At 43.3% G+C, this 288358-nt stretch overlaps 3 protein-coding genes across 9 annotated transcripts; 2 read left to right on the top strand and 1 right to left on the bottom strand.

The window, feature by feature from the left end:
* Window positions 1–59211: 59211 nt before the first annotated feature.
* SS18 (SS18 subunit of BAF chromatin remodeling complex) lies at window positions 59212–115422 on the bottom strand. 7 transcript variants are annotated; one of them, XM_054017969.1, is made up of 11 exons: window positions 115233–115422; window positions 112620–112696; window positions 110631–110715; window positions 90908–91061; window positions 83362–83583; window positions 71644–71814; window positions 70533–70637; window positions 68097–68189; window positions 67222–67344; window positions 64693–64826; window positions 59212–60919 (listed from the first exon to the last, which is right to left on the bottom strand). In XM_054017969.1, exons 1-11 carry the CDS (start codon window positions 115299–115301, stop codon window positions 60893–60895), a joined length of 1260 nt encoding a protein of 419 aa, XP_053873944.1. In that variant the 5' UTR covers window positions 115302–115422; the 3' UTR covers window positions 59212–60892. The 7 variants fall into 7 exon arrangements, with proteins under 7 accessions (XP_053873944.1, XP_053873943.1, XP_053873946.1 ...); XM_054017968.1 differs by lacking the exon at window positions 115233–115422 and adding an exon at window positions 113967–114537; XM_054017971.1 differs by lacking the exon at window positions 68097–68189 and having other exon boundaries at window positions 115233–115420.
* Window positions 115423–132191: 16769 nt separating this feature from the next.
* Window positions 132192–148487, top strand: PSMA8 (proteasome 20S subunit alpha 8). Its single transcript, XM_054018410.1, has 7 exons — window positions 132192–132691; window positions 138126–138252; window positions 140520–140644; window positions 144141–144263; window positions 145405–145524; window positions 145625–145687; window positions 147963–148487. The coding sequence occupies exons 1-7, from the start codon at window positions 132590–132592 to the stop codon at window positions 148050–148052; spliced, it is 750 nt and encodes a 249-aa protein (XP_053874385.1). The 5' UTR covers window positions 132192–132589; the 3' UTR covers window positions 148053–148487.
* A 4989-nt stretch (window positions 148488–153476) lies between these two features.
* Window positions 153477–269657, top strand: TAF4B (TATA-box binding protein associated factor 4b). Its single transcript, XM_054017576.1, has 15 exons — window positions 153477–153867; window positions 181180–181328; window positions 184641–184748; window positions 188737–188904; window positions 189005–189127; window positions 190836–190925; window positions 198614–199120; window positions 202821–202956; window positions 203603–203708; window positions 207525–207694; window positions 210710–210840; window positions 220117–220242; window positions 221458–221514; window positions 241840–241959; window positions 269230–269657. Exons 1-15 carry the CDS (start codon window positions 153477–153479, stop codon window positions 269527–269529), a joined length of 2682 nt encoding a protein of 893 aa, XP_053873551.1. The 3' UTR covers window positions 269530–269657.
* The last annotated feature ends 18701 nt before the right edge of the window (window positions 269658–288358 follow it).

Here is a 288358-nt window from a genome sequence, read left to right as displayed (position 1 = left end):
CCAAATATGTGACCTTATTTGTATAGGTGCTGAGTATCCTACAGCTCCCAAATGAAATCAGTAGGCGCTGGTAGGTGCTCAGTACATTTGAAGATAAGTCCAAAATATTGGTTTAGGAGCCTAACGTTAGGTTCCCATTTTGAAAATCTTATCCCAAGTAAACGTCTGGAAACTGGCTGTGATCTAAATGTAAGATCTAAAGAGTGCAAAACCCTGACCAGATTTCTAAGGCGTGAGTACCCATGTCAAAACTAGCAAGAGAGAACAGAACAGCAGTAGAGCAAATGGAATGAACTGGTTCTAAGAGATAAGGCTGATGGAATCCAGTGCGGTACTAATATACCCTATACTACGCAGTCATAGAAATGAGATGCTGTAAGGAATGTTTGTGATCACATGTGTCAAAAGCACAATAGATACTGAGTCACACAGGAAAGCTGCCATGTATTAAGAAGAAATTGTATGACTATAAATATCCCTATAAAACCAGATCAGGGCAGAATGCAATAAGAGATACCTGCATATTTGTGTGTATGCTTCCTTCACAAGATATAAAACTAACACACCATCTGTTTGTTTGGCTAATAGTGATTAGAATCTGTGAATTAGTTTAAAAGGTGACTTTCAAAAATATTTAGCAGGAGGAAATGTCTTTGGGAGATAGTGTCTATCTTCCAGAGTTACTACATTTGCTGTTAGGCTGTTGCATGGCCTCCACAAAGTGGCAAATGTTTCCCAGAATTCTTAGGGAAACCTGACATACTGAACTAATCTTTAATTTATTGATGTACTACTTCACTGAGAGATGTAGTATATCAATAAATGGTTTTAGTTAAGAAGCTCAGGTCTAAGAAGAAGTGGTAGGAGCTTGCAAAAGTACATCAAGACTTGCAGAAAATAAAATCAAGAGCTGGTGGGAGAAAATTGTTGTCTGAGAAGGACACAAGACCAAACAAATAGCACAAACTTTTAAGATCCACAATAATGGTTTTCTATAAGGCAGCACTGTTGGGAATTTAAAATGTTACACTTTTTCATTCTTTTACATCCTTATCAATTGTCCTGCTGCTGTGAAAATATTATCATGGATTAATTAACAAGCCAACTGTTGTCACACCAAAAAATAGGAAATAACTGCAGCACCAAGGACAATGTGTTGTGGTTAATGGTAGCTATTTAATGGAGACCATTGGTGCATTACTCGATTGTTAACATCTCGCCACAATTGGCAGCACTTAGCAGCACGCTTGTTTGACTTGGTAACTGGCTCGGCAGAAAGGACAAAGGTTAAGAGCAAATCTGAGCTCACATATTTGATCACATAGGACAATACTTGTGATTACACTGTTGTCCCTTCATTTAAAAAAAAAAGTAGTGAGGGGCAAAAATACATGAAAATTCAGAGATGCATCCACAGAAACAATAGGAAAAGGCAAATGCTAGGGTGACAAGGACTGTCCAAATACTTACACCTTTGCATTAATCTGAATTGTCATGAAACTCGGGAGACAGTCAAGAGGCATTGAGGAGCCCAGTGCCACAGTAGCAGTTGTGGGTCTCAGGACACCAGCTAATTACTATGCAAATCAACAAAGGACACATAGTCATGCATAGTGTGGCCAAGGACATATCTTTCCTGTGCACAAACGGGGGGCGGGGGAGGGGGGCGCTGTCATGAGTTGATAGCACTGGCCTGTGTGTCTGGGGAAGTCAGTTTAACTTCCCTCAGAATAGCACACACAGAGGGGTCAACAGAATGACTTAGCCCTGGGATGGTCCATAGTTGCCAACGGGCCAAAAATTTTGCCAAAGAAACATCTCAAAATATGGGACACATGCAGTACTGATGGTTAACAAAAACTGAGGGAAGAGGCAGCTATGGATGAAGGAGATTGAATAAGTCCCTTATGCAGATTGGGTGGGTGAATGTCAAGGGGTTGTGGCTGATGCAGTGTTGAAGCATCCTCCCTGTGGACTTTGTGAATTCACCCTCTCTCTGAGAAGTCACCTCCTATGATTCAAAGAGTGGAATTTGCTGGGAAATGAACTGATGAAACCAGAAAACTTGGCAGAATTTCCTTGCTATAGACAATAATAATACCACAACATCAATGGGATTAACCCCCTCAGGCACAGTACAAAGCTGCCCATGAAAGTAGGGGAGTTTGGTGGTGGCTGGACGGCCACTGGAAGGCAAGTGAAGGGTTTGTACTGTCAGTCCAGTAGAAGTCCTTGCTCTGAGTACTGGGTGATGAGGTCTGTAATTATATAGTTTGCACATTAGGCCTGTAGCCCGCCTTGGGGCCTGAGGTAAACCTATGTGCAGAATAGCACCCAGGGCAATGGAAATTGTGCAACATCATAAAGCTGTCATGAGCTGATAGCGCTGGCCTGTGTCTCTGGGGAAGTCATTTTAACTCCCCTCAGAATAGTGCACAGAGGGGTCAACAGAATGGCTTAGCACTGGGATGGTCCATAGTTGCCAACAGGCCAAACATTTTATCAAAGACACTTCTCAAAATAAGGCAGAAGTCTGGAGGCCATCAGGCTCCCATCCACAGTAGGGTCTTATATTCACCCTGGGAAGTTTTAGGCTATTATCTGAGAAAGGTGAGAGAAAAATAAACAGAGAAGAATGACCTAAAATTCCTTCACAATGAGCACAGACTGTCCAGACTCCTGGCTTATTTGAAAAAAATAATGCCCCCTCATCTCCTGTGATGACCCTCATGCTTTCTATGGCTCCTGCTATGCCCTTTATGATTTTTTTTAATTTCCCTTCTCTGCCCTTGCACTCTTCCCCATCACACATAGCTTCTTCCCCCAGAACTAACTCTCTCCCCGCCCCTTAAAATTCCTTCTCTATTAGCAGCCAACTTCAGGTTGCCTCCAAAACAACAATTCCAAACCCATCAGCCAACTGGGAAAGAATGTATGTTTTTCCCCACATGCCCTTTAAAAATGGCTTGGTCAATGTGTCCTTGCAATATAGCTGGGGTGTGGAAGGCTCATCCGTGGTAACTGCTACTGGTGCAAATTCTGGCACAAACTGTTTACACGCCAATGATTTCTTGAGCTCAGATATGGTCATTTAAAAATTCCTTGGTAGGTGCATTTACATGCTATGCACATCTTGACAGATGCAGCTCACTTGCTCCCAGTTGCATTCTCCTTTGAAAATACTCAGTGGATGCAAACTCCGCTTATGCATAACTATTATTGCCCATACTACAACCTGAATTAGTGTGGCAAATTCTTTGAAAATGTAGCCCTAAATGGGCATGGACAGTGGACTTCCCTTTTAACCCTACAGGTGGTCCGTCCATAACAAGACTGAGGCAGTTGGTAAGACAGGAAGCTCGTTGTTAATACAACACAAAGCAGTGTGTGGAAGCTTGCTACTTTGTGTTGTACTTTTCCTGTGGATAAAAAAGTACTTTGATCTCCCAAGCTATCATACACCTTTCACAAGTACTAAATTCATTTTAATTGTATTTGAACACACTTTATCACTTTAAATCATTCCAACAATTAACATGTAGTACTAATTTGTACTAAGTATAGGTGCCTCACTATAGAGCCCCAACCTGGTACTTACTCAGGTAAAAGTGCCCCTAAAACCAATGAGAGATTTGCCTAAGTAATGAGTATCAGAGTAGGGCATAGGTTAATAAAATCATTGCTGAAGAAAGACGACAATAACCAAGTAGATACAGCACTCCTGTTAGCTCCCTGTCAAAAGATTAAATATTTTATTTTGGAGGTCTTTTAATAAAGCCCCCTATTTTACAATTTTCTCTGTAAAACAATCACAGGTTTAATTTGGCTTTTAAAAGAACAACAAAAAGGAAACTTTCAGCATCAGATTTGTTTCTGAAAGGTATATTAAACAGAACAAATCTGAATCTCTCTAGTTCAGCCTTGATTGGAGCTCTGATTCCGAATCAGCAAGTATTTCAGAGAACTCATATTCTGCTATTTCCTCCAAATGTTATGTTTTTAATCTCAGATTCCTCCACTAGCCTCTTCTACCCCTTACTCCTTGCCTCTTACTTGCGGTCAGTGTTTCTGTCTGATTCCATTCACAGACAACACTTGCGAAGTTTCAAGTCTGTGTTGAGATTCCTCAGTACAGCCTCAAAGCCAGAAGTCTTAATATAACCTGGAATCCGAGCAAAGGCGGCTGTGAGTGACTGGAAGAGAAAGAAGCACTGACTGTGAGCACTGAGGACTCATTATGTATTTTATAGTTGGTGTGCTAACCACAGCTGTAGTGAAAGGTGACCTGCAAAGAGGAGGAAAACGGGTTTGTATCTTTATTTGCTTCTTTATGGTGTGCAAAGTAGGCCTGAAAATCTTCTATGTTATTTAAATTTGCAGAGGGGAGGAGAGGTCTTCTTATTTTTTACATTAGAAATGAAGCCATGTTTTTCCAGGAAGACTTTATGAAGAGCTAATAGGTCACAGGTTTCAAAGAAGTGAAATTGAGCAATTAAGAGTGAGAGGGATTTTTAGTCAGACTATTTCAAGTTTTTTAGTTTTCTGTTTTTATTAAAAGCTATTTACCATAACTCAAAATGCCTGATGAAAAGTTGGGAGAAAAGATCTCTTTGTTAAAGCTTTCTTCAATTAAGTGCTGAGAACTATGCCACTGTTCTACATAGGTCTTCTAGGGAAACTCCAGCACAAATTAGGAAGACAAGATTTTATACTACTGACATTTTTAAGAACGAGCAGAATAATATGGGAGGAATAAGAAAAAACAAGATTTTTCATTCATTCTTTATATTCTATACATCCTAAAGAAGGCCACAACCCTGCTCTTTCCATTTTGCAGGTCACCTTTAAGGATGCCAAAACATTTCCATTTAAAATGCCTGGTTTTCAATCACTCATTACTTTTTGAAGGTAGCAGGTAGAAATTTTCCAGGCTTTGCCTGCTGAGAAGTGAAAGTCTGAGCAAAACCCATTCCGATTTTTTGTGACAAGGCTAGTGGAAAACAATATATTTTCCCTATTATAAAAAAATAATAATAATGTGACCTTTATTTTTGGAACAGCTCTACCACTGAAATGACTGGTAAAGAAAGCCAAAATCCAGAGTCCTGCTTGAGAAGTGCCTATGAGTGTTCTGCGGAGAAATGGTGGAAATTTGAATTATACTGCAATATACTACATGTGCAGTAAATGTTTAACAACGATAGTGATCTGCCAGCATTCAGTAAGGTAGGATGCACTGTGCTTCCTGTCCAGTGAATGTCCACATCCCCTGAAGGCACAAAATGAGTGGGTCAGGGCTCAGAGTGATGTGCTTTAACCCAGAAACAGACAGGCTGTCTTGAGGAAGGTAGCTCAGTGTTGTGGACATTCACTATTTTTCCTCTCTGCTCAGGCTGTCTACAAAGGTTCCAGTTCTGATTGGGGCTTTTGTTTTTTTATTATATGGAAACTAGTCCAGTTTGAGTTGACCCAAGGAGGGGAGAAGATGGCTCAGAGATTTGGTAAAAGCCCATAGAACATTTTGTGTAGCGGGTCCTGGTTACATCCAGTCCACATAGACAGTCAGTGAATGATATCAACTATTTTATAGATGTTTAGCAGCTTTACAAAATGAGTGAGTGATGGTCTCAGTGGTCCAAGTTCCTACTGGAGACAACTGAGTGTCCATATATTAAAACGCCACCCCATTTTGTAGTCACAGCAAGAGAGGCCAAAGACTGAATGGGATTAAACAGCTAAAAGTGGTTTCTTCATGTAAAAGTTGAGGTACGTCTCCAGAGTATTGAACATAAGAATGGCCATATTGGGTCAGACCAATGGTCCATCTATCCCAGTATCCTGTCTTCTGACAGTATCCAGTGCCAGATGCTTCAGTAGGAATGAACAGAACAGGGCAATTAGTAAGTGATCCACCCTCTGTCGGCCCCTCCCAGCTTCTGGCAGTCAGAGGCTTTAGGGACACCCAGAGCATGGGGTTGCGTCTCTGACCATCTTGTCTAATAGCCATTGATGGACCTACTCTCTAGGAACTTATTTAATTCTTTTTTGAACCCAGTTATACTTTTGGCCTTCACAACATCCCCTGGCAACACATTCCACAGGTTGACTGTGCGTTGTGACTGGAAGTATTTCCTTTAGTTTGTTTTAAACCTGCTGCCTATTAATTTTATTGGGTGACCCCTCGATCTTGTGTTATTTGAAGGGGCAAATAACACTTCTTTATTCATTTTCTCCACACCATTCATCATTGTATAGAGTTCCGTCGTATTCCCCCTTAGTCATCTCTTTTCTAAGCTGAACATTCCTGGTCTTCTTAAACTCTCCTTATATGGAACTGTTCCATACCCTTAATAATTTTTTTAGCCTTGCTCTGTACTTTTTCGAATTCTAATATATCTTTTTTGAAATGGGGCGACCAGAACTGCATGCAGTACTCAAGGTGTGACTGTACCATGGATTTATATGGTGGAATTACATTAATTCTTATGGGGAAATTGGATTCGCTTAACATCGTTTCACTTAAAGTAGCATTTTTCAGGACCATAACTACAACATTAAGTGAGGAGTTACTGTATATTTTTTAAAATAATGTAAAAATGTGAGGGCTCTGGGGTGGGGCTGGTGATGAGGGATTTGGGGTGTGGGAGGGGCTCAGGGCTGGGGCAGAGGGTTGAGGTGCAGGGGATGAGGGCTCTGGGGTGGGGCTGGGGATGACGGGTTTGGGGTGTAGGAGGGGGCTCAGGGCTAGGGCAGTGGGTTGGGGTACAGGGGTTGAGTGCTCTGGGGTGGGGCTGGGGATGAAGGGTTTGGGGTGTGGGAGAGGCTTAGGGCTGGCGCAGAGGGTTGAGGTGCGGGGGGTGAGGGCTCTGGGGTGGGACAGGGCTGGGGATGAGGAGTGCTCCGGGGCAAAGGTCAGAGAGGAGGATTCCCCCCAGCCCTCTCCCCACAGGCAGCAGCGAGCTCCAGGGCAGGGCTCCCCCACTTCCCCTCTCCACCACACTCACCTCACACCACTGTCACTGCATGTGCTCCTAGGGCCCCTCTCAGGTACAAGAAGCTCCCTTGTCTCCCCTGCGGTGGGTGCTGGGAGGGGGGCTGCCATCACATGTGCACCTCCTCCCCTGCTGCTGCCCCTCACTGTAGCCTCAAAGGGGGTGGAGGGTGGGGCTGCCCCTTGTCCAGCATGGGGCAGGAGCGGTGACTGCGGGTGGGGTGGCCCCCTGTGCTGGTGGAGGGTCCCATTGGAAAATGAAAGGGTCTGAGGGAGAAGGGCAGGCTCAGGGTCAGCTTGCCATGGCAGAAGTGGATGGGGGGCACTAGGACCATGCGGTGGCAGCTGAGGCAGGGAGGCAGCATGGCGCTGCAGGGGAGAGACAGGGACACTCTGCTCTGGGGACCCGGGAAGGCAAGCGGGGGCAGCAAGTGGATGTTGGGGGAGGCGCATGGGGGCAGCAGGTGGGGCCGGGGGAGAGACCCGGCCCCAAACATTGATGGAGCTGGGCTCCTGGGCCCTGAATATTGCTGGAGCCCGGGCACCATATAACTCACCGCCTATGAGTCCAAGTACACTATATGCATTGGATCATCCTTGTCCACCCCTTTTGACCCCCATGCAAAGAATTCTAATAGTTTAGTAAGGCACGATTTTCCTTTACAAAAGCCATGTCAACTCTTCCCCAACAAATGGTGTTTATCTATGTGTCTGATAATTCTGTTCTTTAGTGCAGTTTCAATTTGCCCATTCCTGAAGTTAGGCTTACCACCCTGTAATTGCCAGGATCGCTTCTGGAGCCTTTTTAAAAAATCGGTGTTACATTAGCTATCCTCATTATTGTGGGGAGACTTACACTGCTTGTGCTGTACTGTTCTGGGGCTGTCAATATTACATGCTTTTCAAATTCTAAAAACGTTACATTATAAATATACATATATATTTTTGCAGTAGGTGCTGGGTTTTTTACAATTATTTCTCTCATATGTGGAACATGCTTCCTGCTTGTTCAGAATTCTCAGCCTGGTTCAGTAATTAAAGAAAATTAAAGGTTTTTTGGGGGGGAGAGGGAGTTGTTTTGTTTTCAGGAGGAGGGATTTCTGTTGTGTTTGCTTTTAATCACTGATGCTTTATGTTGCTATATGGTACAGTATCTTGCTCTACAACATTGCCAATATGCTTTGTTGGCTCAATTCTTTGTCCCCATTTTTAAGACAGAACTAGATAAAGGCAACCAAACAACCATCGGATGGCAACTTATTCAGAAAAAAAGCAAATCTGGTCAGTCTTGAGTCAGAAGTTTAAAGCTCTCTGGCCCACAGCCTCAAAAGTATTTAGATACCTAATTCCCATGGAAGTTAGGTGCCTGAACACCTTTGAGGATCCGGAGTTTTGAGCACAAGGGGCCTGTAGTGAGTCGGTGTGGCTCCCCTCCTGTCCGGAAGAGGGAGCCCACATGCAGGCACCAGAGTGGGTGGGACCACCACCGCCTGTCCCCGCCCCCCGGAAGTCAAGGGGCGGGACAGGAAGTATAAAGGCCGGCCGCCAGAGCTCAGTCGGCGGCCAGCCACCGGAGGGAGCAGACGTGTGGCCGGGAGCTCCCGGCCAGGAGACCGTCGAAGACCGAGGCCTGGACCCTAGCTGGCCTGAGCTACCCCGGGCCCGCTACGAGGAGGAGCTGCCGGAGCCCGTTCACGCCCGCTACTGGGAGAATCCCTGGGAACCGCACCCCACTAACCCTGAGGGTGAGACTGGACCCGAACCCCTTCGCCCCTGCTGCTATCCAGAGGAGCCGCCTGAGGACCATTGGCCGGACTTCCCGGCAGAGCTACCAGACTTGCCGCCGAGCCCGGGCAGAGAGGAGCCCATGCAGGTGGACTGGCCCGATCCCGGCGCAACGAACGAGGTAGGCTTTGAGGGGGATCACGGAAGTAGCCCGGGGGTAGCCGACCCCGGTCCGGCTGCAACTGAGTGTGAGCCTATGTCAGTGTGTTGCGGTCTGGATACCCCACTGACCAGCAGCGGCAGCAACCGCTGTTAGGGCCCCGGGCTGGAACGCAGTGGAGTGGGTGGGCCTGCGTTCCCCCCTGCCACCCTCCGCACGGGTGGCAGGCTTCCCCCTCACCCAACGCTCAGCTACAGAAGCCTGGGCTTTGAACTATTTGCTCGCTCAGCCCCTGCAACAAGGGCCTGAGCCTAACTGTGTTTGCCCCGCCCTGATCCAGGGCCTGGGCTTTGAACTATTTGCTCGCTCAGCCCCTGCAACAAGGGCCTGAGCCTAACTGTGTTTGCCCCGCCCTGATCCAGGGCCTGGGCTTTGAACTATTCACTCGCTCAGCTCCCTGCAAACAAGGGCCTGAGCCTAACTGTGTTTGCCCCGCCCTGATCCAGGGCCTGGGCTTTGAACTATTCACTCGCTCAGCTCCCTGCAAACAAGGGCCTGAGCCTAACTGTGTTTGCCCCGCCCTGATCCAGGGCCTGGGCTTTGAACTATTCACTCGCTCAGCTCCCTGCAAACAAGGGCCTGAGCCTAACGGTGTTTGCCCCGCCCTGATCCAGGGCCTGGGCTTGAACTATTCACTCGCTCAGCTCCCTGCAACCAAGGGCCTGAGCTAACTGTGTTTGCCCCGCCCTGATACAGGGCCTGGGCTCTGATCTGTCTGCTCGCTCAGCCCCTGCAGTCAAGGGTCTGAGCTTTAACTGTGGTTGCTCCGACTCTGCACTAAAGAGCCGGAGTTTCGGGACTAACTGACTGCTTGTTCCCACAGTAGTGAGTCGGTGTGGCTCCCCTCCTGTCCGGAAGGGTCGAGCCCCGGCTAGGACCTACTACATTTGGCGCCCAACGTGGGGCCCGAGCCCCTGCCCCTGTGAGAAGGGGCTAGAGGGGGAGTGGCCGTTGCCCCCCCCCCGTTCTAAGGATGGATATGGAGCGGCTGTTTCAGCTGCTCACGGAGAGCCAGGAGCGACAGCAGACGGCCCAGCTGCAGCAGCAACAGCAACAGCAGGCCACTCAGCTCGCGCAGCAACAGCAGCGAGATGCCGCCCAACTCCAGCTGCAGCAGGAGCAGCACACCGCCCAGCTCGAGCAACAGCAACAGCTGGTGCGGCAGTTGGGAGTCCAGCTGCAGCAGTTGCTGGTCACGCTCCCTCGCCCCGCACCGGGGCCGGCAGGGGAGGCTGCGGAGATGCCGCGGTTAGCTGCCCCCCTTCGCTTGACTAAGATGAGCCCAGACGACGACCCGGAGGCATTCCTGGTCACATTCGAGTGGGTAGCCCTCGTCGCCGGGTGGCCCAGGGACCAGTGGGCTACCCTCTTAGCCCCCCACCTGACGGGGGCGGCCCAGGTGGCCTATCGGGGATTGGCGGCTGAGGAAGCACGGGACTACGACCTGGTGAAGGCCGCGATATTGGACGCCCTCGACGTCAGTCCCGAGACTTTCCGACAAAGGTTTCGGGGCCAGACTTACCCCACCGGGGCCCGACCGCGGGTAGTGGCCCAAACCTTAAAAGAGGCTTGCCGACGGTGGCTACAGCCCAGCACCCGGACGGCGGAGGAGGTAACCGAGCAGGTGGTGTTGGAACAGTTCGTGCACACCCTACCCTCCCGAGGGCGCGCCTGGGTGCTTCGCCACCGGCCGACGACACTGGCCCAGGCCGTGTCGCTAATGGAGGACTTCCTAGCCGCCGAAGATGCGGTAGGACCCACCTTCCGACGCCCTGGGCCCGAACCAGCCCGCGGCGAAAAGAAAGGGGAACCCCCGAGCGGACCACGACACCCCGCACCGAGGCCCGACCCCCGCCGCGAGATCCGGACCCGGCACGCGGACCCGACTCCTCGGACCGGACCAGTGGCCCCGGGCCAGGGGCCCCCAAAGGCTCGGCAAAGCCCCCCCCGGAGCCCAAGCCGAGAAGGCCCCCGGAGCAGATGACCTGAACTCGGACCCTGCTTCAGTTGTGGGAGGATGGGGCACCTCTGGCGAGACTGTCCGGAGATGGATTGCAGCTATGGGCAAGTGTGGGTGGGCCACACTCGAGCCAGGCCAGCCATGAACCCCAAGCTGACCGTCCCGGCGGCCGTCGGAGGACGGACTACGCGGGCCTTGATCGACTCAGGTTGTGGCCAGACGTTGGTCCGTAAGGACCTGGTACCGCCAGGTGATACCCACCTCGGATGTATTCATCTACAATGCATCCATGGGGATGTCCGACCATACCCCAGCGCCCGGGTCCCCCTAACCATCGCGGGGATCACCCGACACCTGGTGGTTGGGGTAGCTCCCCATCTTGCATACCCTGTGATCCTCGGTCGGGACTGGCCGGCCTTTGAGGAAGTCCTACGGTCCACGCCGGCCCTGGAGGCTGATCGGCTGGGGTCCTCCTCCGAGACCCCCGAGCAGGGTCCGGCGACCGAGATAGACGACACAGACGCAGCGGGACCGCCGCCGGAGCCGGCCCCTCAGCCCCGCTTCGATACCGATTTCTGTCGGGACCAGCGAGAGGATCCCACCCTTAGCCGCTTCTACGAGCAGCTCGCGGCAGTAGACGGGAGGGTTGTGGACCCCCAGCGGGCCACCCTGTGGCCCCATTTTGAGCTGCGCCGGGACCGGCTCTACCGCCTGGACCGTGACCCCCGCACCCAGGAACCACAAACCCAACTGTTAGTGCCCCTGTGTCACCGGCGGGCGGTAATGAAGTTGGCCCACGATGTGCCAGCCGCCGGGCACCTGGGGCGAGAGAAGACCCTCGCTCGAATCCTGGCGCGCTTCTTTTGGCCAGGAATCTCTCAGGAGGTGAAAGAATATTGCGCCTCCTGCCCAGAGTGTCAGAGGGTCGCCCCGCCCGGGATCCCCAAGGCACCCCTGGTCCCCATGCCAGTGATGGAGACGCCCTTTGAACGGGTCGCCATGGACCTCGTGGGCCCCCTCCCGAAAAGTGCCGCGGGGTTTCAATACATCCTGGTTTTGGTGGACTATGCCTCTCGGTTCCCCGAAGCCATCCCCCTGCGAAGTATTACCGCCCGGACTATCGCGGGGGAATTGCTGAAAATCTTCGCCCGAGTAGGACTGCCTAGAGAGATCCTGACCGACCAGGGAACGAACTTCACGTCCCAATTGTTGCGACAGGTCTGTGCCCTCTTAGGCATCAAACAACTCCGGACGTCCGTGTACCACCCGCAGACGGACGGGTTGGTGGAGCGGTTTAACCGCACTTTGAAAAGCATGTTGCGGAAATTCCCCGCAGAGGACCTCCGCCACTGGGACCAATTCCTTCCACCCTTGCTGCTAGCCATCCGAGAAGTCCCGCAGACCTCAACGAAATTTTCCCCTTTCGAGCTGCTGTATGGACGCAGACCACGGGGCCTCTTAGACCTGATGAGAGAGACCTGGGAACAGTCAGCGTCCCCAGCCCAGGGCCTCCTGAAATATGTCATCCAGTTACAGGAGCACCTTGCCCAGGCCGGAGCCCTGGCCCGCGAAAACTTGAAGACGGCGCAGGAGCGGCAGAAACGAACCTACGATCAGGGAGCCCAAGTCCGGGAGTTCCAACCAGGAGACCGTGTCCTACTCCTCCTCCCGTCTAGTGAGTCAAAATTGTTAGCCCGGTGGCAGGGACCTTACGACGTCGTGCGTAAGGTCGGTCCCGTCACCTACGAGGTGCGGCAACTGGACAAGCGGAAGGGAACCCAGCGGTATCACGTAAACCTGCTGAAACGGTGGCAGGACCGGGAGGGCCTCTTAATTGACCCATGCCCGCCCGAGCCGGAATTGGGACCCCACGTACCCTCGACGGATGACCCCCCGGCACCCCAATTAGGACAATCGCTCACGGAAGAGCAACGTAAACAGACTAACTGCCTGCTACAGACCTTCAAACGAACCTTCACGGCCGTACCGGGCTACACGTCCCTGGTCAAACACTCCATCCAGACCGAGCCGGGGAAAGTGGTTCGAGAGACGACCCGGCCCCTGCCCTATCGGATGCGGGATGCGGTCGAGGAGGAAGTAAGAGCCATGCTGGCTCTGGGCGTCATTGAGCCGTCCCAGAGCGAGTGGCGTAGTCCGGTGGTCCTGGTGCCCAAGCCGGACGGTACCCGCCGCTTCTGCATCGACTTTCGGAGGGTAAACGCCATCTCGCACTTCGATGCCTACCCGATGCCCCGTGTGGACGAGTTACTGGGACGCCTGGGGGAGGCCCAGTATATCACCACCTTGGATCTCAGCAAAGGCTACTGGCAGATCCCCCTCGAGGAGACCTCAAAAGAGAAAACCGCCTTTGCCACTCCAACGGGGCTATACCAATTCACGCGGATGCCATTCGGTCTCCATGGAGCCCCAGCCACCTTCCAGCGGCTGATGGACCAACTTCTGCAGCCCCATCAGGACTATGCGGCAGCGTACCTAGACGACGTGGTCATCTATAGCCGCGGCTGGGAGGACCATCTGCCCCGGGTTGCGGCGGTCCTAAGGTCCCTACGACAGGCGGGCCTGACCGCCAACCCCAAAAAGTGCCATATTGCCTGGCAAGAGACCAACTACCTCGGCTATACCGTCGGGGGCGGGCGGGTCAAGCCCCTCGTCGGGAAAGTCCAGGCCCTCCTGGACTGTCCCACCCCGTCGACCAAACGGCACGTTCGGCAGTTCCTGGGCCTCGTTGGGTATTACAGACGGTTCATCCCCCAGTTTGCGACCATCGCAGCACCCTTAACTGGGCTTCTGACGAAGGACAGCCCCCGGCAGGTACGATGGTCCCCCGAATGTGAGGCGGCCTTCCGGACACTGCAGAAGTGCCTCTGCCAGGAGCCGGTTCTCTACAGCCCGGACTTTAAACGCCCATTCATCCTACAGACCGAGGCCTCCGGCGTAGGGTTAGGGGCAGTCTTGTCCCAAGAAGTGGAGGGAAAGGACCACCCCGTATTATATCTCAGCCGGAAGCTGTTCCCCCGTGAGAGGAATTACGCAGTGGTGGAAAAAGAGGCCCTCGCGGTGAAGTGGGCCTGCGATGCCCTGCGCTTCTACCTCCTCGGGGCCCCGTTCACCCTCGTCACAGACCACGCCCCCCTCCGGTGGCTAATGCGGATGAAAGATAATAATGCCCGCATTATGCGGTGGTACCTCGCCTTACAACCCTACGCATTTACGGTCCAGCATCGAGCTGGTAAGGACCATACGAATGCGGACTTCCTATCCCGCATGGGGGAGATGGAAGGACCTGGCCCCGACATGCGGGAGCCAGTCTTAAGGGGGGGGGTGTGTAGTGAGTCGGTGTGGCTCCCCTCCTGTCCAGAAGAGGGAGCCCACGTGCAGGCACCAGAGTGGGTGGGACCACCACCGCCTGTCCCCGCCCCCCGGAAGTCAAGGGGCGGGACAGGAAGTATAAAGGCCGGCCGCCAGAGCTCAGTCGGCGGCCAGCCACCGGAGGGAGCAGACGTGCGGCCGGGAGCTCCCGGCCAGGAGACCGTCGAAGACCGAGGCCTGGACCCTAGCTGGCCTGAGCTACCCCAGGCCCGCTACGAGGAGGAGCTGCCGGAGCCCGTTCACGCCCGCTACTGGGAGAATCCCTGGGAACCGCACCCCACTAACCCTGAGGGTGAGACTGGACCCGAACCCCTTCGCCCCTGCTGCTATCCAGAGGAGCCGCCTGAGGACCATTGGCCGGACTTCCCGGCAGAGCTACCAGACTTGCCGCCGAGCCCGGGCAGAGAGGAGCCCATGCAGGTGGACTGGCCCGATCCCGGCGCAACGAACGAGGTAGGCTTTGAGGGGGATCACGGAAGTAGCCCGGGGGTAGCCGACCCCGGTCCGGCTGCAACTGAGTGTGAGCCTATGTCAGTGTGTTGCGGTCTGGATACCCCACTGACCAGCAGCGGCAGCAACCGCTGTTAGGGCCCCGGGCTGGAACGCAGTGGAGTGGGTGGGCCTGCGTTCCCCCCTGCCACCCTCCGCACGGGTGGCAGGCTTCCCCCTCACCCAACGCTCGGCTACAGAAGCCTGGGCTTTGAACTATTTGCTCGCTCAGCCCCTGCAACAAGGGCCTGAGCCTAACTGTGTTTGCCCGCCCTGATCCAGGGCCTGGGCTTTGAACTATTCACTCGCTCAGCTCCCTGCAAACAAGGGCCTGAGCCTAACTGTGTTTGCCCCGCCCTGATCCAGGGCCTGGGCTTTGAACTATTCACTCGCTCAGCTCCCTGCAAACAAGGGCCTGAGCCTAACGGTGTTTGCCCCGCCCTGATCCAGGGCCTGGGCTTGAACTATTCACTCGCTCAGCTCCCTGCAACCAAGGGCCTGAGCTAACTGTGTTTGCCCCGCCCTGATCCAGGGCCTGGACTCTGAACTGTCTGCTCGCTCAGCCCCTGCAACCAAGGGCCTGAGCTAACTGTGTTTGCCCCGCCCTGATCCAGGGCCTGGGCTCTGATCTATTTGCTCGCTCAGCCCCTGCAGTCAAGGGTCTGAGCTTTAACTGTGGTTGCTCCGACTCTGCACTAAAGAGCCGGAGTTTTGGGACTAACTGACTGCTTGTTCCCACAGTAGTGAGTCGGTGTGGCTCCCCTCCTGTCCGGAAGGGTCGAGCCCCGGCTAGGACCTACTACAGGGCCAAATCCTAGTCCCACAAGCAAAGTAAATCTTCGTCCCTTTCACCTCCTATCTGGAAGTAGAAAAGAGGGAACCAGCACAACTATGCTCCATAGCTATGTCCTATGGGCAGAAGTAGGAGTAGAGTAGAAGCAGGGCAGAAGTATGTAGCCTTTTGCACCTCCTTCATGCAGTGTTTTGTGAGATAGTGGTTCTATGCTTTGTGCCATATCTTCATCCCAGCTTGAAAAAACCCCTTAACAGTCATGTGCTGACAGTCAGGATGCAGCTTGGTTCCATGGCACACAGAAAAGTGTGGAGTCACTTTGCTCAAGGTCTCTGTTGCCTGTCCCCCTTCATAATTAAAAAAAAAAGTGTTTCCACTATATGTTGGTCCATATTATAGGTGAGGAGCTGCTTATTATTAAGAGTATCCAACATGTCCCATTTCAGTTGCTTATAACTTTGTCAAACTTTAACCGTTTGGACTAAAATTTTCCATGATAGGTGTCTGCCTTTGGCTGATTATTATTATATCATTATTATTATTATTTTAATTTTAACCAAAACAGTTCCACTGTTTCCAGGAATGACAGGGAAAAATACATTTTGCCCAGGTTAAAAGATATTGGCAACTTTTTCTTGGAAATGTTCCAGCATCTCTATGCTTTCCAGCATGGGCTTGAAATTTGGCAGGAAGGTGACCTTTGTGTCAGAGATGCGCCTTTTGCCTTCCCCATAAAAATCCCCCAAATATGGCAAAGTTATAAGCCTTTGCAAAATTGCAGTTCACACGTGCTCTGTAGTGACTTGTTAGACCATAACTGCTAAAATCTCCAAAGATTCCACCCTCACTGAGCATGCTCAAGCCTCTCACATCTCCTACTGCTGACCAGACTGAGCACGTGCCAAACTCACAGAGCAACTGAGTATGACCCAGCTCAGAGCTACAGGGAGCTCAGTAGGACTGCCCTGTAATTTGTGAGACTGGGAATTGGAATGTAGAGCAGAGAGTCTGTCTTTCCTATGCTCTCAATGACCCCACCATCCTACTGGCACCCAGGCAGCTGTGCCATAATGCATATGCACAAGGGGCCCAAATTAAAGTTGCATGGACTACCTTAATTTTTTTTTTATTTCTAGGGTGACCTAGACAGGCAGCAACAATCCCTTTTTTAAGCCCTGTCCTGGCTGTCCTGACTTTTTTGGCAAAAGTGAGCATTTGTCAAAAAGTGGGGTACAGAGAAATGGGGGGGGGGGAAGTGGTGACACCAGCCCCACTTGGGCGAGTGGCTTGGGCCGGCCCTGCACAGGTGTGTGTGAGGCAGGGGGTGGGAGGTTCAGGCAAGCAGCTGAGGCCAGACCAGCATGGGGGGGAGGTGCAGGCTAGCCCCACATGGTTTCCCATTTTCCCATTGAGAAATATGGTCACCCTATTCATTTCTCAACTTTTGAGTGCTTGACTTTGCAACCTTAATAATCTTCTTTTAATATAGTTTTTTGTGTGTAACATTATTTATGCTGTATTACATTAACATCTAGAGACACCTATTCAGATCAGGACTCCACTGTATTAAACACTGTTCCAACGGCTACCCCCTGATAGGAAGAGACAATCGCTGAAAAGCCCTGAAGAGCTTACAATTTAAATATACAAGACAGGCAAAGGGTGGGAGGGGAAACAGAGATAAAGAAATCACCCACATACAAGGTTACAAGCAGAACCAGGAATAGAATCCCTATTTCACACATTTCAAGCCAGCACCTGGTTAGCTAAGACCATTTAGCTTTTTACAGTGCTCTATAGGGAATAGGAGAATTACCATTTGGTTCTGTGTCCCCTTCCTCTGGTTCATCATAGTAAAGCTGATGCCTAGAGAGTAAGTTTTCTCCTGGTTTCTTTCGTGCATCTGGGCATACTTCAAAGATGGATTTAATATTGATATTTTTGTAACTGAGACACATAAAAGCAAATCTGATGATGATGGATAGGGCATGCCCTAAGCCTAGTGTATTCAAAAGGAAACAAATCAGAAGGAAACCTTGTCTAAGCTCTTCTTTCAGTGTGTTCATTTCTGCATCTGTAAAGTAGGTTAACGAACAAACTGAACCTATGACCTAGCAGTTCATCAGAGGAGGTGAGGTGGATGAGATGGAAGTAGAGCAAAACCTGAAAGTAAACTTGAAATTATATTAGCGATGATAATACTTTGCATTCCTATCACGCTTTTCTTTCTTATTATCCTCCTCATTTTTCAGATGAGGAAACCGAAGTGCCCAGAACTTTTGGTACTTGCTCAAATGTACATAGGCAGTCAGTGGCAAAAAAGAGGACCACAACCCAGAAATCATTGTAACTCACTATTCAGTTATGCATCCTTCTCCTTCCCCATCTGCGACTGATGCACAGAGGATAGCAACCTGCTACTGCTCCCTGCTAACGGCCTTTCACTCCGATGGTAGAAGTTTGCACTGCAGCACTGACCATCCCAAAATTCAAGCCTGCCATCAGCTTGTGGTGGGGGTTGTTATCTAATCATCAGAGTCACATTTTAAGTGGGAGCCCGTAAAACAAAAGCGTTTCCCACAAACCAAGAGTGATCAGGGAAAACATCCTGAGCCATGCAGTGGAGCTCCAGTACTAGCTGGAGGACACCTCATTAAAGAGCTGACAGTAGGTGATGCAGACAGGGTTTTCTCTTGAGGGGTCTGGGGGAAGGATCTTCTTATGTTCCTTTTGAAGGAGGAACAAAATTCTAAACAATGTTAAGAACATTTAGGTGTCCCCATTAGAAAATGAGGAATGAAGTATTTAAGTGTCCCACTTCAGTGCTTTGTATATGAGGAGGAAGAGAGTTGGGATTGTTTTTTGGAAGACAGTTATTCAATAATTCTTACGCTAACAGTTTGCTGTTCCAGAAGAAATCTTTGGAGACAGGAGACGATGCAGAAAGACCAGCAGCGAATGTACTAGCAGCAACAGGATCCTTACGTCTAGCTGACAGTTTTTGGAAAAGCAAAAGACCATCAGGGGTTAGAATGTCATCAGCTATTTCTGTTTGTTTATGTATTTATTTATTTATTTTCATTTTTGCATTTTGAACAAGGAGAGATAATAACGGTGTCTCATTATATACTACACGGTGCATTTTTATCACTGTCATGTCCTCAACTCAGGCTAACTGTTAACAAGAGCAGTGTGCATAAATTCCCTTCTCTGTTCCACACTCAAACTCCGCTCTTCCACAAGAGACACTGTTGCTGGGAGGTGCATATTATTTGGGGAAGGGGGGGGGAGAGAGAGTGGCAGTTTTTCTAGGGGAGAGTCAAGATGAGTTTTCCCGCCCATTTGGCTGGCACTGACTGACCTCCCATTGACCTTGTTGCAGACCCACCACTGAGATGTACAAAGTCACCCTTCAAAATAAGACCACTTGAACACTGCTTGGGGAAGATCTCTGGAGGGGAAAAAAATCACTGCTTGTCAGGTTTTAACATTTTACAAACTTGCTAGAACAAAAAGAGAGGAGAAACCAAGTTGAGGGAGCGTGTCAGACTGGTTTTTGTTTCCAGTGTCAACACGTATCATTTGTTTGTTAGCTTTTTACTGTAAACTTTAAAAAAAACAGTATTGTTCCAAAATTGAGATGGAAATTCCAGAGAAACCGAGGAGTCATTTAGTCATTGCACTCACTTAGTCATTTAGTCATTTGCACTCAGCAAAACGGAGCATTCTTTTATACTTAAATTTTTGCAACGGAGTTCACAAAATCACTTGTCCTTACACAAAGTCTGGACAGAGATGCTGACTGATGATTTTTTTTCTCATACTGCCCAAGACAAATTTGTTCACTCATTGAAGCCAGTTGAAGCTCCATCACACTGAATTTAGTCCTCTGTATCTTAAAGCATCAATTACTCCCTTTCATAATGGTAGACCAGTATTCCCTGAATGACTGTCTCTTTTTAAACACCTGTTCTAGACAGCTTTATATGAAAATGTATTGTTTTATAATACCTTTTAAATAGTTCCCCTCCCCCTCATTTCACACACACCCTGGTTCACCTTTGTGATAGCCAGGGACAAAGTGAGACAAATGTACTGAGCATATAGATGCCCAGGAAATAGTTTCTATAGCAACAGCAACTCCATTAAAGCATTCTGAACTTTCTTCCTACTCATGATATTTTAAGGTTGCAAATATTACAATTATTGATACCAGACAAACTCGATGCCCTTTATACAGATCTCTGCCCTACTCATACACTGAGGCAAATTCTGCTTATTTACAGCACTGTCAATCAAAAGTCCATTGATTGTAGTTGACAGCAGCGTAACTGAGAGCAGAATTTGATCCCTTGCTTCTGAACTATAAGACATCAAGCTACAGTTAGACTATTGTTAGAACAACACTTCGTTGCAGTGCCAAGGATGGCTGCTGTTTCTGGTTGCAGCAAGGTTGCAATGTGTGTGTAGTGTGCAAAGATTACAGCCAAATTTAGTGGAACAGATATGACTGCTTTGTAAGCAGTTATCCTACCCTGTCTGCCATTTCTCTTGTTCACTGAGAGCCTACATTCTTCTCAAGCATCTCAGGCCATTTCTATGGGGGTATCTACTTCTACCACCTGCAAATGTTCACTTGCAATGTTAAAGAGCAAGAGGAAGGAAAATTATTAAAGGTGATAACTAGGAATAGTGGCAATTAATCTCTAAAAAGGAAAATTTAAGCTGAAAAGTTCCCCAAAATTGAGAACTAATAGGTCATGAAAGACTCCCAAGGAAAAATGTTAGAAATCTCATCACTTGGGACATTTAAAATCAGACTTGATAAAAATACCAGTAAATATACAAGAGGGAACAACTCTGTCTGGGTGGGAGCATGGGGTGGGGGGGAGTAGATTAGAACAACCCAAGCGATATATTCCATCTTGAGGCCCTGTGATTTACTACAAGGCTGATGTTATTTGAAAATGCCCCATACTCCAGCCTGAATCTTCTAAGGAAAGAGAAAGAATGGGCATTTGATTAACTTAATATCTTACATTTGAGTACCAGGGGGTTTTATTTAAATACTTTATTGTTCCATCTGTTTAGTAGCTGTACTGTATACGACAGACTAATAAACACAAAATAATACAAAAATGGGTATTTTATGTGGCATCCTCCTCCTTCAAAATCTTGCAGATGTTTGGGTCCCAGTGATATTTCTTACAGGATGGAGTTTGCAACTGTTATAATTAAGCAATACAGTACCATTAAGTCACTCGAGAGGAAATTAGGAACTAAACTAGCGCTATGTGCCGAAGAAGCCAAGCTTGTGAGCTGAGATCTTTATTCAGTACATGAAAGTCTGCTCCTTTCAAGTTTATTTTAAGATAGAAGTTGTTATTCCTATTACACACCATCAGAAGATGTAAAAAGTGAATTAAATCTGTATTCAATGTTTATTTTCCGTGTAAGTTGGGATCTTAAATTGTGGGAAAAGATGTTTTTTGTCAACGGTGCTCTCTGTTTTGGTATTAGTTTTTAATGGGCAGGAGAAATGTGCAGATTTGGAGTTTTTCCAGGGATTTGGCTGTATTCCACTGAATCAGCACTGAGTTAAAAAAAAAGATCTTAGTCCTTCTTGTTGCAATAAGAACTGGATAAAGGTAATGTCACTTCTCTGAGTTGTCCTTGAAAAACTCCATCTAGAGAGAGACAGTTAGACCAAAACAATCACAGTATGCTATGTGGAAATGATATATGATAGCATATGAACTCCCAGTACCCTGTATAGAACACTGATACTAATACTCCTTATAAAAGTCAGTTTCAACAGCAAATATTCCAACAGGGTCAGAAGTGTTGTATCTAATGGAACAAATGACTGTCTTACAGATAACACTGAATGATTAGATCTTGGATAATCCACTATCACAAGTGTCTCACATCAGAGAGACTGCTAGACCATATGGAGATTTTAAAAGCCAAGAAAAGCTGTTCTGATTGCTGTTTCTTCACCTTTGATTTCATCTGCTTTAAGATACAGGGGGTAGCCCACCTTCACACAGACCTGTCTATTCACTCCCCTCTGCTTCATATCAACAGTACAGCATCCCTGCTATATGACCATTTTCCACCTTATCCACTGCCTGCATCTCCTTCAAGGTTTTTGTTTTGGTTTGTTTTTGGCTGACAATGGGACATTTGTCAAATGAAACTTTGACTTTGAAGATGTTTCTGTCCCTCAAAAGTCACACACTATTTTGGCAGACTCCAAGAAGTCTTGGCAAACACTGACTTGTCAAAAACTATTGAATTTCCTCTCTTCTTTTCAGATGAACTGCCTTTACTCAGCTCTGTACTGAAACGTCAACAAGATATTGATGTTGTATGTTTTCAATTTAGCCGTTAGACTAATCTTTCTGCACTTGAATTGCTGCTTCAATGAATTGCTCTTCTCCCCAATCCTGACATGTGTCTCCCCTGATCTCACAATCTGCTGCATTTTGGCAGCCCTAGTAGATGAAGTTTTCTATTCTTCCAGGTTCTCTCCTACCCATTTTGCTCGTTTTCTCTCCAGTTGTCTAGCTTTAATCAGTTTTGATCTGGTAGGACTTACAGGAAGGGGATGTTATCAGGTGTCCTATAACTACAAAGCCAATAAATTATTCCATCTTAATTTAAGTGATTCCAAAGTTTTTTTAGTTAACCATCTGCTGCATTTGTCATAGGCCACTCATTAACACACCAAAACAAGACAATAGTTTACAGGATGCACCTCATTGGCTTACTGTTCCTGAGATCAGACTTCAAACTTGGTCTATTTTATTATTATTATTATTATGTATTAATTGTAATACAGTAGCACCTAGAGGCCCTAATTCAGATTGTTCCATTGTGTCCAGTCCTGAAGACCTTGTCTTGTCAATTTACAATCTAAATTGACAAGACTGATAAAGGGTTGTAGAAAGGGAGTATTGTTTTCCCCACTTTACAGAGGAAAAACTGAGGCACCAACAGATTAAGTGATTTGCCCAAGATCACACAATGAATCTGTAATAAAGCTAGGAATGGAACCCATGTTTCCTAAGTCTCAATTCCATCCCTTAATCACAAGGCCACCCTTCCTCTCATCTTAAAGGGTATATTCATTTTAACTTCAAAAGAAAATAAAAACTTGTTGGTCATATTCTGCCATGCACGAGAGGATACAAACTACTGTTGTGTTTTTTTGTTGGTTTTTTTTTTTTTTTTGGTAAAGGTAGATTAATCACATCAGTTATTGGAATGCCAAACGCTGCTCAGAGATTCTCAAAAGGCACAGATCTGCGTTGTCTTTACAAATTCTCTGCAAGAAAAAAAAAAGGAGACTGTTTGTCAGCTGGCTCCGTGATTATGTTCAATATGAGTACACAAGGATGGTTTATTTTCATGAGGCAATTTCTGTGTTGCTATGACTTCCCTAATCTTCAGTCCATAAATCATTTGAGTCAACAACACACCAACAAGCTAAAATCCAGAGGAAATTTCTCCAAGGCTACTTTTTTCATCTTTCTATTTCCATTCAGAACTCAAGAGGCTCTGCCTACATGGGGTGTCACCATCAGAGAAAGCTTCTGAACATTTCCCAGATATAGCCTTAAATCATATCATTAAGTGAAGATTTTAAGTGAATCAGGAATAGTGTTCTGTGGTCAGATTAATCTTTTCATTCTGTTCCCTCTTGACCCTTACATGAGGATCCTTCTGTTGACTAGAGGATCTCAGTTCCTCTTCCCACTTCAAAAGCCTTCCTCCTAGCAACAGAAAAACTATTGACATGTGGAGGCTTTTAAGGCAGCCCAAGGCTGTGCTGTCTTGAATGTCAAAAGGGGTAGGGATCACAACTACAAATCAACCGTCATTTTAGTTAATAATATATTTCCTAGTGGTCTCAATCTAGTCTGTGTTGTACAGTTGCCCATATATCCTCCAGGGCTTTAGGTAAAATGGCTGCCCAGTGCCAATAACTCTGGATTGTGAAAACATGCACCAGCTTCATATCACAACTTAAAGTACAGTTATCTCGGGGCAAAGGGGGAGGTCAGAGGGAACAGGTTATAAGAATCAAAAAGTGTTGGGGGAAAGAGCATGCAGAGATTTAACACTGTGATCTGTGAGGTGGGCCTAATTCTCCATAGCCTTTCACCTTCTGTGCCATTGACAGTTGTGCAAAGTGAGTTCAAATCACCTGTAAAATAGTACCATATCAGAAGAATATGGTTTTATACTCACTTTGTCCAAGTGTGAATGACTATACAAGGTATAAGGGATTGAAAAATCAGACCCAATATAAACACCTAGCTAGGTGATGGACTAAGTTGCAGAAAGTGTGGTTCGAGGCTGCCAGTTACATTTTAGAATTCCTCCATGCTCATTGGTGTGGGTTGTATATTGCCATTTTATCATTTACATCCCCAGAAAAGAGATCTCTTTTATCTGTACATAATGTGTAAATTGGCAGGAAGGGACTGTGTCTGATGATTAGTGTGTGGGATTGAGAGTAGGACTCTTAGAATTTGTGGCTGGCTCTGACACAGATTCACTGCAGGATCTTGGCTCTCTGCAATTTACTTTACCTGTCTGTAAAATGGTGTTACAACTACTCATTGGGAAGCCTAATAAATAACATTTTTCTAGATAAAGTGGATCATGTTTTACTTTTGTTCCCAGTAGTTTCAGTAGAAAATACTCCGTTATCGGTTGCTTCCTGACCTACACTGGATCCCCAGTTACTCACATTACAGGACCAGACCTGTCCATTTTCCTAGCAGCCTGTTAAAGCTTTGGTGTAGCAGGCAACAGCCTCAGAGGTGATGTTTGAAAGCTTTCGTTTTCTTCTCCTCTGCTTGCGTCCATGGCTCAAAAGTCCCTTCATTCTCTGGCATAAATTCTTGTTTCTCTTCAACATGGCTTCAGGCTTCCCATTCAGAGGTGTAGAGACTTTCCAGTTTGTCAGTTTTAGTGAGAATTTGCTCACATATCCTTCACATATCCTTGAAAGCTTACTCACTTCATTCTAGTTACGGAGAGGAATTCCCCATGCATGACAGTTCCAAGGACAGTAACAGGGTGGAGACCAACGTTGCAGAAGCTCTAATTTTTAAAAATCCACAAAACACCAATCTCTGGTTTTGATTTACTTTTTGGCTTAGATCCACTTTACTTCCTTTATTACATTGCTATCCTTCTTTAACATATGAGATGATCTTGCAGGTAAAGTATTCTTTAAACTATCATCTGACGTTCATGCATCTCCTGTTGTCTACACCCAATGACAGAATTTGGTCCCACATTTATTATCTTCCTCCGTTGCTCACCTATTAAACTGTTGAGCTGTTGTGAAATGAAGGTCCAGCGTTTTCAAGGTGCTTTAAGGAAGGTGAGTAAGCATTACCAGTCCCATTTTACACATGGGGAACCGAGAGGTTAAGCTACTTATGTGAGGCCACACAACAAGCCTGCAGCACGGCTGGAGCTGGAACCCACATCTGACACCCCATCCTGTGCTACAACCATTAAGATCGCTATCAAGTCTACATATTACACAAGTGTGCGTAGGAAAAGTAAAGATCCAGGCCCAGATTCTCAAAGGAATTTAGGCTCAGGAAGTTAGAAGCCAAAATACCTCTGAGGATCTGGGCCTCAGCCGTTTAATGTTAACCTTGCAGGTCACAACAATGTCCTTGGAATCAGATGATCCTTCAGTACTGTAACAAGTTCTCTCTCTCTTCTTTCACAAATATAAGACTGCATTGATTGAGTTGCTCATTATGATTTTGGGAAGATATTTCATTGAAACTTTCTTTTACTAGAGTCATCATTCTGTTTCTCTGAAAATGTCCCAATAGAATCACCTCTTTTGCATGTGGTAAGTCTTCTGTTGCAGGAGACTTCGCAGCTAAGCTCAAACAGAGCTCTGTGCAGCCTCTCCTAGGGAGGGTATAAGAGAAAATGTAAACAGAATTATAATATTTAGACAGACTTCCTGCATCAGTAAAACTAAGGAAGAAATTAAGATTTAGATAAAAAGGTCTAACATTAACTATATCGTTCTTGAGCACTCTATGTACTTTGTACATCTTATATACCCTTTCCTTGACCTCTCTCACCTACTTCCTGATTCCCCAAGCTTCTGCCTCCCCCACCAAAAAAGACAATTTAAAAGCAAATTACCTCCTGCCAGAGAAATGACAACTGATACATTCACAACACCCCCAACAAATAATATCACAACATTGTGTTAAAAGACATGCATAATAATCAGCTTCAAAAAAGTCTTAATAAAAGAAAAGTATTTTTCTACTTTAAAACAAAGTGTCCAACCTTTAGGCTAGACATGTAAAATATTTACAGTTAATTGTTTTTGTAAGTAATATAGACTTTGATCTGCACCACCACCAGTTTGACACTGATATAATTCAATTCAGGTGAAAAATGAAAAAACCTCACACACAAAATTCATATGTTGTATAGATTTTTTAAAATAATTTTCTATTAAATTTTTATCAAAAAATTGTTTATTTTCTTTCAAAATGAATTTTCAAAAATGAACATTTTAAGATTTTAAATTTTTTTAAAACCACCATGTGATTAAGAACAATTCATTCATTTTTGAAAGTGTCTTATTTCAAAACTAGAAAATGATAAGCAATGAAATGATGAAAAAAACTTTAAAAATCAAGAAACTGTTTAATTATAATTTCTAAAATGAACAATATGCTAAATGAAAATTTGATAAAAATGATAATTTTGCCCAACACTGTTAAAACCAAATGTGACATTCCCCTCTCGTGTTATCTGGACCGGTGATCTGGTAGGTCACTCCAATCCTTGACTCTGGGAGCCAACCTTACCCTGCTCTGCTGTGAGAACCCCCACTCCTGGGCTGTTCACGCACAGCCTCTGGCATGTAAGCTGCTCCCAGCTACTTGCAACTGAATGATGCTAGCCAATATCTCTGGTCCCAGACACAACCCTAGGAACCTCCGTCTTGCAGTGCCCAGTTATGCCCGCTGGACACTGCAAGCTTATATGAGTTCGTCAATTTAACAAAGAAATTGATATGTACCAGGCTTGTTATCCCAAGGAGAGTCTCTGACATGCTTCAACCAAACACACTGCTTCAGGTAGAATAAACAAACAGATTTATTAACCATAAAGATAGATTTTAAGTGATTATAAGTCAAAATATAACAAGTCAGATTTGGTCAAATGAAATAAAAGCAAAACGCATTCTAAGCTGATCTTAACACTTTCAACGTCTTTACAAACTTAGATGCTTCTCACCTTCAGCCAGGCTCTCCCTTTGATCAGCGCTTCAGTCGCTTGGTGTGGTGTCTCTAGATTTAGGTGGAAGAGAGAGGAAGAGCATGGCAAACATCTCTCCCTTTTATCATGTCCTTTCTTCCCTCTTGGCTTTGCCCCCCCCATTCAGAGTCAGGTGAGCATTACCTCATCGCAGTCCCAAACTGACCAAAGGAAGGGGGGTGACTCCCTCGAGAGTGCAACAGATTCTTCTGTTGCTGTCTAGGCCAGCGTCCTTTATTCCTATGATTCTGGGCTGGGTTTGTCCCATACACACCCTGATGAGATGTGAACTACCTCTCAACTCTTGGAGAGTTTTTGCCTGAGCTTATTTGCTTAAGCCATGAGGATGCATTTTCAGCCTCATAACTATATACATGAAAGTATAATCTATAACATTATTATAACAATACTGTAACAACAATGCTTAGTGCATCTTGAGCCTTCTGAAGACACCCGACATGACAAACTTTGCATTGGATACCACACAATCATTTTACAAGTATGAACATGGGGGTGCTGGGTGTTCCCCCGAGGTACAGAGCGTCACACCAACATTTTAAAATGAAAATATTGACAAATGAAAAAGACATGTTATAGCAAAAAAATATTCAAAAATGTTCAGCCCGCTCTACTAAGTACTGATTTACACTGGTGTAAGTAGAATCAGACCCACAGTCACTGAAAGTTTGATTCCTTTACAGCAGTAGTTATCCTTATTCAAGCCAATGTGGCTTATCAGTATTTGTTGTTTACACAACCCTATCAGGTGTACACAGTGATTTACAGTTGGTCAAATGTGCCCAAGAACAACTATGAGCAACTATTGAAATCAGTAGCATTATTACTTAGGGTAGTAAAGTTAGAAATAGTAGTAGTAAAGTAAAGCATGTGTGTGTTTGCCTGAGGGCCCACTTCAGGAAGGCATATTCTCAACAAAACTGGAGAACATGCTTAACTTTAGACACATGTTATCATGAAATTTAAGCACATGCCTAAAGGTAAGCACATACTTAAGTGTGTGTTGAATTGGGGCCCAAAAAGCAGTAAATGGCACAATACACGATACAAATAGTATGGCTTAAAAAGCAATTGTTGGAAAGGCTAACAGAGAGTGGTGAGCAATCACTGGCTTATAAAGTGTCTTTAACTGTATCAAAGCCTTGTATAATCTAAACACAAGCACTGGAAACAATAGGCCTGATCAAAAGTTTATGAAAGTCAGTTGGAGGACTCCCACTAAATTTAAACGAGCTCTAAATCAGCAACTAAAAAAAAGCAAACACTGAAAACAATCTTGAAAGTACTAAGAGAATTACAGATCTCAAGATTGAATGGAAAGGCTGGGAGCTAGAATCAAGAAAGCTCTGGTCTTGGATGTCATGCAGGATTCAGGTGGCATAATATGAAGTAGTTATCAAACATGCCCTTTGGTTGTACAACAGAATGACACACACATGCTTCACAAAGAATGACAGTGTTCTGCTCGGTATGCTCCAAAATTCCTTGCATGCCTATGTAGTCCTAATAAAAGCAGTCGCCAGTCTGCTTTTTTAAAAAGCTATCCATGAATCAAGAATACTTACTGTTATTAGGATTGCCAACTTTCTAATGGCACAAAACCGAACACCCCTGCCCTGCCCCTTCCCCAAGGCCCCATCCTTGCCCTGCCCCTTCTCTGAGGCCCCGCCCCTGCTCACTCCATTTCCCCTCCACCTGTGACTTTCTCTCCCCCAACCTCACTAACTTTCACTGGTCTGGGGCAGGGGTTGGAGTGCAGGAGGGGGTGAGGGCTCCAGCTGGGGGTGTGGGTTCTGGGGTGGGGCCCTGGGGTGGGGCCAGGGATGAAAGGTTTGAGGTGCGGGGGAGTGTTTGGGCTGGGGAAGGAGGTTGGGGTGCAGGGGAGGGGTGTTGGTCTCCGGGCTGGGGGTGCTGGCTTCGGATAGGGCCAGAAATGAGGGGTTCAGGGTGTGGAAGAGCACTCTGTGCTGGGGCAGTGGGTTGGGGTGTGAGGGGTGTGGGCTCCAGCTAGCAGTGTGGGCTCATGCGTGGGGCCAGGGATGAGGGGTTTAGCATGCAGGAGGAGGTTCAGGGCTGGGGCAGGGGGTTGGGGTGTAGGGGGCACAGGGTGAGGGCTCTGGGAGAGAGTTTGGATGTGGGAGGGACTCAGGGCTGGGGCAGGGGGTTGGGGGTCCCAATAGCACTTATCACAGGCGCCACCCCTGCAACTCCCATTGGTCACAGTTCCTGGCCAATGGGAACTGCAGAGCCAGCACTCGGGGCGGAGGCAACGCACGGAGCCTTTCTGGCTGCCCATGTGCCAAGTGGCCGCAAGAACCTGGCGGCCACTTTCAGGAGCTGCATGGAGCTAGGGCAGGCAGGGAGCCTGCCTTAGCCCCAGGCCCCCCGCTGCGCCATCGACCGGACTTTTAACGGCCCCGTTGGCAGTGCCAACTGGAGCCACCAAGATCCCTTTTTGACCAGGCGTTCCGGTTGAAAACTGGATGCCTGGCAGCCCTAAATGTTATTGATTGTTTTCAGGGTACTGTAAGTATACATAGCATTTCCCAAAACCTGTAACCACGACAAAGGTCCAGATTTCTAAAGGTATTTAGCCGTTCCTGTGCTCAGTGTTGCAATGCCTGACTGATTTAGGAGCCAAAATCTCATTTTTAAGAATGGATTTAGGCACTTAGGAGCCTAAATCCATCAATTGTCAATGGAATTTTGGCTCCTAAATGCCAAAATCCCTTTTGAAAATGAAATTTAGGTTCCCAAATCAGTTAGGTGTTGCAACGCTGAACACAACAATACCTAAATACCTTTCAAAATCTGGGCCAACATTCCTGACCCACAAAGCTTGGCCACACAAGTTCAGTACACAAGATGAAAATACACAGCAGTTCAAATGGCAGAGGCAGCGGGGAACCTGGGCCAGATTCTGGGTTGCACTTTTCAGGCGGCACACTACAAAGAGCACAGCCCAGGGAAGAAGGGACCAAAGCTGGCTTTCTGCTGCCTTTGTGCAGCCCCCGCTAAGTTAGAGCAGCAGCTCCGTGCTGCTCCTTTGCAGGAGGAATTCCCCTGCTGGGTGCTTTGTTCACTTTACAGCCCTGGTCACTGCTGGAGTGGTATCAAGGGGGCATGGCTGGGGCCAGAACCTTGCCCACTGTTGGTGATTAGTTCACCGCAGGAAATAAATGGCGTTTAAAGGATTGTACTGTTCAACTGTTTTGTTGCTTAAGCAGTCTCTAACAGATGACTTTGCTGCAGACTGCAGGACAGACAGTGACTCCGCTGAAGACAATGGAACAACGCCAGTGGGAAACTGGTCCAGGCCCTTGCTGTCTAAATGGCCAAACATTGTTCCAGAACACTCGGAAGGCTGAGGCTTCACCTGCACTGAGTTTAAGCTCTAACCCACCTTCCTGTTTCCGATCTTGGCCAGAGACCATAACTTGCTGCTCTAACCAGTTAGGCTGGCTGCAGCAGCCATTTGTTGCCTCATCCCAGTACTCTCCCTTCCCTTCCCTAGATGGGGAGGAACAGGTGCCATAGCTGCCTAGGCTGCCTCTACACTACTCAAGGACTCCTCTATGTCAATGGGAATCCTCTGCCACCCATTTAAGCCAGCAAACCAGCCAGATCCCAGGAGTGAAAATTGAGCACCCCACCTTCTTAGAGTAACATTTTCAAAGACATGCCATTTTCAAAAGTGATTGAGGGACCCATTGACTTTCAGTGACACTCAGCCTCTTCAATGTGACTTAGGACTTAGGCTTGAAAATTAGAATCATAGAACCATAGGGTTAGAAGGGACCGCAAGGGTCATCTAGTCTAACCCTCTGCCAAGCTGCAGCATTTGTTGTGTCCAAAATTCCATCCTAGCTATCTGCAGTCTCACTGTAAAACTGTGGTTAGCCATTTAAGACACTACTACATAAGGCACTTTACCCTTCAGATTGGGGGGGGCATTGCCAGATTTCTGCTGAACTGCACTATTTCAGCTTTGTTTCACTATGAGGCCCATTGGTCCTCACAAAAAGAAAATTCAGATGGTGCGAGAGAAACTAAAGAGCAGATGGCAGGCAATAGTCTGTAGAGGAAAATACAATAATTCATTCTATTCTAGAAGGAAAAATACTGGTATCGGATTTGGCAAATAGAATTGCTGTAAACTAGGACAATTAACTTCTGTGTGTGGACCAATTTTGGGGAAAGTGGAATAAAGACTTTTTTTAAAGATCATTAGTGGAATCCTACCATTCCCTAGCTGGCTGCTGCACCTGGAGAAACTTCCTGATATTAAAGATAATCACTTAGTCTCCTGGAGAATGAGAGCACTGAGAGTGAGGCTTGTATAACCTTAGCAAACTGAAATCAATCTCTCAAGTAATGGTTTTCCTAACTCTCCACTTTTGGTCCTCTCCAACTCAGAGCGTCTCTTTAAACCAATGTAAGAGGATATCATATATAAGTCCCGAAGGACAGGCATTTCATAAGTGTATTTGTAATTAAAAATTTGTCCAGATTTTATAAAAGCCCATTGCATACCCTACCCCCCTTACACCACCCAAATGACTATAGGAATGATTACATCACACACTGGTTTTACAACTGATGTAACTACATTCATTTCACTGGGAGTTGTGTGTGCTCAGTGCTTCTGAAAACCAAGCCAACTTTCTTTAGATGCCTACATATGGAATTAGGTGTGCAATTTTAGACAACCCAGTTTCAAGATTTAGGACCATTCTGTTTCCAGTCTGAATGAACACGTTCTAAAATAATGGAAATAGACTAAGTGTTGAATGATGTCCTTTGCACATAGCTAGGGGCCTGGATCTAAGCGCCTACTAATGTACATTTTTTGATGTAACCAAGTGTTGTAGGATTCAGTGGTCAAAAAAGTCCATTTTAATTTACTGTTGTTTGACTTCCCTTCATGAAGTCCCATGATGGCTCAACCCTGCCATAAATCCAACATGAACTATTCCCCCCCCACACTCAAAAACTTCATTCAGATCAGCTTAGGGCTGCGGTTGTATATTGTTGAGTGCAAATTATCTCCCAAGAATTTTAGAGTTTAAAGAAATAAAAAAACCCTTAGTTAGTGTTAGTATCACGGAGTCACAAGGATGACTGCTATGCCCCCATCTTTTAACACTCTCTTGGAGGAATCCCTTTGATGTGCCAGTCCCTGCAAAATGTCTCACGCTTCCTTTGCGCTAAGCCACGTAGCCTCACCACCTACTGAGACTGAACTTCTGGGGCTTCAGCACTCCTGCTGCACGAGACTTGTACACTCGTCAGGGACTAATGCACCACGGCCAGTATTTGCTGTGACATCCCAAATAGCACTTTCAAAACAGCGTATGATTTATTTGTCAAGTGGAACAAAGCACTGGAAATCCTTGGGCTCGCAAGGAGCAATGCAGGTTAAAGCACAGCCCATTCTGGTCAGCCCAGTGAAATTCATCAGCCAAGCTGCAGTGAACACCATTGTCAGGCCCTGTGTCTCTCCCTCTGACTTCCTTCCTTAGTCCGTTCCCAAGTGGGAGCCCCCAGCTTCTTCCTGAAGCCAGCTCTTATCGCCCCACCTCATACTTCTCAGTCCTTTGTTGCTGAGCTGGGATCTCTGTTCTGCTTCCCTGCTGAGAGGCAGGGAAACCCTCCTCCCTCTGGGTCATTGGTTGCTAGGGGTCAGTGTCATGGTGACTCGGTTTTCTATTCCCTTCTCAGATTTTCCACTGCTATGGATCGGCCTCAGCCAGTTCTTTTTAATGACCAATTCAGTCTGCTTAGATAGCCAGTTGACACACACACTTCTGTGTATCTCAGCCTGCCCTGAGAGCAAACTTAATCCTTTTTCCCCCAGTGGGTAGCAATGAGAAGTATGGGGGAAATCGAGGGGCACATCGGATTCACAAAAATAATTACAAAATATTCCCACTTTGTCACATAGAAACGCCCAAAATGCAGAATCAGATTGCACTTCTCAAACACAGCACCCAAACAACATTAATTCTGCCTACGGCTGCCAAGCATCCAGTTTTCTACTGAAATGCCCGGTTGAAAAGGGACCCTGGCGGCTCCGGTCAGCACCACTGACTGGGCCATTAAGAGTCCGGTCAGCAGCGCAGCAGGGCTAAGGCAGGCTCCCTGCCTGCCCTGGCTCTGCACAGCTCCTGGAAACAGCCGGCATATCTGACCCCTGCTGGAGCCCACACCGCCTCCCACACCCTAACCCTCTGCCCCAGCCCAGTGAAAGTGACTGAGGGTGGAGGAGAGCGAGCAACCGAGGGGGCGGGGGGTGGAGTGAGCAGGAGCAGGGCCGCGGGGCAGGGGCAAGCATGTTCGGTTTTGTGCAATTAGAAAGTTGGCAACGCTAATTAAACTTTTGTGCACTCAAAAAATAAATAAATACTATGGTATATTCTGTCACAGCTCAGGGAAAATGCTTACGGTGGCAGAGGGAAGACCACACTCCCCGCTGCTAGCAAATGCATGTGTGAATCCAGAATTGCCTGATTTTGAGAGACTACCACCACTGTGGAAAGGAAATGGGAGTAGATGTTAGTTGGTACCCTCAGTGGCAATCTCTCCTCCTACTGCAGTCTCTCCAACCTTTCCCAAACCAGCAGGCCAGGGCCTGGGAGAGAGAGAAACTCCTGTTCCCTCAGAGAGGCCCTCCCACATCCTCCTAGTCTATTTTTTTTCTGGAGGAGCCTGGTGATGTCTAGAAGCAAGGATGTGAGGGCAATGCCCCAGGCCTTCAAAGAGCAGCATACTGCTTAACCCTGATACCAGCAGGAGGGGTCGGGGTGCTGGAACAATTTATATAGTGGGGGTGCTGAAAGACATTGAACACAACTGTAAACCCTGTGTATGATGGAAACTACTTCAAGCCAGCGGGTGCTGTCGCACCCCCAGGACCGCTAGTTCCAGTCCCCTGGGAGGGGCAGTGTTAAAGAGTCTATTGTGGGTGAGGAGTCTAGCAGTGAGGGCAAAACAGCATGCAGCTTCCAGCTCTCGTGAGGGCCTTTCACCTAAATCATGCCGGCAATGCCCCATAACCAGGCAGCCACAGTGCAGGTCCTCCCCACCATTTTATTAGCAAGTGACTCTAGGGTCTGCTCTGCCCTTAAATTGTGGATTTTACCAAGGGACTTCCTCTTAGCTCAGAGCATTGGGGCTGGTGGAACTCTCTATGCTCTACTCAGCCCCTCTCATCAACAGAACAGCAGCTCCAGCCCCCACCTTCAATCTGGAAAGGAAACAGCAGCTGGAAATGCAAAACTCATTCTCAAACTTAAATATTATTTTCATACAAAACAATAGGGGGAAATTGGCAGGATCCACACTCTAACTGCTACTCTTTGCTCTTCCAAGCATGAAGATGGTGTTTTTATAGGCTTTTGCATGGCACTCATCACAGTAGTAGCTGAGTGCATTCTGCTTTTCGGTACTGTTTCGGCTTTGCTTTCCATCCCTAATCTCAACTCTGGCACTATGAGCTCCCTCTCCTGCATCTGATCAGACTAAAAATAAACCATAAAACCCCCAGACAACTCAAATTGGAAATAAAATAAATTATTTTATCTCTTTGGGCCAGCTGTTCCCCTCCACCTGTGCATGCAAACGACAGGAGAAGCATGATTCACAGAACCACGGTGAAAAACTTTGTGGGAAAATTGCCATGGAACTTTATACTGGTCTGTACAGCGTTAGCTCCCCCATGGTGGCCTGCGGAGGGGGTTGTTATGCACAACCAGTCATGGTAGGGAAGACAATGGCATCATTGCATAAGATCCAGCCATGCCATCAGGGAAGGTTATGATGGCAGATCATTCGGAGAGGTATTTGCTCCATGACTGGGGTCCAGGATGCATGAGTTTGAGGATTGTGGATTCCATACATGATCAGCTTCCCCCCAATCTCATTCGGCCAGGTCATATAACCCTCCTAATTCGGGGGCAGTTAAGTGGAATAACCACAAAAGGACAGACACTGGTCTGTTGGAGTAATTTCCCCCTTCTGCAGTTATTTGTGTCAAAGGGAATGATCAGGAGCATTATAAATAATATTGATTTGACAATAAAGAAATTAGCAGGAAATCTGCTCAGGTCCTGGAGGCTATTCCCCTGAACTCAGAAAATAACTGCTTGCTCCCAAGCAGTAGCTTGCAATGGGTAAACAGAGTTAAATGAAGTCTGTGGTACTGGATTCTGATTGCAAGAGCACAAGAGTTGTGAATTGTTATCTAAGTTGCATATTGCGGGGGGGGGGAGTCTGGCTTCATTTCATGCACGCAGCTTCACTAGTGGGCAGTATAACCCTTAAATATGTCATTGTTAAACATCTGCTGCTGCTTGTGGGAAGTCTTGAAAAAATATTCTACCTAGAAGCAATTTTGCTCCCATATCATATTAGCTGTATTTCCCTTCTGTGCTGTTCACAGGGATGTTGACATATAAATGGCTGTTTGTTCTGTTGAACTCATCTTCTCTTGCTACTTTTCCCCCCATCTGAGCTCACTAGGTGAATAACTTGCACTGATCAGTGTATTTGACTAATTTACTCATTTTTACTTTTCACAAATTATCTATGAATGGACTTCAGTTTTTTAACTTTATTCATTATCAGCATTCTTTGCCAAACTGTTTATGATGATAGTTCAGCCTCCATATTGCTTCCAATCTGTTTGTTATTATTTAATTTTGCTTTTGTTCTTGTAATTTGTGGCAATGGCACCTGGAGTTCTGAATAGGCAGCCCTTTGTATCATTGCATAAGTCTAAAGAAATTATTATTTATTTGCACGGCAGTAGTGCCTAGGAGTCCTAGATGGACCAGGACCCCATTGTGCGAGGTGCTGTGCCAGCATAGAGCAAGAAGACAGTCCCTTCACCAAGGAGTTTACCATCTAAGCATAAGACAAGAGACAGCAGATGGATACAGAGAGACCAGGAAGCACAAGGAAACAATGAGGCAATATTGGTCACGTGCTGCCTAAGGCACATTGCACATACACTAAGAAGAAGAAACACACCAGCAGCCTAACCGCTGTCAAGTTCTTTTGTAGATATCATGACAAAGGAGAGTTTTAAGAAGGGAAGTGGAAGAGAACAGTTAGCTTATATAAATATATAAATAAATAAAATAAATATTGCTATGAGTATTTGCTGTTCAAATTCATTACTCATCTCATGTGATTGGTCACCTAAATACGTGGTATTGGTTTGTGCATCCAAGACCTTTTCGAATGGCCATAGGAACACTTCTCACATCAATACACAAAGGGGGGAAAAAAAGACAAATATTTGTGATACTCTTTTTTTAACAATTTTTAGAACAATATTTGCAGAAAGTGAAAAAGGATACAAATACAATCAAAACAAATGTGCGGGGATTTTTGCTCACAGGAAGTTTTTACAAACAATTTTGCAGTATTTGCTCACCAATCATTCTCATAGCAAGTTTGATGTCACAGAAGGCTATGGCTGTACCTCCTGTTTAAAAAGCAAAGTGTCTGTTTTCCTACAAAATATCCTCAGCAACAAAGACAGTATAAGGAAAGGTTCAGAACACATAGATCAATGTTTTCCATAATTTTCTAATAAGCAGCAATTCAATATATAAAATCAAACTTCAGTAGAATGAGACCAGAGCATATAATATGTGGTGGTTGGGATTATATAATGGAGAAGCTCTCATTGATTTTTTTATGAAGTATTGGATCCTGGAGATTTTAAAATTAGGCACTGAGGTTAACCCAGTTTGGGTGGAAAAGGCTTATAGAATCCTGGGAAAGAACACAGCCCAGGGAAAAATCTCTGGAGATACAGTTATTTTTAACCTTTCAGACCTGCACGACAAAGAGTGAATTCTGAAAACTGAGAGTAGAAAAGACAGATTTAGTTTAGGAATGTTAGTATCCTTTCCCCTCAGAACTGCCCTGGCACAGAACTTGTAAGGCAAACTTTACTTCAGATTAAGCAGGAATTTTTGGACTATGAAATCGAAGATGCCATTTTATTCCCAGCAAAACAGTGTAAGAGACCAAAGTAAAATGTATGTCCTGGACCATGGCTCAGCTGACAAATAGCTGGACCAGATCAAGAATACAAAGATAGAAGGTAAAAACAATGATCTAAGATCAAGAAATTTGAGATGAAAAAGTCTTCAGTTGAGATTGTAATTGAATTTGCCTTCAACCAATTGCATGTTTCAGCTCTTTTTAATATATGTAAAAGGACCAATGGCTAGAGAGATTTCATGATACCTGTTGGAGAGCATTTCAGATACATTGGTGGAGCAATACTAAACAGACTTCCCAATATTAATGGGGAGATAAGATCAGGCACCAGTGTAAGCCCCCTATCATATTGCCACATATATTTTCAGTTGCTGTGTGAAATGCCAGGAGAGTTGAGTACAAATTGTTTTGAATGTCTATATATGGTACCTGACTCTTATGGGGTGTGATCCTCACTATCGCTTTGGCCCCTTCATGCCAGGTTAAAGGGCTGGAGTCGTTAAAAAGGCTCCAAAAGACCTTGATCTGGCCCAGGGTGGGGGTTTTCCCAGCACAGCACTGTAGAAGACAGACATAAGGTTGCCTTCTGAGGGCCTCCTCAAGCACCCTGGCATAGGTAGAACTGAGGCAAGGGAGGTGTGTCTCCCCTTAAGCTGTGAATGTTGTGCTGCACCATCACAGAATCTCATCCACAGATTTTAAGTCTGCCTTCCCTTTGGTAGGTGCAGTAACTTTGCAGTACAGGGCTTTGTATTACTTCCACTGGCATGACCAATTGCAACTAGGGGTGTGTCTACACTACCCGCCAGATCGGTGGGTAGCGATCAATCCAGCGGGGATCGATTTATCACATCTAGTCTAGGCACGATAAATCAACCCCCAAGCCCTCTCCCGTGGACTTCTGTACTCCAGCACCGCTAGAGATGCAAGCAGAGTCGACGGGGGAGCGGCAGCAGTCGACTCACCACAGTGAAAACACCACGGTAAGTCGATCTAAGTATGTCGACTTCAGCTATGTTATTCACAGCGCTGAAGTTGCGTAACTTAGATCGATCTCCCCCTCCCCCCCAGTGTAGACCAGGGCTAGGAAAAGTATACCTGGGTAATGAGTTCTTTCCTTGTGTGTTCCTCTTTGGGTCTCTCTTGCACCGTGCCCCCTTAGGAAGTGGGCAGATTGTAACATTAGTACACAGCATATGAGTGGCTGTGCTGCATAGAAAAAGAGCCTGTATCACAAAGCTTTCCATAATAATCTCTGTGGTAAAACAGGGGGTGTATTTGTGAGAAGAATCTCTGCTATTATTTATTCGTATTATGATAATTCCTAGAGGCTCCGCCCCTTTGGGCTGGACACTGTGTGAACACATATTAAGAAATAGTCCTCACTCCAAAGAGCTTATAACCTACAGAGACGAGGCAGAGGGGGTGTGAGGGGAAACAATCACAGCAGGTCTGGGACAGAGGTACCAAACAAACAAGTCTCCTGTGTCCCAGTCCAGTGTCCTGTCCACTGGACTATGCTGCCTTTCAGATAATATACCCAGTGTGTCAGCTTTAAAAATCAATAAAGAATTAACATTAACCCATGAAACCCTCATCTGTAACCGCTGAAGAAGCATATAGGGCCTAAGTAAGCCACCATGCATTATCTATATAACTCATTCTCTCTTCGTCTATCCCCACCTCTTCCATTTGTCCTCCTTGTTGTGTTTTGTTTATACTTAGATTGTAATCTCTTGAAGGCAGGAACCATGGCTTCTCTGTGTTCTGTGCAGTACCTAGCACAAATTGGGGTGCTTCGAAAGCAATGCATAATGTTGCAACGTTAGGGCTGTCAAGGGATTTAAAAAATGAATCGCGATTAATCGCACTGTTAAACAATAATAGAATACCATTTAGTTAAATATTTTTGGATGTTTTCTACATTTTCAAATATACTGATTTCAGTTATAACACAGAATACAAAGTGTACAGTGCTCACTTTATATTTATTTTTTATTACAAATATTTACACTGTAAAAAACAAAAGAAATAATATATTTCAATTCACCTAATATAAGTACAGTACTATAGTGCAATCTCTTTATCATGAAAGTTGAACTTTCAAATGTAGAATTATATACAAAAAAATAACTGTATTCAAAAATAAAACAGTGTAAAACTTTAGAACCTACAAGCCCACTCGGTCCTACTTCAGCCAGTCGATCAGACAAACAGGTCTGGTTACATTTGCAGGAGATAATGCTGCCCATTTCTTGTTTACAATGTCATCTGAAAGCGAGAACAGGCATTCGCATGGAACTCTTGTAACCGGCGTTGCAAGCATAGGCGCCAACTTTTCCCAGCACCGGTGGGTGCTCGCTCCCCCGCCCCCACCCCGACTCCACCATTTCCCTGTCCCGCCCCCATTCCAACCCCTTCCCCAAAGTCCCCACCCCAACTCTGCCCCCTCCCTGCCCCTATTGGACCCCTTCCCCAAATCCCCATCCCGGCTCCGCCTCCTCCCCAGAACGCCGCATTCCCCTTCTTCCCCCCTCTCTCCCAGCTGTATGAAACAGCTGTTTTGCGGCACAAGCGCTGGGAGCTAAGGGGAAAAAGCGGGCATGTGGCACGCTCAGGGGAGGAGGTGGAGGCAGAGTGGAGGCAGAGGTGAGCTGGGAGAGGGGGAGGGTGGGGAGCTGCCAGTGGGTGCAGAGCACCCACCAATTTTTCCCCATGGGTGCTCTAGCCCCAGAGCACCCATGGAGTCGGTGCCTATGGTTGCAAGATATTTACGTGCCAGACTGGCTAAAGATTCTTATGTCCCTTCATGCTTCAACTACCATTCCAGAGGGCATGTGTCCATGCTGATGATGGGTTCTGCTCGTTAATGATCCAAAGCAGAGCGGACCGACGCATGTTCATTTTCATTATCTGAGTCAGATGCCACCAGCAGAAGGTTGGTTTTGTTTTTTGGTGGTTCGGGTTCTGTAGTTGCTACATTGGAATATTGCTGTTTTAAGAATTGGGTTTGTTTAGTTTGGAAAAGAGAAGACTGAGAGGGGACATGATAGCAGTTTTCAGGTATTTAAAAGGGTGTCATAAAGAGGAGGGAGAAAACTTGTTCACCTTAGCCTCTAAGGATAGAACCAGAAGCAATGGGTTTAAACTGCAGCAAGGGAGGTCTAGGTTGGACATTAGGAAAAAGTTCCTAACTGTCAGGGTGGTTAAACACTGGAATAAATTGCCTAGGGAGGTTGTGGAATCTCCATCTCTTGAGATATTTAAGAGTAGGTTAGATAAATGTCTATCAGGGATGGTCTAGACAGTATTTGGTCCTGCCATGCAGGCAGGGGACTGGACTCGATGACCTCTCGAGGTCCCTTCCAGTCCTAGAATCTATGAATCTAAGACTTCTGAAAGCATGCTCCACGCTTCGTCCCTCTCAGATTTTGGAAGGCACTTCAGATTCTTAAATCTTGGGTCGAGTGCTGAAGCTATTTTTAGAAATCTCACATTGGTACCTTCTTTGCGTTTTGCCAATCTGCAGTGACAGTGTTCGTAAATCAAACATGTGCTGGGTCATCATCTGAGACTGCTATAACATGAAATATATGGCAGAGTGCAGGTAAAACAGAGCAGGGGACATACAATTCTCCTCCAAGGAGTTCAGTCACAAATGTAATTAATGCACTATTTTTTTTAACAAACATCATCAGCTTGGAAGCATGTCCTCCGTAATGGTGGCTGAAGCATGAGGGACATACGAATGTTTAGCATATCTGGCATGTAAATACCTTGCAATGCCAGCTACACAAGTGCCATGAAAATACCTGTTCTCACTTTCAGATGACATTGTAAATAAGAAGCAGGCAGCATTATCTCCCGTAAATATAAATAAATTAATTTGTCTTAGCGATTGGCTGAAGTAAGACAGAGTGGACTTGTAGGCTCCAAAGTTTTACATTGTTTTATTTTTGAATGCAGTTATATAACAACAAAAAATCTACATTTGAAAGTTACACTTTCACAATAGAGATTGCACTACAGTACTTGAAAAAATTGAAAAAATACTATTTCTTTGGTTTATCATTTTTACAGTGCAAATATTTGTAATAAAAACTAATATAAAGTGAGTACTGTACACTTTGTATTCCGTGTTGTAATAGAAATCAATATACTTGAAAATTTTGAAAAACATCCAAAAATATTTAATAAATTTCAGTTGGTATTAAGCGTGCAATTAATCGTAATTAATTTTTTTAATCGCAGCCCTACTCAACATATATAATATTCCCAAAAGAGTCCTTCAGGCAACATAATTTGGCTTTGCAGAGGTTGATCTCAAACAATATTTGGGCCTGCTATTACATTTTCTTCTCTCAAAGAACAACTTAGTCCTTATCTGATGGCATCACTTGACAACCATTATCTAATTAATCCTCACAAAACCTCTACAAAGTTGCTAAAGGCCTGATCTACAGCCCATGGAAGTCAATGGGTGCAGGCCCCAGGTATGAAACATTGACCCCATTTTATAGATGGGAAACTGATGCAAAGAGGTTAAGGGACTTGTCCAAGAGCACACATGAAGCCAGTGTCAGAGCTGGGATTAACATTCTGATTCCCCCACCCTGTGCCCTGGCAAATAGACCATGGCTCTCTCCATATTAAATTGAACAAGAATCATCCTGGTTTGATGTCTTAGAAATTAAAATACAGATATCATGAAAATTATAATACCTCTTGTATAGCACTTTTCCTCCATTGATCTCAAAGTGCAACATTCATGAAACAGAGAAAATTGCAATCCTTTTAATACACAATCCTACTGATACCCAGCCTCATTCCATTAAAGATATTTAGAAGAATATCATGATACACAGCACATGACCACAAAAATGAGCTTGGGAAGATTTCATTTGGAGGCATGAAAAGGAGTCAAGTTTCATTGATCTACAACCTCACATTCAATTCTTGCAAAAAGAACAAGGCATTTATAATCTATTAAAAATCCAGGCCAGTTTTAGTCTTTTTGTTGGGTAAGTCAGAAAAACTTTGCTGTATTTATTTAGAGAATCTAACCCCTTGGAGCCAGAGTATACACTAATGCATTTTACATTAGTGGGCTGCATCAGAAAATCTTGATTTTTAGTGCCGGGGGGGGTAATTAATATCAGATCATGTTTGCACAATGGTTGTGTTTATGTGGAAGCAACAACATTTGTATACTATGATTCTTTCCTAGAATGTCACCTCATAGTATGCTGTTTTCCAAGTCTGCGTGCTTATTTTTCAGCCAACGTCAATATATGCTCAGAAAATATTTCTGTTCTCACATGTAACTGGAAAAGTGGTTGCTTGAGTGTGAATAATGTGCGTTGCCATACTGCATAGGCATGGGGAAAACCCAACCTTCTGTGTGATCTGATTCAGACACTGAGGAAAGTACTATCAACAAGGCATTGCTCTGAACTGAAACATGCCTCCGTTTATGTCTCCTAAAGTTTATAACAATCTGAACTAGGAACCTCAGCTCAACTTCCTAACACCAAACATTAGGTTCAGAGCTGCTCAGTCAGTTTTTCAGAGCACCAGCTGTGCTTGGAATACAGAAGTGCTGGCTTCCTTTCCCCTGCTTTTAGTGCCTCCATCCCTCAGAAATACACCCATCATGGCCTTCTTACCCAGCCCACTCCCAGTGATGCCATCCTCCTCAGACCCCATCCCTAAACGAAACATCTGCTTCCGTTCCCCGGAGCCCACAGCCTTGTCTCCCTTGTCTCTCTCCACATACTGCCTGTGTTCCCAGGAACACACCCTCACCCCCAAATCTCTCTCTCCTTCCCAGTTACACTTTTCAGGAATAACCCCATCCCCTCAAGTCCCTCCTTCATCTGCCACTATTCCCCAGCACTGCCCCCCAAATCAATTAAAGCCTTTTACTGAGCCCCCATAATCTCCCTAAACTTAATTGCTGCCACCCCCCTACTTCTTTTTATGGGGCTGCTGCTGCCCCTTTTCCTAGTGATCTCTGTCCCAGGAGCCCCAGCTCCTTCTCGACTAGCTGCTGTGCTGTTTGATTGCTCCCATCCCCCCCACCCCCCGCCATGAAGACTAAATGGCTCCAAGCCCTGTTTGCTCTCTCACTACCTGCTCACCCCTTCTGAAAGAAGCAGGAGCTCAGAGGCTGCTTTGCTCTTTATTGGGGAACACGTGTTGAGTTTGTAATCACTGCACAAATATAAATTTTCTTGTTAACACAGATACCGTCTGGGGCCACAGCGTTGGATAGCTTCGATTTAGTGATACACATTGGAATGATATTGGGTTAAACAAACAAACAAACTAGATGGGTGTTCCTAAGTGTCCAATGAGTGTTAAGTTTTCCTTATAAAAAAGAAACTGAGAAGATAACAATAGTATTCAGTATTTATGAAGGGCCAGTTTAGTAAGTCTTGGGGCATCCGAAGCTACCTAGAGCATCCCTGAGGTGATGGGTGGGGGAGCGTCCACATGTGGACAGCTCCAAAAAATGAAAAAGGAGCAATGAACCTAAAATTGTGCATGGGGCTGGTAATCCCACCTCATAAAACAAACTTACTACAGAAATGTATACCCGGAGTCATATCGTTATGCAGCAGGCTTGAACAAGAGACCAGCTTCAGGAAGAATATGGTAGGCAACCCACTAAGAAAGCCCAGGGCCTGAGAAGTCCCTAGCTCAAAGCCAGATCAACAATAAAAATCGAATTTTGGAATTTGAGAACAATGTACGAAGCTACTAAAACTGCTCAAGTAATTACCATTTTGATGTCCTTGGAATCAGTGAATGTAGACGGGCAGGTTCAAATGAACTACACTTTAGAGAAACAAATAAGACCATCATCTACTCCAGGAATGTGGATGGCAGACATGAAGATGGTATAGCGTGGGAATTTGTCAAGCAAAGAATTATTAGAGTTCGCTTTCAGATTAGAGTCTTCAAACGAACAGTCATACCATACTATGCATGAACCATTGAAAAGACAGATAAGGAAAAAAAGATTATTTTTATGATTTATTAAAGAATGTGTTAACCAAGGTCTCAAAACACAATATCGTGACTATGAGTGATTTTAATGCAAAGGCTGGAAGTAAGAACGATGGGCTGGATAAAGTTATGGGCAAATGCATCAGGGGGTTGGAAATGAACCAAAATGGTGAACAATTAGTAGAATTTTGCAGTGTGAACAATCTAGTAATAGGTGGAACAATATTTTCTCATAAAGTGACATGGAACTCCCCAGATGGTAGAAGAAAGAACCAGATAGATCATTTCTGCGTTACAAGAATATTTTTCAGCTTGCTGGCAGATGTATGTTTGTACAGGAGAGCAGATGTGGCCAGTGACCAAAACCTTTGTATAGCCAAATTGAAGATTAAGTTAAAGAGGATGAAGAAAGCTAAAAAAATACCATGCATCAATACTGCACAATTAAAACACAGAAACACAAAAAGTGCTTTTCAGCTTAAACTGAAGAACAGGTTTGGTGTTCTAATGGAGTTAACTGAAGAAATCCAAGACATTAATATTCTGTGGGGAAAATACCAGAAAGTGCTATCTAGAAAGGGCAAAGGCAATTCTTATAACAAAGAAATCTAAAATGGAAGAATGGATTAGCGGTGCTACTTGGGAAGCAGTGGAATAGAGAAGATGTGTAAAGCAAAAACTCATGAATGCTAAGACATGTAGCAAGTAGAAAGAAGAATACGAGCTCAAGACAGAGAGGTAAAAAGAAGGGCTAGAGATAAAAGGACATATGTTGATAGAAAATGTCAAGAGGCTAAAGATGCCAGCCAAAGAGGTGACCTTATAACTTTGTATAAGACAATAAAACAGCTAACAGGAAACTCTGGCAGTATTGAAGGCCCTATTAAAGATGCAAATAGAAAGACTCTTAGTACAGAAGAAGAACAAAGGAAAAGATGGGTAGAACATTTTCAGGCTGTTTTAAATAGACCAAGCCCAACTAAACTACTAGAAATACATGATGTTTGAGATTGATGTAGTAGATATTACAATGGAAGAAGTTAGAAAAGCCATCAGTAAACTCAAAAAAGTGAAAGCAGCTGGAGAGGATAACATTACTGGAGAGATGCTTCAAGCAAGTGATGAAAGAGCCCTCCAGACTTTCCCTGTGTTTTTGGACAGTATATGGAATGAAAAAAAGAACCTAAACCAGTGGAAGAGAGGCCTTATAGTAAAATTGCCAAAGAAAGGTGACTTTGCCAACTGCAATAATTGGAGAGGAATCGGTGTCTGGGAAAATCATGTGCAACATCATCCTGGAACATATCAAGAAATTAATTATAGAGTGGCTTTTGAAGGGTTAAAAATAGAACATTTCAGCTAAATAGTGGCAGGAGCTTGGTACTGTCATGAGCAAGGAATTCACCTACATCCCCCAGCTTTATCCCCCCTCCTTCCCCCAGTTTCAATGGAAGAGGGTGGTAGGCAGGATGTTCTCTGTGAGGGAGTCTCCACACTGGAATTTACTCTGCCCCATGCCCACACCTGTACTCTTAGCTGGAATTTCAGGGATATTTGGTGGAGCGAGAGGACTGAAGGCAAGAAGTAGTCTGGCAAAGGGCCTGCCTGCCCTTTCGCGCCCTTTCAGGACAGGTGTGGCTCTGCAGCACCCTGCCTCCGTTTCCCCTTCTTTCAGGGCCCCTTAACAACTCCACACAGTCCAAAGGTATAGAACAAAATCCCTTTGTGAGGGTTCTCCTTTATGAAGTCTAAATAAAGTTGAAATAAAATCTCTTCCATCCAGATTAAAAATAATCCTTTAATGCCTCCCTGGCAGGTAGCCTCCCCTTGAGGTTACACAGCCCTCCTTTCTTGGAGCCTGTGTTTCTGGGCTTTCAGCAGCACCTTCAGCAGTTTCCTCAACTTCTTCCTTCAGGAACCCTTTCAGCAGCTCTCATGTAATATTTTTCCATACCTCCCTGGGCTAAGAGAGGTTCACAACTAGCAGTCTTTCCCCTCATGCTGTCTCCCCCTCTTTATATGGCCTAGGTGCCTTCCCTTAAGCTCAGTTGGGCAGCAGGTAATTAGTCACAGGTGCACTGGTCCCAGCTCCCTCATAAAGGAGCTAGTCACCCTATAACAGTCAGATATGAGATTGTTGTTATGCTGGGCAAGCATTATTGTGGATCACGTGGTTAGCCCAGTTCATATGATACATATTGTGAATTTTATGTTTTATTGACTATCTTAAAATGAATAAAGGGGCCTTGATCCAGAGATCTGTGGCTAAATTATAAACTAAAATAAATAAATGAACTGTAAGTGAGAAACTAATTATGCCAACTTCTAACCACTGGGAACCAAGCAACCTTGACTACATCACATAGGATAGTTAATTTCACATGAGCAGGTTTCTCTGAAGAAAGTGAACAATGGGAACCATTTTGTTTTGTCACAAGATACAACAAGGAGAACATCGGCGATGCCTATACAGAAGTTCACTCTTTAAACCATGCCAGAAGGAAAATGATATCAAAATGAACTGTAGACTGATGCAAAAGATACCACTCTGAAAACAGCACAAGTGGGACAAAACACACACAAAAAGTAGAATTAAAACAAGCTCTACGTTAAGACAGTAAGAAGAAAATTACATAAACTAGAATATGTTCTCCTTGAAAGGGATGCAAAATGAATGGTAAGGTACTATATGTAGGGTGGCCGTGTTTCCCTATGATGAATACGGGACACCTGTTAAAATTACTTGTATTCAAGTGAGTTCAACGTCAATCAATCAGAACTATACACTACAAACATTCAAATTAGCATCAAGTTGACTGAGCCCAAGTTAAAAAGAAATACTGCGTAGTTGGATTCTTTTTATTTACCATCTTATCTTTAAGGCTTTAGTGTTCACAGTGACACACACACACTCCTGTATACCTTTCTCACACAGAGGGCATGATCAGCCAACCAACCTGACCCTCCCTGACCGGCGCTCTCCGCCCTCCATGCCTGGCTGAGCCCCCAGGACGGACCTGCCTCTCCTGATACCTGGTGCCACATCTTCCTATAGCAACACAGGGGAGCGGGGGCGGGACAAGTAGGGTCACATTCCCCCCCACCAATTTCTGCCAGGGTTCACACCAGAATGTAGCCAGCAGTAGCCTTTCAGCACAGTGCAGGAGGGAAGGGATGGGAGCTGCTTCCAGTCGTAGGGGAGGAGGGTGGGCGGGAAGGGATGAGGTCCATGTCTTTACAGAGCTCATCCCTTCTTCTCTCCTACATCCCCCCTTCCCCCCCTCCCCTGGTGACTGGAAGCAGCTTGTTACTTCCTGTCCACACAATGTGGAAAGGCAGCTAACATCTCCAGGCTGCTGCTGGCCACCAACATAGCCCAGCTGCCTCCTGTCCCATTCCCCCACCACCACCTCCCCCTGCAACTACAGCATGGCAGGAAGGGGTTAAGCCCTATGGGTGCCTTGTACACCAGGGCCCAGGGAACCTGACTGCAGGGGCTTCAGCGAACCCAGCCAGAAAGGTGGTTCAATGGGTGAGGGTGCCTAGGGGACAGAGCAGCCCCACGCTCCCTGGGGGCAGGACTTAGGGCAGGGGACTGGGCGCTGAAGAGAGTGCTAAGCCCCCACCCTGGGCAGGGCCGGCTCTACCATTTTTGCCACCCCAAGCAAAAAAAAAAAAGCCGCTCGGACTGCCACCCGAACTGCCGAAGCAAAGAAAAAAAAAAAGTTGCTCTGACTGTGCCGCCCCAAGAATAGACAGAATGCTGCCCTTTAGCATGTGCTGCCCCAGGCACGTGCTTCCTCCACTGGTACCTGGAGCTGGCCCTGGCCCTGGGGGCTGCTGTGGAGCCTGCAGGTTCAGGGCATGAACAGGCTGGAAATAGCTCTCTCCCCCTGCCACTCCAGAGCTTAGCTGAGGGGCAGAGAGGCTGCCCGGTGCCCACGCTGTGCGGGACTTTAGCTCATGCAGGTCTCGGCTCCTCCTGGCCAGCACCCTGGAACAGAGAGTCTTGGGCTTTCCCGGGGCACCGGCTCAGCTAGAGGCAGTGGGGGAAGGAAGGAGCCTGCTGGCCAGGCTGTTGGCGAGCTGAGCTCTCCGACCAGGGGCTGGTTCTTCAAACAGCGGGGATATGGAGGAGCAGCGGAGCTGGGGAGACGAAGGAGCAATCCAGGGAGAGGACAGTGAGAGGGGAGCACGTAAAAGGCTGATGGGTGGGCAACAGAGGCGACACGCAACTGGCTGCTGCCTGGAGCCTGCCTGCACTCACCGGCCACCGCAGCTCACGCACCAGCAGAGGGAGCGCCAGCCCCATGCACTGCATCTTCGCCCCACCACCAGCCTTGCACACCCACCCCCATGGTTGGCCACTAGACCCCCCTCCCCACTCACCACTGTGAGGAGCACCGCTGGCGAGCAGGGATCTGGCCAGTAGCAGGACCTGCCAGTACTGATGGGAGGGAGATAGAAAATATGGGGAAATTTGCCCATTTTAAAGAAAAAGCCAGGACACCTGCAGGAGGGCTTAAGTATGGGACTGTCCCTTTAAAAACAAGATGTCTGGTCACCTAACTATATGACATTGTGCAGAATTGGGGCTCTTGAGGCCATATGGAGCAACAATGGAATTTTTCAAGACTGTCAGACTCACCAGAACAGTCACTCTCCATGACAAAGTAATGATGGCGTTCACATCTGCCACTGTACATGTGCTCCAGTGAATGTAAGGCAACGATTGACTTGTCAGTGCACAGATGTGATTGCTAAGACTGATTAAAGATTTCCAGTTACCTGTTGGGAATCCATTTGCAGGCCTGAAAACAGCCATCTACCAGCAGTCAAAACCACCCAGGATGTAGCAAAGGCTTCCAGCTTTGCCACATATTTTGCTCTGCCTTTACATTACTCGGTCCTGGGAGTACACGGATGTCTGAGGAGAGGACAAAAGTGCAAATTACTGCCAAGTTGGTTAGTAATTTGCTACACTTGGATGAACTATTCCTCTAGTACAGAGAAGTTAAGAAAACCTTGTGAGAAGTATTTATAGCTGATATCCCTCATCATGAACATTAATTATTTTTTTATATGCTATCTCATGGCAAAAGACAAATATTTCATCCGAGCTGAGGAAATGGCCCTGGGAGCAAACAGATAAGGGCAGTTATCTAGGCTCTCCAATAAAAACTAGCTAGCTCTCAAAGGATCTACATCAATGAGGCGGGGAACAACAAAAAACCCAGACACACAGATCAGAGTTGGACACCTTGGAGATTGACATCTGATCCACATATCAATTTGACAAGAAGGAATCTCAAAAAGTAGGGCCGCAACCAGTGTTTAGAAAGATACTGTAAGAAGCGGTGGCCCTTGGTTGTACTGTACTTCATGAAAAGGAGCAAAACAACAATCTGAAGACTGTGTGCTGAGAATCAGCAATCAAAAGAGCAACCTTTACAATTGCACATCTAATTTTTTCTCTGGACTTAAAATTAGCTGAAAACAACAAGGAGCTGGTGAATCCTAATGTACCCCAATTTCATAAAAATAAAAAGGACAGTTACCTGTTCCGTAACTGGCCTTCTTCGAGATGTGTTACTCAGGTGTATTCCACAGGAGGTATGCGTGCTCGCCACGTGCACCGGTGCCGGAAGTTTTTCCCTTAGCAGTATCTGTACGGGGGGAGCACCACTGCAACCCCTCGAGTGGCGCCTCTATATCGCTCTATAAGGGGAGCTGCACATTCCCCCCACCCTCCGTTCCTTCTTGCCAGACCACTCCGACAGAAGGGAAGGAGGGCGGGATGTGGAATACACCTGAGTAACACATCTCGAAGAACGCCAGTTACGGAACAGGTAACTGCCCTTTCTTCTTCGAGTGATTGCTCCTGTGTATTCCACAGTAGGTGACTCCAAGCTATATCTGAGGGTTTCCGGGACGTAGTACCGCCCTACCAAACCTGGCGTCATCCCATGCTTGGGAGATGATTGCATAATACGAAGAAAAGGGGTGGACAGAGGACCACGTGGCAGCTCTACATATGTCCTGGATAGGGACGTGAGCTACATAGGCAGCCAACGAGGCCTGAGCTCTCATAGAATGCACCCTAATGATAGGTGGTGGGGGAACCCCTGCCAGGTCTTAACACGTGCGTATGCATGAGGTGATCCAGTGGGAAAAGCGCTGGGTAGAAATTGGTTGCCCCCTCATACGTTCGGCCAACGCAATGAACAGCTGTGAGGATTTCCGGAATGGCTTGGTTCGGTCCAGATAAAAAGCCAGTGCCCTATGCACATCTAGCGTGTGGAGGCGGCGTTCTTGGTTGGAGGAATGGGGCTTAGGACAGAGTACCGGTAGGAAAATGTACTGATCCATATAGAAGGCGGAGACCACTTTCCGGAGAAATGCGGGGTGTGGGCGAAGCTGGACCTTATCCTTGTGGAAGCCTGTATAAGGGGGTTCCGAGGTCAAGGCCCTAAGCTCCAAGACACGTCGGGCTGAAGTGATAGCAACAAGGAATGCTACCTTCCATGACAGGTGAGACCAGGAACATGTGGCCAAGGGTTCAAAGGGAGGACCCATGAGGTGGAATAACACTAGGTTTAGATCCCATTGCGGAATGGGGGGGCTAGCATATGGGTATGAACAGTCCAGGCCCTTTAGAAAGCGGGAGGTCATACTGTGGGAAAAGACCGATTGGCCCTGTACCGGTGGGTGAAAGGCCAATATGGCCGCCAAATGCACCCTGACGGAGACGGGAGCTAGCCCTTGGGTCCTAAGGGACAGGAGGTAATCGAGAATGAGTTGGAGCGATGCAGACGATGGGGAGGTTCACCGCTCCCCCACCTACCTAGAGAATCTGGACTATTTAGCCAGGTACGTCTGCCATCTGGACGGTTTTCTGCTTTCCAACAGAACTTGTTTGGCGTTCTCCGAACACCTCCCCTCCTCCTCATCTAACCACAGAGCATCCACGCTGTCAGGTGAAGCACGGCCAGGTTGGGATGGAGGAGGCATCCCACTTCCTGGGAGAGGAGATCCAGGCAAAGCAGCAGCCTCTGTGGGGGAGCCGCTGAGAGTTGCAGGAGGGTCCTGTACTAGTGTTGACGGGCCCAATCTGGGGCTATGATGACCCGCGTCCTGTCTGCTTTTACTTTTTGCAGGACCTTGCCAATCGGGGGAAGGGTGGGAAGGCATAGAAAAAGTTGGCCCGCCCACTGCAGTCCGAGATCGCCCCCCTCCCCACCCCTTCCCTGGAGCAGAACTGGGGGCAGCGTCGGTTCTGTTCGGTTGCAAAGAGGTTGACCCGGGAAACTCCCCACTCTCGGAAGAGCTGTAGGGCGACCTCCCAATGGAGTGACCACTCGTGCTGGTGGGAAAAAACCCCACTGAGGTGATCAGCTCGCACATTGTGGACGCCGGGTAGCTGGAAGGCTCGCAGGGAGATATTGTGGGCTATACAGAACTCCCATTGGCTCAGGACTTCCAGGCATAGGGCCGAGGAGCATGTTCCCCCTTGCCTGTTGATGTAATACAGCGCAGCAGTATTGTCCGTGAGGACTCCGACCACCTTCCCGCGAAGGTGCATGCTGAAAGCTGACGTTTATGTGCAGGGACAATTCTGAGGCTGACCATCTGCCCTGGGTTTGAATGCTCCCATATGGGCTCCCCAGCGCAGGTCCGAGGCATCTGACACCAGGTCTAATGAGGGGGAGATTTCTCGGAAGGGGACCCCTTGCAGCATGTTGCGAGGGAGGAACCACCATTGTAGGGCAGCAACTACCTGTGGCGGTATCGTGATAACCTTGTCCAGCCCATCCCGGGCCTGGGAATACTGGGAAGCCGTGCTCCGGGTCCCCGAGGCTCGCAGGGGGTGAGGTGAACTGCAACACGTAGCCCTTGGAGATGGTGTTGAGGACCCACTGGTCCAACCTTACATGAGACCACTCCACTCGGAAGGCAGACAAACTGTTGCAGAACACAAACTTTATTAACTGGGGGCAGTTTCATAGAATCATAGAATATCAGAGTTGGAAGGGACCTCAAGAGGTCATCTAGTCCAACCCCCTGCTCAAAGCAGGACCAATTCAGTTTCCCTGGCAACAGGCCCGTTGGCCCCTCACAAAGAGTCAAAACCGCCTCTTTCCCTGCCCTTCGCCCTTCGAGGGGTCTGGCCGCGGGGCCGAGCGGGACTGCCGTTGGGACCGACGCCTCTGTTCCCTCAGTCTCTTAGGCGGGGGCTTGTATCTGCTCCTAGCAGGAGGAGCCGAAATTTGTGGCCTGGACTTGTCCTTCGCCAGAGGGACGTACAGGCCCAAGGTTTGCAGAGTGGTGCAGGAATCCTTCATCCCATGCAGGCGGACATCTGTTTGGTCTGTGAACAATGCTTTCCCGTCGAAGGGAAGGTCCTGCATCAGGGACTGGAACTCCGCAGACAGTCCGGACAGGAGAAGCCACGATGCCCTGCGCATGGATATGGCGGAGGCCATCAAGCGGGCTGCCGTGTCGGCCACATCCGACACCGCCTGAAGGGCTGCTTTTGCCGCTGCCACTTCTTCCTCTACCAGAGCCCTGAACTCCTTTTTGTCCTGCTCCGGGAGGAGAGGTTCAAATTTTGGTAGGGATCCACATAAGTTGAAGTCATACCAACTCAGTAGGGCTTGATGGTTGGCCACCCTGAGCTGGAAAGTCGCTGAGGAATAAATTTTCCTGCCAAACGTCTCCTGGCATCCTTATCTTTAGCCAGCATGAAATATTTCCTCTCCGCTTTCTTGGAGATGGGGGCCAAGGAAGCCAGGATTTGCCACAGGGTAGTTGAGATGTTGGCTACTCCCTGGTGGAGAGGCAGGGCCACACGGCCCGGTGCCAAGGACAAGAGTACGTCAAAGAGAGAGTCAGACGGCTCCTCCATCTCCTCAGCCTGGAGCTGGAGATTGGATGCCACCCGCTTAAGGAGTTCTTGGTGTGTCTTGAAGTCCCCCTGTGGGATGGGCAGCGGTGCCACTATGGCATCCTCCGGTGCCAACGAGGGGACTGGTAGGGAGCCTAGGGTGTCAGGCGGTACCGGTGGGTCGATTCCCAGATCAGAGTCCGGGCATGGTGCTGTCGGCTCGAGACCCATTGACTTTTCCCTCTGCCGAGGAGGGGAGGCCGAAGGAGCCCAGGATGCTCCGGCCACCAAGCAAGATCTCGCCTGGGCGGGCATCTGCGGCCACGGTGCCCATTGACACCACTGCCCTTGCCACGGTGCCCCATGCCACTGACCGACTTGGGGGCCAGGCGGCACAATTTGTTCCAGCTGAGCCGTACGACTTGGTGACGGGCGGCTGGGTGCCGATGCTGAGGTCACCGTCGACCGTACGGTACCATAGGAGCGGCAGGAGCGGCGGTGCCTGCGACGGTGCCTTCCGCAAAACCCGGACCTCGACGTTGAGGATCGATACCCGTCTGAGGTGCTGCTTCTGTACTCGCCCCGGCGGCCGGAGCTATGATGTGTCGGTGCTGGTAAACCGTGAGGGGAGTCCCAAGTGCGATGCCTTGCAGAGCGGGAACTTGAGGTGGAGCATCGACATCGATGGTGTTGGGATCGGCTACACTAGCTGCAACGCTTGTCACAGTGCATGTGTCCCTGGTCGCGAGGTGTGGAGGAGCCCTGAGACCCCGGTGCGGGCAGCGAGCCAGTCAGCCTGAGTGGAGTAGAGGGCTGGCGCGAGCTGTGGGAGGACCACGTCGAGCAAGGCAGTGAGCAGTCCTCAGAGCAGGAACTGTGCTGCATCGGGGAGGTCTGTTGTGCTCCCAGTGGCGGCTTCCCTCGAGACCGGGGGCCCGTCCCCACCGGCGCCCCGGGTACCGGGAGGGTCAAGATGTCACGCGAGGCCTGTGCAGCCTCCGGCGTCGACAGCATCCTCACCGCAGGGGAGGCACGCGCGGATGGGACCGGGCTGCTCCGCTCAATGCGAGTCGGAGGCCTGAGTCCCGAGGGGTGCTGCCCAGCTCGGGCCCGGCCTCACCCCTTTCCTTCTCTCAGCACCGCTGAGTCTTCCCCTGCTTCTTGGAGGGGGAGCGGTGCCGGCTAGTGGATGGGACTCCACACCAAAGACACAGTGCCAGGTGCCAAATCCGTTCGGCGTGCCGGTGCTGGGGCCAGCGCTGAGCGCGAAGCTTAATGTCCCTCTCCTTCTTAGTCCGCAGCTTGAAAGATCTACAGATCCTGCAGCGCTCACTTATGTGAGTTTCGCCCAAGCAGCGGAGACACTGAGCGTGCGAGTCACTTCTTGGCATAGATCTGCGACAGGAGTCGCACGACTTGAAGCCTGGGGCACGAGGCATGCCCCGAGCCCAGTCAATTAACTTGAGAAGCTATTCAACTATTGGAATAACTGTACTACTAAGTCTAACTAGAGAAAGCTGCAGCAAAGCTGGAGCACGAAGTTCCAACTACCTTCACTGGCGGCAAGAGGGTGGGGGGAGTGCGCAGCTCCCCTTATAGCGCGATATAGAGGCGCCACTCCAAGGGTCGCAGCGGTGCTTTCCCCACACGGGTACTGCTAAGGGAAAAACTTCCGGCACCGGTGCACATGGTGAGCACGCACACCTACTGTGGAATACACATGAGCAATCACTCGAAGAAGAATGGGTACTTCCACTACTTAACCCACCCCAACAAATTATCTTTTTCTATAAAATATTTCCAATGGGTCTATTCAGAGATGCCAGCGTTCTATTCCTGGCAACACCCTCCTGAAGTAGGAAATTAGAAGTTATGCAGTGTAAAATTAACTTTTAGCTGAAGTAAAAATGATAAAAAAAGAAACTATTTTTTAAAAGGCTCCATAGTGTGATTCACCTACACTGATTTCTTTAAACAAAAAACGCCAAGTCAAGCAAATACAATGCACTGTTCTGAAGATTTCACAAACTGTAATAGCTTTGGTTAAACTAACAAAAAAGAGCGAGCTAATATGTTTCTATAATATTTATGAAGCTGCTGACATTCTTCACTTCTGATGAACAAGCGGTAAAGCAGTATCAGCAGCTTAGAAAAAAGTTATGGGTTGTTTTGTTTTTTATTTGCTGGGCACTGAAAAAAGAAAAGACATACTTGAAAATGATTAAATCCCAGGCATGTGTAAATCGCACATTCTGTTAAAATAGTCTAATATTTTTCTTGTAAAAGGATATTTTTTCTCTTTTTTCAGGGAAGTTTATCTGCGGTCAAAAGAAAGCGGCACCAAACATGGATTAGCGCTTTTCCTCTCTTCCTGATTAAATTAAAAGTAGATGTTTTGTTTGCATTTAAATGGTCCCAATAAGGAGCTGGAAACTCTTCCCGGCTACACACCCCTCCCTTGTCATCCCCTTATAGGCTCAATTCCTGCAAGGTGCTGAGCACTTTGGCACTTTAAGCACATGAGTAGACCTGTTAAAGTTAATGGAACTACTCGCAGGCTTGCTGGTCGGGGGCCAGCACGCTGGGCACCTTAAAGACTGGAGTCCTATGTGGACCATAGAGGAGAGGGGGAAGGAAGTAGCTCTGCAGTTCGTGCCTCTCTCTGTGAGAGACCTGGGAGCCTCTCTACGTGATCACTGCATTGTGAATTCTGAAGAGCGAAAGCTGAGACAGTGGCTGCTCTAGGTGGCATGTTACCCCTCCAGAGAGCCCAATCCAACACTGACTAAAATCAATAGGGGTATTTTCACTGACTACAGAGAGCACTGGATCAAGCCCTAAACTAGCAAGTGTGCCCCCTCAGTGGCTTTGGCAAATAGCAACGTGAATCCTCAGTAATCTACTGTCCACCACCCAAAAAACAAAACAAAACCTCCCACCCCCAAAGAGCTGCAGTTTCCAGGGCCCCCAGTGATCAGAGACTGAAATTAAGCAAAGTAAAGACAATCTGTACGTTAATAGCATGTTTCACCAAAACATGGAAAGGTAATCATATACTTGGAAAGGTAATCATATACTTAAGAAATACTTAAATTTATCATACAAAACTAATTAATGAGTTTTTGTAAAGTTTGAATCAAATATAAAAACTTACATGTTTATACACATACCCACATCTACATTACAGATTTCGCTCTTGTAGATTTACATCAAATCCGTACTTTATCATAAAAGCCACAAAATGACGTAAGGATTTCATGTTCAGAAATGGATAAGAATTGCCATACTGGTTCAGACATGGCCAGTACCAGACATGTCAGAAGATGATGATGAAAAAATAAAAAGTAACCCAGACCCACAATGGACAATGAGGGAAGTTTCTTCTTAACTTTAGTGGGTTAGTTGTTGGTTTATTACAACAGAGCATGAGGCTGTATATCCTTCTAAATAAACCTTTTCATCTGATCTAATGTAACGGGATGTTCTCATCCATATAAAAATCTAATTTTTTTTTAAAACCTACTAAGCCTCTGGCCTCCGTGATATCTTGTGGATTGTGCAGTTATGCATTTCCTATTATCAGTTTTAAATGAGTTGCCTTTCAGTTCCATTGACTATTCCCCTTGTTCTTGCATCATCAGAAAAAAAGTAGTAGAAATGCTCAATTTACGTTCTCTTTTCTATTTATAATTTTATATACCTCTATCATATGCATCTCCACTCTGAACTAAACAGTCCCACTCTTTTCACTATCTCCTTATATTGAAGTTTTTCCCATACCTCTAATCACTTGTTGCTCACCTCTGGACCCCCTCCTATTTCTGCTATCCCTTTTTTGAGATGGGGTGATCAGAACTGACACAACATTCCAGGTAAAGACAGAAAATTTAATATAATAGCAATCCCCTTCTTGACATTTTGTTTGCTTTTTGACCCTGACTGCATATTGAAAAGATTTTCATTGAACTGTGCACAAAGGGTATATCTACACAGCAACTAGACACCGACAGCTGCCCAAACCAGCTGACTTGGGGTCACAGTTCACTGCTGTGTAGACTTCTGGGTGTGGGCTGGAGCCCAGGCTCTAGGACCCTGCAAGGTGGGAGAGTCCCAGAGCTCAGGCTCCAGCCTGAGCCCAAAAGTCTACACTGAAACTGCCAAGCAGCCCAAGCCCCATGACCTCGAGTCAGCTGGCACAGGCCAGCCACGGGTTTTTCTTTGCTGTTTAGACATACCCAAAGGGGTCTAGGTCTTTCTCCTGAGCAGTTAACATTATGTATGAGTAGTATGTTATTCCTTCCAATGTGCATTACCTTGCTTTTGTCAACTCTGAATTTCATCTGCCATCATTGCTGCCTATTTGTTAGCTTTGTTATGCCCCATGAAGTTTCCCAAAGTATCTAATCTTGATTAACCTAAGTGTTGTCTATTTCAAATCTGGCCACCTTCTTGGTCATCCCCTTTTCCAGACTATTTGAGAGATACAATAAACAGTCCTCATAGATAATCTTGGTGCACTCCAATGTTAAACTTTACCATGTTAAACATTTACGGTACTAGCTTTCAAACTATGATGGTACTTTTTATCTTATGACTAGTTTCCTTAGGGCCATCTTTGTTGAGGTTATTTTTTTGAAAATCCAAATAAATATCAACTAGTTATTTACCCACTATATTGCTGAAACATTCAAAGAATTCTAGTAGACTAGGGAGGCACAATTTTCCTTTACAGAAAACACGCTTGCTTAGCATATCATATTCATCCAAGTGTTGTATAATTCTATTTTTAAATTACTACTTCAACCAATTTGCCTGATACTATAGTAAGGTTCATTGGTCTGTATTTCACAAGATCAGGCCTCCAAGTCTTCTGGCACAGTAGCTGATGTTAATGAGAGAGCATATAAAAAGCAGCTCACAGCCACCTTATTCTCAAATTCCTTCTGAGCTATTGAATAAATTCCATGTGGTCCTGGTGACTTGTTACTCTTTAATTCATCTAGTTTATTCACCCTGAAGATCACCTGAAAGTAATAGGTAATTCCTCAACATTCTCTGTGGCGAAAACTGTAGAGAAGCTAAAGGATATTTTTTTGCATCAGTGTCCTTAACCCTCTTTACAGGAGCACCATCTATTTAAAAGTCACATCTACATGATTTTTAATGAACTTTTATTACAAGTAATATCTGAGATTACTTTAACTGAGAGCCTTTAGAGCAAAAGTATATATTTCTCTATTTTTTTTCAGTTTGTTTACTTTGTTTATTTGACAGAACTTTGTATATAGTCAGTTTCGCCATTTTTCTCCCGAACAATTAATCAATTTTCTGTTTTTGAGAGTCTCTCACACAGCAGCAAGGGAGAGAAAACCTTTTTTTTTTTAAAAAAAAAAAAAGAGGAAAATGGTTGTTAAAATCAATCACAGAAACTGCTTTTAACTCATTAATCGTCCTCTTTACTCTCAGGACATATTCTTTCACAGGCTTCCCCCATCTGATAAACTAATTATGTTTATGTTTCACGTGGATGTTCAAATTCCTTATCAGCCCTCATATTTTCAACAATCTATTCTAAATCCAAGCTTAAGATCTTTTCTGTTGGCTTTACATGGGTTGGATTTCCATTTACTGAAGGATACCTGGCTCAAATAACCTCTTGTATCTTGCCATTTTGTCTCCTCCTCTCCTTCCCCACCCCCCGATACCTGGCATACCTGCTTCCTTTTTTGTTTAGGGGGATGTGAATAATGTATAGGTATAATTTAAATGGGAATACTAACTTTTACGGGGAACTACCTCCTCTCAAGTTGTTCTTCTAATGTGGTACCAGAGGAATAAAGTAATTTTTGTCACCACCAATTAAAAACTTTTACGAAACAGGACCGTTATAAAACAATTAAACTTGCAAATGCACTAGTCTCTAGGAGGGAAACCCTGGAGGAAATTCTGCTTATTAAAATTGCAATTTTAGTTTCCATTAAAAAGGAGAATAAGACAACAGAAGATGGGTTGGCAAGACAAATTATTTCTTAATGTCAGTTGAGCTTATTTCAAATGAGATAACGTATCTTTACCAGGTTGGGTTCAGCACATTTTTTGTCTCTTCAACTCATTTATCTAATTCAGTCATCTTGATTATAGCCTCATGGACCTTCATTTTCAGAGGAAGAATTTTGTAACAAACAGCCTACACAACATGCTGATTACTGAACAGTTAATTCTAATTAACTTGGCTATGGCAAGAGAATTTTGATAAAGTCCTAGAATGCAAATATATTTTGGTTATCCTGGACCAACGTCTATAAAATAAAAACTCTCAGCAAAGTCTCCAGATGAGACATCAGAGTGATAGAAATCTAATTTAAAGAAACAAATGAGAAAATTAAAATCACAAATAATTTATTCTTCCTTTAGAGTTGATGGAATACAGTTTTAAATAGCAATGAAGTACACAGTGGTGGAAAATTGGCACAGAACCTACAAGCATTTCATTCATAATAATGCTCCTCATGCGTTATCTGTTCAAACCTTGATGTGCATTTTCTACCGATCAACTTTAAGCTTAAAAAAAAAAAAGTTCTCCCTTTAAAAACAATGGACAAATTAAAACTTTTGTTTTCTGTGTTTGTTTTGCTCATTCAAATACGAAGTATTACAATTGCTTTCTCCCTGTTAAAACATTATGGCCAACTGTGGAAAAAAAATATTATTTTACTCCTGGGCTAATTTTATTTTTAAGTTATGTCCTTCATAAAGGTTGCCAAGAAGTCCTGAACGCATGTATTCTTGCACAACAGAATATCCCTTCACATATCTGAACTACAGTCGCAGGATGGTTTCAAAACCAATTTGTCTACTACGCTATTGATCAGCGTGCTGCTTCTATCTCACATGCAACACTATAAGCATCAATGCAGTTCACAACAAAATTTGGCATTTACCTCACCAGCGGGTTTATATGTGATAATCTAAAACATACCTTGGTCTCATATTAACCAGTAAGAAAAATGGATACACATAAAAAATGCCTCCTTTCTAAGGGTATTAATTCCCAGTTAAGAAAGTTTAGATAGAGATTTACAAATTCTTCTATGCTAGTTTGTTACATACAAATTATCCAACTAAAGGTTAAAATACACTTATACAATACAGTTTGACCTGTCTTCAGTGTTAGTTTTTTAATTCTTTGCATATTCAAACCAGGTAAAATTAACATTGTCATATTCTTTGTTACTGCAATTAGAAAGGGATTACGGCTTGGTTTATGTTAAGCTGTGACAAAACACCTACAGTTTGAACAATTTTTCTGGGTACCAAACCATGTTGCAAAAAATTGTCAAACTACATTAGAAACCTTTACAAAAATGCTTCACTCAGAAAAATTGGAAAGCTTAAAAAATTAATTCTTTGCACAAGACTATATCATACTGTTCTTGATTACCTTCCTGTTTAGGTAACTGGGATTCAATTCTTTGTACAAGAGCCTATCGGTAATGTACAATATACTATGTCTTTATTCACCTTTATTATACACCATTTTGAGATCAACACAATCAAGCATTTATCATGCCCCCAATCCATATTAACAGCAGATTTTTGATCCTGTCCAGTGAGTAGTGTACTGTCTTGCATATTCACCACATGAAAAACAATATACAAAATATTGCTGCTGTAAAAAGTGTACATTTCCCCCTTCCCCTTACAAAAGAATTTGTGGAAAAAATATTAAATTCCCATAACCTTCATAAACATACAAAGCTGTTCACGCCTTTCAGTCTGTAACAGTCTGTTTGATGCACAGTTCCGAACTCACTGAAAACTGGTTATGTCAATGCATTTTCTGTCCAATATTGCCATCTAGAGTATGGTTGTGAAATCAGAGTTTTTGAAAGGCTACAGCCTTTTATAACTAGCCCATAAAGACTGTATATTGTAAAACAGCCATTTATCCACAATATTTTTCCAAAAGCTAGATGGAATGGGAGATTCTCTTCACAGGGAGATGTCCACAGTGCTGAGGAGACAATATGGCTGCTAATAGATACTGGAATGTAAGTACTTTTTCACTGCTGATAGTTTCCATATTGCCCCTAAAAGATAAATTTAAAAATATGATTAGATAATGGTTTTATTTATAAAGTAAAAGTTGAAACAAGGCAGTATCCAAAAAAGTCATGTCACTAAGAATCAAACACACTTGAAAACATTCATTTTATTGATATACATGGTATAGTGTTTCACCTCAAAAGTTCTCTAAATTCATCTGTAAATTACACTGCTGATTATATGTTTATGGCCTGGAGTTTAATTCTGACTGAACAATTTTTCTTGAATTGGTATTGGTAATTAATAAAAGATTAAATAAGAGTCATTAAAAATTTAAGACAGATTATGGTAAAACTGTCTCTCTAACAAAGAATACAACAGAACGGTTGAATACTAAATTGGAATTTGAGCAGCACTGCAAGAATTCAATTACATACAAAAGCACAGAAATTCAAAGTTAAGGTATCCACTCAGCCTGTAACTCATAACTATTGTTCACATATTTTCAGAGCACCATAGAATAGACTAACACATGTAGTTCAAAACTCTGTGTGTGATCCAAGGCATATCTAGGCAACCATAAAGATGTAGATGGCCAACTTGTCCTATAGGAATCATAGAATCATAGGACTGGAAGGGACCTTGAGAGGTCATTTGGTCCAGTCCCCTGTACTCATGGCAGGACTAAGTTTTATCTAGACCATCCCGGACAGGTATTTGTCTAACCTGCTCTTAAAAATCTCCAATGATGGAGATTCCATAACCTCCCTAGGCAATTTATTCCAGTGCTTAACCACCCTAATGTCCAACCTAAACCTCCCTTGCTGCAGTTTAAGCCCATTGCTTCTTGTCCTACCCTCAGAGGTTAAGGCAGAGGTGGGCAAACTATGGCCAGCAGGACCGTCCTGCCCGGCCCCCAAGCTCCTGGCCTGGAGGCTAGCCCCTGGCCCCTCCCCTGCTGTCCCCCCTCCCCTGCAGCCTCAGCTCATTCGCTCCGCTGCGGGCACAATGCTCTGGGCCGTGGGGCTGTGAGCTTCTGGGGCAGTGCAGCTGCAGAGCCCCGCCTGACCTGGTGCTCTGAGCTGCATGGTCGCAGCGGTGTGGCCCAGCTCCAGACGGGCGGCATGGACGGCCGCCAGCCACCAGTGCTCCAGGCAGCGTCATGAGGGGGCAGGGGGGGTTGGATAGAGGGCAGGGGAGTTCGGGGGATGGTCAGGGGACGGGGGTGTGGATAGGGGGCGGGGTGGTCAGGGGGATAACAGGGGCAGGGATCCCGGGGGGGGAGGGGGGAGAGTCAGGAAGGAGGGGGGTTGGATGGGGCGGCGGGGGTCCAGGGGTGGTCAGGGGACAGGGAGCGGGGCTGTGTGGATGGGGCAGGAGTCTGAGGGGGGAGGGGCAGCTGGGGGGGGCGGGCCACAATCCCCTCCCCTATCCGGCCCTCCATACAATTTACGAAACCCAATGTGGCCCTCAGGCCAAGAGGTTTGCCTGCCCCTGGGTTAAGGAGAACACTTTTTCTCCCTCCTCTTTGTAACAACCTTTTATTTACTTGAAAACTGTTATCATGTCCCCTCTCAAGGCAGGTCTACACCAGAAGCGCTACATCGGCGCAGCTGCACTGATGCGGCAGTGTCTCTGTAGTGTGTCTGGTGAAGATACTCCATGCCAACAAGAGAGCGCTCTCCCATCGGCATAATTACTCCACCGGCACGAGAGGTGGACACTATGTCGGCAGGAGAACGTCTCCCGCTGACACACTGCTAGAGTGGACAGCGCTTAGTTCGCTCAGAGGGGTGTTTTTTTCACACCCCTGAACAATATAAATTACATCAACTTAAGTGGTAGTGTATACCTGCCCTCCATCTTCTCTTCTCCAGACTAAGTAAACCCATTTTTTTTCAATCTTCCTTCATAGGTCATATTTTCTAGACCTTTAATCATTTTTGTTGCTCTTCTCTGGACTTTTTCCAATTTGTATACATCTTTCCTGCAATGTGGTGCCCAGAACTGGACACAATAATCCAGTTGAGGCATGGAATAGAGTGGAAGAATTACTTCTCGTGTCTTGCTTATGAAAGTCCTACTAATACATCCTTAATCCACAGATTTGATGCATATGATGCATAGAAATACTGGCCTCATTATTCTCCTCCAATTCCTCTGATGGAAGACATCTTTTGTGAACGGCAAAGGTTGGAGCAGAGACACCAGTAAATGCTTCTCATGATTATTCACAAGCTCTCTGCAGGTATACCATGGCATTCAGGATTTGCAGAAAACGAGAGGGCATGTTTCTGCACAGCATTGTCACCCCTCAATCCCACCAATGTAATGCAGCATAAAACACTTCTGATAATGCCAGCATTATCTTAGATTGTTTCTCTCACCAGAAAAACACTGCTCACCCACAGGAGGTGGTTTTCAGGGCATCTACCAAAACGGAGCTCAAATAGCACAGTTCCTAAGGTAGTAGTGCTACTGTGGAGAACAGGGAAAGCCTTCCACAAATGGATTCCCCTTGGGACTTGGATTATTCAAGAAACTGGAGGACTAGAACCTTTGCAGAGGGAGGGAAGTTATCCCTGGCCCACACCAAAATGATCTGTAGGAAATTCAACAAATTAAAATTTCTTTTCCCCTCTATTCCCCCTCCCTAAGCATTTTTCTATGCCTACTTCTTGCATTTGGAACTATGGCCCTTCGTACACTAAATTATTTTTTAAGACTTGGGGCTAAAAAGTAGTTGCACTTCTCAGGTTACCGAGTTTAACAAGGTTTTGTTGCCTTCCCCCCTTTTTAACATATTTGTGTACAGAGAGAAATCTGTTCTCCCTGAAGGTAGTCTAACCACTGTTACTCATGGGAATTACGTTTTTTTTATTCAAAGTCTAAATAGTTGCTTATGGACAAATTATTACGATTTTATTGTTAAAAAAACCGATCTGTGTAGTAATATATATTCAGTCATAACGTCCAGCTTCCGTATGCCCAGGAGAGTAAAGGCGTCTATTTTAATAAAGTTTACAATATAACATTCAGAGAGATATTAGGCAACATTTGCTGTTTTGTAGCTTGTAACACACAAAGGAGAAAATCCTCTGTTCTATGTCTAATCTTAATAACTAGGCATATGTACAAGGAACAGAGAGGAGGAAATCAATTCTCCCTTCTCCATGGCCATTAAGCAGCTGCTGAGCCACTCTGGTCCAACGGCTGGAATAGCCTCTACAGGCTCTTACTCAGTTTCCTGGGGATCCTCTGTTCCCCCTCTTCCCCCCGTACACTGCCATGCAGGGAACCAGTACAAAATGAGGCTTCCAGTCTGCATGGGTCCCTCCCAACATCTATCCCAACACCTATACAGCACAATTACACTGCTTGGGCAGGCAAGGTGCCCTTTGTAGATGCCAAGGAGGGGGGCTGGATTTGCCCCTAAGGGAATGCTTTTTAAAAAAAAGCATTCAGCCACGTTCAATACAGAGCAATAGTAAAACGTGACCCTGCAAGATGCTTAGTACCCTCAACTTCCACTGAACTCTCTCTCATCGTTAGGCTAAAATGGTTCACATTAATTTTGATACAATGGTGAGCTGTTTATAACACACGAGCTTTCCGAAGTTTAGTATAGTCTGGCCAAATCAGAAAAGAGTGATATAGACTAATCAACTCTCCTAGCTGTACGTGAATAATTCCAATGGAAATAAAAGCTATGAGAGTTACCTATATCCATCCAGGGGAGACAATTCCCCAAAATTAATTAATAAAACAGTAAAATGAACACACAAGAATTAGTACAGTTTACTAAACAAAGTTGTACCTGGTCATATCCATAAGGCCTCTGTTGTGGTGGCTGTGGTGGTCCAGGCTGTGTGGGCCTGTATGCTGCGTACTGCTGGCCTTGCCCTTGTGGATAGTTAGGATACTGAGGTCCTGGACCACTCTGTGAAGGACCTGCCAATCATTAAAACAAATCAAAAAAGGGGAGGAGTGAAGAACAGAATTGTAAATGGGAGCGACGAACCGCAGCCACAGGGAGCTGAGGGGCTCTATGCCTGCAGACGCTGCAGGTAAACAAAACGACAATGTATTAGATATTCAATTCAATGATTCCATAGAGTTTAAAATCATCAAATTTTGGTGCAGACCTGTTTATAAGCCGACCTCCGCTCTTTGATGCGTCACTTTTTTACCAAAAATATTCGGCTTATGAACGAGTATATACGATACTTAATAAGCTTAAATTAGGTCACCACATACATCAGGCAAATACAGAGAGTTACATTCTTTGGTGCCCGCCACTGGATCCCCTGAAGACCAGATAGAGCCATAAAGTTCTACAACTGATGAAGAGGTGCTTGCTCTTACACAAACAGGCAGATCTGTTTCTGGAGCAAAATGTGACTTGTGTAGACAGTAACTTGATTCAGTGCTGACAAGTGACATTTTATCTAATCACGTTGGTCACTGAGCAACCATCAGATGGTAACAAATTTGGTAATTCTGGATCTGTGAGAAGTTCAAAGTGATGATCTTGAGGATAAAATCTCCATATTCCATTACCATTCTCCTCAGGTATCAGATCCACCTGAACTATACTGCTTCAGCTCTCTGTGCTTCTCCTAGAGTGGGACAGAGCCTTGAAGATTCATAATAATTACTGGGACGCTGATTGCAAATAATTGATTTTTTGCAAATTAATGAGTAAGCAGATAAATATTAAGTTATGCAGGATACTACATCCCAAAACGTACTTTGTTCATCTCACAAATGTAGTTCAGTTTTATTTATGATAATTCTTTACTGTTTACTAGTAAATGTTCATAAGAGATTTTGTAAAAAAAGAGTTAAATATATTAATTTAAGACTTCATTATCTGCTTAAGAAACTGTAATTGAAAAGTGAGCTAGTTTGGGTGTGCAAATCATGGTGTGTGTGGACAAGGAGTTCTATTGTATTTGTTTCACCTCTTTCTTCTAATGTTTTTATTCTAAACCCCAGATTTTCAAAATGAATGTATGGAAAAAATTAGTCAAATTTGTCAGATTTTATTTATTTATTTTTTTAATGCTCTGGATACACATACAAATATTTCAAAACTGTAACACTCCAGTCCCAACTTCAAAAAGAAACTCTCCCAAATCTAACTAGATCCTTTACAAAGCACTACCACTAACACAACTAGGTCAGATGTGAAACTAGTATTTTCACGCACAATCATGATTGCATATACAATCTCACATACAAGTTATGGAACTGGTTTTCACTGTCTCTTTTTGAGAGGATGTTTATTTTAAGATGAATGTGTAAGCCTTTTTACAGTATGACAGCAAGAACAATTTAAAATGTGTAGTATGCTCTGTTCTGATTCAAAATCTTCAGAAAAAAAAACACATGCACTCTGTGCTCGTTATGGAGCACATCCTTGAATCCAAGGGGTTAACGTTCCTAACAATAATAATGTGGTTTCCCAATGCTACAATACATTAGCGTGGGGAAATTCTCAATACTAGCACAAAATTATCTCTTAAGACTACAACTGTGCAAGTATTTTTTGTTACAGTAGTGGTACAAATATCATCAGAGAAAGCAAGAACTTAATGATCCAAGCTCGACTCTAATAAATAAACGTTAGGTGAGAGTCTATGCTGAGTCTCTAAGAGGTGCAACACAGAACTAGAAATCCAACAGTACAGGGAGTTAAGATGGCTTTATGGGGTTAAGATGTCTATCTTTGTGCTCTCCTGATCCTAGGCTCCTGTATGGACTGGAAAGGCCCCCAGTATAACTTAGCTCTGGGACCAGCCTAAGGGTACGTCTATACTTAACTCCGGGTCCGGCGGTAAGCAATCGATCTTCTGGGTTCGATTTATCGCGTCTTGTCTAGACGCGATAAATCGATCCCGGAAGTGCTCGCCATCGACGCCGGTACTCCTGCTCCGCGAGAGGAGTACGCAGAGTCGACGGGGGAGCCTGCCTGCCGCATCTGGACCCACGGTAAGTTCGAACTAAGGTACTTCGACTTCAGCGTAGCTGAAGTTGCGTATCTTAGTTCGAAGTGGGGGGTTAGTGTGGACCAGGCCTCTCATATGGGCCGCAACACAGTCTAGAATCTCTGCAGTGATATGTGCTGCCCCAACATCCCCCTCCTGGCCCCAGCTCTATCCCGTCAGGAAGCTGTATTCTGCAGAGTCTGTGCTGGGGGACTCCTCCCGCAGCTGAATTCAGGGATTTTAGGGCCCCTTTATATTGGTCCAGCCATTTCACCCATCAGAAAGAGGCTGAAGCAAAGATGAGGATCTCACCCATAGTCTTTCTTGTGAGAACTAGCTTGTTGTCAGCTACTTACCATAACCCTGCTGTTGTCCTGGATAACCTTGCTGGCCTGTGTACTGCTGCTGCTGTGGAGGGTAACCCTGCTGCTGAGGAGGTCCTTGATATGCATCTTGCTGCTGACCATACTGCGAGTTTCCTGCAAAACGGTTGCAAGAAAAAAAAACAATTAAAAATGTTTACTACACTTCTGTTTTTCTCTAAGATGGACAGCCAACAACACATGAACAAAATGAAAATGCAATCTTGATTTCAAAAACTTAATAAAACAAAGAAAACTCAAACCAAACAGAAGGAACTCGGCCAAACAAACTGCAGTTAAAGCCAAGTTTTCAAGGTTGAACTGCAGCTTTTTCAGCATCTCTGCCAAACAAGCAGTACATTTACTGGAACATCACAGTCATAAGATCATGACTATGCTAAATAAAATAAAAAAAGACAAAATTAAAGACATCTACGAGAGCACAGACTAGCTACACAAGATCAGCAAGCTGTTTCCTAATGGCACTATATTTATATATATACATATAAATATATATATATATATATATATACACACACACACAAAAAATATATATATATATATACAAATGAACCAATGGATTTATGTTTAAATAAAAAATTTCCATTGGAAAAAAAAAGTTCTCTAACAGTGTTTTAGTCATTTTACTGTTGTTAGAAATGGCAAATTATGGTTATATATTTTAGATGTTTGCAAGAAATTATTTTGAATGCTTCAAGTTCCCTGCAATTTTCAAGACAGCCAGCAACTAGTATTCTACAAGAGCTTTGCATGGGCATAAATTGTTTTGTGCAAGAATTTTCGTTCCCATAGGAGGTGGGGGAGGAAAGGGAATGTATGTGCGTATGTGTGTGAAGGTATATAGATACCTCCTTCGTAGTAATGTTGTGAGGAATCCTCATAAGGCCTATCGTAGCCTTGTTCAGGATACGACGGTTGCTGATAACCGTAATCATTATGACCTACATCAATTCGACAAGAGACAGGAAGAAACGTTAATGGCCTCTGAGTGAAAACCCTAAAAATATTTCATCTTTCAGAAAAATCAAAAAAAAGTCAACTGGAAATACATAAAAAAGATTTTTCAATTTTATTAGCCAAAGATTTACCAATATGATTTCCTTTCATATTGAATTAACATGTGACAGGGAACAAAAGCTTAATGCACTAGTTTTAGCAACATCACAGCAAGGGATGGTCTTAACCTTCTGATAATCTTTGTTGGTGGGAAAAAGTACTTTATCTTTTATTTTAAAAAAATGAAAGCATTTAGGCCTTTCACATGTAAATAACCTGAATTAAATTAGAATGAACAAAGGAAGCAATTATCATACTTTGTCTAACACCTGTTCGGCTGATCTCCAATTCAAAAGCATATGCTAAAAGCAGTGTGAAATATAACAAAGCTCAATGAAGTTATGAATCACATATTTTTATAGTAAATTTTGCTCTGAAGTGTCAAAAGAAAAACTTCTCAAGGTTGATTTTTTTCCCCCACGAACATCATTCCTAACAATCTTAAGAAGACATTTTCCCTGGAGAATCTCATACATCAGCACAATCATTAAAAAAGAAGCTTCAGTTTCAGAGGCTATGGGCCCCTCTGGCTTAGAAACCAAAACATGAGAAAAATAGCCTACCTGTTTGTTGTTTTAAGACCCAATATATTTCTTCTGCAGATTACTAAAATGTACTACATCATAGTGTCCTCTTGTGAAACTCAAGTCATGAGAACAAGCTTTCATTTTGTTAAAATTTTAGCACAAATTTTATCAAAGTGCCTAAATAAGGCAGAGAGCAAGAAGTTCTAAAAATAAATGGTCTTTGGTACAAATGAAGAACTAAACCCAAACTTCTTAAAAACTGACTCTGATGCTCCTACATCATTATTAGTTGACATTTTTATAGATTATTATTTTAACATATCCACTGCTGTTTAACAATAATACTTGCCGAAGTTAACAGAATATGGTGGATCTTTGTAAATTCATCTATACTGCCATATAATTTTAATTGATAATGTTCAATTATATGCATTAAATGCATGAATTACCTTTAACTATTTGAAAGTTATGAAAGTCATACAGCTAACTCTTTTTTGTACAGAGAAAATGAGGTCATGTGTATAACATAATATAAGTTTCAGAATTAAGACTGTATGTTATGATTTAACATAGCTTGTGAAATATCTTTGAATGTACACAAATGAAAACCAGATGCCTACGCCTATCTATAATAGCTTTAGGCCTGGCTAAAATATTGATTTAAAAAAATTAAAACTTTAAATTCAAATAAATAATTCATTTCACTAAGTATTTACAAATTTTGCTCTGAAATGTTGATACGATTTGGGAGTTATTGAGCTATGAATGTTTTTAAAATGGTTACTATGACCATGTTCCTTGGACTTCCCAAAACACATCATTAAGTGGCAAGCAGGCTATCACAATAGCTATGAGTCAGCCAGTATTTTTCCACAAATACAGTTTGTTCACCCAACCACTCCCTCAGCAAAACCAAAACAAATTAAAAAAGGAACCCCATCTTCTAATTTATAGTATAATCCTGATTCCCCTTGTTCAAATACACTATATACAGATCTCTTACTTCAAAGAGCAAAAAGGACTGAATTTGTGTAATATTAATTTAGAGTCTGATCCTGAGAGCACTGAGGGAATTCCACAGGACCATGCCTTTCAACAAACAAGCTCCTCAGGGCTGGGATTATCTTATGCCTTTATCAAACAGTATGTATGCTTAAGGCCCACACCACAGCAGCAACAAAACATTTGTGCAATTTGTTCTTAAAATCAAAAATAAATTATGTTATAGGATAAGAACAATCATAAAAAAACAAAACATTATGCTTATAAGCAAGTTTTTTTTATTTCTGTATACTAGCTATAAAAATATATTACTCCGTCTCTTACTACACATACAGTATCATAAAGCAGATGTATAACATGACTGCTTTAATTCAGATCAGCTATTCTACATACACTGAAGAACCCTCCTTACTTGTAGCTAAACGAGAGGATTCTCATTATAGAATATAAAAGCCAATATTACGGTGTCAAAGTAAAAGTATTACAAATGATGTACTTGAAGCAAGCTGTAAAATTAGTTCTCTCTAGCATCTTAAATTATAGAAACAATTCCGAATTTAGAAGCTTTTATAAATACAAGATCTGTTATGGTGATCAATTACTAACTATTTTCACCCCATTCTATAGTTTTTGAGTAGCTCTCTACATTGATATTGGGCAGATATAGAAAATGGGAAAGTTAACATTATGAGAGATTACCATCAGGGTAATATTGCTGGTTCATGCCTTCTGGAGGACCTTGTCCACCATGACTGTATTGGTCCCCATAATAGTCTTCCTGGCCTGAGTACTGCTGTGGTGGGCCTGAAAAACCACAACCAGTCAATACGTAAGTATCTTGTTTTCTCTGTTAACAAGCTTGCTAATTTCTGGTTTTAGTATGAGAAATGTTTCTCAAATGTACTCCCCACCCACCCTGTTGCATTTCAGACAACATATTTAATCTACTTGCTCGGCTGCACTAGACTCCATACAGTAGAACCTCAGAGTTACAAACACCTCAAGAATGGAGGTTGTTCGTAACTCTGAAATGTTCATAACTCTGAACAAAACATTATGGTTGTTCTTTCAAACGTTTACAACTGAACATTGACTTAATACAGCTTTGAAACTTTACTATGAAGAAGAAAAATGCTGCTTTCCCTTTATTTTTTAGTAGTTTATATTTAACACAGTACTGTACTGTATTTGCCTCTGCTGCTGTCTGATTGTGTACTTCCGGTTCCAAATGAGGTGTGTGATTGACTGGTCAGTTCGTAACTCTGAGGTTCTACTGTATGTGAATCTAGCTCAGAGTTCATTTTAAGAACACATGTAAAACAGCAACAGCACTAAGCTATGCATCAAGAAAAATACAGACTATCTTTTAAAAAGGACTGCAGTTAAGAAAAAAATTACAAGATTGTGGAATATAATTATATTTTCTCTCACTTTCCTCTGTGGTTGAGCAATTTTAGAACCAAATGGGTTATTTAATTATTTTCCATACGTATCAAACTTTTGTGACAACAAACTGAATTTTAATTCATACAGCAGGTTCTATGGGGTGTAAACTTTTTGGACACTCTTTTTATTCAGAAATGAGCTTGGAACAAAAGAGATATAAATCTCAAAATTCATGTCCAAACTAGTAGCTTTTCTGCTGCAAGAGCTACCTTTAAGAAGGAGGAAAAAATATGCTGGAAACAAAGAAACCTGAAATTGTGCACATAGCAATTTGGTTCAAATATGATGTAGACAAAAAACTATTTACAAAAATTTCCAAGATGGTTATTTAAACTAATCTGAGAAGTTCAATGTAGAGTCTTACCTTGCTGTGGTGGCCTATACGGAGGAATCTGTCTCTGACCCATCATGTGATTTCCTTGGTTAACTTGGCCCATCATTCCCATTGGTGGCTGCTGTCCCTGGTAATGTTGCCCACCTCCCTGTGGCATATTATATTGCTGGGAAGGAGGTGGCTGCTGGTGCATCATTGGACCTGTAGAAGGAAAAAAAGAACTATAATGTCTTTTCTAAATCGTGATCTGTATTAAAATCCTTTAAAACACATAACAAATCAAATCTTAAACCATTAATAACCAAATCCACACAGATATGTTAAAAGCAGTACCATCAAGCACTGCTTAATTCTGGACCTATGCAAGCTGAGGTAACCAATTCAGTCACAAATTTACAGAACAGAACTTCTCCAAAAGGATGAAGATGGTTGCAAGAAGGTGTTGCGGCTTTTTAAAAAAACAAAACAATGGGTATATTGTATTTTTCATTCCTATTTTCCTCATGCTCAAAGTTAATGGAACCATTTCCACTCCATTTCCATACTGGATCAGACCAAAGGTCCATCTAGCCCAGTATATGGAGTATATCTTCTGACACTGGCCAATGCCAGATGCTTCAAAGGGAATAAATAGAACAGGACAATCATCAAGTGATCCATCCCATAGTCCAGTCCCAGCATCTGGATGTCAGAGGCTAGGGACACGCAGAGCATGGGGAGGCATCCTTGAAATTCATGGACCTACCCTTTATGAACTTATTTCTTTTTTTAATCCAATTATAGCGCTGGCCTTCATAACACTCCTTGGCAACGAGTTCCACAGGTTGACTATGCATTGTGTGAAGTACTTCCTTTTGTTTTAAACTTGCTGCCTATTAATTTCATTGGGTGACCTCTGGTTCTTGTGTTAAGTGAAAAGGTAAATACACTTCCTTATTCACTTTCTCCACACCATTCGTGATTTTATAGAACTGTAACTACAGAGGTCACTTTGTTCCTACAACAATATTCTCAGATTAAAACTACACTGCAGTTAAGGTTGGAAGTACACATCAGTTATTATGATAATTTTTTAAAATGTATGTTACTTAGATTAAAAGCTGTCTAGAGCCAAGACAGTATTTTGGTTACATGTATAGCACAATGGGATTCTAGTCCACGACTGGGCCACCAAGGCACTACCACAATACAAATAAATAATAAAAATAATTTTAATTATCCTAAAACAAAGCATTATAAACTCAGGAAATTCAGAGTTAAGGCTAAATTTATAACAGTATTCAAACAACCTTAACTTTGCCCTGTACTGACAATAACCATATGATTATGATTACAGATTATATTAAACTACTTTTTAAAGAAATATTAGAATCTCTTCTCCATTCATGGTGTCATCACAGGGAGGTTAAGGTACCAGATTTCACTAAATCTTAACAAGATGTAAAATGTGAAGAGTCTATGTTATTCCGCTATTAAGATCACTAGGGCAAGAAAAGTCCAACAAGGTGCTAAATTGTTTGTATATCTGTTTCTTTTTCTTTTCTAAATCCTGATCTGTATTAAAATCCTTGAAAACAGCATAACAAATCAAAACTTAAACTATGACAAACCAATTTTTTCTTCTTTTTTTTTTTATAAATGGTCAGGTGCTAAACTAGGAACAGATTGTATTATAACAGAAATTTAATGGTGGAAAATTAGCTAAAAGCAGCCAATTTTGAGGATGGACTTATTAGAGGAATATTACATGGTAACATTCAGGAAAGTTAAATCAAATTAACCGAAGGTGTGATTGTAAAGTGCATTAAACCCCTGTATACATGCTCTCATTCAGAAGTGGCCAGACTTCAGTTTAATTTAAACAAATGGTAATTAAATTAATTAAGAGCACTAGTAAGAGGGAGGCTATTCTAAGTGTGTTAGTGGGGGAGCTAGCCAAAAAGTTTTCAACAAGAGAAGCCAAAAAAGCAGCATTATGGAGAAAACAGAGATGTTCTGCATTTTCTTTTGAAGATAAATATAGATCATTAATTAAGATCATGGAATTCAAAATCCTGCTTCTGTTCTCTAGTATGACAATTTCTATGTTCCAATTTTAAAGTACTGCATAAAAGCATTAAAATGAAAATGCCAAAATTATTTTTCACTTAACTGAAACTGTATTTCATATTCTGGATTTTCTGAACAATTGGACAATTCAGACCATTCCATTTCACTACAGCTCTGTCTGAATGTACTGAGAACAAGAACACAGTCTTGAAGAATCAAAAACTAGTTGCCATAATATTCCTAGATCTCAGGAAAGCTTGTTAATTAACAATATTAATATTAGTCACAATACAATATGATAAAATGTGTTGGCTCCCCATGGTGCAATGCAGAGGTTTTCTATTTGCTTTTTAAATTAGAACTTCATTAATGCTTTGTAAAGCCACAATGAGAATCAACTACTCTGCAACAGCCTAACTGTGTATAATATTAATAACAGAGCACTTGGCTTCTTTCCAGTTTGGTCCAGGTCTCCTTTATAAGAATGGCACCAACAAGGTGAGCCATGAGTTCTATCAGTTTTCAGAATGGAACCATTTCATGCGGGTTTGGGAGGTGTAGTTTTTTTGTTTGTTTTTTAAAAGGGTTGGAGGGTGGGGTCCAGTAGTGTTTTTTTGTTTTGTTTTTCAGTTACAGTTTTATGTCATATTTAGTTTCATACTTAGTCAGAATACAAAACTGAATAAGACTATAACAAAAAACCAATCCCCACTCTGCAAAAAAACAAAGTAAAATATTAAATGACAGGACTCCCTTTTTGATCCGTTGGTTGGTTGGTTTGTTTGTTTGTTTTTGCTATTGTTATTAATGATTTATTTACAGCCCATCAGCTCTAGAACATATTCCAATTATTGTGAATTGTTCATTTGGGAAGAGAAGCCTAGAATGGGGATGTCTGTAAGGACTATTGCTGACATAGGTAGAAGCTTGAGCTCCTTTAGTATGTTATATTTTAATTCTCAACGATAGGAAGACTTGAGAATTTTTGAAGGAATGGTTAAAGATGTAGTCATGCTGAAGTTTACTGCCACCCAATGCTGCAATGGTCTCATAGTTGCAGATAAGAGGTTACTTCATGGAAGAGGCCACAAGATTCCCCTGTGTGAAGAAAATCATGCTGATCTTTGCGGGCTCTCTTTCATACAGCAATCATTCAGAAATGCACCTAAAAGTATTCCCTGAGGCAAGAGGAATACTTGCATGCATGTTGTCTCCATGACCAAATATTTGGTATGAATTCCTGGTGCTAAAAAGAGGCTGAAGGAAAATAATTTAAATTGGTAGAATTGTGTATCTCACGGAAGAGCACAGATAATTTTGGTGAATCAGTCTGAAAGTCATGTGAAAGCATGCACCTTTTAGACTGACAGCTCCAAATCAGTTTTGCAGGGAAAGGGATTGGATGATGGAAGCCAGTCGGCACATGGCATTTGAACTTTTTACTGAACTGTTCAATTTCCTTAGGTCCATAGTAAAACAACGGTGGTCTCTCTTTATTTTTGGAATTAGAAATAGTCTTATTAGAAGCCTCTCCCTCTCTACACGGCTTTGGCAAGTTTTCTATGGCTCCCATCTTTGAAAAGGAAGCTCTCTGCTCTGAGCAATATCTCATTACATGGATCTGAGAGGAAATGGGGGAAGGGAGAGATGGAAGTCAGAATGGAATGGAATTAGATTGCATATCTGAACCGGATTATCTCCAACAGCCAACGATCAGTGATAATTCCATGCCATGCCCATAGGAACTGACAGACTAATCTTAAAACATATGGGAAAAATGAAGAGTAAGGTAAATGCGGACTGGAAGCGTGCTCCAGGACAACCTAACAAATCTGAGGCCAGGCGGGTACTGAGGATGAACAAGCGATAGAAAAATTTGACTGTTTAAAATATCTCCTCACGTTTTTGTCTTCCACTGGATCTTAGATATCAAAGTGAGAGGGTACAATATGACAAGAATACAATAGCTGCTGACATGGTTGAGACTGCTGGAGGAGAGGTAAGGGAAAGAGGAACCAGATGAAGCAAACTGTCTTTGGATCCAAAAAGACGACACCACTAGGTCAAACCCAAAGCCCATGCTGCAAGATGTAGTCTCTTCCATCTCCAGAATTTAATCGGTTTTGCTGCTCAATAAACCTCGGTTATTATTAAAGGGAAGATCTTTCACCTTTGAGCTTGAGCTTTAATAGGAAGGCCAGATGACCTAGGCCAGTGGTTTTCAACCTCTATTCGTTTGCGGACCCCTAAAAAATTTTGAATGGAGAACTTCTTTTGAAATTCAACCTGTGGTCCATGAAACTTTATTTGCATAGTCACCTTTTATGGACCCCTTAGACATAGTCTGCAGATTCTCAAAGGTCTGCAGACCACAAGTTGAAAAACATTAACCTATGCCAAGAATACCATCAGAAAATGATCCCAGATGTCATAGTTCTGGCCAGTGTATCCAGGGCATTATATGAAACACAGAGTGCATGTCTAGAAACAACGTGACATTCAGCAAACTTTTTCTACCTTATTTTGCTCCTCTGAGAGGTCGCAAAATAAAGGGAATACTTGGTCACAAAGCTGGAACTGACCGCTAGCCATGATGGGCTGATAACTGGTGACAAGAATTCCTATAACACAGTAGCTCTGCAGGAGCTGATGCAACATTTAGGAACTCCAATGAAGCATACATTTAACTGCTAATGTCTTCTAGGATCTTTGCAGCTTAGAAACTCCACAGATGTCTGGAAACCCAGGCAAAAGATAAACAAACAAAACTTCATACCTTTTGCAAGCCTTGCTAATGTTACAGGGGAAACTTAAAAGATTCTTCAGCAGGATCTCAAAAGCCTTGTAACGTGTCAAGGGAGCAATTTGCTATTCCTAATACACCAGAAATATCTTTCCAATATGTACCACTAATTGAAAAATAGCAGAAGGAACTACCGCTTTACAAGGCCTTCACCTTGCAAACTAGATTTGAAGTTTCTAGGCGTCCTCATTTTTGAGAAGACATTTAAGAAATAAAAATAATAATTTGCCAGATGGGCAAAACACCTAATATTTCTAATTCAAAGCAGTTCAATTATTTAATCCTTTGCACTTGACAAATAGAATGCGGCATCTGTTGAAAGCAGACTCTTTTCACAATCAGCCATGCCTTTTTTTCTTCAAGGTATGATTCCTATAGGTAGCTACTCTTTAAAACCATATGAAATTGAAGTTAGTACAGAATGCAGTGCATAAGTTTAAGGTGGTGGGGTTTTTTTACTTATTAATTCCAAATGGTTTGGTCTTGGTTATATTTGAGACTGCCTTTCCTTGTGTGGCAAGTTTCAGAGTAACAGCTGTGTTAGTCTGTACTCCTGTTCTTCTTTTTCCTTGTGTGTTACACCATGGCAACTGCAATCAGCAGAGGTGTTCAAACTAACAGCCCTCTGTTTAAATGGGAAGGGGCTGGTAGCAGGATATTCAGAGTGAAGGGTCCTCAACAATGGAAATCACTTCTTCCCTAGTGCCTGAATTGTGTGACAATCAGCACCCTCTGTTAGGCTCATTTATCTTTCCAGTCTTTTACTGATTGGGTAGGACAGTGCTGTTTAGGGTTTTGGGGTAGACAGAAAGGGAGAAGTTTGCTTCAGTGGAGTCAGTGGTGTTTGTGATCTCTTATGTATTTGTTTGTAACTACTGCACTGTAGCCAGAAGTCTGGAAGGATATTTTATATATTTAAATAAATGAAAATGTCTTTAAAATCTTACCATCAGGTTCAGCAAACAGTCCTGCAATGAGCCCTCAACAACTGGCAAGGCAAACATGACATCCAGAGCTATAGTTCTGCTGTTTAATTGGGCAGGCAACATGTGTCTAATATTTAGTACATGGAGACTGGTGAGTCAGAGATACTTGGCTCTCATCTCCGCTCTGGCAGGGGAATGGGGTCTACCACAGTGCTCTGCAGAGGGACATGAAAAACAGGATTCCTGAGAAGGCTGTGTTATTTATTTTGGCCTTTTTTTTTTTAATCAAAGTATTTGAGTTCTATAGTTTGTCACCATAATGCAGATGTGAAAAATTCTATTCAATCTACGTAAGGAGTCCTAAGTTAATAGAGACTTCAGTTTGTTGAAAAATTCTGCTTACAACAGTCTCCAGATAGCAAAAATGTCTTGTTAAAAATGGCAGAATATCTTATTCAATATACTGTACCAATAAACTTGTAGGATTGTATACCAAAAAAAAAAAAAAAAAAAAGGGAGACAAAGGGTTTTTGTTCCACATTCGCTCAGCCACCTTACATTCCCATATTCTTCATAAAGGCTGGCTAATATTCCTTGCCGTTTTCTCAGAGTGGTACAACAGCTTCATTATGAGAGTCACCTGTGGATCTTTCATTTTCCACAACCCAAGAAGACTAAAATTTTCAGTTGTAACAGGACTGACCTTGTAAAACCATCTTGTGAAGGCTCTAGATTTTCATACACGGCATTCCTTCAGCAGGTGTCTTATAAACTAGTGCAAGTCAATGATTAATACAGTAGATACTGATAACAAATCACATTGCACTTTTTGCCATACTAAAAAGTGTTTTCATTCCTATCCCACTAATACCATCAGACTCAAATGATAACTTCTGTATGACCCCATAATAGTAACTACACACACACACACAAAATGTTAAAAGAACATAATGTTGCAGATTCAGCACTCAAAAGTTAGCAAGTGCCACAATTAAAGGTTATCTATATGCAACCTTAATTAGCCCCTGAGCATATGCATTCTGATACAGTCTTTAATTACATGAACACATACATTTTTCCCAAGACCACTCACTGCCTCATTCAGTGCACAGGATGGACAGTACTCATTGAACAAGCAGCTATACCATAATATTTTATCATCATTGTTCAGTGTCTGGTTCATGCCTTATTTCCATCACATTATTCAAACCCTGCTCTAAAGACTGAATTATTAATTTCTTCGTGGGCTTTTCTATGGCACACATCACTATAGTATCTGACTATTTCACAAACATTAATGAGTTTATTTTCACAACATCCCTTAGGTGAGATGGTATTATTATCTCCATTTTGCAGATAGTAGGGAACAGAGGCACGGAGTGATGAAAGTCAAAAATATCCACTAATTTTGGGTGCTCTAGTTCATAGATTCCACAGCCAGAAGGGACCATTGTGATAATCTAGTCTGACCTCCTGCATAACACAAGCCACAGAACACCCCTGTTTTAATCCCTGTTTGAGCTAGCGTTTATCTTTTGAAAAACATCCAATCTTGATCTTAAAGTTGCCGGTAATGAAGAATCCACCACAACCCTTGGTAAGTTGTTCCGATCATTTTTATCCTCACTCTTAAAAATGTGTGCCTTATTTCCAGTCTGAATTTGTGTACCACAACTTCCAGACACTGGATCTTGTTATAACTTTGTCTGCTAGACTGAAGAAAATTTCCCCATCTAGGTATCAAACATGATCAAGTCACTCCTTAACCTTCTCTTTGTTAATATATTGAGCGCCTTAAGTCTATCTTTATAAGGCATGTTTTCTAATCCTTTACTCATTCTCATGGCTCTTCTCTGAACCCGCATCAGTTTATCAATATCCTTCTTGAACTGTGGACATCAGAAATGAACACAGTATTCCAGTAGCAGTTGCACTGATGCCAGATACAGAGGTAATATAACCTCCATACTCCTACTTCAGAAACTGAATTAGCTCTTTTGATCAAAGTATTGCACTGGGAGCTCCTGTTCAGCTGACAGAGCCTTCATCCTGTAAGTATGGCCTTTGTTCCTAGATGTGTAACTTTACATTTGGCCATATTAAAAAGCATACATTGTTTACTTGTGACCAGCTTAACACGCAATCCACATTGCTTTGTATCAGTGATATGTCCTCTTCATTGTTTTACCATTCCCCCAAATCTTTGTATCATCTGCAACCTTAATCAGTGATGATTTTATGTTTTCTTCAAGGTCACTGATAAAAATGTTAAACGGCATAGGGCCCAGAATCGCTCCCTGAAGGACTCCTCTAGAAACACACCTGCTTGATGATTCCCGGTTTACAATTACATTTTGAGAACTGTCAGACAGACAGTTTAAAATCCATTTAATGTGTGCCTTGTTGATCATTTCTAGTTTTTTAATCAAAATGTTGTGTGGTATGAAGTCAAAATCTAAGTATATTCCATCATTACTATTACCTTTATCAACCAAACTTGTAATCTCATCAAAAAAAGATACCAAGTTAATTGGACAGGATCTGTTTTCCATAAACCCATGTTGATAGGCATTAATTATATTTCCCTCTTTTAATTCTTTATTAATTGAATCTCATATTAGCTGTTCCGTTATGCTGCCTGGGATCAATGTCAGGGTGTCAGGCCTATAATTAACCAAAGTCATCCCATTTACCCTTTTTAAATATTGTCATAACATACGCATTTCTCTTTAGTATAACTTCCCCAATTTTCCAAGAGTTAACAAAAATCAACATTAACTGTCTAGAGAGTTCCATGGCCAGCTGTGTGATACTAGCAGTGTTACCAGCGCCACCAATATAATTGTCTCAGCAACAGTTCCTGCTCCATGATGGAGCAAAGTAATGATTTGTTTAGATGCTGCTCCATCCCCTCTTTGAAAACCCATTAAAGTACTGATATTTGTTCAGTAATGGAACTACCATATCAGCTGCTCAGCAACCAATTTAGAAAGTGAAATCTATTCCAACGAATTGCCACAACTTCTTATTAACTTATTGTTTCAAATAATTCTTTTACAGTCTTAACAAATCTACAATTGTTTTTGCAGTTTCTAATGATCAATTTCCAAGTTTGATTGGGGGGAGGGAGGGGAAATCAATGTATTGGGCAAGTATTATAGTACAAAGAATACTATGAAGAAATATGAAGTTTACTACTTTGAAATAGGTGAATAACTAACTCCCTAAGTTTAAAGCAGATCAATTACTTACAAAATAAACTGATTTTTGCACAGATATTTAGTTTAATTCTTTCCTTGTATTTACTTCTACCTACATCACTTACTTTACTTATTAAGAGTCAAGTCTTTACAATTTAGGTAAACCTCAGCTGCAATATGTCCAATACTTTTCTAAAATAATTCATAAATATTATAAAAAATGCTCCAGCCCACTGCCTAATAAACTCACAAAATTTACTAACTTACAGCCAGAGGTATATTTGCTCCAATTTGCAATCACAGCCGTGTGTCTACTTTTTCTTAACTACCAGATTTCTTAGAGCTGTGTAACTACGACTGTGGCTAATCTCAGAATCATCAGTTTTCTTGCTTTTGCTAACAGTAACCAAACTCGTGGCTGGACTGTCTGCCGTACTAACACTGACTGGATCTTCCTCTTGATTTGAACCTCTAGCTGACCTAATAAAAAGAAAAAGTATTCCTTCACGGACAACAGACAGATGTACAACAAAACATGGAACAAAAGACACTATTGGAGAGCAAAACTCAATCTCAATTCACACTACAGTATTATGCATATTAGTGACCAAAGAGAGTGCCTTCCAAAAGGTTTCTGAAGAAGTGAGGTTTTTACTCACGAAAGCTTATGCCCAAATAAATCTGTTAGTCTTTAAGGTGCCACCAGACTCCTTGTTGTTTTTCCAAAATAAAAAACATTTTCTCTCATAGCAGAAGTAGTAAAGGGAGCCCCACATGTATTCTTTAGTTGACTTATTTGCAATACAATCCAGATAGTAGATAGAAAACAAACATGTTTTAATTACTGCATTTACATTTTGGAGTCCATAGTTTGGTTTTTAGAGGACGGCGTATTCAAATCAAATGCAGCAAGGCTTCACAACAAGCAAGCGGTGTTCTGCCTGTCTGTTAAGAGCATTTGTATGAATACATAGCATAGAAACAAGTAAATAGTTTTGACCATTGTGGTAGGATCATATTTTTATACTGCAGTGTACTTGGCACTAACACAAGGACCACACTGTCAATGGGATAGAGCATCTCTGCTGTTTATTCTGGATAAATATCTTAGACACAGAATCAGTTCTGAATTGTTACTTTATGCATAAAGACATCATCAGAAAATACTATGTAAAAACAGATTTGTATCTGGGACTGAAATTCTATTACTAATAGAAAAGAAACAGGTATTCCAAATTAAAAACATATGTATGATACAGAACAAGGATACATATGGATACATAAGATTAGATAGTCTCCTATAAATGTTTATTGGGACTATCTAATCTTAATTACTCCATTTATCCATGAGATTGAAGAGTGACTTGTGTGTCAGTACTTAAAAAGAAAAATTTATTGTTTTACCATGGTACATTTCTACAGGAAATGTAGACAGCAAAGTAATAACTCTTTTATATCACGATCTTCACTAAATGCAGAATGTTACATAAATAACACTACAAAAAAGACATAGGTTCCCTTCAGATCTGGCAAAAACAGATATTTCCAATGGTTCACACTGTGTCTGAATGTGGCCCAATGACTGAAAACACTGAAGTGACTGAAACACAGGAGAAAAGAAACAAAGGGTGGGATCCACAAAGGTACTTAGGTGCCTAATGCCCATTTTTAGGCAACACTGCAATCCACAAAACTCCAGCTCAGCTGCTGTCTAACTTCATAGGTACTTAAATTCACTTGGCACCTAAGCTTTTGCCTCTGGACATGCGAACTGCAGCCTCACTCCTGGGCACCTATCTCCTCCACAACTGCCCAGTCTAGGCAATCAGATGCCTGTCTCCCACCTAAGAGCCAGAATAATTCACAAACCAGAAAGACAGGCATTCAGCCCCCTAAGCTTAATATAGAGGCTCTATTCATTAGATAGCATCTGAGCACATCTACTGGATCAGCCCCCTCAGGCAAGTTCACATAATATAGCCTGTGGGAAAAGGGGAAGAGAAAGAAAAGGAGGACCTCCCTTATAACCTTTAGCCAAGTGGATAGGGTATTCACCCAAGATGTGGGAGAGCCCCCAGTTCCAAGTCCCCATCCTCCTGAATGGGTGAAGGAATTCGAACAGGTATTGGCCACCTCTCAAGTCAGCACTCTAACCACTAGGATATAGAATCATTCTAACTCTATCTCTGGCCCAATTAATATTTAACTATTCAACTGTTTCATTAAAGTGGACCAACTTCAACAGGAGAGATTGAGGGACACGCATATCAGTCTATTTCCACAGCCTAGTGGTTAGGGCACTCAACTGAGAGATGATCGACCCAGTTCAAATGACTTCTCCCACTCAGGCGCCTATCTCCAAGAAAGGAGAGGAGCTTAGCATACATCCTGCAGAACAGCATCTCCCATGGGCTAGCTTAGGCAGTTCCCCAGCTAGTGTGCTGGCTTTTGTGGATCATGTTCTTAGATACCTATTTCTCCCCATTCACTATATAGGGAGTCTTTGTGCCTAACTCAAGCTTTGTGGACTCTAGTGGTTCTAATGATTTTCTAGGCGCCTACTAGGTGCTGTGGTGCTCAGCATTGCTGCACCTAAGTCCCCTCATGGATCCCACCCAAAGATCGTTAGGTAAATAAAGATAAAGATATTTAGAGAAGGAAACACTTTAACTTGGAATAAAGGCTTTTTTCCGCCTTTAAAGGCTTATATAAGAGGCCTCATTTTCTAGCTGACCCCCCCACCACTTAATAGGAATTAAATTTCATTTACCTTGGTTTGGTTGCATGTTTATGTTTGGTCTGGGGCCATAGTTGCCCATGGGCTGTCCTTGGCTCAGAGTCATCTGATTCTGCACTGGCATGCTTTGCGAAGATGGCACTGAGTGATTATAACCGCCCATGGACCCATGGCTACTTGAAGGCATGTTCATGGAACTGTTTGTCATACTGAGTTGATTAGGCCCAGGTCCTTGCATAGGCATATGGTTAGGTCCTTTGGAGAGAAAAAACATGTTATGTTAAGTACCATTAAATAATCAACAGCAGTCACAACACTAATTATATTATGTACATTTATTAAATCAGCGGGTTGGCTTATGATTTGTTGACCTGATTAAATCATAATACAGAGTTTGCAACTGTCATTAAGTTTAGTTCCACTGTGACTTTACATTATCTCTTATATAATGGCTGAAACTTTTAAAATAAAAGTTGCAAATGATCATTCAGCCTTTCTTAAATCCATACTCTGTGCAAAGCTAGCCCTTTTAGCACTTAGCTCACATACACCTTGATTTCAACACACCCCTTATTGATCAGTGCAACAGTAGGATCTCTAGGTTCAAGAGCCTGCTATATAGATTTTAATTTATTCATACTAGTTAACCTAGATATTCTTTTGAAACTGGTATTTAATACTTGGGAAATAATAACAAGTACTGACCTGCAGACAGCGCAAAGAAACACACACACACACCCCACATGATTATAAGCATATTTAACATTAGGTTCTAACATCAACTACACAGCCAAAAGCTTACAAATATATTTACAGATTACAGAAAAAAACAGTTAACCTCTCACCATTGCTTCCAGTGAAGACCCAAAGGATGAACAACCTGATCACACACCCATATGGCCAGTTATACCTCTTCACCCTTTAACGCCTCCCTTCCTGGCAAGACTGTTTGGAGTTTGATTGATCTCTTGATTATACGCACTTTCAATGGATATTTTAAAAAGCGTATAAACATGACTGCTTGATAGGACACCATCTGATCAGTTTACCTATTCTTTTAGCTGGGAGATGTGAATTGAAGTCCCTTTTCTCCCAATCTGAATATCAGCTGTTCACATTCTAAATATTTATTTTTTGTAACTGGAAATTGCTTCTATAAAAGGATTTTTTTTTGTCTCTCTATGGTGGCAGTGGAATACAATTTTATTTTGTACAGCTTTTTTCATATAGGCTTTATCCCCCAAAACTTTACACAGTATTAGATAATACAGTTATAAAGTTAAAATGAAAAAATACAAGCAGAGAGAGAATTTTCTGATCAGATATGAGGGTCGAAAAGGTAGTGAAATCAGGAAGGCTTATGTAAATGACAGGCATCCTAAGAGGGAAGTAATGTATGACATGCAGTACCTAAAAGTAGCCCCTGTAACTCTCATATTCATCATTCGTATATGGTTGTAATATTTCATACAAGGCATGCCATGTAAGATACCATATGAAAGATCATGATCTGCTGAAACCCATTGTTCTGCAAAATACCTATATTGTTAGTGTGTATGATATTATGAATTTTTTCTGTATGGTTGTTATTGAAATATGTTGAGAGTTTGGGAGTCGCCCATTGCTAGTTCTCCAGTGACAACAAAGGTGACCCACAAACAGGAAGGTGTTAAACAACCATTGATCAGCAGGAGAGTTGTACACAAGCGATTTACAATTCTGTAACAGAGTTGCGTAAGCACTAAACAAATGGGACTGCTCAACTCTATGACTCAGTTGCAAAAGACCACACCAGGTGGACTGCTCAACTCTGTGACTCAGCAAGGCCCACCAGGACATATTTGGGTCAGTATTTTCCAGGCACATGGACTGAGGGTATAAAATAAGGGGCAGTGGCATCATGCGATTACCTCTCTCCTCCCCCACCTACGCTGAAGGCAACAAGAATGCTGGGAAGACAAAGACTTGAACTGAGGAGACTGGTCCCAGGCTGAGAAGGAAAGTCAGTCTGTGTATTAATAACTATAACCTACCTGCAACATCCAGTGGGATGAGAAAAGCTGTTTAAACTAGAGGTGAATCAGTCTAAAAGTTCAGGATTTAGACTGCATGTTTACTTTTTATTTTCTTAAGGTAACTATCTCTTACCTTTATGCTTACCACTTATATTCACTTAAAATCTATCTTTCTGTAGTTAATAAACTTATTTTAATATTTTATCCTTACCAGGGAGTTTGTCTAAAGTGTTTGGGGAATCTGCTCAGGTTACAAAGGCTGGTGGCATGTCCATTTTCCTTCGATGAAGTGGCAAATTAATGAATAAGTTTACACTGTTCAAAAGAAGGTCTTGAGTAGTGCAAGACAGTATATTTCTGGGGTGCAAGGCTGGGGGCTTAGGAGACAAGCTGTGTTTCTCTGCATATAGCTCATGAGTGGTTTGGAGAGCACTCAAATTGGCTTGGTCTGTCTCTGCATGCTGGTGGCTGAGTGATAACGGCGCCTGGAGGGGTTTGCTGCTTGTCACTAGCAAAGCATTGTGAGAGACAGCCCAGGCTGGAGAGTTAAGGGGGCACAGCAATTCCACAGTTGCAGGTTGTACCCCAGGGAACATGTCACAGGAAGGAAGTCTATCATACTACCAGTAGCAAGATTATGTGATGGAGCAGAGAGGGGAAGCCAACGCTACACAAGCTGAGTGAGGAGTGTAGAAATGATAGGTCTATAAATAGGCTCAAAGCTTTCATTGTGAAATAGGCTGCATAAAGGATATAAAACAAAAGGCAATTTTGAAATGGATCCTAAAAGAAACACGGGACCAGTGGAGCAGTATGAGGACATAGCAATTTGGTTGTATTTTTCTGTATGTTTGAAAAGATGCACATCAGCATTCTATATGTCTGGAGAGCCAGGTCTTGGCCAAGGAAACACAGCTGCAATATTCAAAGTCAGAAGAAACTAAGGCATAGATAAGGATTTTAGATGAGGCAGTGTTATACAACAGAGGTTCTCAAACTGTGGTCTGCGGACCAACAGTAGTCTGCGAGCTCCATTCAGGTGGTCCGTGGATAGTGCCCTCTAAGGTGCGCGCCTGGGTGGCCGCACATGAGAGAATGAAGGGCCACCCACCCAATTAGTGAAGCCGTGCAGGCGTGGCTCCACTAATTAGGTGCCTGGACCCTGGAGAAGACACACATGTAAGGTGCGGTTGTGGCCTGTGGGAGGGGGCAGTGGGGTGAGAAGAGGGGGTGGGAGGAATTTGGGATATGCAGGGCTGCAGCGGTCAGAGAAAGAGGCAACTTTCCCCAGTTCCAGGGCTGCGGCTGCCGGGGAGAGACGGCCCTCCTTCCCAGCCTCAGCTCTGTAGCTGCTGTGGCTGGGGAAATACCCCCCTCCTTCCCAGCCCCAGCTCGGGAACAACAAAATAAAATTAAAAAACCTCCTATTTCTAGCTTACGGAACTTTTTCCGTAAGCTCGGATTTGCATACGTCGGGTTAATGTAACTCGGGAAGTGTCTGTACCTTATTGAACGGAAGGATAGAAATAGGATAAAGAAATGTGTTGTCAGTAGGAGAACACTTCAACCTCTCTGGTCACTCAATAAGACTTAAAGGTGGAAATTTTGCAACAGAAAAGCTTCAAAAACAGACTCCAACGAGAAACTGCTGAACTTGAATTAATATGCAAACTAGATACCATTAACTTAGGCTTGAATAGAGACTGGGAATGGCTGAGTCATTACACAGACTGAATCTATTTCCCCATGTTAAGTATCCTCTCACCTCTTATCAACTGTCTGAAATGGGCCATCTTGATTATCACTACAAAAGTTTTTTTTCTCCTGCTGATAATTGCTCATCTTAATTAATTAGCCTCTTAGAGTTGGTATGGCTACTTCCACCTTTTCATGTTCTGTATGTATATATATCTCCTTACTACATGTTCCATGCTATGCATCTGAAGAAGTGGGCTGTAGCTCACGAAAGCTTATGCTCAAATATATTTGTTAGTCTCTAAGGTGCCACAAGTACTCCTGTTCTTTCTTCAAACTGGTCTTCCATTAGACTGCATCCAGAGAAAATTGGTAATGACTGCCTTCTGTGATTACAGGACAACAGTGCCAGTATGCCACATAATACAATTAAGGGCCTCTGTAGTACATAAAGCCTTTTGTTATCTAGGCCACAAGCTTTTGAGCAATCATCTTTTGCCTGATTTCCTTGCCCAGCAGTTATGATCATCAGGGAATTGGTCTACAGTAAGTCCTTTGGTTTGCTCAGCACTGACCATTGTTGGGCAGGTCTTTTTCCATCACAGGACCCTGGCTGTGGAAGACCTTCCCAATAGTAGGCCTTCCTGAATCCATTAAGGGCACGAATTCTATTTACTTCAGGTAGGTCTATTGATAATTTTCCCCACAGCTTCCTTGGTTTTGCATGTTATTAAATGTGCGCTGTATTTGGACTAATTATGTCTTCTTAAATTTTTAAAAATTTGTTTTTGGCTTCTATTACAAAGTGTTTATTGGGATCTGTGACGGGATGGACTAAGCCGGCCTCATGACTCTGCCATATCCCACCCCAGGAAAAGGGCAGCGGAGCGAGTCCTCCAAGCAGCCAGGAGCAGCAGCAGTGTAGTATGCAACCAATCAGAGAGGGACTGCAGGGAGCAGCCAATCCTGGCCTAGCAAAGCTATATAAAAGGAACTGCAGTTTAGTGCAGAGTTCAGTTCCTTGCTGGAGCTGGAGGAGTGTGCATTCTGTGTCTGTCTGGCTGAGGGAGCTACAGGACCTCGGACAGAGCAATGCTGGCAGAGACTGGGGGAACACGAAGGAGTGCTGGGTTGGCTGCTGGGACTCAACCAGGACAAGGCCCTGAGGTAAGGGTGAAGAATGAGCTGGGGCTGTGGGAAAGTGGCCCAGGGAATCATAGCAGCAACACAGTTTAACTAAAGGGATGTGGTGGATGGCTGCTATATATAGGGTCCCTGGGCTGGGACCTAGATTAGCGGGTGGGCCCGGGTTCCCCCATCAGCCACTGGGGAAGTGGCCTGGCCTTTGATGTGCCCCAGAAGAGGAACTGAACTCTTTTAGTGGCCCAGCAGGAGAGCTGGGACCAGAAAGACCTAGAGAGGTGAAGAGTCTCTGGGTGACGTGACCCCACACCAGGGCCAGAACTGCTTGAAGAGCAGGGACAATTTGAGAGAGCCCAGAAGGGGCTGAGACAGTTCAAAACAGGGTACTGTGATAGGCCCTGCTGAGCTGATTAAGGAGTGAGACCCAAGATAGGGCTGCAGATCAAGAGATCTTACAGAGGGCGCTGAGATAGGTGAGATAGGCCCCTGTTGAACTTCTATACCAGAAGGGGTTTGGGTGTTTTGTTCTTTTTGTTTTGTTTTTTAATAATCTCACATAGAGACTGTGTGACTTGGCCAAAGGGCTGAGTCACTGAAGACCCACCACAAACAGAGGTGAAGGCATAAGTACTGAGATGGGGTGCTCACGATAGGTGTGTGTGACCTCATTACAGATACTTATTCTGAGATATCTAAATATATAAACACGTACACAAAATAAAATAACTGACTGCAAGCATATATGTCAATTACTAAAGGTCTGGGAACCTTCCACAGACTTAAAAAAAAAAAACCACGAATTTGCTACAGCTTTGAGCAGGGGGTTGGACTAGATGACCTCCTGAGGTCCCTTCCAACCCTATGATTCTATGACACTTCTATTTCAAAGTTGTACATTTAATATGATTTCCCCCCCCCCCCCCTTTCTCCAAGGTGTAGGAAAAAACATTCAATGGATTCAGTGTCACCCCCAATATCAGAAATGACCCATTGTAAACTGTTTATCTTCACATTCTCAGAGAATCTGAAACAGAGAGGAGAAGGAGCAGATGTATATTTAAAAAAAAAGAGTATGTTGCAGTAGAGGGTAAATTAAAGCTTGGTTAATAACCATATTTAAATATTCTCTCTATTGGGAGAATACCCAAATAAAATTTATTTACCTTTCACATATTTTCATAAGAGCTCTTTTTGTAGTCTACCGAACTGGTAAAAGATGTACCTTTTTAAGCACCGTAACTTCACTGCAGAATGAAGGGTCAGTGCTGACATTGTGACAATGATCTTTTCCAAGGAAACACATTACTATCATAAACACAATATTATGACTTTACTAGAGGCTCAAGAGACTGAATTGTGAAGGACAATGCCATTTTCAATGTGAGCAGATGGACGCTAGGAGAGGCAGGAAACTCCCCACTGAGAATCCCTTGGTTCCATTTAGGAAGTGAACATCATCATATATGACGAAGCAAAAGAGGTCTCTTCTGCCAAATGTGGCCTGTGCTACAAATAGATGATTTAACTAAATTCTGCTCCACCCATATGACACATGTCACTAAAGGACCACTTCTCCCTCTCTAGAGGCTAGCAGCCACTTTTTTCAAAAAGAAATCTGATCGCTATCAGATCATTTGAAACCTAGAGTTGAGGGGAAGCTAGGGACTTGTTACTCTGATAGGAGCTGGAGCAATCACAAGATTTTTACCCTCATGTTTTAAATTCTATCCGATTTATTTATATATCTGTAGAGTTTATCCATGTGCTTGTTTGAGAGGGGTGAGTCTACAGGGAACCTTTGATGGCAGCTTCCTTTCTCTGGAAGAATCATCATCTTAGAGCTTTGGTCTGAAGAGCTCACTTGCACCCACTGTGCAGAGAACTGAATAAAAGAAATCCTGGGAATGTAGCTTTTAAGTTAAAAGCTAAATTATGAGAAATAGACACTAAGACTTTGAGACTAAATTCTGGGAAGCTGATTCCCTATAAAGAAGTAAGCTTTTCCACAACTCTCTCCATTCTGCTCTTACTGCTAACAGGAGCACTTATCTCTGTAGCCAGGACTGGTGCAGTGTGGAATTTTATCATCTTATTTCATTGCTTTGTTTTTCTACTTCTCAGGTACAGACTTTTTGTTTGGTTGCTTTTTTTGCAATTAAATGACTTTAAATTTACACCTGAAACAATAATCTTCAAGCAATTTCTTCACAAATTCCTTAACATTCAATGTCTTCAATAATAAATGGAATACAGAAAATTATAAAAAATTATCTAATTTCCACTAAAGTGTTCTATTTTTAAAGCTTACCCAAATTGAAGCATTCTTTTTAAGTTATATTTACTTTACTACTCTCTCGTTATTTAGCTATGATGATTTTAGAGTCTTTCCTTTATGGAAGGATATGTATTTCTTCAGCCACAGGCCAATACCTTTCCCCAATAAGCCTTCTAAAGCCAACTGTACTGCATGGTTTCAGACAGACTAAATTTAGCCAGTTCTGTTCATCAGAGGAATGCTGTATGTCAGCTACATCAAAGCCCAAGGGCAGCCTGATAAACACTGAATACAGGTCACGTAGCTCTGTAGCTAACAAACTCTAAGAGAGCTTGTACTCGGGGGCATTCAAAGCAGTTTTGTCATCAACAATCTAGTATCCCTTGAGCCCCCATGTCGTTTCAGTTGCTAAGCAACACTGGTGTTAATGTCTTAGAGGAGAAAAACTTACCAGGCATCTGGCCGTTCATCTGGCTCTGCATGTGTGGTGCAGGAGGGCCCCCACCTACCATACCATCTGAAGACATGTTGTGAGAACGTGGAGGTGGGGGAGGGCCACTCTGACTCATCCCTCCTGGACCCATAGGCATATTCTGTGTGGGTGGCTGAAAGGAGACAGTTTAGTCAAACAAGAGAAGCATTTAGTCTGACAAAAATATTATATGTACATATGGTACAACAGTTGCCTATATTGTTAAGTGGGGTATGAAGGAAAGCACTGTGAAAAGCATTTCTTGTCTCTTCTGATACATTTAACTCCTCTTAATATTAATTTTAGTAAAACATTTAATATTTTACATAATGTATTACATCAATTTTACATAATGTATTAGACATACAGCATCTTTCAGCATGGCTATTAAATAAAATACAAATCAATGCCTCATTAAAATAATATCAGAACATTTTAAGATAATTTTTTTAAGCAAACTCCCTACCCATCCACCCCAAAAAAGGGCATTTTAAAGAACCACCCCTTTATATCTGCTCTTTCAGAGCAACATTTGTTTGGTATAAAAATAAACATTCTATAATCTTCTCTCACCAACAGTTCCTGGTGCATCCACTGCTAATAACAGACTTTGCACCAGTAAAAAAGTAGTTACAAGAAGAGATGAAAACGCCTAAATGCTGAAAGCATGCCAAAAATCTGCAGTATTACAGAGTAGAACTGTGGGTGTTAGAAGGTCTGACATCCCTTCTTTTCTATCTCTCTGAAGGTTCATAATTTTGTGCTGAACACCCCCTACAGACAGGAAGCACATTAGTGCTGCTCTCCAAAGGTCCAGAGACAGCTGCCTAGAAAGGATGTTTATGGCAAATTTCCTAATGAAATTGTGAGGAAAATCGCTGAATAACCTTGAGAGTTCAAAGAAGGAAAGCAAGAAAAACAATATACATGAGCAGAAATTTACCACTGGACTTTACTGAGGAGGATGTATGGGGGTACAGAAACTGCTGCTAGCTAGCTTCACTGTCCCACGCAACCCTCAGGAGACAATACTAGCCCCCTTGTACACCTCAGCCAAATGCTTTCTGTGGGATAAAAATGCTCTCTATTATGAGAGGGCTAAGATTCTCTCATCTGGGGCTCCTCAGACAACCACCACGATACCCCATGCAGGCTACCATGCTCTGGGGCACCCTCTCCTGTGACACAGGAATGTGGTTATTTTGCCAGATTCCCTTTTACAGAAAGAAATAAGGTGACCAATGAGTGACCTCCTGTGGCTAATTCCCCTGCAGCCTTGTCCTTCCCTTCACTATGTCTATTCATCAGGGGTTCAGAAGAAGATAGAACTGGAAGTGGCCACGGTCTTAAAACAATGGATGTAAGTAGCTACCTCTCATTTTTCAGACGAGAGGGCATTTAGTTTCTTGACAATTTCTTTAGGAAGTCTGCTAAAGTTCTTCTTTCTAGGCAGCTGTCTCTACACCCTTGATGGCCAGCCCCAATGTACTTCCAGTAAGCAGGAGGAAGAAAAAAGCAGTGAAGGAGATGGCTTCCCTACTAAAACCCTTCACCTTTCTCTACAATGACAAAAAAGCAAAGAGGTGGATTTTCATAACCAACTTATCTCTCACTGCAGCAAAAACAGCAGAAAATGGAGGGGGTAAAGAGTGGAAGGCAGCTACCATTCTACAGCAGAACCTCAGGGTTACAAATACCAGAGTTACAAACTGACCAGTCAACCACACACCTCATTTGGAACCGGAAGAACACAATCAGGCAGCAGCAGAAACAAAAAAAAGCAAGTACAGCACAGTTAAATGTAAACTATTAAAATAAAAAGGGAAAGCAGCATTTTTCTTCTGCATAGTAAAGTTTCCAAGCTGTATTAAGTCAATGTAGTTGTAAACTTTTGAAAGAACAACCATAATGTTTTGTTCTGAGTTAAGAACATTTCAGAGTTTTGAACAACCTCCATTCCTGAGGTGCTTGTAACTCTGAAGTTCTACGGTACTTGATCTTCCTCCTCTATTAAAGAAGAGGGAGGAGGGAAGGCCTTTTAGGTCCAGCTCTTCTTCCTTCCACTTCAAGAGGCTGACTTTTCCTCACTAGGGTTGTGGGACTCTTTTTGAATTGAGCAAACTAGCTCAAAAATATTTGTCAATAGACACAAGATAAGAAAACTCAAGAGTTTATTTCTCATTTTATTTTAGATGGATTGCTTATTTGGAATCTGTGGAGCACCAATATAGGGTCAATAGCATAACATAATACAGGAAGAATTCTCTCAGGGCAGAACCACACAAGTTGAAAGAACCAACAATCTATGTCATTTTTTTTTCTTAACACTTTCCCAGATAAAGAATAACTTTGCTAATGATTTACAGTTGGATTTAGAAAGATTGAGAAAAGGTTAATGTTTACACAGCACTTTCAGGATGAAGATTATCATCAAGTTTCGTCTGTAATTAAGAATGAAGTGGTGAATTCCTTATGGTGGTATTTGCAATAAAGCTAAAATATAATAATAGCCAAAGAGGTTTGCATACCCCTAAGCAAGAAAAAACTGACAGGAAGGCAAGGGGGAAAAAATATGGCTAAATCACACGGTTCCCAAGGCTATTTGAGCCAAACAGGTACAATACTTCAGAAAATGGAAATCCTACTTTAGTGAAGCCAACAGAAAAGACCATAAACACAGACAGCTTAAAATGTAAGATATAAACTAGAATGGCTAAGAGAGAATTTAAGCAAATAATCAAGGACACAAAAACGTAAATTATACTTGAAACAGGACCTACTGTGAATTAGTGGGTCCACTGAGAGTTACCAGGAAGTTAAGGGATCAATTAAGGAGAATAAAGACATAGCTTCTCTGCAACAATGATTTCTTTGCAACAGTCTCTATCATAGAAGACACTGGGGAAAATACACCTCAGGCCCATTCTTTTCAGAAGAAAACAATAAAGTACTGTCAGAAACTGAGTTGCCAGGAGGAGGTGCTAGAGAAAAATTGCTAAATTAAAGTGCAATACCAGAACCAGATGACATTCATCCAATAGTTCTGAAGGCAGTTAAGAACAAAGTGTCAAAGTTGTTAACATAAGCCACCTCTCACTACAATAAACTACTCTGTAAGAGGACTGAAGGTTAACAAATGTTATACCTATCCTCAAAAAAAAAAAAAAAAAAGGCAGTGCAGCTGATCTAGGAATTACAGACCAGTGAGCCTTATACTTCAGTATCAGGTAAACTGACTGAAATAATTAAAAACTGAATAATAAAACACCAAGATGGACACAGGATAAGGACAAATTATCATAGCTCCTATAGAGGGAAATCATGTCTATCTAATCTATTAGAAATCTCTGAATGTGTCAACAAAAAAAGTAGATAAAGGAGAACTAACTGACTCAGTTTATTTAGAATTTCAAAAAGCCTTTGGCAATATCCCTCATATGGGTCTACTGAGGAAACTAAGTAGTGCTGATGTGCATACTGTCATGGATCAGAAGTTGGCTAAGAGAACAGAAATATTTAATAAATTTAAACATGGAAAAAGGCTACTAACGTGATGCACCAAGGTTCTGTAGAAGAACTGGTGTTTTGTATATTTATTTATTGTACTGAAAAAGGGGGCATATAGCTGACAATTTGCAGATGATACAAAATTATTTACATTATTCAACTCTAAAGAGGACTGTGAGGAAGGAATAAACAATATGATGGCAGATTAAATTCAATATTGATAAAAATAAGATAACATACACTGGAAGGAATGATTTGAGCAACTCAAAAATATTGCAGGGTTCTAACTTTCCTGTAATTACTAACAAAAAAGACCTGGATATCACTGTAGACAGCACAGTGAAAAATGCTCAAAATGCAGAGGCAATCATAAAACAAGAAAAGAAAATGTTGGGTGTATTAAGAATGGGATAAGAAAATATAATGCCATTATATTTATAAATGCTCATTTTAGTACCATGTTCAGTTTTGGTCACCCCATCCCAAAAAGATATAAGAGAAATAGAAGCACTTCAAAGATAGTCATCAGATGATTAGAGACCTGGAAAGTCTTTCATATAAGAGGTTGAGAAGACTGATACTGTTAATTTTAGAGAGGAGACAAATACAAGGGGATATGATAGCAATACAACCTCGTGAATGGTATGGAGCAGTTAAATTAGGAACTCCAATTTACCCTTTCATAGCAAAAAACAAGGGGACATTCAATGAAACTGAATGGAAACAAATATATAACTGATAAGAGGAAATTCCTTTTTATACAACACACAAACTGCTCAAGGAATTCATTGAGAGTTTTAGGAACAAGTTGTAAGTAGGAGTCAAAAAACAATTACACATGTATATGGACAATGATAACACACAGTTACATTAAATGGGATATACACCCTCATACTGCAGGGCATAAGACGACCACTAACTGATGGGGATTAGGAAGAAATTCCCCCTACATATATAATTATCCACTATGGTGTTTCTAGCACCTTCCTCTGGAGCATCTGGCACTGGCCATTATCAGAGGAAGGATACTGAACTAGATGGACTACTGGCTTTATCTAATATAGCAACTTCCACATTCCTATACGTGATACTGCAAATAGTGGGACCTTATTCAACAGGTAGCCAATCACTTTCCAGCCTGCTTCAAAAATAATTTAACCAGCTATCAGATTAACAGAATCATAGAACTGTAGGACTGGAAGGGACCTCAAAAGGTCATCTAGTCCAGTCCCCTGCATTCATGGCAGAACTAAATATTATCTAGACCATCCCTGATAGGTGTTTGTCTAACCTGCTCTTAAAAATCTCCAATGATGGAGATTCCACCACCTCACTGGGCAATTTATTCCAGTGCTTAACCACCCTGACAGTTAGGACATTTTTCCTAATGTCCAACCTAAATGGCCCTTTCTGCAATTTAAGTCCATAGCTTCTTGTCCTAGCCTCTTAAGTTGAGAACATTTTTTCTCCTTCCTCCTTGTAACAACCTTTTATGCACTTGAAAATTGTTATAGTGTCCTCTGTCTTCTCTTCTCCAAACTAAACAAACCCAATTTTTTCAATCTTCACTCATAGGTCATGTTTTCTAGACCTGTAATCATTTTTGTTGCTCTTCTCCGGAATTTCTCCACATCTTTCCTGAAATGTGGTGCCCAGAACTGGACACAATATTCCAGCTGAGGCCTAATCAGCATGGAGTAGAGCAGAAGAATTACTTCTCTTGTCTGGCTTCCAATACTCCTGCTAATACATTTCAGAATGATGTTTGCTCTTGTTGCAACATTGTTCACTATTCATATTTAGCTTGTCATCCACTCTGACCCCCGCCCCAGCTCTCTTGCTGCAGTACTCCTTCCTAGGAAGTCATTTTTTTTTTGTATGTGTGCAATTGACTCTTCCTTCCTTCTATTAAGTATTAAACCTTTTTGCTTAATATTAAGCTATAACGTTCTGTTTTTTTAAAACCAGATGGAATCTAGGTCAATGGCCTCAATACTTCTTTCATAAGTTAGATCAACTATAAGCATCTTGACCACCTCCAGTAAGAGTGCTAAAACACCAAATAGAAAGAACTTAAATATAAACTGACTTCATATTACTGAAAGGCTAAAACATTAAACATCTTCCAAGTTAATTTTTTTCTTTGAAAAGCAGACTGGCCCAACGTGAAGCCCAGTCAATCTCATACTTAGTCTTAGTGTAAATCCATGTTAAGAGGAAGTTCAGATCTGGAGAGAGTAAGGATGAAGGCTGCTTGGCATGGAAGGATTTTTTCAGGATTAAATGCAGAAGGGAATTATAAATCCATGTTTTTATTCCAATTACAAACTGGAATCAAATTCAGTATTTTAGGATAAAGATCTATTTTAAATTATATGATAACAGTAAATTAGGGAAGCCAAAAGTCATTCTGAGCTGTGCATTCACGCCAACAGTCATGCAGCACTTTTCAAAGCTGTAGTGAGGTTTTCTTCAGGGTTTTAATACAGGACAAAAACAAAGCAGCAAACAAGTGCAAGTCTTGAATTTTCTACTACGACCCTGACTCATATCAATCAGAATTATTATAGTCTTCCTGCTGTCAGTAAAGGACAAAAGATTTGTTTGCAGAGTATTGACAAAGTTAAACAAGACTAAGATACAAGACTAACTATAGCAGAGACTCTGGAAGGATTAAAACGTGTAGGAGAGGAAGTAAGCATTGCTAAATCCTACTAAAACTTTATTGCTAAGCTGTAGGGAACGCAAAAAGCATATTTTAAAGTCTGCTTTGAAAACTTTGTTTTTCCTGTAATCATTTTAGGGTTTTTTATTATTGTTGATATGCAATGTAAACAAATGTTCCCCCACCCTCCTATGGGCAGAAGAGAAATGGAACTAAATCAGGATTTAATAATTTGTGTTCAGGTCTCTGAAGCACAATTCTCTGTAATATAAGATTTCCCATGCCATGAGCTACCCTAACCTGCAGTCTATTGCTAATGTCTCAGCCTCTGTCTATTCTATTGATAGGTGGCAATGGCATCTGCAGAGCACTTACTGAGGTGTGAGAAGAAGAACAGGAGTACTTGTGGCACCTTAGAGACTAACAAATTTATTAGAGCATAAGCTTTCGTGGACTACAGCCAACTTCTTCTTGAGGTGTGAGAGTGGGAAATAAGGTGACAAAAGGCCTGAACTTCTGAGATTTGAATAAGCAAAAATGTGAAAGAAATGTAAATATAGTTATGTTTATTCTGCTACTTTCAAAGAAAAACAGTGGAAGTGTTAGAAAAAAAGCATCAATTTTTTCAAAATGTGATTTTTTTTTTCATATAACAAAGTATTTGACACCATATGTAGCTGTGAAAATAAAGTTTAATTACAACTGTAATTTATCATCACACTGCTGCTGATAATCTTACTGAAAAGTGATATTAGTGGTAAGAAAGTCCAAAGTAAGAATGACAACCAATTTCCAGGCTGATTTTATATTCATGCTTTTAATATCAAAAGAACTTTGATTTAAATATTTGGATAGAATGTTCACCATGTACACAGTAAAATATTTCATCATTAAAATCAGCTGACCAACCAGAAGAACTTTATTAGAATACTTTCAATGTTTGCAGAGCAACCAGTTCTGCTGTTAAAAACAATATGAAATCAGGATAACAACTGGCTTATGATTATATTTTAGGCTCTAATCTGCTGTTAGATGCAGCTACTATGAATAAAATTTATACAGGATACTTAAACTTACTTTAAGACATTTATATTGCCACAGACAATAAGTGAACTTAGGGCACACTTGAGATTCAAAGCTGGATGGGTGTTTGGGGTACTCCATGACAGCAGTGAAAAATGGGTGGATCACTTCTGTTTTTAAAAAACTGATCTTGTCCACCTAGAATAAACCTGTTTTTAAAAAGGCTTTCTTCAGGACACATATAACCTTAGAACAGGTACCTTCTGCTCTTCAACTGTGTAGCTCCTTCTTCTTGGGGAATCAAGGAGGCTATTGCTGAGTTTAAGGCCTAGTCTATACATGTTTTGTTGGCATGGGGTGGGGGGGGGGGAGGGTCCGTTGTTGGGGGAGAAAGCATGTGGGTGTTAAAAAACCACCATTCCTAACCAAAGTAGCTACACTAAAAGCCCGAGGGTAGAGGCAGTTATACCAGCAAAGAAGCTGTTTTGCCAGGACAGCTCATTTCTTTCAGGGAACTGGCATAAGCTAGAACAACAAAAATGTTCTCACTAGTGTATCTGATGCTACTCCCCTAGAAGGGTTTGCTGGTGTAGGTGTACTGGCACACTTCTTAGAGTGTAGATAAGGTCTAAGATATCAACAGAAATTGATTTATTGTAGAAATATTTTGATGGTATTGTGCAAGACTCTGTGATTACTACTGAAGAATTTACAATCACATAGGCCAGAGCATGAAGACAAGATTTAAGAGAGTGGTTTAGAATCTTAATGATAGAGAAAACAAGGCTCTCTGAAGCAGAATGGATAAACTGGTGAATACTAGGAGTCCATGGTACTCCTGAGCTAACTCATAGGCTGGATGATGAAGGTTTGAGTTTTTAAAAACACAGCGGCCCAATTCTCCACTTTATACCAGTGTAACTACCCTAGTCCCAACAGAGACACCAGCATAAAACTGGTGTAGCACTGTAGATAATTAGGCACCAAATGGTAAAATGAGGGGCCTACTAAACTCAGTTTACAGCAGTGGTCTCCAACCTTTAGCATAAGATCACTTTTTGAATTTAAGTGCAACCCAGGATCTACCTCAAAGAAAATATAGCAATAACCGTAATCACACAAACCCAAACACCCTTGCCCTGCCCCTTCTCTGAGGCCCTGCCTCGCTCACTCCATCCCCCCTCCCTCTGTCATTTGCTCTCCCCCACCCTCATTTACTTTCACTGATCTGGGGCAGAGGGTTGGGCTGCGGGCTCTGGGCTGGGGCTGAGGGGGTCAGAGTGTGGAAGGGGCTCTGGGCTGAGCCTGGGGCAGGGGGTTGAGGTGCAGGAGGGGGTTCAGGGTGCAGGCTCTGGGATGGAGTTTGGGTGCAGGAGGGGGCTCAGGACTGGGGCAGGGGGTTGGGGTGCAGAAGGGGGTGCAGGCTCTGGGAGGGGGTGCAGAGGAGGCTCAGGGCTGGGACAGGGGTCGCAGCAGGGTGAAGGCAGGCTCCCTGCATGCCCGGGCCCCGCGCTGCTCCCAGAAGCATCCAGCATGTCTGGCAGCGGCTCATGGGGGAAGGAAGGGCAGGTGACTCCATGTGCTGCCCCCGTCTGCAGGCACCATCCCTGCAGCTCCCATTGGCCTCGGTTCCCTGTTCCCAGACAATGGGAGCTGCAGAGGTGGTACCTGAAGGCGAGGGCAGCATGCAGAAACCCCCTGCCCCTTCCCCTCCCCAGAGCCACAGCCAGACATGTCAGCCACTTCCAGGAGTGGTGCAGGGCCAGGGCAGGCAGGGAGCCTGCCTTAGCCCTGCTGTGCCACCGGACTGTTAGAGGCCAATCTCCTGGTTTGGCTGCAGGAGAGTTGGCAACTCTACACGATTGACTGGTTGACTGTGGAGCTTCTGACGATCTCAGTCTCACTGACTGAGACCAACTGCCAGAGGCTCCGCGAGCGACTGGCTGGTGACCACGGGTTTACAGGAATCTTTGATGTTGCCTAGAGGCTTCCTGTTTTTGTTTTTTAAAGTCTTTTGAATGTCCTTTACCACTCATAGATTCATTTTACCACTCATAGATTCATTTTTTGTCTTAACATGACAGAAGTTTCGCTGTTTGCTGGGATTTACAGCTGAAGTATTCTCCCTCCACACTCAGCCAAAGGAATCTGACTAGCTGTTTGTAATGGACTAGTGCTCTTTTGGAAAACATAACTAAACCATACATTTAAATATGAAGAAGTCATATGTAACTATAGTTTTTGACCCTGCAAAGAGTGTGAGTAAGTCATACAGCATCAGAAACATGAAATATATGGAAAAATTACTAAAGGTGATCTGCTGCTGCTTTTAGACCAGGATCAGCTAGCCATTGCAAACACACTGGTCCCTCAGCCAGATTTAATACAATTGGACCATAGGCTGTTGCTCTGATGATTAAAAGATATAGCTAGCAGTTCCAGTCATATCTAGACATTAGTCAGTATGTAACAATGAGCAATTGTGTGTCATAAATAAAAGGTTTGAAATGTGGTATCCTACCTGGAGAGATCCTGGCTATCATGCTGTGCAAAATAAATACAAACTCTCTTGATGAGATCTCTTCTAAACACATGGGGAATTCAAATTCAGTCTCTGCTCTGACAAAATGCTTGCACTACTATAGCAGGACCTTAGCTGTGCCAGAATTATCATCCTCTACCTTATCAAGATAAATCTGACTGTTGAGAAGAGATAGTCTGTAAAAAGAGGCTTACCCCTAAGTTTCCCTACTCACTGCGAGCTTTGAGTGAAGAATCTGAGCATCATACATGGCTTAATCCGTCCTTGGGTCTTAGGGAAAGCTAACTGATTTCTTAATTAGCATTATATTGATAACTTTTAAATTGTACAGCATCAGATATAAAACATGAGGCTTGATTATTGAAATATCCTCCGAGCAAGGCTGCTCCATCACTTACTTGTTCACACTGTCTGTTGCTAAATAGCAGCATCTAACTTAGCACTTAACAGTATTGGTACTTTCATGTTCAAGAACTGCTCCTTGGACTTTGTACTGACGCAAATACATTCACCTACCTCCATCCATCATAGTAACACATAGGTACATTTCAACCCCTTTCCTTCCTTTTTCAGAATACAAACTTATGTTTCGTGCAGGTTATATTTTCAGAATGCTACTGTTATGGTTCATTTGTTTCATTTTATTATCCAGCATTCTGCATACTGTCGTTATTGCATTCCCGCTAGTAAATGTTTTTGTTTTGTTTTTTAAAAAAAGGTTATTTACACTGCTCCTAGAAAAGCTTTGTAAGACAGAGATAGAGAAAGTTAATAAAAACACCTATTGGAAATCGTGGCCTGCCTTCTGACTCAACAGTGAATACCCAGGGAGAGAAGCCATAAACCACACTATTACCCCCTTTGTTCTCAGCTATTTGTAAGCTGAATGAACAGGGTAGAACCGGTGAATTTTATGACTTCTTAAAGTATTTTATAAAAAGCGGATAGCCTCTGCCAAAGCAACACCATACCTGAAGCTAACAGACCTTATCTATTTCTGTTTTTAAACCATATATATCAACGTCTACATCTACCCTACTACAATCAAGACTGCTAGTCACAAGCACAGACACACAACCAATGAAATGTATGCTATACTACCTAGAATATTATCAGACCTTACCAGCTATGTAGGGTCAGATCTGGTTATTGCTTATTCAAGGTTTAGTTTTGTTCTTAAAACTATATTTAAGGTTTTGTTCTTTAACTGATTAGATCTTTACAACTAGATACGATGATTAGAATCTAATAGTTTACTAACTATAGTCTTCCATTCAGAATCCTAACATGCTTTTTATAAAGCAGGAGTCTTAAAACTATAATTTGACTACTATATGCAGATTAGGCAATTTCTACATTCAATTTAAATACAGAATTTTCAGTAAGCAAAATTTTATTCTCCCCGTTCTGTCCTAAAAAGTTGGAGTACTGCTATGTATGGATATATTCTATGCAAAAAGTTGGTATATTTAAATTTCAGATGAAGAAACTCCTAGAGATGTCTGAGATCCTTCTGCCTGAATGGGAACTATATGAATACAGTAACTCCTCACTTAATGTTGTCCCGGTTAACGTTGTTACATTGCTGATCAATTAGAGAACATGCTCATTTAAAGTTGCACAATGCTCCCTTATAACATTGTTTGGCAGCCGCCTGCTTTGTCCACTGCTTGCAGGAAGAGCAGCCTGTTGGAGCTAGCTGGTGGGGGCTTGGAACCAGAGTGGACCGACAGCCCCCTCCCCCCATCAGCTCCCCTAAGTTCCCTGTGTGGTAGCTGCCCAGCAGGCTATCAATTGCCAGGCAATTCAGCTGCCCCTCCTCCCACTGCCATGTGCTGCTCCCGCCCTCTGTCTTGGAGCTTCTCCTGGGAGCCTCCTGCTTGCTGTGCAGGGAAGGGAGGATAGAGGGGGGCTAATGTCAGGGTGTCCCCCTCCCCCCCATCTCCACAGAATAGGGGGGACACAACAGGGCTCAGGACAGAGGGAGCTTGCTGGCAGCAACTGCTGCCTCAACTTGCTGATCTACTTAAAAAGGCAATGTACTTAGAGTGGGCTCAGCGTACTTAAAGGGGCAATGCACATCTCTCACACACACACACACACACACACAATGTCTCTGTCTGCCATGCTGTCTCCTCTCCCTCCATTTGTGCGGTCTTGTAGAGTGTAATGGCTACATTAACAACGTGTTAACCCTTGAAGGCTCAGCCGAGTGCTAGTTCAACATTTAGCAATAAGGCATTCCCTGGGAAATATCCCATCCTCTGACTTCACCACCTCAACCAAGCTTCACAATCATCATTGCTATGTACAGTATTGTTTGTTTAAAACTTATACTGTGTGTCTATATATAAAAATATAGCCTTGTTTGGTGAAAAAAATTTCCCTGGACTCTAACCCCCTCTATTTACATTAATTCTTATGGGGAAACTGGATTTGCTTAACATCGTTTCGCTTGAAGTCGCATTTTTCAGGAACACAACTACAACATTAAGCGAGGAGTTACTGTATAAGATTTTATTATATTAACACTAGCTTTTAGAACCAAAGCATTCATGCCTATGAAAGGACTGCATACATATCTGACTGCCACAGCTTTTTATCTAATATAAGTTTCTCAGCTCAAATTAATGATTGTTGTAACAGTTTATTGAGGTGCTGCTTGTAGTGTTAGTAGTTTCTCTTCTTGAAGAAGTTATGTTAGAAGCAACTGGTATTTCAGTGGCTGCTGCTGTCTGGATTTTTGGAAAAAGAAACCATCATTCTGCATTTAAAAAGCTTTTTGCACTTGTATAACAGCAGGGTCCTGTACTACTGTTTTTATAAGCAGAATTCCCATATTTGACTAAGGGTATGTTTATACTATCCACTGGATCGGTGGGCAGCGATTGATCCGGGGGGGGGGGGGGGGGGCGGGTTGATTTATCGCGTCTAGACTAGATGCAATAAATCGACCTCCGAGCGCTCTCCTGTCAACTCTTGTACTCCATCAGGCCGAGAGGCACAGGTGGAGTCGACTCACAACAGTGAAGACACCGCAGTGAGTAGATCTAAGTATGTCAACTTCAGCTATGTTATTCATGGAGCTGAAGTTGCTTAACTTAGATCGACCCCCTCCCCCAACCCCAGTGTAGACCAGGGCTAAGTTTCATGCATGAAATGATTACCTATCACATCCTCCAAAAATGTGTTAGCTTCATGAGTCAAGTTTCTCATGTTTCCACTACACACACATTTTTCTTAGGGTATGTCTTCACTACTGGCCGGATTGGCGGGCAGCGAACGATCCAGCGGGGATTGATTTATCGCATCTAGTCTAGACACGATAAACCGATCCCCGAGCGCTCTACCGTCGACTCCTGTACTCCAGCTCGGCGAGAGGCACAGGCAGAGTCAACGGGGGAGCGGTAGCAGTCGACTCACCATAGTCGAGACACTGCGGTAAGTAGATCTAAGTACGTCAGCGTCAGCTGTTGCTTAACTTAGATCGATTTCCTCCCCTCCCTCCCCCCCAGTGTAGACCAGGCTTTAGTGTTTTATTAAACCTCTTTCCATCATTTGATATGGGAGGAGGACGATAAATGGATTTTAGTTAGAGTTTCAAGGTTTTTCTTGGCACTTTAGAAATTCAAATACCTTCTTTTTGAGGAAAGAGTCACTCCAATTGCAGAATATATAATTTATCGTCTACTTCATTAAAAGGACTGAAGTTATGGCAATTTTAAAATTAAGCAGGTGCACACTGCTTTGATAAGTATGTAATGAAGTGAAATGCTCTGAATATTTAAATGCCAGTTTCACTATAGAAGAGGAAAGGGGCAATGACTGCATGTACTAGGAACTCTGGCTCTGTGTTCTATTTTCCAGAGTGTCTACAAACAATTAGGGAAAGGGCTGCACCTATTTAAGAAACAAGAAGCATGGAAGAAGAGTTCCATTTAATTTTTTCAAGGAGCTAAACAGTCAGATTTTGACAAAGACAAGAAGTTTGGGTTTTTTTGTAAACTCTCTAGTCCAGTGGTCTCCAATCTTTTTACGCTCAAGTTCACATTTTGCATCTAAGGGCAACCCAGGATTTACCCACCCCAAGGCCCCACCCCTTCCCCAAAGCCCCAGCAACTCTCCCTCCCTGCCTCCCGCTCCGTCACTTGCTCTCCCCCACCCTCACTCACTTTCACCGGGCTGGGGTAGTGGGTTGGGAGGAGGTGAAGGATCTGGCCTGGGGCCAAGGGGTTCACAGTGTGGGAGGGGGCTCTGGGCTGAGTCTGGGGAAGGGGGTTGGGGTGCAAGCTCTAGGAGGGAGTTTGGGTGCAGGAGGGGGCTGGCTCGGGGAGGGGGTCAGGGTTGGGATGCAGGAGGGGGTATGGGGTGCTGGCTCCAGGAGGGGGCTCAGGGCTGGGGTGCATCCTCATGCAGGGCAGCACTTACCTCTGGCAGCTCCCAGTCGGCGGCAGGCACAGCGAGGCTAAGACAGGCTCCCTGCCTACCCTGGCCCCACACCGCTCCTGGAAGGGGCAGAGGGTACATGGCTCCGCACATTGTCCCTCTCTGCAAGCACCACCCCCACAGCTCTCCTGGCCGTTGGGAGCAGCGTGGGGCCAGGGTAGGCAGCAAGTTTACCTTAGCAGCAGTCACACTGCCCTGCCAGAGATCACGATCAACTGGGAGATCCTCTAGGATCAATCAGTAGATCACGATCGACCAGTTGGTGACCACTGCTCTAGCTCTTATTAGAGATGCAGCTGGGGTTAGTTTCAGTATCTCTCTGTCTCCTACTCACTCCCTACAGCCAAGGGGGGGTTAGTTCACCATTGCTTGTCACCCAGATTTTCAACTGCCCTTCTTCCTACCTTGAGCAGAAAATAGCAATCTTGGGCCTCTGTTCACAGATCCACATTCCAATGTAGGACCCCACCCCACTCTTTACACATGCCTCACACAACCCCATGTGGTGCTGGACTTACAGCCATATTACTGTCCAGGAAATAGAGGAGGATCCCTGCAGGTGTCCAGGTGAAAGGCAGCAGAGTCCAGAGGTCAATTCTACCATGCTTGGTCAAGTGGGAGGGATATCCAAGAGTAGCCCCACACCTAGAAGCATTGCTACTCCTTCCTCCATCAGATCAAGGGGCTGGTGGGGAGGGGTGAAGGGGGTTCCACCACATGAGGGGTTTCCTTTCCTACATCTGCCTTGCTGTTGTGAGCAATGGAAATTTCATGCCATTGATGTTATTTTCATTGAATAATTCAGCATTTTATGATGTTTGCAAAGATGCTAGGGGCCTTGATAGGTCATCACTGCTTCCCCCACCCACCATACCACTTCCCCGACCTCTGAATCTGCATCTCTTGATCCACAGCCAGCAAAAGTGTTACTTCACCTCACTGCTGCTCCCCTTAGTAGAAGTTCCTCCCCCATTCCAGGAGCACCACTCCTTCACCACACACTCCTAAGAGAAAAGGGTGGTAGATCCACACCTACACCATAGTCTGTTCCTGGATGAGAGACCAAGAAGGAATTAAAAAAAAAAAAAAAAAAATTATGGGTGAAATACATGCCTCTTGTGTCTAACTACAGCCGCTTGATTCTTTGAAAGCCTTCCGAGCTTTTCTGGCTAAAGTTATTGCCTCCTCTTTGCAATTTGGGAATATTTAGTTCTTAAAAATAAAATTTAAAAACAAAAAAAAAAACAGGGCTGTCAAGCAATTAAAAAATTAATCATGATTAATTGCACTGTTAAACAATAGAATACCATTTATTAAAATATTTGTGGAAGTTTTCCACATTTTCAAATATATTGATTTCAATTATAACAGAATACGAAGTGTACACTGCTCACTTTATATTTATTTTTATTACAAATATTTGTACTGAAAAAAAAGGAAACAGTATTTTTCAATTCGCCTAATTTAAGTATTGTAGTGCAATCTCTTTATCATGAAAGTTGAACTTACAAATGTAGAATTATGTACAAAATATAACTGCATTCAAAAATAAAACAATTGAAAATTTTAGAGCCTACAAGTCCACTCAGTCCTATTTCTTGTTCAGCCAATTGCTCAGACAAACAAGTTTGTTTACATTTGCAAGAGATAATGCTGCCGACTTCTTGTTCACAATGTCACCCAAAAGTGAGAACAGGCATTTGCATAGCACTGTTTTAACTGGTATCACAAGATATTTACATGCCAGATGCGCTAAAATTCATATGTCCCTTCATTCTTCAAACACCATTCCAGAGGACATGCGTCCATGCTGATGATGGGTTCTGTTTGATAACAATCCAAAGCAGTGCGGACCGACGCACATTTATTTTCATCATCTGAGTCAGATGCCACCAGCAGAAGGTTGATTTTCTTTTTTGGTAGTTCGGGTTCTGTAGTTTCTGCATTGGAGCATTGCTCTTTTAAGACTTCTGAAAGCATGCGCCATACTTCATCCCTCTCAGATTTTGGAAGGCACTTCAGATTCTTAAACCTTGGGTCAAGTGCTGTAGCCATCTTTAGAAATCTCACATTGGTACCTTCTTTGCGTTGTCAGATCTGCAGCAAAAGTGTTCTTAAAATGAACATGTGCTGAATCATCAACCGAGACTACTACAACATGAAACATATGGCAGAATACGGGTAAAATAGAGCCGGAGACCCACAATTCTCCCCCAAGGAGTTCAGTCATAAATTTAATTAACGCATTATTTTTTTTTAAACAAGCATCAGCAGCACAAAAGCATGTCCCTGGAATGTCCCTGGAACATTCATATGTCCCCCCAAAGCATTAAGGGACATATGAATGTTTAGCATATCTGGCATGTAAATACCTTGCAATGCCGGCTACAAAAGTGCCATGCAAATGCCTGTTCTCACTTTCTGGTGACAGGGTCTCCTGTAACAAACTTGTAAACAAACTTGTTTGTCTTAGTGATTGGCTGAACGAGAAGTAGGACTGAATGGACTTATAGGCTCTAAAGTTTTGCATTGTTACATAACTGCTCTTAAAAATAAAACAAACAAACAAAAAATAAATCTACATTTGTAAGTTGCACTTTCAGGACAAAGACCACCACTGAACAAAAACACTGACCCAGGAACCTATCCTTCAACAAAGCCCGATGCCAACTCTTTCCACGCATCTATTCAAGTGACATCATCACAGGACCTAATCACATCAGCCATGCCATCAGGGGCTCGTTCACCTGCACATCTACCAATGTGATATGCCACCATGTGCCAGCGATGCCCCTCTGCCATGTACATTGGCCAAACTGGACAGTCTCTACGCAAAAGAATAAATGGACACAAATCTGACATCAGAAATCATAACATTCAAAAACCAGTAGGAGAACATTTTAACCTGTCTGGTCACTCAATAACAGACCTGAGGATGGCAATTTTGCAACAGAAAAGCTTCAAAAACAGACTTCAGTGAGAAACAGCTGAACTTGAATTGATATGCAAACTAGATACAATCAACTTAGGCTTGAATAGAGACTGGGAATGGCTGAGCCTTTACAAACATTGAATCTATCTCCCCATGTAAGTATTCTCACACTTCTTATTAAGCTGTCTGTACTGGGTTATCTTGATTATCACTTCAAAAGTTTTTTCTCTTACTTAATTGGCCTCTCAGAGTTGGTAAGACAACTCCCACCTTTTCATGCTCTCTCTCTGTGTATGTGTGTGTGTGTGTGTGTATATATATACATATATATATATATATATATATATATATATATATACACACACACACACACACACACACACACACACACACTCTCCATTCTATGCATCCGAAGAAGTGGGCTGTAGCCCAAGAAAGCTTATGCTCAAATAAAATTGTTAGTCTCTAAGGTGCCACAAGTACTCCTGTTCTTTTTGCGGATACAGACTAACATGGCTGCTACTCTGAAACTTGAAAAATAATGTTTCTTTTGTTTATTTTTACAGTGCAAATATTTGTAATAAAAAATAATATAAAGTGAGCAGTATACATTTTGTATTCTGTGTTTTAATTGAAATCAATATATTTGAAAACGTAGAAAAACATCCAGAAGTACTTAATAAATTTCAATTGGTATTCTACTGTTTACAAGTCCAATTAAAACTGCAATTAATCATGATTAATTTTTTAAAATCACAATTAAGTGTGCGTTATCATGTGAGTTAACTGCAATCAACAACCCTAAAAACAACCACCTTATTCAGCATCAGACATGTCTGTAAAAATGTTAATTTTAAATATTGAGTAAACTGTTTTCCATTATCTGGTCAAGTTACCACACAGCAAACCAAACCTTTGAAGATTTGGCTGAAAACTTAAATCCACTTATGGGAGAATGAACGTACATTTGTTTTTACAGAATCAAATTAAATACAGATCAGTTCTTAAAAAAAAAAAAAAAAAAAAAAACAGCACCCAAGAAGTTGTTGTTTTCCCCTAAGTGTAGCAGTCATAAAAGGAAAAAAACCATTAGCTAGAAACTGGCACATAGTGGAAGCTTCCCCACACATCATTAGAAATGCACCTCAGTCCTGACCTGCAAACCCCCTCTTATCCCAGTCCTCTTTCTTGAGTGCATACCACCACCACATCCACTTGTGCAAACATGGAAGTGTCCACTAGGGACCAGGATTAGGTCAAACTCATTTCCACTTGTGACCAGAACCAAGTTACCAATCTACAATAGGTCTCCAGAAATGAAGGGGGTTAATGCATTAATCTCCTACTACACACACACTTCATAATTAGAGTGGCTCTAGTCAAGCTACAATTTTACCTTTCCAATAGGCTATTACAAGGGTAGCTTTATGAAAAAAGCCTAGAGAGGCACTGTTTTGAGTTAAACACAACTCAACGCTTTAGGTACTCAATTGTAGGGATGCGTCACTATGGGAAGCACATTTCTCCAGAGCTTGAAGAAATAGTAATTTATCTATTTTCACCAACTAAAACTGTATCTGGCAATGGATGCATGTTTCTCTTTGTGGTTACAGAAGTGAAACAAAACATATTGGAAAAAGCTTCAACTGTATATTAATTTCAAAGAGTTACATTACCAGAAATGCAGTTCTTCACAATGACTTAATCAGACTTTTTGATTGGGACTATGTTATGTGGAAGCTTGGCATGGAAAGTTAAGAGGAAGCAGACTACTATAATATCATCAACATTCTTCACTCTCCTTCCTTTCCCTTACTATGGCAGAAGTCAGGTCAGTTAATCATGGCCAGATTGAAGAGCAGACAGGAAGAGTTAACACCTCAACTGAAAAAAGTTGCAAGTGTATCTATTCACAGGAGTTAAAACAATATAAAAACAATGTTCATTAGAAACTGAAGCACTGAACATCCAGGAAATGGTGAAGGTAACATAGGATTCAACTAAGATTGCATAGGCTATGTTTGCCATGATATGGTCTAGTTACATACTCACATACTGGCACGAAAAGGGTAGAAGACATCAAGTAGCCAGTCTGCCCCCATCTTCAGTCCTAGAGTGGGTTAGAGCCAGCTGGGGGCTGACTGAACTTACAACAGCCGAGACTGCCAGAGAGCAACACACTCTAGAAATGAACCTTCCCCCACCTCCACAAAAAAGGGCTGGAGGGTGGGAGGACCACTGATGTAAGAACCAGCTACACTAGTTGGATAACTACTCTCACACTTCAGGAATCCTTAGTTGAGGAGATAATGGGGCTTTCCACTGAGTCACACAAGGGACATCTGGGTGCTATTTTTATCACAGCACCAATCTTTCTTTAGATAGCATAACATGTGTGAGCAAAGGGACTCCAGCAGCGAGTTATTGGTCCCAAGGAGCTATGTGAAAAGACCTTACTTTTCCCACCCAGGGGAAACTGAACTCAATTGTTCAAAACTTTGGGCCATCTCCAAGTACCTTCTCAGAGTATCAAGAGCCCACATGAAAACAACTGCCTCAGTTTATAGTGTTTTACAGAGGTACTTACTGCTGGTAGTAGAGACTGCATGTTTTGATTGGAGTCTGCTATAGTGGCTAGGTAGACCAAGTTTGTATGCAACATCTGCTGATACCTAGCAAAATGAACAGAGCAAGACAGGTCCAAAAAGAGCTAAGGAAACAATTAATATTTAAATTCACCTCCTTTTAATTTACATACATAGGCAGAGTGAACTCTGATTTCAGTACATCAAGAAATTATGGGGATAGTTCTAGGAATCCTAAGCTTTCCACATTTCCCTGCCCCCCATCTTTTGACAATTCCCTTGCAAAACTACTGGAACCTCTCAGGCACTTTCTCCTAGTAACTATTACAGAAGCAGCAACAGAATGACCTTGTTCTTGTCTATTTCATGCCCTGCTCCAGTTGAGTTACCCAAGATGTGTGTTGTGTATGAGCCCCTACATGACCATTTAATGCTGCTTGAGGCATGTATTAGCGACAGACAGCTCATTTCTCTCTCCTTCTGATGTGCCCAGCAGCAAAAGATCATACCTATATATCAATCATATAATCAGAATAAGCAGCATATAATCAGGGCCCCATGTATTCCACAATTGCAAAATTTACCACAAAGAATTCAATCCTTGCTGCAGAATAGTGCTCTAGTATCTTAACTTCCTTTTCTTAAAGGGAAATTACGTTTCTAATCTTGGTTGCAAAGATAATCTTGAAAGCATGACCAGAGTATAACCCAATATCTATTGGAGTCTGCAAAAAGCCTCAAACATGGCTCATAGGTGTGGACACACTCTGTCATCTCACTCAGGATCCCATGGCTGAAAGACTCTGGAATTTGGCAATTTTCCAAGATACCACAGAATTCAGCATTTTGCTGCAGAATTCATTGTTCAAGAGGAATAAGAATGAAGTGTATTTAATGCGGATACAATAAATTAACATTAAGCAGAATATGGCCCCACTGTGACACAGAGCACAGAAGACCTTGTACAGAGTGCTTCCCCAGTAGCCCAGAAGACAGAGTGAAAATCAGAAATCAATTTCATACATGTAGAGGCACAGGCATAATCCTTTTTTGGGATGGTGCTCACCCAGGGATGTGGAACAACCCTGACAGGAAAGGGAGCTAGCCTACTGGCAGGAAGCAGCTCAGGACCACACCATGCCCTTCACTCATGGCCTATCCATGCTTGCAAGTACCATTAAGTTAATGCGTTCAGATGTCTGTTGGAATGCTTCTAACCGAAAGATCAGCATTGGCTCACTCTAGAGCAGTGGTTCTCAGACTTTTGTACTGGTGACTCCTTTCACACAGTAAGCCTCTAACTGCGGCCCCCCTTATAAATTAAAAACACTTTTATATATTTAATACCATTATAAATGCTGGAGGCAAAGCAGGGTTTGGGGTGGTGGCTGACAGCTCACGACCCCCCACGTAATAACCTCATGACTCCCTGAGGGGACCCAAACCGCAGTTTGAGAATCCCTGCTCTAGAGTGAGCCAATGATGCATCCAATCCTTCTTCGCCAAACATCAGGCTTGTCATGATACATGGCCTTTCAGGAAGAGATTGGCTGCTTTGGGATAGGTGGAGGAGTATGAAGTTCTTGGATAGATCCCCAAAACACAGCCTTCAAAATAGTGTCAGCTCCTTCCCCTACTTTGAATTACTAGGGAAGGTTTGAAGCATGTAACCTAACTCCTCCCTAAAGTAATCGAAGCACTGACACATACAACAGAAAAGTCTATATATTTTTATTATGAAATCCCTTATTTTTTACCTTACATTACTGTCACTGTATACTAATAAATTAAAACCAGAATTTCAATATTTCTAGAGGAGGAAATTTTAATGATATTCATATACTCGTTTAAAGTCAAAGATGCACTATCATTAGCAGTGTTTTTGTATGTTCGCTAGCACAATTCTTCAGTGAGCTCATCTAAACAGATTGGGTTTACAGTTAAATTACCAATATCACCAGGTACAAAATACATTTAGATTAAAATCTTACTGAGAGCATTCTGAGGTCTTTCCTTTGTTCTGATAGTCCATTATACACTGAATAAGATGGTTATTTTCATCCAACATCTGAAATAATAAAACAGAAGTAAGGAATAAGTTTCACACCCTTTTAAAGTAAGTGAACTAAAAGTTAAACCAATCTCTGCCATCCACATCACATCACCATTGAAAAAGTGCTTTAAAAAAAAAAAAAAAAAAAAACTCTTATTTTATTTTGAACAGACATCATTTGTAGAACTTTTCCCTCCTCCTATTCTTTTAATTCTCCATTTGTTTTATGGCTTTTAGTTTAGGGTTTTGGATTTAAGTCACTGCTATAGTTAAGGCTCCAAAAACATTTTCTTTCTAATTCCTATTCTTCTCTTGCCACAATTTTCTATAAGTTTCCAAAAGTTTCATTTTCCAAGCTCAGAAATATGTTTTAAATAGCTTAAACAAAAAAGTTTCTCCTTCCCTACTATGAAATGCTAGTGATTTGAAAAGAATATCAATAGCTATGGGCAGAAAATTGAACATTACTTTGAAATAGACCTCACTGCCTTTTAAAATTAGACTTGATTTATGTATGAGCTTTTAGCACAATTGCACTCTATGAGCATAGAGAATAAATGATATAATTTTTCTATCCCATTTTAGAAGTATTCAAGATTGTGAATACACGTAGCTAATTTACTTTTCAGTAAAAAAAAAAAAAAGAGTTGTAGTCACATAAATGAAAGAGGAACACTTCCTAATTTTCCACAAAATGGGTTTCTCGTGGTGTCCAAGACATTATTTTGGAGGTATCTATAGGCAATTGGTATCTTATGTTTACCCCAAAAAGGGAGAAGAGCCACTGCCAGAGATTCCATTGAGACCATTAAGGACTTAGCGATTATCGGTTTTATGTGGAAGGTGCTCAGATATAACTTAGAGAATTTTTTCACTTCAAGGTCCCAGAAACAAAAGACAAGGTTTTCATCTCTAGGCCAAAAAACCAAAAACATCAATACACTTGATCACAGCCTTGGATAGACCAAGAGACTACCTACACTTGACCAGAGCGATGGGTAGTATTATAATAGATTTTTGAAACATTTCCTATGTAAAGGATATTGAACTTGTACAATTAAGCAAACAGAAGTCAGGGAATGACAGTTAAAATTGCCTGTGCAACCTTAACTGTGCCAGTGTTAGAATTCTGTATTTATACACAAACTATTTTGCAAATACAAGATATACTGAGGCTATGACCTGGTCTACATTGGGGGGAAAATCGATTTAAGATACGCATCTTCAGCTACGAGAATAGCATAGCTGAAGTCGACGTATCTTAGATCGAATTAAAATTACTTACTTCGCATCCTTGCGGCACGGGATCGACTGCCACGGCTCCCCCGTCGACTTTGCTTCCGCCTCTTGCCGAGCTGGAGTTCATCAGTCGACGGGAGAGTGATCAGGGATCGATTTATCGCGTCTACACTACACGCAATAAATTGATCCCCAATAGATCGATCGCTACCCGCCGATCCGGCGGATAGTGTAGATGTACCTTACGTCTACACTACAGATCTTACAGTGGCACAGCTGTACTGCTGCAGCTGCAGTAAGGGAGAGCTCTCTCCTGATGGCATAATTAAACCATCCCCAATGATGAGCAGTAGCTTTGTAGGCATAAGGGGAGAGGGTCTCCTGCCGACAAAGTGCTGTCCACACCAGCGTTTTTGTCAGTGAAACTTATGTCAGTCAGGGGTGTGATTTTTTACACCGATCGACGAGTTTTACCTACAAAAGTGCTAGTATAATCATAACCTTAAATACACGCATCTTGCTTCCCACCCCAATTCTTGTTTACTTACACAAGCACATACCAAGGTAGTGGCAGTGCCTAAAACAGTACCTAGAGAGACCCAAGTCCCAAGCCTCTATTCAAACCATAATCCCACTTCATTAATATGCAAAATGTAAAAAAAAAAAACAAAAAAAAACTTATCAATAAAACTAAGTTAAAAGCTACAGTTCTGATTTACCTCACCAATAAACACTAGACAAAGACCAAAATTATAAAAGATTACTTATCCAAAAAGGACAAATATGACAATTAACTAATCAATACGTCTCATATATAGAGTTAATTGTCGGACATATTCCCTCAATTAGAAAGACGTGGTATTGGGGGACGGTGGTGGGGGTGGAAGAAGAGTAATAACTTTTATTAGACCAGCTTCTCTTGGTGAGAGAGACAAGCTTTCAAGGCATAGAGAGCTCTTTTTCACATATGGGAAAGGTACTTCTACCCCCCCAACCCTGCAGCCCCAGCGCCTCAACGGGCCCACCCCCCAATTCTGCATCCCCAGCCCCTCCACGGACCCCTCCACAGTCCCACCCCTCAGCTTGCATCCCCAGCCCCCACGGGCCCCTCCACAGTCGTCCCCCCCGCCCCCCATCCTGCATCCTCACCCCCCACGGGCCGCTCCGCAGTCCCAGCCCTCGCCCCTAGTGCCACAGCCCAGCCCTGCCCTTTCCCCTCTGCCCTCAGGCCCAGCGTGTTCCCAGCCCCGCCAGTCGCCGCCCCCCGGCCCGGCCGGAAGCAGCCCCGAGTCGGGCCTGGCCCCTCCCTCACCTTCTGGATGGCGGCCGGCGTGATCTCGCCCTTCCCCCGCTGCCTCGGTGCCGCGAATGCCACCGACATGTCGGGTCCCTACGCGCAGCAGGCTCCAGCGCCCTGGCCGCGGACGAAGCAGCGGCGAGAGGAGGTAGCGATCCGAGAAGAACATTCACCACCGCGAGGGGGAGGGGGCGTGACGGATCGTGGGGCCAGCCCATCCCGGTCGCGAAGAGGGGGAGATAAGCCTCTGTGCCACTACTCCCCCTTCATCCGACCGCAGGTGGCAGCGCTAGCAACACTGGGACCCGCTCGCTCCGCTTTGCGAGAGGCGGCTCCACCGACAGGGAGCGCCCTCTTGGTTGCTTTAAACGCGTCCTCTTCGTTACATATTCCGGCGCCCCCCTTGCGATTATGGTACATTCCTACCCAGAGCTCTCAGCCTTAGAGAGGCTGTAAGTGGTACGGCCGGGAGCAGGGGGAGCCCGAAGTGCTTACTTTACAGAGTTCCATCCTGCCCCCAGCCTTGGTTGCGCCCACTCATTACGCTCCTGGCAGGGGCAGTTAGGGGGCTATGCGAACAGCGGAGGGGGAGGAGTCTTGGGAGGCGCGTGATGCTGCCTTTCGGGTCTGCTCCGCCGCTCGTTCAGCCTCCGGGGAATGCTCCAGCGACTCCATGGTGCAGGGGGGTCAAGGCTGCTATAAAGAATCCGGCTGGGAAGCTGCAGCTGTGACTCTTCAACATGTGCAGGGACACAGATGGCTTTATTTTGGAACTGACTTACCCATAATTTAGTTGCCAGAACCGATGCACAAAACGTGTCAAGGAACAACCCTAAATGGAATTAGATTACATTGCTAAATCTCTCCGAACACCTTTGGCTGCTTCAAATAAAACTGCTTGGTTTAGTTTCTTTACCTATTAGCTTAGCCAACAAATCCAAGTGCACTACCACACAGTGCTGCTTTACTTCTGAAGCAAAACTTACTAAAACTACCTTAGTTTAATGCACTACAGAAAAAAAATACTAATTAAAACTCTTAGCCCTGATTCTGCAATAATATCTATGTTTGAAAGCCCCCCAAAATAAACCAATCTATAAAGTAAGACGATTCTTTACTAGATTAGCAGGAAAGAAAGGATGCAAAGATTGTAGGCACAAGTATAAGATGCTAGTTGCAAATGAGAGCAGAGAATTTCCAAACTATAAGTTTAGGAAATAGTTTCTTTTTAAGTCCACTGCTGTTTGGGGAGGAGATAGTCTTAGGCCATATCTATACCCAGCAGTGCAGCTGTACCAGTACAGCTACACCACTGCAGCGCGTATGGTGAAGATGCTCTATGCTGACAGGAAAGAGCTCTCCTGTCAGCATAAAAAAACCCACCTCCATGAGTGGCATAAGCTACGTCAGCAAGAGAGCTGTACACACTAACTCATGTTAGTATAACTTATGTTGCTCAGTGGGGTAAAATAGTCACACATATTTTAGTGTAGACATAGCCTTAGACCAGGGGCCAGCAACCTTTCAGAAGTGGTGTGGTGAGTCTTCATTTATTCACTCTAATTAAAGGTTTTGTGTGCCAGAAACACATTTTAATGTTTTTAGAAGATCTCTTTCTATAAGTCTATAATATATAACTAAACTGTTGTTGTATGTAAAGTAAATAAGGTTTTAAAAATGTTTAAGAAGCTTCATTTAAAATTATATTAAAATGCAGATCTTATCAGGTTAGTGTGATCCTTACCCTTGCTTTTTCTTGCTGAATTTTCCAATGTCTGGCACGTATCTGGATACTTTAAGCTGCACACAGGCTTCTGAGGGATCAGTTGTTAACCGGCTCCGAGAGGAACAGAGAGGACAGATTTCATGTATGAAAATACCTGTTCACACAGGTATGTGGATCCAAATGCTGAAAGCATTGCAAATGCAATTTTCTTCAAACAGTTCCATTTCACTGGCAGGGACGTCCAGCAGGTCAGAATAGAGGCCCCATGATCTCTCTTGGTAGCTTCAAGTGCACTCTGCAGATCTCCAAACTTTGATGCCCACAATTCTGAGCTTTTTAACTGAATGAGTTGCATTTTGAAATGTTCAACACCCATCCACTGAAATACAGACAAATCCAAGTCACTTTTGTTGAACTTTTCAAGTTTAATTAGAAAAGAAAGCATTGGGCCAAATAACTGGAAATCTTGAAATCTGTCAGAAAATTCTGATTCCAGTTCTTGCATGTACATTCCAATCTCATTGACACTGACAATGCAATGTGTCAATAGCTCTTGTATGTGTTGGAAGTAGCGGAAAGTAGAAGTTCGAATATCCTGAGGAAAAACTGCTAGTTTTACAACAAATAAAGATCCAGAACAGTTTGCCCTGCACCCTGGAGACAGAGGTTGAGTTCGTTTAGGTGAGTGGTGATGTCAGTTAGAAACCTGAGCTTACACAGACATTTGTCATCATCCACTTTGGGGTAGTTTTGTCCTTTTTCCGACAAAAAGGCCTTGATTGCATCAAAACAGTTTACAAAGCGCACCAAAACCTTGCCACGACTTAGCCACCGAATGTTGCTGTGAAGTGGAATGTCGTTATAAGCACTGTCCATCTCTTCTAGCAGTGCTTGAAACTGTGAGTCAAAGCAGATCGAGCAACAAGGAAATTCACAATTTGCACCACTGTATTCATCACATTATTAAGCTCTGAATGAGAAATTTTAGCACACAGGTTTTCTTGATGGTTGATACAGTGAAATTTGACTGCCGGGTGGCCAATTTGATCTTCAAGTAACTTTACAAATCCCTTTTGTTTTCCGACCATGGCAAGCGCACCATCTGTTGTCACCATATTTTTCTGATGTCAACTCCTTGTTCTTCAAAATGGTTTACAAAACTTTCCACTATATCTTCCCCCTTTGTTGTGCAGAGCCTCCCCGGACCGGTGGCCAGGACCCGGGCAGTGTGAGTGCCACTGAAAATCAGCTCACGTGCCGCCTTTTGCATGCGTGCCATAGGTTGCCTACCTCTGCCTTAGACTGTCATTCTCACAGGCCTGTTCTTCCTTACCTATTGCGTTGTGGTGTTGTGTTGGGAGCTCTTCACATGGTTTCTTTGGTGTGGTTTTGGTCAGTGTCCTTTGATGGATGATTTCTGCTTTTTGGGTGACAATACATAATACCACACCAAGAAGTATAAGCAAGTCTGCTCCCAGACATTGATTATTGCTCTCCTTCAGCTGGTTGCTGGCTCAGATCCTTGGCTCACTGCTCAGACCACTCTCCTCAAGCACTAGCCCCACTGGTTCTCAGGAGCAGCCTGGCCACTGTGCAGGCGTGCTGCTGACCACCTACCAACCTACTCTCACCATCTCAGTCCTTCTCTGGGCTGGCCTCTTTCCTCAGCTTCTGTTCTCCCAGGATTTAACTGTAACTACCCATCAGGTCCTTTTACCTATTTTTTTCTGCCACAGCCAGTTCCCAGAAGCTTACAGGCATCAGTCTATCACATTTCCTTACCACCCCTCTCTCTTTCACACTGGGCCTGTGCAAGCAGAGGGGGCTGCGCAGTGGGAGGCTCACCAAAGAACAGCTCATTGCCCGGCTGGAGGCAGAAGATCGCGCGAATGAACTGATCCCCGTGTCTCAGGGAAGCAGCCTGGCAAATGCAGCGCAGGCACCAGTGTCTGTCCCAGCTGGGAGTGGTCAGCCGGCTGCTGAGGGCTTCCCGAGACCCCTCCTTCCTATGCCTAGGGGAAGGGTGGGGAGGAGCCCAGCAAATACCGAGGGCGCCGTGACCCCCCCGGCCAGCAGGGGATCCTCCCGGCGAAGCTCGCCGGCCAGCAGAGGATCCTCCTGGCGACGTGCGGCATCCGTGGAGCGGAATTGGCTGGAATGGGAGAAAGAGCTAAAACTGAGAGAGCTGGAGGATCGTGAACAACAGAGACAGCATGAATGGGAGGAGAAAGAGAAACGGAGACAGCATGAAGAGAGACAGCGTCAGCATGAACTGGAACTGGCAAGATTGAAGGGCAGCGAACCCCCGGCTGCGGTGAGTGAGGGGGGACCCAGGACTGCACGGAGCTTTGATAAGTGCATCCTGGCCCCACACAAGGAGGGGGAGGACATGGATGACTTCCTGGAGGCCTTTGAGACGGCCTGCGAGCTGCACCGGGTTGATCCCGCGGACAGACTCCGGGTCCTTACCCCCTTACTGGACCCCAAAGCTGTGGCATTGTACCGCCAACTGGAAGAGGCAGAGAAAGGGGACTACGAACTATTCAAAAAGGCCCTGCTACGAGAGTTTGGGCTGACTCCTGAGATGTACCGGGAAAGGTTCCGGAGTCAGGATAAAACCCCTGAGATCTCATATCTGCAACTAGCCGTCCGCATGGAAAGATACGCCAGCAAGTGGGCTGATGGGGCCCAGACGAAGGAGGACCTGATTAAACTGCTGGTACTGGAGCAACTGTATGAGCGGTGCCCATCCGACCTGAGGCTGTGGTTGGTGGACAGAAAGCCAGAGAACCTGCGACACGCAGGGCGGCTGGCCGATGAGTTTGTAAAGAGCCGGTCAGGGGGTGGCAGGGAGGAGCCCCAAAGGAACAGGCCCGCCGCGATGCAGAGAGAGAGTCACCCTGGGACCTCCCAAAGGGGGAATATGGGAAGTCCCCTCCCACAGGGAATGCCCAGCGTCAGGGACAACCGACCGGCTCGAGGGGACCCACGGGACATGAGCTGCTATTACTGCGGCCGAAGAGGCCACGTTCGGGCCCAGTGCCCCAAGCTCGAGGACAGACTGAGCAGACCGAACCCGCACCGGGTTAACTTGGTAGAGGCCCAGACGGACGAGGGGCAGGCTTCTCACGCAAGAGGGGCTGGCAGCTTATCAACTGCTCAAGAGAGAGAAGGGCCCCAGGCCAGCTCCTCTAGGGGGCTGGATGCTCCAGACTCAGGGTTTTTGGTTTATACGGTGGGCGCGGGGCTGTCCCTCCGGAGAGAGTACCTTGTTCCCCTGGAGGTGGATGGGAGGAAGGTCAATGGATACTGGGATACGGGCGCAGAGGTGACGCTGGCCCGGCCCGAGGTGGTGGCCCCAGATCAGGTGGTGCCCAACACCTACCTGACCCTGACGGGGGTGGGCGGAACACCAGTCAAAGTGCCCGTGGCAAGGGTACACCTGAAGTGGGGGGCCAAGGAGGGCCCCAAGGATGTGGGGGTACACCCGTATTTGCCCACTGAGGTATTGATGGGGGGGGACCTGGAGAACTGGCCAAGCAACCCCCAGAGGGCACTGGTTGTGACCCGCAGTCAGAGCCGGCGAGGGGCACTGCGCCCTGGCCTTGCGGGGGGTGCCTTGCTTGAGGCGCAGGACCCTAACCTGGTGGGGAGGGAACGCCCAGGGACACGGCTCAGGGAGGCTGCAGCTTCAGACCCAGCGGGCGAGAAAGAGCAGGTGGCCATCCCTGTCCCAGCTGCTGAGTTCCAGGCCGAGTTACAGAGAGATCCCTCCTTGCGGAAGATAAGGGACCTGGCCGACCTCAATGCGGTACAGACCATGGGACGAGGTGGCCGGAAAAGGTTCCTGTGGGAGAAGGGGTTCCTGTACCGAGAATGGGCTCCCCCAGGGAAAATGGAGTCAGGGGGGATCAGGAGGCAGCTGGTGGTACCCCAGAAGTATCGCCGCCAGCTGCTGTGCTGGGCCCATGACATTCCTCTCTCAGGGCACCAGGGAACCTGGCGTACCCAGCAGAGGCTGCTACGGAGCTTTTACTGGCCTGGGGTCTTTGTTACTGTCCGACAGTACTGTGGATCCTGTGACCCCTGTCAGAGGGGGAGGAAGGCCCGGGACAAGGGGAAAACAGCTTTAGGACCCTTGCCCAGCATAAAGGATCCTTTCCGGAGGGTGGCCAAGGTTAAAAGGGCGGCTCTAAACCAAGAGAGCCCAAAGCACAGACCTCCAGACTGGAGCGCTGGGAGAAGACCACAGCCAAGTTGGAACCCCAGAGGTATGGGGGTGGGAAAAGGGCACAGGCCGCATAAACCTTCCCACATGCGAACTGCGAGTGCCATCAAGCACCCCCGACCGAAGGGGGGGGGTGAAACTGGAGGGGCCTGGTGTAATTCTCACCAAGGAATGGGAGGGATGCGGGGGCATCCATGGGAACGGGGGTAGGTTCGAACTTCCCCGGGTCACTGGCTAAAGTGACCCTGCTCAGTTCGGTCTCGAAGGGGGGAGATGTGACGAACTGGGCCTGTTCTTACTGTGGTCTGTGAATGCTGACAGGGGAGTGTGGCTGGGATAGTCTGCATTGGAGGATGGGAGTCTGCCCGAGGGCGAATACCTGAGTGTGTAACATGAGAACCCAGGAAGGGGTTGGAGGCCAGGTGACACCTTGGCCCGGGAGACTGAACAAAGGCGGTGGGAGGGGTCGCTGAAGGCAGAGTGCTGGAAGCGGGCTGGAGAGATGGCTGGGAGACAGAGATGGCTCTGACCCCCCAAAGGGGGGTGGGCTGGGATGCCCTGGGACCCCAAGCTGGACCTAACTGAGGGAGGCCCTGTTGTCTGTGCCTGCAAGACCTGTCTTGGACTGTATTCCTGTCATCCAAATAAACCTTCTGCTTTACTGGCTGGCTGAGAGTCATGGTGAATCGCAGGAAGCCGGGGGTGCAGGGCCCTGAGTCCCCCAATACTCCGTGACAGCCTGATTCTCTCTGCTCCCACCAGAAAGGGATTCTTTCTTCAGGTTATAGAGTGCCTTCTATTGACTTGATACTGATCTGGCTTGCTGCCCTTTTCAGAAAAACCTTTGGCCCAATCCTTTCACTCCAGGTCATTCTAAGGAGGGAGAGTAGTGCCTATTAATGATTCAGCAGTGTCATTACACATCTGTCTAGGTTTTTATGTCACTCAGCACCATGGTATCTTTTTAGTTTCTTTCCCCCTCCTCCACTCAGTTTTATTATTATAGTGGGAAAGCAAAAATCAGAAGAAAACCTCTCTCTTTTGACATTTTGTTCTGAAGGTGGTGAAAGCGATAGTCATTCTGATGTATTCTGGGAGTGAGCGTTGCACTTATGGGATAACTGCCAAGATAGCTCAATGCCCAGATTGACTTCAGGTTTAGAGCAGTAGTTCAGGAGCCAAATTAGCAATCAACATTAACGAAAAAAAAACCCACAGTAGTGTGAATTTATTGTTTTATTTACTTTAATACTATATATACAGTTTACATATGAATGACTGGGGAAATATTTATATATACAAATAAAATTCTCACAGCAAAATGACTGACCAACTATTTTATCAACTACAATTGGTTAATAACATAGTAAAAGCATCCTAATTAGTTAATAATTAACCCAAGTTATTAAATCACACACTGTTTTAATATCACGCACTGGAAAGAGCCACAGGAGATGCATTAAAGAGCCACTTGTAGCTCCAGAGCCTCAATCTGAGTATCACTGGTTTAGAGAGTCCATTCCTGAAAAACTCTAGAGATCATGAGTGTATAGATCACTGTGGCCAAATCAGATTCTGATAGAAGAGGGTGCAGTTACCTAGCCAGCTGTAAATGGAAATTTTTTTTTAAAGCAGCTGCAGTTAATTGGGCATCTAAAAAGTTAAAAAAATAAGGCATTCAGGAGGATCTCAAGTCAGCAGGCTATGCTGACAATTGAAGGGCCAAGGCCCTTGATGGATGTTAGACATTGACAAGTCCTCAAAGTGCTTTCTTCTGCCCACACCCATATCCTGCTTCAGGGCCTACTGCAGAATTCTTCTGTGCTTTTTTAACTGAGCACCACCTCCCAGGGCTTTCTGCCTGGAGACACTTTTTCTTCAGCAGGTTCCCTCTGGCCTGCCCGAGACTCTAGCAACCTTTCCCGGGGAACTTCCTGCTGCTTTTGCTCCCCCTTCTGTATTGACTGCTGACTCTTACAGTCCTAGGTGCTGCCCTGCCCTCTTAATTGACCAAACGGGGAGTACTTGTTCTAGCAGTGGGGCCTGGACCTGCTTCTTTTAAAGGGGCCAGCCACCCTGTGACAATGTTTGATGTTGAAGTGCAGAGCTAGATACCATCCACATATTGGTAACTTGGAACCTATGCTGTCACCTCATATGCTCCCATGCTATAATATACGTTATGAATAGGATGTTTGGGAGGGGACTGAGCCTTGGGGGATTCCTCAAGTAAAGACCTAAGATGCAAGTAGTTACTTATCACAACCCTCTGAGACTGGTCCAAAATAAAGTATTGGAACCATTTCAGTGCATTCCCCTTCATCCTTGTTACATCTCAAATGTGGCAAAGCAATATTTGGTGGTCAACAGTATCAAATGTTGCAGAGACATCCATGAATAAGAGTTCATGCAACCAACAAACACTTTGTCCCCCACTGCTGATAGTTTTACAATAAAACTATCTGTACCCCTTCCTCTAGGATAGTTTTACATTCACAGTGTTAATGTCAACGTTGCTGAAGGGTTTCCTCATTCATTAACAGCAATTGCATCTGATCCAACTGTAAGTTTATGGAAAACACTGTAACCCCCTATTTTAACCAGGGGAAATATTACACACCAACTATATTTAAATAATGGCACAAACTCATACAGGTAAGGAAATAGCTAAAATGGAAGTGTACGACATGTCTCAGAACACATAACCACAACAGGGTGTCTCCTTTATGACTTTCTTAATGCGCTGCAATATGCCTTGGTTTTGGGGGACATATGGTACATTTTCTCCTTAATTGTGCATTTCTTTGCTTTTGCGAATTAGTCACACCTTAACATTATTTAATTGTAATTCTGATACGTAGGTCTAGATCACCACCAAGTGTTTCAAACAGCAAACAAACATATGATCCTGCTCTTTCTACCACCTCTTTTCCAGGTCCACTTTTGGAGTTTACTCCCTTTATTGTTAAGAGGATTTTGAGCTTTTACATATTTTGGATGAAAGTGATGGATCACTTATTATAAGGTACATTCCCCCCTGTCTTTCACTCTTCTTTCCAGAGCCACGGGGAGAGAGGGTGTTCTCTGGAGGCAAGTCTCAAGGACAACAAAGAGAAAGCTTCTTACTGAAACTAAGTCAATGGCAAGTCAGAGATGGTTAGTCCCTTCATGATTGGGCCCAAACACCTCATTGCATTGTACTTGATTCATTTTACTTTTGGAGAAACAGAAATCTATAATCTATGCTGATTCTGGCAATGAGTCCAGTCTCCCAACAACAGTACTGCCTACCAAGGATTCTCCTGAAAAAAGGACTGCAATATCCAGCCCTCTGTATTAGCTCTATTTCAAGAGCTTACCCAGAACAAAAGAGGAGCCAGACCAGAAGAGGGACCTGGAAAAATTCTCTTTCATAATAAGGCAAACATAAAGCTGCTTGGTCATTGTAACACCCTCATTTTCAAGGTTACAAGGCTGACAATCAGAGTTAGCCAAAGAGAATTTCAAGGCGATTCCACCTGCTTGTGCCTATTTGGACATAATTGGATGGGAAGGAAATAAGTAATTAGGGGTTTGTTCTCTAGATTTTGTTTTGGTAACTAGGTGTATTTAGATCTTTATAATAGAGCAAGAGCTTGTGTGTGAGGCTTTCTTCAGGTGAGACTATTTTCTCATCCTATTAAGAAAGATTTTAAAACACACAATATTACCCCAGAACAACTGCCACAAATTCTAAGGGAGTAATAGAAAATTAAGCAGCAAATGCTGGTAGCTGTGAAAGAAAAAGAAAAAGACAGAAAGATCTTTAGTGTCTCCCCAGTCTAACTGGGCTAGGCTGTGATCCTACTGTGACGGGTTCGGTCACAGATACCCCCTTGGGACTGTCACCTGATGTGCTGGAATTACCTCCAAGCCCGTTTACCCTGCCTTGTTGACCAGACACGCTAGCCTGCTGCAACACAGCCCCAGGGTCTGAACCACTCCCCCAAAGCTGCAGGCTTTAACTAAAAACCACTCAGCAGGTTACCTATCTCCAGCACCCAGACACCCAGTTCCCAATGGGATGAAAAACCCCAAATAAATCCATTTTACTCTCTACAAAGCTAATACAGGGTAAACTCATGAATTGTCCACCCTCTAGAACACTGATAGAGAAATATGCACAGCTGTTTGCTCCCCCAGGTATTAATCACTTACTCTGGGTTAATTAATAAACAAAAGTGATTTTATTAAGTATAAAAAGTAGGCTTTAAGTGGTTTCAAGTAATAACAAACAAAACAAAGTAAGTCACCAAGCAAAAACACGCAAAAACACTCACTGCCACTACCCTCTGGGGCCCTTTAAATTGCCACCCGAGCCCCGCTGCTGGAGCCCTGGGGTAGCGGCAGTGGGGCTCTGGCAGTGATTTAAAGGGCCAGGGGCTCCTGGCTGCCGCTACTGCAGCGGAGCCCCGGGCCCTTTAAAGCTCCGCCTAAAGCCCGGGCCGCGGGGTAGTGGCGGCAGCTGGGAGCCCCCTCAGATGGTGATTTAAAGTGCCCGGGGCTCCGCTGCGGTAGCGGCAGCTGGAGCCCTGGGCCCTTTAAATCACCCCCAGGGCTCCCAGCTGCCTCTGCAGCTGGTAGCTCAGGGGTGATTAAAGGGCCCAGGGCTCCCAGCTGCTGCTACCACAGCCCTAGCCTTGGGCCCTTTAAATCCTGATTTAAAGCACCTGAGGATTTAAAGGCCCCGCCTCTTCCGGTTGAGGCCCCACCCCTCCTAAGGACTCTGGAGTACCAGTAAGTCCTTTAAGTTACACCTCTACCTCGATATAACGCTGTCCTCGGGAGCCAAAAAATGTTACCGCGTTACAGGTGAAACTGCATTATATCGAACTTGCTTTGATCCACCGGTGTCACCGGTGCAGTCCCCCCACCCCCCCGGAGCTCTGCTTTACCGCGTTATATCCAAATTCGTGTTCTATCGGGTCACGTTATATCGGGGTAGAGGTGTACTTTCACCCCTGATCTCAGAGTTATATTTCATATTTCTAGTTTCAGATACAAGAATGATACATGAATACAAATAGGATGAACACACACAGTAGATTATAAGCTTTGTAATGATACATTACAAGAGACCTTTTGCATAAAGCATACTCCAGTTACATCATATTTACACTTATAAGCATATTTCCATAAACATATGGAGTGCAATGTCACACCTGCAACTAGATCTGCTGGTGCAGTGACCTCACTGGGGTTCCTCACAAGTGCATAGGTCCATGCTAGTGAATCCCGTTGTAAAATAGTGTAGATGATTGTAAAATCACAAATGGTGTGGAGAAAGTGAATAAGGAAATGTTATTTACTCCTTCACATAACACAAGAACCAGGGGTCACCCAATGAAGTTAATAGGCAGCAGGTTTAAGACAAATAAAAAGTACTTTTGCACACAATGCACAGTCCACCTGTGGAACTCATTGCCAAGGGATGTTGTGAAGGCCAAAATGATAACCGGATTCAAAAAAGAATTAGATAAGTTCATAGAGGATAGGTTCATCAATGGGTATTAGCCAGGGTAGTCAGGGATGCATCCCCATGCTCTAGGTATCCCTAGCCTCTGACTGCCAAAAGCTGGGATTGGACAACAGGGTATGGATCACTTGATAAATGCTCTGTTCTGTTCATTCCTTCTGAAGTACCTGCCATTGGCCACTGTCAGAAGACAGGATAGTGGGCTAGATGGACCATTGGTCTGAGCCGATATGGCCATTCTTATAGGGCCTGCATTTTGACTTTTGCCTACTTGAACAGTTGAATTTTAAACATAAGTCTTTAATTATTTATTTATTTTAATTAATTAAATTAAATGTTTATTTAATTAAAAACTTTCCTTTGTTAAACATATATAGTGTGCTGTAGGACGGGCTGCTACCCAGGTATCTCCAGGTCTGTTTTTCTCTTCCGGAGGCCCCAATAATTCTATTCAAACATTGCAAGTATAAATAGCTCACAGGGTTCATTACAAAAAAGAAAAAAGCCCTGTGCATACACCTCTACCCCGATATAACACGAATTCGGATATAACACGGTAAAGCAGCGCTCCGGGGGGGCGGGGCTGCGCACGCCGGTGGATCAAAGCAAGTTCGATATAATGCGGTTTCACCTATAATGTGGTAAGATTTTTTGGCTCCCAAGGACAGCGTTATATTGAGGTAGAGGTGTATACACCATAACAGAAGTCCCACAACCATAATCCAGAATTCTCCAACTCAGTCCAAGTAGTACATTCAGTCTTTCAAGTCTGCACAGTCCATCAACACACTAAATACAACTCTCTTTAGACTCCCTGAGACCTCTCACAATGTGTCACTCCAAGCCCTCCAGCTGAGGCAATTCTCCATCCTGTTACATTCTCACATTTGGTTCTAGTAACCCAGAGACATGGGCAGGCTCACCCCTCCATCACTCCCCAGTCTTCAGCTCTCTCTGCTTCAGCTCAGACTGGAGCGAAAATGGGCCAGTACGTTGTACCGGTAAGAAGCCAGTACCGGCCCATACGCAGCCCACGCTAAAGCATCTGGAGCCCCAGGCAGCGAGGGCCAGGAAGCGCGGGTAGGCTGGCTGGGGGAGGCTGATCCCCCCAGCCCTGCCCCTTCCGCCTGAGGCTCCACTCCTTCCACCCGAGGCCCCGTCCCTTCCAAGGGATGGAGCCGGCCCCTATACCTGTAAGAATTTAATATTACTTTCACCCCTGGCTCAGACATCCCCCTATGCAGCACTCAGCCCTCTCTAGCCATGGCTGTTAGGCCAGGGAAATTTGTAGGTGACCTCCACTCGACTTTCCACCACCTGCCTGCCTTCACCAGCCTGATCTAGCTCTGCTGCTCAAGTAGGGCACATTCAGTGCTCCCTCCTTCAGGTATATCCCCTCCCTGCAGCTCTCAGCCCATGTCTTATGCTGAGCACACACTGTACTTCTCTAGAAACCCCCAGCTTGCTCCTTGAACTCTAGGTTCTGCACTCTCTGTAGTCTTACTGTTCTCCCTCATTTATAACTCCTAGGGGCAGCCCCATCCTCCTTATTCCATCAAACTAGGGAGGACTTGGACTGGAACAGGAGCGGTGGGCCCAATTTCATTTAAGGGGCCAGCTACCCTGTTACCAAGCACTACATTGGCTGGGGGAAACTGCCTTCAACTGTGGTGTGGTTTGACTCTTATGGTGCTTTTTACTTCATAAAAGAAATTATATCAAGAGGGGAAAGTTGTTTTGAACTTGTTCTATTTATTGACTAGTTACTTCTTGCCTGGTTCTTTCAATTTTGACATTTATGCCTTGCATTGGCCATTATGTGGAATATTAATAAAGAGTAACACTTGAAATATGAGCCTCTATGTCCTGATATAAAATGAACTACCCAAACCATATTGCACATTACAAAGATACTGGTGTCTATGCCATCTTCCAGAGAGACAATTACAAAACCAGAGAAAAATCATTGTGATGCTAAATTTTGATTCTAGTATCTGACATGTTAGTTTGCAAATATAAATACTTAGAATAAGAAATGCATGTCATGTTCAACAGTCAGCACAAATGGGAACAAGCAGGGCTGCAGCCGTGAGAAAATCTTTCAGAGCCTTGATTTTATTCTTCAAAGGGGAATCTCCTGCTAGTAGGAATGTATGCTGTAAATAAAAAAAATATATAACACTGTCTAATCTAACTCCCCTTAGAGCTGAAAGTTCTATAAAAATTCCTAAAGGTTAACATTTTCTTTCAGGACAAGTAAGGCAGAGTATTACAGTGCAGTGACTTTTTCACTTCTGTGTGTTAATACAGCAAATCAGAAAAGGTACACATGGGATGGCATCTGCTACCAAGTACTGCTGTAGCAAGGTCTTGGTGACTTGCTTCCTCCTTTGAAAAACAATAACGCTGTCACAGAGAAGCCTTTCCTGCAGAAATGGCTCCAGGCACCCTTTCCCCTTTATGAGCTATCATTGGCCTTCTGAAGAATCATCACCATTAACAAGAGAGGAACAAACTTTGAATTACCACAGGACGTGATTCCTGCTTTGCCAGCACTCATCAGCAATATGCAGCTGCAAGATGGAGTCAGAATGATACCAGATATAAGTTTTCTGTCAGAGGGCCTGATCCTGAATGCAGAGCATCTGCAATTCCCACTAAAGCTGAGTATCACCATCACCAAAAACACTATGATCAAGATTCAGAAAGGGAGCACAGCTCATTTCTTATGATCTTATGAGTATTGGTAAAAATTAAGAATTCACAAAGCTTTTATGCAGGTTTGTATTGGCTTACAGGGAAATCTCCCAGGAAGCCTCAGGACTTGGAGACCCCAAAACCCATCCATTAACTGGGAGATAAAAACAGATCCCATTAATCTATGCGTCTGGGTTTTTACTGGCAGGGGGTTCAGATCCAACAGAACTTGGATCCAAAGATGTATCTTGGGGGAGGAGCATGACCACTGGAGAAGCATGGAGCCAGGAGGGCGTAGGCCCTCTGTTGTTTCATATGTGTGAATTTAGCATGTTATTGTGTTATGCATTATGAGGCATGATCTGAGATGCCCCATAATGCATACTATGTTAGCATACCAAACTCAAATACTAGAGGTAGCAAATGACAGGAGGGCAATGTATGAGGCTTACCTCTGAGGCACCAAAATATCACAACATGAAGCAGCTGCAGTGACACTTCCAACCCCCTTATCTGAGGGAAAAAAGATTGTCCCCCACACCCCTGACCTCTATAAATGGTAATGGTGATGATTGGATAGATCTCCCCACTGTCCACATCATCCTTGCAGATCCCTCTTCTCTCTTTATCCTGGAAGTTCTTGCCTCCCAGTCTGAGGCTGCTTTCATGGTTTAACTCTATCCTATTTGTTTGACCTTTTGGTTTTCTACTCTTCAATCCACTTTATTTATTTATATTCTCTTTATATTACTTTTATTTTAATCTCAGAAGGATAATCAGACCTGTATAGTATTATGGGTATTTTCACACTGTGCTCTTTAGTTATGGAACTTAATTTATTTATACACTACAATCTCAGAATCACCGTATATTATTTTTAGGAGAGGATCTTCAATAAATCTATTTCATTTGATAATAAATGACCAGTAATAAATGGTACAATGAAACACAAAAGCAAGGAATACATAGCTGTGTTTGATCAAAAATAGATTGCAGAGTTGGTTTTGTCAGCATTAATAATCATTGGTGCCATTTCTCTTATATAATGCCTTGGTGACAAAAAAAGCACAGAAAAGAAAAGAAACAATATACGGTATTCATAATTCTGCAGATATGCTCTGAGTATTACTGTTCTTGAAAGCAGTTTAGAAAATCCTGCTCTGTAACTAAAATCTTGAAATGCTGAACGTACATTTATTATTTTCCACTTTAGAAGTCTGTAGATCACTTTATTTCCCATTTTCATTATTTATTTATAAAAAATTCTCAGTATTAATTATTATGAACCCGATCCTGCAGTCAGATCTGCACAGATGGATAAAATTGCACAATTAGGGTATAAAATGTTATCCTTAGTTATAAGTGACTGAAAATAGGGGAGTTTATGAAGGATTATAACAGGGATCCTTTCCTTCTCAGCCCTCCCTATACACAATATCCAGAGGTTCACTCTCAACCTGAATCTAGAAGTGCAATATATTCACATGTAACAAGCTTTAAAAAGGAACCAAAAAAGACTTACATAGCATAATCATATCCCATCAAAATCAGTGCTGTGCCCCTTCTCCTTGACCTAGCCTTTGATACCCCGCCCATTTGGTCCAATCCAGCAAGTGATGAGATGGCACGAGGATGAAGTAATTTAAGTCAATGGAGCTCCACCAGGGCACAGGATTCATTGTAGGACTGAAGTCAAAGATTCTGAAAATGCAAACACTTATGCCTGTGCTTAACTTTACTGCTAGCTGTAGTCCTGTTTTCAATGGCACTGAAGTTAAGCTTAGGCATAAGTGTTTGCAGGATCAGGGCCAAAGTTAGTAAAAATAGCTAGAATATTTACAAATTTATCTTTTCCTTTCTCTGGCCCAAGTTTCCAGCCTGGACTGCACAAATACTTCTAATATGCAAGCAGGTGAAATGGTGGGCTTTCTAAAAGATGCCACACAAAAACAAGCTGTATTTCTTTAAATATTTTTTCTTTTCAAGCAATGTCTCCTTTAAAATAATAATGTAGCGCTTTTTAATCTTTAGATCTCAACATGCTTTACAAGATAGGTCAGTATCATTATCCCCATTTCACAGGTGGAGAAACTGAGGCACCGAGAAGTGAAGTGACCTGCCCAAGGTCACCAAGCAGACCAGTGGGAGACCCAGGAATTGAACCAAGGTCTCCTAAGTCCCAGTCTGGTGCCCTTGTTTGCAGATTTTCAAGCAACACTATCAAAGTGTTAATGCAAAATGCAAATATTGGCCTCAATCCTACAACTGGAAAAACAAGGTTCCCAATGGGTATGGGGCTCTGACTCTGCAGTTCCAGCTGGAGGACTGGGGTAGCGTCAGTACGTTTTGGGAATGGTTGGGAGGAGGTGTTTGCTCGTATATGGTACTTGTGCATATGGGAAAGCTACTGACAAGAGCATTGTGGTGGGGTCGGGGAACTGGGGATACATTTCTTAACTCCATTGAAATGCATAGGACTACAGAGGAATAGACTTTTTTAATGGGAAGGGGGACTCTAGAGTTAAAAAGGAACAGAACAGCTGCTGAAGATCACTCTAATGAGGAGCCAAAGTTGGTTAGGTGATCGCTTTCCTCATTGGCTCTCCGGCTGGAGAATAAGCCAAGCCTCTAGGCTGCCTAGGGCTCTTCCTGGGGTGACAATCAAAGCTGTTCCCTGTCTCTGATCTCCGGGGGCCAGCCGCACTCCAACCACCCTGCAGCCTCTAACTCCCTGGCAGCTTTTGTCCCATGATTACACGCGTCCACTTGTAACGAAGCGACACTCCAGTCTCCTCCCCCCAGTGTTTCCGTGGCTGGTTTGTGCAGTCCTGAATGCCTGGGGGCTCTTGGCTATCCAGGCCTGGGGGCGAGGAGAGCTCTGAGGAGGGAAAGGCTCGTTTACTCTCCATAGATCCGGGACCTGTGTCCTCCCTCTGAGGACAAAGGGGCACGCTCAGGCCCTGGCAGCGTCAGGCCGTCTAAGTGTTAGGGCTGCCTCCAGCAGCGAGCCTGCCTGCGCCCTCCGCGCCAGGGCAGCCCCCAGAGCTCCTCTCCCGGCGGCTGGCGCGCTCCCTAGGCAGCCCCCTGCCGGCCGGCTCCGGAACAGCAGCCAGCCCGGCAGGCAGGGAGGGGTCTCTCGCCCGGAGCAGCAGGTGCGCGGAGCGGGAGCGGCGGCCGGGGCGTCCCCAGCGCGCCGCAGGAGGAGCATGGCTGCCCGCTATGACCGCGCCATCACCGTGTTCTCCCCGGACGGGCACCTCTTCCAAGTGGAGTACGCCCAGGAGGCCGTGAAGAAGGGCTCCACGGCTGTGAGTGCGCCCTGTGCAGCCGGTCCCCCGGGCAGCGCCCGCCCTGCCTCCCCTGCGCCTTCCAGCAGGGAAGAGACAGCCCCTGGCACTGACCTGCCCGGAGAGGGAGGGAGGGTGGGGGAGGAAGGAAAGGAGGCTCTTCATCTCCTCAGGGTGTGATAGGGAGAGACCCCCATGGGGAGGGGCTGGAGAAAAGAGAGACTCTCCTCTCCCAGAGAGACTCCTCCGTGTGGGGCTGGGATACGGACAGGGCTGGTGCTACCATTTAGGCAAACTAGGCGGTTGCCTAGGGCACCAAGATTTGGGGATGCCAAAAAGCGGTGCCCCCAGTTTTTTTTTACATCGTTCCTACGCCTCCTCCTCGAGCGCGCTGTCGCTGCTCCACTTCTCCCGCCCCCCAGGCTTGCGGTGCCAATCAGCTGTTTGGCACCGCAAGCCTGGGAGGGGAGGAGAATTAGAGTGGGGCGGCGTGCTTGGGGAGGAGGCGGAGCTGGGGTGGGGAGCTATCGTGGGGGGGGTGCCTCAAGGCAGGGCGGGGGGAAGCTGCCGCAGGGCTGGGGGGGGGAGGGGCACAAGGCGAAACTTCCTTGCACCGGCCCTGGATATCGAGACACTCCCTCATAGGGGCTGTGATAGAGGAGACACTTCCAGGGGCCATCAGAGGGAGAGACTCACTCACCCATGGGGTGGGACTGGGCTAGAGAGAGACTCCCTTATCAGGGAGAGTTATGGTTTTGTTCGCCTATTGGAGCGACACGACACACATTGATGGTGTGACCAACTGCCCCAAGTACATACCAAGAGACTGTCCCAAACCATGAGGATAAAGGAGCTGGAGGCTCCCTCCTGGCATCAGATATTGAGTCTCACCATCCCTGCTTGGGATGGAGGATGTTGTTTTGGTGTGTTTCAAAGTGACATTTACCTTCAGGAGTCTTGTGCCATTTAAAAAACAAACAACAAAGGCCTCTCCATCAGATTTTCCCCAGAGCTCATGATACCAGCCCTGGTTGGTTTGCGGCAGAAAGAGAGCTTTTTAATAGAAGCCAGTAACTTCACAGCAGTGACCCCCACTAAAAAAATGAAGGAAAAAAGTGCCTCTACAGGTGTAGTAAACTAGGAGATGCCCAAACTGCCTAGCTCTGGAACCCATGTGAGCAATTTGCCAGGAGCCCAAGTGGCATTCCAAATATGCATAAAACAGAACAGACAGCTGCGTTGTCTGTAATATGCAAAGGTGTGGCCTGCAGGGTTGATTGGTTGTAGCACACTATCCTCTGGCTTGATCTGTGTTGTGGCATTGAACATATAGACATACAGGAGATGCAGGCTTAGGTAATGACAAGAAAATGTTGATTCAGGTATCCCACTCACAGAATAGGTGACTCCTTGCCTAGTTCATGATTGCCTAGAAGGAACTGCTTACACACTTACAGGATCATGCAGAAAGGTCACAGAAAAGTCAAGCTCTAAAAGAGACAGACCTCCTATGGCGTACTCCCAAATAGACCTTCACTACGCACAATCTGACCTGTTGCCACTTGCATCAAGATAGAAAATTGCATGTTAGAACTTGTAGTTTTCAGGTTGCATGTGTGTATTAAGGTGTAATATGGCTATGTTGTAGAACCACATGACACACATTTTAACCACCGTGCAAAAAAGTTAGTTAAAAAACAAGGAAAAAAATAAGTGGGATGATTTTAGTGTTTACTTTGTTTAAAGAAACTGCAATTTTTTCCTGCTAACTCCATGTTTAGATCCATTCTATAAGAAAATTTAAAGTATGGCTCTACTCTGAACAATTATTCTGTAAAACTACCATTTTGACATTCTGTAATTGTCTGTCTCTTGTGCACTTCCATCTAGTGTTAGCTCAGCTTACAAGTAAAACAATTATTTTTCTTATTGCCAGCTCTGGAAGTTTTAGTCTGAAAGTCAAGTTGGGTTCTTTCTGGGTATCATATTATCACCAGTATAAAAATTATACAATTAGAGCTTGATTAGTAATTTTGTTGATGTGGATGGCAAGGCGGGATCATTCCCAGGTTACTTGCACACCTATAGTGACTCAGCTGTGCTAGCAGGAGTAAAAAAAGTAGTATTTTTATAAATAATGTAAATAGATATAACTGAAGAAGAAGAAGACATTTAATGTAATCATTTTTTTTACCATAACTGCACTTTAATAATCTTTTAGATTTGTAGGGGAAAACCTTTTTGTGACCCAAACAACATATCAAAATAGAATCCTTTTTATCTCCCAGTGTTTAGAAAATTGTGTGCGCGTGCGCACACACACACACACACTCCTTAATCCTGCAAGAAGTTGTGCACAAGTAGACCTCACTGACATAGATGCAGGGGTTTGCTTGCATAGAATAGTTTGCAGGACTGGGACCTTAAAATCAAGATTAAAAGGTACAATGTGGAGAAGATGGAAATGTCATAAGAAATCATCTACAGAAAACTCCCGGACTAATTAAAATGTCTTGGGAAGCTGCAACAAATAGAATTGATGGACATACTGTCACTTTTTAAAGGATAGGCGTTTTAACAGTGGGCATTTTTAAGATGTAGTGAAGGTATGAGACCACTGGGTATATCTTTGCTAAACATTCTAAAACTCCAGCTTATATCTCCGTATGTGTGTAATGCTTCCGACATTCGATATTGTGACCTTTTACCTCACGTGAAGTTGAGCTATATTTGTGTCTAAGGGTGACACAAAATGTCAGGAGAAGCTTGTCATTGGTTAGAATGCAATAAAGGTTTAGTTTTGGGAAGGTGGTAGGGGGGATGATATTGGAATGCTTGTCACTAGTTAGTAAGTTGTGACATGTAAGGGACATGAGGTTTGGGGCACTTTGCACTCTGAGGTGCTTTTCTTGGGTGCCAGTGGGAGACGGGAGCTTCCTTCTGGGATTGAGGCATCTCCATGATTTCTGCTTGCCTTTCCCCACCCCACTTCCTCCAAAAAAAAAAAAGAAAGGAGAGAGTATTTCTTCTGTTTGTTTGTCCTCCCCTTCCGGGGTAGTGGTACTGTTTTTTGGAAGCTCTGTCTTGGAGGCGTGGATGTCTGTGAGCTCTCTGATTCTATTTTGGGACCTAGCAGCTCCTAAACTCTGTTTCTCTGCACACCCTACTCTATCTTCAATTAATTTTCACCTTCAGATGCTCTTGGGGGGAATTCTGCACCACAGCGCATGTGCAGAATTCATTTCCCCGCAGATATCTTTGCTTTCCCGCAGAAAAGTGATTTTCTGACAGGAAAGCAAAAGGAAGCTGCAAGAGAAGTCACACACCACTCCCTAGCTGCTTGGGTACATCATTTCAGGCACTCGGAGCAGCCAACGGAGCGGTAAATCACCACAAATTTGGGGACACCCCAACTAATGGCTCCTACCCTGAGCCGGGATCAGCTGCTAATCCCGGCTGGGCTGGAGGCAGTAGAGAACGGGATTTCCTCTTCCCCTGCAAGTGGCTGGGGCTGTGTCAGACCCACCCCCCAGAAGCCTCTCCCAGCTGCAGGAAGTTCAGCATCCTCCCCTGCTTCCTGCCCCCATTGCTCCTCAGCTGTGGGTGGAGGGGTCACTGTACAGGGAGCTGCTCCCCCATCCGCCCAGGCTACATGTATCCGGACCCAGGGCTTTGGAGCTGTGCTTTGGCTCCGCTCCAGCTCTAGGCAAAAACCTGCAGCTCCACGGCTCCAGAGCTGCTCCGCGTTCCAGCTCCGGGCTCCGCTCCAAAGCCCTGTCTGAACTTTTCATACCCAGACACCCCCACCAAGCCTCGTCCTGTACACCCAGAACCTCACTAGCACTCCATACCTGAGCCCCACCACATTGAACTTCAACCCAGGATTCTGGAGCCCCCTGCACCCAGGCCCCCTGCCTCCGGACCCCCATCCCTGCACCCAGACCACCCCCCACTGAGTTCCCTGCACTCAACCCTCCACTCTGAGGAGCCCCACCTCCCTGAGCCCCCATGTCCAGACCCTCACCCCACCAACCCCCAACTAGCTGCACCCAGACCCCACCCCACCAAGCCCTACTCTTGCAGCACGGGACTCCCCTGCTGAGACCCCCACACCCAGACCCCTCTGCTGAGCCCCAACCACTTTCACCTGGAAGCCCCTGCAGAGTCCCATTGCCCCTGCACCTGGAACCACCCCAATGAGCCTCTGTGCATCCAGATCCCCCGACACCTAGACCCCCCACTGAGCTGCCTGCACCCAGATTGTCCACAGAGAATCCTCTCATCCCACACCTGGATCCCCTCCACACTTGGATCCTGCCTGGTTGAGCCTGTCTGCCTCGCGCCTGGTGCAAAGGGACAGGGCCCTAGGGTATTTCTGGGGCAGGCCCAGGCCTTGTGCTGCGTCAGGTTCGGATGCAGCCTCACCACTGAGTCTGTGTCCCGGGAGGCTGAAGGGTGATCTCTCACCTTTGTGCAGTCAGTGGCCTGTGTTCCCCACTGCCGTGCTGGAGCCTCTGCCTTTATTTATTGACAAATAAAACTTGCAGAATTTTAAAATATTGCACGCAGAATTTTTAATTTTTTAGTGCAGAATGCCCTCAGGAGTATTTAGAGCACTTTGAAGTCTGACAGTGATTCAGTCATCCAGGGAATAAGTTTTGGTTCGAATGGGGAGAAAATACCAAGTAATAAATAAAAAAAACATAGAAACAAAGTTCTCATACACTATTGAGATGTTGAAAATTGTCTCCGCTATTACAATAATATCAGCCTTTGTTGCCCATCTCTCTATTCTGCCCCTTATGCATGGTTGGAACTTCCTGTAAACATCCACAAAGTACATCTTTATCCTTTTAAAAACCCCTCCTTAAAACTCTCCTTTGCCATGATGCCTACAAAAAAATCTTGACATCAGTTAGGCAGCTGGCGTGCTGATACCACAGGCTATCATGCTGCAATATTACCTCATTGGTTCCTTCTGCTCCTCTATCTGTCTGACCATATTCACCTCTTGTAACTTGTCTTATACTTAGATTGTAAATTCTTTGGGTAGTGATTGTCTTTTTGTTCTGGGATTATACAGCACCTACTACAGTGAGATGCTAGTCTGTGACTGGGACTCCTAGGTGCTACTTCAGTACAAATAATAAATAAGACATTCACAGCTTCTCACTATGGCAGCATACCCACCCTACCATTTTCATTTCTAACAGAGGGTCAAATATTATTGTTTATTACTTATTGAGTACCATCACCGTGGAGACTGTAACAGTCTAAGGCTCTTATTCTGCAAAGAATTAGGCATATACATAATTTCATTCTCATAGCTTCAGGGCTTAAATGTAAAGGTTTATTCTTACCCTGAGTACCATAATATCTTCATTATATTGTTAATGATGAAAACATTTCTGTTTCTAAAGTTTAATTATTTTATTTTTTTATGATGACTTAACAGGTTGGAATTCGAGGGCTGGACATAGTTGTATTGGGGGTAGAGAGAAAGTCTGTTGCCAAACTTCAGGAAGAAAGAACTGTGAGAAAGATTTGTGCACTTGATGATCATGTCTGCATGGCTTTTGCAGGTATTGGTTATAGAGTTATTGCTCTATGGAGCATCTTATTGCAGATATATGTTGTGCAAGAGGCCTTTAAAGACCTGTTCCTGGATTTAAGAAAAAATATTACTGAGGTGGTCAAGATAGTTCAGGAGACTGGTAAGACTTTTGCTTTTACATCATAGGTTTGAATGTAGTGACCAGAAATCACTGCCTAATGGAGTTTTTTTTCTGTGGCTGGTGGGAAATAATTTGGTCTTTTAGAAAATTCTGAACATTCTGAACATTTAGGGATTTTTGATTGACCGTTTCCTTTTTTCCCTTCTTGCTCAGATAGATATATAGATCATTAGCAGTGTTGGGGCCAGTTGGAGCAGCAAGCTGCCTGTAGACTGGCTGCAATAGCCTTAAACAGACCAAGAGAGAAGAGAACACTGTACCTGTGACTCCATCCCCAGAAAAAGAAATTGGGGTAATATTGGGGAAAACCCCACAAATACAGGAGAGACATTATGGGACTGGAAAAGCACACCCATTCCATTCTTCTTCACCGTGTCTGCCCCTGGAATCACTTTCTGAGGGTAGGGAGAGAAATACCCTCCCAGGCAACTGGTGTGGGGGGAAGGAGCACTTGTGAACACCTGCTGCCCCACCCAAGGAGTAGCTTGGGGGGCATTTAGACAAACATCCCCTTTCAGAAAAGGTTGGGGGAAGAAGAACTCAGCAGTTTGTTTATGTGTTTGCAGTTTCCCATTCCCTCCTTATCACTGCTTGCAGGGAGAGAGAAGAGAGGTGACCATAGAGAGACCCTAGACCTCCTCTTTTTAGGCTGTGGTGGTGCTCCTTTCAGCTCTCCCTTCCCTTGTTTATTTTAGGGCTACTGTAGTTTCTACAGCCTGCTTCTGCTAGGCCTGAGTGCCTCTGCTAATTATGTATGAATCTGTCTGAACAGGGGTGAGACTTCTACCCGCAGAATAGAAGGAAAAGGAAAGGATCAGCTAGGGGTCCTTAAATGTTCAAAACACATGCATGGGCATGCGTGTACATACACAGACACAGACACACACACAGCATAATTAGTCATTTACCCTTACTGTTATAAAAAGTGATAAATTAATAAAACTGCTAGGGTTTTTATGAAAGATTCAGCAAGAACTTCCTAAGATGTCCATTTGCCTCAACAGCTCTTTAGTGCCCACCTTGCTGCACCATTTTTTGTATGAGAAAAGAAGTGTAATGTAATTAGATCCTGTAACACTTGTGCATGTGTTTAATATTAAGTACACAAGTACCCTCATTGACTGTGTTTGCAGGATTGAGGTCTGAGAAACTAGAGTGGAAAGACATTTTGAAGAGGACATAAGGGTGTATTTTATTCTAGAAGAAGGTGTAACAAATAAGTTTTTGGTTGTCACTTGACCCACTTGATAATTTAAAGATACACAGTCAACTTAAATCAAGCTTGGAGGAGGGATAGCTCAGTGGTTTGAGTATTAGCCTGCTAAACCCAGGGTTGTGAGTTCATCCCTTGAGGGGGCCATTTAGGGAACTGGGGTAAAAATCTGTCCGGGGATTGGTCCTGCTTTGAACAGGGGGTTGGACTAGATGACCTCCTTAGGTCCCTTCAACCCTGATATTCTATGATTCTGTCTCAAAATGTCTTGCCTACTACTGTTACAGGCAACAGGGAAGATTATTATAACTAAACAAAGTAGAGAACAATGTTTTTTCAGCTTTATGTTTTTCTTTTTTCAGTTTGTTTGCTTTCGTGCAATTGACTATACTTTGTGAATGGTCAGACTCCCTTCTGTAGTCAGACTCAGACAGAGGAAAATGACTTTCACAAAGCAAGAGGGAGGGAAAAAAGTAATGTTTGTAAAAACACAAAACTTGGAAAGAGGCTCACAGCAGATGTAGTACCAGAAACTACTTTTTAACTCACTTTTTAAATGTACGAAACTTCAAGTTGTCAATATCCTTTAATGATTTGTTTTTGCTGCTAAAGCAAGTGCTCAGTAAATCCGTATTCCTTAATCTTAAAAATTTACATGTTCTGAAATGTGCATTTCTTACAAAAATGTTTATTTTAAACACTATTTTCTTAGAATAATTTGTGTTCTATTTATAGCCTGTATTTCTGTCTCTGTTAGTCAGGTTTTGAGCAAATTGGTTTTTGATACTAAAGAAAAAACTTTATTTTAATAGTATATTTCTTCATAAATGATACATGTATTGTTTGATAAAGAAAGACTATTCACTTTGTTGTAACTTATTTGATAATTATGATTATGTAGGTCTGACTGCTGATGCTAGAATAATAATTAACAGAGCCCGTGTGGAGTGTCAAAGCCATAAACTTACTGTTGAGGATCCAGTCACAGTAGAATATATAACACGCTATATAGCATCTTTAAAGCAGGTAAGTATCTTATTTAGTGTTGTTAGTTTTCCATAAGGGCCTTTAGATAACACTATTTAAAAGCAACCAAGCTGCTTCTATTTCACAGCAGTAGAAATAGAAGCCAGGTGTCAGATTGCCAGTAAAAATGGGAGCCTGGTTAAATTTTCTTCATTGGACTTTTAAGAATGTATATAGTGTTTAAAAGAAGTAATACTAGTATTTTCCACAAGGAAATAGTTTCCATTATTAGCTTTTCTGTTTGGCGGACCACCTGCAAATATCGCTCCTGCTCTACTCTCATGTGCTGTAGTCCCTTTCATACATTTCCTATCTTATTTAGAAAATATATTATTGTATAGCAAAAGTTAAGATAAAACCAATTTTAAAAAAGCTTTTTTCAGATCAGTACTAGATAGTGTGAAGGGCTGAATTTATGGTAACACTTAAATGCAGATCCTTAATCTCAAAATGTCCTTCTTTCTTCATATTAATGGAACAGTTAGGAATAGTCTCATCAATCATAAATCTATGGGGAGATGTCTGTTGAAATCTGCTAATGACAGTTAGCAGACCCATGTTTGCAATAGCTTCATATGTAAAAATATTTAAGCAATATGTTTATTTTTAAATTCCTACAATTAGTTTAGACCTAGTTGAGAATATTTTATAGTGTACCGTATTTTCCGGCGTATAAGACGACTGGGCGTATAAGACGACCCCCAACTTTTCCAGTTAAAATATAGAGTTTGGGATATACTCGCCGTATAAGACTACCCCTCTTCCAACGCACACCAAAAAAAAAATTAAAAAAACATCAGATTTGATTTCAATATGGTAATTTTAATTCAAATGCTTATGACATGCAGGTACTTAGCAGGAAAACTGTCACTTATAAACATAAGGCTGTTTGTCATCAAACATGTAAACATAAAACAGTGCAAGTGGATTAAACTTTTCCTAATTCACTCTAAAGCTGAAAGGAAGGATAAGACAATAAACCCATGGGAGCTGCCATGCTGTTTGTTTTCTAAGCTGTCAACCAAACTGGAACTGATGATGATAGGAGGAAGATAACAAACAAGAGAGAGAGAGCAAGTGCCGGGCAAGTCCCTGGCGAGTTAGCAACGCCCATCATAACTGCAAGCTACGGTATTTTTACAGGTTTTGCTGGCGTGACAGTTTCCCTTTAAAAGCCTTCAAAATCCTCCTGTTCGTCATCTGATATCATAAGTACATCAATGACATCTTGTGATACATTTGTAAGGCAGTCATCGTATGGATCGAATTCCGTATCAGATGGTGTGGTCTCAGCTTCGGCTTCCTCTTCATCTTGCCACAAGTAGTCGTCCTCCATACCATCTAATGAATTTGATATGCCACACTTCTTGAAAGACTTGATTACTGTTTCTGCATCAATATCATTCCAGGCTTTTATGACAAACTTGCACAAAACATCCAACTGTGGAGCACGCATGTTTCCTCCTTTTGTGAATGACTTTTCGCCGCTAACCATCCATTCATTCCACTGTTCTTGAATGCGATCTTTAAATGGCTTGTTTAGGCACACATCCAGTGGCTGTACCAACGATGTCAATCCTGCAGGAATAACTGCCGCATCTGTGTTTAGTCTTGCAAGCATTTGCTTGGTGCTGGGAGTTAAATGAGCCCTGAACATATCCCACACCAGTAGACTACATTTTTGAATAAGTCCACCTGGTCGCCTGCTCCATACATTATCAAGCCATAGCTTTACCCCTTCTTCATCCATCCAGCCTTTTTCATTCACATGTACAAAACAACCAACAGGGAACTTGAATTTCGGCATTGTTTTTCTTTTAAAAATAATCATTGGTCTCAGTTTGGCGCCATCAGCTGTGCATCCTAGTACCACTGTAAAACTGGACTTCTCATGTCCTGTTGTTTTAATTAAAATTGTTTTTTCACCTTTTTGATGGACAGTTTTATTTCCAACCATATCAAAATTCATTGGAGTTTCATCCATATTTCCAATACTACTTAACGCATAGCCATGTTTAGTGCGCTGTTGTATTACGTATTGATGGAAACTATTTACTTTGCTATCAAGATCTGCAGGTAATTTTGGGGCAATTTTCATCTTTTGCCTCAGTACCATATTATGCCTTCCCATGAATCTAGTACACCAGGATACAGTGGCCTTAAATCTGTTGCTGTGATCTGGGTTAGATTTGGCCCACTGAAGTGCAAACAAATGTATTTTATTTCGTGTCACTACATAACCGTTTTGGCGATGCTCATTCACCATGTCTGCTACATGTTTTTCTAGTTCTGGCCAATGTGGAGTGCCTCTTCTTAATGCACACTTACCCCTTGGCATACTCTTTTTAATGCTTTTTCATTTGCTTTCCAGTCCCGAACCATCTTTTCTGTTACTCCATATTGTCTTGCAGCAGCGCAGTTATTATGTTCCATGGCAAAGTTTACAACTTTAAGTTTGAAACTGGCTTCATATTTCTTTCTTCTTGCTGGTGGAGCCATGATGGGGTTTTGGCTGTTGGACATTTGTATACTGTACTGTATGTACTGGTGCTATACTGTATGAACAGGTACAGATACTGGTGCTGTACTGTATGTAATACCCAGTATACAACAACCAGCCAATCACGGCAAGCGATGTACCTTACCGGCGATTGGCTGGTTGTTGTATACAAAGCCTGCTTGGATTGGTCAGCTCTCCCTGCCTGCCCAGCCCTCCCTGTCTCCAAGACTATCAGAGCGGTAGCGCAAACACGCCTCTTTCACCTGTCTGGCCCGCCCTTGTATCCTATTACCTCCTTCTCTGCCTTTCAGATCTCGCACATGCGCGCCTGCGCCGCTTCACTGCAGTCCTCAGGAGCGAGATCTGAGAGGCAGAGAAGGAGGTACGGTAATAGGATACAAGGGCGGGCCAGACGGGTGAAAGAGGCGTGTTTTTCTGGGCACAGCGCCGCTCTATCTTTTTTCCATACCCCGGGCGTCCCGGACGCCTGCAGCTTGCTCCGCCCTTCACTTACACCTTCCCGGTGAGGCGCCCCCTCACCTCGTCATCGGGCGGGGATGCGGCCGCGGCCGTTTTTGAGCTCCCCCCACCATATGCGGCGACCGCAGATTCTCCAGTCCAGCTCGGAAGTTTCAGCACCTGCCCTATAAGACGACACCCGGCGTATAAGACGACCCCCGACTTTTGAGAAGATTTTCCTGGGTTAAAAAGTAGTCTTATACGCCAGAAAATACAGTACTTTGTCTCTCACTAAAAGCCAAATTCTGCTGTCAGTTACTCTTGTGCAACTTCACTAGGGTTGTAAAAGTATAACACAGAGTAGAATTTAATCCCAGAATATTTAGGAATTGCATTCTCCCAATAGTAGGTTAATAATAATCAATTATAGGTTAAATTGCTGTGTAGAGACTTTTCAGTTTTATGCTGTTTCATATGTACTAGACTGATAACATTCCATGAAGGTAAAAATGTTAAAACTGTACATCTTGTTCATAGCGCTATACACAGAGCAATGGACGTAGACCTTTTGGTATTTCTGCCTTGATTGTGGGCTTTGATGATGATGGTAGTCCCAGATTGTATCAGACAGACCCATCTGGTACATATCATTCTTGGAAGGTAAGCTCCAACTTAATTCATAAATTGTATTATCTTAGTGCAAATATTTACATAGGCAGTGTATCCCAATGAAGTCTGATGCTGCATTTTGTACTATGGATTCACATAACCAAAGAATCTGTTCCATGCTTTCAGCAGGCTAGTTACAGTTGTTTGAGCACCAAAGCTAATTTAGGGTACGTTTACACTGGAATAAAAGACCCGTGGCCCAGCCCTGGTTGGTCCAGGTCAGCTAACGTGTTGCAGGGCTACAAATTGCTGCGTACGTGTTTGGGCTCAGGCTGGAGCCGGAATTCTGGGCTCCTCCCCCCAAGCAGGGTCCCAGAGCTTGGGCTCCATCCTAAGCCCAAACATCTGCACAGCAATTTTACAACCCCAAGGCAGATGAACTGGGTTAGCTGTGGGTGTTGAATTGCTGTATAGATATACCCTTAGCCTTATAGTTAAAGAATTAGTGAATCCACAGCAAAAATAAGAATATAAATTTAAAATATTTACAACAGCAAACATGTTACATGGTGATTGCGTGTACGCTATCCCCGATTATGAGGCGATAACCTCTCCATAGTGAATGTTGAAATCAGATTCCATTATAAAGCCCTATTTCAAACTCCCCCTCTCCTTTTAAACTTTCCCATCGAAAAATGGAGGCATGGCCTGAAAATTACCATATCTACTCTGAGAGCAAAAGAAAACATAGGAGAGAAGTCTAAAGACAGTGGGTTACAGCAAGGAAGTCCTAGCGTGGTCAATTTATGGAAAAGGGGGTTCTGGTGTGAAAAAGCTTGAGAACCACTGTTCTAATATTTTCATGTCCTCAGGTATTACAAGACCTAGGACCACTAACGATGTTTTCAAAATGCTTCAAATTAACAAGGTTGATTATGCCCTTTTGTCGTCTTTCCTTAAAAACGTAAGGGCCTGGGACCATCTTGAAAATGTTGCACTGTTCCACATGGAAACAGTGAAATAAAGTCTTTGCTGCCAATATTGCAAAACCCAAATCACATGTTACATAATAATAGTGGGGGATTGCGAAATCAGTATCGTGTGAGAAATGTGTGCAGACCAAATGGGTTTGATTAGGTAAAACAAATTAATGTACATGGTGGTTAGATACATAACTATGTGTCTTCTACAGGCAAATGTAATTGGTCGCAATGCTAAAACTGTGCGTGAATTTTTGGAGAAGAATTACACAGAAGAAGCTATAGCAACTGACAAGGAAGCTATCAAATTAGCAATCAGAGCTTTGCTAGAAGTATGTAATCCAGTAGAATGCATACAATAAATGCTTTCAGAAAAGCTTGTTTTTCTTCATTTTGAAACGTACTTGTAATGATGTTTTTGTTGTATACTAGGTTGTGCAATCTGGTGGAAAAAACATTGAACTTGCAATAATAAGGAGAAACCAACCACTGCAGGTATGAGTTATTGATTACATAGGCCTAAAACGATAATTCCTATGCAGAATCTTTTGACAAAAATTATACCAGTTTACACCTGTGCATTTCAACTGGATGTAAGTGTCCCTAACATCTGGTAAAACAATATTATGTGACTTCTGTTGTGTCTCTGTAGATTGATGATGCTGTGAGATATATAGTAACTGCTGATCATTTATATTGTACTATAAGAAGCTGTGTTGGGAACATTCAGTGCAGGAAACAGTTCTGGGAAAGCATATCAAAACATACTTTTCTATATTGTGTGTGGGAGACATTTTTACGTAGTTTACATGGCAAGACTCATAGTAAATTTTGATATTGTACAGTTCTAAAAAAGCATTTTTGCAATTTAATATTTCTGGCAAACATTTTGTGACCCCTTTTTGTAGCTGCTATTACAGTGGAAAAGACAGATGCCAGGCATGACAATTAAAAAATAAGATTTCCATAGAGTATTTCCCATCTTTTGGAATAAACAACTCCATTCGTCTGCATACATTACCCCCATAATAGATAAGTGTACGTAATCTCTTTAAGCAATTTTAACTGTTTGAGTTGTCTGGAATTTTAGTAAGATATGATATTTAGTCCTCAGTCCCAAATGATACAATATTCCAAAGAAATTCTAACTTTTCATTATTTCTGCTGCATCTGAAAGAAGCCCAGCTCTAGAATAAATTCTTGGCAATATAGTCAAAAGATTTTGACTTATAAAGATAAATGGTGGTGTGTACACTCTTGAAATAAACGCATCTTCTACAAACTGCATTCATCATTACACCTTTAGCAATGTATCACCATTTCCTGCAGTAACACCCACATCCTGTAGACTCAAGTTCAGTAAACCTTTATGTCCATACATTGCTATCGTGAATTCTGTATGCTGAGGGTGAATCGAATGATGAATTGTTGATAGAAGATAGCGGGCTAAAAGTTTAGCCAAAATTACATATGTGCTTTATCAAAGATAGAGTGATAAGAAAGACACCCTGTTAGGACAGGTTTATTGCTATGAAGCCCTGGAGAGGTGGAGGGGATGTGAAGGTTCATCAACTCAGCAGGAGCTCCCAAGGACATTTACTTCTGGGAATACAGGAGAAATGAGGACACTGCCTAACCCTTTGAAAGAGTAGGGCATGTACTTCATAGATTGGGGTGGCCAAACTGTGACTCATGAGCCATGTGCAACTCTTCAGTTAAAGTGCGGCTCGCGGAGCCCCTCAAATCCCCCCATTCTCCACCTCTGGATGATGGGGTATGGGCTTTTCTCCAGTGTGGGGTCTCGGGGCTTCAGCCCTGTGAAGCACACCTGCCAGGGCTTGGGGCTTCAACAGGAGCAAGGCTGAAGGCGCCCCATCAGGTGCCTCACACAGGACTAAAACCCTGAGCCCCGGCAGTTGCGCCCCAGCTCTTGAACTTCTGAAGATTGTCATGTGGCTAGGAGGGTCAGTAAGGTTGGCCATCTTTGTCATAGATAAAAGTGGCCCTTAGTATTCTTCCTTCTGTTATCAGGGTGGTAGAGGCATCAAGGGAAAACATCACCCTCGCATAGACATTTTTTTCCCCCAGTCCATAAACATGGCTTCAATTCTTATATTCACTATTTTCTTTCAATGATGTTATATGGATTTCTAACACTTGTAACCAATCTGAAGGTTTGGGTAACAACATATTTATAAAGAACTAAGGGGGTTAATTAGATAAACCATTTGCCTTTAATTTCTGGTAAGAGCCTGTTAGGATTTGGTTCCAGCTGGAGGTCTGAGTGAGTGTCCAGAAAACTCATTTAAATTGCTAGTGGACAGCCCAGTAAAATGAAACCCTCACACATAATTTGACAGAATTGCCAGTCTGTACTGAAGAAGCCTAGGTTCGTGCCAGTATAGACACTAAATTACCTTCTGTTGTTTAAGTTAAAGTTGTTAGTGGAGTAGCTCACGGTACAGCTATCTCACAATATCTGGCCTGTGAATTTACTTACAAGGAAAATAATCATCCCTGGCAGTCTCTTAACCTGTCAGGTTTATAAATGCAAATCTGTATAAACACACGTCTTGACTTCAAAGAATTCACACAATTTTGATTGTCAATTTGTGCCTCAGATGGGAGCTTTTGAAACATTTTTTTTTCAACACTTCAGGAGTACATTTTGGAGCTGTGAAATGTAATTGAATTTGTGGATTAAAAAAGTGCAGATGGAATCCGTATTAGTTACACTTTATACAATTCTTTGTCCTATGTTCCATTTCAGATTTTTAGTGCAAAGGATATTGAATCACAAGTTGCAGAAATAGAGAAGGAAAAAGAAGAATCTGAAAAGAAAAAGAAGAAAAGTATTTAAATCCCAGATAAATGCTGATTGCTGCTTATTAAAATGTTTCCAAAGTTTTAACAAATACTAGCTGACCACAATATTTACAGCTGCTGAATAAACTTGTCTCTTTCATTATCAAATACTCTAGTTTTCTGAAACCTGTTACAATTACAAATGTGCTAGTCCTAATGTGCTTGTATTTACTATGGTGTGCAAACAGGCAGGTATTTGCACCTTACCATTCCTCCATTTATTTATTGTTTACATATTCAGCATTAAAAGGCATTGTCAAACTTCCTGTAAGCAAATTATCACCAAACTATTGGCACATCTCTGTACAAGATATTAAAGGTTTACAAGTGTTCAATTTTTTCTTATGTAACTTTTTGCAAGTTTGATAAGTCTGTGTTTACATACTATTACTGTTACATATGGAATTCAATAAAGTTCTGATTTATGTTTTGACCGTTTAATTTCTTGTGTTGCATTTTCCAAAGCATGTTGCACTGCTAGTCTTTCTCTATCGTAGATGGCACAACACATTGAATTGCACCACTGTTTGAATGATAGAAACACCTTTCTCCTATTAGTGGATTGTACAAGATAGTGAATGGTATTTTTCTTAATGCATTCATATTATATTTAACTTTCAAAATCTTAACTGATGAAGCCTATCATTTGTTGGACCAACTTCTGTTCTCCAACAGAAGTTGGTCCAATACAAGATATTACCACGTCCACACCCACCTTGTCTGCCTGATATCCTGGGATTGATATGGCAACAACTACATTGAATACAAAGCCTATCATGTTAGTACTGCACTGAGAATATATTTGTCACACAGTTAAACATTGCACCCGTTCTCAGGAATATTTTTTTTTAATTGAATCTCTCCTACCACTGCAACCTTTCAGTTGCCCAACTTCTCTCTCCCTACCCATTATTATTTTTCTTCCTCTCTTCCCTCCTTTACCCTCTCTCTCCCTCAGTTTCTCTCTTTACTTACTCCCCTGTCTTACTCCAACAATTCTATTCCCATTCTTCTCCTGCACTCTAACCCCAACCAGTTAGGTCCTCATGATCCCATGACCTTGCCACCTCACTGGGCCACTTTAGGGGCTGCATTGGCTGGTTATGTGTCTCTAGTGCAGCAAGAATTGCAGATATACCTCCAGGGAGGCTTTCTGCTGGTATGAGCAAGCTGCCCTGAGATACATCCACTGTCTTACCTCATGGCTAAATCAAGCTACTGGTTATTATTATTATTATTATTATTGGTAACTAAATACTTTCTAGCAAGCTCCTTAGAATATACTTTTTACCACGCATTCTTGTATTTTTAGACATTTTATATTAATGTAAAGTTCCGTTGTATTATGGCTGTTTTTATTCTATATTTATGAAGACGTGTACATTTTAAAATACTGTTTGATGTCTACAAGCCTGAATGTTCAGAAGAGAAGTCCACCCATATAAAAGGTCAGCTAGCACAAGAGGATGGAGGAGAAGACACAGATGAGGGGGTATTTGTGACATCAGGTCTGAATTTCAAAAAATGCCATCTACAACTGCACACCTAATATGCTACTGTGATTACTGAGGTTGTATGCAAATAGCCAGTTATGCACCCAATTGGCCATTTGAATCAGTAAATACATGATTTGCATTCACAGTTGTAACTACACCTTCATTGCTTAATCTCTTCTCTCACTCTTCTCCTTTCCAGAATAAATAGTCCTAGTTTTTTTTCTCTATTTGTATAGCATCTCTTTTTCCTTCCTGACTTTTACTGCTCTGCTTGCTGTCTCTTTTGGCAATTCATCCTGAAGAGCTCAAGTTCTCTGGTGTGAAGTTATGCTGCCACTTTAATGCATTTGGAATGCTGATAAATCTAGTCATGATCATTTAATTTTTTCCATGAGAATGTAATTTTAATTTAACTAGTGAGATTGATTCCTCAAATACATTTCCAATTGTTGCAATTATGTGAATGAATAAAATTGTCAGCAGGCCTCCCAAGCCTCCCTCGTTTGAGTTGAGTTTTAAGGCAAGTATTAAAAGTTTCTCACTCTGACAAAGAATTTCTGTGTTCAATTAAAATTATAAAATGTAACTGTTTTAAAAGGGTCACTGTCAGATTAAAAATCTTACTTAAAATCATTTCCTTCCCAGCGTTATAACCCCTTAGATTATTACTGAAATAATTTTAAGAATCCAGATTGCATACTCCTTACTATTCTGGATTGCTTTTGCTTTTCTTTCAGCTTGGTCAATGGAGATTGGCTAATTAAAGTTTTGTTTATTATAACTGAAATATTTATTCAGTACCCATAAAGCAAGGATTAAAGACTAGCCAAGGTGAAAAACTGTTCCCCTACTCCCCTTGCAATTTAATGGAATAATGCAATTGTGTACTCTTCATAGATTGTCAACTCTCTCTCTTTTTTTTTAATATAACTTTCTAAATATCTTCTGTTTTTCCCTTCTGGAGTTCTCTGATTGTCTCCCAAACCCCTCCCCCTAATCATGCTATATTGTTGTTCCTCCATTACTTTCACTATCTTCAGGTACTTCTCTTTCTCATACTTCATTGTGTTCTCTACTTCTTTTTTTTTCCCCTCCCTTTCAAAAACTCTCTCCCATACTCATCTCTCAGCTTCACCCATCCATGTCTACCTAGTTCACATTCACCCTGGTCCATTCAGATATGGGTTTTTGAAATAATCCTTCTGGCCAATGAATGGTAGGTTGACCCTAAGGTACAGAGGCAATGTCCAAGTGACAAGCCTGCTCCATTGCGCACCTCAATTGCTGGAAAAGTAGATGATGCCCATGGACACTGCCTGGTGATCTTCTTTTTGTATCCACCTCCAGCTAGTGTCAGGTCACTGATAAATATTTATGCCCCACAACCCCTCTCATTGCAGGAAGGGAGAAGAGAATTCCTTCTCTGTTCCCATCCCACCACAGAATCACTTTGCCATTGGGAGGTCTCACACTACTCTACCTCTTCCCAGTCTCCTCGCTCCTGTGATGGAAGTCTCTTTGCTACTCTTTCCCTCACTCAACCTCTCTTTTGGACGACTCCTCCCCAGTGATTAGCTCCAGTGCCAACCTCATGTGTTGCTGCTTAAAAAAGCTATGAACAATAGAGTGAAATTGTCCAAAGCTCTGAACAGAAATGGTAAAAGTTGCAAAGACTGTAGTTAGTTTTCACCCTGCAGCAGGTTGGCAAACCTATGAATGTCAGCATGGAACTGTCCATCTCCATGTTAGGAAAACAATACTGCATCCTTTTACACTCAGTTCATGTTTTTTGTATCCATCAAGACTAGCATTTGTTTTAATGAAAACTTAGATTCTGTGGATGCTAATGGAAACTTTTCCAGGCAAGTGCCTACTTATTGTGTTCACGATTTTCATGCACTGATTAAAGTAATACTTTTCATTTCTACAACATTTTCCATTAAAAAAAAATCCTCAAAATCTTTACAAAAATGAGTGTCTCAATATGAAAATCTCACATTTCTGTTTGAAAATATTGCACCTACTATAGTTAAAAGAAACACCTACTATCACCAGGACAGAGGTCAATGAACAGGATTTTGCTGCATTTTAATAGATTGTTTACATTGTGCATTTGATAGCACTTTACATATGATCAATTTCACTGTTCAATATAGTAGGCCTTGATTCTGCAATCACATATTTGCAGTTAACTTTATATGCATGACTTCCATGGCACAAATTATTTGCTTAAAGATGAGCATATGTATATGCATAAACATTTACAGGATTGGGACTATGGCCCTAATCCTGCAACAATTTCATTAATCAGTTTCAATTTACCACAGTGATGGAACTACTCACAGTAGTAAAGTATTGTTATCCCTATGAAACAGGCAATGGAAACTGAGTCAGAGACAGAAGAGGCATTCCACTCTGAAAAATTACATCTTGTCTCCTATTGACTTCCATAATAAAATATGCTTAGTTTACATGGGAATTTTTTTTCATTTTTTTTCTGTAAATTCAACCTGGGATCTGAAAGTCAAGCTGGGTTCTTTCCTTCTCATTCACCAAAAATAGGCCAAATTTTAGTCTTGAGCATTAGTCCTGTAACAAGGTCAACCCAGGCAATTGTTGTGGCATCAAGATCTTAGTTACACCCAGGTGTTCTGGAACAATTTAGGTAATGGGGATGCTGAGAACCATTGAACCAAACTACAAACCCTGTATATGGTTAGCACCCGCACTTCCAGCACCCGTGGTTACACCTCTGCAACTATTGTTTTTAAATTGTCCCCCTCAACGACACCTCAATTGCTTTTACAGCATTTGCACAGGCATAAATGACTGAGGGTGCCTTAGAAGAAATATAATCTAGTTAATTCCCTTTTATCTTTGTCGGTTCTGTAGTGGTAACAACTGTAAAACCTCACTTTAATCACTTCAATCAGCAGGTGTGACGTGTGAGTCTAAACGGGCAGTAGATGGGATGAGTAAAAAGGCAACTATTAATATGGTCGTTTTTCAGAACAGAACCACTCTTTAAGAGCCCCTGCCTGTAACATACTGAGCTCCCTCAATTCCTATTTACTTTAGAGGGAGCAGAGAGGCGCTCACACTACCCTGAAAGGTTTTTTTCATCCTATGTGACTTGCCCAAAGATACCCATAGAATCTGGGCCAGAACACGATATTGGTTGAAGGTGCTCTAGGAGGATTTTTAAATCCCGCCCTCCAAATTTAAAACGGTCTGACGCGCTTCTTTGGCTTTGCTGGCTTGTAAGAAAAAATGCCAAGCGAACCCGAAATGTTCGGCTTGAACCCCGCGGTCCCGCTCGAGAGCCCGACCAGCTGCTTCCCCCGAGGAGAGCTCCCACACCTGCCTCCTCAGCCTCCCAGCTGTTTGGAACGCGGCCCCTATGACGCCACAAAGCTCCGCCCCATAGGCTCGTTCGGCGCCACCAATCCGAAGGCAGAGTGCCCAGGGAAAGCCCGGCTGCGGCCCCGCGCGCCTGGAGCGCGTGCGCGGGGGGCTCCGCGTGGCTCTATAAACATGGCTGGGGCCCGCCGCGCGGGGGCGGGTCTAAGTACCGGGCTCCAGAAGCCTAGGGCGCCGGCGCAATAGCGTGAGCCGGCTCCCTGTACCCGGCCGCCTCCGCTGGTAGGGAGGCCCAGCCCAGCCTGCCCCACGTGTGCGCAGCCGGCAGGGGACGGATGACCATGTGTTTTCGCCAGTGTGGTAGCGGGAGCCTCCCGGAGCAGACCGCACGCCGAGGTGGTGTGTGAGCCCCGGGTCCTGCCGCGCCGCTGCGAGACCAGCCTCCCCCTTCCCGGCTGCTATGCTGTGGGATAACGCGGACGTCCCGGGAAACTCCAACCCTCCCCGCCTTGGTCCCGTTCTCCTCCTCCATGAGCACCTCTGCGGCAGCCCCGGTGAGGGTGATGCCCGCCGGGCACCCTGAGCAGGCAGTGGCGGCTCCTACAGCGAGCGGGGCCGGTGGGGCTCAGCCGGCACCTGCCCTGCTCTGCTCTCAGAACACGGCCCCCCCTGCTCCTGTCTCCGCCGCTGGCGCTCCCGCGGGGGCCCAAGCAGTTGCCTTGAACCACGCAGTGACTAAGGTTCCCATCAGCCTGGTGCCTGGCGTTACCCAGCAGTCACGGGTGGTGACTGCCCCCGTGGGGACTCTGGTGGCTAAAGTGGCCACTGTCACCGCTGCCCAGCAGCCACCCAAGAACTCTGGTGGGCCTAGGCTGGCTGCTCCTCAAAGCGTGGCTCCCAAAGCCCCCCAGACCACTACAATACAACTGCCTGCAAACTTCCAGATCCCACCAGGTGAGTCTCCTGCTTTTCTCTTCTACGCCCCTGAAAGGCATCGCACTGCTAAAGGACCGCTGTTGTGCTAGGAGAGTTCAGTGCCGTGTGAAACTTCTTTAGCAAGCTGACTACAGTCGTAATGCAAAGTGCTCCACTTTGATCCTGAAGTACTGTTCTAGATTCTTTTGTAAAGCTCTCAAGTAGGAGGAAAAAATCAGGAACGTTTATATCTTTCTGTTTATATGTTCTCATGTATTCATTTAAGAATGGCCATACTAGTCCCTCTAGCTCAGTATCCTGTCTTCTGATAGAGCCCAGCTTGGATACAAAATTTATATCTGTGGCTATAAAGCACATATCTCTGGAGTTGCCCGGCTCTAGCAACAACCAGCAGGGCCGTGGCCAGTGGACCGGGTCAGGAACTGCAGCGGCAAAAGCAGCAGCAGCATGTCAGGCCGCCACTTGCAGGAGCCAATGCCCAACCCGGGCAGCTCCTCTGGTGTGGCTATACGTCCCCCATCCCTACCCACTGGGGCGGGCACCAGGTTCACCGGCAGCTATCCCTGATCATGCTAAGCCCTGATCATGCTAGTGGTTCTCAACCTGTGGGCTGCTTGCAGCCCAATCAGCACAGAGTTGCAGCTCATGTGGCATCCTCAGGGCCATATAGGTAGTTTTGAATGCGGCCCACAATGGTAAATAGGTTGAGAACCACTGCGCTAGTGTGTGCAAGTGGCTCGTGGGCTTCCAGACAGGAGAAGCACTCCACTGCGTGGAAGGGACTCCTGTCCGGGAGCATGCGAGCCATTTGCTCACAATAGCATAAGGGACAGCTGCTGGTAAGCCTGGTGCCCACCCCAGTGGGTAGGGCTGGGGGGTGGTACAGCCACACTGGAGGAGCTACTCCAGACTAGCTGCTGCAGTTCCTGGCTTGGTCGCTGGCCAGGGCCCTGCTGGTGTCACTCGTTGTTACTAGAGCCCTACAACTCCATGGATATCCACAGCTATCCGCATCCATGGATATACATTTTGAATCAGCGCAGGTGCTTCAGAGAGAATGAACAGAATAAGCAATAACATTGACTGATCCATCCTCTGTTGTCTACTCCCAGCTTCTGGCAATCAGAGGCTAAGGGCACCCAGAGTATGGGGTTACATGGGATCCCTGACCATCCTGGCTAATAGCCATTGATAGACCTGTCTTCCATGAACTTATCTAATTCTTTTTTGAACTCCTTTACAGTTTTGTCCTTCATAACTTCGCATGGCAGCGAGTTACACAGGTTGACTCTGTTGTGTGAAGAAGTACTTTCCTTTTTACATTTTCTTTAACCACTGCCCATTCATTTCATTGGGTGACACGTCTGGAACTTGTGCTGTGTAGGGGTAAATAACGCTTCCTTATTCACTTTCTCCCCACCATTCATGATTTTATAGACCTCTCTCCTATCCATCTTTAGTCATCTCTTTTCAAAACTGAAAAGTCACTTATTAATCTTTTTGAGATGGTGTGACCAGTATTCAAGGTGTGGGGATACCATGGATTTATATAGTGGCATTGTGCTATTTTCTCCTTTATCATCTATCGCTTTCCTAATGGTTCCTAACATTGTTAGCATTTTTGATTGTTGCTGCGCATTGAGCAGATGTTTTCAGAGAATTATCCGCAATGACTCCAAGATCTCTGAGTGGTAACAGCTAATTTAGATCCCATCATTTTGTATATATGGTTGGGATTATGTTTTCCAATGTGCACTACCTTGCATTTATCAGTATTGAATTTCATCTACCATTTTGTTGCTCAATCACCCAGTTTTGTTAGGTCCCTTTGTAACTCTTCACAGTCAGCTTTGGACTTAACTATCTTGAGTAATTTTGTCTTGTCTGCAAACTTTTGCCACCTCGCAGTTTACCCCTTTTTCCAGATCATGAATGAATATGTTGAACAGCTCTGGTCTCAGAACATATCCCCAAGGGACATCACTGTTTGCCTCTCCATTCTGAAAACTGACCATTTCCTCCTACTGTTTGTTTCCTACCCTGTCTTTTAACTAGTTGCTGATTCATGAGAGGACCCTTCCCTCTTATCCCATGACTGCTTACTCTGATTAAGAGCCTTTGGTGAGGGACCTTGTCAAAGGCTTTCTGAAAGTCCAAGTACACTATATCCACTGGATCATCCTTGTCCACAATGTTTGTTGTTTTCCCCTCAAAGAATTCTAATAGATTGGTGAGGTGTGATTTCCCTTACCAAAAGCCATGTTCACTGTTCCCCAATGTGTTCATCTGTGTGTCTGATAATTCTGTTCTTTACTACAGTTTCAACCAAATTGCCTAGTACTGAAGTTAGACTTGCTGTCCTTTAATTATCAGGAACCTCTCTGGAGCCTTTTATAAAAATTGGTGTCACATTAGCTGCGCTCCAGTTATCTGGTACAGAATCTGATTTAAATAAGTTACAGACCAAAGGTAGTTCTGCAATTTCATGTTTGAGTTTCTTCAGAATGCTTGTGTGAATACCATCTGGTCCTGGTGACTTATTACTGTTGAATTTATCAGTTTGTTCCAGTACTTCCTCTGCTGAGTCTTCAACCTGGGACAGTTCCTCAGATTTGTCACCCTAGAAAGAACGGCTCAGATATGGGCATCTCCCTCACATTTTCTGCAGTGAAGAATTCATTAGCTTGTCTGCAACAATCTTATCTTCCTTGAGTGCTCCTTTAGCACCTCGATTTTCCAATGGCCCTACTGATTGTTTGGCAGGCTTTCTGCTTCTGATGCACTTAAATTTTTTTGCTGTTAGTTTGAGTCTTTGGTTGCTCTTCAAATTCTTTTTTGGCCTGCCTAATTATGTTTTTACACTTGCCAGAGTTTATGCTCCTCTTGGTTTTCCTCAGTAAGATTTTACTTTCACTTCTTTAAGGATGCCTCTTTGCTTCTAACCACTTCTTTTACTTCGTTGGTTAGCCATGGTAATATTCTTTTGGTCCTCTTACTATATTTTTTTAATTTGAGCTATAGATTTGATTTGAGACTCTATTATGGTGTTTTAAAAAAAGTTTCCATGCAGCTTGCAGGCATTTCACTTTTTTGTGACTACTTTTTAATTTCCATTTAATTAGCTTCCTCATTTTTCCCCTTTCTGATGTTGTGCTATTGTGGTGGGCTATTGTGATCTTAGTGAAGGTACTTAATTGCTCTGCCTAAAGTTTCTTGTAAAATAAGGTTAGTTCCCTACCTTGTAGAGGTGTTGTGCAGATACATCCATTAACATTTGTGAGGTGCTTGGAAAATACTGATGGTGGAAGGGAGAGGAGGACCTAGGTCGATCACCTTTTTGCACACTGAACTGTAGATTAAAAGCTGAACAGCCAGGTGGTGATATTTTCAAATGATAGAATTTAGTTCTGAAATGTTGTTTGGTTCTAGCCACCCTCTCCCAAAAAGCAGATAGCAAAAATAGACTGGATTCAGAGACGTATACCAAAAATGATTGTAGAAAAAGTCTTCATGAAAAGAGATTGAAAGGATTGGAACATGCAGTTTAGGGGGCAGGTGAAGTGACAATATGATATATAGAAGATTGATCAGGTGCTCCACTCACCCTTCCTCATAATATTGCAAACAATGGGTTATTCCTCTTATCAGTGTTAAACTTGCTTTTCTGCCTGCCTCATCGCAAAGCTCTGGATTAGATGACCGCTTAGATAGTCCCTTCCATCCCTACGTTTCTTTGAGTCTGATTCACAGACAGCTTTTTTTAAAAACAGTCTGTTCACTGGAATTCACTGCCACTATATATCGAGACCACAAGACTTTAGTGGAATTCAAGAGCTGATGAACACTGATCTAGATTAGATGAAGTTCTTAACATTATAAGGGAAAGAAACAATCATACTTCCGTTGGAGGTTAACTTATGCCCTGAAAGTTCATACCCCAATTGTAGTGAAAAAATATTTGTATTTCCATAATTGTCTACCACCAGGAAAATTCCTATATTAAAAGCATTTGTTACTAACAGTCAGATAGGATACTGGAGCAGATGGGCCACTGATCTGATCCAATATGGTAATTCCTATTGCATATTATCCACAATTTTCAGAACAAATTCAATATCCTGAAATACACTTTATGTATTCTTTTGTATTAAATAATACTTCACAAAATTCCTGTTATGGAACCCTATCAAGTTTTTAAAAAAACTAACCTAGTTTCATTAGTCAGTTTCACTTTCTGGTTCTCAGACTCCACCACAATGATGTGGTGTTCTAGGTTGTGAGCACATCAAGGACAAGTTTAAATCCTATCCAGCTTTCCATTGAAATGAAACATTGCAGAAGTGTGAGTGTTAAGTTTTGTGAATTCATTTATTAAAAAAATCTTTTGGCCTCTAATAAGGTCCTTTTACTACACACTGATTTTTGACATGAAGTTGGGTTTAAGAAGAAAAATTGAAGTGCATGCTCACTAGTGATTATCATAGTTTGGGAACTTTCATATGACTTTAAATCTATTCACTTTCCATGACTTTTTTCATAACTTGTGTACAATCTGTATTGAAGATGTAGTTTTATACAAGGCTTTTTTTCCTATCAGTTGTCTTTCCTATTTAAGTGAGGAAAGTGTTGAATATGGTATCTATGGAACTACGCAGATGTCACAAATGCAGCATTACATTGCGTCTTCTGTTTGAGCCTGGGATAGGAAAGGGTGAAGCTGAGCTAGGTTTCAGACTGGAGTTGAGGTTTTAATATTTAAAAATATTGCAACTTGTCTCTTAAAAAGCAGATGGAGTTTCCTTCTGTGCTACCAGTGTACAAAGTTAGTTAAAACTCAAATGTACAAACATCACTGGGTGATGCACTTTGAATGATTATTTTGATCCTTTAAAAAGAGACTCTTACACTTGAGAAGGCTTTATTCTATTTACGTCTTCTGTCTTATAGATTTCATTCTTAATTAGCAAAATAAAAGGTTATTCAGGCAGGTAGTTCTGATGCTGAACTGTAGCATTATAACTAGGTAAGTGTTCATGTGAATGCCTCAAACACATGGTTGACTTAATCACTGAGTGTCAAAGCTTATATTTGAAAATAAATAGCTACAAAAACTAACAGGCAGAAATGAAAAATGGTAGGTACGAGACTACAAATAGCCTTCAAAATAGTGGTGTTCAATCTGTGGCCCTTGAGAGCAACTATTGAGAAAATATGCATTTAATTATGAATTAAAAGCATGTTCCCTGTGATTCTTGAAGTGTTTGAATTGGCCCTGTTGCTATGGGAAGAGGTAGGGAGCACCACTTACACTGTTCATTTTAAAGCACTTGCAGTGTGAACTGGGTGCACTCTTTAGCAGCAGATGCCCTTTCCTGGTTGCAGCTGCTCATTAGCTCCTCTGCTGGCTGCCTGCTGCTTTGTGAGAGAGATGGGAGGAGAGCGCTGGGCTGTGGGAGTCCTGAGGGAGTTTGCCTGGCTCTGCCGGGTCTAGTGGACCAAAAAGCAATCCTAATTTCAGTCCTCCATCTTCCTTTCCCCCAATCCTTGTCCTTGGATCTCCTTATATTCTTTTTTGCCCTTTCTGTCACTGTTTCCTTTCCCCCTAAACAGCCATCCTGGGAAGCCCAGGGGAAGAGGAAAAACAGTTACAGCTCCCTGACTCTCTGGCCTGGGACAGGTTAGTCAGTCTTGTGCCAGCTGGCAAACTGTCTGCTGAGGACTGCTATCTAGCAGATAGGCAGAGCACCGTGCACTAAAGCCACTCCCCACTGTGCTTGAGGTATATGAGCTGTTGTCAGTTTCACAGCCACTGGAGGATGTACTGCACCAGAGGGGGATCCCTAGCAGGCACTTGCAGGTGGGGGACTAGCAGGTCCCTTTGGAGCAGGTTCTCTGCCCTGTTCTGGTGACAGAGTGTGTATTTTGGCGCCTTCATCTGGAAATGTAATAAACACTCAGACTAAACAAATTGCTTCCTTAAAGGTAGGGTTTTCATCTTGCATCTGAGACTTTTCCTGCTCTGCCTTCTCTTTAAAAAGTGAGTGTTGTTTTTGAGAGAACTTTACAGTCAATGCAGTCTGCATACAGAACACGAACAGCAAGTGCAGTATTTACTTCCCGCCTGTGCAAATATGCCATTGTCCTGATCTGTGTTCATGCAGTCCGTGGCCTATACTGATACTGCTAATGGTGGTTCAGATTGTGAGAGAGTCCGTGACACACAAGACAATCTGTTTGCTGAGGAGTGGACTGACCACTCACTTCAATTTATTGTTCGAAAAATAGTGGTGATAAATACTGTGCAAGTGTCAGTGATGGAAATAGTTGAAGGCTGGGTTTAGAGGATAAGGTTCCTGTTAATATTTTTGGTATAGCTCTTATCTTCCAAAATGGCTAGTAGGGTGAACAAGCTTTCTCACTGTCTTAGCACATGAGTCTACAGGGCTACAAAAATAAAAACCAAAAAACCTCTGGTAACTGACCTCACGTCCTGGGGTCCAACACATTTATGGAGGAGAGAAATGACATAGAGCAAAAACAGCAGCAATCCTAATTTCAGTCCTCCATCTTCCTTTCCCCCCGTCCTTGTTCTTGGATCTCCTTATATTCTTTTTTTGCCCTTTCTGTCACTGTTCATCTTTTCAGTTGTCTATCTACTTCTTCTCATCCTTACACTGTTTATCTGGGGGACAGTTTTAAAGGCCATTTTTGAAGGGTTGCCAGCAGCCAAACGGGTCTGTTTCCCTTATGGAAGGGCAGTGCAGTGAAGTGTGAAACTTGCCTAGATACTGATGGATTTACCTTTGTTACTTCAATATGCTTACGGTAGGGATACTTTTCAAAAGCCTTACAACTGTTACTAAATCTGGTCTAGCTCTACTGGTGTTAGCAGTATTGTCATGTACTAGGGCTGCCAGCTACTGTTTTTTGTCAGGTATGTGTCCTGTGAGCAGGGTTAGATGATGCTTAAAATAGTAGCAGCAGCCCGGTTACACTAGGGGTGCCAAAATTGCTAACGCCAATGGAGCTGAACAGGTGTGTTAGCAACAGTGGATAGGTAAGCTTGAAAAACAGCCTTAGTGTAAGCAGGGCCCTACAGTGCATAACATGCTTTTCTACTTGCTGCAGAAAGCAAGTGACTAAGATTATGGGAATTTAGTCACTTTCTCTTTTCATCTGGGTCCTCTACAAAGAACTGTTTTACTTGCTTCTGGCAAGTTCACTGCCACCTAAGGTCTTTACAAGCTGATTTTGGCTAACTGTTCAGAAAGGTTAGGCCTTGTCTACACTACACAGTTTTGTCAACAAGTCAGCTTTCATTGACAAAACAGTGAAGGTGTACCCACTGAAATGCTCTTCCTGCCGATGTAACTCCCCTGCTATGCTGACACAATAAAACCACCTCGGCGAGCAGCCTAGAGCTTTTTTGCGACATAATTAGAGTGATGCTGCGTCACTCTGGCTCCTCACTTAGTTATGTCACCCTAAGTGGCCTCCAGGAGGTGTCCCACAGTGCCCATCATGACTGCTCTGGTCAGCAGTTAAAACTCTGCAGCCCTGAAGATACACGGGTATGCACACCTCCCCTCTTTAGAAGCCTGCGAATTTTTGAAATTCCTCTTCCTGGTTGCTCCTGGTGCACAGTTCACACAGCATCTTCCCAGCTGACCTTCACACAGCAGATGTGCTTCCATGTGGCACACACCAGCGCTATCTGATCTGCTGAGTATGTGGGGAGAAGAGGCTGTGCAATCGCAGCTTTGCACCAGCTGTAGAAATTTCAATACTACGGGCTGATTGCATGAAAGGCACACGCAGCAGTGCCAGTGCCATGATAAAATCAAGGAGCTGAGGCAGGTGTACCAAAAGGTAAGGGAGGCCAGCTGTTGCTCTGGAGCAGCATCGAAGACATGCCACTCCTATAAGGAGTGGCACGCTATTCTTGGTGGCGACTCCACCTTCACCAAGAGCCCAGTGGATACTTTGGGGAGGACTGGAAGCAGCGGCCAGTTGAATCAACCCCGATGAGGACCTGGTGGACGAGGAGGTGGAACTGGAGGACGAGGTGGAGCACAAGGCAAAGTTGTCTAGATGCCTGGTGAATCAGGACCTCTTTTCCAGTCCGGAGGGATCTAATTGGTCCCAGCACTCCAACTCTGGCTTGCAGGATGCAGGAGAGGGGAGCTACGGTAAGTGCTCATTTTGCTTTGATACTGCAAAGTGAGAGGAGATTGAGCTCTCATGTACTTCGTTATATGGTAGAGGAGGGATAAGGGACAGAAATTAATAAAGCCTGCCCATCTATGCAGTGGGGCCACAGCAAAAAGTATGTTAATGTACACAGGGATGTCTCTGGAATCCTCCATAGTGATCTCTAGGAAGGAATTCTGCCATCCTCTGCTGAATATTCCTTGGGAGAGCTGCCTTGTTTCTCCCCGTCACTATAGGAAACTTTGCTGTACTACCCAGCAATTACCTCTGCAGGGACCAAAGCATCACACAAGCAATCAGCATACAGAGCTGGTCTGAAGCCACACGCATGCAGGAGATGCTCCCTTGCATCCTGGGTTACCCTGAGGAGTGAGATCTGGTTCGATTCCTAGCCTATGGAAAAGGGAAGAGTGCCAGTATTCAGAATAGGCTCCCTAGCCACTTATAATAGCCCCCTTTGCAAACCGGCCTTTGTCCCTTCTTGCCTTTTCCCCTTTTCCCCACCCCAGCTGTGAACTCCCCATAATTGGGACTCTCCGTGACCTGTATGCTAGCCACAGGACCGTGAGAAAGAGGTGTGTGTAACTTTTTGTGATTCACGGCTGTGAGGGCACTCACGACATGGTATCTTGATTGTTTCCTTGCCTTCTGCAGATGTGCCCTTGAGAACACACTCCTCCACACCAGCGACACACCTCCATCAGATAAGGCAGTGACCCAGGAGGAGAAAAGAGGATATGTTTCTTAAAGTTCTGCAGTGAATAGATGCAGCACATAGTGAAATGAGCGTGGAGGGAGACAGTAACTGAAAGACGGAGCCTGGATAGCTGCGAAAGGACATGGGTAGGAGTGGAAGATAAAGTTCCTGGAGGACCAGCCAGAGATGTTGAAGTCCCTCATTAGCCTGCAATCAGAGCAAATCCATGCCTGACTCCCCTTCCAGCCACAACAGAACACCGGTCCATGCCCTCCCCAAACTCCCCCACCACAATTGTTGCACGGTCCTGGTTCCTCACGGTACCCTGTGCACTCCACGCCTGGGGGCAGGTTTTCCAATGAAAGCTGGAATTACACCCAGTTGTGAGCCCTAACTGCAAGACTGTTCCTCACTTTCATATTCCCTGTTTGTCCAAAAGTTTGTGTTTTATCCAGTTATTAAACTCGAGTTGTTGAAATAACGAGTCTTTATTGGTGACATACCTACATCGTTCAGTGCTACCATTGAAACACAGTGGCTATAGGTAGGAATATTTGCTCTTTGCAATTAACGCTCAAGAAGCAAGCACTACAGGAGTAATTCATGGTGGCAAGTAAACATTGCCTGGCCAAATTCATCACATACAGGCACATTACTGGGAATTGTTGTCCAAATGTTCCTTCAAAGACTCCTTGATTCAAATAGCCTTCTGCTGCGCTCCTCTAATTGCCCTTGTATCTGACTGCTCAAAATCAGCAGCCAGCCAATCAGTGGCCCACCCCTGGGGAAACTTCCCCCTTTGATTTGCACATATTATGGAGCGTACATCAGCCCACAATAGTTTCCTTATTGAGGTCTAAGTGGCCAAAAAGAGAGTGCCAGAGACCTTTTAATCAGCCAAAAGGCACATTCAGTGGTCATTTGGCACCTGATGAACCTGTTGTTGAAGCGCTCCTGGCTGCTGTCTAGGTTCCTGGTGTAAGGCTTCATGAGCTATGGGAGCAAAGGGTAGGCGGGGTCTCGAAGGATCAGTATGGGCATTTGCACATCCCCCACTGGAATCTTCTGGTCTGGAAAGAAAGTCCCAGTGTGCAGCTCTCCGTACAGTCCAGTATTCCAAAAGATGCATGCATCATGCAACTTCCCTGACCACCCTGCATTGATATCAGTGAAACAGCTGTGGTCATCCACTGGCACCTGCAAGACTATGGAGAAGTAGCCCTTTCGGTTGATGTACTCTGTTGCAAGATGGTCTGGGGCCACAATTGGGATGTGCGATCCATCCATCGCCCTTCCACGTTTAGGGAATCCCATTGCCTCAAAGCCAGTACTTTCAGAGATGAAAGGAAGTTCTCCATTTTTAATTGCTGTGTTTATATATTTATATTGCTGTTTTATATTATGGAGGAGGAGGACAGTGAGTCTGCTCTATCTATCGCTCTTTTTAAATCTCTTGACTTTGAAATAAGCTCTGCTCCAAAGGCTGCTATTTTATATGTTGCTAATCACTCAGGTCTGTGCACATGAATTCAGGTGAAGGAGCAGTGTTGTTGCTGGGTAGAAGAACAGTGTCATACTGTACCTATTCTACCCTTTCTCCTGCTTAGCAGATTCATCACAGGTTATTTGCATGTGTGAGACTAGAAGGAGGTATAAATGACTTAATTGGGAGAGTGTTCATTTGTCTCATTATAGTGAGAATAGAATGAATAAGATGCTCCTCACAAAGCCCTTGAAAGCAAACATAGATAAAAACCCATGAATGGATAACCCCTGGTTGAATTGTTGAAAGTGTTGCAATATCACTTCAATTTAATAATTCTTTAAGTGACAAAAGAGCACTGGGCATCTGAATATCAGATACACTCCTTGGTAGAAACTCATAGCATGCTAAAATGCATAGAATAGTAAGTTAATAGACATATTTAGGTTCTTACTGTGACTCTGGCAAAACTTACTTCTGATTTGGATGAAAAAGTGAACAATGATCAGTGACATGATCATCCTGTTCAAATGTTTTTTTTACTTTGTGTTTTACCACTTCATTTTGCTGAAGCCATTCTTGATTTTTAAAGCTGTTATTTTCCAGCAGAACAGTCATAATCAACAACATGGAAAGGATGCCAATTTTTAAAGTTTATACCCAAATTTCACAGCAGTCTTACATTTCTTATCAGAAAAGATGGTCATTGTTCAAGTTAAGCAACACTAACTTACTGAGGTACAGTCTTTGTTCATAACCGATAAAGTGTTTCATATTAGAGACGAAGAAATATGGCAGCTCAGAGCCTAACATTTTAGTCTCTTAATCATTTAAAATCCAGCATGAATCAATGTAATTGGTGTTATCATTCAAACCTTAACTGATGGCATTGTGTTTCCACTGACACTTGAAATTGACTAAGCCACAATATAATATGAAAATTTCTCTTGAAGAAAACTACTATGCTTTGGTTCGGATTTGCCTGTTCTATACTACAGAAAGGTGAAGAGTGTTTGGGCCTAACTTTTCACTTCTCTTTGGGCAGAGACTATTTGAACACTGCCACAGAACTTATTTTGACTGCTGCTCTGCAGCCAAGCCTTTGACCAGCTCAGACAGCTTTTCGTCAGCACTTCTGCATCCCAACTCTTTGCTCTTGTAGAACCTTGATAGATTTGCTGGCTTGAAAGCTGAATAATTGAAGTCTCAAGTAATACTGTCTGGACCATTTATCCTCAGTCAATTGTGTGAGATTTATTCACCTGAGCCCAAGTACTCCTGGGACCTTAGTTGCTGCTGAGGGAGTCGGGCTCCTTGAACTGCTGTTAGATTACTATTGGCTGAGCTGGCTGCTGGTAAGTAAAGTTGCCACGTCTTCACATTCAAAGAAACTGCTGCTCCATGAAGCATGTAATTCACATGCCACACCCTGTTCGTTTTTCTGCTGTCTATTGCTCGGTCTAGTTTATGCCTGCTTTAATTTAATTGCTTTGAATAGCAAGTCAACTATGTGGCACATTCACACAGCACTATATATAGCTACACTGCAATATAGATACTGTAATGATCCCCCAGGACAGATCGTTTCTATTTGTATAGCTTTCATGTTACAATGGATAGAACAAAGAAAGTGTCTCAAAGTTTTTGAATGTGTGTCAGGAGGGGAACTTGATTCTCCCCAGCACACTATAAAGTGTTAGTTACCTAGCTCGAGTTAGCATCTTCAAAGACCCAGGGCAAGATAAAGCAATTGTACTCTAGCATATGCTAAAAGCTTTGTCAAGTGAAAGCCTAAGGGCCAGTCTACACTGGCAATACTAAAGCACTGCCGCAGGAGCGCTTTAGCGTGCCTTGTGTGGTCGCGGCTCTTAAAAACCCCACCTCCACGAGGGGTGTAGCTCCCGGCACCAGGGGGCATAGCTCCCATTGCTGGTGCACTGTCTACATTGGCGCTTTACAGCGCTGAAACTTGCTGTGCTCAGGGGGGTGTTTTTTCACACCCCTGAATGAGAAAGTTGCAGCGCTGTAAATTGCCAGTGTAGACAAGCCCTAAGGAAGCCCACATGCTACTACACAACTGCTTAGTCTTGACCAGGATTTTTGAAGATGCGAACTAGACTGAGCGAGGTGACTCAGTCTAACATTACGCTTTTAAATCCTAGTCTAGACAAAGCCTAAGGGCTTTTCTTCATGGGAAAATTGTTCCAGAATGAAATGTTCTTATTTGCACTGAATGCCAACTAGGAGCTATGGTGAAATAGCTTATTCTGGTCACTTTCCTCATATAGACCAGCCCTTATATAGAGCATTGACTGGTGGCTTAATTTGGGCTAATTAAAAAAAATTAGAGGTGTTCATAAACTCTGAACATTAAGCAGTGATATAGGTTTGGAGTTATTTTTAAACAGAGCCCTTGATTTTACTCAGTTATTTGGCAAACACTAAAATCCATTCATTCTAAAGTTGAAAGTTTAATCAATAAACACAAGAACAAGAAATTAAAATAAGCCTTTTTACTGAAACTATGGCTGAGTGATTATGCAAAACAAACCTAAATCAAAACCTTTGAAGACTATCTCCTTTTGGGGGCAAAATATTAGTGTCTCTTATTTTCACATCAACCTCTCGATGAAAAGGAAAGGGTTAATTTTACTTTCAATCCTGATGCACAAAGGGTATTCATTTCTCCTTTTTCTAACAGACAAGGTGGAGGAAATACAGCTTTTATTCATGTCTTTGGAACACTGGATGGCAGGCCGGTCACAAATGGATGCTTTGGCTGGCAGACTGACCATAGCACCTGTTGCTTGGAACTTGGATCACTTTTCTAGTCAGGGACATCTGATTAGGTCTTTTCTTATTAGAGAGGGCAGGGTTATTGGTCATCTCATCTCACTATGCTGATGCAATGCAACTGATTTTAGTTTGAAGAAAAGCCAAGAGGATTGGAAGAAAAATACCGGGGAAGAAAGTAACAACATGGAAGGCAGGCAAAACAGGATCTTACGTGCCTCTGCAATGTTAGCAATTAGGTATCTTCACTGATGGGCTGAGAACAGGGTATCATGATGATATTCAGCTCTCAGAGGTGACAGTTTCTTAAACAAGAGCATGCTTATTTCTCCCCCCCCCCCCCCCCCCACACACACAGTTCCTCATAGCTCCTTGTCAATTGCTGGCAATGGGCCATTTTCATTACCCCTACAAACAGTTTTTTCTCTCCTGCTGATAAAAGCTCACCTTAACTGATCACTCTCCTTACAGTGTGTATGGTAACGCCCATTGTTTCATGGTGTGTGTGTGTGTGTGTGTCTCTGTATATCTTTCTACTGTATTTTCCACTATATGCAGATGAAGTGGGCTGTAGCCCACGAAAGCTTATGCTCAGATAAATGTTAGTCTCTAAGGTGCCACAAGTACTCCTGTTCTTTTTGTGGATACAGACTAACACGGCTGCTACTCTGAACCTGTCATTTAGTCTCAGTTATCATATCACGATAAGGTAGTCAGGGTCCACATCATTTAGGTGTCAGATGTCAAAAGCACAAAGGCACAGACTCCGTGGGAGCTCCAGGGCTGGAGCACAGACAGGGGGGGAAGAATTAGCGGGTGCTGAGCTCCCCCCAGAGCACCTCTTGCCTGCCAGTGGCTCCGACAATCAACTCCTCCACCTCCCTCCCGGCACCTCCTGCCCACTGCAGTCAGCTGTTTTGCAGCATGCAGGAGGTGCGGAGGGGGAGGGGCGGGGTGGGGCATGCTTGGGGGAGGGGGTGGAAAGAGGCAGGGAGGGGGTGGAAAGGGATGGGGTCAGGCGCGGGGCAGAAAGGCGGGTCGGGGATGGGATGGAGTGAGGCGGGGACCTGGGGCTGAGCACCCCCTTGGAACAAATGGAAGATGGCACCTGTGCAAAACCTTATCCCTAATTGAACCCCAAAAGTAAAGGTTAGTCAGTGCAGACTGTGGGGCATCTGATATAATCATTTCCAATTAACTAAATGGCAGCTGCCATTTAGCATCAGCTTAATTCTCCATGGACTTCAGATGAAGCGCCAAGTAGAGTACATTGGATGACAGTCTCACTAGTTATCCAGTTTGAAGGTCAGAGAAGGATTATTCCAAACAAGAAACTCAACCTCCTGGCCATTTGCAATTCAGGTATGTCTACCCTGCAATGTAAATCTCCAGGGTGGTTAGAACTCAGGTTAGCAGAGCATTGTTAATCTAGAGGCCTTGAGCATTTATACTCATTTGTAACCCCAGGTTAGGAATTGTTGATGTTTGGGTCCCAACCTGGGGCTACATTATGCAGGCCCGAGTGTAACCACCCATATCCCAGACTTCCTAGTGCTCTCCCAAAAGGTGGCTACTCCAGTCCTTTGTTCATGGTGCAATGTGGGAAAATTTGACCGCCCACCAAACTTGACTGTCCAGAGGACAAAGAAAGTCATCCCATGGGATTGTGGAATACTTTTGGCAGATTCCAGAGCACAAGTCCAGTGAGGCTTTGACTATACTGCAAAACAATAGGGCTTGAACCTGGGTCCTAGCTTGTCTCAGGTTTGGACCCTCCAAACTGTGGGGTCCTGCGATCCTGGGTCCAAGCCCAGGATTAGCACAATTTGCGTGTGTAGATGGAAGGGTGATTAGGCTTAAGCCTCAGTTCAAACCCTGGGCTTACACACTGCACTGTGAACATAGCACTCCTATTTTTACTATGTTTTTTTTTTTTTTAATCTGAACGTCGAGAGTCCAAGGCCAGGAGAGACACCATTGTGATAAGGCAGTACATGAAACCTAGCTTGCTGTCCAAACGTTAGCAGCTTTAGCACTTAGTATGTGCCTAAAAAGAGGATCTGCGCTTGAGATGTCGTTAATCCTTAACATACGTCCATTACTGCGAGGTGTTCTAACGTATAAAATTAGCTTGGTTGACTTGCTGCACCCTACCTTGAGGACCTCCCTTATCCACCCCCTCATCTTGTCTCTGCCTATGCCGGATAGTCAGTCATTCAGTGGCCAGCTTGGGTGCAGAACCCTAGTGTAGACAGTCAAAGCTAGTATAAGCAACAATGTTCATCTGTGCATTTTACCCCTACTTGAAACTGGTAAGCTGCATGGATGCACCTCACGGTCTATAGCAGTTTTGCTAGCCTATGCTAGGCAGCTACGTTAAGGCAGCTAAACTAATGGCTGTAATTGGGGCTGATCCCCAGTGTAGACCAGGCCTAATGCTGGTTGCCTCCCAGTCTCTCCTCATAATCTGGCCACTGCTGCTAGTGAAATGAACAAGATAGGTCCAGTTCACAGCTGGGTTGTAGGGAAACTGTTAGCTTTCCTAAGCAGCAGAGTAAAACTAAGCTGTAGCAGATGCAAACACAGGAGCTATTCACAAGTGGGGAGGACCCCTAAAAGGCTATCTGGGAGGGGAGTAATTGAGAACTCCCTTCCCCAAAGTTAGGTCATAGTGGGAGTAGGGGAATGGGCTCTTTCTTGGAAGTTTTTACATTTATTTACTTTTTCTGTGTTTGGCACCATTCTGGTATCTGACCAGCACACAGAGAGAGTGCAGTCTGAATAGCAGCATCCCCTATTGAGCTTCTCACTAATATGTTGGTTGGGGCTTGCTGTGCTAGCCCTTCCTATCTTCTGTATCAGCATCCATAGTAAGCGTCTGTTCAAGCCCTGATAAATGTATTTTACTTAGTCAGCAGTGTCCTTAGAAGACAAAATATAAACCTTAACCTATGTTGTGTAGGAAACCATACAGCCCCACAGCTTCAAAACTTTTATTCAAGTCATATAAAGGTTAGGTCTCTTTCAGATGTAATTTGCAGCTTTTGAGTTAAGATATCTTAAAGGGAAAAGAAATTAGCATGTCCTGCTTTATCTAATACAGTTTTAAACAGTATAAGTGATCAGGGCTTTCACTTATTTTTGACTTTTTTTTTCATAGCGGAAAAGGCCTCAGTATTTGTAGGCTATATATCAGGGAAATTGTCCTGTCTTTGTTTTTGCTAACTTTCAACCATATTAATACCCTGTTTGTAATGCCTTAAGTGATTCCTTACTCATTTGAGTGTTTAAAGCCTGAGGACTCTGAGGTCTGGTCTATACTACCCACCTGAATCGGCGGGTAGAAATCGACCTCTCGGGGATCAATCAATCCCCGAATCGGCGCTCTAACTCCACCAGCGGAGGTGGTAGTAAGCGCCGCCGACAAAAAGCCGCAGAAGTCAATTTTGCCGCCGTCCTCACAACGGGGTAAGTCGGCTGCAATACGTCGAATTCAGCTACGCTATTCACGTAGCTGAATTTGCGTATCTTAAATCGACTCCCCGCTGTAGTGTAGGTGTACCCTGAGAAAATAATAGCTGGGATTTTCAAAGGAGTTAGGGGACCAAACCCTATTAACTTTCAATCTTATTTGAGCTCCTAACTTTCTTAGGTTTCAGAGTAGCAGCCGTGTTAGTCTGTATCCGCAAAAAGAACAGGAGTACTTGTGGCACCTTAGATTTGTTAGTCTCTAAGGTGCCACAAGTACTCCTGTTCTTTTAACTTTCTTAGGCGTTTCTGAAAATTTCATCCCACATTTCTCCTTCCCAACTCACTCTTTCAATCAAGGTAAACATTTAGCTGTTTTCTCATATGTCGTCTTCACTATTCAATGGAAATCAGTTCTATTTTACTCAGAAATGTTCCCCACTCTATTGTGGACGCATATCACAAGAGATGCGCAAAATCCAAATCTTGGTAAGGTTATGTAAGTGAAGGAGGAAGGGAGTGCCTTTAATGTTTTAAAATGAGTGTATTTGCTATTATGTCTAGACACATTCACTTATTGGTCTGAGGTCTGAAAGTCTTTTTAAAAATCTCTCTGCCTTCTTCCACATTTCAATCAGGTCTTGAAAAGTGAATATTAACAGAGGTGGCAACAAACTTTTAACTAACAAAAATGAAGCTCTCCTACTGGAATAAATTTAAATGCTCTTGCTTTGAAAGTTCAGCTGCAGTAATTCCTGTTCTATTAGGACAGTTGGGTCAAATTCACACATCACCGGAGGAACTCTGAATGATTTACTTTGTAGCAGACTGCTTTTTCATTTTCTAAGTATTGGGTCTTAGGCTCTTGTGGCAAGGAAAAGTGTTTTTAAAGAAATCATTTTGTTTAAATAGTATTCAAAATAATATTCAGAGTGACTATTTTCCTTGACAACACAAGTGTAAATGTGATGACTAAGGGTATGTCTACACTACGGGATTAATCCGAATTTAGATAATTCGGATTTGAAAAACAGGTTGTATAAAGTCGAAATGAATGCGGCCACACTAAGCACATTACTTCGGTGGTGTGCGTCCAAGTACCGGGGCTAGTGTCGATTTCTGCACCGTTGCACTGTGGGTAGCAATTCCATAGCTATCCCATAGTTCCCGCAGTCTCCCGCGCCCATTGGGATTGTGGGTTAAGATCCCAGTGCCTGATGGGACAAAAAACATCATCGCAGGTGGTTCTGGGTACAGCCTCACCTCCTCCCTCCCTCCCTGCATGAAAGCAACGGACGGCAGACAACCATTTTCGCGCCTTTTTTCCTGGGTGGGTGAACACTGCAGACTCCATACCACGGCAAGCATGGAGCCCGCTGAGCTCAAGACAGCAGTCATGAATATTGTAAACACCTCGCGCGTTCTTGTGGAGTTTATGCTCAGCCAGGACCAGAGAAACGAGGCGAGGAGGCAGCGGCGGCGGCAGCGCAGCGACAAGCATGATGAGGACATGGACACGGACACGGATACAGAATTCAGTGAAACCACAGGCCCCGGTGCTTTGGAGATCATGTTGTTAATGGGGCAGATTCTATCCATGGAACGCCGATTCTGGGCAAGGGAAACAAGCACAGACTGGTGGGACCGCATAGTGTTGCAGGTCTGGGACGATTCCCAGTGGCTGCGGAACTTTCGCATGCGTAAGGGCACTTTCATGGAACTTTGTGACTTGCTGTCCCCTGCCCTGAAACGCCAGAATACCAAGATACCAGCCCTCACAGTTGAGAAGCGCGTGGCGATAGCCCTGTGGAAGCTTGCAACGCCAGACAGCTACCGGTCAGTCGGGAATCAATTTGGAGTGGGCAAATCTACTGTGGGGGCTGCTGTGATGCAAGTAGCCAAAGCAATCACTCAGGTGCTGCTACGAAAGTTTGTGATTCTGGGAAATGTGCAGGCTATAGTGGATGGTTTTGCTGCAATGGGATTCCCTAACTGTGGTGGGGCAATAGACGGAACCCATATCCCTATCTTGGCACCGGAGCACCAAGCCACCGAGTACATAAACCGCAAGGGGTACTTTTCAATGGTGCTGCAAGCACTTGTGGATCACAAGGGACGTTTCACCAACATCAACGCGGGCTGGGCGGGAAGGGTTCATGACGCTCGCGTCTTCAGGAACACTACTCTGTTTAAAGGGCTGCAGCAAGGGACTTACTTTCCGGACCAGAAAATAACCGTTGGGGATGTTGAAATGCCCATAGTTATTCTTGGGGACCCAGCCTACCCCTTAATGCCATGGCTCATGAAGCCGTACACAGGCAGCCTGGACAGGAGTCAGGAGCTGTTTAACTACAGGCTAAGCAAGTGCAGAATGGTGGTAGAATGTGCATTTGGCCGTTTAAAAGGTCGCTGGAGATCATTATTGACTCGCTCTGACCTCAGCCAAAGAAATCTCCCCATTGTTATTTCTGCTTGCTGTGTGCTCCACAATCTCTGTGAAAGTAAGGGGGGAGACCTTTATGGCGGGGTGGGAGGCTGAGGCAAATCGCCTGGCTGCTGATTACGCGCAGCCAGACACCAGGGCGATTAGAAGATCACACCATGAAGCGCTGTGCATCAGAGAAGCTTTAAAAACCAGTTTCATGGCTGGCCAGGCTACAGTGTGAAATATCTGTTTGTTTCTCCTTCATGAAAACCCGCCCCCTTTATTGACTGATTTTTCTGTAAGGAACCCACCCTGCCCCTTCCCCCAGCTTTCTTTCAAACCAAATAAAGTCACTATCATTTAAAAATCATTTATTCTTTATTAATAGATTAGAAAAAGAGGGAGGGAACCCGGGTGGTATTTGGGAGGAGGATTGCTGGGAAGGAAAAAGCCACAAAGAAAAGGTTAAAAAAATGACAGCCTTTTGCTTGGGCTGTCTACTGGGGTGGAATGGGAAGGTGTACGGAGCCTCCCCCCCCCCCCCCCCCGAGTTCTTACACGTCTGGGTGAGGAGGATATGGAACATGGGGAGGGGGGAGGGTGGAACAGGGGCTGAAGCGGCAGTCTGTTTTCCAGCAGCCGTTCCTGAACCTCCACCAGACGCCGGAGCAGCCCCAGCGTTGCATCCTTCATCCTCTGGTCTTCCTGCCGCCACCTCTCATCTCGAGCGTCCCTCCTCTCCTCACGTTGGTCCCTCCTCTCCTCACGTTGGTCCCTCCTCTCCTCACGTTCACTGACTTCTTTTCTATACTTTGAAACTGTTTCCTTCCACTCATTCACATGAGCTCTGTCACTGCGGCTGGATTCCATAATTTCCGAAAACATCTCCTCTCGCGTTCTCTTCTTACGACGCCTTATCTGTGATAACCTTCGGGATGGAGGAGGGAGGCTTGAGGAATTTGCAGCTGCTGTAGGGAGGGGAAAAAAGAGAGAATTGTTTTAAAAGCTACATTTTGCAGAACAATGCTTATACTCTTTCACGGTGACCAACACTGTTCACATTACATAGCACATGTGATTTCTGTGCAAGGTCGCATTTTGCCTCTTAATGCTGAGTGCCTGTGGCTTTGCTGCTAGAGATCACAGGTCTGGGCAACAGAATTCGGCTTGCATGCGGCCATGGTAAGCCATTGTTTTACAGCTTCTGCACCCTCCTTTCCCACTTACCAAGCATAGCCTATAGAGTGCTGCAGAAGCCTGGCCAATCTCAGCCAGTTGGGGGGGGCGGGCAGTGTGGGGGGGCTTGTCTGGGCCCCTTCAGGCAAGTAGAGTGCTGCGGTTTTTCTGTTAACATTCAGCAGCACCAGAAAACAAACTAACCACCCCCCCCCTCTCGCCATGAATTCTCTGGGATGATCACGGTACCCCTCCCCCCACCGCGTGGCTGGTAACAGGGAAGATCCCTGCTAGCCAAACGCGAAAAACTCAGGGCCAATTTCCCATCTGCGCTTGGCTAACTGCAGGGAAGGATTTATTTTCCGCCACAGGCAAACAGCCCAGTAGGAACGGCCACCTCTGTCCCCTTAATTAAGTTCCCGTATTTCAACCAGGTTACCAGGAGTGATATCACTCTCCTGAGGATTACACAACAAGATAAAGAACGGATGTTGCTTGAATGCCAGCAAACACCGGGACCATACGCTGCCAGGCTTTGTCAGGCAATGATACCAGATTACTTGCTGCAAGCATGGCGTGGTCAAGTGTCCTACCATGGAGGAGGGAATAAGGATGCACTGCCCAGAAACCTTCTGGCAAGGCTTTCGGAGTACCTCCAGGAGAGCTTCATGGAGATGTCCCTGGAGGATTTCCGCTCCATCCCCATACACGTTAACAGACTTTTCCAGTAGCTACAGACTTTTCCAGTAGCTGAACTGACCGCGAATGCAAAGTCAGGCAAAGTAATCATTAAAAACCGTTTGCTTTTAAAACAAGTTTTATATTTTAAAAGGTAAACTCACCTGAGGTCCCTTCCATGGGGTCAGAGTCTTGGGTACTGGCTTGGGAGGGTACTTCAGTCAGGGTGATAAAAAGATCCTGGCTGTTGGGGAGAATGGAGTGCTGTGTGCTCTCTGCAAGCTCATCCTCCTCCTCCTCCTCTACCCCATCGGCAGAATCCTCAGGCGTCGCTGATGAGACTATCCCCGACCCAGAATCCACGAACACAGGTGGGGTAGTGGTGGCAGCCCCCCCTAGAATTGCATGCAGCTCGGCACTGATCTGAGTCCCTATTGTGGCCTCTCTCCATCATGCCCTTGGAGATTTTTTCAAAAGTTTTTGCATTTCGTCTTTTAGAACGAAGTTCTGCAAGCACTGAATCCTCTCCCCATACAGCGATCAGATCCAGTACCTCCCTCACGGTCCATGCTGGTGCTCTTTTTCGATTATCAGCCTGCATGGTTACCTGTGCTGATGAGCTATCTGTGGTCACCTGTGCTCTCCACGCTGGGCAAACAGGAAATGGAATTCAAATGTTCGCGGGGCTTTTCCTGTCTACCTGGCCAGTGCATCCGAGTTTAGATTGCTGTCCAGAGCGGTCACAATGATGCACTGTGGGATAGCTCCCGGAGGCCAATACCATCGAATTGCGGCCACACTAACCCTAATTCGAATTGCTAAAATCGATTTTGGCACTACTCCGCTCGTCGGGGTGGAGTACAGAAATCGATTTAAAGGGCCCTTTACATCGAAATAAATAGCGTCGTTGTGTGGACGGTTGCAGGGTTAATTCGAATTAAAGCTGATAAATCCGAATTAAAGTCGTAGTGTAGACCAGGCCTAAGGCTACACAGCGACACTCAGGCCTGTTCTGTACTTAAATTAGATTGACCTAGCTATGTCACTCGGGCCTATGAAAAATGTCATGCCTGAGTACTGTGGTTAGATGGACCTAAGCCCATGTGTAGAGACAGTTAGGCTGACAGAATAATTGTTCTATTGACCTAGCAACTGCTTCACAGTTAGGTGAACTAATCACATCAATGGAAAAACCCCTTCCATTGATGCGAAAGCTTCTACACTAGGCACTAAAGCAGCACCCCTATGTTTGCTGTAGTTTCTGTGGTGTAGACAAACTTCAGGAAAGTTAAAATTAAGCCATGTCTAGACTTCCACATATGTCAGCAAAACTTACGTTGCTCAGGGAGGTGGGTAAAAAACACACCCCTGAGCAACGTAAGTTTTGCTGGCATAAATGCTCGTGTGCACAGCGCTATGTTGGCAGATTCTCTCCTGCCATCCTAGCTTCTGCTGCTCATTTAGGTGATTTTATTATGTCAATGGAAGAGCTCTTTCTCATCAGCATAGAGCGGCTACATGAGCGATCTTAGAGGCACAGCTGTATCGGTACAGCTGTGCTGCTGTAAGCCTGCTAGTGTAGACGTGTCCTAAAAGTGTGAAGTTAAGTGCATTTAAACCCCTGTGCAAATTCTTGGATTAAGTGATAGTGAGATAAGGCCAATTTACTTCTGAAAAAAATCCCCATGTAGATGCTCTCAAAGTACTTTAACTAATGCACTTAAGACCTTTAGTTAATTCATCTTTACTTTCCTGAGTGCCCCATGTAGACAAGACTTTAGCTTTTACTGTATAGAAAGGCATTTCATATTTTAATCTTCCTCAGAGATGGTTAAAAGTTCCCCAGTATCATGTCATGATCCAATATATAATGGCTTTTGCAAGCTTTGCATTTTAAAGAAAGATATGTTTATGGATTGCACTTTAAGAACTTCCCTTGGTTGTGCACTTTTGGTGGGAATTGCTGTCACTTAAACCAAGTCGAACTAGACAGCCCAGTAGTGAGTTTAGGTAATTTGATGATAGTGAACTCTTCCAGACATTGTGTTTGAGTTTTAGCAGGTCTTAATATAATCAGGACTTAAAGTATTGACAAAAATCTGTAATAAACTGAGCTAAGTTATTTCTGGCAATTTACATGAGTTAGATTAAAGAGCATATTTTAAAAGTTCATTTACTTATGTGACAGAATACCCAAATTTATTAAACTTAAACACTAAAATTTTGACTGCTATTTATTTTTAGCTGTCCATCCTGAGAGAAGCGTATGAAACTAAGGCCATGTCCACATTAGCAATCTTATTGTGGCACAGCTGTACCGATGTAAGATCGCTCGTATAGCGGCTCTATGCTGATGGGAGAGAGCTCTCCCATCAACATAATAAAACCATCTCCATGAGCAGCGGTAGCTATGTTGGCGGGAGACCATTTCCTGCTGACATAGTGCTGTGCACACTGGCGCTTCTGTCGGTGTAACTTATGTCACTCGGGTGTGAAAAAACATCCCTCAGAGCGTCATAATTTATACCGACAAAAGCGCTAGTGTAGGCATAGTCTCAGTGTCACTTCTATCCTCTTCTGTCATTGCACAAAGGGCTGGTCTCCACTACGGGAGATCAATGCTGCTGCTGCTGCAATCGATGCAACAGGTATCTATCTAGTGAAGACCTGATAAATCGATGGCAGAGCACTCTCTGGTCGACCCCCGTTACTCCAGCTCTTCGAGAAGGGTAAGGCAAGTCGACCGGAGAGCGTCTCCCATTGACTTAGCGCAGTGAAGACACTGGGGTAAGTTGACCTAAGCTAGGTAGACTCAGCTACATTATTCATGCAGCTGGAGTAGTGTAACTTAGGTCAATTTACCCCAGTAGTGAAGACAAGCCCAAAGTTAAGGTTGCAGACATGATAGGCAAATCTCTTGTTCAAAGAAACCAAAGGCCTTGTTTCCTCTGGAATATTAAAAGCATGTTAGAAGAAAAAGATTATCCATCTCAAGATTTTTTTAGATTTTGTAATATGGAGTTTTAAGTGTGGGCCAAAACTGATCTGACAGTGTCCCTTTAATGTCTTCCAAATGTCAATATACCAAAGTGAATATATGCAGCAACAGTGAATTTCCTCTATCTACTTGGACATCTTTAATACAAGCAGAATGATTTACTGTAATTGACTAGTTATGAGATATTTTTCCTTCTCATGGAAACTTATGTATAAATAACGTAACTAATGCCCGTTACATCATTAGTGAACACCACACTTGGGCCCCAGTCCTGCAAACACTTGAGTAATGTTAAGCAAATACATATGTGAGTAGTCCAATTGAAGTCAATGGGACTGGTCATGTAAGTGATGTTAGGCATGTGCATAAGTGTTTGTAGGAGCAGGGTCTTGAAGACCAACTGGCTCCAGTCTGCTAAAAGATAACTAGTCTGTTAGTATTGCAAACCATGCCTCATTATGAGTATGTCTGCAAAGCAGCTAGGCGGCTAGCTAGCGGGCACACTCATTTTCAGGTCGAGGAGAGCTAGCATACGTATATTCTATCCGTGCTGGGAATTATACCCCCTAAATACATATGTGGGGTCTGGCAGGATTGTACTTGAGTGGCTAACCTCAGTCACCATCCAAGTTGTCACAGCCACGCTGTTGTATTTAGGCACCAACACACACATGTCTACCTGTGTTGCAAATTACACCTTCTGGTTGTGTAAACTTCCTCCTTGTATGTGCAATAGCTGTCAGTTGAAGAAACTGTAGACCTTAAGTGGGTTTGTTTTGTGGTTTGCACATCCTGAGAACTGATATTAGATTGGATAACTTTTAAAACCGTTCAGTCAGTGTATTAAGTTATGTGAGATGCCTTGAGCATGGGATAGGTGATGGAGAAATCCAACTATAGAGTAGCAAACTTGAACTACAATCTTGTTTAAAAGTACAGAGGCTAAAGAGTGTGAAGTACCGCAAGCAAAAAGTATCATGTTGAGCGATTCTGGTTTGTATTGTCTAACAAATGTAGACTTGCAGAATGCTTGGTTGAGTTGTTGCATATGCTTACTGATCTTTCATTGCTATGGAAAGCTCTGGAAAAGCTTGGTTATTAAAGATACCTTGAGTAAAATTTTAATATGCTTTTTAAAAAAAGGTTTTGGATAGACTCATAGACTTTAAGGTCAGAAGGGACCATTATGATCATCTGGTCTGACCCCCTGCATGCTGCAGGCCATAAAACTGTCCCTACCCCTTCCCTGGACTCTGCTGTTGAAGTCCCCAATCCTGTGTTTTAGTGACTTCAATCGGCAGAGGCCCTCCTGCTAGTGATCCCTGCCCCCTGCTGCGGAGGAAGGCGAAAAACCTCCAGGGCCTCTGCCAATCTACCCTGGAGGAAAATTCCTTCCCGACCCCAAATATGGCAATCAGTAAGACCCCGAGCATATAGGCAAGAGTCTCTAGCCTGACCCCTGTTAGCCATTAAACTATTTACCTACCATTGCTTGGTTTTCCTTGACTACTATGTTTTACCATTAAACCATTCCCGCCATAAACTTATCTAACTTAATCTTAAAGCCAGACAGGTCTGTCGCCCCCACCGTTTCCCTCGGAAGGCTGTTCCAATATTTCACCCCTCTGACGGTCAGAAACCTTCGTCTAATTTCAAGCCTGAACTTCCCCACGGCCAGTTTATATCCATTCATTCTCGTGTCCACATTAGTACTAAGCTGGAATAATTCTTCTCCCTCCCTTGTATTGATCCCTCTAATATATTTAAAGATAGCAATCATATCCCCCCTCAGCCTTCGCTTTGTCAGACTAAACAACCCAAGCTCCTCTAGTCTCCTTTCATACGACAGGTTTTCCATTCCTCTGATCATCCTAGTCGCCCTTCTCTGCACCCGTTCCAGTTTGAGTTCATCTTTTTTAAACATGGGAGACCAGAACTGCACACAGTACTCCAAATGAGGTCTCACCAGCGCCTTGTACAACGGAAGCAGGACCTCCTTATCCCTACTAGATATACCTCGCCTAATGCATCCCAAGACAGCATTGGCTTTTTTCACCGCCACGTCACATTGTCGACTCATAGTCATCCTGCGGTCTACAAGGACCCCTAGGTCCTTCTCCTCTTCCGTTACTTCTAACCAATGCGTCCCCATCTTGTAACTAAAATTGTTATTAGTCATCCCCAAATGCATCACCTTACACTTTTCACTATTAAATTTCATCCTATTTCTGATACTCCAATTCACAAGCTCATTCAAGTCTCCCTGCAGAATATCCCTATCCTCCTCCGAATTTACAACGCCTCCCACCTTCGTATCATCTGCAAACTTTATCAGCCCACTCCTGCAATCGGTTCCGAGGTCAGTTATAAATAGATTAAATAAAATGGGTCCCAAAACTGAACCTTGAGGCACTCCACTAGTAACCTCCCTCCAACCTGACAGTTCACCCTTTAATACGACCCGCTGCATTCTCCCCATTAACCAATTCCTTATCCACCTCTGGATTTTCATATCGATCCCCATGTTTTTCAGTTTAACCAATAATTCCTCATGGGGTACAGTATCAAACGCTTTACTGAAATCCAGGTATATTAGGTCCACCTAATATATATTAGGATATTGGGAGTTGCTACAGTGAAAGAAACATATAGGAAAAAAGACAATTCAAAGACAGGAAAGGGGCAAAGAAAGCAGGATGTCTTTTTCCTGAATGTCTAAATAAAATTTCTTGTTTCAGTTTAAAAAAATTTAAACCTATTTTGAAGAGGTCTTTAGCCAATGGCTGGCATGTACTGGGAGCGACAATTGCTTTCTAATTAATATTAGTCTGCCTACATATTTCAGTTTCCATTGCAAACTTCCTCTAAACTGTAAGTGCACACATGTTCATCTATATTTAAGGGTACACTTGTTGGTTCAGGGAATTAAGTGCAAACAAATCTAGAAGAGCTCTTAAGCTCTCCGTCAGATAGTTGCATGAGCAAGTGCTGCCAACCAATCCGCTCTGGATTTTCTTCATATTTCTTTAAAAAAAACCAAGCAAACAAAAACAAATATCATTGGAAAAGCAAAAATCCAATTATGTGTAATTAAAATCAAAATGTAATATGTGGTGTATTAAATGTGTGGCTCAGTATTGCTATTTGTTTAATGTTGCTGTCTGTGACTGTAATAGTTAAATAATATTGCTGTCATGAAACATATATAAAGTGCAAGACAGTCAAGTTAAGGCTGCTCTTCGAGCCTTAGCCCTTGCATTTCCTCACTCTTGTCACATTGCAGAGATATTGCTATCACATTACCTCAGTTCTTTGCATGTAATACAATTTTTAAAAATTCCTTAGGTACTCTTCAATGCAGTAATTCCTCTTAACAGTCTGTTCCTTTTTCTTGCCAACAGGTACAGTTCTTATCCGAAGTAACAATGGTCAACTAATGTTAGTATCTCAACAAGCAATAGCTCGAGCACAGAGCCAGACACAAAATAATACAGGTGCAAGACCATCAATACCTACCAGCACACCTTCAGTCAGAATATGTACTGTACAGGTAAAACTTCTTCAAGCAGCTTGATTTTGCAATAGCTGTACTGTATTGTTTCTTAATATGATGTATTTATAACTTAGTATTTGCAAACCTTGTAGAAGTTTCATTAAATGTTGTTTGAAAGTCTTAGTTTTTCCTTAGAATTAATGTCACTGTGTATTTTGCTTTCATACTTTAAAAACTAGGCTTGGCCAGTTTCGATTTTTATCAGTAAACGTCAGTTTCACCATACATTCACAAACTGACTAAAATATTTCCATCAATAATAATCAGAATTTACAGATAGGCAAAGTAAAAAATGCTGCTCACATTTTAGTTTGATTTAAGAATATTTATTTTGTATATTTTGAAGTGGTGATGACTGTCTTAACAGTTTATAAAGCTTTCCATTTTGGAATCTGTCATTAAATAATTTCCTGACCCCTTATTGTCTGACTCCTCTACCCCATAACTTCATGCAACTGTGAAAATTTAAATTGATTAATGAAAAAATTAAAAATCAATTCTGTTGAAATTAAAAATAAAAATCTGATTGTGTAAAGCCTATTTAAAACATACTCTGCTACTTCGCTCTGGATTGCGTAGCTCACATGAGAGAAGACTTTTAGAACATAAAATTTTAAAACAATTTGATGTTTAATTGTAACTAAACTAGCATTGGCATTGGCTTCCATTTCCTTTCAATAGACATATTACTTAAATTAGTATTGAACTTGAAAACCCTTCCAGTGAAATCCTGTAAAACCTCCTAAGGTAATTATTTTTATAGCATAGCTAGCAAATAATCTAACAGTGGATTTCAGTCTTGCTGTTCTCACACAGGGTCCCTTTTAACCAGTGTAGTGGCCCCTGTAATTGGCTCAAATGCTGATTTTGAAAACAAAACTTCTGAAATTACTAGTTGTGCAATTACTAGTTTATATGCTCCTCCCTGATTTGCTGCTTGTTCCTCCTATTTAGTTTGTAAACTCTCTGGCAGAGGGCCATCTTCTTGTTGTATCTGTACGGTGCCTTGCACAATGGCACCTGTAGGTGTTACCACAATACAAATAGAGGGCCATTGCTGGGTATTCTAGGCACACTTTGTATGTCTTCAAAACAAAGAACAACAAAAACCCAACCCTGGAATTTAAAAAAAAAAAGGAAGGAAACACTTTTAATGTTTGTGTTTTAATGTTTGCTTTGAAAGCACTGTGTATGCTAAGTAGTTATATTTTGTTTTTAACATTCCCCTGCAGTGTTTGCAGCTAAGGGCTTGTCTTCACTACCCGCCTGGATCGGCGGGTAGAAATCGATCTCTCGGGGATTGATTTATCGCGTCTCGTCAGGACGCGATAATCGATACCCGAATTGACGCGTGTACTCCACCAGCCCAGGTAGGAGTAAGCGCCGTCGATGGGGGAGCTGCGGCAGTCGATTTGACGCCATCCTCACAGTGGGGTAAGTCGGATCAGATACGTCGAATTCAGCTATGCTATTCCCGTAGCTGAATTTGCGTATCTGAAATCGATCCCCCCCGTAGTGTAGACTAGCCTAAGTTACAGTGGCATTGCCTTCAAATTGGAGAATACTCACCATTCGCTATCTAAAATGAATAAAATTAAAAGTAAATGATACAAGGTTTGCGTGTGGTTTGAAAAAAGAAACACTTGATTTGTTGATAAAACTCAGTTTTTCTAAGACTTAAAATTCATATTTAAACACCTAGGTAGGTGCCCTGAATTTCAAAAGTGCTGAACTTAGAGGCCTATCTTTAGGTATCCTCCTTGGCCGGAGTTATTAGTTGTTAGTTTAGTGGTTAAGGGGGGAAGCTGTGGACGTGGTATATCTTGATTTTTAGGAAGGATTTGACACAGTCCCGCATGACATTCTCCTACGCAACCTAGAGAAGTGTGGACTAGTTGGAATTACTATATGGTGTGTGCACAGCTGGTTGAAAGACCGTATACTTAGAGTAGCTGTCAAAATGGGGGGATGTACGGAGTAGGGTCTCTTCTGTGTCAGGTACTAATCAATATTTTCTTTTAATGACTTGAATGATGTAGTGGAGAATGTGCTTATGAAATTTGCAGATGACACCTAACTAGGAGGGGTTGCAAGCACTGTGGAGGATGGGATTAGAGTTCAAAATGACCTTGACAAACTGGAGTACTGATCTGAGACCAACAGGATGAAATTCAATAAAGACAAGTGAAAAGGACTACATTTAGGAAGGCAAAATCAAATGCACAACTACAAAATGGGGAAATAACTAGCTAGGTGGCAGTACTGCTAAAAAAAAAAAAAAAGTCTGGGAGTTATAGTGGATCACAAATTGCATATATGAACCAACATGATGCAGTTGTGAAAGGCTGATATTTTGGGATGTGTCAACAGCAGTGTCATGTAAGACATGGGACGTAACTGTCCCGCTCTGTTTGGCACTAGTGATGCTTCAGCTGGACTATTGTGTACAGCTTTTGGTGCCGCACTTCAGGAAAAATGTGGACAAATTGGAGAGAGTCCAGAGGAGAGCAACAACAATGAAAGAAGGTGTAGAAAACGTGACCTAGGAGGAAACGTTTCAAAAACTGGGCATGTTTAGTCTTAAGACAGAGAGGATCTGATAAGGCTGTTATAAAGAGGACTGTGGTCAGTTGTTCTCCATGGCCGTTTAAGGTGGGTCAAGAAGTAATGGGTTTAATCTGCAGCAAGGAAGGTTTAGGTTAGATATTAGGAAAAGCTTTTTAACTAGAAGGATAATTAATTAAGCACTGGTATAGGCTTCCAAGGGAGGGTGTTGCACCCATGTCACTGGAGATTTTTAGGAACAGGTTAGACAAACAGCTATCGTCAATGGTCTAGATATACGTCATCCTGCCTCAGCACATGGGGCTGGACTAGTGACCCCTCCCAGCCCTACATTTCTGTGATTCTATGTATATCTGAAAATATATAGAATTTTAGCCTTCATGTATGAACCACACAAATCTGGACATATCAAAATGAAGAGTAACGAGTGATTCTCTTCATAACATGGTCACCGTTTGTCTACTTCTGTACTAATCAGCAAAAATGCCCAAACTATTTTGTTTACTGTACTGTATCTGTTTACCTTGTTATAACATTGGTAGTTAAGTAGGTTTATTTACACCTGCACACTCCTTCCCAAGTTCATTTTTAAATTGTTGGATTAAATTAATGCCTTTTAAAAAAATGTTTTGCATTGGGCAAGAGTAAGTACTAGTTTAGGTAAATGTTTCTAACTCTATTAATTAGTCTAACTACTACTCTATGCCTTCTGTATCTTAAATATTCTATCTTTTTATTTTAAAGAACACTGGCACCCATTTACTAAAAAAAGTAGTAGCAACTCCTGTGAAAACAGTAACTCAAACAACGAATTCAGTTGTATCTCCTGATCAAAGACCTGCTATAGTACAGGTATGTCTTTAGCTTTTTTTAAGCTGGCATTGAGTTCTTTAATATTTTTCCAGATAAAAATGAAGATTATATAATGTTTAAAATTTATAATTTTACGGGGTTGCCCAAACAGCTCAGGAGAGCCAATAATCTAGATCAGTGGTTTCCAAACTTTTTTCATTGCGCATACCTTTCAGTAAAAATTTTTTGAGCATGCCCCCCCTGCCGCGCTGCAGGGCCGGCTCTACTGTTTTTGCCACCCCAAGCCTCCCTCCCCCCCCACCCCCCCCCCCCACCCCCAAAAAAAAGCCGCTCGGACTCCTGCCCGAACTGCCGAAGCAAAAAAAGAAGCCGCCCGAACTGCCGAAGCGGCGCTGCTCTGGTGGCGCTCCTCCTGCTGTGCACCCCGAAGGATCCTCTTGCTCACCCCCTGGGGTGCACGCACCCCACTTTGGAAACCACTGATCTAGATTAGAGAGACAAGATGGGTGAGGTAATATCACAGAGCTTTGTGTAAGCTCAAAAGCTTGTGTCCCTTATCAACAGCAGTTCATCAATAAGATATTCCCTCACCTACCTTGTGTCTCTAATATCCTGGGACCAACATGGCTACAATAACACTATATGATTGTATACAGATTGGCAGTTGCTTGTATATACAATCTGACTTTAAATTCCATAGCTATATTTTTTTAAATACACTTCTCTCTGGATACTGGGATAGAGACAGCTGTCTCAGTGTAGTGTTTCACTATCTGCAGCAGTATTGTCTCTGGACATGCTTTCTTTTTTAAAAGAATCCCTTGTACATCACAGTCTAGCTTTCTGTACAGGGCTACCTATCTGTTCTTAGGGAGCAAAATACTAGATAAACATTGTATAATAGCAAACTAATCCTTTCTGTACTAAAATATTCTCTACTCCCTTTCTTCTTGGTGGCAAAGAAGCCAGGGTGGGGAAGTTGGCCTGGGGGAAGTCTGACATGTTAACCATGTTCTTTTTCCCATCATGAAAAGACAGCATGAAGGGACTTGGGCTGTGTCAGGTGGCTCAGAGTCCTGAGCAGGGGCACTCATCCCCACTGGCTGAGAGTTCTTGACTTGGCTGGTCATTAGGAAAGGGACTTCCTAGCCTACAGCAGTAATTAACAAGCTGACTTCTAAAGCTGTCCTCCTGCTGTCTTCAGATGCCCATGTATATTGGCAACAGATCAATTTATGACATCATAAAGAGAGGGTAAGGGGGAGAGTCTTCACCCCCCTGCAATGAGGAGGAAGCAAAGGGGGTGAGGAGAGAAATATGACAGTCACTTCATTTTTAAATTTCCTATTTTATTTATATGCATAGGGAAGAATTTAAATCTTGCATCCATCAAGAACAGATATGGGTGTTATGCATTGCTGTTTGTTCTTCAGTTTGGTCTAATTACAGGTGTTTGTAAACCTTCTCATATGCTGGTGATGTCTGTAGACAGAGGTCCTCTCATGGACCTCTCCACGCCAGATCCCACACCACTTCTGGATGTAGGAAAATACTAGGCTAGCAGTAGGGAGATGAGGTGAAGATAAATCTGTTTAATCTTATGGGTGATGCTGCTCATTTTAGTCTTTGCAGCCCAATCCTCCATCCCTGTATTTAATTCAGTGCCTTTATATTTGGTAACAAATCTCCCTTTGTTGCACACACTGTTTCAATTCTGCCATCCGTTTGCAGTTTGCATCTCTCTTCTGTTCAGTTTGTATTGTCAACATGTTTGGCCAGTTTTACATTTTTTTATAAGAAATACCTGACAAAGACGGACACATAGCGGTCTTTTACAAAGGGATGCTTAGAGGTATTTGGTTTAAAAAAAAAACCCCAAAACTCCTGGTCATCCTGTGAGTCTGACTAGACAAGATCACTGTCTGAAGAACAATAGGTGCTTTGTCTTCTTCAGAAGCAGCCTTATAGACTTCCAGTTTTCTAAAGGACCAATGTCTAAACACCACTGCGCTAAAGGGCAAATCATCCTGCCCTCTCTCAGAAATCCTGAATAAATTAGTGTAGTATAGAGGGGTCCTGCCACCACAGGACCATTTTCCCCCCTCCTGTTCCTGGCCCTGGAGCAACCAGTGGAGCATCTAAGCTTGTCTTGAACTGTCTTTGAGAAAGGAAAGAAGGGAGCCCAAGAGGCCTGTTCTGTAGCTATGTCATATTAACTAGTCAACCCAAAAAAATCAGCTTGCTAGCAATGGTATCAACAGCATCAGAAGACCATAGTCAGGAAGTCTGTCTTTGTCTGTCTACATACATACATACATAAAAAGCCTGGGGCCAGCAGCAAAAAAAAGGTTAATATGGAGAGATACAATGCTAAGCTAGTTTAGTTTAGCTTTTTCCTGTACTAAAACTACTGTAGTCCAATTGTGTGTAAAACTATTGGCACAACATATTCTGCAATAAATATTACCAACTCAATATTCCATCCAGTCTTCAAAGGTATTGTTCTTATTCTTTGATGTTTCAGCTCTTTTTTTCTTAAACCTCAAATCCCGTGCACCCCTCCCCGTTTCAGATTGTGCAGGCTGTTTGTCTCATTCTCCCCAGAAGGGATCACAAAATTGACTATCTAATTAGCATCATGCTGGGGTCCTGTCATTTCAAGACAGCAACTGCTCCGCATACGAACCTTTTCCAAATATGCAGGATAGATGCTACTAATACAAGATCTATCATTTATGTGAATTTCTCCATTACTTGAACTAAGAACGAGCATCGTGTCAGAGTAGTGGAGAAGATTGAGAGGCAGGTGATAGAATCTTATTCCCAAATATCAGTTTTTCTGGGGAAGGGGAAAGTAGACTTCCTGACCCCCCTCTCTTCAGCTTATAGAACACCGATCTTGTCTTGACCTATAAATATATCAGAACTCACAAGAGAGTAGCTCCAAAGCAACTTTTTTTTTAAACCCAAAACATTGCAACTTGACAGTTCTGTACTCTGTTCCTATCAGTCCTCTTTCCGTCCATCTGTTTCTGGGATTTTCTTGCCCAGTCGGCCTCCCTATGGCCATAGATCTGTTGAGCTGCATCCTTGGAAGAGACAGTGGTGGCAAAGATCTTGCAGAGAGCTGTTAAAGTATACCAGCAGCAGGAAGTTAAGCTGGCATGCTTTCTTGAAACTGCTTGCCTCTTCCATATCAGGTGGATCAGCTTGATGGTTGGCAGCTACCTGGAGACATGCCCACTTGCAGCAAAGAAATGAGAAGAGGAATTGAAGGAATGATCACATTTGTCATAAATTTAAATGTTAGTGCTTTTTGATTCTGAAAAGTGACCTCTTAAAACAGAGCCAATATAGCACCCCCTTACTCAGCAGGTCTGTACTTGGTATGTATCCAGTCATGCCTGCTTATTTCACTGAAAGATGAGTTTTTACTACTTTAGTCCTGTGTGCCACTGTAGAGGAAAGACAACTGTAGGTGAGTGAGCTGAATTCTATTCTTAACATAGCAGCAAGTGTTAAGTTCTAAGATCTTAAGTAGAAGCTGGCAATTGTATTATTTTAGTTTTTGCTACTCAGTCTTTCAGAATGGCATCCGGTGCTCCAACACAGTCCTAGACTATTGTATCCTAGACACTGTAGTGTAAGCTTTATACAATCGCAGCATCAGCTCACTCAAAAAAAAAAATTGTTGATTATCCTCACTTTTTTTATTCTGGAGAGCTCACAAGCAACAAGCTAAGACTGACCTTCTCCAACATTGATTGAAGAAACAGGGCTGTGATTTTTTTTCTCCTCTGTTTTGGCTAAATAAGATTAAATTGCAGTTACATAAAGCACATAACATTTAATGATAATTGTTGCAAGTTTAATGTCTGAGGCAGATGTGTTTTTGATAAATTTTTGTCCTGGTATGGTTTGACTTGGTGACTTAGGGAAAAATACTACTTACCTTTCCAACCTCACAAACATATGCCATATACTCCTAAAGTGTATCAGTTAAACAAGTGTTCATATCTCTTTTCAGCCAGCAGGTATAACTAACAGTGTTACGACAGTTACTGCTGTAAAACCTCCGGGTACTGGAACACCTGTAAAGCTTCCAGTTACAGGACCTCCTGCACCATCTGTCTCCCAAAAGGCAATCTCTGTCAAAGCAGAGGGCACAACAGTAGCACATCCCAACACTTCCACAGTAAGGCAAACAAGTAGTTTAAAATATTACTTTCTCTAAGCCGCTGAGGTTCAAAGTCAGTGCTGTGTCTAACTAAGTGTTTCCTGACTTCCACAACCAGGAAATGCTAGAGAATGTGAAGAAATGCAAGAATTTTCTTGCAACATTAATAAAGCTGGCATCTAGTGGACCTCAAGCCCCAGAAATGGGACAGAATGTGAAGAATCTGGTACAACATCTATTGGTAAGACTCTTTTTATTCACAATCTTCTTGTATCAATATTTAATACTTAAGGTATTGTATATGGAAAGCACTTTGCAAAGTTAGCTTATTCTCCCTCTCCACCACCATCACTACTTATGTTTTTTCTAATTATGCATTATGCATAAAAATTCATAAACATTACTTAGGTTGTCAAGTCAAGCACGCTAAAGCTAAGAAATACATGGGAAACCTGAATTCTGGCAACCTTAATTTAGCCCCTTCATGCATATGCATTATGATTCAGGCTTTAATTAGATGATCACATGCTATTTTTTCTACACAGAACCTTTGTCCTATTCAGTGCACAAGGTAATCTAATGGTTCTAGTATGTGGGATTGAGGGTTGAACTCAGTTGGTCTCGGGTTCTCCCTGATAGACATCTCCTCACAATTGACTTGTGGATGGATAGCTCCTCCCCTGTCTCCTCTTGTTCTCTACTCTGTCAGTTGCAGTGTCTTTAATTTTCTCTCCTCTTTTATGACTTTTTTTTTTTTTTTTTTGCAGTTGCTCATTTTTGCTCTTCTCTTGTGGTCCCACTTTAGAGACTACATGCCTCCTTTGGTGGCAGTGCCTGCCCTGGTTTTCATTGATCTATGCCTAGGGCCCTACCAAATTCCTGGTCCAATTGGTCAATTTCACAGTCATAGGATTTTAGAAATCGTAAATTTCATGATTTCAACTATTTAAATCTGCCAACAACCACCCGCTCTCCAGCTGCCCAGCTCTAAAGGCAGCACCGCCGCCTGCAGCAGCACAGAAGAAAGGGTGGCAATACTGCAGGACCCCCCTCCCCACCCCCCCCCACCCCCATAAATAAATAAATAACCTTGCGATCCCCCTGCAACTCCCTTTTGGGTCAGGACCACCAATTTGAGAAATGCTGGTCTCCCCCGTGAAATCTATATAGTATTGGGTAAAAGCACACAATACCAGATTTCACAGTCTGTGATGTTTTTCATGTCTGTGAATTTGGTAGGGCCCTATCTATGCCCAAGCTCAGTGAGACAAAACAAGCAACAGAATGGAAAAAAAAAATCTAAAATACTAGAACTGTCATTTGGTTAGTTGGCCTGTCCACTTTCAGATACCATTAGCCTCTGCAGAATATATAACTGAGCATTATAATGTTTATTTTTTGTATTGTTTTATAAGGGGCCTCTAAGTACTCTACTTTCATACATTGTATGTTTTACAGGAGAATTGCGTATAATTATTGAATTATCTTTTGAATTGTGCTTTTTAAGACCTTAGAAGTTGAGTCCACCTTGATCCATGTATAGATAAATTACCTTTATTTTACAGAAAATACAAAATTATATTAAACGGTATTTTTGCACAACATTGATAGTAATCAGAGGGGTCAACATATTTGTAAGTAACATTTCTCTTAGAAAGCACTTGCTGCCTGCTTGTAATGGGTGCTTGAGCCGTTATTGCTGTTAGATAACTGATCAGAGATGAAATGAAATTAATTCGGTAATACAGTATTTAATTTATAATATATCATCAGGTTTAAAAACATCACATGAATAAAAGCATTTGGGAATTCGGGAATTCAATAACTCCATGTGCCTTGGAATTCCAATTAATCGGATGCTTTTTCTTGCCTTTTTAGGTAGAATTTGATATTACTCCTATTTATGGTTGGATCAACTTCATATAAAAAGCTTTTCTTGTTCACTTTAGGAAGCAAAAATTGAACCAGAAGAATTTACAAAAAAGCTGTATGTTGAACTCAAGTCTTCTCCACAACCATATCTAGTTCCTTTCCTCAAGGTAAGTTTGTGTGGTGGTTCTGAAGTTTATAGTATACACTTTTTAAAAAAAAAAAAAATAGGTTTGTCATACAATATTAGTAGCTAATTTCAAAACCACTATCAAATCAAACTTTAGAAAAACATAGTTAGCAGGAAATATGCAACGATATTGTCTCTGTCAACCACTTCCTGACTAATCCCTTTCTTTTGGTTGTTACATCCCACTTCCAACATCACAAACTGTAAACTGTCTTTTTCCTTCAGTGACCCAACCAACTTTTAGTGTTTGGTCCAAAACTTACACTTTGTGCTTAATTTTTTTGTTTTTGTTTTATAAAACCTATGATCAATAGAGAGCTTTCAAAAATTAAAAAACAATTCTAATAAAAAGTTAGTTGTCTAATATTCAATTGTAGGGCTTGAAATGCATTGCAGTGCTAAGAACCTGATAGTGAAACGAAGTCAATTACTTCTGTTTGTTTCATTGTCTGAGCAGAGAGAAATGCAAAAGAAACTGAGCACAAATAGTTACAGATCAGATGGATTTGTAAAATTCTTTCACTATTAATCTAAAGTGATGATAGAGCAATATTTGTTTATAAGACTTTTTTTTAAAGTTACCATCTTATGTGTAGGGGCTAGAGGGCTAGTGCTTGACAGGCTTTTTATGAAATAGCTGTGACTTTGCTGCTATAGAAAGAATAAGCTATTTTTGTCCCTGCGCACAACTCCCACTATCTTACTGCTGTCAGGTAGCGGGATCTCTATTATAAATGAGTATCAGTAAAGTAAATAAGTTGCAGAATCGAATTTCAGTGAAGGACGTGGGTTTTGTATTAAAGAAGCCACAATGAAAATATACAACCTTTCAGTTCACTTATCAAAGTGCTTGCAGATCCAGTTTCCAGGGAGTGCAACAATAATACTTGTAGCCAAGAAAGCTAACCTATATAAAACATACCCCCTTCTTACAGAAATAACTTAGATCTTCCCAGAATTTATGCTTTCACTGATATAATTCTAGGATCTGTTCTTATTATATTTGGCACTAATTCTTGAAGAATCCTTCTGCAGCTGTTCTGAAACTTAATACCCAGTCAAACATAGTGAAAGTTGTAATCAGTTTGTAGAGCTGAATAAAGCTGTGTATTTAATTTCTGATGGAAAAAGAATAAAGATACTATCATAATATAATGAAATAAGTATTGCCTAGCTTTAGGTGCTATCCATAGTTAAACTATTTTTAAAAACTGGTTTTTACTTAAATTACACCAGGAACTGCCCAACCAGGATACTACAAGTCCTGAAAAAAAGTCCAGGACAACTCTAACCCCATTCAGCCAATTTGATCGAAAGCCCAATTGCTAATTTTTTATTAGCAGTGAATCATGTTCTCCCAAAGGGTTCATTCTATTATCAGGCAAAGATCTGACTTAAGTACTAAATCCAGTGAACACCTGCACCACTCATGAAAGCAGTTGTGTATCTCTGTGTACAGCTATACACACAGGCACTTAGGTCCAAATCTATTGTGTGCATGAGACTTCACAGAACTGTACCTGCCCACCTAGTATAGACATAATACAGAGCAAAGACCTCAAAACCTAGGGGATAATAGCGAAGTGGCAGAACTGGGTTAGAGGGAATGTGAGGATTGCCATCAGTTTGTCCTGCATATTGTAGTACTTTGGCTGCTGGTAACTTGTCAAATATTGAGCTGATACATATTTTTCAATGGCAACCTTCGAACTCCTTGTCAGTAAGCTTGTCTATTTCAGCCTGGAGTCCGTCAGTGCCACTGCACTCTACAGTGCTTAATGCAAAACTTGGCATTTGTGAGCTCTCAGTAATATAATCTGTCATTCCCATTTTTTCTTGATTTTTTTGTAATAACTTTTTCAAAGGCATTTAGACAGAATAAAGGCTTTCTGCAGTGGATTTACAGTGTGGGATTGTAAGCTTGTCCCATTACAGTAAAATATGCTATTACTTCATCTCTATTACTCTTTTTAGGACAGTTTCCTCTTATAGTAGAACCTCAGAGTTATGAACATCTCAGGAATGGAGATTGTTCATAACGCTGAACAAAACATGATGATTCTTTCATACGTTTACAACTGAACATTGATTTAATACAACTTTGAAACTTTACTATGCAGAAGAAAAATGCTCCTTTCCCTTTATTTTTTAATAGTTTACGTTTAACACAGTTAGTACTGTACTGTATTTGCTTTTTTTCGTGTCTGCTGCTGCCTGATTGAGTACGTCTGGTCCTATATGAGATGTGTGGTTGACTGGTCAGTTAGTAACTGAGGATCTACTGTATATAAATTCTCACTTCACAGCTTATGAAATGAACATAGCATAATAACTGGAATGTGCACTTCATTGCATATAGGCTGGTCTATGCTACAAAACTTTTCTTTGTTTGAACGCTGTCAAGAAGTGAGTTAGCTGACTTGCCAATCATGACTTTGCAGCCAGTACAGACCAGGCTTAATCATGTAGATGAAACCCTGAGGACTTCATCACAACTAGCTAACACAATGCTGAATAAAACTAGATTTGGTGAGAAGTACTCAGCAGAATGTGAATTGGCATAATCTAAAGCAGTTCTTAACATTAATGTTCAAACACAGTAAACTTTTGTATGGATACAAGCTGTTTCCAGTTTCTCATTTATTTCAGCTGTTACCTTTTTGTGCTTTTTAGATACAAATCTAAGCTTTTAAATTACTTTAGAAAGAGATCCCAAAAAAGTGTCAAGTATGCCATCACTCTTAAATGAGTAACGTACAAAAATGTCTTCATTGCTAACCCATTTTACTGTTCAGTGCGGATAGCAACACAGGCTAGGACAATGGTTCATTCTCAAATCAGTCATGGTGGATGAGCATTGCTGCATAAACTTTTGCCTACAGATGTGGTCTCAAGCATGGGATTTTTTTTTAAATGTTGTATGTTAAACACATACGTTGGAAAGTCAGAAAATTCTTAACTCACTTTTAAAGATGTAACTAATTATCCAAACAACCGTAACTTTACCCTATCTACCCATAATGCATCTGGCATGTAGGCTAGCTACATTTTTTCAGCTCAGGTCTTCAAGAAGTCCACAGCTGTAGTGTCTCTAAATGTCAGTATAATGTAACTTTGACTTGTACAAGTTTTACATAGCTTTTTAAAACTATATGGACTGAAAGATGGGAGCGTCTTCCTGTAGCTATTAATAGTAGATTCACTTTGTTTTAAGAATTAGGGCGGAGTTTAATCAATGAAGAAAACTGTATAGGTCTTTTGGATCATAAAACCATAAGAATGGCCATACTGGGTCAGATCAAAGGGCCATCTAGCCCAGTATCTTGTCTTCCAACAGTGGTAATGCCAGGTGCCCCAGAGGGAATGAACAGAACAGGTAATCATCAAGTGATCCATCTCCTGTCGCCCGTTCCTAGCTTCTGGCAAACAGAGGCTAGGGACACCATCCCTGCCCATCCTGGTTAGGTCCATCAATGGGTATTATCTTCTATGAATTTATCTAGTTCATTTTTGAACCCTGTTATAGTCTTGGCCTTCACAACATCCTCTGGCAAAGTGTTCCACAGGGTGACTGTGTGTTGTGTGAAAAAATACTTCCTTTTGTTTGTTTTAAACCTGCTCCCTATTAATTTCATTTGGTGGCCCCTAGTTCTTGTGTAATGAGAGAATAAATAGCACTTCCTTATTTACTTTCTCCACACCAGTCATGATTTTATAGACCTCTATCATATCCCCCTTTAGTTGTCTATCTTCCAAGCTGAAAAGTCCCAGTCTTATTAATCTCTCCTCATACAGCAGCTGTTCCATACCCCAAATTTTGTTTTCTGAACCTTTTCCAAAATATATATATTTTTTTGAGATGGAGCAACCACATCTGCACGCAGTATTCAAGATGTGGGCGTACCATGGATTTATATAGAGGCAATAAGATTTTCTGTCTTACCTATCCCTTTCTTAATGATTCCTAACATTCTATTTGCTTTTTTGACTGCTGCTGCACATTAGATGTTTTCAGAGAACTATCCACAATGACTCCAAGTTCTCTTTCTTGAGTGGTAACAGCTAATTTAGACCCCATTTTTTTATATGTGTAGTTGGGATTGTTTTCCAATGTGCATTACTTTGCATTTATCAACATTGAATTTCATCTGCCATTTTGTTGCCCAGTCACCCAGTTTTGAGAGATCCTTTTGTAGCTCTTCGCAGTCTGCCTGGGACTTAACCATCACAATTTTGTATCATCTGCAAATTTTGCCACCTCACTGTTTACCCATTTTTCCAGAGAATTTATGAATATATTGAATAGGATTGGGCCCAGTACAGACCCCTGGGGGGCACCACTATTTACTTTTCTCCACTGTGAAAACTGGCCATTTATTCCTACCTTGTGTTTCCTATCTTTTAACCTATTGCCGATCCATGAGAGAATCTTCCCACTCATCCCATGACTGCTTACTTTGCTTAAGAGCCTTTGGTGAGGGGCCTTGTCAAAGGCTTTCTGAAAATCTAAGTACACTATATTCACTGGCTCCCCCTTGTTCACATGCTTGTTGACCCTCTCAAAGAATTCTAGTAGATTGGTGAGGCGTGATTTCCCTTTACAAAAACCATGTTGACTATTCCCCAAGAAATTATGTTCATCTATGTGTCTGACTTTACTATAGTTTCAAGCATTTTGCCCGGTACTGAAGTCAGGCTTACCGGCCTGTAATTGCCGGGTCACCTCTGGAGCCCTTTTTAAAAATTGGCGTCACATTAGCTATACTCCAGTCATTTGGTACAGATGCTGATTTAAATGATAGGTTACAGACTACAGTTAGTAGTCCTGCAATTTCACATTTGAGTTCCTTCAGAACTCATGGCCGAATACTATTGTCCTAGTGATTTATTACTGTTTTATTTTATCAGTTTGTTACAAAACCACCTCCAATGACACCTCAATCTGGGACACCTGGGACAGTTCCTCAAATTTGTCACCTTAAAAAAAAAAAAAAAAAAAAAAAAAAAAAAGCTCAGGTTTGGGAATCTCCCTCGCATTCTCAACAGTGAAGACTGATGCAAAGAATTAATTTAATTTCTCTGCAATGGCCTTATTGTCCTTGAGTGCTCCTTTAGCATCCTAATCGTCCAGTGGCCCAACTGATTGTTTAGCAGGCTTCCTGCTTCTGAGGCACTTAAAAAAATTTGTTTGCTATTACTTTTTGAGTCTTTGGTTAGCTGTACTTCAAATTCTTTTTTGGTCTTCCTAATTATATTTTTACACTTAATTTGCCAGAGTTTATGCTCCTTTCTATTTTTCTAGTCTCTGAAACCTCAAGCAGAGAAGAGCAACAAAAATGATTAAAGGTCTAGAAAACATGACCTATGAGGGAAGATTGAAAAAATTGGGTTTGTTTAGTCTGTAGAAGCGAAGACAACAGTTTTCAACTACATAAAAGGTTGTTACAAGGAAGAGGGAGAAAAATTGTTCTTAACCTCTGAGGATAGGACAAGAAGCAATGGGCTTAAATTGCAGCAAGGGCGGTTTAGGTTGGACATTAGGAAAAACTTCCTAACTGTCAGAGTGGTTAAGCACTGGAATAAATTGCCTATGGTTGTGGAATCTCCATCATTGGGGATTTTTAAGTAGGGCTTTGGAGCGGAGCCCGGAGCTGGAGCAGCTCTGGAGCAGTGGAGCTGCAGGTTTTGCCTGGAGCTGGAGCAGTGCCGGAGCACAGCTCCAAAGCCCTGTTTTTAAAAGCAGGTTCGACAAACACCTGTCAGGGATGGTCTAGATAATACTTAATCCTGCCTTGAGTGCAGGGGACTGGATTAGATGACCTCTCAAGATCCCTTCCAGTTCTATGATTGTAACCACCAAAAGGTGAAAAGTAGCCAGACATCTCAATTTGTTAGCATAATCCTCTTGTTAATAGTTAGAGATTATCTATACTTAATTTACAAATTACCCTCCCCTATGCTTACAATATACTAGCATAATTAAAGCAGCAACCTCCCCTAGTATGGGTGCAGTTGTACAATAGTGCTTATACCTCTATAGTCCTTTCCCTCCCCCCAGCTCCCTCAACTGGAAAAAGCTATAACGTATAAGGCACCTTTATACAGATGCAATTGCATCTACACTAGTGCTTTTGCCAGTGTAACAATGTTGGCAAAAAATCAAAACCCTAACTAACCCAAGTAATGTCAGTAAGACTTAAGTGTAGACCAGGCTTTAGACTCTCACAATGAGCAAGGTTATGCCTTATGATGGGAGGCAAAGCAAATAAACATAAGATGCTAAATATACTAATTGAAGACAGAAATCATATTGAAATATTAAGCCTTATTATATGGTAATCATTCTAACAAGTAATAGTAATGCCCCCTTGTATGCTAGTTGCACATGCCACTTAAGTGAATGCTTTACACCTTTTGTTTTTTAAAGGAAAACTGATTTGCAAGTAGACTAGAGCAAAAACTTGAATACTTTTTAAACTAAATGATGAAGCTCACTTATGTGCGATAGTGGAAGCATATATTAAAATTTGCATAATTAGGTGATCCCTTAGAAAGAGAAACTTCCACTGGCTGCTTTCTTTGAAGTTCTCATTAAAAGTTTGAGACATTTACTAAGATGATTTATCAGGATCTAATTTAGGAAATCTGAACCAAATACACCAGCCAACAAAGCAGATAATGCATTATTCTGACTTAAAATTAAATATGTGCAACTCGAGTAAGAAGTAAGGTAAATTTTTTGTCCGCTAATTTTGGAGAATAAAGAATAGTAGGGCTATTCCCTTCCAGTATGAAGTTAACACTTTATTGGACCCCAACATTTTATAAATGATTAAAATGTGCTATAAATGACACTTCATATATGAACAATATCCGAATTGGACTGAATGGGCATATTTCACTACAGGAAGTGTAAAACTGAATATGGGTGAATCGGAGGCCTTGGCTACACTGGCAATTCACAGCGCTGCACTTGCTGTGCTCAGGGGTGTGAAAAACACCCCCCCCCCCCGAGCGCAGCGAGTGCAGCGCTGTAAAGCGCCAGTGTAATCAGCGCCTGCAGCGCTGCACGCTCGCTCGCAGCACTGCAAGCTATTCCCCTCGGAGAGGTGGAGTACTTGTAGCGCTGCGAGAGAGCTCTCGCAGCGCTGGCGGCGCGACTACACTCGTGCTTCACAGCGCTGTGAATCCGCGAGTGTAGCCAAGGCCTTAGACTTTGTCAGAGAATTTTGTTTCTGTATAAGAGATTTAATGGAATAAACACAATGCCATGAATAAGCTGCTGTTTTTTGAAACAAAGATCAAAAGCAGTGTAATTATATTATTCTCATTGTGAAACATGGACTGCAGCCTAGTTACTAAATGAAAGGTAACTAATTAAAAGGAAACTTTAATTAATTGAATATCAGATGGGCTTTATTCCATGGAGGGGGAAGCAGTGGATAACTTCTGACTATTGCACATTGTATGCTAGTAACTATTGTATTATGCATGCTGTTTTGTTTTGTTGTTTTGACAGCAATTGTATGTAATTCTGAATAACAAACTTATGGTCTTCCTCATGAAACAAGATTAACTTTGAAAAATTAGTTGAAAAGTAATGTAGTTCTTAAACTTGCAAAAGGTATTCACAATATTATGATCGCTGCTGTCTTTCTGTTTTTCTAGAAAAGTATGCTTGCCCTACGGCAGCTAATGCCCAATGCCCAGAGTTTTATCCAGCAGTGTATTCAGCAGCAGGCTACAACCCAAGCAGCTGTTTCTACCTGTATCTCTGCAGCACCAACTTCCTCCACAGTCATGACCACCTCAGCTCTGGGAACAACCTCCCTTCAGCCCATAAAACCAGTCCCTTCTTCTGCAGTGGTCACAGGCTCTCAGACTGTAAAACCAGTCCCCTCCACAATGGTGACAGCAGCAGCAGCCTCCCTCCAGACTGTGAAACCAGTGACAGCCCCTCTTCAACCTGCAAATCCAGTCCCCACGTCTGCAGTGGCAACAACCTCTCTCCAGGCTGTGAAACCTGTCTTTGCATCTGCAGTGGCGACCACGACAACCCCTCTTAAGCCTATGAAATCAGTCATTGGGACACCTATCAGTATTAAAATTACACAGCCCAGCTCTATTGTGGCACAGTCAGTCCATGCTCAACAGGCAGTTAGAGTGAAACAGCTGGTAAGATTAAACTTCTCTGCCTTTGTCTTCAGATCTAAGATTGTGCTTTTTGATCTAAAGTTGTATAAATGTTTAGATAAGTGTATTCCGCCATGAGTTAATGGGCTACTTCAGGTTTCCCTGAGACATTGTTCTGTTATGCTTGATAAATTAAATATATTGCCTCTGAGTATTATGGTTTGCAGCTGTTTTAACACGTAAGGGAGAGCAAGTGTAGTGATGAAGACACCTTACTGCTAATTAATGTTCTAATTCACAAATCTTGGTATTGTCAAGTAGTTGTAGTTAACATGAGCGGAGGGTTTGTTTTGGGATCTGATCTTGCAGGGTATGCTAATTGCCCCAACAGGATTTGAGGGGGGGGGTCTCAGCTCCTGACTTCTAATGCTGTCACGGTTATTCCATAGCAAAAAGAGGGAGAATTTTTTCTTTAGCAGGAAAAAAAAAAAAACCAAGTGTCGGTATAGCTGAATGCCCTAATAGGTGTTCTGCTGAAGATTTCAGTCCTTAGGCAGAGAGACAGTCTAGAGGTGAGGGAGTCCTGTCTCCATGTTAAAGATTCTGTCCAGGGTTTTTCCTAGAAGTATTGATACTGTGGATTGTAGTGTGGATTCCTGTTCACTGCAGACTGAACTGAAATCTGCAAACTAACTCATGTAGAAGTACATGGTGCTTTCAGAACTAAGTGGCTAAATTATTTTAGTAAGCTCCTGTCTCTGTTTTTTTAGTATTATAAAAGAAACTCAACTAATTATTAAAATGACCAAAGAATAATGTTTGAAGAGCGAGATTCTCTTTATCTCTGAGTTTCTTGTCCAGCCCTGGGTCTTCAACAGTATGTGTGTTGGGTTTTTGGTTATTTTTAGCGCAAGGTACATAAACTATCCAGTGTGATATCATTTAAGGAGAAGCTCCAATATTAACTTTTTCTCAAGAATCTTAACTAAGGAGAAGCCTTAGAAAAATGCATCACAGATACCCTAAATACAGGGGCATTTTGAGGCCAATTTGGCTAATTGTTTAGGGCACTCACCTGAGATATTAGAGACCCAGGTTCAATTCCTCCCTCTGCTTGATGTGGCACAGGGATTTGAACTTGCCTCCCTCCCTTCTTGGTGAAAGTCCTAACCATGGGGCTACAGTGTATTTGGAAGGGGCGGGGACTGTCTCAATCTCTCCTGTTTAAATTGTTCCACTTCTTATGCACTCAATATTTATTGTATCAAGGAGTTGAACTTGGGTGTCCTACTTCCCATGTGAGTGCCTTAACCAGTGTATAGTCATAATTCATTCTCTTAATTTATTCATTTAGTTATTGTAACACCCATATGAGGAGATATAATCATTTGGGGTAGGCGGGGGGCGGGGGCTCAACCCCGAGGTTAAACTATTTGCCCACTCATCAGGGAGTCAAGTTACATCCAGCACAGACTTCGAGTTCCTAGTTGTGTCTAGTGCTCAGACCTCTAGACTCTGGCTATTTCAAAGGTCTGGCCCTTCCTGAGAAAGGTGAACGGGTGAAGTTAGCCTATTGCTTTTTAACTTGGCCATTTAAATAGCTTCTACTATGGGGCTAAGCTGTTTATGAAATATGACACTTATACGCCCCTCTGGGGAGTAGGACCAGGCCTCCCCTGCATGCATAAAATGAAATTCCCAAAAAATAAGGTATGAAAAATAAACAATTTCACAGGGCTCTGTTTATATCCTGGTTTTCTTGCCTGCTTTGTCAACCTCTGCGCTGCTGCTGGCTGCCATTCTGCTGACCAAGGCACGAAGGTGCCACAAGTACTCCAGTCCTTTAGCATGTGCAAGGTCCTGAAAAATGTGGAGGTTCAGCTTCTTACACAGCTAGTGTATTTTTGCAGTCCTTCCAGCAGGGTCTCCTTTCTGAAGTTTCTCAGTAACACTACTTAATTGGCTAACGGGGTTGTTACCTGCTCTTCCTCTCCATCTCATACATCCCAGCACTTCCAGCCCTGAGAGCAGGAGACAGGGTGGAGACTTGTCTTTCTACTGCCAGCACATCCTTTATACTTCTGGTCAGGAGCAGAGGAAGTGCCCTAAAAGTGGGGGGAGGGGGACCCAGGTGCCTGAACTGTGGCCCCGCCTCCACCTATGTGCTTCCTCTTCCCCTGAGCCCCCGCCCTGCATTACTCGCCCTTATGGCCAGTAAAAAGTGGGAGAGCCATGGCCTCTTGGCCCCTGCCCTGTTCCGGGACCCCTGCTTCTGGTCAATTGATCCATTCTCTTCTGGTGGTTCTGCCATATCCCACTCTTTACATCAACTCTTTTAGATGCAACACTTCTGATTAACAGGCTTTTTCTGAAGGAGAGGCTTTTTTACCCCCTCTTTTGTCCTATTATCCACCTCTCCTTATGTGCCAGGTTGGGAGGGCTTGAGAGCCCACTCTTCCGTCTGAGCTCCAATGTCCACCTTGCAATTTTTAGTGCTCTAGCTCTGGCCCTGCTAGCATGAGTCAGTCTGCCTGTGCTGGGACACTCGCTCCCAGCTGCAGTGTGGACGTACTGTCTGTGTCTTGGTGGAAAAATCTTACAATTTGTTCTTGGTCTTCTTTGTTTTTAAAAAAAAATCACTTCTATTCCATATCATCTGCAAAGATCTAGATTAGAAGTTGCAAGCCAGATTCCATTGGCAAGGAAAGCTACGTTCGCAGAGTAACTAATAAAACTTTTGCTTGCTTATGTCAGACTTCATCAGCTGCTCTGAGTGAGAGGAAACAGTGATGCGTCTGGAAAACGTTTGTATGTGGCTTTGAAAAGTGAAGTCTCATGTAGGTGCTGTTAATGTAGCATCAAAATCCCGCTAACCAGGTCTTATTTAAATACCCGTCTAACAAAAATGCCCCTGAAAAGCGAACCAAAACAATCTATTTGAACATAAGAATTGCCATACGGGGTCAGACCAATTTGGTACAACACAACTCTCCTTTACCGTTGTTGTTGCAGCACGCCCAAGAGGTGCTTATGATTTTCTGCTCTTTATCTTGTATAAACTCCAATGCATGCAATGCAAGTGTTGCTGGATAGTACTTGTCAGTCACAGCAGAAGTATGGACTTGAGGGGTTCTCTAATGTATTAAAAACTAGTTTATGCAGGAAAAAAATTGTTTTCAAATTTCATCTGTACTAACACTTTCGTAGATGCATATAGTCTTTCGCTATCTATATGTATAAAGACAATTTAAGAACTAGTTATGAAACGCATTGTCTGTGAATTAAAAAATGCTGCCTTTCTTTTGAATCGTGTGTGTTAGTTTGAATCCATATAGCAACAAGTTCAATCTTCTATTGATAGCCCTTAATGCCAATTTCATTTATCAAAGAGTTAAGGCCTTTGGTGCAATGAATTATATGATATTAGGAAACTGTTCTGATACAGCCATTGAAAATAGGCAACATGACTAGGGGTGAGATGTCTGTTGTCCAAACAGTTTTAACACTCCAAACAAGTCAGTGTTGCTAACTACAAATTTGAACAACTGGTAGGCTTACTTGTCCTGTCAAGACAAAAAATATATTTGAAGTTTCATGAGTATGATGTATTTCTTAAAGTGAAAGCTAGACATGCATGCATGCATGTCCCCGAGCAGTTTTGGTTGAATGAGCATTTTGATAGGATTCATGTCTCTCTATATTTAGCTCTTTCCATGTTTGATATTGGATATACTGTTTCCAGGTAGTCCAGCAGCCATCAGGAGGCATTGTTAAACAAGTGGCCACGCTTCCACAAACAGCAACACTGACTCTCCAGAAACCTGGCGAAAAAAGGATGCCATTAAATGCACTAATTCAGACTAACCAGTTTCCTGCAGGTAGGGATGGACTTCTGCATTTTGGGTTTTTTTTGTTTTCTTTTAAACACGAAGGTGGGGAAATGCTTCATTGTAACATTAGATATTAGAATGACAGTGAAGGGACAAGGGAAATAGTGTATTCAAACCAGGCAATTATGGTAAAATTATATGGGTGTCTTTCGAAGTTGCTTGGAACTGTATACTTAGAGCCTTGGGCGTACTCTATCCATCACCTTGCCTGTTGAGAAATCATTTCACTTAAAAGATAGGTAGTTTTACTATTTTGAGTACTCGAAGTATGCTCATTCCAGCAAATTGATGCTGCTTCCATAAACTCTTTTTGGTGCTTCATTATATTAAGTGAGACTTCTGCTGATACTAGTAAATTTTGGTTTTAGTTTTGTCTCAGCTCATTCCCGCAGTGGGATATGTGACACTACATAGGTTAGCAATAAGATGGCGAAACACCGTTTCATTAGGTGTGGGGGAATATTGAATTTGTTAGCCTTGCAAAATATGTAGAACATAATACTTGTGAGTGTCTGGTTTCCAAATGGATATAATTGGTTCTTCAGCCTGCAACAAAGACTTTTGTTTAGAATATGTACTGAATAAGCAGTCATCTTTCTTGGATTTTCATTGTGGCATGTTGATGTTTTTTTAGGTTCCTTTCTGAAACAAATTACACTGCCAGGAAACAAAATTCTGTCGCTTCAAGCATCTCCTGTTCAGAAAAGTAAAATAAAAGAGAATGGAACAACAGCCTTCAGGTAAAAATAAACAAAGTCGGAAGTTTGTGTGGCTGAAGGAAACAAGACTTCAACAAAAGGAACAGACAGCAATATAGATACGGGGAATGATGCCGCAATAAATAATTTAGAGGCTTCTGATGGATCTCTTAATGATGCAGTGGGGGGAAGAACCTAAAAACATTGACCTGAAAATTGAGAGACTTGGATTAATTGTATGGGAATTGTACTGTTGGGTCTGGATTTTTATCAGCATTCTATTTATCACAGTGTTGGCCTTATAACTTTGTGTATTAATGATGATGCTTTTATAGTGAGGAGGCATGTCAGTGCTTTGCCGTATGAGATGAGCATTAAGTAGCTTATCGCACTGTTATCTTTTGTCAGATAGTTGGGGTTAAACTGAAAATGACCTCTGCTCAGTCCAAATAGCCAGATACCATTGAACTGTAATTTGGGCTGCACTGGTAACCTCCTAATACAGCTGGGAGCTTTTAAGGAATCTCTTGTTACCTCCTCTTAGATATTTGTTCCTTTTAGTTAGAGGTAAAAGTCTCCAGCAAAATACCTGGCCCTTTAGATCACTACAATTCTTAGAGTTTAGTCCCAGTAACTCATTAAATTTCAGAACTACAAAATCAGTTTTCTTGAAAATCAATATTGGAACAGAAGTGAAGACGGAGACTACCAAAAGCAGTTCCACTTCCCACTTAAATAGGACTTGAACCTAGGGGCTGCAGAGGGCTTCCTATGCTGCCATTCCTGCCCTCTCAATTTTTGCAGGTGCAAGGTGCTGGGGAGAGCCTGTGGGTCCTGGCTGCAGAGCAGAGACCCATGGCTAGGACTCTCCTCTGCCCTGCTGGGACCCTGCAGCCTTGCCTGCATCTTGTGCCTGCAGGGATCAGATGTCGTTAGCTTGGTGGCAGTGCAGGGACAGCCCTGCTCCCTCCCATGACAGCAGGTCTTCAGGGGGCTCCTCACGCTGCCATGAGAGCCATTCAATGTCAGGGTGGCCTCCCCCATGGCCGAGGGTGTCTGCTCTATTATCCGAACACCACCTTTGTTCTGCGTGCTGGGATTCAGATAATGTGGGGGTTTAGATAATAGGATTTCAGAAAATCATGAGTATACAGTATATGCCAATGGCCCCTGTTTTTACAATAGATGCCATGGAACAATTGAGTGCCCTGGAACTACTGCGCACATTTTTCAAGAAAACACCTGAGAAATATTTCTTTAACAATTGAAATCATCTCCACTTTTAATGTTGGCACTTCCCTTTTCGTTTTTCCTGTTACGTTATCATCCCTGCACTAAAAAGCTCTTACAGAATTGAAATAAATAAATAAGTGTGTGTGTGTGTGTGTGTGTGTGTGTATATATATATATGTGTATATATATATATAAACGGTTCTATAGGTATTTGTAACTATATTAACCATAGACCACTGCACAAATAGACAGTCCTCCCCAAATACTGATGTGAAAAGATGGGCCTTGACACTTGTCTGAAAGGCTAACAGATTTGGACCCTATCAGACAAAGGATAGGAGCAAGAAACCACTGTTGAGGGGCCTTCACAGAACGCATTGCTGGCAGCTGTTTGCATTTGTTGGTCTCACTCTGACATCTAAGAGTGCTCGTAGAATTCTTGCTCACTCTTCAGGTTGCTTCTTTCTCTCTACCAAGCTTATCAGTCTCACCTTGGTAGAATTTAAAGGCCATATGCTTATTTCGATTAGTAGCCCAGGGTCAGTATAATGTAGGATAGATTTAAGTGTTCCTTTCTAGCCTTCAGTAAAATAGAGTAAATAAAAGATTGAATAAGAGGAAAACAGGCATAGTCAAACACCAGAGGGTGCCAGAGACTCACTTTTTGTTTAATATATTCAAGTTCACACAGTGAAGTACATCTACATTGCATGACTTTCATTTCCCTTTTAACAAATGTTGTGAGAATCTCAACTTCAAGTAGAGATAAGCAGAGAACAGCATGTATGTGTAATTTTTTTTGCCAATGTACTGGTGGACTGATAGCATCCGAAGAAGTGGGCTCTAGTCCACGAAAGCTTATGCTCTAATAAATTTGTTAGTCTCTAAGGTGCCACAAGTACTCCTGTTCTTCTTTTTGCGGATACAGACTAACACGGCTGTTACTCTGAAACTTATCTTTAGCCATGTACTTCTGACCAGTAAAAGGGCTGTTTCTCAGGGATTCAACACAATACCTAGTATAAAAGGGTTAAGAGAAATTACTGTGGAAAAGTATTGCTGTTTTTTTATATATAGATGTTGTCATGCCAAGTCTTCCAGTTCGACCACTACATGGAATAACTTGAAAATACTTCAGGGTGATAGCCAGAATCTAACTTCTGATAGCTATATTGTGTGAGTGCCTTTAACTTTCAACTGGAGTTCATTACATAGTGCCCTACTTGAAATAAATTAATGGAATGTATCATAGAAACTAGTAATTGGCAGGACTATTTAGAGAAATGGATACATCAGTAGAGCTACACTACATGAGGAAAACCATGTTATAATTTAGCCAAATATTCTGTCAGTCCCTTACTTGAGCACTGAACTACAAGTTAAATGAGAAAAAGTGTCATTTGGACTAAGTAGTATGAAATGTTACCGGAGATGCAAGTTTTTCTTTAGAACCCATCCTTGAAGGATCTAAGCACCACATTTCAGCATGAACTTCTGTTAAGTCCTCTGGTGGCTTAATGTGTATGCTGTATTAATAAAATTTGTTAGTCTCTAAGGTGCCACAAGTACTCCTGTTCTTCTTTTTGCAGATACAGACTAACACGGCTGCTACTCTGAAAGCTGTATTAATAGGTACACTGACTACATAACCCCCTTTACAGGCTGGTCCATGGTGGTAGCTGTAATTATACCACAGTGGGATCACAGCAGCCAAAGATTCTGTGGTCATTAGGAAGAGGGGAATTGGAGTGTACTTGTGAAGATCAATTAGCACTCAATTACCAGGCATTGAAGGCCTAATTTGCACATTTCCTGAAAGATTAAGAATTCTATTCTGCTAATACATTATGAATACACTCTTGAAATTACTCAACAGCTACTGGTGAGTAGAGGGAGGAAACGTCAGTGGTGACTTTAGTTTTAAACTAACTGTTCTGATAATTCTGGGCTTTAGCCCTTTTCTTAATTACATTGAATTGGCGTACAAGTCTGTCAGCCGCTTAAGAATAAATTAAACGGGTTTGAGTATCTGTTAGCCTCCTTTTCCCTAAACAAATTATGTAGAAACTGCCTAGCTGGAAAAATAGTCAAATGAAAAGGGGCAGAAACTGCACTGAATACTGAAGATACAGTAGAACCTCAGAGTTACGAACACCAGAGTTATGAACTGCCCAGTCAATCACAGACCTCATTTGGAATCCAAAGTATGCAATCAGGCAGCAGCAGAGACAAAAAAAGTAAATACAGTACCATGTTAAATGTAAACTAAAAAAAGGGGAAGTTTAAAAATTTTTTTTGACAAGATAAGGAAAGTTTCTGTGCTTCTTTCATTTGAATTCAGATAGTTAAAAGCAGCATTTTTCTTCTTCATAGGACAGTTTCAAAGCTGTATTAAGTCAATGTTCAGTTGTAAACTTTTGAAAGAACAATCAATAATGTTTTGTTCAGTGTTACGAACAACCTCCATTCCAAAGGTGTTCTGTAGTAGACTGTTTGCCCACTGATGCATAGGGATGATTATATACAGGTAGTTTACACTTGTATATAAAACTGGTCACCAATACAAAAGGCTCTTTCAGGATGTGATGGAAAGAACAAAATAATAATTGGCTTTCTTTCTGGTAGAGACGAAGATGACATCAATGATGTGACTTCTATGGCTGGAGTCAACCTAAGTGAAGAGAATGCATGCATCTTGGCAACAAATTCTGAAGTGGTCGGTACACTGATCCGATCTTGTGCAGATGAGCCATTTCTCTCCTCAGAGGCTTTGCAAAAGAAGATCTTAGACATAGGTGAGACCAAAGCATCCGTAATTGGCATTCTGGGCTCAATGATTGCATCGAACAATTTTCACGCTTTTAAAAAATGAAATTAGAATGTATTGTAATCTCATACTGAGTTCATAAATCTCTGTTTAGTCTGGAAAACAAGACAGCTATACTTCTTTATTTGAACTTCTAATCAGGAAATCTGTCCTAAACATTTTTGGGTGGGTTTTTTAAAAATAAACCAAAGAAGAAATGCTCCAACAGCAGCAAAGGCATGAACAGAAGGTGTGAACCTTTTTAATTATGATTGTGAACTGTAATAGGTACTGCACAGTATCGGTTACCCACAGGCATATTGGAACGGGATGTTGGTTAGTCAGCTTTCTACCGATGCAGCCCGTAACATAGGAAAGTATGAATAATTGCCTTCCTTCCCCCAACCCAGTGACCGCTCTCAAGCTCTGAAATCTCACTATTAAATATGTACTACTTACACAAGTGTTACAGATTCTGCTCATATGATCAGAAGTAAACCCATACTGGCTTATACACAGGAAACAGATCTGTTTAGTAGGAAGGTGACATTCCAACATACTCCTTTTTCAGTGTCTTCAGGGCCCTTGATAATCTTGAAAGCTGTTTCAGAAATAGCAATCTTGTTGGCATGCATGGATGCTAAAAACTACTGCTTTCCCTTGAGACCTCTTCCTCAGACCATTTTTGCTTCAATGCCTGCAAGAACTCGGCTCACATTTTAAAGAGCTGGGCTGAGGGCAGTTGGGGCAAGACTATATCTTAAGTATGTATTTTTATTTATGTATTTATGGATAATATTGGGAGCGTATACCAAGAGTGCATATATTTAAAAACTTGATTGTCTCTCCTCCCCCAACCTCAGCCTATGTCTACAATACAGCCGGGATCGACTCTCTGAGATTGATCCACCTGCGGTCAATTTAGCGGGTCTAGTGAGGACTCGCCAAATTGACAGCAGATCGCTCTCCAGTTGACCCCCGTCGACCCCCCATGGTGTAGACCCGCGGTAACTCAACCTAAGATACTTCGACTCCAGCTACATTATTCACATAGCTGGAGTTGCGTAGTGTAGGTTGACTTACCACGGTAATGTAGACATAGCCTGTGTTAGATTGTTTGCTGCAGAGAGCGCACATTTGTACAGCACCTAGCAGAATGAGGTCCTAATCCTGAAGTTTTTTTTGTTGAAGAATTACCACTTTTAAGTCTGTTATTGAATGACCAGAGAGATTGAAGTGTTCTCCTACTGGTTTTTGAATGTTATGATTCCTGATATTAGATTTGTGTCCATTTATTCTTTTGCGGAGGGACTGTCCGGTTTGGCCAATGTACATGGCAGAGGGGCATTGCTGGCACATGATGGCGAATATCACATTGGTAGATGTGCAGGTGAACGAGCCCGGGATGGTGTGGCTGATGTGGTTAGGTCCTATGATGGCGTCCCTTGAATAGATGTGAATAGAGTTGGCACCGGGGTTTGTAACAGGGTTTGGTTCCTGAGTTGGTGTTTTTGTTGTGTGGTGTGTAGTTGCTGGTGAGTATTTGTTTCAGGTTGGGGGGCTGTCTGTAGGTCTGTGAGAGTGAGGGATTGTCCTTCAGGATAGGTTGGACACAAATCTGACATCAGGAATCATAACATTCAAAAACCAGTAGGAGAACACTTCAGTCTCTCTGGTCACTCAATAACAGACTTAAAAGTGGCAATTCTTCAACAAAAAAAACTTCAAAAACACTCCAACATGAAACTGCAGAACTGGAATTAATTTGCAAACTGGATACCATCAGATTAGGCCTGAATAGACTGGGAGTGGTTGGGTCATTATAAAACCTAAACTTAATTTCCCCATTACTAATTTCTCCCTACTGTTACTCTCACCTTCTTGTCAACTGTCTGTAATGGGCCACTCTCTTACCACTTCAAAAGTTATTTTTCCTCCTTTGGTATCCTGCTGTTAATTGATTTATCTTGTTAGACTGACCTCACACTTGGTAAAGCAACCCCCATCCTTTCACGTATTTATACCTGCTCCTGTATTTTTCACTTCATGTATCTGATGATCCATGTAGCCCATGGAAGCTTATGCCCAAATACAGTGGTTAGTCTCTAAGGTGCCACAAGGACTCCTCGTTGTTTTTACTGATATCAGCATTGGTTATCAGTAGCTAAACTGTGCTGTCTGTTTAAAAAGAAGTCAGGGTTGTCCAGGTACCTATGTGTAGATGTGCTGACATATTGTGTCAACCACAGGAATACTTCTCTTTGGCTATCCGCAACTGGTTGCAGAGGTGACACTTAGCTTCGGGTGTACGGCCCAAGCAGCTTTGCTCAAAGCTGTCTCTCTTTTCGATATCAGCTGTTGAAATATGGAGAGAGGCAGTAGGGCTCATCAGGGAACAGGGAGAGGGAGTGGCAACCCAAGAGAACAGGTCAGAGGTGATGGCATTATGACCTCAATTGGACTAGATATATATTTCCCAAGTTACTACCTAGGGAATCCTAGGTTCATTTGGTATATACTGTTTGGTCAGAGGTAGATGAGAGGAGGCTCTTACGCCTGGAGTACATTGCAAAAAACGTCATTGAAATAAATGTCATGAGTTGTTAACAAGCAGTGTCTAACAGGGCAAAATGTAATTCTCTATTTTTTTAATTACTGAAATTAACAGAATATGGCACTAATTTCTACAGCTACTATTTCTCCCCCCCCGAACATAAGGCTTGATTTGTGTTCTTATTAACTTTGTCCTATAAATGACCTTGCAAGGAGAATGATTCTAGAGGCTAAGTGAAACAATGTCTATATTTTCTGAAGCTCCAGGCTAAGTTTTATTAATGTAATGTCTAAGATCTTTGAAGTTGTGACTTTACCAGGAAAATCATAATCTCCAAACCTTTATTCGTAATGGGTATGACTTCCAGGGGGAACAGAATACCTGCTGTGCTAATTATTTCAATTATCAGCTACTCCTAAAACATGTAATGGATTTTCTCTGCTTCCACAGGTAAAAGGCATGACATTATGGAACCTAACTCTGATGTTGTGAACTTGATCTCCCATGCTACACAGGAGAGATTACGAGGGCTCCTAGAAAAACTGACTGTAATTGCTCAGCATCGAATGACAACCTATAAGGTAAAAGAAATTAACTAAGTTTTGCATTAAAGTTTGTCCTCTTTTGCAGCCTTAAAGGTAAACTTTCTCTCCATACAAACACACACATGCTGTAAGTTTTTAATCTGGCCCAAGACTATTTTCCAGGCTTGCTACTGTTAATGGTGGCTTACAACTAATCCTGATGTTTCTCTTTTGACATCTTTGCTATGTGCACTAAAAGTTAAAATATGGATAAACAAAAAAAACCCTAGTTTAAAATTACCATTTCCATGAAATGTTTCATTCAAGGACCTTTCTCATGGCACTTTACCATTGTACCATTTCTAAAAACGAAATGCTTTTCACATGGCTACTTGGTCTGCATTGACTTCAGTGGCGCTAACACTTGCACAGCCGTAAAGCAGGGTTGAATTGCCTGTAGAACTTTCATTGCTGGTAGTGATGCATGAGCTTGAAAGAACAGAGCTTGGCTTTCTGATCTCAGCTTGTTTGAAGGGCTGGCAGTTACTTGTAAATTGGACTTACCGTATATACTTGATCATAAGCCGGTTTGTTTATAAGCCGACCCCCCAAGATGGATAAGTAAAAATGCAAAATTTTTATAACCTGTTCATAAGCCGACCCTATAATTCAGGGGACAGCAAACTTTGGCTCCCAGGCCATCAGGATAAGCCGCTGGGGGGGCTGAGACGGTTTGTTTACCTCGAGCGTCCGCAGGCACGGAGGTAAACCTAAGTAAACAAAGTGTCCTGGCGCACCAGCTGCTTACCCTGATGGGCTGGGACAGCAACTGGTGGGGAAATTTTTTTGAGGGGAGAAGCTGGGAGTCAGGGGAGTAACCCTTGTGACCACCCCCCACATGACCCCACCCCTAGCCCGGGACCCCCCTCACTCTCCCCATCCCTTCCCACCTTATCTGGGGAGGGCCAGGGGAGGATGTCTCTGACCTGGCCGCAGCCTGTTCCGGTGGGCTGGGCAGCGTGGCCGCAGCCTGCTCTGGGGGCGGGGCCGAGTGGCACAGCTGCAGCTGCACGTGCTTCGGAGGCTGGGGGGAGAGCAGCGTGGCCAGAAGCAGAGAGGCTCTCGCCCTGCCTCTTCCCTTCTGTCTCTCTCCTTGCTCCCGCTGTTGGGAGGAAGGGCTGTGTCCCATCTCTCCCTCTCCTTACCCGTTCATAAGCCGACCCCCTTCTCTGGTGCTTCCCCTTTTTACTAAAAAAAAATTTGGCTTATGAACAAGTATATACGGTACTTCATAAGGAAGTAATTGAAAGACCACAAAAGTAGATCCTCCAATACTATTTTTAGACACATTTCAGATTAAAACCACTGAAAACACCCTTGCACTGCTAGGATCCTGCCATTTATGTGGTTGCCAAATTGATAGAATTGTTTACAAATGAAGCTGCATGTGGGAAGAAAGTTAATAACTAGCGAAACTAACAGGAGTGTGACCTGGTGTACCACGCCTTTGAGACCCCATGCCCTGTCCCAGGAAAGGAGCGGTGAAGGTGGGTCCTCCAGGCTTGGCTAGAATAGGGTGACCAGATGAGAGATGTGAAATATCGGGAAGCGGGGGGAGGAGGGGTGCCAGCGGCAGAGGAAACAAAAACAAAAGCAAAAAAAACCCCCAAGAGCCGTCGGAGCATCGGAAAAATTGGTGGGGGCAGAGCGCCCACCCGCAGCTCCACGCCCTGCTCCCCCACACCAGCTCGCCTCCGCTCCACCTCCCCATAGCGGGCTGCCGTGTCCTGCTTCTCCCACCTCCCTCCACACTTGTGCCGCCATACAGCTGATTAGTGCAAGCCTGGGAGGGAGGAGGAAGGAGGAATGCGGTGTGCTTGGGGAAGAAGCGGGGATTTGGGGAGGGATCGAATGGGGGAGGGGAGCGGGGCTGGGGCAGGGGAGCGTGATCCCCTCAGTCTGTGTGCGGGAGGGCAAAATATCGGGACAATTCGCGTCCCCACCAAACATCGGTGGGGATGCGGGACAAACAAGTAAACATTGGGACAGTCCCGATAAAATTGGGATGTCTGGTCACCCTAGGCTAGAAAGGCTGCAGGGAAGCAGCCAATCATAGCACAGCAAGCTCAGCTGAATGGAACTGCAGGGTTTGAGCTAGTTGTTTTTGACTGGTACCGGAGGGGTGCTCCTGGCTGGTTGTTGGTGACATTGGCATTCAGTGAGGAAGTAGAAGAGTTGAGAACTTCAGCCCTGAGGTAAGGGTGAAGAGGAAGGGGCTACATGGTTAAAGGCCTATGGAATGCAGTAGCAGCTATTAAAGAAAACCACACGTCTGCTATTTATATGGTTCCTGGTTTGGGATCTGGAGTAGTGGACGGGTCCGTGTCTCCTCCCCCTCCACATGCAAAGTGACCAAAGCCATAAAAAGGAGACAAGTTTAGTTTAGTATCAGAGGGGTAGCCGTGTTAGTCTGAATCTGTAAAAAGCAACAGAGGGTCCTGTGGCACCTTTGAGACTAACAGAAGTATTGGGAGCATAAGCTTTCGTGGGTAAGAACCTCACTTCTTCAGATGTCGAAGAAGTGAGGTTCTTACCCACGAAAGCTTATGCTCCCAATACTTCTGTTAGTCTCAAAGGTGCCACAGGACCCTCTGTTGCTTTTTAAGTTTAGTTTAGAAGCTTAAGCACAGGAATTTAAAGGGCTCATGGACAGGGCTGAAGACCCTGCAGAGGGCCAACCATTTGTTGGACTTGGTTACCCCGGAAGGGGACTGAACTTGAAGGAGTGACCTGGCTTCAGAGCTGGGGCAATAAGAACTGATAAAGGCAGAGAGTCTCCAGGGAGACTACTCTGTACCAAGGCAGTGCCTGTGCCCTGGGGGCACTGCTCTATACCAGAGCAGACATGGACTAACGCTAGCCCAGAAGGAGCTGAGAACTGAGCCCAGAGACTGGACTAAAGACACGAATAAGGGCCCAGGGACAAGCCCTGTTAGACCTTTTACCCCACAAGGGGTTCATCCATCCAGTCAACTATTAACTGAGTGACTTAGCTGGAGGGCTGAGCCACTGAAGACCTGCCTGAGGGCCATAGCCAACAGGGGACACTGGCAGCAAAGAAAGGAAAGAGCACAGAATTGCTCCCATCTGACAGCAAGTGCTCACAGGAGGTGAGTGCACACTGTCACAAGGAAGTTTTTAATTTTTAAATACGTTTTATAGATTAGTAAACATGGAAGAGGCACTATCAGAGAATGGGAAATGAGGTACCTGGCTAAGTCTACGGATTAGTGTCTAAAGCTACTGGACATGCTGCTCCAAACCAGAAAGATGATATGGAACGAAATCCGATCTGAAAATAGTGTACCAACTCCTAATGAGAAGAGCCTCTGGAAGTCAGCAAAGTTTGACATCTCTGTATCCCAACCAAAGACTTGGAAATTAGAAGCCTTTTTTGCACAAATGAGGTGAAGCAGACTCTGAAAGCTTGCAGGAACATTGGGGAGCTATGCCTTTAGCATCCTGAAAAGACAAAAGACAGCAAAGGGCAATTTCTGAACAATGGTCTTAATGGGGAACATAGACTTCTGACTGCCTTTGTCCTAATGGAATGGAAACCAATAGATTTGTCAAATCACGAGCTGCCAGAAGCTAAGATAGAAAGATTATAACACTTCATCAGATGTCCCATTTCCTCAAAACAAAGGCCACAATCATGTGAATAGTCTTTAGCAAAAATGCAGGCCCTGAAAAATAAGACTGTCAGACATCTGTTTTTGCATAGGTAGTGTTTTCTTGTATGAACTTCCTCTACAATGTTTTTTTTTTTAAATTGGGGCTACCTCTTTTCATAATGTAACTAGGAATATACAGTTTTTTAAAAGTGTGATAAATTCCCAGACGTAGAAAGTAAAGAACACTGTAGGTTTGTGGCTCCAGTGTAATTCTCCTTCCCTTCTTCTCCGCTAGGGCTAGGTATTCATTTGCAACATGGGAATACATTCTCTATTTTTCTACCAGCCAGGTGAGCATTCACAAATTCAAACTTGCATGTGCAAAAGAGCTAGATTTCAAATCTGTGTATCTAAAGCAGGATATGAGATAGACTATGTAACTCTTCAAGGATTACACTTTGATTAAAATAACTTCCACCCATACTGTACAATAGGAGCAGTGAAAATGGGGGGAAATCCTCTTGGGAGTTGAGTCAAGCCAAAAGCAAGTAATTCTTCCCCTTGATGGATAGAGAAGTAAATACTACAGAGAGCAACATGCATAGTATTTTTGTTCTAATCCTTCTAAAGAAACAGTCTGTACAATAAAATCTGCATTTGAGTCCACTATGAAATTCTGCATCTTGTAAGCTAGTCACTGACACAACTTTTTCAATGTCTTTTATTAAAGTAACTGACTTAAAATGTGCTGTATTGTTCTCCTATCCTCAAAAGTAAGGAAAGTGATGTTGAAGCTTCCATAACCTCTTTTTAATTTTAGCTCTGTTGTGCGTAGCCATTACAACACGTGTGAATCCATAGATAAGTCTAGTTACTCTATGAATATACGAAGTTGTTACAGCTGTTATAACTGGTAGTTAATGCAGATCAATAAAAGAGGGCGAGCTAGCCAATCTCAGCAGCTATCTTCTTGGGTGACGTTATACAATGATGCAGTTTTATAATGGGTTGTAGCAATAGGAAGACCACAAAAATGAAACAATAAATGAACTGTGTATGAGAGGAGCTCATGTCCCCAAGTAAGCCTGTTGCTAGGCAAAGAGTGTGTTTAATTTTGGTATGGGCACGTTCCAGGCCCCTTCCATCCAAATTCTCCATCCTGATAGAAATTGGTGTGGACTCTGTAAAAGTAGACCTGCCTGTCCACCCTAATTAGTTCTTTGGGGGAAATCAACAGAATCGCTCAAGGAGAGCAGTAGATATGACTGCCTTTCAAAAAGCCTTTGATAGTTGACACAAAAGCTTGTTGTAGGTATTCATGTAGTCATGGTATACAAGGTAAAATTCTGTCATGGCTTAGAAACTTGCTAGAGAACAGAGTGGGAATAAATGGTCAGTTTCTACATGGAAAGAGGTTAATAGTAAAGTATCTAAGATGTGTCTTCTAAGAAGTTTTTAGTGTATTGAATGAGATGGAAGAAGTTGTCAATAGTGAGGCTGGAAAATCTTGCTGATGACACAATTTCGGGTTAGCCAAAATTAAAGGATTGTAAGGTATTTCAAAAGGGTCCCAACAGTCTTAAGCAATTAGACAACACAGTGACAAAAGATTCTTGGGCTTGTCTGCATTGAAACATAAGAGTAGTTCAAATTTTTCCTACATGTTGATGGGCTTTGTGTATGGGAGACATATCTAGGTGTCATTGTGGATGGATCACTGTGGAACACCAGTCAAAGCAAATGAGAAGTTAGGCTGTGTTGTGGAGACATCACTAGCAACTCCATAAAGTTGAGTTTTTCTGCATAAAGCAAGGGTTCAAACCTTTATGTATATATCCTCCCCCAAACTACTGTGCTGACTTGTAAATTCTCAGAAAATATCATTATGTACTCAGCGAGTTTGCTAATCTGTTCAGGAGTTAAAACTAAGTAGGGCCTTCAAGCAATTTAGTACCTATCAGCCTTTTTTGTGCCCAATAATCTCAATAACTGAACGCACTCTTCAAACTTCCCATATAGTTAAAACACACTGAAATTTTGTTCATGTATTACACTTAAGCATTTTTTTAGGATTAGTGATCAGTTTTCCCCATGCCTCTTTGCAGAGGCAGAAGGATGCAATGGTGTACTATAGGGAATTCCATGGAGAGGGACCAGCATCTCAACCAGACTGAGTGTCCCTGCTGTTTCATGGCATATGAGCCCACCATCTTCCTTGAGCAACAGTAGCTTCAGTCCTATTGCAAACAAGGAGAGATGGTGGCCATTTTCAAAGGGGGCTTTAACTTATAACTACTGTTAGAACATTCTGCAGCCTGCTCTGCCTAAATGACCGAGGTGGCCATTATTATAAGCAGTTTAATGCTCCCTCCACTTAGTGGTCCCTTTTTTTGGTGTGTTTTTGGACTGAGCTAGAAAGAACCATCTACTCCTCAATGGGTCTCTGTTTTTCTTTGTTGCCCCAATTTGGGGGGAATTCTTGGTAGGAGTTGGCATACTAAACCACAGCTGCTTTTGTCAGAGTTCCCATTCAGAACAGCATGATAATTGAGTAAGGAAACAGCAAGTCACGTATAGGGAACATACCTGCTTTTGAACTTGCTGCCAGGTATTTTCCCACTGAAGACATGCCTCATATTCCTCTAAAATCTAGCTGCTGCAGAGACATTTCATTAGAGTATGTGGAAATAACTTTATGTATACATGCAAAATTAAGATAAAATATTTGGAGAGTTATGTACACTTTAGCCAACATATTAGACTAACCTGCACCAATGCCCTTTTAGGACTTCATACATTGCACACACAAAAATTAGGGGGGACTGTAGAATTTAAGCTTACACACATGGGATTTTTAAAGTGCAGTTCCAGTCTGAAAACATGCTTGGCGTGTCACTTGGGGAGGGTTCTGTGTTTGCCTTGCAATTATTTCCAGGGCAAACATGCTCAGTTTTAAAACAAAAGGATATTTTTTTGAACTGCCAGCCATTCAAACTCAACCTGATGTATGAATCCAGCTTTCTGGCTTGTGATATGCAATAATAGTTTATGCAGACCAAATTGTGCCCTCAGTTACACCTGTGCAACCTCAGTGTCTTTGCTGGAATTGCACAGGTGTAGCTCAGGGCACAGTTTAATCTTATGTTGGCGCGTGACTGTGAACAGAATCTTGCTCTCACGTAGCATTATTGGTTCTACAGTATGAACAGGAGTAAAATGTATAGATTTATCACTGTAAAACAAGTGGTTATGGTGCCAAATGTTCACAGGGAGCAGATCTGTTGAGTTAACATGTTCAGTTTTTACATATTCCATATATAACTGAACTTTAAAACTAAACAATTGAAAAAATAGTTCCTGCCTTACTTCAGAGACCTACTTTAGGAGTCCTGTTTCCTCTATGAAAGTTGAGAATGATGCTGTTACCTATTGAAGTGTAAGAAAACTCTATTCCCTACACTACTAAAGCTTTAAATCTTGCATTTGGGAACTTCAGGTTGTATGTCTGATATTCCAAAACTGGTAAAGGGTCTTCAGCATTTTAATTTCACACAGCCTCCTTACCTGCCATTCAAAGCAATATTTCAACATGGTGGATTCTAGGTTGCTACTTCAAAACAAATTCTACTACTGTACCAATACTGACTTTCAGGATCATGCACATCCTGTGGGGAATGGTGCAAGACCTAGAGCAATAGCAAAACTGAGTGACTAGGACAAAGAAGGATGGGATTCACGGGTGTGCTTTAGGGTTTCTTACTTAGATTGCAAGCTTTTTGGGGGCAGGAACTGTTACCTTGGGTTTTTTAGAATGCCTCTCACAATGGGAGCCTGGCCTCTGATTGGGCTCCTGGGGCAATACCGCAATATAAATTAGAAGAGGGGCTCAAGCTGCAGATAAGGGGAGAGAAAGGGATTGGTTAGGCAATGGTTGGTTGAGAATTCTGCATTAGTAGAGGGTTGAGTCGTGAATTTTAAGATATCTTTGTGTCCACTAGTTTTATACTTTTTTCCATTTTAAGTTGTTGATTGGCACTGGATTCTTTCTGTGGAATGTGTAAACTAAAATGCTAAAGATGGAACTTAAATCACCGACTGCTCACATGTTTGAGTTTATCCTTGCCCCATAAACTTATTGTGCATGCTGTAAAGTATTTGGGGGTACTCTTTTGAAAGACACCATATTCAAAATAATGTGGTATTGTGGTATAGCGTCATTCTGCCCCAAGTGATTTTATAACACAACAATGATGGTTAAAATACAAAGCCAATCCCAAAATATTTGCCTAACAAGACTACATCATAAACACAGTACAGGGGATAACATTAGGGGCTGGGGCAACCTGAGGAAGGAAGGGGTGAATGTTCCATGAACCATGTGAGAAAGGGACAAAAAGACAAGAACAGATCTGTAGGAGGAGTATTTTTTTAAAAAAGAACATGGGAATGGGTTGGGCTGGGCTGGTGAAAACTTAGTGGTGAGGGAGGAAAAAAGGATTACATAGGTCTCAAGGTTTCAATTTCTCTGAGATAAGATGGAAAAGGGTACCACGAGTAAAAGGAGACACTCAAGTAACTTACCTAGAACAAATGAAAAAGTCCACTTTGATCTTGTCTACATATTTTCTGGATAGTACATGGCATATTAAATATAAAATTTAAATAAGAACAAAAATATAATTAAAATTAGTCTTCCATGCCCTGCATATTTAAATCAGGTTTTTTACCTTTTTATATCTAGAAAGGGTAAAAGTATGTTCCATTCAAAGAACTCAAGGAGGGAAGCAATGATGGTGTTTACCATTCATGTACACTAAGGGTCCTGTACTTAGAGCTCTGCGCGGTTACAAAATCTGTATCGACATCCAATCCGCAAAAATGATCTGCAGATATCCGTGGATTTGCAGGACTCTACCTATACTCAACTTCATGCACAAATGTACCATAGTTACCGTTAGCATTAATGGGAATTGTTAATCAACCAAGGTGAAAATATATTCCTAAAGTTATAATGAACAGTGCTAATGTGCACTCTGGTTCTCAATCTAAATATCTTTTAGCTGGTTCTGGAAAAAATGTAGTCCCCTCTTCCATCCCTTTGGCAATACCAGTAAGGCTTAATTCACAATCTGGAATGACTAGCTGAAACAATGCTGCAACATTTAAATGATTATATTTTGCCAGCAGTGTGAAATATAGTTCCTATCTCTACGATGGTTTTCTTAAGTGGTAAAAATGGATCATATATATATCCTAGTTGTATAACATTTTGACTAAAAAAAAAAAAGTTTCTTTAGTAAGAAAATGGTTTGTATATGTGTGTTTCCCCCCCCCCCCCCTTAGGTGTAAACTGACAGTTTCAAATCACACACATCTAAAACGGAAGTTTGTTAGACAGTGAGGATAGGGAGTCAAATAGAGGATGCTAATGGCAGAGGGCTGGCTATTAAGTAGCTGAATAGACAGACCTCTAGGACCATACTGTAGTTGGAGAGGAGACATGCAGATGGATTCTCTTGTAAGCAGAATCGTATGGAAAGTACTTACAATGATCAGCTTTGAAAAAGCTTCTTTCCAATACTTTTTTATTTGACCTAGGATAAGTTTTTAACAGTGTATTAGAGCTGGTCAAGCTTTTATCATCATTATTTCTTTGCAGGAGAGTAATAAGTATATCATATCTAGTGACACCAGAGCACAACTTAAATTTCTTGAGAAGTTGGATCACATGGAAAAACAGAGGAAGGATGAAGAGGAACGAGAAATGCTTTTACGAGCAGCCAAGGTGAGAGAACATCTTATTGTTGGCCACTGAGAAAAATAAATGTCTTTTGAACACCAGACATCCAATGACGCCTGTCTAGTTATATTCTACATTAAATTTCTTAAGCCCGGATTTTGCTATTATAACATGTAAGTATATGTTAGCATGGCCTATGCCATGCAGAAAAGGTGTTCTTATTGGGTTTTTGCTTCTCTTAGAGATGGATGTTTAGCTCACAGGCAAGCCATGGGGTAAATTTCTATTGCCATCTCCCTGCATATCTACTGTCCAGTCCACTAGGTCTAAATTTTTTTTTTTTGGTGCTAAAAGTGAGGAGTCCTAATCTTCCAGAAATAAATGCAAGAACAACATATGCATATTATGATGATCTGTTGATACAGAAATAAAAAATCTTTAAGGAATAAAGTCGAAAGCTTGTAGTTACTTAAAGGCCATGTTTTGGTTCATTCGGTCTTGCTGGTAAACATATAGCCATATTTATTCTGTATTCTTAATCTGAACACCTGTCTGTTTCTGGATCCAACTTGCTTGCCTTTCTCAATATTCTACATGGTGCCTCGTCAAAATGTTTGTCCTCACTGTTTCTGGTGATGCTCTGGAGGTGTAATCTTGACCAGCTGTGTGTGTTGCAATCTGGTCAGTCCAATATGTGACCCATTTCTGGCCTATGCTCGGTTGGTTAAAATTGTTGTTTGAGCATAAACAAAATGTGTAAATGCTGCACCACTGAGTATGACTATATATGATCTTGGCTCAGTTTGATTGTGTGTATGTTTTTTTTTTTTTTTTTTTTTTTTTTTTAAGAACTGATAGACATCTGGGGCCCATATTCTAGAATCACTTGGGTGGGTATGGAATCTAGACTTACTAGGATCTCACTGTACTTAAACAAGAACAACTTCTCTACTTCCTGTCCTTTTAAGTGTCTGCTGCTGACATGAACAACATCATGCCTAGACTGGACCTGACTGACAGCGTTAGCATCATTTTCAGTTTAAGCTTCCTCCAGGCTAGAACAGAGGCAGCCAGGCCCAGATGAAGAGGAGGGAGGCTGGGGGGGGGGGGGGGGGGGGAGAAGCCAATCTGGATTGAGGCGTTCACCCCTGGAGCTAAGACATTCAATCACAAGAGAAAATTGTCACTTATTAAATATTTAACGGATGCTGCGGTGTTTAGATGCTAGTAATTTGTTAAATTTTTCTCTTCCTTTAATAGAGTCGTTCCAATAAAGAAGATCCAGAACAGCTGCGATTAAAGCAGAAAGCGAAAGAGGTAGGACTTTCAAGTTACCATGTTTGTCTTTGTGTTTTGAGGGAAGGTTGGCAGCCCTCCCCTGGCAATTAGGTCAGGGTTTATTTTGCTGTTGCATACCATTTGCGGAGGCCTTGGGGAAGGACAGGAACTGCTACAGGCAAGGGCAGTACTTCAAATGAGGTCAATGAATTATGAGCTCTTCTTAACATTTAATTTTCATAGTTTAGGCCTGTCTAGAAATGGTTCTTTGTAAACTACAGCCATACACTTAGTAGGAATATAATGTGGGATTAGAAAAAAAAAAAAGAAACTTTGAGATTTAGCATCTGGGACTGTACAATAGGCTACATTTTTCCAGGGTAATTGTTCGTTTTGTAAATCTGATACTGCTTATAATTCTTTGGCTGGGAGGCGGTACTGGGATTTAGTTTTAAATGGAAAACGCCTCTGGCTTTTAATTTTCTGGGCCCAGCAGTTTTCTGTTCTGGAATGGAGCCCTTGTTTCACACAGTTCATGTTTAGCTGCAGGGGTTTTAGTTTATAGCTTAGACTGGTTAAGCTTTTACTCCCAGAGGCCTCTGCATAGCAACTGTAGAAATCAACAAATAAGTTCATTTATGTCTGCAGCCTCCTCTCAGTAGCTGACTTTTTACATTTCCCAATATCCATTTCCTGACTCTTCTAGCCTGAGAGAAAAAAGCTCCACTAATTGGAGCTTATTTTAATTGAGCCTTAATATTGGATCTCACTGGAGTTGCCCCCAGAGCTACTGGGAACAGAATGAAATGAAAGTACCTAAGGTTGGGGGGAGGGGAGGGAGAGTGTGTGTGTGTGTGTGTGTGTGTGTGTGTGTGAAATTTTTCACTTGACCTACAGATTCTTTTCCCTGCTGAATAAATCATCAAGCCTGTTCACATTTCTGATTAAGGATCTGACAGCAGATGATAATAAAGACAATTGAGGTGTGAGACGTGTGATACAGAGCTGAAGAAATTGGTTTCTATAGTTACTTGACTGATTTCATGCAATTTTTAAGGATCTTTGTGCTAAATGAGAGTGATTTTTTTCTGAGCAACCTTTTTCTTTAACTGTGCCTTTTGAACTATGAAATTTGTTGTTGCTTAACATTGCTGCACTTGGCTCCTAGGTGCCAGCAGCACTAGCAGGTTATTTATGAATGCTTTAAAGGCCCTTATTGTTTGGATTAATGTAGGAGCTGAGGCAAAACAAATGGAAATCCAGTAAAATAGTCCTAAAATCAATGCTCTGGATTTCCACCAAAGTAGAAAGAGAAATACATAAAATGAGAGAAGGGAGGAAGAGCAGAAGGGAGAACTTGCTTTTATTATGTTGGGGTTTTTTTATCTTGTGCTAAGAATATTGTCAAGCTTACAATTTGCAAGTGGCAGGGTTGCCTAAATACTCTCTCCAAATTGATTCTCATGTCACGGAGATTGCAGCAAATGTCTCTCTTCAAATGTTTGTGTGGTTGCATCCTGATTTCCATTATCTATCTTGTGTAGATAACTTCTAGCACACAGTGCTTTATAGGTTTTTAGGGAGACTTTAATGCAGCATTGCAACCTAGAAGTACCTGTATATAAGAAATTGATATAGTTCCTGGCCTCCTTTCCTCCAAACAATGTTGTACAAGAGCCTGAAAATCCTAAACTACAATAGGAAATTGGAATCGAAGTTAGATGGTATTATTAGTCCTGAATATTTTGTTCAGTTCTCTCTTTAAAATGACTTATTAGTAAACCAGCAAGAAGGCACCTTGGTGGAGAAGACACTCCACCTGAATTTAGTGCTCAGCCCTTCCTTAATTTGAGTTCATGTCCTTTAGACCTCTATTTTGTATTAGTTTAAACAGCCTTTGTACAATCTGTCCCATATTTCCATCAAATTGTACACCCCACTGAATGCTCCTTCTAATTACCGCTCCATCAAAAGAATCCAGGCATAGGTTTGCCATACCTCTTTGAATAATAGAGAGCTTTGCATCAGTGTGTGATTCTGGTTGCCTGCTGCTCTATCATTTCAATGTCCTTTTAAAGAATGAGTTAAGTAGAGCTTCCTAAGATTCCAAATGCAGCTTGTTAACTCAACCTAATGAGCTAGGACAGGGGTCTGCAACCTTTCAGAAGTGGTGTGCCGAGTCTTCATTTATTCACTCTGATTTAAGGTTTCGTGTGCCAGTAATACATTTTAACGTTTTTAGAAGGTCTCTTTCTATAAGTCTATAATATATAACTAAATTATTGTTGTATGTAAAGTAAATAAGATTTTTAAAATGTTTAAGAAGCTTCATTTAAAATTAAATTAAAATGCAGAGCCTCCCCGGACTGGTGGCTAGGACCCGGGCAGTGTGAGTGCCACTGAAAATCAGCTCGCGTGCCGCCTTCGGCACATGTGCCATAGGTTGCCTACCCCTGAGCTAGGATATTTTTCTCTTAACAGATTCCATTCTGGGGCTGTGAGTTGCATTGAGCCCACATCCAACTGGCCCGTTCTGATACTTCTTTACTGAAAGCTTGAAGAGGGCTGAATGTTTGCATTTTTTAAATGCAAACACAAATGGAATCTAAGAGCAGAGAGAAATCAACAGTTTTTTGTAGTAATTCAGGATTAAAACTTGAAAAGGCTCATTATCGCCAAGACTACCTTTTTGCCTGTCAAACCCTGAGTGTAGCCTGACCCCAAACACCTGAGTGTCTGTGGGGCTTTGGCACACCTGTGGACAAGGGTAGTGCCATTTCCAGGTCAGCCTTTCCAATAAGGAGAGGTCATGGTGGCTACCCAGAACTGTTCACAGCAGGAGCAATTTCTGAGTCTCTGGATCAGATCACAGATAACAATTAAAAAGCCAAGTAACAGAGGGTTAGCCGTGTTAGTCTGAATCTGTAAAAAGCAACAGAGGGTCCTGTGGCACCTTTAAGACTAACAGAAGAGTTACACAGATACCCTCCCACCAACAACACAGGAAGAAGAACTCCACATGGACTCCTCCTGAGGGTCGAAATGGCAGTCTGGACCTATACATAGAATGCTTCCGCTGACGTGCACAGGCAGAAATTGTGGAAAAACATCGCTTGCCTCATAACCTAAGTCGTGCAGAACGCAATGCCATCCACAGCCTCAGAAACCAATTAAAAAGACCAAGTTTGTAATAGAAGGCGACCTGCAGGGAAAAACCCTGCAGCATTGGAAGCCTTCAACATCCCAGGACCCTTTTAAGCAGTATGTCCTGAAGAGGGGGGTGCAAAGGACTGGCAGGGTGAGGCGGGGCAGGGAACAGACAGGCCTTGCCATTGTTCTCCAGAGTTTCAGCTTTCCCTTAGAACAACTTTTTTTTAAACTTTTTGTGGTGGCAGAGACCTTTTTTAAATTGGCAGCTCTTGCCAATGTTTTCAGAGAACCTGAAACAGTAGCACTGAGATGTGGACTCCCCTATTAATTTCAAAGGGGAATGCTAATTTGGATGTCAGTGATTCTTTAAATGTCAAAAGTTTTACCTATTTACTGCTCATCCAAGCATGGAAGAAAGGAGTAAGGATCACACCATGAAGAGCTACAAAATAAAAATGAAAGGGCCTATTAAAATACAACTCAATTTCCTTCCATTAAAGGTCTAAACTGTGGGTCGTAAGCCTCTAACACAGGAGGGATTTGAAAATGAAACTAACCATTCTTGAAGGGATGTTCAGTTTTCCAAAGTTTGGTAAACAATTTGTAGAGGACTGGACTTAGGAACTTTGGGTTTAGAAGCCTTAGAAATGGAGGCATAATAAGACTTTGTCAAACAATTTAGACACATGGGCCAAGACTTTCAAGAGTGGCCAGTGACGTTGGGTACTTCAGTGTTTGATGCCTAACTTGAGACACCTTAAGGAGCCTGATTTTTTTTTTTTTTTTTTTTTTTTTTTTTTTAAGGAAGTACTCAGCACCAATCCAACTGGAAATCACACTTTTTAATGTGGCTGAAGTTGGGTATCCAAAATAGCCAGTCACTTTTGACAATCTTGGCCATAGTGTCTGTATTTCATAAATGACATGTCTTCTGCTATGAACAATGTAAGGCTACGATTTAGTCATGGGTATTTTTAGTAAAAGTCACGGGCCCATAAATATGTTTATATCCCGTGACCTGTCCATGACTTGTACTATATACCCCTGACTAACTCTTAGCTGGGGACGGGGGGTGCTGCTCTGGGGACGGAGGGGCTGCTCTAGGGGGCCAGGACGGGAGCTCTGCTTTGGGGGCTGCTCCAGCAGTGGCTGTTGTGGCTGTCCCCGGGGTCAGCTGCTTGGGCCGCCTTGGGGTCAGCCACACGTCACGGAGCCCTAATAATGTATCCTCCTGCCACTTTGCGCTCTTCATTCATTAAACGCCATCCCTCCCATTTTTTCTTACCACCCTCAATTCTGTCCTCCTTTCTAGATAGTTGCAGTGTATCCTCCTCTTTGTTTTATAGAATACCAACCTGCATTTCTATAAACTTATACCTGCCATCTGCCTAGGGATTGTTAATTGGCGGGAGAGGGAGTGTTTTGAAGGTTTTTGTCACAATGGTGAATACATATAAATTCATGGTTAGCTCTCATCCAACAGCTGGCTACAACATCTTTTTAAAACTGTTTTATTGTAAGTGCATCCAGAGACTTGGGCAGTGGACATATGCTTTTATAAATGAGATTATAAATAATTTCCCTGACCTTTTTGGCTTAACCTCACTCCTCAATCTTCTCTACATTAACAGCCACCGATTTGCCCCTGCTCTGTCTATCTAGCCCACACTAAATTTGATCCTTTATTTACTTCCCTCCTTCACCCAAACCTGTTAGCAAATTATCATCTACAGAAAGTACACATTCCTTTCTAGACTGCTGTTGGGCATGCCTCAAGCTACTCCTTTATCCATTCAAGAATTTTGTGCTTTCTACTATACTTACTAACCTTGTATGTCAGCCTTTTGTATAATAGCATTCCCAAAGCCTAGGTAAATTGTTCATGGCTTTCCCACTCTGTTACTTCAAGCTTATTGGGGTATAAACCTCCTTTTTGTGAATCTGTGATTCTTGTTCTTTGGACTTGAACATTCTAGTTATTTTCTGCCACTCCCCATTCTATTGTAGTTTAATGTTTTAGTTAACTATTTAGTTTAACTTTTTTCCCTCCCCTAAAGTGAAATGTGCAAGTAACTTTGTATCTTCCCCAGATGATATGTTCTTAAATATCGGTGGTCTCTAGTCCACTAACATTTTCTATTCCAATGTGACTTAAATAGATGTACTAAAGAGTAGGAATATAATACGAGATGAGCAAACATGAGCTTCATGTGAATGGAAAATTCCAGCGCATTTGTTGTATGTGGTGCTCGTGCATCTGAATTAAATTCTCATCTTTCAAGCTTCCCTTTCTCTCACGTCTTTTCTGAAATCTTGTGTGAATGCCATGGGACCTTGGAAACAGTAATTCTTTAATTCAGGGGTTCTTCTGCTTTTAATAATATATCCCACATTTTAGTGTCTCGGGGGCCATCTCTCCAGCACTTGTGTTTGCATGGACTGTCTCCTCACCCTCTTTAGTTTAACCTAAAATCACTGTGGCAGCTACTGCACCTTTTTCAGCGAAACAGTAGTAGGAGAGGGTCTAACTTATTTTAGCAGTTACTAATATTTGCATTTGTCGTAGTTTCAAAACTAGTCTCACTGTATTTCCAATTCCCATCATGTCCTTTCCGTACCTCTGTTCCTTTTATCCCCACCCCACCCCTTGCTCTACAATTCTGGTTATCTGTTCCCCTTCTACAGATTCACTCCTCCCATTTAAAAAAGTTTCCCAGTTGCCTGATTATTTTCCCTGCTGCTTGGTTTTCCTGTTCCCTTGCATGTGTTGCCCCACTTTTTAGTTCTGTTCTTCCACGCATTCCTTTTCCCAGTGGTGACTCTAGTCCTCAAGGTAGCTCATATTTCCTGTTCACTGCCACCTCTTATGTAGTAGTAACCCCTGGAAGAGGCAGATAGGAGCTGGAAACAAGTTGAAGACCTCACAATGTCATCAACCAGCTGTCTGATCTTCCAGCAGCTGGACTATGGTGTTAGTCATTTAGACCATTGCTTTAGACATAACCATATGGGGGGTGTACATCCTAGTGTTTTGAAGTAACTTAGGAATGAAGCTGCTGAGCAACTGTGTCATACCTTATGAAAATCAGCTATCCTGAAGGACTGAAAGGTAGCAAATGTACATACCTTTTTAAAAAGCTTGAAGGGGGATCATTTAGGGTCTTTTTGGGTTATCAGGAAATCTTTGTCAAAGTCACCCATGAGAGCCTGTTAAGGAAATTAAGGGTATGTCTACACTGCAGTTAAACAGCCACGATTGGCCTGTGTCCGCTGATGCAGGCTCAGGGCTGTTTAATTGCACTGTAGAAGTTTGGGCTCAGTTTGGAGCCTGGGTTATGGGGCCCCATAAGGGGGGAGTATCCTAGGGCTTGGGCCTGGGCCTGAGCCCAAATGTCTACACCACAATTAAACAGCCCCTTAGCCTGAGCCCTGTGAGCCCAAGTCATCTGCAAATGTGTTGTTGCATTGTAGACAGACCCTACTTAATTACAGGCCGAGAGGTAAAGTGTACTGCTGTAGATTATAAACTTGTGAAGAGTGAGCAAATAGTATGAATAAATAGATTTCAACATAGCAAAAGATTTAAAAATGGAAATACCCAAAATTCTGTATTAGGACTAATGTTTAATGTATTTGGTGAAAGGAAGTAAAAAGTGAGATGACAAAACTTGCAGAGCACAGTTTAGCTATCTCAGGATGACATAAGAGTTGAGGGACTTAACAAGGGTAAGTAACTGGGCAGCATGATGGCAGATGAAAATCATACAAGGTGTAATGCACATTGGAAGGAACTACTGATACTCATTGCTGGATTTTAAATTAACTAGTCTCTCAGGAAAAGGACCTCCCCATTATTGCAGGCTTGCAGGCAGCTAAACACAAGCTACTGCTGAATACTCAACAGCAAACACTAGTCAATGTAAAAAGAATGAGAATTATTGACTATATTATGGCATTATATAATACGCCATCTTATGGAATGCTGTTTTCAGTCAGGCCACCCCTGTCTCTCAAAATGTATAGCACAAATAGGAGTTCAGGGATGGGAGCTACAAATAGCTACTGAGAACCTGGTGTGAGAAGACACTGACAAATTGTTTAGAGATGACATGACAAAAGTTTACAGTTTGAATAGTATAGTGAAGGTAAATTAAGTGCTCCAATTTACATTCATACAATGGCACATCTGTAACATTGAAATGCAACAAAATTGAAATTGATAAAAAAAATACTCTTAGGCACAACACCTAATCAACCTGTGGAACTCAATACAAGAAGATATTTGAGGCCAAGAGTTTAGTAGGATTCAGAAAAGGATTAGACAAGTTATTTTCTGCAAGGGATCTAAATCCTCAGACATTGGGGCATAAGCCAGTCACTGATTTGGGAAGAAAATCCCTCTGTGCAGGTTTTTGTGTAACTGTCTTACACTTGGTTTTGAAACATCTGGTTATAGCCACTGTCAGGATAGTGGATTCAACATCTGGCCTGGTAGGGCAAATCTTAGGTAGTATTTACTTTAGACTTCTTTGCCACTGAAGCCAGGCCTGTGAAATATCTTTTTAAAAAATCCACAATATAATCTAATGCAACTTTATGTAATACAGTTTTTTAAAGAGCTACACACCAAGCCACTTCAGACCATATACTGCCTGCTATCTTGTATTTAACTCTAAAAAAACAATTTAAAAAGCCAATAGAAACATATATGGCTAATTAAAGCATTCGGTTAGAAAGGGCTTAAGGGGGTGGAAGGAGAAATTGCATCATAGGCAAGAAAGAAAAGATGGCAAATACATTAGTCTCGCAGTCTTAAAGTTCCACCTCTCCTGCTGGAAAGAATGTGGCATTCACCTTGCAGGTCAGAAAACTACCTACAAAACAAGTGAAATGTAAAGACTCCAGTGCTCAATGGGTTAGGTTTGCTGAGAGCTGGTATAAGGTCCTGAGGAGGCAAAGTAAAATAAACATTTAAAATAGGAACATGCGTGGCATGCAGCAAAAGGGAATGGAGAAGGTAGGTAGATATCTTAGAGCAGAAGGCAATAAAGAAGAGCATTCAAGAGAAGGGGCAAAAAGCTTCTGAAAACTTGATGCATGAAAGGTAGAAGGAGATTAAACACCTTACATCCCTCAGTCTTTAGGTGAAACAAGGTAGAATATATAGATAAAAAAAATGAGAATGTGAGAGAGAGAGATGAAAATAATTTCAGTATCTAGAATAAACCGCATAGGTTAAAAAAAGACAGTTAAAATGTAGAATTTCAAGATGTACAGCCAATGTACAGCAATGGAAAAGACTTAAGGAGAACTGAATCCTTTTAAAATGAGTAGAAAAACTAAGTGATCATTTGAGTAAACTCTTTTGTGATTACCTATTTTGGTATAATTTCTCCTTATTCTATAAACCGAAACAGTCCTCTACCTTGTTTTGTCTCTTTCATATGCCTTTGTCCGCCATCTCCTTTTTCCTCAAGCCTTCGACATATTTTTGTTCATCCACATTACTGCTTTTATTACTCTGAACATATTTTTATTGCTGAATAGCATGCATAACCCTTGGGCATACATTAACTTGTCTTTCAGCCCTTCCCAGTTTCCTTTGCTGCCAGTTCCTCTGATGCTTTAAATCATTTGATATACCCTATCTTTTCCCATGTTCTTCTAAAGTTGGTGCGCTGAAGTTATCCTTCTTTTGCTAATTACTAAACCCATCTATGTAAGGGCCACTGTTGGTCGATTCCACACCTGTACATTTCCAGTCATTTTTCTTAAGTCATTCCAAACCAAGCCCAGAATTGTTCCTTGTATAGCTTCCTTTCCATACTGTTCTGTCTGTTCGCATCCAAACAGTTGCATTCTCCTTACTGCCTAGTCTCAAAGATTTGGTTTCTTTATATTGCTCCTTCTATTCAGTCCACATCATAGTGTTTCTTAGCACTTGATTTTTCCATTCCTATTTCTCCTTCCATAGTTGTGTAGAAGGGTATTTTTCATGGTATGTGGTTGTCACATTTTCTGTATGTACTTTGTCATGTGCTGCACTCATGCAGAATTGAGCATTTGGATTGACCTTTCTACTAGGATACCTGCCATCTGTCAAAGTGCTGCCTCTTGTACTCCCATAATCGTAGCCTATTTGCTACCCTGTTGTCTACCCCAGTGGTTATCAACCAGGGGTCTGGGGTCCCTGGGGGGCCATGAGCAGGTTTCAGAAGATCCTTCAAGCAGGGCCAGCGTTAGACTTGCTGGGACCCAGGGCAGAAAGCCAAAGGTCCACCACATAGGGCTGAAGCCCGGGGCCCGAAGCCTTGCCACTTAGGGCTGAAGTCTGAGCAATGTAGTTTCACAGGGGCATCTGTGTCATGGGGTCCCAGGCAATTGACATGCTTGGTAACCCTTAACACCAGCCTTGTCTTTTATATGTAGAAAACCAGTTGCTGTGGCACAGGTGGGCCATGGAGTTTTAGAGAATGTTGGTGGGAGGACCCTCAGAAAGAAAGGTTGAGAACCCCTGGTCTACCCTGTGCTCTTCAGACCTGCTCCTCTTATACACTTTGCCTCTTCTGCAAAACTGTCCTAAATGTTGGATAGCATAGGAAAAAACAGGCTCCTGAGAACAGTAAAAATGCTTTCTGGATCCTCAAAGCATGGTCTTCCTTTTCCCTGTTTCTTAAGATAACTTCACACCAGTTTTCTGCATATGTATATGACCAAAATGCAAGTTCTCTTCTTAACAAAATAATTGTATACACAATAAATATTGAGTTAAAGAGCTCCTTTGCTTATACAGTTGAGGCCAGGTGACCTAGTTCCATAACATAAATCACATACTAGAGACATGACACACCAATCTGTGAGTTAGTTAAAAGTACGGTCCACAAACAGTACACTGATTAGTTTCTTTCCCTACCAGTTTCCCAGACAGATTTTCATGAACACTACAACAAACAGTTCTTCCTTAGCCCATAACTGTCCACATTCACCCAGTGTGAAATAGGGCTCTGATTAGTCTCATCGTGAAGTACTTCAAAGGTGACTGTTTACCTGAGACCATCTTATTTGAATTATTGAACAACTTAAACTCATGCTCATAAGACCCTGGATATGTTGCTTGGAAGGCAGTGTGACTTGAAGCAGCTTTTGAGGTTTCTATTTAGTGGGTGCAGGCTGGAAGCTTCCTGTAGAGCCAGGTTCCATTTCCTTTTGTCAGATATAAGGAAGTGACTTCATACTACTCTGGTTCTCCTGCCCAATGGGACAAAGATGGTACCTGCCTCTAGAAACAGATGGCCCTGCTGTTTTGCCTATGAGACAAGTAATACAGTATTTCCTTTTTGCTTTTTTTAATTACCAAAACAAATAAACCAGCCTGTTAGGTAATAGCAAAGAGAAAAAATTGTCTCCTTATTCAGGCACCTAACTGTGGCTAGCAGTTCTAGGACTGATGGGAGACCACTGGTAAGCAACCTGTTCTACTCACCATTGTGACCAAGATCTCAATCTTGGGAATGCTTTGCATAACAACCAAAATTGCTTTTTCACCAGTCTGGAGTCTTGTAACTGAAATATTTCTGGTCTTTTCATAAGTTAAACTTTATTTTTAAAAGGTATTGTCATAAAAAATGTAGTCAGTTTAATATTGGATAGAGGCTTTGCATATTTTACTGAAATGTGGAGAATAAGACTTCACAAGAGTGAGAAATACAATTTCCATGAGCTGGAAAGGTAATATTTTTATTGGTAGAGAAATTGAATGGAGAAGAGAGAGGTCAATTTTAAAGGCTTTCATTTTATGTGATTACAGCTATGCTGCAAATGCCATTTCACTATAAGGAAGGACTTAAAAATGTACCTTTTTTTGATTTGTGCTGCAGGTCAGATTAACTAAAATGGTTATTGTCACCCTAGAAGTTCCTGACTGCTGCAAGACCAGACTTTAAAACCCACTTTTATTATTAAAAAGGCCAGCAGCAACAGACTATTTTGCAACTTGTGAGATGTTTTCACAGCAATTTGATCATTGTGTACAGGATTTTAGAAATCTTTGTACTTTAATTCTTAGAGTGAAAGTAAAACTCAGAGGGAGGAAAATGTGCATGAACACTTTGTCGTTTGCTTCTGGTCCAAAGGCTGCCCCCTTTATGCTGTTTTGAGACATAAATTTTGACATTGACAAAATCCTTATTCTTCATGGAGTGACATAATGGCAGCAGCATCTTCTATTTCAGTGGCTGAAGTGTAGGTCAGGATAGGAGAGGGAGCTTGCCAGTTTTGGTGGCTCTCATCTGGACATTATTGTGGTGATGCATCATCAATCATCCATCTCCTGGTAATGGGATCCAACAAGATGAAGAGATAATTTGAAAGGAGTTCATATCCTCCATAGCCTAGAAAACAATGTACATGTGTTCAGGGTGTGGCGCTGAGTAAGGGCACATCCTTCATCTTAATTGAAATGGGATAGGAAAAGGATCTATTGATAGAAAAATAGAGGGTCCATGGAAAATATTTGAAATACTAAATGCAACTTCCTGCCTTTTAAAAGATTTAAAGACACTTCAAAAGATTAGCATAATGTCTGTATTTTGAGAGGGGTCTGGGATGTGTTTAGAAGAGGTGGGAGGACAGGGAAGGTACTGGAGAAAGAGATTAGAGGGCATATCTTAAGAAGTGGGTTTGGGAGAAGAGGGTTAGCTGGGACACTGCCTCTTCCTCATTCAGAGATGTTGACTTCTAACCATTCCTAGTGGAAGTCTGGTAGTCCAAGAAACCCTTCAGCCAAACACCAACTCCTTCTGTAGCTTCCAAATAACCTACTTCTGAGTCTTCACCACCCAAAGGGAGTTCTTACTCTGCTTTATGCTGCACTGTAAACCCCGTTCCATTTCTCCCCTTCCTCCACTTTTCTGGTAACTCAAGGATGTACTACAAAAATATCTGTTTGAAATGAAAAATTTAACTCAAATGTTTCTCTGACCACCTTGTTCCTGACCACTGTATCATAGGAATAATAAACTAGCGATTGTTCACTGGCATGTCTTGATACCATCTTCCTGTCTCATGAATCTCTCCTTCCCATTCTGCTTTCACTACTCTGTCAATACTCAGTCACAAGTATTGTACATTTGTAAAAACTAAATACATTTCAATCAGATCTTTTTAATTGACTCACCAGTGTGTTGAGCTGGGCTGCTAGCATGGTACTCTTCATTATTTCCTTCAGTCCCTTACAAGGATTATGGGCATTTATACTGGAAGTTTACATTGGCATTGTATTTCACAATTGGTGTTTCTTTGTACTAGAGCACAACTTTCTCACCTCCAGAAAATAGCCAGAATGAGACTTGTTCTTCAAATCCTGGTCAAATTCTGCCTGGTTTTGTTGGTCCTATGGTGGAAGATGTGTTGTGGACAGAGTGCAGATGGATGAAGTGGCGGAAAGCATCCCCAACTCCCCTTTTCATAAATGGGGGCCCTGCAACAGTTGGCGTTAGAAAGTGGTGCTGGTAGAGGTTAGCTAGCCAAGGATGCATCATTTCACCATGTTAAAGAAATTCACCTTCTCCTGCTGAACCTGCTTCCCCTCCAACAATGGGTAGGCAATGATAGCAGCACCTTCCCTCCCTCTCAGGGAATTCCCAATCCCCACCAATCCAGAGTGGAGGGAGATTAGCTGGTGTAGGGAGGTGTGACTTTCACCCAAGCTGGCAAAAGAAGGTGTATCTGTCTCTTGGGATAATTGATAAATGTCTCTTCTAGACTCCATTAACTCTTTAATGGGATTACTTCCATGCACTGTACAAAATTCAGCAGCCTCTGTTTCCACCAGTAGCCAGTTGGGCGATCACATCATGTTTGACTGGCTCTCTATTAAATCAGTATCAATTTCAGTCATACTTCTTTGTGTCACTGGCTCTTGTTTTGTCATTACCATCGCTGCCTATCAAGGTAAAAGTTGGCAGGCCACTTATTTTGTCCAAATTTAATAATCTTAAATCTGTGAGAAGGGACAATACATTTTTCTGTTGCTGTGAAACCCATTTCCTGCTTGTCTTGTTGTCATCATCTTATGTCCACTATTAATTGACTTCAAAACAAAAACACCTTGAAAATCTGGCCACTTATTGGAGAGCCTAACTATAGACTCAGGCTTTGATCCTGCAATGAGCTGTGCATGCGTGCACCCACACAAATCTCAATGTAGGGTCAGCATCTTAGACTCCCTGACTTTAGGCACCATCTTTGGAAATAATGTCCATTGCTTTTAATTGGCTATCTGTTGATTAAAGCAACTATATACTGGTCTATCTGCACTTACCTGTCTTTTTGCTGTATTGTAACAGCCATAAAACTAAAAAACATGCTCTTGGAGCTTGTGAAGTACAGTGTGGCACCTCTGTATGAAAAACGCTTCTACAAAAATGTATTGATAGGAGTGTCTGGTTAAAACAAGGGATATACAATTCTGTGAAATTCAGCTCAGATTATTGCCCACAAGTTTGGATGTTTTTGGAACATCCTAGAATTAGAAACTTGGGCTTGGAAATCGAACAGCTGACTGTCAAAGAACCTTGGCTTTTAATTGCTTCTAATGAATCCAGGAAGTGGTTAAACTTTTAATATTTTTCATTTTTATTTGAATTTTTTCGAATCTTGAGGTTTGGCTGAACTTCTAAGTGAAGGTTCAATTTAGTTACTTTGATCTAAATTGTTTTCTCCTCTCCAGCTTAGAGTAAGTTATTCTTGACTTCAGAAAGTATTTTCTACGTCTACCTCTTTATTTTTTTTAAATTATGTTCTTTCCAAAACACACATCACAAATATTAAGTTTTTATGTAAGGCAGCTGTAGATAACTTAAGCAATTGAAAAACTTTACTGGTAACATACTCTCTTAAACACTCTTGAAAATGTTAGTCTACACTACTGAAAAATGGAAACAGAGCATGCAAAATGCAAGTTCTGATGAACAAACTATTACATATTTTTTATTTCTATTTTCTTAAATGTAAAGTGTAAGTGTGATATGGTAGCTAATGCTGTAGAAACATTGTTTAACTTCTCTGAGGAGATAAGGTGAGCTGTAAAAAATCTTTTTAAAAATTGGATTGGTCTCTTTGTATATTGTGTGAATGACTTGGTTTTAAACTGTTTGTAACCTTAGTAACATTAGGAATGATGTCAAGCCTGTGTTTTGCTGGGGGAAGGGGTCTAATCATGTTTGTTGCTCTTCCACCTTAAGTGCTGGGGCAGGAAGGTTGAATTTGTGACACATCACTTTTTTCAAAATGTCCATTAGGCACTGGAGGTGATAACCTACCAAGGGCTTTTAGGGGAGACAAGATTTAAGATTTTTTTATGTTTAAAAAAAAAAAAAAAAAAACCCAACCAACCAGGAAATGCATTTTAAACACAGCTTTCTGTCTTTGTACATAAAGAACTATAAGCCTAATTTCATCTTCGAGTACTGTCCCTATGGGTGCTCCACTTCAGGTGCTTATGCACCTCTCAAGCCCTTGATCCGCGATTTCTAGCTAGCAGTGCCCATGCCCTGCTCATGCACCCTCTGCTTCCTCATGGCAGACACTGAGTCTATACAGGGGTGCGTCTGTGAACTGCCCTCAGTGTCTGACATACACAACACCTGAAGTATGCCTATCATTGGTACAGTTGTCTCCAGCCATGGCAATCTCGGCTACGGTGTCACTACTGGGGTCCTTTGTTGCCACAGGAGTTCTGATACTTGAGGGACCTCTGTGTTGAATTTGCTGGCCAGGTACCAAGCATGTCTCAGTACAGACACCTTGGTCTCTGAGTGGCCACTCCCATGGCACACAACTCTCATCCATCCTCAATGACTGCCCCCGTATGGGACGATGTAGAGGAAGACGACTTCCAATTGGTCTCCTTGAGTGTCGGGGGGGGGGTCGTTCTACATGCCTCTTCAGGAACGCACCCTCACTCAGGGAGGACTTTGCAGCTCACCAAGGATGGTGGAACCAACCTTGTACGCCACCCCCAATCCCCCCCCCCAATGGTCATATTGAGACCCGTGGGCTGCTTATTGGCAACAATTCAACAGACTACTGGTACTGTCCCTCAGGGAGGCCAGGGTTTCCCATCCTCTCTCTACCCTTGCATGACAGAAGGAGACATTTGAGGAGCAGGAGGCTAGGGCAGAAGAGGAAGTCACCCCTGAGACCACAATTTCGTCGTCGTTGCTGGATGAGGCTGTTGTGCCTTCCCCACTTTCCACCGCCAACAACGTCATACTGTTCCAGGATCTCATTAGAAGGGTAGCTGGTGATCTGCAGATCCCTCTGGAGGAGGTCAGAGATCAGCAGCACAAGCTGCTGGATGTTTTGTAGTTGGCAACACCTTCCAGAGGGGTGCTACCTATTAATAAGGCTCTGCTGGATCTGGCTAAGATGGTATGGCAGATGCTGGCCCCTAAGAACATAAAAACGGCCATACTGGGTCAGACCAAAACTCCATCTAGCCCAGTATCCTGTCTTCCGACAGTGACCAATGTGAAAAAGGGTGGATAAGAAGTACTATGTGCCTTCTAAGGATTCTGACTATTTATTTTCTCATCCCCACCTAACTCCCTAGTGGTGGATGCAGTGAACGAACGGTGTAAGCCACATTTTGAGACCTACCCCCATGACAAACACCAAAAGCAACTGGGTCTTTTTGAAACTTCTTATTGTCTGTGACCATGCAGTTCCGGATTGTGAACTGTCAGGCAATCATGGCCAAATACAACTTGACTAATTACAACAAGCTCATGGCCTTTATTGAACAGCTGCCACATGACTGCAGGGAGCAGTTCTGGCCCATTGTTGTGGAGGTTCAGCTATTGGCCTGAACAGCTCTCCAAGCATCCCTAGATGCTGTGGACAATGCTGCCAGATCTCTCGCCACTGTGGTAGTTATGTGCAGGGTGTTTTGGCTCCAACTTTCAGGGTTTCTGAGAGAGGTTCAGAACCCTATAGAGGGTTGTACAACCCCTTTGGTTGTAAGCTTTTCTCTGAGACAATGAATGATTCCCTGCATATACTGAAGGACTGCAGGGCTGCCCTATGTTCCCTGGGCATCCACACACCTATAAGTAGGAAATGTTTCAGTAGGTCAGACTGCCCAGAGGTCAGACGCTGTTCAGTTCTTGGGGGTATCGCAAACCCATGGGGAAAACCTGCCCAAAGAGACAGGTTTCAGAGGAAGAAGGTGGCCCAATCACACTCCATGACCACCCAGGCATCATCTAAACAGCAGTTTTGATGGGTTGGCTGCGGGTTCAAATCCTTCCACCCCTCTGATTTTTGCAGTTCCGTCCGTTAGCCCCCACCTTCCCTTTGGGGACAACCTTGTTCATTTCTTCGGGCTTGGGAATGGATCACTATGATCCAGTGGGTCTTGGAGGTCATAACACTGGGCTACACCATCCAGTTTTTTGGCACTCCTTTGTTTCCACCCCCCTGCCCTGTTCCTCATCAGGGACCCCCACATGAGCGTCTCCCCCTCTTGCCTTAGTACTCTCTTCTCCAGCTAGGAGCAATACAATCTGTCCCTTCCCCTTACAGGGGCTGGTAGTTCTTCTCTTCCTAGTACCAAAGGAGGATGAAGATTGGAGACTGATCTTAGATCTAAGACGGCTGAACAAGTTGGTGAAATGTCAAAAGTTTAGATGGTGACTGTAGCAACTATAATTCCTTTGCCACGGGAAGGGGGTCGGTTTTCATCCCTTGATCTACACAGTGCCTACTTCCATAAAATATATAACCATTTCCTATCGCACAGGAAATACCTATGATTCACTGTAGACCAAGATTACTTCCAGTAGCGAGTGGTTCTCTTCAGCCCCAAAGGTATTTTTGAAAGTTCTAGGAGTAGTTGATGACTTTCCTTTGACAGGAAGAGATTCTTGTCTTCCCATACCTTGACAACTGGCTGCTCAAAGGGTGCTCTTTCGGGGCAGTGTTATCGTCCACCCAGAGGGCCTATGGTGTGTTCCAAGAGTTGGTCCTACAGCTGAATGAAAAGAAATCCATGTTAGTATTGGTGCAAAGGATAAAGTTTATAGGGGCGTACGTGGACTCAGTGACAGCCAGAGCGCATCTCCCTTTAGACAGGTTTGTGACCCTGTCAAGAATGATAGGAACAATTCAGGGCAGCCTTTGGACCTCAATAAGCAACTGTCTTCAACTCCTTGGCCATATGATAGTGTGCATCTTTGACCCATCATGTAAGGCTACGCTTCCACTGCTTCCAAGGTTGGTTCAGAGCTGCCTATTCTCTGACCAGACACACCTTGGATAGGTGGGTGAAGGTCCCCTTGCACGTGAATAACTCCCTAAACTGGTGGAAGGAGCAACTCCATGTCTGTGCAAGCATCCTTTTCTGCCGACCCACCCCAACTCTCTTAGGGTAGGGAGTCCTCTTTGACACCCCTGGGTTCAGGGCAGATGGACAGTTCATGAAAGCTGTCTCCAGATCAACCTTTTGGCACTCAAGGCCATTGGGAATACTTGCCTCCGTTTCCAGCCCTTCATCAGGACAGAAGGATTAGGGTCATATGGGACATCATGTTCTGCATGTTTTTAAATCAACAAGGAGGAGCAAGATGAAAATCTAAGGTATCTACCAGTATGTTTTTCCAGAACCTAATAGTTTTCAGCTGGAATCCTGTTTCCATAACCTGGGTATTAGAAAGTCAAAGCCCTTCTATCTGGATAGGACTAAGTGATTTAGGAAATCGTCTACACTTCATACTTTTCACAGATAGATCAAAGGGGTTCCTATTTCTGCTCAGAGACCACCTGATATCCATTTTGAAAGTATCCCTACCTGTTATGAGTCTGTGGGTGCTCAGCCCTCCTTTCCCCCGCCACCTCCCCAGATGTGAAAGCGCATACAGCCAGATTGCAAGCAACATCTACAGCCTTTTTGAAGGATGTTCCCATATCGGAGATATATAGCGCCACTACGTGGACTTCAGGCCGTTTGTTTTCAAAGCATTATGCCCTGCGTCATTCCGTCGGATCTGCTGCAGCACTTGGCTCTGCAGTATTGTCTTCAATTCTGGACCCTGATCCGAAGCTCCCTTCTCTTTTGGATACTGCTCAGAAGTCACCTGAAGTGGAGCACCCCATAGGGACACTATTCAAAGATGAAGGAAATGAGGAAATATTACCTACCTTGTGCAGCAACTGTAGTGCTATAAGATGTGTGTTCCTATGAGTGCTCCTTTACCCACCTTCTTCCTTTCTGCTTCAGATGTTCCTTAGGGAATGAGTGAGTAGAGAAGGAAATGAGGGCAGTTTGTCTGTGTACCCCCACTATAGCCTCAGTGTCTGCCACGAAGAGGCATAAGGTGCATGTGCAGGTCAAACAGGTACTGCTAGCTAGAAATCTCTGATCACTTGCACCTCTTGAGCCCTTGAAATGGCATACCCCTAAGGGAGCATAGCTGGAACTACAGTTACTGCACAGGGTGAGTAATATTTCCTTTTTATTTTGTTGCAGATCATTTTAGTCCTACTTGAAAAGGTACAAATGACCAATAAGAGTAGAATTTGGTTACAAATTCAGATGTCAGAGTTTTTGCTGGCATACTAAGTTCCTATTTTAGGGAGCCCCCTTCTTTTTAACAGAATATTAAAGATAAAGTAGTGGGGGAAAGTAAGTGTTCAACTGCGCTGCAAGCTCAATAAATGCTTTTTGTAGTTAAACAGCAAAATGTGAGCAGACTACAAAAAGTTCCAGTGAAATTTTGTGAGATGAGGAAAAGTATAGCTTCTTCCCTTGTATGCAGTGGTTGAACTGAGCAGTCAAAAACTCTGTAAGGAATTCACCTTTGGCTGAGAATTTCTTAACCTTTGAAAGGAAGTGTTGCCATTTTAATATAAAAAACTGTAGCTGATGCATGACTAGAAAATCAAATGCATGGGCTTCACAGTCAGGGAACCTTTTGAACCCTGAGTTGGAGAATAATTTCCTTTCTGCTTTGCCTTTTTGCTATAAATGGTATTCCTTCGCCGGGGGATGAAGGGGGGAATACTTTGCGGACTCCCCCTCTGTTTTCTTGAGTTATTCCACCATCCTATAGATAACATAAGAATATTTCAACACACTTGGGAAGCAGCAGTACTTGCCCTGCTATATGAAATTTTCTTTTATTTTTAGAAACTGCTGGTGATTTTTAGTGGTAGCATGATAGTGTATTTAAAAAGCTTGTTAGTCATCATTTTGACTAAACTAATCCAACCAGCTAATCATGGAATCTGTTCTCTTAAGTCTTGACTTATTTTGAGGGAATTCTTTTCTTCATGAACAACTGAAAATAAGTATCTGGAGTGTTAAACATCTCAAATATAAATTTAAAAAAAAAAAAAAAAAGCCTGACATTTTGAAAAAAGTTAACTAATGAGAGAATTGAAGTGCTACCTGCATGCTATTAAACCTCAGTCACCTGAAAATTCCTGTGATCCACGTATTCTGTCCCCATGACATTCAGAGTAGTGTCAGGGCACAAGGCCTTGGTTCACAAAATTAAGCTTCAGATAATTGAAGTAAAAATGAATGCTGTCAAATACACATCATGTTTTGGAATTTCTCTTGCTTGCTCAAATGGAAATAAGGTGACCAGATAGCAAGTGTGAAAAATCAGGACAGAGGATGGAGGGTAATAGGCGCCTATATGAGAAAAAGCCCTGAATATCGGGACTATCCCTATAAAATCGGGACATATGGTCACCTGAAATGGAAACAACCTGTGAAACTGAGTACAGTGTGACCCGTTCTCAATATCGAGAACCTTCAACTCTCAAAATGTTAATTTTTGGCCATTTAAACTGGTTTTGAGCCAAAACTTTTCTTGTCTCACTAATCAATAAATAGCAAAATTCACTGAATTTGAGATCAGTAGGGATATCTCTGGTGGTATTGTTGATCCTAGGTGCTGTCTTCTCAAAACACTTGAACCTAAGGACAATGCCATGGCATATGTAGTGGGGGTTAGCATTTGCTGGGCTCCTAAAATGACTAGTGTGGCAATGGGCCTAATTACTGGAATTGTAATTTCTGAAAAGTCATATTCTCATGTTATGATGCAGATTTTATAAGCTATGTAAAAGATCAAATGGTTGAAGCTGAATGAACAAATTTGGTCCTTCAGTATACCATATATCATATACTTTTCTTTTTTAAATTAGATGCAACAGTTGGAGCTGGCACAGATGCAACAAAGAGAAGCCAATCTCACAGCTTTGGCAGCGATTGGGCCAAGGAAAAAAAGACCACTGGATTCACCAAACCTTGGATCTGGGCTTGAGGTATTGAAATGTCTTGTATGCATTTGTTCCATTTTAATATTGAATTATCTTTGGGGGGAAAAAAGGAGGGAAGCCCTCCCTGAGGCTTGTTGAATATTGTAGGGAAAATAAAGATTTAATGATTAAAGAAATACTAAAAGCCTTAGTTTTGGTGAACTGAAAGTATTTGAATATAGTTTCTAATAATGTGTATTGATGAGTGATGCCACGATTAAGCCATGGACAGGTCACAGGCAATAAACAAAAATTCACGGCCTGTGACCTGTCCATGACTTATACTAAAAATACCTGTGATTAAATCTTATGGGGGGGCAGGCAAATCCAGGGCGCTGCATGTGGAAGGCGGGGTGGTACTGCTGGGGGAGGCACATCCGGGGGCCAGTGGCACCAGCTGGCCAGGGGCCACAGCCTGTGGCTGCTCCAGCCGGCCAGGGGCCGCTGCCGGGGCCTGCAGCACCAGCTGCCAGGGGCCATGGCCTGTGGCTGCTCCAGCCAGTTGGCCGGGGGCTACTGGCCGGGGCCAGCTGCTTTGGCAGCCCTGGGGTTAGCCACACTGGCCGCTGCAGAAGTCATGGAATCTGTGACCAACACAGAGGCCTATTGATGAGCATGCTGTATAAAAGGAGTGCTGTATTTACAAGACCTAATCAAAAGCATGATGAAAGTCTCTGCTTAATCTCGGAGAGGAAACCTCCACAATCTCAGTGATGTGTGACAGCAGCGTAACTGTTTCTGGGGCTGTGACAGACAACTAGCTGCCTAGCTTCCCTAAAGGGGAAGAGAGTCTCACCCAGAGGGACAAACAACTGTTGAGGTGGTCTCTGGAAGACAAAACCAGCCGCCTCTGCCCACAAAAAGTAGTAAAGAGGCATCTGCTTCAAATCCTAGTTGTCCTAGAATAACCGAAGGGCCTTGGTACACAAGCTATGCTCTCCAATGGGTCAGGACCATGGGTTCAAGTAATGTCCTCCTGACCCAGGTGCCCTTGTCTAAACACACAAGTTGTACCAATTTAACTATCACAGACGTACAGGAAGGGGATTAAGCACTACCCGTATAAGGCACCTGCATCCATACTAGTGATTGTACTGCCAACTATTTCATTACAAAATCGCACCCCATACCAATGTAGTTATACCTGTACAAAATCTGTGTAGACCAGGCCAAAATCCTTTAACGTGGTTTGTGGCAGTGTGCTCCTGAAGGAGTCTGGAATCTCCAGTAAGGTGGTTTTGACCATGCTAACCCCTTGAAAGAGAAATACTTTTGTTTTGGAGTGTGGACCATTCCCTTTATATAGGGCATAGAGATTCTTTCAGATGCACCAGAATCTCAGCTTTCTTAAACTTCCAGCAGCTGGCTTTCATCAAGAGCCTAATCTCTGCACTAGAGCCCTTGCTTGCCCAGTAGAGGGGTGAGACAAGGTGGGATCCTCTCCCCAGTGTCGCGTTATCTGAAACTCTGTCCTGAGTTCCAAAGTGCCTCAAAAGGAGTCAGAACATGGCTTGTATAAATCTCTGGGAGCGAGTCTCCCAGCACAGGTAGACAGACTCACGCCAGAGGGGGTCAAGCTATGACACTAAAAAGAGCCGTCTGGCCCTTACAACTTAGGCTTTCACCCCTCCTGACCCCTAGGCTTGAGAGCCAAAGCTCCACCCCAAGTCCCAAAATCCCTGCTGTGATTTTTAGTGTGATTGCACAAACAAGGCTAGCTTCCAGCTGCAGTGTAGATATACCTAGTATGAGTCTCTCCTTAACACATCGTCTATTCCTCTCCCTGAGGTGGCTTGAGTAGCTATCTCTTATATAGTATCAGAGGGGTAGCCGTGTTAGTCTGAATCTGTAAAAAGCAACAGAGGGTCCTGTGGCACCTTTAAGACTAACAGAAGTATTGGGAGCATAAGCTTTTGTGGGTAAGAACCTTAGTCTTAAAGGTGCCACAGGACCCTCTGTTGCTTTTTATCTCTTATATAGTGGTCTTATAGTCTTGTGGTATTGACTTTCCCATAATAACATGATGCTTGGCTTCTGTCCTAGTTTTTATAAAAAATCCTGACGTCTGACTCATTTCCTAACCATGATATTCCCCCATCCAAGCTTCTACTCCAGTCTTGTTCAAGTTTTTCCCTTCCCGTAACACCTGCCATCTCAAAAGGACCTTTGCGGTGCTCTTGGATCAGAAACATTGAGCAGAAAAGATTCCCTTTTTCATTCTCTTCCACGGTTCAGGATACACCCTGGTCAGATTAATTGTGTTGGATATCTAAGACTTAGAGTCACTACACTAGAGACATGGCTACCTGTTGGTCTGGACATGGGAAGCATCATCAGATGAAATTTGCAAATATGCCACTTGGAATTCCTTGCCACTTGCTCACTAGGCCCCACCCCTGGTTGAACATGAAGACATCTGCAGAGACAACCTTTGATCAGAATGTTAGAGCAGAAGTCCATGGGAAGGTGGGGGTAAAAGAATGAAGGGGGTAAGCAGTTTCCATTCCTCCTTCCCCTATCCATAGCCCTCATGCTGCATCCTCTAATTCAGCAATAATTCTCATGATCATCTTTCCTAGAATGTTTCTTTCAGAGGGTGCCTATGCAGAAAAGCGGGGGTAGGGCTGACCTAGAAGAGAAGGGCTAAAAAGCTAGAGGCTAAGCGACCAAGGAGAGCTAGCGAACAAGGGACAACAAACGGGAGTTTCAGAGGGAATCTGTAAGTGGGAGTCATAATAGAATAGCTATGGCTAGGAAGGGCGGCATCACCAGTGCCAACGCTGCTCCTGCAACCGTATCCAGACAGAGAACTTAACTATGGATGCCTCTACCCAGAAACTTGTGACCTGCATTTCTCTTTCGCAGAATGCCTGGCTGGGGAATAGTTATCAGTGGTTCACAGTCAAACTGGAAGGGCATATTCAGTGGGGTCCCGCAGGGATTAGTTCTGGGTCCGGTTCTGTTCAATATCTTCATCAGTGATTTAGATAATGGCATAGAGTGCAGGCATAGGAAATTCTTTTTTGTCAAGGTTCCAATTTCTTGGTCAATGTATGCTCAAGGTCCAGACTCCAGAGAAGAAAATAATAAAAATAACAATGATAATAAGTAAATAAAAAGATTTTGGGGACTGTTCAAAAGTGTCTAGCAGACCAGATTTGGCCCAGAGTCTGCCTATTGACTACCTCAGCATAGAGAATACACTTATAAATGTTGTGGACGATACCACGCTGGGAGGGGTTGCAAGTAGAGCCCTGTGTGGATACAAAAAGTTGTATCCGCATCCTATCTGCATAAATTGTCTTCGGATATCCATGGATTTGCAGGGCTCTGCTAACAGCTCCACAGGTCACCTTGCACCAGTGACGCAGAGCTGTCAAACCCCCAACTCCTCCCACTTCTCCCCAGAGACCTCCCACACCCTGCTCTGCCCAGTCGTACTTCCTTCCCCACTCTGGGTGGAGGCTACATCCTGGGTCCTCATGTGCAGCACCGCCCTCCCAATGGGGGGGCTCGGACACCCCTACACAGCTGCGGTGGTTCTAACACTTGCTGCGTTATGCTCACTGCATAGGAGCACAGCATCACGCTCCCTTCTGGGAGTTGCAGTTTACCTCCCATATCTGAGCAAGCTGGGGACTAGAACTCCCAGAATGCCCAGCAAGCTGCTGCTGCTGCTTGATTCAGAGAGCCGAGCTGAAGGCTGGGTAACGGCCACTCCATTCAGGTGAGTGTGTTGCAGAGCCCTGTGCGAATACAAAATTTGTATCCGCATCCGAGCTGTGATCCGCAAAAATGGTCTGTGGATATCCGCATCCATGGATGGGGATACAAAGCAAAAATCCGCAGATTAGCAGGGCTCTAGTTGAAAATGCTTTGGAGGACAGGATTAAAATTCAAAATGATCTGGACAAATTGGAGAAAAGGTCTGAAGTAAATAGGATGAAATTCAATAAGGACAAATGCAAAGTACTCCACTTAGGAAGGGACAAATAATTGCACACATACAAAATGGGAAGTGACTGCCTAGGAAGGAGTACTGCAGAAAGGGATCTGGGGGTTATAGTGGATCACAAGCTAAATATGAGAACAGTCTAAGGCTGTTGCACAAAAAAGCAAGCCTCATTCTGGGATGTATTAGCAAGAGTGTAGTAAGCAAGACAGGAGAAGTAATTCTTCCACTCTACTCTGTGCTGATAAGGCCTCAACTGGAGTATTGTAGTGCAGTTTTGGGTGCCACATTGCAGGAAACATGTGAACAGGGCTGGCTCCAGGCACGAGCTTACAAAGCAGGTGCTTGGGGTGGTCATTTCGGAGAGGGGCGGCACGTCCAGCTGTTCGGCGGCAATTTGACGGACAGTCCCTCACTCCTGCTCAGAGCGAAGAACCTCCCGCCAAATTGCCGCCGCAGATCGCAATCGCGGCTTTTTTGTTTGTTTGGCTGCTTGGGGCAGCCAAAACCCTGGAGCCGGCCCTGCATGTGAACAAACTAGAGAAAGTCAATAGGACAACACAAAAATGATTAAAGGTCTAGAAAACATGACTTATGAGGAAAGATTTGAAAAAAGGGTTTGTTTAGTCTAGAGAAGAGAACAATGAAGGGGAACACAAGTTTTCAAGTACATAAGTTTGTTACAAGGAGGAGGATGACAAATTCTACTTGGCCTCTGAGGATAGGACAAAAAGCAATGAGCTTAAATTGCAGCAAGGGAGGTTTAGGTTGGACATTAGGAAAAACTTCCTAACTGTCAGAGTGGTTAAGCACTGAAACAAGTTGCCTAGGGAAGTTGTGGAATCTCACTGAAGATTTTAAAGAATAGGTTAAACTAACGTGTCAGGAATGGTCCGGTTATTACATATTCCTGCCTTGAGTGCAGGGGACTGGACTGGATGACCTATTGAAGTCCCTTCCAGTCCTACACTTCTGTGGTTCCGAACTGAGCCATACATGGAAAGAGCCTATATCTTTCCACTTACTGGCCTAGTTTCTGCAGCTGGGTCAGTACCGTGGAGACTCCCATCCTGCAGGCCTTTCTTAGTCCAGCCTTTGACAAGAGACTGTCCTTACGGAAGTAAAGCAGTCTCCTAGGTCAGAAAGAATCAAACTGGAGAAGCAAAGGAGGGAGATGTAGCAAGTAGAAGACTCCTCCATGATCCTCGTTTGCCATCCTGCCCCTCAGATCAAGTGAGGTGGAGGAACCCAGGTCAATCTGGCCACAGAAAACGTATTAAGAACTTATCTTCCTTTTGAGTGGGTACATTTTATGTTCCTTGGAATCTTCAATACATCAATAGTGGCCTTTATTCTGCATGTAGAAGTGAGCTTGTTATCTGCCTTTTTATGTAACACCACTGGAAGACTTGAAAACATGAGCCTGGCATTAGAATAACTTTCCTCATCTCTCCCTCCCTTCCCACCAAGTTTTTTTGGTTAATCATTCTTGTTTTTTTTAACAGTGCCTTTGATAAGGAAAGGCTATATAACACAAGGTTGCAATTGTTAACCCTCTTTTGGCATAAGAGGTTGTGTAATGGCTTCCTGTTACATATTTCAGCTGTCACTCATTCTTTGGCATGTCCATTATTTCCTTTATTAAAAATTTGGTAGCACTGTGCCAAATAAGTACAACTGGGAATAGTGTCATATTGCAGTGTTTTGGGCCATTAATGCAGTACTTTTTAAAAAAAGGGTTTGGATGTGAACTTAAATTGACACAAACCTGGTAGCATTTGTTGTAAGTTCCATTGGAAATGCACATTCAAAAATTTAACTTTTGATGTGTGTTGTATTGATCTCATGTCATCTCTAGTTGGACCAACATCTAAATCCTAGCATGCTGATTAGTAAAGGATGTCATGAAAGTAATTTCACATGTGAAAACAACCTGTTTCTTGAATGCAACTCTGCATGTTCATGTGTAGTATTTGTTGTCTTGGGAACAGAGGAGTGGTTTGTCTAAGAATACCTAATTCTTTGGAAAATCTTTTTTTTTTTTTTTTTTGATGCTTTATTCCATTCACAGTAGATATTTTGTGAATGTAACCTCTTCTCTCTGTTTTTCTCTGGGAACTTCTAAACTGATGTTCCAAGATGTCTGAACAAAATTTAGTGACCGTAAAGAACTTAATATTTGGTATAGAAAAATAAAAATTGGTCTGAGTCCCATTTAATATTGCTAGAAGCAGAATACCCATAATTCATTTCTTCAGAGGCTATCGTCGTTGGAGTCTCCAGTCCTAGTCGATGTATGAGTCAGCTTGTTTCAGTGCATCTTGTGCAACTATAAACCAATGAGGAATCCACAGATGTGTCCGCCCGGCTTTTTCTGTTCTGTTATTCTCAATGGCTTAACCGCAGACCAACAGGTCTGCCTCCATCCTGATCTATCAGCAGCAGCAATTTCCCATGTATTCAGTTAGACTTGGCCTCCCAGCATACATGCTCCCATTTTCAACAGTCCATAAAATATGGCTTTGGGAAGTCATAAACCATCCATACATACGAGATGACCACCCTGCAAATTTGTGCCTGTATGATTAGGGATTCACCACTAGTTATGCAACACCAATCCAGGACTTCTATGTTTTGGTATCCTGTCCAACCACTTGATGTTACAGATGAGATGCAGACAGGACATTTGAAAATGCCTGCTATAGTGTCCATGTTTCACAGCTGTAGAAAAGAGTGCTGAATACGATTGCACAGTAGACCTTAATCTTGGTGTGAAGTCGAATGCCTCTCACCTTTCCCAGGCAGTGAGTCGACCATAGGCATTTAGAAATGCAGGCAATTTCATCATTGATAATGGCATTATTAGATCAAGTGCTGCCAAGATTTCTTAAAACAGTAGAAAAATATGGCTGTCATCAATTGCGATTTCGGGGACAGAATCCTTTTTTCTTTTTTCTTTTTTTTCTGGAGCAGGCTAGTAAAGCACTTTGGTTTCATTGAGGGTGATAGTGTTCAAATCGCTTGGCTGATCTAGAAAAGCAGTTGATTAGATGCTCCATCTTCACCGATATGTGCTACGAGTGCACAGTCATCTGCCAAGAGGACCTCCCTAAATAGCAAATCAATCAGTTTAGTGCGAACATGAAGATGCTGTGCAGAATTGTATATAAATACCCCCGTTTCAGTCTCTGAAAGAATCTCTAGCAGCATAATCCCAAAGAGAATAGTAAATAGTGTAGATGCGAACATAGCCCTGCTTAACACCATTTGTGACAGAGAGGCTCTGAAGCACCATTTTCCAGCACTATATACCCAGCATGCCGTCATGGAATGAGCACACGCTGGTGATAAATTTGTGCAATGAATTCAAATTGATGAAAGCAAGTACAATGTGGCTTTAGGCCAATACACATTTGGCATCTTTAAAATCATCTTTTTGGGCAACTTGTCTGAGTAATTTAAACTCAGAGTATAATTATTCATTTTGTATTGCAAATATAAAAAGTATTATACTCCATCTTAAATGCCAGAATTTCCTGGTTTATAGCAACTAGGAATAAATCTGTCCCTAATACTCCTGTATCCATTTTCAGTACCTGAGTAGTGTGCTGGAAGGATTTCTTTCTTGCATTCTAGTTCCCCTTTGTGCAGTTCAATTAGATATATAATGTTAATTGTAGTATTAGGTTTTCTTTAGAGTCACTTTTACCAGGAATGTTCAAGTTGCATCAGGTAACATTTTGTGGTTAAAAAAAAAAAAAAATTGGGGCATTCAACTGTGCTCCAACATAGCTTAAAATAAGAGAATAAGATGTTGGTATGTTCGATTTTTTTCTGTTCCTTTATACTATAACTCAGTATTTAAAAAATAAATGGAAGTGTTTCAGGCCATTAGTCAGTAATGTAAACTAAAGCTTCAGGGTATTTAGGGAAGGAGGAGAGAATGATTAGTTTTCAAATGCGTTGAAGTGAAATGTTTCACCTACATAAATTAACGTTTTATATTCAAATCTACCTTCACTGGGCAAAGAAACCTAGCAAGCACTGGCAGAGGGCAACTTAACACACTAGACTGTAACGGTTCCAGTCACTGCTCCAAAAATAACAAGTGAAAGGCTAAAATCCATCTTATAACATGTGCACCATGTCCCTTCCCTACTCTCCTCCTTCCCACTAGTGGGTCTGCACCTTTGATCATGATGGCTCCTCACTTGAGAATATTCTTCCTCATCCTCTGTGCTGTACAATCTCTCCTCTGTTTCCTCCTCGAGATTCTCATTTCAGTGCTAGATACTCTCTCCTGTGTGCTGGTCACTCTTGCACTCTAAATATTTTAAAGACAAAATAATATTGTGAATTATTTTAAAGAAATATTTCCGATTTCAGGGAACAAAATTGGACAAATCAGCTGCGAACTAAGATACTGACACAAGCACATATGATCTACTGTTAGAACCTTTGTCTCCCTTAAAGCCCCATTACCCTTTGTCATCCCCGGCTTTTATGTCTGAATTAAATTGTAAACTCCTCTAGGCAATGACATACTCCTGTCTTTGTTCTCTAAAGCACCATGGACATCTGTGCCACAGTATACAGTAAACTGTGTGCTATAATGGCTATTGATGATGGATACATGCCACTACATTTCAGCAGGGTTATGGCTGTGGAAAAATCAATGGAGACTATCAAGCTGACAGTTAAGGCTAACATTTCCAAGTCTAGAATCTACATAGATGTCAATATAAAGAAGAATTATTTGTTCTTGTTTGAGACATTTGTTATATTCTCTTTACCAGGATCAAACATCAGCATTCAAAATGAATTTGGATTTAAGCCCTTGTAAAAAAGAATCTGGTTATCATGATAATACATGCCAGTTGGTGAAAGTTGCATTCCAAGTATCAGAAATCCTTTTCAGTTGCATCCTTTTATATCTTCATTAATTTCTTTAGAGTCTAGGCCCTGAGTACTCTTTGCATGGACACTGCAGGGGAGGCCTTGAGACTTCAATTCTGTAGATTTTTTTTGCCACATTTCCAAAAAATGGGGGACAAATGTTAATGAATTGTAAGATGGGGACACTTAAAAAATGTATTTGACAAGGATGTTTTTGAAATTCTCACTAAAAGGAAAGAATGCTAGCTTTTGCGAGGAAGATTCACACATTCTCTCCCTGATTCTTCTAATTATGTATTATAGTGTGTATTGCTTCATGATGAGCCATATAAACTCATAAACTGTTACCTATGATGAGGCAATCAAGTGTCACCATCTAAAATGGCGGCTCTCTCCTATGGTGGTGAAACAGTTATAGTGAAAAGTATCATTTTTCGAAATGTAGTTCTTAAAAGTTCCCAGATCAAATGCAGGGAATCTCTTCTGCTGAGGAAGTACAAAACCACAGTTTTTAAATAAGTGCTTATAAAATTTGTTTCCATTATACAAGATTCTAGCTCCTGCAAATCTATTGCAGTTTTAGAAATTAACAGCACCGTACCTATATGCAGTATAATATAAAAATTAGGAATATATAATATATGCATTACATTTGAAATTAAATATGCATTCATTGCAATTTCTTAATCTTCAACTTCTGAAGAGAGAATTTCAGACTATTCTACTATGTACAGGAAAGATTGATCAGAAATTTACACTAATGTAGTTTTGGGGAGAGTAAGAAATAAAATTGGTGTGGCTAACAATTCTTACTTTCTGACCCACATTACTACATTAGCAATTTAGAAATAAACAAAGCCACATATGCTAACCCAAGGGTGCTGTAGGTGTTATCTTTCATACACTTGCTTTCATGTTAGTGACATTTGTATTGACTGACTTGCTGTTCTCTTGTAGTATCAAGTTTTTGTTAATAGTTCTTGGCTATTGCAATGGATTGAAGAAACACCTTGATTCTAGATCTGGCTTGGAGAGGAGTAGTTCTGTCTGCAATAGGAGTGGACCGTTTTAGCAGTAAATAACAGGAGCACTTGCTTACAGTAAAACTGGAAATGTAGACTCCTACCAGTATTGTTTGTAAATAGGATCTTGACAGTCACACGCAAATCCACTAACTTAGCTGCATAGATACTCTGCTCTAGGAAAGCTGAGTATTTCTTAAGTCTTCCTATGCAGAAGTGGAACATCAGAGTTAACATAAAAGCAGTATGTCTACACTCTATTTTGTGTACTTGCACTACATGTAAATGACAGGTTTCAGAGTGGTAGCTGTTAGTCTGTATCAGCAAAAAGAACGAGGAGTACTTGTGGCACCTTAGAGACTAACAAATTTAGTTTTCCTACTGTATTTTCCACTGCATGCATCTGATGAAGTGGGTTTTAGCCCATGAAAGCTTATGCCCAAATAAATGTTAGTCTCTAAGGTGCCACAAGTACTCCTCGTTCTTTTTACATGCTAAATGTATCCCATTCTGTGAACAGCTATCTAGTATATTGCATCATCAGTGCTTGTGGTTGCATTACAGAAGCCTAAAACTAAATTGACTGCTCCCTGTCTTTCACCCTTTGGATATTCTTGTCTCTACCCTACACTGGATGGCTATTCGATTCTAAAAGATGCAGCACCACTATGAGATAGAATGATTGTCTGGCCATTCAGTGTTTCCTGATCTGTTGTCTGTCTGAGATTGAGAATTCTTTGGCAGAGAGTGTGGATAACATTTTGAAAAACACTTAGACCCATTTTCAAAAATAATTTTGGGTACTTTAGGGTCTGTCTCATTGACAGTCAATGGAATTTAGGTCAAGATGCTTTTTGAAAATGGGACTTAAGTGCTTTTCAAAACGTTACCCAAAATCTCTGCCAAAAATTCTCAATCTAAGGCACTGTTCCGTTTTCAGGTGTCTTGGGACCTAAATTCCACTGACTTTAAATGAGACTTAGGAGCCTAAGTGCCTAAATCACTTTTTAAAATGGCACTTGAAACTTTTTCAAATGTTTCCATTTATCTCCTCCATGATTTGTATAGCACAGAGCACCCTGACCGTGCTTTGTAAATAACAAATGCTATAGCTGGTGTGATGAGACCACAGTTCACAGCCTTGCAAATACCTTGACTTCTGCGGTACCCCAACTCCAGCCCACAGAAGTTGGACAACATGGCTAGTAAGTAAGATGAGACACAGGAAGGGATTTAGGATCCAAGGTAACACAGGGCTTCCATTATCCAGCTCATGCTAAATTATGGGCATGAGTCTCCTTCATTTCTAAAGAATGAGGAAACGGTACCAAAAACCCAGTATTCCAAAACTGCTGGACTTTCTCCAGCGTGGTCTAGACACTGAGTATCATCTCTGCAGGTACCTCTAAATCCATGGAAGATCTTCCCCTCATTCAAATCCCTATGAGCAGCTGTTCTTTCAACACCAGCTCCCAGACCCACAACATTAGAGGGTGAGGAGACAAAACCTGAACAATATAGACACCTTCAGACGTCTTCCCATGAAATTTAGGAAGAACATACACGTCATCTGTTGCCAGATGGATTAAGTAGTATATTTGATTTCAGATCTTTGCTTATCTAATTCAAAATCCCTGTACCAGAAAGAATCAAGGTTCACACAGCCTGTTCTGTGGCACCTTCTTGAGTAGAAATGGCATTGATCACCACTGACGTATGCAGGGCTTCAACTCAGTCATCCATTTACATGTTTATAAAACACTGTAAGCTAGATCTTGTTCCCCCACAGATGAATCCTTTGGACAAAGTACTGAACAGAACAGTCCCTAAATAAGCCAGCAGTTCCTTCCAAGTACAGATATGGGAGGAGTGTTTCATTTCTCCATACTGCTTACTGTCCAATTTGTCACAAATTGGGGGCAAAGTCAGGATCTAGGATGGCATTGGTAAATGGTTCTAGAACTGGAATCCCTTCTAGTCTGATCAGGCTGATTGAGTGAGTTCTGCTGTCTATCTTAGGAGCACCATTTATGACAGGATTTCTAGCAGCATTTTCTATCAGCAGTACTAAACTTTTAAATGCATCTACAGCTTTGGAAGTGCTCATATGGGGCACTGGAAGGAGCATGGATAAGTCCCTGAGCAACAAGTCTTTGCTGCCCCACATCACTGCCAAGAGAGACCCCTACCCCTTAGGGAGGTGATTGGGGGGAATGGCCTAACATAGAAGGGAAATAAATAAGTAGGACTTTCTATTTTCCAGAGTTTAATGCGTATAACAGGTGTTTAATGTTTGGGTGTTAGCTGTAGTAGGTGTAAGCACCTTTTCAATCTTAATTCTCTCTTAGGGCTTGTCTACACTGGCAAGTTTTGTCACCAAAACACAAAAACAGCAAGTGTGTACACACTACAACTTTTGTCGCAAAAAATGCTCAGTTTTGGTGACAAACTTCCACCCCTACGAGAGACTTTCATCTTTTCCCCTCCCTTTATTGTGGACAAAGAGCCAGTGTAGACACTGCTGATTGTTTTGTCGACAGAACTGGCTTTCGCCAGTATCTCACAATGCCTGCCCTGCTTGCTCTGCTCAGCGTTTTGATCTCTGTTGCCCTGCAGGCATGTGCCCCTTCCCTTTCAAAGCTCCGGGAAGTATCTGTGTGCTGCTCCCTTTGGAGAACAAACAAAGGGCAAATCATTGGAATGCTCCTATTCTGCAGGGCACTAGGAACACAGCAGCAGGCAGACGGGGACACGCTGCTGTGCTGCTTTGCCATTCCTCAGCATGGAGAGCTCACAGAGCTACTCATGATGCTGCTCTCGGCAGCTGAGGGGGCTGTGGGAGAACTTGGAGAGAAGCCCAAGATGCACAGTGATCAGCTCTTCCTTCCCACAACACTGCACTGTGGGATACATACCCATGGTGCATTGCTCACCCTGTCAATGATGCCCCTAATGTGGACATGATCTGTTGACAGAGGGAGCAAGTGTGAACACCTTTTGGCAATTTTTGTTTTGTCAACTTCTGGGTGTCGACATAAGTCTTGTCAACAAAACTTGGTAGTGTAGACAAGCCCTTAGTGAAGTATTCTTGTGTAGGTATTAACATAATTCATCAACTCAAATATTGGATTAAGATGCAACTGTATTTAAATCTAAACTAAATTCAGATCACTGGTTTAGTAGGAGATGAGAACTGGGTTGCTGCTGCTTGTATATCATGTGATGTACCCAGCTTCCAAGCTGATCAGCCTGCCTGCTGCTTGATGCCATTCATCAGTACACATTAGTGCAGCTGAAACAGCTTCTTAAAAGCTGCTGAACGGTGACTTTGAAAGCAGTCACTTTAAGTTGGGCGTGAACTTCTAACTTGCAAGTAGATGTTCTGGAGAGCTGAGCCAGTATGCAGATACTGTTACAAAAGTGCACGTTAAGGGTGTTTCTCCTCTTCCTTGTATTATGGATTACAGTAACTCTTCACTTAACGTCCTCCCGCTTAATGTTGTTTCAAAGTTACGTCACTACTCAGTTAGGGAACATGCTCGTTTAAAGTTGTGCAATGCTCCCTTATAACGTTGTTTGGCCGCCTGCTCTGTCCACTGCTTGTAAGCTTCTGTAGAAGAGCAACGACTTTACAAGGGAGCATTGCACAAGTTCCTCTTCTCCACCTCCTCCCCCTCCCTCCCAGCGCTTCCCCCACAGCTGTTTGGCGGTGCTCAGGACTTTCTGGGAGGGAGGGGGAGGAGCGGGGAAGCACTGCGTCTCCGCTCCTCCCCTTATCTCCCAGAAAGTCCTAAGCACGAAGCGATGGGAGGGAGAGGGAGGAGTGGGGAAACGCCGCGTCTCCGCTCCTGTCCCTCCCTCCCAGAAAGTCCTAAGTGCTATCAAACAACTGTTTGGCAGTGCTTAGGACTTTGGGGCGGGGGGAGAGGAGCGGGGATGCAGCGTACTCCGGAGAGGTGGGGTGGAGGTGGGCCTGGAGTGGAGCAGGGACAGGAAGAGGCGGGCCTGGAGCATCCCCCGGCAAAGTCGACGCCTGTTCTTCAGGGAAGCTGCTACTGTGAAGGTGCTTCCTAGCGTCCTTGCCTGCAGTGGGCTGTGCCTGTGTGAGGTGAGCCAGGGGCACTTCCCAACCACAGTACAGTACTGTACAGTATATAATGCCTTTTGTTGCCCCCCCCAAAATTTCCTTGCAACCTAACCCCCCGCATTTACATTAAATCTTATGGGGAAAATTGGATTAGTTTAACATCGTTTCACTTAAAGTTGCATTTTTCAGGAACTTAACTATAACCTTAAGTGAGGCGTTACTGTATATCTTATGTTCCCCAAAACTCATGCTTTAGGTTTTCAGTTGGCCACCTGCGGAGGTCAGGAAGGGATTCCCCCTCATGATGTATTCTAGGAGGGTTTGGTCTTCTTCCTCTGAAGGGCCACGCATGGAGATGGGACATCAGGAGGGGTGGGCAGGTGTGCTGAGGCGGCACTGAGCATTCTCTCTTGTGCTTGGCTGGTTAGGGCTCACATGCTCGGGGTCTAGCTGATTTCCATATGTGAGCTTGGGAAGGAATTTTCCTCCAGGTCAAATTACCAGAGATTGAGGGGTGGAGGGGAAGGTGCTGCCTTCCTCTGCAATATGTGGGTGCAAGTCATTTGCCAGGTTTATCTGGAACTATCTCAATCATTCCCCTGACACTGCAGGGGTGTTGAGTGCTCATGCACCTCAGTCTCACCTATTCTCTACTTGTGGCAAGCACTAATCTAGTCTAATGTGGGTTGTAATACTTGTGACTGATGTTAGTTGTTGCGGTTAGTGTGCAGGTGCTGGGTGGTGTTGGTGGCCTGAGTTATACTGGGGGTCAGACTAGATGAGCTGATCTTAAATGCTGGTGGCCATAAATTCTGACTACTGATGTCCTTCTGACTTGAATGGGTTTTTTTACACACATGAATTTCACATATACAGACCCTTAAAACCAGCAGACAACTCAAGAGTTCATGCTCTGGTCTTAACTCTCCTGTCCAGCTGAGGTGCAGTCGATTGCAGTCATAAAAAGGAGACCATGAAACAAAGGATAGTGTACTTTGCTGCAAGACCCAAGCACACCCCTGTCAGTTAAGGCTGTAGTTTCAGTTTCAGCTCTGAATTTCCTGGCAGTTGTCAGGTTAGCCCATACTCTTGACATAATATTTTACCATGTAAGTAGACAAAGATATTCAAGACTGCCATTTATATATTTAAGGAATGCAGCTCATTGGCCCATAGTGGGTTCTCTGTGTATAGAGATTAATTTAATTCTTTTCTTGTGTGAAAGATATCTGCAATTTAAATGACTAATTGCACTGTAGCTTTAGGCTGAACATATTGGTAACACATAAATGTTGATGACATGTGAAGGGTCAAGAGATTTATAATTTAGTTGACAATATATTGCTTAAAATGATGTGGCAAAGAGCCAGAAAACTTCATCTTAATAATTGTCTATTAACTAACATGACACATTTGTACAGTATTCATTACCTCCAGGTACAGATTAAGCATCTAATGTAGCCATAGAAAGTGACATGCGTACATGAATCTTGAGCATAATAGTGAATAAACTGACATTACATTTGCAGTAATTTGTTTCAATATGTAAAACATGTTGTTTCCTACATTTGAAAGGACGTGTAACAGTGTCACAATGAAATCTGAGGGGAGAAATGTAGCTGAATATTTTGTTCTGTTTTGTAGATCTTTGACAGTGTAGTGAAGCTCCTTTTTTAGACAGAAGATAATATCATAAATATACATGTTTGTTTTTAGCTGCATGAGAAACAGCCTGGAAATAGAGATCTAAGCTTGACTTCAACTTGATCTACACTCAAGGTCTATAACTGTCTCCTTTTTAAACGAGTTTTTTATTTAAAAAAATCAGGTTTTAATGCATTAAATACAGTTCGAGAGAGAGCATTCTAGCCAGTTTTGTGGACACAGAAGTACTATTAGCAAACCAAGATTTATCAGAGAAGGGAAAACAATGAAGCAGAATTGCTGTAATCCAGTTTGGTGTAACTGGAGAAGCATGGATTTGTTTCACCATGTACCCTTTGCTTTCTATGGGCTACACTGTGATCCTTTGTCATTTTAGTGAGGACTGGCAGGAATAGTCCCACTGACTTACAATGGGCTAGATTGTGCAAGCTTTCTAATTTTTTTAAATGTAAAAGTGGCTAACTTTTGGCAGTGTTTCTCCTTTACTTTTAGATAATGAACTATTTAACCAACAGTTCAACCAACCTGTCTTTTTATGGTCTTCATCCCTGTAGTATCTGAGCACCTAACAATCATTAACGGATTTTATCTTCTCAACAGCCTGTGAGCTTAGAGACGTGTTATCTGCATTTTACAGATAGGGATCTTAAACACAGTGTCCATTATAAATGACTTGCCTGTGGTCACATATGAAGTCTGTGACTGAACTGGGAATTGCACCCAGATTGAAATCCCAGTCCAGTGCCCTATCCTTACTATCTATATAGGATGTATTATGAACAGCAACTATATCAGATCTGTATTTGTGTAGCTCTTGTAATTTAACTATCTTATGTCTCTGCTGCTGCTTTTTTGGTGTACACAGTAGAATTACTGTGAACATATAGAAAAATCCTAAAGAATCTTTTGAAACTCACACATACCTAAATAGCTAGGAATGCTTATTTTTAATAACGTGGTGTTAACATTTTAAACAATCTTGGTATCAACTAGTTATTTTTAAAGCTGAGCCGGAATTCTGTGTGGAAAAGGTCACTGAAGCAAGTGAGCGTTGGATCAGGTCCTGAGTGGGTAGCTCTGAACACTGACTCTATTGACAGTACTTTGGAGCACATATTCCAGAAGTCTGTAGTCTTATCATTTAAATTGGTTACACTTACTTTCACTTAATATCTTGGAGACCGAATCACTTAAAATGGAGATAATTACAGCACAAACCTTGGTATTCTTACTTCATAATCACCACCACTGTTGTGTCAAACTCTTCACTTGTGTCTTTTGAGGTACAATTCAAGTACTGAGCTGTTGGCTCATAACCAATGCCAGAGAAAGCTCTGGGTTCACTGGAGACTTTCAAACCAATAGTTCTGGAGAACAGTCTGACCAGAGTAGTAGATGTGACTGATTTATAGTAAAAGTTTTGATTTGGAACCCTAAACTTTTTTGGAACAATTTGTACTCCTCACTCTGTACCAAAATCATCCTGGCAGTAGTAATTGTATGCCTTCTGACTTATCACATGGTATCTTATGGTAAGTTCACTGGTACATAAAGGATTCTTATTCTTACAGAAAGAAGGCAAGGTGAAGGGTTGCCTACTTGATACCCTAAATATAAAACTTTCAGAAGGTGCCTGCAGCCAGATTCATGGAAGACGGGTGAGATTCAGGGGTGAAAGTAACTTACAGGACTTACCGGTACTGCTGGAGTCCTGAGGGGGCGTGGCCTCAACCGGAAGAGGCGGGGCCTCTCAGGATTTAAAGGACCTGGGCCACTGGCTGTGGTTGGGAGCCCCAGGGCCTTTAAATCAACCCGGGGCTCCCAGCTGGGATTTAAAGGGCTCGGGGTTCCCGCAGTTGCGGCGGGGAGCTCAGAGCCCTTTAAATCCTGGCCCCAGCCCTGCCGCCGGAGCTGGAGCTGTGGGTGGGATTTAAAGGGCTCGGGGAGCCCAGAGCCCTTTTAATCCTGGCCGCAGAAGCTGGTGCACCGTCGTGTTGCCATCATGGGTCCGCCCGCCGGAGCTAATCCTGGAGCAGGTGTTACTGACTGTACCGGTCCTCCACGTCGGGATCACGGTCCCATGGTTGGTATTGCTCCCGGCACCGCTGCTTCTCCCGGTCCAGGGACAGCGGCAGGTCATATGTCAGCCCGGGCCTCCCTTCGTAGTCATCCATCGTTGGTGCCACAGCCCCAGGGCCGGCCCAGTGGTACCAGTGGACATTGTGGCCTCCAACGCAGCCCCGGTTGGGGCACTCTCGGTGGTCGGAGCCTCAGAAGGACCACCGGCCTCCCTCTCTAGACCTCTGAGGAAGGAGTCTGTGGGACATACATCCTCGGAACCGTGTCCAGATACTGACCAGGTGGTGGACCCTCTGGTGCCGGTGGACACACACAGTACTGCGCCGGCCTCCTCGCCCTCCCTGATGAGGCGATTACGGCCCCTCTTCCCTCCGTCCCGCAGGAGGACTTTAGGGCCCACCAAGAACTCGTAAAAAGGGTGGCATAAAGCCTCCACCTCCAGGCAGAGGAGGTGGAGGAGCCCTCGCACCCCTGTTTAATGTACTGCCTTGCATCTCCACGAAGGGGTGGCGAAAATTTCAAATGCCCTGTAGCAAATCCCGGCCTCATTGGCCCCCATCTCTGAGAGTGGAATGCAAGTATTTTGTGCCCACCTAGGGACATGAATACTTGTACTCCCACCTTGTGCCCAACTCCCTTGTGGTTGAGTTGGTCAACCACGGGGAACAGCAGGGCGAACCAGCCCCTATCCTGAAAAATTTATTCATCCTTGAGCTTTCAGTTATGGGTGGTGAACCACCAGGCTCTCCTGGACTGCTATGAGTTCAATCTGTGGGGCTCCCTGCCCAAGTTCGAGACTCCCTCCAGGAGCGCGACAGGAAGGAGTTCAAAGTGCTGGTGGAGGAGGGCACAGCGGCTGCCAGGGCAACCCTGCAGGCAGCTTCAGCTGCAGCAGACACAGCCGTGTGGTCCATGGCCTCCGCAGTGTCCATGAGAAGGGTGCCGTGGCTCCTGCTCTCTGGGCTGTCCTGTGAGGCGCAGACCTCCCTGCAGGACCTCCCGTTTGATGGCAAAGCTCTGTTTGCGGAACAAACAGCTACAAAGCTGCATGGCCTGAAAGACTCCCGCACGACTCTCCAGACTCTGGGTCTCTATGTTCCGGCTCCGGCTAAACCTAAGTTCAAGCCGCAGCAGATTCCCGCTCAGGCCACCCAGTCAGAATACGAGACTGCTTATAAGAAGTCGCGGGACTATAGGAGGCGCCCACAGAGGCAGTCTTGGCTTGCCCCCCAGCCTGGGTCCTCCAAGGGCAAACAAGAGGGTAAAAGGTGGTTTTGACAGGATGCCCGGGGGCGCCCAGCCAGTTCTCATCAGGGATCCTTCTTCAATAAAGCTTCCCTTCTCCAGTCAGTTGTGTGCTTTCCTCCTGGAGTGGTCGCCGTTGACCTCGGACCGATGGATCCTCAACACCATCTCCCAGGGCTACACCTTCCAGTTTACTTCCTCCCCACTGTCCACCCCGTCCCTCCTGGGGGACCCCTTGCACGAGGCTGTGCTTGAGCAGGAGGTGGGGCAGCTCCTTGGCCTAGGAGCGGTGGAAGCGGTGCCGGGGGAGTTCAAAGGCAAGGGGTACTACTCCCGCTATTTCCTTATCCTGGAGGCCAAAGGAGGGCTCAGGCCCATCTTGGACCTGCAAGGCCTGAACCAGTATATGGTGAAGCTCAAGTTCTGCATGATCTCTCTGGCCTCCATCATCCCCTCCCTGGATCCCGGGGACTGGTACGTCACCCTCAATCTGCAGGACACGTACTTCCACATCATATATTCAAGGGGCACAGATGCTTCCTCCATTTCACGGTGGGGCAGGAACACTACCAATTTACTGTCCTCCTGTTTGGCCTGTCCACTGCCCCCAGGGTATTTTACAGAATGAATGTTGGTGGTAGCCACCCACCTCAGGCGCCTATCTGGACCTATCTGGACCACTGTTCAAGGGCAGCTCCCGGTCACAGGTGCGGGATCACGTGGCGCTCCTTCTGTCCTCGTGCACCACTTTGGGTCTGTTAGCAAACACCAAGTCCATGTTAGTCCCGGTACAACACACAGAGTTTATCGGGGCAGTCCTGGACACCTCGTCGGCCAGAGCCTCCCTCCCACTGGACAGTTTTGAGACCCTGAAGGGGCTCATCGACACGGTCACCAGGTTTCCGGTGACAACAGCCAGAGCGTGCCCCCTACCCTCAGTTCTTGCCAGACAACTCCAACAGAGGGGAAGGAGGGCGGGATGTGGAATAGACATGAACACCAGTTTCGGAAAAACTGTCTTTTATTCCACTTAGGAAGGACTAATCAATAGAACACATACACAATGGGAAACGACTGTGTAGGAAGGAGTACTGCAGAAAGGTTTATGGGGGTTATAGTGGATCACAAGCTAAATGTGTCACCAGTGTCACAATGTTCCCCAAAAAAGCAAAAATATTTCTGGGATGTATCAAAAGGGGTGTGGTCAGCAAGACACAAGAAATAATACTTCCACTCTACTCAGTGCTGGTAAGGCCTCAGTTGGAGTATTGTGTCTAGTTCTGAGTGCCATATTTCAGGAAAGATATGGACAAATTGGAGGAAGTCAAGAGGAGCAACAAAAATTATTAAAAGTCTAGAAAACATGACTTATGAGGAAAGATTGAAAAAATTGGGTTTGTTTAGTCTGGGGAACACAAGACTGAGGGGAGAACATACCTTTTCAAGTACATAAAAGGTTGTTACAAGGAAGAGGGTGAAAAATTGTACTCAGCCTATGAGGATAGGACAAGAAGCAATGGGCTTAAAATTACAGCAAAGGAGGTTTAAGTTAGATGTTAAGACAAATTCCTAACTGTCAGGGTAGTTAAGGACTTGAACAAATTGCCTAGGGAAGTTGTGGAATCTCCGTCACTGAAGGTTTTTAAGAACAGGTTAGACAAACACCTTTCAGGAATGGGCTAGTTATTACTTAGACCTGTCTTGAATGCAGGGGACTGGACTAGATGACCCATTGAGGTCCCTTCCAGTCCTACAATTCTCTGACTATAGTCATAAAGACTAAGCAGGTCACTGACTGTGTTGTTTCCTTCTATCTGGATACAGGCAGTGCTGCTCCAGTTTTCATTTCAGATAAATTCCATAAAGAGCCATAATTCTTTAACGAACTATTACATATAGGATATGGTAGTAGAAGTAATGTGGTGGTAATTGAATTATAACTGCCTTGTGGAGACTAATGCACTCTCTTGGATCTGCTAGCTTATGTCTATCTTCCTCTGGTTTTGATACCTCATGCTATAATTGTTTCCAACATCTGGATATGGCCACACGTCTATCCATTGCCTACCCCAGTAGGTATTTTGATGGGATCTCTCTCCCACTCACGCAATTTTCAGATTAGCAATTGGAGAGTTCCTGTAAGGTGACATCAAAGCTGCCCTAAGGCAGTAGCTTGAGGATTTCCAGTTTCTTGTGAAATCCTCAAAAGCTATGAGGCTGGACAGCCCTGTGCCCCTTTCCCCCTCTGCCACCCCAGGGTAGAGAACATCAGGGGGGCAGCTATGGGAAAAGCCAGAACATGTCTGTGTTAGCAAGTTCTCCGTAGTTGCAGTCCACAAGCTATTGCTTTGAGTGTTAATTCCACCACAGGCGTGGAGGCGAGAGAGTGGTTTGGGGCTTTGAAAACGCTGCTCTGGCCTGTCTGGGGCTCAGGCCCTCTGTGTAGGGAACTGGGTATCCTCTACCCCCAATGGATCTGCTGCTGCCCACAGCAGGGATCTTCCTTTGTTAGGCTCTATCTTCAATTTAGAGGAGTGAGTGAGTTTGTTTTGCTTGCTTTTTTGTTTTTGTTTTGTTCTGAATTCATTTAATGGGTTTTCTTAACTTTATTCCACTAACTGATTTCAAAGCCTACTTCCTCATCTGTTCAAACTGCCTGGTGCTGCTTCATTCTGTCTCAAACCTCTCTTCACTTGAGATTACACATATGACTAGATAACTCTCTTCATTTGTGCTTTGCATTGGTAAAAATGCAAATACTTTGAGTGGGAAGGAAGGGCAGTTATTCAGTGGGCCTTGCTTGTGACTCTCATTCACTTTAAGCATCCCACCTTTTTACTATGTTGGAGAGAGAAATTGTCAATAGATTTAGCTGAAATCGTAATTGTTGAAAAAGTTGTCCATATGCAGTGGGTACATATCGCTTTTATATTTTGTATGAAATCACATTTGCATTGATTAAAAGCTCTTTTGAAAGGAAAGAAGCCTGTATTTCCCACAGTCTGTCCAGGGGAATTCGGTCCCCTCTGTGGATACTGCTGAGTCATTTTTGATTCGTGTTGATACAGTTCTTCCAATAACGTGTCTTCTAAAACATTTTCTCAGAAAAGAGAGAGGCTTGGTTCTCTGGTTAGGGCACTGGCCTAGGAGTCAGAAATCTTTGGTTCTGTTCCTGGTTCTGCCACTGATCTGCTTTGACTTTGGGCAGTCACTTCGCTTGTCTATCCCTCTGCTTCCTCGCCCCGCTTGTTGTTGTCATAGGCCTTACCTCGAAGAGCTTAGTCTTTCACTGTGCGTGTGTGGAGCCTAGCACAATGGCACCCTGATCTTAGTTAGGAGATCTGTTACTGTAACACAGATGATCGGCAGGAATTCCCTATAGAAGGGTTTTATAGCCTCTTTTTAAATTGTTCTGTTTGTATCTTAGCATGGCATACATACCGTTTCTAGAGTGAATGGAGGGAGTATGAGAAGGAAGAGGACACATTCCTTCCTATTTGAAAACTAACACTAATGCAGACTCCAAGACAGAGTTCAGGCTGGTGCCTGTAGGGCTAATATGCCTTACCTGTTTGCAGGTAAGTTCTGCAAAGCAGAGGTGGGAGCTGGTGTGCAGGCATCTAGGGTTGGGAGGGGAAAGACCAGGAAGGAGGCTCGATCAGTAACTATCACTCAAGGTCCAATAGGGCTTGCACCAATCCTGATAAGAGGCATTTTAATCTCACTCAGAGCAGCAGTAGAGGACTCTTCTGTCAGTTACACTGCAGAGAGCACTTTCCCTAGAGTGGCACCTCCAGATATGGCCCTAAGTGTCAAAAATCCAAGTCTTCTTGACTCCCGGTCTTTGGCATTAGCAGTGAATTGTGCCAGTTTTCTTTTGTTCTTGACAGATGCAGACATCTGCTGCAATTAGCTATTCTCGGTGCACAATGTGAGCACGAACTTGTAAGTGCAGATACCGGTTTGTATTTTTGGTACCTCAGAAAGATGTTTTGCTTTAAAAGCAATACCCTTAGAGGTAAAAAGTGTCAGTACAAACACTTCCATTTTTTCCCCACTTGCTCCCTGGTTTAAAACAAAATATGAAAGGACAAAAAATTGCTGCGGGTGGGGAAGGGCAAACCAAGAGGGAATTGGAATGATGCATATCTGAGGTTTTGCTAGTATGTGCTCTGCAGTTAACTTGTACTTTAAAGGAGGTTTCTATGTGCTGTAGCCTCAAAGCAACGCAGCATTCCGTGTTAGGTGTCATTCCAACCAAATTCATTCCTTTTGCAGCACCAACAGTTACCTCTTCAGATGTGAGTGGCCTGACCCAGATTGCCTGTTAAAGCACAGAAACAGACTAAATATGACTTGAGCCCATATTTGTAAAGGTATTTAATCAATTAAGACCCAAAATCTCATAGTTTAAATCCTGTTGATTGCCAAAGTTCCTAAATCCCATTTGAAAATGATATTTAGGCTCCTAAATCGGTTAGGCATTGCAATGCTGAGTGCAGCAATGCCTAATTACCTTTTAAAAATCTGGACTTAGATCTGTTTCTTTTCAAATAAACATGCAGTGGCCTGAACTTTCCAGGAAGTGATTTTGGAGAACCTAGTGGCTGTTGCTTTGGGTATGTTCAGCAGCCAGTTGAAAGGCCATCAGAATTTTGTACTCAAATAGCTTATCAATAAAGATTTGTATAATAGATGACAGCTGTCTTATGAAGTTGGAAGTGTGAATTTACTGGCTTAATAGACTACAGTCTATTATGAGCTTGTTTTGTTTTTGTCTGATTACATTTTTTCGTAATGCAATTTCCAAATTGCAGGGTGAACTAGATATGATTTCCAAGGACTCCAGACTTTAAGACTAAACTAAATCTAGAACGCTCTTCGAAAAGATAAAAACAAAACTCCTTGAACCCGGACGGGTTGGCTCTCCTGCTTCCTTATAACAGCTTGCAATATTGATAGCTCCCAAACAGAGGCTGGGGATTTGAGATGGGTGCCCCGTTTTTCCAAGGGAATGAATAAGATTGAGAGGATGTGTTTATTTTTTAAAGGTAAGTCTTCACATCTAGAGAGAATGTTTTCACCTCCATGAAGTTCTTCGAATTATAAAGGACATTGCTGTTGGGTTACTGAAAATCCCCGAGGGTTTGTTTCATTTATAACATTGCCTTGAGCCTTCTGCTGCATCCTGTTGGATTGACCTGGTTTTCAACTCTGTGCTGGCAGCTGCACTGCAGAGCTCTTTTTCCTGGCTCCTTCAGGGTTGTCATATGACAAACTTGAACTGTGACCCTTTTGTGTCTTACCAGGCCAGCAGTGCCCTCTTTATGCTACGTGGCCAGCAGTCTTCCCCACACGCACATTTGTTCCAAGCCATTTAACAAACAACGTTTCAAATTCTGGCATTTCATAGTTTTTAATAGTAATGACTGTAAAACAAATGAAACGATGCTCAATTCTGTGCATGTTGCTAGTAAGAAATACTGCTTAATTTTCTGCAAATCATTGTCTAATATCTAGTGAAAAGTGCCTTTTAATGTATCTTCGCTTATAAATTTAAATGCTCTTTAATGTAAAGTCATCCTAAGATATTTATGCCATAAAAGAGAATGTCTACACTACAAGAGTAGTTCGATTTTACTTAAATCGAATTTGTGGAACCGATATTACAAAGTCGAACATGTGTATCCACACGAAGGACAGTAATTCAACTTTGTGAGTCCACACTAACGGGGCAAGTGTCGACATTGGAAGCGGTGCTCTGTGGGCAGCTATCCTGCAGTCCCTGCTGCCCATTGGAATTCTGGGTCGAGCCCCCAATGCCTGCTGGGGCAAAAAATGTGTCGAGGGTGGTTTTGGGTAACTGTAGTCATCCAACCGTCACTCCCGCCCTCTCTCCCTGAAAGCGCCGGCGGGAAATCAGTCCGCGCACTTTTCTGGTGAGTGACAGCGCGGACACCACAGCACTGCGAGCATGGAGCCTGCTGCAACCATCGCTGCAGTTATGGCCGTTGTCAACACCTCGCACCTTATCATCCACCTTTTCCAGAGGCAGATGCTGAGAAATCTGGCGAGGAGGCTACGGCAGCGCAGTGAGGACATTAAGTCTGAGAGGGGCACAGACCTCTCACAAAGCACGGGACCCCGCGCCGTGAACATCATGGTGGCAATGGGTCATGTTGATGCTGTGGAACGGCGATTCTGGGTCCAGGAAACAAGCACGGAGTGGTGGGACCGCATAGTGCTGCAGGTCTGGGATGAATCACAGTGGCTGCGAAACTTTCGCATGCGGAAGGGAACTTTCCTGGAACTTTGAGTTGCTGTCCCCTGCCCTGAAGCGCAAGGACACTCGGATGCGAGCAGCCCTGACTGTCCAGAAGCGAGTGGCCATAGCCCTCTGGAAGCTTGCAACGCCAGACAGCTACCGGTCAGTCGCGAACCACTTTGGCGTGGACAAATCTACCGTGGGGGTTGCTGTGATGCAAGTAGCCAACGCAGTCGTTGAGCTACTGCTATCAAAGGTCGTGACCCTTGGAAACGTGCAGGTCATCATAGATGGCTTCGCCACGATGGGATTCTCAAACTGCGGTGGGGCTATAGATGGAACTCACATCCCTATCCTGGGACCGGACCACCAGGCCAGCCAGTACATTAACCGAAAGGGCTACTTTTCAATGGCGCTGCAAGTACTGGTGGACCATAGGGGACGTTTTACAAACATCGTCGGATGGCCGGGCAAGGTTCATGATGCTCGTGTTTTCAGGAACTCTGGTCTGTTAAGACGGCTGCAAGAAGGTATTTACTTCCCGGACCACAAAATAACTGTTGAGGGTGTGGAGATGCCTATAGTGATCCTCGGGGACCCAACCTACCCGCTAATGCCCTGGCTCATGAAGCCCTATACAGGCGCCCTGGACACCGAAAAAGAACTCTTCAACTACTGGCTGAGCAAGTGCAGAATGGTGGTGGAGTGTGCTTTTGGACGTCTCAAGGAGAGATGGAGAAGCTTACTGACTCGCTCTGATCTCAGCGAAACCAATATCCCTATTGTTATTGCAGCTTGCTGTGTGCTCCACAATCTCTGTGAGAGCAAGGGGGAGACCTTTATGGCAGGGTGGGAGGTTGAGGCAAATAGCCTGGCTGCTGATTATGCCCAGCTAGACAGCCGTGCGATTAGAAGAGCATAGCTGTACCCTGGTAAAGGTGATTGTCCTCTCCAATTACCAACCCCCTTCTCCCCCGCCCCCTTCAAACACACTCTCCTCTAAAAGAACATGACGGAAACAGTAATGAACAGAAACGTATTCTTTATTGGCAACTACACAGTTAGGGGATGACACTGGGACAGGGGCTTGGGAGAGGTGCTTTTGGAGTGAAGGAAAGGACTTATCAAAACTTTGGGAATGAGAGCCGTCTGGTACTTGAGCAGTCTGCAGGGGTGCAGTGACAGTTTTCACGGCCCCTGCCGCCCCTTCTTCTTGGTTACTTTGGGTGAGGGGGGTATGGGACTTTGTGGCAGGGGAGGGTGGTTAGAGAGAGAGACTGCAGTGGGGCTCTGTCCTCCTGCCTCCGGTCCTGCAGAACATCCACAAGGCGTGTCCGTTTGCTCCCTCATTAGTCCAAGCAGTATTTGAGTCGCCTGCTGGTCTTCCTGCCGCCACCTCTCCTCCCCTTCGCTGTGTGATCGCTGGTATTGTGACATGTTCTCCCTCCACTGGGTCTGCTGGGCCGCCTCGGCTCGGGAGCAGCCCATAAGTTCTAAGAACATGTCGTCCCGTGTCCTTTTCTTTCTCCGCCTAATCTGCGCCAGCCTCTGGGAGGGGGATGCCGGGGTAGGTTGGGAGACAGTCGCAGCTGTGAGATGTGAAAAAGGGAGTGAATTCCTCACAAAGATACATTTTTGTGAACAATGAACATAGTCTTTCTCTGTGAACAAGACCATGCACAGCACCTATCACATGCACACTCAGGACAAGGTCGAATTTTCGGCCTTCGCATTCAGTGCCTGGGGTCTTGCAGTGGAGATAAGACAAGCGGGGCAGGACAGCGGAATTCGGGTAGCAGGCTGACATTGGCTGCTTAAAACTTAAATTATAGAAGTGCCCTCCTTTCACGTTCAAAGCAATGCTCCTAGCGTTGGCCAGTTCCTGCTGCTGGCAATCCGGCAAGCATGAACTCTGCCCCTGTCGCACCCCCTCGAGGCTGTCCCCGGGAAAGATCCCTGTATGCTGCCCCTCTCCAGTCTCCACCGCGTGGCTATAAACCGCCGGTTACAGTTATGTAAAGGAGCAGGCAAGCAGTCCCAATACTAACATTCCCTTAATTCAAAGCAGGTCACCATGAACGACATCACTCTGCTGAGGATTTCTGAAACCGAGAAAGACTGCATGCTGCGTGAAAGCCAGCAAAATCCAGGGCCGTATGCCGCCATGCTCTGCAAGGCAATGATCCCAGAGTACTTGATGATAGCCTGGCGCGGAAAAGTTTCCTACCACGGAGGACACAATAAGGCCACTCTCCCCAGGAACCACATGCAAAGGCTTTCCAATTACCTCCAGGACAGCTTCGTGGAGATGTCCCATGAGGATTTCAGCTCTATCCCCGGACATATAGACCTTATTTTCCAGTAGCTGCACTGGCAAGGACTAAAAATTAGAGTGCCTAGGGCAAAGTAATCATGATAAACTGGACGATGTTAGATTCTTTTGCAGTAGTTGCACTGCCAAGGACTAAAACGTTAAGCGCCTAGGGCAAAGTAAGAAAAACCCATTGTTAATGTTCCTGTTCCATTCAAAATAAATGTTTACATGTTTAACACACTTCCGACTGATCCTTCCCCTGAATCAGGGTCCGGGTTAATGCATGGGGTGGGTTGGTAGGGGATCTCTGTGAGGATGATGAAGAGATCCTGGCTGTTGAGGAAATCAGCGTTGTAAGCGCTGTGGACTGCCTCGTCCTCCATCTCCTTCCTCATCTTCCCTGTCCGCAAACATCTCCGAGGAAGTGGCCGTCGACAATATCCCATCCACAGTCAGTGGTGGGGTACTGGTGGCGGCCGCACCTAGAATGGAATGCAGTGCCTCGTAGAAACGGCATGTCTGGGGCTGGGATCTGGAGCGTCCATTTGACTCTTTGGTCTTCTGGTACCCTTGTCTCAGATCCTTGATTTTCACGCGGCACTGCGTTGCATCCCGGCTGTATCCTCTCTCTGTCATGGCTTTTGAGATCTTCTCGTAGATCTTCGCATTCCGTTTCTTGGAGCGCAGTGCCGAAAGCATGGACTCATCGCCCCACACAGCGATCAGATCCAAGACTTCCCGATCAGTCCATGCTGGGGCCCTCTTTCTATTCTGAGATTGCATGGTCACCTCTGCTGGAGAGCTCTGCATCATTGCCAGTGCTGCTGAGCTCGCCACGATGTCCAAACAGGAAATGAGATTCAAACTGGCCAGACAAGAAAAGGAATTCAAATTTTCCCAGGGCTTTTCCTGTGTGGCTGGTCAGAGCATTTGAGCTCGGACTGCTGTCCAGAGCGTTAACAGAGTGGTGCACTGTGGGATAGCTCCCGGAGCTATTAGCGTTGAATTCCATCCACATCTACCCTAATTGGACATGGCCATGTCTAATTTAACGCTACTCCCCTCGTCGGGGAGGAGTAAAGAAATCAAATTTAAGAGACCTCTGTTGAACTAAATCGCTTCATTGTGTGGACAGATGCAGGGTTAATTCGATTTAACGCTGCTAAATTTGACATAACCTCCTAGTGTAGACCAGGCCTAATTCATTGCTGTGGACTGTCCTTTACTGGCTTTAGTTTCGAATACGTGTTTTTAATCAGTTTTTTTTTTAAGCCAAGGTGAAAAAGCCCCATTTTGCTGAAGTTTCACAGAGACTGTTAGGATAAGAATTGACAATAGTTAAGATTGCATCCATGTAACACCACCTCCAAGTGGAATTGATGCTGGTGGGCATCGCCTGGTTGAAGTTAGTCTGAGCACTTGTATTTGTACAAATTGCATTCATTACCAAGAAGCCTGCAGTAGTGATAAGAGACTGGCTGTATAGTATAGATTGGCTCCAAGATAAGTAGCCAGTCAATTGTGCAGCTCACAGTAATCTTCCTTTTTTTCTATTAATTAATCTCTGTTCATTTCAAAATGGAGGGTGGCTGCATACATATGCTCCTGCTAACATCTTGAATGTATGACACCTAATCATCATTTCTCCTCTAATTGGATTTTCATATCCAGATAAGCCTGCTGATTGGGAGATGGATAGACTGCATGTTCAAGGAATGCCTTCCCAGCATTTATATACTCTGGCTGTGTGTGTGTTTTGCCTTGAACGATAAAATCTCCTGGATTATTTTTAGACAAATGACTGTACATGAATGGTTAGACTGTCCCAGTTCCTCTTTGCCGTGTTTACCATGTGTTAAAACTTGAGTCCATTTTCAGACATAGCTGTCTTTGTGAGGAGACCAACATCTGAAGCATAAGAGTGGTTGTGGGTAGGAATGAGGACTTAACCTATGTTTTTACCCCAAATAGTGTGTTCCTATGGTATTCTCTGCCATATATACCCATTCTTTTGTGTACAGCAATTTGGAAATTTTCTGACAAAACAGAAAATGTTGGTTCAGTGAACCCAAAATGTTTTACAAATATGGTTCAGGTTTGATGGAATTTTGTTGAATCACAGACAAGGTTCTTTCTGACAGAACTCTGGCTGGCAGGAATGCTAAGAAGTCTGGACTTCCATGGTCTTTGGCAGTCCAGCCATGCTGATAGGTCGGAGGATCCTGAAGCTTCAGGGGACCTTGTGTTTCCAGTTTCCCTGCATTGGAAACCAGCTGCTATTCAGTGGTGATCAACAGTGAAACTGACAAATGTCTTAATTTCATTCCTGTTGTCAGGGAATTGTGGGGGGAGGGGGGGGAGAAGAGAGGGGGTTGTTGTTTTTTGGAAACACCATGTTTCAGCCGGTCCAAAAAAAATAATGGAATCTTTGGTTTATAGCAGATGTTAAACTTAGTTTTGGTCCTGATTAGACCAAAACCAAATTTTAAAATGTCAGTTTCTCGCAAACCAAAAATTCAGAGTTTTCCTGACCTCTGCTATTGTGAATTAGGTGGCTTTCAGTGTGGTTTTTGTCTGTACAAGCATTCACTGATCTGTATCTGTAGTGAAAATGCTATTAATCGTAGTGGTTTAGTGTGATATATTTTCTTCCAATTGTTGAAATAACCAATTAAAATGGCAGACAGTAATTAAATTGCAAAAGATAAATTAAGTCATAGGTTATGTAGAAATGGGATTTATGGATTGCAGGTTTCTCTTACAAAAACATACATAAAGCTGAACATCAACATGCTAGATTTTGTCTGCCTTTACAAGACTTCAGTAGTCTAGCCCATTCAGAATAAAGTGACATGAATTTTGAAAAATAATTCATTTTAACTTTCTCTCTTTTCTCTTCTCCCCACCCCTGTTTAGGGCTTGAATGGCAGTGCAGTTGCTTCTGGATCATCCGGTTTTAGTCTTACAAAACAGTTGTTTCGTCCAAGAATAACACGTGTCTGTCTCAGGGACTTGATATTCTGCATGGAACAAGAGAGGGAGATGAAGCGTTCTCTAGCCTTGTACCGTGCTCTTCTGAAGTGATGATTCAAATCTTGCATTTCATTTCTTGCTGTCTACTGCCAAAGAAAACACTGAAGCATTGTTGCACTGTCCTGAAATTCCAATTTGTGGGAAATAATCCGTTATAAGGATAACTTTTGTTTACAGATACACATTTGTATTAAATACCTAATTTAGCACGTAGAGGTTTTTTTAAAAAATAAATCACATTCGGGTTAAACCAATCTGTAAACCAGTGAAGACACCGAGCACACAAGTACTCAACCCACCTGCATGCATTTAACTCTTGCAGACTAAAGACTTAAGATGTGTACCAAGTTATCTGTCACATGCTTCAGTACTCCAAAGTCTACAACATCTGTTGTGTGTGTAAAGCCTTCCTCTAATCCAACCTTATTTAGGAAAACAAATTTCAAGGCACTACATAGCCTGATGAATGTATCTAATCATGAGCCAGCAATCAATCAACATGCTACTGTATCACCTATCTGACTCAGCATTTCTTTACATTTCCTAGTTTTGGAATTAGTTGCTGTAACGATTTCTAAGAGCCAGTTTACAAGGAACGAGGGAGCAAGCAAAGGGATGTGAAGTAAGCTCACTTTTCCTTATTGCCTCCAAAGGAAGACTCAACCAAGAGGAATGTATAAATGCAAAAGCTCCTGTCATGAGGTTCACATCTTATGGTTTGGATAGCGTGAGCTTCAGTGTTGAGGAAACCTGGAGCTAGCTAGTGAAAGACCAGAATAAGAAAAGGAGCCTAAAAAGGAATGGGAAACTAGATTTGGTATATTTTCCTTTGCTAGTCATCTAAACTAGCAGTAAGTTCAACTAAACCTTGAACAAAAAATTGAACAGTCAAAAGCAGCCTGCTTTGGCTTTCTGCAGAAAAGGCTATTTAAAAGGTTAAACATTCTAAGACTATGCAGTCAGAAAATAGTCCTTTTTCTAAGAGGGAGAGTAGCATTTGCAAGGTGCAAAACTTTCATTGCTTTATTGAGAATGTAAACTTAACTGATGTGACGCAGGTGCTACAGCAGAGATGTGCAGAATATATTAATTAGTGATCGGGGATTGTCTCAAAAATGTAAACTAAATGGTTTAGCCAGTTGCGTAATTCCCACTCAGTGAAGGTGACTCCAGTTTCTTAATACCGTTGGAATAGTTTTTCTGCATTTGACGATCCAGTGAAAGCTGCCTTGTTGGAGAAGGGAAAATCCCCTTCTCCTACTGCATCGCATACCCTATGGCGTAGCACTGTATAGCATGGCTCTCTGACACAGCTAATAGGGAAGGCAGGAGCTGTGTATTGAATGCCTTCCTGCTGAAATTTAAGGAAAAGGCTTCTTACAGTTATTTGGCATGCTAAAGTGAACAAAAATGAAATGTAACCATATCCTCAATCGCTAGGACCACTGCAGACCCTTACCAAATACAATAAGTTTCAAATCAGTCATGTTTTTGTGTTGGGACAATAGTGAACAAAGCTAGTAAATTGCAGTCAATTATTTGTGTACATATAGCATATATGTAAAAAGCAGTACTTTGACAATGAAGCTGTAGTTTGCAAGATATTGATGGCATCAGGCAAAATTGTTTTGTATAATTAAATGCTTAGCTTTACTTTTTATGTAAAGTGCAGCATTTTTCCATATTTGTGTACTGTATCTTATTGACCAGATGTTTAAAATTATTTTAAATACTGCATTAAAGCAATTATTTTATTAAAAATAATAGTGGGTAACTTTACTCCATCTCACGCTAGGAAATACGCAATCTTCAGTGTTTTTGAAAATTGATGCTTCAGAAATGAATGAAAAAGAGATGCAGTTATCTCTTAGTCATGGTAATCAGCACCAGAGTTATATGTACAGGAAGCTGTGGTTTGCTTTATTTTAAATATTTTATTGGTTAAACACATGCCCATTGAAGTCTGTATTTATACAAAAATTAGGAACAAAATTAGCAAGGAACTCCTTAATAGAAATAGTCTCAAAAATTACAATTGAAATTTAAAATATTTGTTGACCTCCCGAATATAAAGCCATAGCTGTGCTAGATTAATATATTTTTTTAATCTGAACAGGCTTTAATTTTTTATTCTTGGTGTCTGTGTAATATTTCCTTCATAAAGTAGAGAAACATGGAAGTTTAAAGTCCTGATATAAAACCCATTGGAGCCAATGGGTCTCTCTCCATTGTCTTCAGTAGGTTTTGGATCAGGCCTTAAATGATTTAAATATATGCATTTTGGTCAGGGAGCTCAACACCTTTACCATGGCCTATATCAATAACCTTTTCTTGGATTTTTTTTTTTAAGACTTCCTTTTATGTCTAGTTGGCAGCCGGTTTCAAGTGGAGTGCCCCAAGGGTCGGTTCCGGGGCCGATTTTGTTTAATATCTTTATTAATGATCTGGAGGATGGTGTGGACTGCACTCTCACAAGTTTGCAGATGACACTAAACTGGGAGGTGTGGTAGATACACTGGAGGGTAGGGATCGGATACAGAGGGACCTAGACAAATTAGAGAATTGGGCCAAAAAAAACCTGATGAGGTTCAACAAGGACAAGTGCAGAGTCCTGCACTTAGGACGGAAGAATCCTATGCACTGCTACAGACTAGGGACCGAATGGCTAGGTAGCAGTTCTGCAGAAAAGGACGTAGGGGTCACAGTGGACGAGAAGCTGGATATGAGTCAACAGTGTGCTCTTGTTGCCAAGAAGGCTAACTGCATTTTGGGCTGTGTAATTAGGGGCATTGCCAGCAGATCGAGGAACTTGATTGTTCCCCTTTATTCGACATTCGTGAGGCCTCATCTGGAGTACTGTGTCCAGTTTTGGGCCCCACACTACAAGAAGGATGTGGAAAAATTGGAAAGAGTCCAGCAGAGGGCAACAAAAATGATTAGGGGGCTGGAGCACATGACTTATGAGGAGAGGCTGAGGGAACTGGGATTGTTTAGTCTCCAGGAGAGAGGAATGAGGGGGGATTTGATAGCTGCTTTCAACTACCTGAAGGGGGGTTCCAAAGAGGATGGAGCTCGGCTGTTCTCAGTGGTGGCAGATGACAGAATGAGGAGCAATGGTCTCAAGTTGCAGTGGGGGAGGTCTAGGTTGGATATTAGGAAACACTATTTCACTAGGAGGGTGGTGAAGCGCTGGAATGCGTTACCTAGGGAGGTGGTGGAATCTCCTTCCTTGGAGGTTTTTAAGGCCTGGCTTGACAAAGCCCTGGCTGGGATGATTTAGTTGGGAATTGGTCCTGCTTTGAGCAGGGGGTTGGACTAGATGACCTCCTGAGGTCCCTTCCAACCCTGATATTCTATGATTCTATACCTGAAAGAGATGCAACTCAGGATAAATATCTCTAATCTTTCGCAGTTTATTATTACTAACTTAATGCTGGAGTTAATATATACTTTGGAGTTAATGGTCTAAAATATCTTTAAGTGAATTACATGTCCATATAATGGACCCCTTAAACATTGTCCAGGTCATGGTATGATTGCAACATTTAGAGAGTACAGTGCCATTCATTTCTAGTACTTAGATTCGTCACCTACCCAGATGTACAATACAAAGAGTTCACCTACCTCTCTAAACAGTTACAGTTCTGCACATTGACTTACACAATAGTTAAATCTGTTTGGAGTGAATCTGACACATCATCTGTTTCTCAGTAACTGAAAGCCAATTCATATTGGTTTACTTCCAAAATCTGTCAGTTATGTTTTGAGTTGTTTGGTGTGACAGCCTTAATAATTAAAGTTGTTTGTATAGGTTCCTTACTTGTATTCCCACAAATTGGAAAGGGCTGTGTATTTTATAAAAGGTGTGTGTGTGTGTGTGTGTGTGTGTGTGAGAGAGAGTTGGCTCAGACCTGAATAATGTGGAGTGAGTACCTTTCTAGAAGAAATATAATTTCTGGTGCAATTACTGAATTATAGCGATTCCCAAGTGTGGAAACTAATAATCTTTCCAATAAGAATAGGGAGAAGATAGAGAAAGGTGAGGAATTTCCATAGAGCTGTGTGAGATTGTGTTTTAATACATTAAATCCTTTGACACCTTGTGAATAGCGATTGGGTGGGAAGGGGGTAACTTAAAAAGCAGTTGAGCTGAGTTGTTACTGCTACAGAGTGTGCTGAATTGTGCAGGGAAGAGAGATTCTTTTGAAAAAGCATGATCATTTTGGAATTGTCAAGAAGGATGGTAGTAAAATTAAAGGCATAATTCTAAGGAAGGAAAATAGTTCACTAGAACTGCTCTTTGCTCAAATCACTTTGATTTTATTGAAGTACACCTCTACCCCCATAGCTCCCTGTCCTCGGGAGCCAAAAAATCTTACTGCGTTATAGGTGAAACCGTGTTATATCGAACTTTGATCCGCCGGAGTGTGCAGCCCCGCCCCCCCGGAGCATTGCTTTACCGCGTTATATCCGAATTCATGTTATATCAGGTCGCATTATATTGGGGTAGAGGTGTATGTTCTCTTGCATTCTGGCACCACTATGTGTCTTCTAGAAATCTTTCAGACTAATTTTGAAGGTTAAATATTTAATTGAACAGACTTGTTGGTATTCTCCATCAGAGGAAGAAATGCATGAAAACTTCACTTTCTGTCCACCTCAGGTTCTATCCAGTCTAGTTCTTTCCTACATGATTCTTAATGTTTTGAAAAATCTGTTGTTGTTCACCCTCTCCCTTGTCCCATCCTAAATTAGTGCCAGAGGAACACCAAAAGTATGAATCTGCTTAGGCTGCATCTTGGCGACACTCCTCCATGTCCCATTGCATCAGTTGAAGTCAGCAGTAGAACCTCAATTACAAACTGACCAGTCAGCCACACACCTCATTTGGAACCAGAAGAACACAGGCAGCAGCAGAAACAAAAAAAAAAAAAAGGGGGGGAGGGCAAATACAGTACAGTATGTTAAACATAAACTACTAAAAAAAAAAAGGGAAAAGTTTAAAAACAATTTTTGACAAGGTAAGGAAACTTTCTGTGCTTGTTTCATTTAAATTAAGATGGTTAAAAGCAGCATTTTTCTTTGGCATAGTAAAGTTTCAAAGATGTATTAAGACAATGTTCAGTTGTCAACTTTTGAAAGAACAACCATAACGTTTTGTTCAGAGTTACGAACAACCTCCATTCCTCAGCTGTTCATAACTCTGAGGTTCTACTGTGTTTTCAGTGCCAGGATCAAGGATGAGCTCTCATTCCCCTCACCCTCTTTTTTTTTTCCTCTCTCTTCTCCTCCTCGCCCCCCTCCCCCCCTGGCTCCATGTTGTCTAATCCAGGCACAGAGTGGCTATAGCTCTCTAATGCAGAGGAAGGAGGGTAGGCAGAAGATCTGCAGCTGCAACATGCCCATATCCAGCTTCCTTTGAACTTTAGTTGTATACTAACCTAAAAGCAGTGTAAACCCCTGCTCTGCCTCGGGGAGGGGTTGAGAAGGATGTTCTGAAAGGGATCTTCTGGAGTATTTGACCCGTCCACTCCAGAGCCTTTTTAGCAGCTGCTGAAGTCCAATCATAATCTCTAATCTTTCTCCAGCCACTCAGGTGGGTCCTGGTATGAAACCAGGATACCCAGTATGAGTAAGATGTAATTAGCCTAGAATAGCTGCAGGGCAAGTTTGAGTTTTGCAACTCTTTCCAAGGCAGGGAAAATGCCCTGGGCATAGGTAGGTGAAGGCTCACTGGGGACGTGTAGCAGGTTTCTCCTTCCTTTCTGTCATCTGAGTGGTGCAACTGGACAAGCAGAGCACAACCCCTACCCTGACCATAGAATGTAGCCCCATCTCCTTTATGAAAAAAAATATATTTGGTCCTTCAACTGAAAAGGTTGGACACTATTGTTCCCACTGAGAAAGCAGCAGAAGAAAGGAGGGGCTAAAGACAGGTGTAGGCAACCTATGGCACACGTGCCAAAGGCGGCATGGGAGCTGATTTTCAGTGACACTCAACTGCCTGGGTCCTGGCCACCAGTCCAGGTGGTTCTGCATTTTAATTTAATTTTAAATGAAGCTTCTTAAACATTTTAAAAACCTTATTTACCTTCCGTACAAGAGTAGTTTAGTTATATATTAGACATCGAAAGAGACCTTCAAAAACCTTCAAGTGTATTACTGGCACACGAAACCTTAAGTTAGTGTGAATAAATGAAGACAGCACACCACTTCTGAAAGGTTGCCAACCCCTGGGCTAAGGTCTTTTGTAGATGTAAACTGGCTGAATCAGTCTTATAGTATCACATTGAAAAACTGATGGTGCCATTTCCTGTAGCAGCCAGAGATAAGGACACTTTCTAGTTTCCACTCATTGGGAAACTGCTTATCTATACCTGCTCATGGCATGACCAGTGTTTCAAGTTCATAACCTCTAGATTGGAGATCTTTGTCATTAGAACTCCCAGTTGATGGCTACACCCCGAGGCTGGTTACAGGCACTGGGAGTTCTCTGTCATGGGGTTCCTACGGCCAGTTAAGATATTCTTGCCTAACCTTGCTTTTGATGTGCAAGGATGGCCCTGTTACCTAGCAGGTGTGAAAGGTTTGAAAGGACATTTTGGCTTCTGGGAGGATAGAGGGAGAACCCTGAATTGCAGTTACCAACCCCAAATGTTCAAAAAGCCTAATCCCCAAAATATGTCCCACTATGCATATTTTAAAAGATTCCAGTGTGGGGTCAGTCTTGATTTTTAACTTTCCCTTTTGTATCCCTCTGTCAATGAATATGGCCAACTCTTCTGAATTTCTGGAGTAAGATTTTGGCTCTTGCAGCAGGGACTCTTGCTGGAATCTAAATGTGAGCAAATTAGATTTGTATAAAATGCTGCCTGCTTCTTCCCCACTCCCGAAAGTCTGATAAACTATTTTTGTGCCATCTCTAACCCCAGCTCTTCCCCACTGCACATCTGGGCATTCTCCCTGGTAGGACAACTGCACTAGTTTCCTTGCCCCTTCCCTGGCCTAGGGTTGCAACTTGCAGGGTGAGGTGGCAGCAACAGGAGCAGTGCTGGGCTCTTTCCTCCTTTCTGCTCAAGGCATGGGCGAGTGCTGCTTGCTTCCTGCAGCAGCCCTGATTGACTGGCTGCCTTCCCCACTTCTTAGGGAAGAGCAGACAGCTGGGGTTTTCCCCTAGGCAGGGCTGAAATACATGGGAGGGTTATAGCTTCTCCATGGCGAGACTGGCTACAGCAGGAATTAAAAATCATGTTACTCAATCAAATGGGGGGGTTGACAATACTACAGTCAGGCCAGCACGCAGCTGATTTATTCCTAGCTGAATAGCTTAAAACTTGAGTCTCCCTTTCCTCTGCACTGTAAGGGAGGAGGAGACCCACCAGGCCTGATAGCAAGTGCTCTTTTTCAGGGACGGTGGGAAGTGGGTTATGGGGCTCAAGTCCCGTTTGCCTAATGCAGAGCAGGGCCTTGGATGCTGTCAGCGTGGAGCTATGGAGTATGTGGAGACAGTTCTCTGAATCTCTGCGGTTGCAGCTGTTTTACTGTGTATAAATAATTAAAGAGGGAGGGGGCTAGAGGGTGAGAGAGGAGAACTCTAGGCCCAGGGTTAGAGCCTTCTCTGGGGATGTGGGAGGCCCAAACTTAAGTCTCCCTGCTTCCATTAATATTTTATATATAGTGGAACAGCCCCAAGAGTAGAGGGAGAGAGGCCCGTCCCTGAATACCCTATAGCAGAGGGGCCAGGACACTGACTGAAGAAAGGTGAACCCTGAGTTTTAAATTGCTGCTCATGGGAGGCAGAGGTGAGAATTAAACCTGGATCTCTTGATATCCGAGGGGTATGCGCTAGCCACTGGGCTAAAGGTTATAAGGGGGGTGGGTCTCGCTCCTTTTCACCACAGCTTATTTAAATATTTATGCTGGGTGCTCCAGTGAGTGATGCTGTAGTTCAGGGCGTAGGACATGGATCTGCATGCCTGGACGAGGTGGGACAGCTGGGGTTCAGTGCACCTGGGCCAGTTGCTCATATAATGTGGAACAGCTTCAAGAGGAGAGACTGAAGGAGCTCCACGGCAGCCTGTCCCAGAGGTTAGAGCACTCATCCCATGTGGAAGATCTCTGTTCAAATCCTCTTCCCCACCCCCAGCAGCTGAAGGTTGTAAGGGGGTGGCAGTAGTGCTGCTGCCCTGCTATCAGAATAGCACCTACTGTATCTTGAGTACACGTTAAGATGCTTTGTGGGGGCTGTCCCTGTCCATACTAGAGAATTCCAAAAAAGTCCCTCTTCCCTAAGGGTGAGGCCTCTGACAGGCAACCCTGTACTCCACGCTGCAATGCTATAATCCTTCTGAAGTCCTCACCATTGCTTGCTGGTGATCCACTGCTCTCTAGATAAGCATGACCCACAGTGTGTAACACCCCCAATTGTAGCTCACACCATTTCATATACATGCATTTATCATAGTGCTGACCATTACCATTGTTCATGTGGAACAAGGGCCACCCCACAGACTCTACAGCTGTGGGCATTTAACAGCTATAGGCAAATTACCTGCCACAGCTGGAGCTCCCCTCAGTGTTCCTATTCACCCCTGGGGAGAGTATAAGGTATGCAATGCTCTCACCACCATGTTGGAATGGTCCCTTAATTCCCCCACTTCACCTAAAAGAAGAAGCCAATGTGCTCCTGCTTCCACCAGCCCGTAGTGAGGCCTACAATGTTAATAACACAACTGTTGGGGGGTGGGGTGGAGCTAGCACCTAATGAGGAAAGGGCAGATGTGGAATTGGAAAACTTCACAGACTGCACCAGCTTAAGAGCAAGAGGAAGATAAGCACCGGCAACCGTTCTTGGACCTAAGCATTTATACCATCCTTCTGCAGGAGGGGAAAAAATCCAGGTCACACCCCAGCCCTATACCCAGAGCCATGCTGCTAGCAGCCAGATGGAGCGAAGTATGAGGCTGACATGTCTGCAGCTGTAGCACGACGGCCCTCACAGCCACTCCTGCTCAAGTGAGTGTTGGTCTGGCTGCACTGGGAGACTAAGACCAGGCTAAGCTTGGTGGCTATAGCTATGGCTACACCCCCAATAATAAAAAAATCCCTGACACTGAGGCTTAGAGTTTCGGCTCAACAGGCTTCTGCTGCTGGGCTAAAACTAGCAGTGCAGCTGTTTGGGATTCAGCGCCCAGGCGCCAGCCCAAGCATCTACAGGGAACCCCACAAGCCTCAGGGTTTGAGACGCTCTGCTGTTACTGCAGTGTAGAGATAGCCAAACAGGTGCACAAATACAAAATGGGAAGTGAGTGCCTAGGAAGGAGTACTGAAGAAAGGGATTGGGGGTGGGGGGTGGGGAGGGGAATCACAAACTAAATATGAGTCAATGGTGGTGCATAAAAAAGCAAGCAACATTTTGGAGTGTATTAGCAGATGTGTGGTAAGCAAGACACGAGACGTAAGTCTTCTGCGCTAGTCCATGCTGGTTAGTCCTCAGCTGGAGTATTGTGGACAAACTGAAGACAGTCCAGAGAAGAGCAACAAAAATGATTAATGGTCTAGAAAACATGACCTAGGAGGGAAGATTAAACACACTGGGTTTGTTTAGTCTGGCAAAGAGAAGACTGAGGGGGGAGACATAACAGTTTTCCGGTACATAAAAGGTTGTTACAAGGAGGAGGGAGAAAAATTGTTTTTCTTAACTTCTGAGGATAGGACAAGAAGCAATGGCCTTAAATTGCAGCAAGGGAGGTTTAGATTGGCCATTAGGAAAAACTTCGTAACTGTCAGGGTGGTTAAGCCCTGGAATAAATTGCCAAGGGTGGTTGTGGAATCTCCATCAGTGAGATTTTTAAGAGCAGGTTAGACAAACTCCTGTCAGAGATGGTCTGACACTAGATAATACTTAGTCCTGCCACGAGTGCAGGGGACTGGACTAGATGAGCTCCCTTCCAGTCCTGTGAATATGTCCATGTCAAGTCTAGCTGAGGCACATTCCAACTTCTGCATTGCAGAGGCCTTAGGGCCTGTGAAAGAGGAAAGGCTGCAACTACTTGTACTCCCCCATCACAGCGACTGTAGCCAATGGTTGTCTTTTATTTAGAGTGTAAGATCTCTGGGGCAGTGACTGGCTTTTTTATTATGTTTGTACAGCACCTAGCTCTGGGGGCTGGGGAGATGCTGGTACATGAGTAGGGCTCCTTGGCTCTGCGAATATACACTCTTGCTAGGAGAAGCGGTTGTGTTGTGGGGCCTCTCTGCTGCTATGCATGACTAATGCACTGCTGTTCTAGGTAGTTAGTGGCAGACTGGCATTAAACACCTACTCCTTCAGCATAACAAATGGGTGGGGGCATCTCCTGGCCTCAGGGAGCAAGCATCAACCTGGCCTGCAAGTAAATAGGTTACATCAAAAAAGGCCAGCTACATAATTACATACGCCCACAGCCAGAGGCAGTAGTAGCCCATAAACATGCCTGCTTGCCTCTGGGGAAAGGAGGGGAGGGCTTGAAGGGATAGTCAGTCTCATTTGCAAAACCATACACAAGAAAATATTTAGCTTCACCCTTGAAGAGCAGAAGACTAACATTCTGTAGCACTGAGGTAGCCCAAGGGATGCTGTGAGACTACATTGTCTAACAAGGCCAACAGCACTACTGCAGCCAGAGCCCTCACCCAGCTGCGCCTCGCTGGGAGATGCTGACAGGCAGTGCCCCACCCCAAAAGAACCCTTTGAGTCTCATTCCTCCATCCTAGTTCTCAAACCACCCCTACCTGCTGGGGATGGGAAGCACATTACTCATCCTTAAGGTTCACAGCAAGATTAAATCTCTCACCCACAGTCACACAGAATGGCTGTGCCAGAGCCAGGAATTAAAACCAGCTCTGCACCCGCCCACTGCAGGAGCTTAGGCACAAGACTCTGCTCCCTTCTCTCGACCACTCGCCAGCAGGGGCTGCACAGTCTGTGTAGGGGTAAAGAGGCACTTTGGGCCACGCATAGAACGCGCTGGCTGTGGCAATAACTAATGGGCCATTTCAACAGCGCAGCACCTGTTGCCAGGCAGCACCATGGTGTGCCTGCCCCACTGTCAGAAGAATGGGCTGAATCAACAAGGCTGATGTGGTCACAGCTTTGGTTGGTCATCATCAACATACTGGCCTCAGGCTCTAAGAGCATGCAAAACAATGTACCTGCAGTACCCCATCATTATACAAGGCCTAGCCTGTGTCCAGGGTTGTAGCAGCTGACTCACAGCTGGCCATTTCTGCAACAGGTGTGTCACTACTTGAGCTTTCCTGCAGTTGCCTGTGCATGGTGAGGCCAGCTGTTATCCCTCCCCTCCCCACAACGAGCCCCTTGGCAACCTCCATATTTACCTATGTGTGTTGTGCGTTTGCAACAACTGGCAGGATACTTTTACGTGGCAGTGTCTGCCCAGGCATGTCCCTGGTGGAAGTTGTATATGCCGTCTACTGACTGATGTCTCCTGCACTCCACAGGAAAGGGCCAGTAAATCAACTCCCACTGCCTACTGTATCGTTCAGTCATGGTTGGTTTTGCATTTGAGCTCTGACACGCTCTGGCCCTTCACTCAGGTGTATTTGCTGCTAGTGTTCAGGCATTTTACCAGCCGCTCTTACCAGCTTGATTCCACTGGGGGAAAGTGGCTTCCCTCCAACTGTAACATGTACACATAGGGCCATGGACACCCCTGGGCTGGCCTTATCAAATTTCTGCTCCCCAAGGCCCTGCTTTCTCTGCTGCAAGTTCCTGCATGCAGCAGCCTGTCTGTGCGCCACCTGTTCAGCTGTAGCATAGGTGCCCACACATTTTTTCCATTGTGAACCTTGCAGTCGTTGCCAATACATGTAACAAGCCATTGTTAAGGGATAGTTTGCATCATCAGCTGAGTCCACACCCGGCTTTTTTGGCTTTGACACATGGAGGATTCGCCACAGGTGCTACGCGTTTGGCTGTGCATTGCCGCCTGCTTCAATATAGGAAAGACACAGCTATAGGCGTCGGCGCAGGACTAGCTGTGGGCCTGCTCATGCCCCACTTTAGTTCGCTGCTGCCGATCCCACCACCAACCTCTTTCTGCCAGCATTAGTACCACAAACTAGAACAGGAAACTGCCACCACATGGCAAGGCATAAGCATATTGCACCTGGTCCTTATAGCCAATCTTTTATCTCCAACACGTTCTCATGCCTGTAAGTATTCTCTATTGCTGCCCCTGCATTAATCAGCACCACGTGGCACAGTACAACTGCCAGCAGCAGCAGCTTCCTGGACCAGCTGACGATACTCTCTAGGTCAGATATTGGGATTTAAAGTTCAAATTAAAGTTGTCTGCAGTTACTGTTACCCATGTCCAGCCACAAGCTGCTGGCTCATGTTGGCATTGTGGGTTGGGGGTTTTTTGTGTGATGCAGTGCATGTGTTGTGCCTGCTGCTGTCCTTTTCAAGCATACAACAAAAATGAGAACACACCCGCCACTATTAAACTTTACAGGTCTAGTACTGTGCGTGCACCGGCCTGAGGCCCTGCAGATAATATAATGCAATACTTTGAGCTCCTTTGATAAAAGGCACTATATATGCAATGTGCTTTCTGAACATTCATTAGTTAATGGTGGAAATTTTGCCAGTGGCCAAAACCAAAAAAACCTTCACTCCATCCCTCTAGTCTTTAACTACACAAAGTTAATGATTCTGTGTGTGAGTGTAAAAAAACTTGAGTACATTTTAATTTCAGTTTACTTTGGGGTAGATGGGAACACTGGAAAAACTTAGCTCTCCCACACACCACCTCTCCAGGCAAACTCAACTGGTAGTGACATGGCTTCTGCTCTGATCAGTTTAGCTCGGCTCTGCCAATCAGGGAAGACTTACTGTACAAACTTGGCCACTATATTTTGCAACAAAACAGTAAAATTCTGTATCTGAAAACTTTTGCTCCTCCCTTTCCCCCCCCTTATAACCACCATCCAAATCAGCCAAATTGTGTGTGAGTGGGTGGCACTGTGACAAAATGCTCACAGGACTCTAAGTTTCACTTCCACTTCCAGTTCCCCTTTCTATCCTTTTTGGATTTGGAATGAGGGACAACCATTTTTAGTGCTACACTCAAGGCACGTACAAAGGAGAATGGTTAGGGGAGTGCACTGATCTGTAATTTGTAAGGAGTGGGGAAATAATACTACAGTAGGCAGCACCATGTGCCCATGGCTATGACTATCCTTGCGTTTGATGCCTGAAAGTTAGATTGCAGTAACATAGTCTAGAGCGTGAGGTAGCACTTTAAAGCCCTTTGAGAAGTTCAGCTAGTGCAGAAGATAATACTTAGTAAGCAACATGCTATTTCCCACAGGAAGCACATCTGCACTGCTTGCTCATTGGCTTCTACATAACATTTAAGATATTGCTTTTTACCAAAAATACCAAAGTGGTTTGGGTGCCTCTTCCCCCAAGCGCAGAGGAGCAATGAGAACAGACCAGAACTCCGACCTGCAGCAGAACCTATCCAGCTCTCCTGGCAGTCTGACGGGCCTGGGGCAAATCAGAGGAGGTGTGGGCTATGTGCAGAAGGAGAGGTTCTTCTTTGAGTGCTTGCTTGTGTCCATACCATTGTAGGTGTGTATGCTCGTCACATGGACCGGTGCCCAAAGTTTTTCCCTCAGTGGTATCCGTAGGGGACCAGCTCTGGCGGCCTTTGGAGTGGCATGCATATGCTGCAGTATACGGGGTGCTGCCAGTCCCCCCAACCCTCAGTTCCTTCTTACCCCAGTGATAGTGCTGGAACGTCTCCTTGCCTCGGCAAGCTTACTCTTCTCAACTGCTAATTGCAAACTTTGCTGTTTATAGTTGTTAGTTCTCTTAGTGTAGTTTAGTATTCGTGGTGGTCCTGGACGGGACTTAGCCTAGGGATGGGGCATGCCCTGATCCCCACGCTTCAAACCTTGTGACTGGTGCAAGAAGCCCATGCCAGTCCGCAACCCCCACAGTAGCTGCTTAAAGTGCTTGGGGGAAACCCACATTAGCGATCTATGTTGCATCTGTAAACGTTTCAAACCGCAAACCAAAAAGGAGTGGTACATTTGCCTCCAAGCACTCCTTATGGAGTTGGCACTTACATCAGCCCCAGAGCTGTCCAGATCAGACTCCACCCCCAGCACCATGGCCTCAGTGTGGAGTGTGCCGCCGGCACTGGCCTTGGTCCAGCATCAATCCCCATCCCTGGTACCAGCTGGAAAGCAAAGAAAGGCCAGGAGGGGATGTTCTTCTATGTCCCACAAAGAGAAGGGGAGGACTGGAGGAGAGCAGATCTTCCACTCCTGACAGAGGTCAGGCCCCAGCTTCTGTTGAGCAGGCTAGCCCACTCCAAGACCCGCCCACCACCCCAGGAAATGGCAGAGGCACCCAACACCTGATGGTGCCATCCACACCGGAGGCCTTTCAGGCCACAAAGGATATTTTGTCTTTACCAATACCACCCATGCTGGCTATGGAGGTTCCCCAATCAAGGGGTAAACCTGCCTTGGGACCCTTCCAATGGTCCCCATCATTGTGGCACCACTTCTCACCTCAGGGAGTGCCCCGACACAGCTGGCTTGCGCAGAGCTACCAGACCCTGGATACAGGTTGGCCTACCAGCCAGAATTCCCGGTATCAGTTCCCGGACTCCAGGCAACAGTCCTTGAGCTCAAGGTGACAATCACCAGTGGGTAGGTGCAGACCCGCAGAAGAACAGCACCTGTCCCCACAGCTTTGGTGCAGGGAGCAACCAGGGTGGACAGAAGGCCTCAGCACCAGCCTGGTCCCCCAGACAAGTATCCCCCTCCTCAGGCTCCAACAGTGAGCACTGGGGAACCGGTATTGCCCGCAGGACTATAGGAGGTAGCATGGCCTCAGGGCCAGTGGCCAGCAGCCAGCCGCATGGCATCGCTGGAACCACTGGGTGTTTCCCCGGCCATCACAGGGACATAGTTCAGCCTTGGGAGCATCCGACAAGCGGTCGGCGATGGCTTCCCACCTGCCCCCTGAATCGGACGCAGGAGTAGAGCGGGCTGCTCAGGGTCCCCCAGTCTCGACTGAGGCTACCATCATGGAGGCAGCAGAGGTGACAGACCTGCTGATATCACCTCATCAGGAGATGATGATGAAGGAGGTAACTGGGTTCTATCATCCAGTCTCCCAGGATGATGCCAAGGCTCACCAAGAGCTCTTAAAGAGGGTCACCTCAAACTCGATGCTGAAGGCTGAGGAGTTGAAGGAGCCCTTGGACTTCCTCTTTGATGTTTTAAGCTCGGCAGCCCCAGCCAGGGTGGCATTGATCACAACAACTGTGGCAGATGCCATCATCATTACCCCCTCATCTTCAAGTGGGCAGAGCATAAATGCTATGTCCCTGCTAAGGGGCATGAATATTCATACATGCATCCTGCCCCAAGTTCTGTGGTGGCTTCTGCAGTCAATGAGCATTACAGACGGGGCCAACCAGGTGCGACACACAAAAACAAAGAGGCTCGATCTCTTTGGGAGAAAAGTTTATTCAACTTCCAGCCTCCAACTGCGAGTGGCCAACCACCACGCCTTGTGTGGTCACTATGACTTTAACATCTGGCAGTCCATCGCCAAGTTCTCAGACTTGTTGCCAGAGGAGCCCAAGAAGGAATTCTTGGCTATACTTGAGGAGGGCAAAGCAGTCGCAAGGGCAGCCCTCCAAGCGGCCGCAGATGCAGCAGACTCTGCAGCCCAAATCTCAGCCATCTCCATGAGGCGGGCATCTTGGTTACAGTCATCGGACCTTTCAACGGAGGTTCAGTAGTCCATCCAGGACCT

This window comes from Malaclemys terrapin, chromosome 2 (genome assembly GCF_027887155.1).
Source record: "Malaclemys terrapin pileata isolate rMalTer1 chromosome 2, rMalTer1.hap1, whole genome shotgun sequence".
Classification (NCBI taxonomy): domain Eukaryota; kingdom Metazoa; phylum Chordata; order Testudines; family Emydidae; genus Malaclemys; species Malaclemys terrapin.
Note: the sequence above shows the minus strand (reverse complement) of the source record. Positions and strands in the feature narration are given on the sequence as shown.

Excerpts from the sequence above, each read along its gene's own strand:
- SS18 (XM_054017968.1), bottom strand. The coding sequence starts at position 114,047 with ATGAACTCCAGCTCGGCAAGAGGCGGAAGCAAAGTCGACGGGGGAGCC. Across the intron at positions 112,697-113,966 it reads CCGTGCCGCAAGGATGCGAA|ATGTTGGATGAAAATAACCA; the intron begins GTAAGTAATTTT and ends TTATTATTTCAG. Across the intron at positions 68,190-70,532 it reads CCAGCAATATTACCCTGATG|GTCATAATGATTACGGTTAT; the intron begins GTAATCTCTCAT and ends GAATTGATGTAG.
- PSMA8 (XM_054018410.1), top strand. The coding sequence starts at position 132,590 with ATGGCTGCCCGCTATGACCGCGCCATCACCGTGTTCTCCCCGGACGGG. Across the intron at positions 144,264-145,404 it reads GTACATATCATTCTTGGAAG|GCAAATGTAATTGGTCGCAA; the intron begins GTAAGCTCCAAC and ends TGTCTTCTACAG. Across the intron at positions 145,688-147,962 it reads GGAGAAACCAACCACTGCAG|ATTTTTAGTGCAAAGGATAT; the intron begins GTATGAGTTATT and ends GTTCCATTTCAG.
- TAF4B (XM_054017576.1), top strand. The coding sequence starts at position 153,477 with ATGCCCGCCGGGCACCCTGAGCAGGCAGTGGCGGCTCCTACAGCGAGC. Across the intron at positions 181,329-184,640 it reads TCAGAATATGTACTGTACAG|AACACTGGCACCCATTTACT; the intron begins GTAAAACTTCTT and ends TTTATTTTAAAG. Across the intron at positions 220,243-221,457 it reads TGCTTTTACGAGCAGCCAAG|AGTCGTTCCAATAAAGAAGA; the intron begins GTGAGAGAACAT and ends TTCCTTTAATAG.